Source organism: Bos javanicus, chromosome 16 (assembly GCF_032452875.1).
Source record: "Bos javanicus breed banteng chromosome 16, ARS-OSU_banteng_1.0, whole genome shotgun sequence".
In the NCBI taxonomy this organism is placed as follows: Eukaryota; Metazoa; Chordata; class Mammalia; order Artiodactyla; family Bovidae; genus Bos; species Bos javanicus.
In genome coordinates this window covers 51,417,247-51,627,449 of record NC_083883.1, presented here as the reverse complement: position 1 = coordinate 51,627,449, position 210,203 = coordinate 51,417,247, and the positions used below count along the sequence as shown (strand labels likewise).

Below are 210,203 nucleotides of genomic sequence, written 5' to 3'. Positions count from 1 at the left end.
AGAGTGTGCAGAGAAGGCAGCTCTGGCCAGGTAACAAGCCAAGGTCACCCAGCAGGCACCCTTCCTAAAGGGAACTTGTGTGGTGTGTGTTTGTGACCATGGGAGTCCTTCCACCCAGGACCTCAGGCAGACCTCGGGCAGGAGTGCTTCTGCATTTCAGAGATGAGAAGATGGGGCTGTGGCTTTCCTCAGCCGAACCTGTTGTGCAATTTCTCCCAGCAGGCCCTGAGCCTTCCCCGGGGCCTCATAGCCTCCGGCTTACACCCTGCGGTCCAGGACAGTGCAGGGAGGGGCCCTTTAGGCCTCTGGAAGGTTCCTGGAGATCTTGCTTGGGCTGAGAGCAGGGCTGAGCTGGAATGAGCTGGGCCAGGGGGCAGAGGGAAGGGTCAGCAGTAGGAATCCAGGCAGGTGTAGGGATGGGGGGTGGACGCCAGTCAGACCCACGTGGGCTGGGCAGGGACGCCGGTGTGCCTCAGAGGAGCTGAGGGTTCAGGAAAGGCCATGGGCCTGACCTTTTGCAGTGCCACACTGCTGGACTCTAATGTTTGTGTTCTTTTTTGTAAACATGGCTCCCCTACCATTTAAGCTTTAGATACCCCAAACCTGGACCCCTCCTCTTCTGAGGGTGGAAAGATGGGGGACAGCAAGAGTGGGGGATGGAAATGGAGGAAGTGGGGCTGTAGAGGGAGCAGACAGGGCTGCCTGCCCAGAGCTGGACTCACTCAGGCACCTTTGGATTTGGGGGCAGGGTCTGGAGATGGCACTTCTGTTTGGGGTTCTGCTCCAAGCTCTTGGGGATGTAGGCCTCAGCTGTGCCTGGCTGCGGGGGACAGGGTGGTGGGAGGCTGCCCAACACCTGAAAAGGGAAGTGGCTGAGACATGGAGTCTCCCTGTGGACAGGGGGTGTCCCCCAGTGCTGGCCTCCAGCCAACAGGCCCTGGTTGCTGACCCCTCCTGTCCCACCCTTCCCAGTCCTCCCCTGGGACCAGTGTCCGGAACTGCCCACTTGGAACACAATACTGCAGGAAACCAAACCTTCAGGCGCAGGGGCGTGCATGTATTTGCATGGGCATGCCCTGCCAAGAGCCCAGAAGAGCACCAGCAGAGGGAACCTGGGCCGAGGGAGCATAAAGCATGGGCCTGCGGTGGGGGTGGAGGGTTCTCTGATAGTGCAGCCCCCACTCCAGCACCTCACACACGTGGGACTCACCAAGTTCTCACAAGGCCTCACAGAACAGGTGCCATTTGTTGTTGCAGTTTTCTTGCAGGGAATCCCAGGCACAGAGAGGCCAAGTAACTGGCCCCAGGTCACACTGGAAGGATGTGAAAGAGGATTTTCTGCCCCTTTCATTTGGCTGGACTCCAGGAGTGGGGAATAGTGGAGATGTGGGGGAGTTGGAGCAAGAGTGGTGGGGCAGGGCAGCCTTTTCCTGCTCTCACACGTCAGGAGGGGCCCAGGGGGTGGGCACAGGGGCTCTGAGGACCTCCCTATGTGCTCCCCATGGAGGGTCAGGAATTGTGTGGGTGCTGGTTCTGGGTAGGGGGGACACCACGTGTGCATTTGAGAACCGAGGTAGGGGCCCAGGTGATTCCAGGCTCCCTGCAAGGACTTTGTGTCCAGCAACCAAGGGTCCAGGGCAGAGTATGGACATCACACCTGATAGAGGAATGCCCACCAGAGCCAGCGGCTACTTTGGACGCTAGGGACGGAGGCTGTGGGATGAGGCTGGAGGAAGAAAGGAGAAGAGTAGGCGCCCTGGAGGGGAGGTGGGACAGGGGGATGTCACATCCCAGGTGCATCCAGGCCCTGGGAGCCGCGTGCTTGTGCCAAGGGTCTTGGGCTTCCAGCGTCAAGTCCGAGGATCACGCCGGGCAGCACAGTGCCAGTGGTGTCACTTCACACCTCTGGCTGGCTGCCTGCCCTCAGCGTCCCCAACACCCATTTTCAGTGACCACTTTCCTGAGAAGGTGGGCCAGTGGCCTCAAGGCAGCAGAGGACTCAGTCTCAGCATCCCCAGCCCCAGCCCCAGCTCAGAGGATCCCTGGGTGAGCTGGTCCTTGCAGAGGCTCCTGTGCCCACCTGCTCCCTCTGCAGGTGGCCAGCAGCAGGTGTGCCCTGTGCCAGGATAAAGGCTTCCGGACCCCAGGAGATCCTCTCTCCCCCACCTCAGACTGCCAGCCCAGGGAGCACCTTAGATGCTCTCTGGCATTCTGTGAGGCAGTTGGCAGTTAAAACATTCAAGTAACAGATTTATTCCAGAGAGAAGTGGGGGCGGAGGTTGAAACCAGGTGAACCCACTGTTCAGGCTGTCAAGTCACCCAGAAACTGCACCCATGGTCCTTGCAGAAACAACCCCTGAGAAGGTGCCAGTCCCAGCCATCCCTCCCCAGGGGCAAAGCTGAGGGGGGAGGCAGCGTGGACCTGGTGCCTGTGTCTTCCTGATCCTCGGAAACGGGAGATTCAGGCGGGAACGCTTCCCACTGAGACCAGTCTTCACTTATTCATGAACCTGACCCAGGGGAATACTGAGGCAGCCTTCACAACCTTATGGAACACCGAGGGCTGAAAGAAAACTGTCCTGCAGCAGAAGCAGGCCTCGATCCTGTGGCGGGGGTGGGGGTGGAGTGAGGGGCTCTCCTCACTGAAGTGCACCGTTTCTCATGTGAGGGGGGCTGATGCTCATTCTTTATTGTAAAATGCAGTTCTTTTCATTCAAATATGAAAACAGTCTGATCTGAAGAGAAGTATTGTCTATTGAGTAAGGTCCTTCGTATCTTGGGGAGGGAAGGGGGGGTGCGTGGCTCAGGCTCAGAAGAGGAAAGGACAGATTGCTGCCCAGGGACAAAGGGCCAGGGCTGGCAGGATGCCACTGCTCTGCAGGCCCATCTGAGGACCAGCCACCCTTTCATGGGTAAACGCCGGGAGTTGGTGATGGACAGGGAGGCCTGGCGTGCTGCGGTTCATGGGGTCGCAGAGTTGGACACGACTAAGTGACTGAACTGTGATGGGGACAAGGGACATGGACAGAAGAGTGTGCAGCAGGGGAGGCAGCTGCCTCCAGACACCGAAACAGCCCCACAAATGAGCAGTCACGCCAAGATCCCTCATGTCAAACTGCTTTATTACATCTTAAATAACAGTACAGTTGAATATAGGATCTATCTTGCATCCAGCTTCCTTGCAGTACATTGACTTTAAAATTAAATACAAAAGGTGAGGGACAGGGTGCAGAGAGCTCTACAGAGGTGCCGACGGGGGCGGGGGCTCATCCCACTCTCTGCGGGTCCAGGGCACAGGGCGCACAGGATGGCGCAAACACAGGTGGAGAAGCCACTGCTGCCGCTACGGGGGCGCTGGTACGGGGAGGAGGCCCGCATTGTCCCAGCACCGCTGCCCAACACTGGACGCGCACGGAACCAGGGACATCTGCGTGTTAGAAAAGTGGTCTGCCTCAGCACAAAGGCTGGTTCCCGGGAGAGGTGGGCCGTGAGGAATCCATAAGGGAGGCCAGGGACTCCGTTCCCTGTACACCCCCCACCCCATCCAACAACGATTTTGGAACAGGACTTGTTTTTTTAAAGAAAGAAAACAGTGACATCTCGCCAGGCGAGCGTGTAGAGCCGCTAACTGCATGGCCTCCAATGCGATGCGTGTGCACAGAGGGGCGACGCGAAGTGGACAGAGCGCGACGTCACAACTTCAAAGAGGTTATTTCTTAAAAGAAAAGGAACATCTAAGGACTGAGTCCTATATGCACTGTGAGCATTTCTACAGCATGCGGTTCTAAGAGCAAACCCACCCCATATGGCAAACGATCAGGTTTTTTAAAATTTAACTTAGAAAGTTTGAGATCATTATTTTCAAAACATTGATTTGTACATTGTTTCATACACAAATAACTGACTGACTCTCCACGCACAGGACGGCACCGCTCTTGAGGACGGAGGCTCGTGATGGCCGGGCGGGGCACAGGGTAGTGTCGCGCTGTTGTGTCAGCCTCCCTCCAACTTCACAAGGAGACCGGGTGAGACTAAAAACCAAACTGAGGGGAGAGGGTGGGTTGGGGGAAAGGCGCCTGACGCGGCCACTGTTCGTCCGCGTGCTCAGTTCCTTGACTTCTCAGCATCATCCTTCTACACCATGCGCACGACGGTCATGTGACACGAGACGGAAGTAAAAAAACCAGGGACTAAATTTACATCATTAACAATCTCAGAGAGGCCACACCAGACCCTCCTTCTCTGTTTAACTACGAGCAGAAAGAAATATATTTTAAGAAGGAAATATGAATCATGTTTGCAAAATCCTGTTACAAACACAATCTAGAATTCAGAGTCAATTACAAGATGAAGTCCTCAAATTGTTTTGCATGAACATCACCAAACAGGATTATTGATCAAGATTTCAAATAAACTAGTAAAAAGGTGTGTCTGTCTTACAATTACACTCAAGTTTACCTTCTTGTTAACATTTTTATTATAGTATTTCCTTTTAAATTCATTCAAAACAAACAAAAAAAGAAAACAAAGACAATGGTCCCGGAAGGAATGCACGATTCGTTTTAGTTACAGCACAGAGATTCTTCTCTCAGTGGGAATTGTGCTCTTGGTTTCAGCAATAAGTGAGGGGAAGGTCTTGCCCTTTTGAAGTTCTGAGGGGTGCAGGGCGTCCGCGTTAGTAGGGGTAGATGGGAAATGCTATCTGCAACGCTCCAAGGCTGGAATGGTCTTCCAGTCACTGTGGCGTCCACCTGCTGTTTTAAACAGAATTGAGAGACCATGAAGAGTGGCATGGCAGCTGTACCCGCTCAGGATGGGGGCACAGCAAGTACTCAGGCTAACCACAGAGCTCACCTGCCTGCGAGCCCAGAGCAGCCACATCCAAATGACTCCAGGAGCCCCAACCCACAGCTCCCCCCATGTTGTGAGAAACGTGGCGCTGCAAGCAGGGAAGGGTGTGGGCTGCCTCTTACCTGTCAGGGTTAGTTCCAGATTTTGAGGAAGCTGTCCCAGGATCCCGTCGCCACGGCCATCCCGTCATCAGTTACCCCCAGGCAGCTCACGCGGTTGTCATGCCCGGCCAAGACCCCTGGGGGCAGAGGACAGTGTGGTCAGCCTGGGGTCCAGCCACTTGCTGAAGTGGACCCAGAAACCCCCACATCCAGTCCCTGCCAGGCCTTGGTGGTGAGGAAAGGATCCCAACACAAAGAGCACAGCACAGAGGGTGGGCCTTCAGGACAGGCACAGCGACCCCCTCCCCCCAGACAGGGCGCCCTGTGACACTCAGTGGTCAGTGCTTGGACAATCATCAGCCACGTCTTTCCAGAGGAATCTGAAGCTGTATCTCAGAGCACCCCGTGATCTCAGGACAGAGGCTGCAGACCTGGGGGCACTCAGGGGAGCAGGAGAAGAAGAGGGGCCCCCAGAGAAGGCCACAGGCCAACAGCCATGCTCCCTCTCCAGCACTGAGACAGCAAGTTCTCATCTGCACAACTTCCTTCAGTACACTTGACAACCACATACTTCACTTTGCGCTCCAACCTGTGCTTCCAGGGGTCCCTGCTGAACCTGTGCCCCAGCTCTACAATGGGAGGGTGTTAGGAGGACGTGGCTGGCCTGGTCCTGCCTGCATGAGCCACATGGCACCGCCAAGAGCTTCTGGTGCCAGGGCCTGGCTCCTGTCCTTCTGCCAGCCCACATGTCGCAGCTGACATGTGCCCCATCTATCTGCAGACCCAGCGAGGCCCGGCAGCTGCCTACCTGCCCTGTCGGCCTTGAGGGCGTCCCAGACGTTGCAGTTGAAGTCGTCGTACCCTGCGAGAAGGAGGCGCCCGCTCTTGGAGAAGGAGACGGAGGTGATCCCGCAGATGATGTTGTCATGGGAGTAGGTCATGAGCTCCTGGTCCGCACGGAGGTCGAACAGCCGGCAGGTGGCATCGTCTGAGCCAGTGGCAAATGCATTGCCGTTCGGGAAGAACTGTAAAGAGCAAGCAAGCCGCGACAGTTTGCAAATGGACAGAAAGAAACACTGGAAACACAGACTGCCCCACACAGGGTACTGTGGGCATAGGAGTTGGAGACCAGCTAGGACCAGGCTCTGGCCGCAACAGCAGACGCTGTGCAGGGACCAGGAGGGACCAGACCTGGGCAAAGAGTTGGCTTCCCGTCACCATCATGGTCCCAAGGAACAGCAAGAGTGTGGCTGTCGCCCACGGCTGGGTGCCCACAGGCGCTGGAGTCAGGCCACCTGACCACATGAAGGATGGCTCAGCAAGCAGACACTTTCCCCCCCGCCCCCACCTCCAGCTCCTCAGATGGCCAGGCCCTCCTGTCAGGGCAACGTGGACGGGGGCAGGCTCCCTCCACTGCTGTGCCCTCAGAGCCCCACAGAGGCTGGCCTGACAGGGTCAGTTACGGGACTATTTGCCCTCGACGGGAGGAAGCCTCATGGTCAGTCACTGGTCGGTCACCCTGGGAGTAGAACACATGCGGGCCTCACTGGGACAGAGCGAATCACAGCCAAGTCTCCCACAGGGAGTTTTTGTCCATTCAACTGTATTTGCATAGAAAAGAGTGAACACCTAGCCCTGAAAACATTTTCCAACTGGCTGACACAGCTGCAGCTCCTGAGGACTCCAACCTGCTGACGGCCAGCCAGGGGCCCTGACCCACACCTGTGACCTCAACTCACACAGATGGCATTGATATCGGACTCATGGCCGGTGAAGGTTTGCCGGCACATCCCTTCTCGCACGTCCCAGAGTTTGGCTGAAGCGTCACAAGCACCAGAGACAAACAGTCTGGTGTCCGGAGCGAGTGAAAGGCTCATGACGTCTCCGGTGTGTCCAGTGAATGTGGTCGTCTGCTGGCCAGTCTCGATGTCCCACAGGGCACTAGAACAGAGCAACGACAGGGGTCACCCCCTTGCTTGGAAGACCAGACACGCAACAAACTCCCTCAAACCCCCAGGCCTGCAGCCAACATCCACACTTCACGTAAGACAGATCCGCATCCTGTAGTGACTTTGCTCAAATGGGTTGTTACAGAGCCAAGCACACACACGACATGGGTGAGTCCACCTGGGGCTTCTCTGATTCTCACACCAGCTCACACATCAGCAGAAGAGGGAGCTGAGTCCCAGTCCAGCGGGGACACTTGTGGGCTGGGCCGCACACCTGAGCCCTGCAGGGGCTCATAAGGGGCAGCAGAAGGCCTCCAGTTGGTGCCCCTGCTGGACAGCTCCATGCCCACCGGAGCCCAGAGGCTGGGTCACTCCATGGGGAGAGCACTCCATGGGACAGAGCCAAGGTTGGGGCCCATGGCTATCAGCTCGAGAGGCTACTCTAGGCCAGAGAAAAGTGAGACACAGCAGTGTGGCAAGGACGCATGCACTGTTTCTGTGCTTCCCCGACAGAAGCAAGGCCATCAGATGCTCCTTGTTCCCTGTCGGCCTCACAGAAAACCAGCTCAACCCAGCCCCCACATCCAAGCATGGGGGACCCCTCTCTAGGGCCTGAGGGACAAGCAGGAAGGAAGAAAGACAACCCCTCCACCCCAAGTCCAAAAAACATCCCTCCCAAGTGAAAAAGCTTCCAAAAATACCTTCTAATCAGAGGTTCTTCCCAAACTGGCAGTTAAGACAGACTGCAGATCTTCAGTGAGCATACACACGAAGGACACCTTACCGAGCAGGGCTGGCCAGGGGTCCCGCCCTCCCATGTGGCCTGCTGGCTCTCAGCCACCGCATCTTGCCTCAAAGAACCAGAAAAACCCACAGGGACAGTGGGAGCCTGAAATGACTCAACTTCTCAATGATTTTAAAGGATGTGTGTTGGTGCCACAAGTGAACACTTCACAGAGTTTCAGTGTCTTCCACCAATAAGGTGGAGGAAACTCCTGGGACACCTGCTACTTTGAAGCTGTGCTCAGAGCCCAGAGGGAGGCAGCGCTCACCTGAGGGGGCTGAAGCACACCCCCCAAGGCTATTAACTGTGGCCCAGGAAGGTGAACTGTGAGGAAGAGACAAGCAGGTGTTCCACGCAGAGCTCTCGTTTCAAAATCAGTTCTTAGTTGTTCAAAACTGAAACTTCACATCTACACAGATCACCACGAACTGGCCCACCTCTCTGCACCATGTCTGAAGCCCCAGAGCCGTGTCCAGTTACAGTGGCCTAGCTGAGGGCTTTCCTGTGGCTCAGCTGCGCGGCGGGGAGAACAGTGTGAGACAGGTTCAGCGCACTAGGACTCACCAGGTGGTGTCTCCAGAGCTGGTAACAATCTGATTGTCATCCAGAAAACGGCAGCAGGACAGGTAACCTGGAAAACAGACCCAACAATGGCCCCAGCTGTAAGCACCTGACTCTACATCTTGTAAATGGAGTGACCACTGTGGGAAGGCCCACGCAAGGTGAGGCAAACGCCACGTCCACTACCTCTGGCCCTGCCCTGTGTGCTGGAAAGAGGGACAAAGCCACACAGACTGCAGGCACTGCGGGCAACAGCAGAGCCACAGGACTGGGCACCAGGAGGAAGGAGGCGCCCTGAGCACACACGCGTCCTCCCGGCCCCTGACGTGGCAGGAGGAGCCAGGACGGAGGGTCTGCAGGGGCAAGAGACTGGGGTGCAGAGACGGAGGCAGACCTGCTTCTGTGGGACAAGTGCGGGCTCAGCGTGGAAACCGCTGTGTGTCACTCAGTTCCGCGACCCCAACAGCATGAGAGGTGAGGCAGAGCCTCGCACCAAGGCCAGGTCCCAGCCTGCATCCCCTTTTGGAATAAGGAAGGGCAAACACGAAGAAGATCCATTCTGTAGGGCCTACATTTGATTTCTCCTGAATAAGCCCTGTTCACCACCATCTCTGTTGTCTTAGCACAAGTGACTCTGAGGACTGCATATATGGAGTGAGCACCCCACCTGGGAGGCCCAGGGACAGTGGCAGGGCAGCCCCTGACCCCAGCCGGCTCTTCCCAGGCCACACAGAGCCACGTGTGATGCTGTGTCACTCAGTAAAACCAAAGACAAAATACACACCAAGAGAGGAGAAGCCTGATGACAGCTGCTGATATGGAAAGCATAAGGTTGTTGAGAAAACAAAGCCTTTACCTAACATATTACCTCACTGTCTCCCATAGAAGAAAGAGAGACAATTTCAGAATATCAGTTCTGTGCCTAGACAAGGACATGTGGTCAAGTGCTCCCTAGAGTCCACATCATGTCCACAGGACACCGGGGACCACATGGGTGCCCTCAGGGGCTCCTCCCAAGGTCCCCGAGCTCCTCTCCAAGAACAGCTCTCACTTCCTGGCACACTGCCACCCTCATACAAGCCAGTCTTCCAGGATCCAGTCCTGGAGCCTCCAGCACTACCCTGTCCGACTGGAGAGCACAGCCGACTGGAAAGAGCACTGTGCTTGTGTGCCCTTAACAAAATCCCTTCCCCTTGGGTGTATATGAATTTATGTGTACCTGTATGTGTGTGCCCTCACCAGAACCCTTCCTCATGGGGGTGTGTGTGTGTGTATGTGTGTGTGTGTGCGTGTTTGTGCATTGTGTGCACCCTAAGTAGAATCCCTTTCCCAAGAGTGTGGGTGTGTGCACGTGAGTGTGCCTGTGTGCCCTCAGCAGGACCTCTTCCCTGCAGTTTGTGTGTGCACATGTATCCCTGTGTGTGTCCTCAGCAGAAAGGTGGCTGGCCCAGGCACTGGTGCCTTTCCAGAGTCCCAGAGGGTCAGGGAAACAGACAAACATGGCACCGAGTGGGGGTGTGCAGGGCCTCTCTGAGACCCGAGTGGCAGCAGGACGGCCTGATGGAGGGACGAGCAGGCCACGGTCCAGAGGGAGGAGGCCTGGGATGAAGCAGGACGGGCCCTCTCTCCTCCTACAGCCCACCCTGCTGGCTCCTGTCACGGAAAAAGGAACCAACAGGCCAGGGGCCCCGGACAGCAAAGACAGCCAGCCCACAAACATGAAGCGCTCGCCACCGCAGGACGGCGGGCCATCACGGCCCCAAGGAAGTTCGGGCTAAACTCCTGACCAGGCGATCCCAGGAAGACACTCGTCTGCACTGGGATGGGAGGGTCAGGAAAGAAAAAGGCACTTTCAGGGCATTACTGATTTCTCAAACACATGATCTAATAATGCCTTTTTGCCAAAACAGCACTCACAAGGTTATTCTGTATGTAATGTAGTCTCAACAACAACAAACACTCAGTCTCAAGGCTGGATGCTCAGTCCCTGAGTAGTTTCCAGAGGGCACCTTGCACTCTGCAAGACAGACAACTTAGATGAGACATGTGAGGACAGAGCGCCGTCTGACAGGTGCTCCCTCGGCCCCGCAAGCGCTCCCACAGCCTGGGAGGCCAACTTGAAAGAAGGAATCTCGGCTTGCTCCAGGTGGGCCCCATATCTTATGGAAACAACAGCAACATGAAACTGCTCACAAGAGCCTCCTTCTTGAGGCTGTACAAGCTTGATGCCTGCCCCGACTCTGCAGACACCACCAAGCATGAGGGCCTGCTGAGAAGAGCACCCAGATGGGTTTTATTGCAACTGAGTTCTAAGATCCTTCAAGAAAATGTCCCAACCCTGGCTTAATGCTCAGGCCTGAGACGCCTGAATGAGGGGTACCAATGCCCTCAGATGAAGTTAGGAAGGACAGAGACGAGACAGACCACACATGCTCCAATCTACTGAGTCCACTGACCTTTCACACCCTCGCCCGACTAAAGGGAGGCTACGTGAAGCTCATCGAACATTAACCTTTACTGATCTGAAGCATCATGTCTGAAGTCACAAATACCCTTAAGATGTCGAATGTTTAAAACATACCACTCAGCTCTCAAGAAGTAAGAGTTCACAATGCATGAAGGAAACACAATTTCTAATGCTTTCTAATACTAGTTTTATTTTTTCTTTCAGCAAACAAAGTGTTAAAAAATTTAAAAGATTTAATTAAAAATGGAAGTCCATACACTGAACTGGATAATAAAAGATTGATAAACAGTAAGAACGTTTTTTAAGTGTTGTGAGTTCACTGACACTGTGAGCAAAGTGTCTTATGAAGGGTGCTCACTGGACAGAAGCCCCGTTCACAAGGATGGGGCAGGCAGGCTAGGCTGGGTTCCACCCCCAGGAGTAACCTTCCTATAACAACTATGAGCTCTGGACAAATATAAAGCAAACTCCTACAAACACTGGAAGCAGCAGACGACAAACTGCAGGGAAGCCTGCACTTGGAGGCACTGGGGGACCTTGCTTTTCAGGTGCTGTGCCTGCAGGCAGGTCCCCTCCTGCGACAGCCACAACCACGCAGCCACACCTCAGACAGCATATCTGTGGCCCAACTTCCTTGAGCAGCCAGTTAAGGGTTCTGGGCAACCACAGCCAGAAAGTGAAAGAAGAAAACCTAGAAAGGAGAAAGCCATACAAGGCCCTAAAAAATCACACACCGACTCCCCCACATCTGTCCAAAGCACACACAGGCAAGGCAGCTGAGCCCACACAGCATGGCTGCTGCCCACAGGACCACACGGCAGGATTCCAGGAGAGTAGTCTGCACAATACAACAGCCGCAAAAGCCCAGGATACAAGTCAAATCACTAGATGCACCAAGAAGCAGGAAAATGTCACCTACATTTGAGAGGAAGGAGCCACCAAGACCAACCTCAAGGGACTGACTGCTAGAACTGGCAGACAAGAATTCTAAAGGCAGCTCTTGGAACAGCTGACAAAGATCCTATGCTCATTATAAATTAAAAAAGACAGGAAATCTCAGCAGAGAAACGAGAACCATTTTTTAAAAAGCAAACAAATTGTAGAATTGAACAAGTAAACATCTGACTTAAATGGCTTGCTGGGTGGTCTTAACACCACCATGGAGGTGACAGAAGTCACATGCACTAGAGGACGGCTATGGAGAAGCGGGAGGTGTAATCTAAGAGATGACGTGAATGCACAGCAGAGAGCACCAAGCACAGAAAGTGGACCTCTAAAATTTCCCCAATTTAGTGAAAGACAGAAGTTTACCAAGTCAAGGTGTTGAAGCACAATAAACAAAGAAAATCACTCCAAGGCACATCAGTCAAACTGCTGAAAAATAAAGAAAAATCTTTAAAATGCTAAAAGAAAATAATACCAACCCCAATGAAATATATCAGCAAAAATATTCTTCAGGACTGAAGGATAGTCAGTATTTTCAGGTGAGGACAGACAGAATTCCTTGCTGAGATACAAACCAACTGTAAGAAGTGCTAAAGCAAGCCCCTCAGGCTGAAGGGCACCCAGGAGAAAGCGCATATCTACAGGAAAGAATGAGCACCAGAAATGGTACAGACTTGAGTAAATGTAAAAGACTATTCAATTTTCTTCAAATGGCTAAGCATGTTTAAAGGAAAAAGTGTAACAATATACTGGGGGCTTATAACACACAAGGATGCAAGACCTAAAAAAGAAAAGTTTCTAAAGGGTAAGGAAGGGCAGGAAATGGACATTTATGGCTACAAGACTCTTGCCTTTCACATAAATGGACACAACAAAATTGGCCGCACCTTAAGAATCGTTAATGTACGCTGTAATCCCTACATAACCCCTAAAATATAATTCAAAGAGGTAACCAAGAAGCCAACAGATACAACTATAAAATAGAATTCTAAACAATCAGGTAACCCAAAAGAAGGCGGGAAAGGAGAGGTCATCATAAACCCCAGTCCATCTGTAATGCAGGGAGCAGACACGGAGCTCACACTACTAGAGAGACAGAGACATGCAGAGTAGACAACGGACTGTGTTTATAAACCCAGTTACGCAGACGGAAGAAATACACCACGCAAACAGTCAGCCTAAGAAGGCTGGAATGGTTGCAAGAACATCAGATAAAGCCTACTTTCCAGCAGAGGTTCTGAGAGAGGAAGAGGGTCAGTTCTTAAGAATGACAGTCAGGAACATAACTGCTTCCACTGACATAAGTCAGAATACAAGAAGCAGAAATGCCCAGAATGAAGGGAGAAAGAGAGAAATCCACCCCACCTCAGCAACTTACAAAACTAAAGACACAGAAAATGTGAATAGCGTCAAAGTCCTGCTCTGACAAACACACTGAGAACTGCCCCACAGCCTGGCCTCCTGAGCACACGCAGCACGTCCTTGTCAGACCACCTGCTCCTCGGGAAGTGAGCCTCCACAAATGTAAAAACTCAACCAATACAGAACATTGTTTCTGAACATAACTGCATTTAATCAGAAACAACAGGTTATCAAAATGGTGCTAAACATATTTCCACTGAATGACAACATAGCTAAAGCCACACTTGGAGGGGAGTTTACAGCTTTAAAGGCTCAATTTGAAAAAGAAGGAAGGCCTAAGGTTCCACCTTAATAAGAAGCTAGAGTTAAGAAGGAAGCAACCCCAAAGCCAACAAAAGGCAGGAAATGACACAGAACAGAAATCAGTACAATACAGGCAGTGTATCTTTAAAAATTTAAGAATATACAATTAACCGGCCAGAATCAATTTAACAGACACAATGCCTGAATGATGTCAAAAGGACGCCAGTAACTATGATAATTCTCTGGTTGCATGTGAAATACATGAGCAGAGGGTGTAGTTGTGAATGAGGATACAGCAAGAGAAGTAAAATAACTGGGGTGAGACCTTCTTTTCCAGAAATGTTATGTCTTTTGTAATGAATAATAATTGTCACAGGTAAATTGAACTTAAAACAACCCACTATCTAACAGTTCCAGCAGGCTCCGTTCAGGAGACCTGGGCCTACAGGACTGTTCCACCCTGTGCAGCATGAGTGCTGGTCAGTAATCAGTCAGGGTGCGTGTGTGTGTGCACAAGTGGACACAGGTATGTGTAACATGCGTGTTTAGATTAGGAAACCCTTGTGGAAAAGTGCTCAAGATGGAAGATGGTTCAGAAGCAGAGAAGAGAATGAACTATGTCATGCTGATATGGAAAGAAGTGGGCCACCAGCTACTACACAGTGACCCAAGTACCCAGGATCCTTGAAAACCAGACACTATAGTGACTTAAACCCAAAGGCTTCCTACTGGTAAAAGTGTATCAAGGCCTGTCTTTGATTTCACTTTCAGAGTATCTCTGGCCATTACTGCAGCCAATCTCATAAAACAACTACTGAGAAGAGGCAAGTGTCCATAGAACGGAACTAATAATGCCTGGCCACAGCACACATGACTGTGACTTTATTGATGAGAATGTGTACCTGTGTGTCCAGCCAGCTCACGACTCACACGTACATTCCCTTCACGAGTTTTCAGATTGTAAATGGAGCAGATGTTATCCAGGCCTCCACAGGCCACGTAGTTCCCAGAAGGGGCATAAGCGCACGTCATGACCCACGAGGAGCGCAGAGGGATGGCATGGACCTGAAAGGCAGAACACACATGATGTGAGCGTGCGGCTCAGACACATCGCCTACCGACACTGGGATCCTGCTTCTTGTCTTCAACTGTCACTGCCCCAGAGGTGACATGGCAAGACACTGGCCAAAATTAGTTTGAAAATAATTTTTATGGGTAGCCAAATGAAGGAAAAATTTAATTAGAAATTCAGTGCTGCACAACAATTTAATGTAGAGTTTTTATTTTAATTGCTGCACTGCTTGGCTTTTAGGATCAGTTTCCTGACCAGGGATCAAACCCTGGCCTTTGGCAGTGAAAATGTGGAGTCATAACCACTGGCCCACCAGAGAATCCCAAATGCAGATTTATTACAGTCAGGCAGGCACTTCAGGAATACCAGCAAAGCCTCCAAATTGAAATTACATGTTAAGACGAAAACATTTCATTGGCCTATCAAAATGACTATAAAATTAATTCACAAACTCAAGTATTTTTAGTGAAGTAATCAAACTAGACATTACTATAATTAATCCTACAACACACCTCCCTGTGTTTGAGATTTAAGTACCGCAATCTTTTTATACACATTTGGTATTCTCCAGCAAAATACAACTGAATTTTGTCTGCTATACACATTTAGACCAACGACAATACTTTTTCCATTCAATATGGATTGAACAATCTTGGATTAAATTTTTTAAGTAATTTATACTTTAAAGTATAATATCTTTCAGGTTATTTCTTGTGAAAACTAGTCACTAATGGAAAACTATACTTCTGCATTTTTAAATAAAACATGAGATTTCCCATGAGCTAAAATTGGATTCCTGGCTCCTAGAAACATGGAGGAGGCCCTCCCTCCACCTGCTTTGTAGGGAAGACCAACCATGCCATAAGAGTTCAGCCTGGCAGCACAGGCCACACGTGCCAGCTATGTGACCAGGTTTCCATCTGGCCCAAACCAACTTTACTCTAAAAGTGACACCCCTGTGCTCCTCCGCCCTCTCCTTTACAAACTGTACGTAAGTGAACCCAGAGTTTAAACACCCGCCTTTGCCCGGGCTGGTCCAGGTCATGGTCTGCAGTGCCTACCTTGTTTGTGGTGTAGCTGTCCCAGATAATAAGTTTACCATCCTGCGAGGCACTGACTAGAAGCCTGGAGCAAAGAGACAAAAGCAAACTCGTCAGCAACACTGGAGCCTCCCCAAAGACAGCAAATGAAAACTAAATTCTCATGACAACTAACACATACTTCAATGGTACATTCCCTTGAGATAATCCCCAGCCAAGTTCTAATTGTTACACCAACTCTGAAAGCATGAGAAGAAAACACCCGCACAGGTAAGAGTGCAGGCCTGACGGTGCCTGTCTTCAGGTGCAGACCCAGCCGCAGCCCCTCAGCTATTCAGATAAGACACGCTGGTTGCCTAGAGCTGCTCTCTCGGGGTTTCTGGTCGCCATACACCAGATCTGAAGCCCACAGATCTTTCATGAGTCAAACGTGGTAGGAAATATTTAGTATATAATTTTATGCTCCATTCTGACACATAAAAATCATAAAGGACTAATAAGTTTTTAGATACTCAGAATTTATAACCCATTTCTCACCAAAATGGGAATCCAGGTCTCCTAGAACCATGAAGGAACTGCCTTCCCACCTGCCTTGAAAAGAGATGCCAATGTAAAGCACAGCTGTGCCTGGTCCCACAGAAGAGCCTAACGAACATTTTTTGTGCCAAGTTTCTTGCTCCTGTCAGCTGGGCTAAGCACAGACCCTGTGTGTTGAAGAGGTGCTTTGTCTGCATTTGCACAGAGGGACAGATGTTGCCAAAGGAAAGCATGACCAATAGGCAAAGGAACTGCAAACGCGAGTACTCCAGGAACCAGCCCCTCCTGTGGGGCTCTGCCCTACAGGTGACGCTGCTCCAGGACGGGTGAGAAGGTACCCATGGAGAGACCTGTCAGTGGGGTGGACACGGAGAAGGGTCTGTCATTTCAGAGACTGCATCAAAACACAGTCTCAACCATCTCAGACACAAGTGCATTTGGCTTCTTGACCTGCTCAAACCTGGAGGTACCATCACTTGAGTCAGTCTGACAACTGATCTTATGTTCTGATGCACAGACTCCTTCATGTGGAGTCTGGCAGGGAATACACATGTGTTCAGCTCTGCATGACAACACTAATTCCAGTGCAGGCTCCAACTCTATTATTTTGGAGATGCAATTTCTTAAAGCAAATCCCTGCCTTGAGGTGCAGTTATAAATACATCAGGCACTTGAAAGACCCTGTGTATCAGATCAAGGGTCACTTGGCGGCTCTATTACTTTCAGCCCCTCTAAGTACAGGTTGGCTGGAACATCAGAGCCAACGTAAAGAAGCTCATCCCCTGGGAAGGTCACCTCGACAAAGGTCTCCTCGTCAGAAAGCTTAATATCTGCTGACGTGCCCAGGGTTGTAAACTTTAAGCAGCCCTGATCCCCCAGAAGGTGAGAGAAGACACACCTCTTAATCCCCAAGAGGACTGCCATGAGGCCCTGGCTCCTTCTGTCTCCCACCTCCTCGGAGCACAGAGGCAGAGCCAGGAGAAGGCCGAAAGCCCCAGTCCGGGTCCCAAGGCCTCCCCTTCCTGCACACTCACAAGCCTGGATGGATTAGCAGTGTTTCCCTCTCAACTGTATCACTTTGGCAGATTTCAGAAAAGGGAGAAAAGGTTTAACATTAATTCACATGATTGAAAGAGACTCTCAAACATTATAAAAAGTAGACTTTATATATAAAAATTACAATACATTGATAAACATATTATACATGTAATACGTACTGACACAAACACACCCACACGCCTCACTGTGGGCATCTCCTATAGCTTTATCTCCCCCTGAAAAATTTCTAAATTTATTCACTTGTTTTTAAAGTATTTATTTATCTGGCTGTGCCAGGTCTTGGCTGTGGCACGAAGGATCTCCAGTCTTCATTGGGGCATGTGAACTCTTAGTTGTGGCATGTGGGATCTAGTTCCCTGACCAGGAATCAAATACAGGCCCCTGCACTGGGAACGTGGAGTCTTACCTACCGGACCACCAGGCAAGTCCCTCTTCTATAGTTTTAAAATACAACCAGCTAACTACTGTGATAGTCTGAGAATACCCATGAACCACACAAATATAATAAAATAACTGGTATTGCCAAATTATTATTATGACTCATTAACCCTGAGTCATGAAAAAAGTTGCATAATAAACTTTGATGTCTATGAAGATGCGATAAACAAAATGTACATCCAAAACATTAAAAAAAAAAAATTCTGATATTAAAGTAGAAAATTTTACTCTCCAAGAAACATGGCTATCTAGGGGGGAAAGTCTCCGAAGGGCTCTGGATAGCAGGAGTTCTCCTTGGTATCATTTTTTGTTTTCCTGGTTTATGATTATAAAACAGCCCTCATGTAAGGGCATTATACCAGTAATTGCCATTTGAAGAGCATCTGTAAAACACACGTCCATGTACCCTACACCGTCCAAGAAAGTGAACAGGCCAGGTGGTGCACAGCAGCCTTCCGGGTACTCTGCCTGACCCTGCTCCTTGGGGACCACGACCCTGAATTGGAGCTGCTGCTTCCTCACGTTTGCACCTTCCACCACCGGATTCCCAAGCACAGTTTGTGTTCGAACCAGAGGGCATGCAGAGCCTTGAGGATGTGGTCAGGACACCTGCATAATCTAGGGGTTCCCTGCCCCCTAAGCCCCTCTCTTCATCGTCACAGCTCTGGCCGCACACTTGCCATAGTTCTTTGAACACAGCTCTCAGTCACCTCTCAGGACACAAGTGACACATCACTGTCCATCCAACTTCCTGTCAAACCAGGACACTGATGTTCCCACAGATCAGGAAAGACCCCAAAGGTAAGACACTATATGATTACCATCTATTTTTTTAGAAAAGAGTCTAAGATGGATGGATTAGTAAGGGCAATTTTCCTTTTTTCCTCTTCTATTCTTTCTGATCATTGCCATCATTAACAGGATCTAAGTTAGCTCTCATTTGCATTTGGAATTATATGGGATACTGTACAGAACAAGCTAAAAATAGAATCTTTTGTTCTATAGCTGTGGACACACTAAAGCAGCCAATTTCACGAACAAAGGAAAAAAATACCAAGCAGAAAATTCCTGACAATTAAAACATGAAAAAAATGCAACTCAAAGAAAAGCATCTGATGCTCAAAGTATAACATGTTAGGTATCTGAAAAAACACATTACAGTTACAACATCACATGGCTTTTTCTTTAATTATTTGGGAGGAAAAGTGGAGAAAGATTCCCAGTACCCTCCAACAGGAAGATAGAAGGAGCTGGATGGATTTCATTTCGGCAATGCTGCAGGTGAAGGGAAACAGGGGACGAGGAAGGGGAAGGAGGCCCAGAGAGGAATGGTGAGTAGTCACTTAGAAAGAGGTGTGAACACAGGCAGAATTCAAGGAACAGAGGGATCGCTAGAGAAAAGGGGGTGGGGCGGGCAGGCCAGGGAGAGTCAGAGACAGCACCTCTCATGCACATGCTCTGTGCCCCAGTGCAGGCCCTCAGAACACACACGTCACTGTTTTAACTCTCCCAACACCGCATGGACTGGCTTCTGATCCCTGAACCAGGTCACCAAAACCAGGAGAGGATGTGGTCATGAGGCCATGAGAACAGGCTGGAAAGAAGAGCCATGGCACAGTGGGCAGGTCACCCTTCAAGATGGCACAGAGGGGACAGGTCAGCCCCCCGGTGACACAGAGGACAGGTACCCCCGATCCTGAGGTGGCACGGGCGCTGTGCCATGGAGCTGGGAAGACAAAGCTGAAGGGAGAGTGGTGACAGGGGAACGGCAGCGCGGCCAGCTGTCCTGCGTGCTACACGTCTGACAGCAGTGCCCAGTTTTTTCTTTACCAATCCCAGCCTGTGAGCTCCGGCCCCAACCATGAATGCCCACATGCCCGCGTGCCGGCCCACACACCTGGAGTCGGTGCCCCAGTGCATGGCATAGATCTTGGCCAAGTGTCCCCTCAGCGTCCTCCTGGTGCGCATCTGGATTCTTCCCACAGGGTCGATGTTGTTTGTGATCTTAAAAATAGAAGTTACCAAGAATTAACAGTACGGGAGGCACACCCTCCCCCTGCCCCCGCTGCTGAAGTCTCCTTCACGCCCACAATGCTCAGTGACGCCACCGCCCTGGATGGCTGTGCCTGCCTGGCTCCTGCCAGTTAGCCCGGCCTCGCTCCATTGTGAGGCCCCACGGCAGGCGCAGCAGCTTGGTGCTGGCCCAGAGCCTCCTGCCCCCATCAGCACACTAACTGGCCATCCAGGCCCAGCTCCTCCTGCCTCTGTCCGGCCCTCAAAGGCTGCTCTTCCTCCTAATTACAGTCTCCTCACCATCTAACAGGGCTCCAGGAACATAGACTGCTTGGTGCTGTGTGTGCTGAGCTGGACAAAAGTGGTCATCTCTCCTGCACTCTGGAGTTTAGGGCACAAAATTGCATGTGCACACGTACTGTTCACCCAGCACACAAGAGCCTGACGTTCATGACTCTGGATCAACAAACGGAGTAAGTGTGTCACCACAGTGGGCTTTAAAAAACATAGAGTCCAAAGTGCATCTGAGAATTCAAATGCAGGTGATCCCAGCAGTCTAACTTTAACTTATTGTTTAACCCCAATTAAACAATAGCTTCTAAAGCATTGAGATGATGTAAAAAATGTAATCATCCTCAACAGAAGGAGGAATATAATTTTTCTTTCACATTTCTGTTCAGTGTTTGAGACAAAAAAATTTTTTTTCAATAAGGTGAAATTCACCATCTGAAAATACATAATTTAGCAATATTTAGTATATTCACAACATTGTTCCACTGTCAGTGGTATCTGGTTCCAAACCATCTTCATCATCACCCCCAGAGGAAGCCCCTCATCCACTAAGCAGTCACTCCCTACAGCCTCCTCCTCAACCCTGGGCAAGCATGAATTTATTTTCTGTCTCTACAGGGTGACCTGTTCTGGACAGTTCATATACACAGAATCACACAACATGTGACCTCCTCTCACTGAGCACCCGTGTCTTGAGGTTCACCCTCCTATGGCTGAGTAAGTCCCACTGTGTGGACAGGCTGTGCCTGGCCCTGCTCTCATCCCCTGAGGGCACACAGCTGCTGGGAGCAGTGTTGCCAGGAGCATTCGTACACCGGCTGGTCTGAGCATCACCTCTAGTCTCTCTGGGTGTGTACCTAGGAGTGGAGCCATGGGTCATAACTCAGGTTTAAATCTCAGAGAATCTGCCAAACTGGACCTTAGAAACTAAAGTTCTAAGGCAGACCTAATTAGGGAGAGGAACTTCAAAACACCCATATTGAAACTGTAATAATATTTACAACTCTGACCTAAGAGGATATAATTACTTAAGGCTAGAGAGGTATTTACGTTTTATCTAAAACTCACCACAGCCTATGCCCAACACTGACAATGACCTGCCAATGAGACCCTTCAAACAGGGGCCCCACCGTCACTGTGCACAAAGTCAGAGCAGCTCCTTCCAGAGGCCCAGAGCAGGCCCCACAAGCATCAGCCTCTACAGCAAGTCAGTGACTCTGCATCAATGGTTCTTACCTGAGAGAGAGTCGCATCTGCACACGCCTTCCGAGCATCCTGGGAAATGACAAGGACAATGGGACATTAGTGCTGCTCCCAGAACAGGCTCCCCCAGACCCAGGCCGCAGTCTCAGTTAAAGTGAAAGTCGCTCAGTTGCGTCCAACTCTTTGTGACCCCATGGATATACAGTCCATGGAATTCTCCAGGCCAGAATGCTAGAATGGGTAGCAGTTCCTTTCTCCAAGGGGTCTTCCCAATCCAGGGATGGAACCCAGGTCTCCCGCGACGCAGGCCAATTCTTTACCAGCTGAGCCACCAGGGAAGCCCAGGAAATACTGAAGTGAGTAGCCTATCCCTTCCCCAGGGGATCTTCCTGACTCAGGATCAGGGTGTCCTGCACTGCAGGTAGATTCTTTACCAGCTGAGCTACACAAGGAAGCAATCTCAGAGCCTCTACTAAGAGCCTCCCCACCCTGCCTCGAGCCCAGGGCATGCTGGACACAGAACCAGCCACACACAGACACATCTCAGCCTGCAGATCACCCCCCCAACGCACAGCACCCCTGTGCCCTCACCCCTGCCCGCAGCCTCCAGCACCCCCCACAGCACTGCACCTGCGTCCTGAATTATGGGGCCCAAGAAACAATGTCTAGAAAGCACTGAATGGCCAGCCCAGGGAACCTCTCTTCTAGAATGTTAACTCAGGACTGTGTTTTCAAGCCAAACAATCACTGATGCTGACCTCTATGGAAAGGAGCAAAGGGTCTGGAGTCAAGGCAACCAAATCTCTGGCTGGTCACATCCTGCTGCTTGCTTTCTTATCTGTGAAATGACCTTGTGAAGTAGGCAAGAAATGTAATAAAAAGGGATGTTCCTCAAGCTAATAAAGACGTCCTTGTTGTTCTAAGCGATCCAAGCTGCTAAAAAATAAATCTGGAAATCTCAAATCTGGATATGACTTTTACAAACAGAAAGCCACACATTATGAAGGGAAATGAGACACTGGCTTTGAAAGGACTCTTGAGTGTAGGAGTGGGGCCTAAGAAGAAAATTCGGGTGTAGGAATAATTTTAAAGGAAACTGACAATTTCTCATGAAACTCTGCCATTGTGTAGCCATCTGCCCACCTGCGCTCATTGATACACATCTGAACGCTCATGTGAACACTCCTGAAGGCATCCAGGAGACCTTCTCCAGGGGCCAACAGCCTCACTGCTAATTATTTTAACTTCATGAAGCTGGTGGTAGTATTTACCAACCTAGAACATGGAGACATACTCAAAGAGATTGCTATTATAAATGTACCAAATAGCTAGATTCCAAATTCAACTTAAATTATCCTATTAGAAGCCTTTTTGCTCAGTTAATTTTGCCTATTTAATTACACAATTAAAACAGGAAAATTATTTAATTGAGTATTTCTGTACCAGCACCTACTCTGGTGTCAGGACCAGGCAGAGGGGAGATCCCAAGTTGCAGGTCTCCCACGTGTGGTTTTGTTATGGTCCCTATGCGCAGTATTCACTTCTGAATACCATTCTTACTGATGTTATATAAGGCTCTCAATTTTTTAAAATGATGAGTATTTAAGAAAAATTTTTGTCCATGTCATATGTGGCCTGTGGGATCTTAGTTCCCTGACCAGGGACTGAACCCAGACCACCGCAGTGAAAGCCTAGAGTCCTGACCACTAGACACCAGGGAAGGCCCTGGTTGGGACTCTTGACAAGAATTATTTTAAAGGAAAAAGCAAACCAAGGACATAAGCAGCTTTGCCCTGGTTAGTGTCCAGAGATTAAAATAGATTTTGTAATGTCCACAGCAGACTGTGATGACACAAGAGAACAGAGAAAAATCATTTTAGAAACTAAACACAGGACCCACAAGTGCTGGTGTAAAAGTCTGCAGCACTCCTCAGGACAGGCATCTGCACTGTGCAGAGAGTCTTCTCATAGGAGCCATCTCTGCAGCTGCTTGAGACTGACAGTGACTTTCAGCACTCTTCAGACTCAATTCCAACTAAATGGCCTGGGGCAATGTTCACAATGCCTTATTGTTTAGCCAAGGCTCCTGTCTGTCTGTGCTGAGGAAAATCACCACCCTGTCCCTCCACAGAGGAGAACACCCTGGCCAGCAGCCAGCCAGGCCGAATCTGGGTGGGTGTCCCACCAGCACAGGACAGCATGTGGTGAGGCCATCCACTTGGGCCACAGTGACTGCAGTGCCCACACATGCCACGCGGCCTGGGGTGCTCACTGGCAGGGTTAGCCCTGGAGCTCTCCTTCATCTGTCAGAAGCTCGCGTGTCTAAGATGCACCACGTTTCAGTCAGCATTCCTCACAGACACCACCACGGGTCAGATGAGACGGTGCCTTGGGGTCTTTCAGCTGAAATACCAATCTAAGAAGAGACCCTCCTAGCGTCATCCACCATCTCCCGTTGGACTCATTGTGTCTCCATTCTTTAACAAGTACGTGTTTCTTGGGCAAGCAGGAAAAAAGGTTTTCCTTAGTTCTAGTTTTCCATTCCCATTTGATGTACTGCCAATTCTGTTTTGTGCAAGTAAAAGAAACCAGCAGGGCTTCAAAGGCAGGGCTGTTCAGCTCTCTGGCTCTACCTGCGGACGATCCATGGGGAGGGGACGCCACGAAGATGCCAGAGGTGCACACTGAGGCAGTTTTGTGCTAGAGACACTGAATTGGCAAGACTCAGCACCAAGAGCGTAATGCAATAAACGTACTTATTAATTACATGTCAATATGGTAATCTTTTATATATCCTGGTTTAGATACAGTTGCTAAAAATTAATCCTACTGGTTTCCTAGTACAGTTTTCAAGTCCATACGTGGCTCACAGGACAGACCTGTCTCCTGTGAGGAGGGCTGCATGTGCTTCACAGAAATTGGGTTGAGATGCAACACTCACTTTCAACCCTTTTTTTTCCCCACAGTATTTGGAATTTTTTTAAACCTATACCATACAAACTTTATTTGCTACGAATAGACCTGAACCCACTATTTATGAACAACAACTTGTTGTTAGAAAAACAAAAGTTCTGATTTCTATATTCCAGAGTGTGGCTGGACGTATTAAACAAATCTTCTAAGTCTTCCTTATTCTTATTGAGCTATATTGTATCTTTTAAATGTTGAGATTGGAAATTCTTACAGTAGAAGGATCTCTTCTGTCTCCTCTTTGGTGCATATCTCAAATAATCCCCTTATCTTTTCTCAAGTTCAGTTAAGAACCTGGCTAAAATGACACTGGTCTTTCCTTCCAATTACCATCAGGCCCTTGGAGCATATAATTGGTGATTTAAAAGGAAATAATTAGGTTCCCCTTTGAAATACCCGTGGCTCTGCAGCATGCCTCTGCAAACCCACCCAGCAGACTGCATGGAGGGGTGGTGAGGAGGTGCTGGACAGCTCTGCAACTGTCCTTCTTTCCAACAGGCAGCTGGACGGGACCCAATCATTTTTATCTTCAAGTCAGCGTCTCTGTTCTAACAGCCAAAACCCTCCCTAGGGAGCACTCAACAAATCACCCACACCTAGAATACTTCCAGTGTTGTTGCCACTCGTGCTTCTAAACAAGTTTCCTGCCCTCAACTCAGGGGTCACAGTGGGGGAGCAGACACCACACTCTGTACGGTGACCAAAAGAAGGTCCAGAAGCCAATTCCCAAGGTTAAGAAAAAAGGCCCTGAAAGATGTCTGTAATTTCTATGGAAACATTCTAGGTATATTCAAGTAACAATATACTAGAAAAAAATCCTGAAAATAAGGTGCTAGGCCAAACATCTGGATCTATAGTTTCTACATCCTGGGCCAATTAAGATTCAATTTCAATCCAAAACAAGGAATAGCCATTCTGAAACCCATCTTTCCTTAAAACAGTAACATCACACCCAAAATCCAAATGATTAATGAAACGAAGCACACAGGCAGTTTACGTACTCTAATTTGGTTTTTAAGCTGTTCGGCCTCCTGCCGTAACTGGTCAAGTTCACTCATCTTCTAATCTTAGTGCTCTTCAAAGCCACCTCAAAGAATCTGAGATCTGAAAGAGAAAAACAAGTACCAAGAATGAATAAACAATGATTGAGTCATTTAATGAAGCTGGTGAGAAAAGAGAATTGAAATTTTGAGAGCTGTGGTTTCATTATAAGTCAGAGAACTTTTCTTTAGCCTTCATCAGAACATGTAAAATGCCCACAAGGGCTGGGTCAACAGAGTGTAACTACTGTTGTACATGAACCTCGAAAAAATGACAGTGTCCAGCAGACAGCGCAGAAGGCGGTGGTGGGCCGAAAGAGAGAAAGTCTGTCTAGAAGCAGTTTTCACAGAGGATCTGGACTTCACTATTAACTCAAGAACCTAAGGGTGATGTTTAGAACAGCTCTCATGTGAAAACTCAGGGCAGTTAGTTCAGGATGGGGCACAGCGGCCACCTGGCAACCTAGCACCTCAGAGGCATGTTGATGACCCTGAACCCATGACTGCCCAGAGGACACCAGCAAGTCACACAGCAAACCCAGAAGGACTCAGCTTGGTGTCCAGGCCTCTGATTCAGGACAACTTATTCTCCCACCAAAATGTGCTCTGGGATCCCAGGAGACTCAGAAGCATCACTGCAGCCCTTCCAGGCACAGGCCCAAGAGGGCTCAGTACAAGCAACCCTGTTGCCCACTCCTGCCCCAGCCCCACCCCTAGGCTCATGAGACACTATTCTTGAAATCACTGTCAAAATAAAATTATCTGTTAAACAAGAGATGTGTTTTCCTGGGGGAATGCCATAGTTGGGGGTTGCATTTCTGACCAAGAACATAGCTGTTAAGGCAATCCTAACTGTGACCAACGTATCACAAAGCCAAAGAAACAATCACAAACATCTTGTAATCACTTAAGAACACAATCAGCTCCCACCCGCAAGCACAGCATATTGCAAGGCCCTTAATTTCCTACGCAAATACAGGCGGGGAGATTCTTCCCTCCTAGATTTTGTGTGAAAGTCACAAGGTTATTATAATATAGACCAGATACTTAATTAACAGTGGTCCTTTATTTTCTTGAGACTGGAGCACATCTGGGGGAAATTATCTGGATGACCCAAGAAACACAGTTGTTAGTTCCCAATCTAGATAGACTTTAGACTTTCTTTTTCCTCACAAAAGCATTCAAAATAATTGTGATATGGTTTGTATTGATGTATATTTATTGAGAAAATAAGAATACTTTCCCCAGTAAAAAGCACCTTTGAAAAGCACGTTACATCCTGGTTGCTGCCCTCACCTGCCCCTGCAGCCCTGGTCTATTCACGGAACAAATCTCACTGGCTGCTGGGCACACCGCGCAGGAAGCACAGAAGGCCCTAGCACTGACCCTAAAAGGGGGTCCACACCACTGCCAGGAAAGGACTAATGGGTAGGGCCAGGACGTGGGGCTGAGGCATCTCGGTAGGACAGTCAAAGGCAGGGGAGGCAAGCCCAAGTGACGAGAGAGGCGTTGCTTCAAGCGGGTGCTGTAAGTTTCACTCTTGCAGACCGCCGGCACCTCCCTGGACAAGTGGAGCTCAGCTGAAGTTACCCTACACGATAACTGGGCTGATTCTTGTGTCTTCACATATACACTCAAAGGACTGCAGCTGATGAATATTAATGTGTGAAATAACAGGGCCAAGAGAACACGAAATCATTTTAAAATAGAAAGCTGTGCTGATGTGCCCCTGAGCTTCCAGACTGTGCTGCACACCCAACCCTCCTGAGCACATGCATCCACACGTGATCAGTTATTATCATAAGGACAGTCCGCTGAGTCGGGGGTAGTTTTGCCCCAGTAACACTCCCACCCCCATCAGTAAATAATTGTTCTTAGTCTGTGGATAAGCAACTTCCTTCAATCCTTCCAAAATCCACATGAAGAAAACAACTAACGTTATCATGAGGTACACTGAATTAAATGCTGAGCTTTAGTCAATAAACCATACATTCTGATCTTAATTTAAACACTAAAAAGCCGAGCTAGTTTTTAAGTAAGGAAAAAACCAATAAATTCCTAGGATCAAATTAAACAGGTCAAGACCCAAATTCTAGTATTAGGTGGAATAGCTCTTGAGATCTTAAAATTAAATATGTCTTTTAACTAGATGCTCTTTTTTACATATTATAAAAGAATATATACATGATAATCATCCAGATGTATTACTTCAAACTAGAGAAATTAATTTATTGAAAACTTAAGTATCTTTAAAATGACAAACTCCAATTCAGTTACCTCACAAAATTTCAGAAGCAGTAACAGTACTTGCTGACTTCAACATTCAGCCACAAGCAGAGAGAAGAAAACCAGATCTATTTCTTTCATCATTAAATTATTAATATTGCCTTTTTTTTTCCTACACTTGGCCTCCACTGAGGTCTTTTTGCTCCTTTTTTCCACCCCACCCTTCCCCCTAATATTGCCTTTTGATTAGAGCTCTGTTTCTGATCAGTGGCCACAGTTAAATCTCAAAAAAATTCGTATTTGTTAATATTTAAAGAAAAGGTGCTCAGTAGTGTCCCACTCTTTGCGATACTGTGGACTGCAGCCTGCCAGGCTCCTCTGTCCATGGGATTTTCCAGGCAAGAATACTGGAGTGGGTCGCCATTTCCTTCTCCAAGGGAATCTTCCCCACCCAGGGATAAAACCTAGGTCTCCAGCATTGCTGAAAGATTCTTTAACCAACTAAACGACCAGGCTACCACCAATAAAAATAAGAGTCCAAAAAGGTCCAAGATTTTTTATCTTACAGTCTGGTGAGAAAGAAAAACTACTGGCAGACATTTAAAACAAAATCCAACTATATTCTACATTCTGCATGTTGAAGAAGTTGTCTGTAGAGGGACTTTCCCTGATGAAGGGGTACCCGGGGGCCCTGGGGTTCACTCTGACCTGGCACCAACCAGGGCCTCCTCCTTCCCGGGCTAATGGATACCCAACTGGCCTCACAGGATGTGCATGAAAGGACTAGGCAGTCAGGGCTCCCCCAAAGAGAAGCCGGCTCCCCAAGGACAGCAAGGAGCACGCACAGCAAACTGACAGGAAGCAGAACAACTCTGAACTCCCACAAACTGAAAGTTCACCCCAAATGCTCTTCTGTGGAGACAGCAAATGCAATAAATGGGGTACAGGGATGTACATAAAGGATGAAACTTCTCCTTTTGTGTCTATAAAAAGACTACACATCTATGTTCATTTAAGTAAGCAATCTTTTTTCTACATACATGAGAAAATGTTAATGGTTATTTTTGGAGAAACACAGCAATAGTGGGCAGTTCTGATTTTTCACATTATCATATATATACGGATAAGGGAAAAATAAAAATTATATATATGTATATATGTAAGTTAACCCGTTATCTGGGCCTTGAACCAAGAAGCACTTACAATTTTTCCTCCATTTTTCAGTTAAAAAAAAAAAAAAAGCAAACTAGTTGATATTAACCTTTTACTGGATGAACTATTAAATACCACTAATAACAATAACAAAGACACCATAAAAACCCTGAAAAACACTCATTATATGTGAAATGAAAAACAAATGTGTGTGTAATAATTTTAGCTATTTTATGACCAAAACATAAGAACAGCATTTTTGTTAGAATTACTGGTCATATTTTTCTCTTTTTTCCAAAGGCTGGACATGCCTTTCAAATTCCTTTGATGACAAAGACGAATGAACACTAAAGGTTTCACTTACATGTGACGTCTCTGTTGCTCTCCTCACTGTCCTCAGTCCCCCAGAGCCTCCAGGAAGCCCACCATCAGTTACGTGGCCTAGGCTCTTTCTCTCCTTCAGGGCCAAAGTCACAACTAAGTACTGGCCACGCTGACTCAGCGCCCTGATCAGTCTAATCCACTAAGACAGGACCTGCTGAGAGCCTCACTTCTGTTCTTTGTGACCCACATCTGCCACTAGCTTTCACCTGTTTAGGAAACATTTTCCACAGAAATGTAACGTAAAAGTAAGTACTGTGAAATGATATGTCCAGCAGCGGCTTCGAGCAGCTTCACAGCCCAGCAAGAGCCCAGTCCTCTCCACTGTATCAAAGTATAATTTGGGTTTGGGTTCTGCACAGACAAGGAAGGTGACGTCCACCCACTCACTCTCCACTCTGGTCTTCGAGTGCCAGGGTGGAGAAGAGCACTAGCGAGACCACTGCAAAGGGCTCCGGAAGCCTTTCTGTGATCAGCCATCAGATCACGAAGTGCACCCTCCACCAAGCAGCCAAGAACAGGCAGGCTCAGCCCACTGAAGGGCAGGCAGCCAAGACACCAACCACCAGGGCCCCTGCTGCACTTAACTGCCTGGGGAAGCAGCAGCCCTGATGGTACCCTGTGCCCCGGGGGCAGGAGTCTGCTGACCTGTTTGGCCAAACAGGTTCCACACCTCACCTCCAAATAAAGCAGCATCGGGAGAGAGTAGTTCGCATGAGGCATTTAAACCAGTTTCACCAGCTTTTCTGTTTTTTTCCCTTCATTCCCAAATCCAAGTTAACCTCCGAAATTGAGGCAGCACAACTCCACAGGGCGAGGGACAGGGCACCCCCAGGCTTCTCCAGGGTGAGGGGTAGATGCTGACAGAGTTAAGAATAAAATGCTGGGTGTGAAATTAGATTTAAAAAAACTGAGGAGGGAAACGGGAGGGCATAGAAAAACACATCCAGCCAAACCTTGGTAATTGCTTTAGTTTGGTGATAGGAGGTCCTTATGCTATTTATTAACTTTTTCTATGTTTCAATTTTCCATTAGAATAGTTTCTTTTTAAATGTTAAGAGACCCTGAATCGATTTAAAATCCAAATGTACAGAAAAAACCAGGACAACCTGAATATGGTCTGGGTATCCGGTGACAAGGAGTCGCAGCTCTTCTGTTCGTTGTCACAATGAAGCTAAAACCCATAACTATAAGACGTGCTTCTTACTTCTGAGGGAAATGAGACTCTGATAGGAAGAAGGGAGGTTAAACAAAGCTAGGAGAGTTTTGTTCAAGCTTCAGATTTTAGGTAATATTCTTCTTTTAATCTACGTTTGAACATTCTCTTAGTAAATTTTTTAAAAAGTCATTATTTCTTGGTACTGTTTGACTGCAAGTATATATGAAATTTGTTATGTATCTTGTTTTAAAAATACAGACGCATAGGTATTCCTCAAGCAGATCGTATTGTATTTTGACATGGATTACGCTGCCATGTTAGCTGGCTGTTTGTGAGAGTCAGTCCCAGTAATGCCCAAATTTGTCTGAACAACTCAATGGTTGACCCTGGAGGCTTCTATGATTCAAAAGTGAGAAAAAGTTAAGTTTTGATGAAACATTCATTATCTTCTAAGAAGTAGCAGATATCAACATATTCAACACTTAGTAAGCCATTACTAGCTTTTATACAGGTAAAAGATGGTAATGGAGACTAAGATAGGAGATCCCATTACATCTAGAATTCTCATCTGGCTCCGGATTTAAAAAGCATCCAGCAAATTCTTACACATGTTCTTTGACACTGTGTTACATTTTCTTAGAATGCAATGACTTAGGACCTCCCTGGTGGTTCAGGGGATAGGAATATGCCTGCCAATGCAGGGGGCATGGGTTCCATCCCTGGTATGGGAAGATCCCACATGCCACAAGTCAGCTGAGCCCATGCACTGCAACGAGAGGCCAGCACATGACAGCAGCACAGAAAGCAGCCCCTGCTCCCCCTGACGACAAAAAGCCCACACAGTAATCAAGACTTGAGCAGCCAAAAATAAGATAATCAATGAAAAAAGTTTTTTAAATGCAATGATTTAAATAGTCTGCCCCCAGCATCTAAGCTATCTCATGAGATTTTCCTGTTTCTCAATTTTCTGATGCAAATTTTATTTATTTTTTAGCCAAACCACACAGCAGATATGTGGGATCTTAGTTCCCTGATCAGGGATCAAATCCACAAACCTTGCATTAGAAGTGCAGGGTCTTAACTGCTGGACTGCCAGGGAAGTCCCCTAAATACAAGTTTTTAAAGAAAAAGCACAGCCCCCACTTAGTGTTTACTGCTAGACAATGCATACAGGGGAGACTTGCTTCCCACATTCTACATTTAAGACAATGCAGCATAGCCTCCTTCTCAATCTACTATCTAAGGCCAATTTAAGCATATTCCCTGAAGCATTAGTACAATGTAAAAATGTAACCATTCTCACCAGAAATCAATTGATACAATGATGGTATATTAGTTCTGTAAACAGGAAAAAGAAAAAGAAAAAAAAAGATACAAGATAGACTCTATAGGGAAAGTGAATTTACCTATTAGAGCTACAAAGATCTGATTGGCTCCAGGTCCCCACCTTATGTTCTCTAAGCAGGAAGAGGAGTCTTACTTAATGTGTGCTGAATCACTTCAGTCCTGTCCGACTCTTTGCGACCCCATGAACCGCAGCTCATCAGGCTCCTCTGTCCATGGGATTCTCCACGCAAGAATACTGGAGTGGGTTGCCATGCCCTCCTCCAGGGTATCTTCCTGACCCAGGGATTGAAACCACATCTCTTATGTCTCTCGTGTTGGCAAGCAGGTTCTTTACCACTAGCGCCACCTAGGAAGCCCCTTCAGTTTACTACCTTTTGAAAATAAATGTTCTTATACTTTCAAATCATAATAAAACATACACAGATAAATTCACAAAGTCACTGACAGCCAAAAGCCACTTCCACACAAACTGAATTTCTGCAAACCTGTGTATCAACTTAAGAAATCCATGCATACCCAGACATCAGGGCAGAAGAAAAGCCCCTGGTACCATGCAGGCATCTGGTCTGCTGACTGTAAGTGGCTCCTACACCTTCCAGAACACTCTTCCCTGGTTTCCCAAGACCCGGCACCAGTCCTTGAGTGAGAGGGACCATCACAGGGCTAAAAGCACCCAGAGGGGCTTATTGTCTAACAAAAGCTAACCACACACCAGGAACTCCCCAGCACTCCAGTGGTTAGGACTTGGCACTTGGCTTGTCAGGCTCATGTCTGCTCCTTGGCTGGGGAACTAAAATCCCACAAGCTGCACAAACCAAAATAGTTTCTTTAAAAAACCAACCATGTACCTGGAGACAGTAGGAAAGTACTCTGGCTCCATGGACAGACTGCAGAGCACACAGAAAGTAAAAAAGTACCTTTTGTAAGGCTGTTCCATCCTCCCTACACAGAAATGGTATCAAGTACTGCCGATTCCCTATTTTATTTACTAAAGCCCATTTCTCAGAAGGCACTATCTAGTTTTACCACCATACAGAAGGTAATTATGGCTGCTATGCAATGTCACATTTGGAAATAGTAATTTTTCTATCTTCAAAATAGTAAAATGCGAATAAAGAATTTATATTTCATAACAAAACATCCGATAAGCATGTTATAGAAAGTTTTTAAAAAGTTGCAAACATACTGCTATTATACTGAATAATTTAAAACTCAGATTTATTTAATCTAGCACATGAATACTATTTTGTGCCTGTTAAGAAAATTCTTACACCAGAAAGGAACATGCATCTCAGTCCACCTTGCATTTATAGGTACCAAAGCACTGGAGCAGACCTAGGAGACCCCAGAGCCCTGGCAGCACTGCACAGTGGGAGCCGAGGAGCCCAAGCAGGCAGGGCTTCAGGGTGCGGTGGGCGCGTTCCAAAAGGGGAGAGCCCACCTGCTGCCCAGAAACCACCTTTGCAAGCTGTCGACCCCACAACCTGTGCATCCAGGAAGCCTCTGCAGCTTCCAAATGCTCAGTGGCGGATGGGGAGACTCCCCCTCTCCAGTACTCAGGTCTCCCCAGCCTCCCTGTGAGAGTCAGGAAGTTCTGCTCTAATGATTTCAGAGCCAAATTTAATACACAATGGACGCCATCTAAGATGCCCGCACCCGGAAGGAAGAAAGGGCTAAATGGGAAAGGTAGTCAGACTGGAAGTCAGTCGCACGCGACAGAGGCCCCTCTGAGGGGCTGCACCCTCACGCTGGGGGAAGACTGCTCTCCACAGGCCACGTGCACACCACTGTGCAGAGAATCTCTGTCTTTACACTCCCTTCCAGCAACTACAATGGACTCCACTGGGTGTCCCACGTGTCTTAGCAGGCCTTGCTGGTGGAGGCAGTGTGGCTGCATGTGGCAGGGGTTGCACATCCATCCCCCAGGCCTGACACTTGTCAGCAGGTGTAACCCCTCTGCGTCTGGCTTTTGGTCTGAAAATGGAGACAGAAACAATCCCTACCTCATAGGCCACAAGGACTCAATGAGGATCCACAAAAGGTCCTTAACACCTGACTGAACCACAGCAAAGTCTCACTAAATAGAACTTGTTACAAAAGCAGTTAACAGGATTTTCCACCTGAAATGATTTAGTAACAGAAAACCACCTCTTCCTTCACCTGCCACACTTCCTACCCAGCCAGTGAAACAGGTCTCTACAGAGGTGGAACTATGCATAACAGTGGCTGCCAGGGTAACTAACCAGGGACTCAATCAGATTGAGGCGGGGCAGCTCATATGCTAACTGTTCCTTCAGTTTAAAATATCTTTATTGAAAGTAAGTAACACAACAAAACAGATAGTTTGATACACTCTGAAACATTAACACACCTCTGAAACCACACCTTGGTGAAGACAACTAACACGGCCACACCCCAAGTCTCCTGTGCCCCTCTGTAACTGCCCCTCACACCCCAGCAACCATGCATCTGCTTTCTGTCACTTTACACACGCGAATCCCACAGGATGCACCGTCCCGTGCTCTGGCTGTGCGCCCTCAGCGTGGTTTCTACAGGGATACCTGCCCTCATGTCTCCTGGGTAACCACCAGGAGTGGAACGGCAGGATCATATATGACCAGCATGCACTTGGCATATTCAGAAACTGCTGAGCTGTCTTCAATGCGGCTGCACCGTTTTTCTCGCCCCCTGTCCATGCACTGGATTGGCGCGGCACGCCCTGGGTGCGCTTGGTGCGTCTTCTCCACTGTAGCCGCTGGAGTAGGTGGTTAGTGGTGTCTCAATGTGGTTTTAATTTGCATTTCCCAATGGCTAATAATTCTGACCATCTTTTCACATGCTCATCTGCTATCTCATTATATTATCTGGTGAAGTGTCTGCTCAAATCACTTGCTTTTGTACTGGGTTGTTTTCTTAATACTGAATTTTAAGAGTGCTTTACTTATTCTGGACACAAGTTACCTAGAAGACATGTGATCTGTTAATATTTTCTGTGGCCTGTCTTTTCATTCTCTTCAGTGTCTTAGAAGGAGCAGGCATTTTTAAATTTGTCGACAAGTCCAATTTAAAAATGCTCTTTTTAATGGACTGTGTCTTTGATGTCACTAAGAAATCCTTGCCTCAGAATTCCCTGATCCCTGGCTGGGGAACCAAGATCCCACAAGTTGCATGGTGGCCAAAAAAAGAAAAAGAAATCCTTGCCTAACCTGAAGTCTCAATGACTTTCTATGTTTTCGTAGAGAGGTTTTCTAGTATTAGGCTTTACGTTAAGTTCTATGATTCATCTTGTGTTAATTCCTGTCTGTGGTGTCAACTTCACCTTTTATATATGGATACCCAATTGTCTGAGCACCTAACTCATTCAATTTAGTTTTGCTTTCTAATTTTAAATTATTTCAACTTGCAAAGAGTTTGAAGAAAAACATAAAGAATTGGATGCCTTCACCTAGTTATCCCTAACAACTGGGACACTTTTGCTTTATCTCTCCCACCTCATACAAATGTACTGGAGTTTTTTCTGGATTTCATGGCTTCACCTTCAATCTGTATCATCAGCTGGTACTCCAACTAAGACTTGATTACAAAGGGGCTCTCCCACTTTCTCCTGGTAAAAGTTGGAGAAATACTGCTCTTATCCAGAATGTGGACCATCAACTCCAGAACCTCACCCCTCCATGATGAACAATGGAGGGAGCTTTGGAAGAAAACATCTTTCTCTGGATCAGTCTATTCTGAAAAACCAACACTGGCTTAAAAAAAGAGATGGGCAAAACTATTACAAAAACCAGGTTCTTAAAAAGAAAAAAGAAAATCCTGAAGAAATGTAAAGATTCTACTCTAAAAACTGACAAAATCAAATTATATAAATATTACCTTAATTCAGAAGTGCTGCTGGTCTGTTCTCCCAAACATGTAAAATTGTCTGCAACAGAGAAAAGGCTGTATTTGCATTGATTAAGGTTGTGAGGCACAATATTCCATACACTTTAAGAAGCCATGAATTCGCCCCTTCCCTGTCACCATTTCTTTCCCCAAAATCACTGAACAGTACTTTGTATTAACAGCGTTAAGTTCTTCACTGTGGAAAAGAAGAAAAATGATCTCAATTTCTTAAAAAACAAACAAACAAACAAAACCTTAAAAATGCCTCAGGGAAAATACTTTGAATTAAACTGAAAAGAATCAGGGGGAAGGGGTGTTACCAGAAAAATTACAGCAACAACAAAAACAGAAAAATCACTGCAATTCAAGACACTTCTAAGATTAACCTCCCCCAGAAGATCTTATGTGACTGTCCTCTCAGTGCAGGCAAATCCACCTGGACAGACACCCTGCCCACTCCTCCAGCCCACTCCAGCTGCCTCGGAACCGTCCAAAACGGACCTCCTGTCCAGGATGCCAGAGCAGAAGACATGGCAATAAGCCTCCAGACCTGCCTCTCATCATACTGCAGCCAGTACAAAAATAAATTTCATTCTAGATTTCTTTGGAAATACGTGCTTGTTCTTTCCCAGAAACTAAGTTTCAATACATTTTAAAATGCTCTGGTAATCTCTCTAAATGACACTATCTGGAAGGGCCACTTTGGGATGTTTCGCAGGTTACCTCCTGCCTAGTGATCAATTCACTATTATGTTTACAAACTCCCATACATGCATCTAATCTGGGCACTGGGACAGGCATCAACAAGCTGAAATGTCCCCCAGCTGAACTGTGAATTCTAAGGCATTTATTTAACAAAACAGTTTTACTGTTGAATTATGCTGCGTACGTTATAAGCAAGCACATACTACTTATCCAGCAATAAAAGTTAAGTATGGAAGAAACAGTGTGGGGATTCCTCAAAAAGTTAATCACAGACCCACCACACGACCCAGCAATTCTACTTGTAGTTATATACCTGAAAGAACTGAAAATAGGTACTCAATCCCCACACATAAATGTTCACAGCAGCACTAGTCACAACTGCCAAAAGGTAGCAACAGCCCAAATATCAGCAGATGAACAGATAAACAAATGAAGACCAGCCACACAATGGAACCTTGTTCATCCAGAGAACAGAATGAAGTGCTGATACATGGACAACACCTTGAAAGCATTATGCTGTGTCAAGAAGCCAGACACAAAAGGTCACACACTGTATGATTCTGTTTATGTGAAACACCCAGAACAGGCAAACCCACGAAGACAGAAGGCAGGGGTTGCAGGGACTCTGCACAATAACAAGAACACAGGCTCCTCCTGGGGAGATGAAGGTGTTCTGAAATTAGGGAGACGCAGTGGCTGCACAGCTCTGTGAATTACTAAAATGCCACTGACTGTCCACTTCAAGACGGTTTTGTTTTACGAATTTTACCTTGGATGGGAGGAGGAAAAAGTGCTGTTAGAGGTGCATGGAAAAACAAAAGCAGGGACTTCCCTGGTGGTGCAGTGATAGAGACTTCGCACTGCCACTACAGGAGGCAGGGGTTTTGATCCCTGGTGAGGGAACAAAGGTCCCACATGCCTTGGAGGCAAAAAGATCAGAGAGGTAAAAGAAAAAAAACAAAACCCAAACCAGCAGGTATGGAATAAGAGGGAGACAGGGTAGACTATGGCTCACCCTCACAAACCTACTGAGTGGAGCTCTGAGGAGTGGGCACCGCAGGCTTCACCCAGACGTCAAATTTAAAACAGGGGAACGCAATCTTGGCCCAGCTGACTTTTGAGACTGGCTTGTTCTACTGTGGTGGGGCTGCCCCATCTCCTGGGAGGTATTCAGCAGCTGGCTGGCCCCGGCACCCCTTCCGCAGCTGTGACAACCCCCAATCTCCAGACCCCACTAGTTGTTCCATGGGAAGAGCAATACTGGTCCCAGGTGACAGCCACTCCTTCAGGGTGACTGCTGCCCTCAGCTGGATCTCCAAATTCAAGTCCTCTCAGGGATTTTTCACATCAAGAGACAGGAAGACAAAAGTATAGAATAGTCAGGAAAATGTATCACAGTTTGATCTAATTCAAAGGCCTAGACTGTCTTGTGCCCAAAGAATGAAACAAAGTTCAAGTTGCCTATCCTGTGGGAGCCAGAACATTTACCCTCTAGCTACAGAGGGTGCTGAGAGCACCTCTGAACCCCTCCCATTCTCACCCCACTGCCCGAGATTCACAGGGAGTGCTGCCCAGACTCATTTCTGGCTGAATACAAGACCCAAGTGTGGGTCTTCTGACTGCCCAGCCCACAGAACCCAGTAGAGGGAACAAGACCACAGTCTCAGACAGCAGCATATATTCAGTTCAGTTTAGTTCACTCAGTCGTGTCCAACTCTTTGTGACCCCATGGATTGTAGCATGCCAGGCTTCCCTGTCCATCACCAACTCCTGGAGCCTACTCAAACTCACGTCCATTCAGTCGGTGATGCCATCCAACCATCTCATCCTCTGTCGTCCCCTTCTCCTCCTGCCTTCAATCTTTCCTAGCATCAGGATCTTTTCCAGTAAGTCAGTTCTTCACATCAGGTGGCCAAAGTATTGGAGTTTCAGCATCAGTCCTTTCAATGAATATTCAGGACTGATTTTCTTTAGGATGGACTGGTTGGATCGCCTTTGTAGTCTAAGGGACTCTCAAGAGTCTTCTCCAACACCACAGTTCAAAAGCATAAATTCTTCGGCATTCAGCTTTCTTTATAGTCCAACTCTCACATTCATACATGACTACATGATCCTAAACCAGAAGCACCACTTTTACAGGCAATCAGACAAACATGGATTTAAAAAACCAAAGTCTACATTTTACGAAGCCACCACACTGACCAGAGGCAAAAGGCACAGTGGTGGGTGAGCCACAACCTTGAAGCCCTAAGAGCCCAGCACCTCAGAGCGCTCCACCGAGCCTGGCTGACAGGCTCACAGGGGAGGGCGCAACACATAGCACAGTCAGAAGGAAGTGTGGCCCCTGGGCAGCAGGCAGGCTTGTGGACACTACAGTTACCCTAAAGCCCACCAGGAGGGTGTGGCTGCAGAGGAGCGGTAAGGGGTGACATGAGCACATGCTGAGTATTTCTTCTTTAATCTTCTTCGAAAGCAATCCAGTTAGAAAGAGAAGTTGGAGGAAAATACAAACATAAACTTCAAGAAAAAGGCTCCAACATTTAAAGATCAACTTTTAGTCAAATTTAAAGTATGTAAAATAAAATTCAAATCATAGATTTACCAATGTAAACACACAACTGTAAAGTCAATTTTACAAACAAACCAAACATTTTTAATACCCCAAATAAACAACGCCTCGCCAACCCTGACACTGCTTTTAGACAGTCTTCCACTGATCAGCGGCCAGCCTCCAGGAAGAGGGGTGTGAGCCCTGTGTCCCTCCCTCTGGTCCTCTGTGGACGGGCCACTTATGTAAACCTGTGCAGCACAAAGTTTCCAGACCACTCCCTCGCAGGAACAAGACAGCTGCACACCACACCCCTCCCAGCTCTGGTTTTGGAAGTCAAATCCCTTGAACATCCATTCACTCAACAAATAAATTTCCATGCCTGTAATGTGAGACAGTGTGCCAGACACTGAAAACACAGACAACAAAACCCATGTGTGCCGCCTACCTGGGTCCTGCTACATGCAGAGAAGCAAGCGTGAGAAACTATCCCACGGGGCACAGGACCAACACAACTAGACTAAGGGCCCGGAGCAGAGAGGCCACTGCACAGAAGCGAGGGGCTGGGGACTCAGCCGTTCTCAGGGCCACAGACACCTGGTTCCCTTAGTCAAGGTGCTCGACTGCCAAAGTGTACTAGGCTAATATCCTCAGAGCAGATTTTCGAAGATGGAATTATTATTACTGTGTCAAAGATCAGGCAGTTAAACAGTCTTGATAAGATCAACTAAGCCAATGTTTTGATTCAGTGTAGTTGTTAATTTAGCAATATTAAATATCTGTGACGAACTTCTTTGTTCATATTCTAGTACATCATGAGATTTTAAGTACCAAATACTAGTAATTGTTTGATTATTGTTTTTTTTAGTATTTTTCAAAATCTAAAACCCAAACCCTCTACAGAGACACACTTAGAGAATTCCTTTACTGATGACATTGAACTTTCAGATCAAGGAAAGGTCCTGGGAATGACTCCTCCTACATCCAACACAACCCCAAGACAGTAAGAGCACACAGGTGCCTGGTTTCTTCTCGGCAGCTCTGAGTACCCACACCTGGCCAGAACAGACATGAGGGCACTGAGGAGTCCTTAGCTGCCCTATGTGAACAGTCATGCATTGTCACAAACTCTGAGGTGTCCAAGTCCTACTGGTGGCACTGAGAATATGACACACACACACATACCTTCATCTTTCTAAAACCCAGAACAATCCAGTCCTTACAGTTCTGCAAAAAGGACTGGGCACTTGTACGAGACAAAGCAAACTTCTCAGTTCTGATTAATTCTCTAGCGCAAAACTGTTCTGAAGAGTGGGAAATGATAATGTGAAGAAGGTCCCCTAGCCAAATTTAGGAATAAGTCTGAGGGTAAAAAGGAATAATAACTATAACAGAATATATCTTACTGGGAAAAAAAAAAAGAACACACATACACAATAATATTCAAATAATAGATAAGACAGAAGAGGTAAAGCTTTTTACAGGAGACTACAAGATGTAGCAGCCCTCAGGAGACATGACAACGAAGTGTCCAACACTTGAACTTGGTTAAACCCTGAATTTTAAAAAGGGCATGAAGACATTCTGAAGAAAACTGAGGAAATTTAAATGTGGACTGGATTTGGCATCACTGAATCCATGTTCAGATTTCGGGATGAGTGTAAAAGAACATCCTTGTTCTTGGGACGGGCTGAAGTTGTAGAGATAAAGTATCATGACACCTACAACAATCAAATGGTTCACCAAAAAGCACACAAAGAAAATGTTGCTGCTGCTACTGCTAAGTCACTTCAGTCGTGTCCGACTCTGTGTGACCCCATAGACGGCAGCCCACCAGGCTCCCCTGTCCCTGGGATTCTCCAGGCAAGAACACTGGAGTGGGTTGCCATTTCCTTCTCCAATGCATGAAAGTGAAAAGTCAAAGTGACGTCGTTCAGTCGTGTCCGACTCTTAGCAACCCCATGGACTGCAGCCCACCAGGCTCCTCCGTCCTTGGGATTTTCCAGGCAAGAGTACTGGAGTGGGGTGCCATTGCCTTCTCCAAGAAAATGTTACAAGTTACTAAATCTTGGTGCAAGTACAGAATGTCCACTGCTCCATTTAGCGTCAAAAGTTATGCAAAACCAGGTGTGTGATACAATCGACATTTATTATAGAAAAACTTCAAGCAAGGGGTTTAATCAATGTATTTGAATTATTCACGGGCTTCCCTGGTGGCCCAAATGGTAAAGAATCTGCCTGCAAAGCAACAGACCCGGGTTCGATCCCTGGATTGGTAAGATCCCCTGGAGGAGAAAATGGCTACCCACAGTACTCTTGATTGGAAAATCCCATGGACAGAGGAACCTGGAGGGCTATAGTCCCTGGGGTTGCAAAGTTCAGACATGACTGCACAACTAACACACAGAGTGCTCAAGTGATCAGCTTAAACTCCCTCCCCAATATTTAGCAGGATGCAAAAATAAAAACTCTCCTTCAACTGTTAAACAAATAAATAAAATTCAGTGGCTCAGTGGTCAAGATTTCACCTGCCAATGCAAGTTCAATCCCTGGTCCAGGATGATCCCACACGCCTCAGAGTAACTAAGCCTGTGTACCACAACTACTGAAGCCTGCGCCCTGGAGCCCATGCTAGGCAGCAAGAGAAGCCACTGCGATGAGAAGCCCGAGCACTGCGACTGGACAGTCCACCTGCCACTGCAGAAAGCCCGCACAGCAACAAAGACCCAACACAGCCAAGAATAAATGAATAAAAATAACATTAAAAAAAAAAAGCTGGGGGAGGGAAATACTACGGCCAACCAACAGCAAACATAGACTTAAAAACACACCCTTGCAGTGATCAAATAAAAGATGAGATTACTTGAAGATAAAGTCAGAAAATAACATTTTATAACTATTTTTAAAAATTAAAAACAAAAAATTTTTTTCACTGACCAATATAGTTAAGAAAGAGCTTCTGTAGTAGCTGGAAAACTTGGCACAATAATACGTTCATGATTTAACGGCTCAATGAATGGCATTTTAAGAGTGTACATTTTTAAAAAGATGAATTAATACAGTTTTTCATATTTCATTAATTTTTCGTCATTTTCTCGTGTTTTACGTGCTATTTTTCTCAGGCTGGCTAGAGGTTTATCAATTTGAATTTTTCAAAGAACCAATTTTCAGTTTCACTGATTTTCTCTACTGTGTTTCTACATTCACTTCCACATAATTCTGCTCTTGTCATTATTGTCCTCCTCCTGCTTGTTTTGAAATCGATCTGCTCTTCTAAACTTCTTCTTACAGTAGAAGTTTAGACCGGTAAGACCACTGTTTTCTGTAGTCAGCATTTAATTCTTTATACTTCCCTATAAGCACTGCTTTCACTATGCTCCACAAATGCTGGTATGCTTTGTTTTCGCTTTCATTCAAATTAAAATATTTTCAAGTTTCCCTTATGATGTAATCTTTGTTGAATTTACAAATATTTGGGGACTTTCCAGACAGTGTTCTGTTACTGGTCGCTAGTTTAACTTCACTGTAAAGCCCCTGACGGCTCCAACCGCTGGGTCCTTTCCGAGTCCGACCAGCCTGTAGAACACACCAGCCACACGTCACGGTGACGTGCTACCGTGACATGTCAGGAGTCTCATGTCCACACCATCATTCCTGAGCAGTGTGAAAATGAAAGAACGTGCTGGGCTGCCATTCCCACTGTCACAGTCTGGGGTGAGCCAGCTCCGTGTGAAGGTGCAAGGGGCGCCCAGGAATGCCTGTGATGCTCCAACCAGAAACAGATCTGGTTAACTCTAGCTGCCGAATAAAAAACTTCTAACCATGTTCAGTTGGTTTTTAAATTATCCTTTATTTTCTTGCGTTCATTAAAAGCCTAAAAAAAAAAAGTCACACTTTATTGTGGTTTCCACATGTGACAATAAATCTCTTGGGGAAAAGTTATGAGGAAAAGTACTTATTTTTTGCAGAAGGGTGGTAACCTGTCCAATATGACCTGCAGAGCTCCAACTTTCTCCCAATTTAGGTCTGCCTGGGAGAATAGCTCAAATGTTTGCAATAAAAGAGTAACTTTACCATCAAGCACAGCAGTAACTACTGAGCATTTAACACATTCTTGGAGGACGAGCTATGGAAATATATAGCCAGGGATACATCAGTGCGGAAAAATGAATAAAAACAGCAATATGCTTGGAGCACAACTATACCACCACCTCTTCCTGGCATTGATCATTTCCTCCTGGAACTATCTCAATCTCCAGGCGGAAAAGACGCACCATGGGCCAGGCATAATGAATGAAAAGATACTGCTATCAAAATACATCGTATTTCAGAACACCAGAGGCAGGACCCTCAAAGTTTCCACATGGAACAAACTGGTGCTACACAGGATCAAGAGTCGGCAGCATCTTACTTCCCAACAGCAACACTGGAAACTGGGAGAAAACAGTGCTGTCTTGAACTAACTCCAAGCAAAAATCATACACTCAAAGTCCAGGAAGAGACTAGAGGACATTTTCCCCCAAAAGTGGAAAAAATGAGAAAGATGTCACAACTGGAACTTAGGAGATCCAGATGAGACACAATCTTCTCCTCCATCCTCTTCTGGCCTCAGGTTCGGGGGTGAATGTGCTCTGTCATAGTGACATCCGGAAGGGCTGACCCCCAGGCATGCATGTGGGTCTCAGGAACCACTCTAAGCACCACATCTGCAGTGTACCCTTTACGTTATGGACAACTAAACCCGTATAGAGTCTACGCCCCCAAACTAGATTTCTAATGTATGTCTGTGAAAAAGATATAGATCAAAAGGTTAATCAACCATAAAATTTATCAAATAACTATTATGCACCCAATGCTATGTTGCTAAGTACTTTATAGCCATCTGATTAACTCCTCAGCAACGCAACGAGTGCGTACTGCTATCATCCTTCCTTCGCATTTCAATTCTACAAAATTACAGAAAAGATACCTAAGGCAGAGGAAGGTCAGTAACTGGGCTCAAAGCTGCACTAAGACCAAGGGTCAGAGCTGGTGTGACACCCGGTAACTGGATTTGAGCCCAGGGGCTTACCCTGACGCAATACTTACTGTCATTTAAACACAAGTCTGTGTGCAATTTTTAAAAGAAAATCAGATAGAAATTAAATGTGTTCCTCTGCTCAGAATGTCCTTGCCCTCTCTTCCCCTCTGCCAGGAAACAACACTCGACCTCGAGACAGAGCTGATCACATCCCCCTGACCACCACGCTCCCCAGCCACCTGGCTTGTCCAGTTCTCAGACCACTGTCGCGATGACCCCAAGAGGCAGTACCTTGGATGGTGCCAAGCCTTCATGGCTGCTCTGGAGGAAAGGGGCCTGTCAGCTTACAAACCGAGTTCCTAAGAGCTGCCCCAACTGCTCCTCTTCCAAAACCTGGTCTCAGGACTGTCCCAGGCTCCCCCTCACCCCAGTCAGAGCTGACCACACCAAGGACAAGTACCCTCCAGCCAACGTCAGACCAAACTGTGTCCCCTGATGCTGTGGAAATAGAGGCAGCGAGTGGGACATGAACCTGAGGCCTGTGGCAACCCACCCACCACGGCTTGGGCTAAGCGGCAAAAAGAGCAGCAGCACGGACACATGGGAGGGGCACACCCCCCATGGTTCCTGTCCTGTCCCAGGGCTTCTGCATTCCAGACATAAAGTGCTGCCAAGTCAGGCCATGACCTCTGTCCTCATTTTATGGCTTCGCCAAAAATGTCTCTGAAATTCCCACCTGTCTTAGCCTCCAATCACATAACCCATGCCTCCCACCTGGGTAATGGCAACCGCAGACCTTGGTTCCCTTATTTGACTTGTATGAGCAACACCCGGCATGCCAGTCACCTCCTGCTCCCTGAACACCAGATGAGGGGACCCTGCTCTCCTGCTGCCCCTCCTCCCTGCTGCGCCCTTTCCTGGCTGCACCCCAGGTCCTGCACTCTCAGGCTCAATCCCATCACAATCACAGGCTTGCCTTTCCAACCCCCCTGACAGTCCATTCCCCACCCTCTTCAGCACAGAAAACCCTACCCCAAGCTGCCACCCAATCCCACCGATCTCCCTTTCTCCTACCCTGGACTCACTCCCACTGCTGGCCTCCTTCCAGCTCACAGTCTTCATGGAGCCTACTATTAACTCACTCCCCAGCCATCTCTTTTCCTCTCCAACCACCTTATTTATCATCACCTGATTTAACTCTCTAAGGGAGAGCTCTGACATCTGACTCCTATGGAAGAAAGCTGAAAGGGCTTGCACCATTCAAGGTGCTTGTACCCACCACACAGCCGGGCACCGTCGCCAGGACTCAGATTCAGTGAGTCTGAGTATGGCCAAATACATGGACACAAACACTCCAGGTGAACTTGGGTCTCTCTGCCAGATCTGAACCATGATCCTGACCATTAGTCCTTCACAAAGAAATCTGAGAAACATGAATGTATTCTTCCCTTGAAGAGTTAGAGACAAATTTTAAAAAGTAAGATATTCCCCCACATTCAAGAATAGGAACCTGCTCCCAAAACTTCCAGGCTGAAGACATGAGCGTATTTCCTACGAACATGGAAAGCACTATGAGCTGAAGTGTCTCTGAAGCCACTGTGACTTACAAGGGGGCCTGGAAGGGGGCAAGGACAGACTCTGCGCCTGCAGGCGGCCCAGAAGCGGCAGTGCTCCGCACTGTGCAGCTCAGCCCACGTCTGTATGGATCACGTGGTCACTGTCAGAATCGCATTCTGCAAACCCAGCCCCGTGCCGGCGCCGGTTCAGGCCAGACTGAGGCGGGAGCACTTACAGGCAGACTGCTTGACTGCGCTTGGAGATGCTGTGTTTTCTTACAAACTGAAGGGCTGTGGCAGGCCTGCCCATGTTGAGCAAGTCCATTGGCGCCATCTGCCCAACAGCATTTGCTCACTTTGTGTCTCTGTGTCACATTTTGGAATTCTTGAAATATTTCAAATCTCTTAATTATTACTGTATTTGTCATGGTTATCAGTGATCCCTGCTGTTACTAATTTGACTCACTGAAGGCTCAATGGTCTTCACTCTTTAGCAGTGAAGTGTTTCTCATTTCAGGTCTGCACAGTTGTTTAGAGAGCACGCTATTGCACACTTACTGCACACTTGCAGTGCACGGCAAACACAACTGTCACGTGACTGGGAACCAACCAGAATTGTGCGGCTTGTTTTACTGAGGGAGCAGGACCGAGCCCACAGGAACCCCTAGCTGAGCCTGTACTTCGAGTCTGAAAACGTACAGCCACACTGTCCAGCAGCACCGAAGCAGGACGGAAGCTGTAAACTGTTTACAGAACCTCCGGCAATGAATGGTCTATGAGCCTTCATTCACGCACTCAACACAGCTCTGCCTGCTGCCAGGCACTGAAGCAAGGGGTCCACATGCCGACCTGCTCCGGAACTCAAGGCTCTCACCTGCATAAACTAAACCCTGCTGGACACAGACAGGGATAGACATAGTAACTTTGTTTTCCCCACTCCTGAATGTACTCCAATTGCTACCCCTCTCTTAAATGCAACCTTGTTGATACAAAAAAGTTCAGTCATCAAAAAAAGGGGGAAAAGGGTGGGGAGGGAGAAGGGGATCACAGAAAAGAAGTGGAAACACAGCAAAGAAACCGGCATCAAAAATCTGTTTCAAGAAGGATCTATACACACCATACACATATCATTTTGGTCCCAGACTTTCCTTCCTAATTAAACTTTAAGCAAGCAAACACTCAAGATAGAACTCTTTGATTAAAGAATCATTAGTTGTAGGAATTCACCAAGAAGCTTACTGAATATAAGAAAACCAAGCTATAAAAATCAAAGTTCCATCCAAGTTATTCATTTATTACGAATGATTAACAAGTAAATGACATAAATAACTCCCCTCCCCTCACAGGAGTAATAAACACTCAGCCACTGTGCTTAAGTCCAGGGTAAGGAAAGCACTCCTTGGAGAGAAGCTGGCATTTCCCTGGCCATGACAGAAGGGCGAGGGCAGATTTTTGCACATAACTGGATGCTGTGAGCTCCTGACCTACAAGAGTTAAGTGAGGACACATAATTTCAGAGACCTGAGAGGAGAAGTGTCTGCACACGCGTAGCCTGGCCCAGGGGCGCAGTCACCAGACTCTTCACCCTACTCTTGGTGCCAAAGAGTCTGGCATCAAGGGGCCTCCCAAATATTTCTTTAACATTTGTTCACTCTTTTTTTTAGTGGACAGTATTTCTTCCTCCCAATCATACTAATGTAGTAATTAACAATTTGGTGAAACATGGGGTGATCAAGAATATAAATTCTGACAGTTATTTTTCTTTTAAAGCCAAAAATAACATTGGGGCTTCCCTGGTGGTAAAGAATCCTCCTGCCAATGAGGGGACATGGGTTGGATCCCTGTTCTGGGAAGATCCCACATGATGCAGAGCAACTAAGCCTGTACACCACAACTACTGAGCCTGTGCTCTGGAGCCTGGGAGCCGCAACTACTGAAGCCCGAGCACCCTAGAGCTCCTGCTCCACAAGAAGCCCCTGCAATGAGAAGCCTGCACGCTACAACCAAGAGGCGGCCCCACTCCCCGGAGCTAGAGAAGACTGTACAGCAACAAAGACCCAGGACAGTCAAAAATAAAATAAAGTTATATTTCAAAGAAAGAAAAATTACATTAATTCAGAAAGAAAAGGGAAAAGATTCACATACTGTTGAGCCTTTTGAGGGATGTGTCCTGGAAAACAATGACACAATGAAGACGTTCAAGAAAACCAGGTTACATGAACAGTATATTCTGACTTTTAATCATTTTATATTTTCATACATTATCAGTTCAGTCGCTCAGCTGTGTCTGACTCTTTGTGACCCCATGGACTGCAGCATGCCAGGCTTCCCTGTCCATCACCAACTCCCGGAGCTTGCTCAAACTCATGTCCATCAAATCAGTGACACCATCCAACCATCTCATTCTCTGTAGTCCCCTTCTCCTGCTTTCAATCTTTCCCAGCATCAGGATCTTTTCCAGTGAGTCAGTTCTTCGCATCAGGCAGCCAAAGTATTGGAGTTTCAGCTTTAGTGTCAGTCCTTCCAATGAATATTCAGGATGGACTGGTTGCATCTCCTTGCAGTCCAAAGGACTCTCAAGAGTCTTCTCCAACACCACAGTTCAAAAGCATCAATTCTTTGGCGCTCAGCTTTCTTTATATATAGTTCAACTCTCACATCCATACTTGAATACTGGAAAAACCATAGCTTTGACCAGATGGACCTTTGCTGGCAAAGTGATGTCTCTGCTTTTTAATATGCTGACTAGGTTGGTCATAGCTTTTCTTCCAAGGAGCAAGCGTCTTTTAATTTCATGGCTGCAGTCACCATCTACAGTGATTTTGGAGCCCCCCAAAATAAAGGCTCTCACTGTTTCCATTGTTTCCCCATCTATTTGCCATGAAGTAGATATATTATCTACTTATACTATCTACTTAATATTATCTACTACATATATTATCACTGGATAAATAAATACATTGTCTAATTACCTGTGCTATTTGTCAACGGGGGGGAAAAACATAAAGGAAAAAAGAACTCTGACATTATTAAGAACTACATCTTTTAGGAAATGGTTAAATTCTAGATACGAAAAAATGACTCGACTTCCCTTACCCTCAATCCACCACAAGGTTTAACTGGTCTAGTCAAGGCTCTTTTGTTTGCCAAGAAGAGGGAAATTCCCACAGGAAATGGAGGGATCCGACAGGTCCCAGGACAAGAAGCACAACAGGCTCAGGGTATGGCACTAGACACGAGACACAGGATCCAGCGCCCAGTGACTGGCTCCTGGTGACCCTTCTAAAGTTTGGCTGGGTGCACTTTCCCTATCTTTCACCCCCTCTCTTAACTTCTGCATGGTCCAAAGCTGACTGTAACTTCACACCCCAACCACCAACCAGTGTCAGCTGTGTCTGTCTGTGACCCAGGAGGGGACAGCTGCCCCTGAGATGGGAGATAAAGTTTGCCTAGAAGAGAACACAGGTTGAACAAAAAAGACTAGTGTCTTTAATACAGTAACACATTTCTCCCTGCAAGTTACATAAGCTGTATCTCTTCTCTCTGGTACCATTTAACTAGTTGGCAAAGAGGAGTCATAAAGTATCATACATAAACCCAAATATATACAGCAAGTAATAATTTGGTTCTCAAAAACTTACAGTCAACACATGCAGCCCTAAAAGAAAAAAAAAATCTGCAGAATCTCTTTAATATTATTTTTCTTTAAAGCACTATGGCTGTCCCTGCTGTCTTACCAATTACACGTCAAGAACAGGAGAAAGCGTCATGGCCAGAATCAGGGCATCTAACAAAGACAGACACTGTTATCTTGATAAGTCATTTATATTTGCAGTTCATTTGTCACAACTGTCAAGAAAAATTACAGGCTACCGAAGGTTAATTTTTAAGTTCCTTAGATGATAAATTTCATTTTTTCCCATAAAACACACATTATAAATGTCAGTAAAACCTCTTTATATTTGACACCACTAGTTTTCCTGTAGGTCTTTCAACTTCCCCTCTGGGGAAAGACAGCCTAGAATGACTGAAATTTGATTCTCGGACAGGAAAAGGTCCTGCCTTCCACATTCACCTGGCTCCTCCAGGGGGTAAGCCCCTTCTCCTGGAAGCCTCCAAGTGCCAAAGCTGCAGGGATTAGTTCAAGCAGACTGTGAGCTATTAAAACCGCAGTACTCAAACTGCATGGAAAGATGCAGCAAACTCCCAGGTTGTAAGACAGTTTGAAGTTGAGACAAGCACAGAGAAACCTGACAGGTGACAGACACCATGGAAGCGGCTAGCTCGAGACAGTTCACATATCCAACAGCAGGTGGCGCTACAGCCTTTCTGATGACGTCACATCCTTACAAAGCTGGGTTTCCTCGGTTGCTTGGAGAAAATAGCACTGCCCAAGAATTCAGGAGGACCAGGAAACAAAGACAGCCGTGTCCTGGCAGATTCTGAGTGTGAGAAGCTATACTGCCCATTGGCTAACATCTGCTAAGTCGTGTCTCTTTGCAACCCCATGGACTGCAGCACACCAAGCTTCCCTGTCCTTCACCATCTGGAGTTTGCCTAAACTCACGTCCACTGAGTCAGTGATGCCATCCAACCATCTCATCCTGTTGCCCCTTCTCCTACTGTCTTCAATCTTTCCCAGCGAGTCAGCTCTTCACGTCAGGTGGCCAAAGTATTGGAGCTTCAGCATCAGTCCTTCCAGGGAATATTCAGGGTTATTTCCTTTAGGATTGACTGATCTGATCTCCTTGCAGTCCAAGGGACCCTAAAGAGTCTTCTCTAGCATCACAATTCAAAAGCGTCAGTTCTTCAGCACTCAGCTTGCTTTATGGTTAAGAATAAAATAAAAAAAGTCTCGTCCAATTTATGGGTATTACATTCTCAAAGGGCTATAAGTTCTTAAGACATAAATACTTATATTGGACCTAAGGTCTCAATGCAAAGAAATAGGCAAAAACAATAGGACGGGAAAGACTAGAGATCTCCTTCAAAAAGTTAGAGATACCAAGGGAATATTTCATGCAAAGACGGGCTCAATAAATGACAGAAATGGTATGGAACTAACAGAAGCAGAAAATATTAAGAAAAACTGGCAAGAATACAAAGAACCACACAAAAAAGACCTTAATGACCTGGATAACCACAATGATGTGGTCACCTACAGCTGGACATCCTGGAGGGTGAAGTCAAGTGGGCCTTAGGAAACATTACCACAAACAAAGCTGGTGGAGGTGATGGAATTCTAACTGAGCTACTTCAAATCCTAAATGATGATGCTGTGAAAGTGCTGTACTCAATATGCCAGCAAATGTGGAAAACTCAGAAGTGGCCACTGGACTGGACAAGGTCAGTTTTCATTCCAATCCCAAAGAAAGGCAATGCCAAAGAATCTTCAAACTACCGCACAATTGCACTCATCTCACCTGCTAGCAAAGTAATGCTCAAAATTCTCCAAGCTAGGCCTCAACAGTACATGAACCGAGAACGTACATGAACCGAGAACTTCCAGATGTTCAAGCTGGATACAGAAAAGGCAGAGGCAGCAGAGATCAAATTACCAACATCTGCTGGATCACTGACAACGCAAGAGAACTCCAGAAAAGCTTCTACTTCTGCTTCACTGACTGCCAAAGCGTTTGACTATGCGGACCACAACAAACTGGAAAATTTTTAAAGAGATGGGAATACCAGACCACCTTACTTGCCTGCTGTGAAACCTGTATGCAGGTCAAGAAGTAACAGTTAGAACCGGACATGGAACAACTGACTAGTTCCAAACTGGGAAAGGAGTACATCAAGGCTGTATATTGTCACCCTGCTTATTTAACTTACATGCAGAGTACATCATGGGAAACGCTGGGCTGGATGAAGCACAAACTGGAATTAAGACTTCTGGGAGAAATATCAATAATCTCAGACATGCAGATGACACTACCCTTATGGCAGAAAGTGAAGAGGAACTAAAGAGCTTCTTGATAAAAGTGAAAGAGGAGAGTGAAAAGGCTGGCTTAAAACTCAACATTCAAAAAACTAAGATCATGGCATCCGGTCCCCTCACTTCATGGCAAATAGATGGGGAAACAATGGAAGGGTGGCAGACTTTATTTTCTTGGGCTCCAAAATCACTGCAGATGGGGACTGCAGCCATGAAATTAAAGGACGCTTGCTCCTTGGAAGAAAAGCTATGACCAACCTAGACAGCATATTAAAAAGCAGAGCCGTTCCTTTACCAACAAAGGTCCATACAAAGCTATGGTTTTTCCAGTGGTCATGTATGGATGTGAGTGTTGGGCTATAAAGAAAGCTGAGCACCAAAGAACTGACACTTTTGAACTGTGGTGTTGGAGAACTTTTGAGAGTCCCCTGGACTGCAAGGAGGTCAAATCAATCAATCCTAAAGGAAATCAGTCCTGAATGTTCATTGGAAGGACTGATGCTGAAGTTGAAGCTCTGATACTCTGGCCACCTGATGCAAAGAACTGACTCACTGGAAAAGACCCCGATGCTGGGAAACATTGAAAGCCAGAAGAGAAGGGGACAACAGAGGATGAGATGGTTGGGTGGCATCTCCAACTTGATGAACATGAGTTTGAGCAAACTCTGGGAGTTGATGATGGACAGGGAAGCCTGGTGTACTGCAAGAGTTCATGGGTTCGCAAAGAGCTGGACACAACTGAGCAACTTAACTGAACTGAAGGACTCAATAAAGGAAACTTTTAGGTATTTACTTTAGCCTGGGGCATTGTGAAAACCCCAGGGACACTAAAGGTGCCATGAACTGGGGAGTCTCTGCATGAAGACTCAAGTCTGGGCCACAGAGTAAAATGGAGGGGATGAGAGGGAGGGGAGGCAGAACAGCATGGAGGGGTGCCCCACAAACCACCACTGTGGCCCCACCTCCACCCAGAGCCTCACCTGGCTCTCTGTCCCCCTGCTCTAGGTATGGGCTGTAAAACTGGACAATAACCATAAATTCACCAAGAGTAGGAATTCATCAAGAAGTGAATTCCTAATCTTTGTGTTCCCGAAACAACACCCAAGAGGAACTCAGTAACTGATTACTGGAGGGCACATCCCAGGGCAGGTGGGACACGTATCCTGAGGGACGCACAGGCGGCCCTGAGGACAGGTGTTCACGGGGAGCTGCCATTCCTGCAGGGAGACGGGAGCTGGTGCTGAGGGACCCGGGAGACGGCGTTTAGGCCAGACCCTGCAAGTGGCACAGAGAGGATCAGAAACACTCACCAGAGAAGGCCCAGGATGCAATACTTGTGCGGTATCCTGCCCAAACACAAAATCTAAATCTATCCCTGAGAAAGCCCAGATAGACCCAAAGAAGGGTCATTCTCCAGGACAACCAGCCTGCACTCCTTAAAATGTCAAGGGAAAGAACAACAAAGGCAGGCTGTTTCTGATTAAAAAAGAACAGACCTGACCTCTAGATGTAACATGTGTTCCTGGACTGACTTGATCCAGACAGGGAGGAACAGCTGTAAAGACAGTACAGGGACAACCAAAGAAACATGGAGGAAGTAGATGGCTATCAGTGCTCAACTTACTGATTTTAATAGCTGAACTGTGCTTATATAAAAATATGTCTGTGTTCTCAAAACATATGTACTGAAGTATTTAGTGGTAACGGGGGAAAAGTGATAAATTCTGCACTCTACTTCATGATATATGTACATTTGTTTTAAAATGCAGTGGTGTGTGCACTAGGAGAGTAGGCACACAGGGCCTGGCTGGCAGCAAGGAGCACATCCTCCATCGGGTGGCAGCTGGAACCCCGCAGCCCCCTTCTGGCAGCACCCCCCGAGCCAGGCCTTCATGGGGGGGAGGTGACCTTAGCAGGGCTGGCTCTTTGCTCAGAAGTGCAGTGTTCCTTGAAGAGGCCTGGGGGGACAGGAGGCAGTAAGGTGCTGGGCCCTCTCCCTGGTTCACTACCCACTGTTGTAAAGAAAAACTTTGTTTTTCTGGAAGTTGATGGAATGAGCCTAGCAGAGAGAGGAAGAAACTAAGGAGAGCTCAGTGGAGGAAACAGGAATCACCTCTTGGCAATTTGCAGAAAGACACAGGCAGGGGCGCCCAAGGCCATGCAGTGCCCCCATAGCCCTGCCATGCACCAGCCCCATGCCAGGCCTCACCTGGCTGAGGTGTCCTGGGCCTGCAGGGTGCTGGGCCGTGCCTCCCACAAGTTGCAACAACTCCGAATGTCCTTCCCTGCCACGTGTCAGCGGAGCCGTGCCCAGACTGCAGGCTTCCGACAAGCCGAGGGCGACAGAGGCGGCAGCACGGCAGGGGGGCGTTACCAGGTAAGCTACCAGCGTGGAGCAACTTCACGGGAACAGAACTGGAGTCAGACCCCTGCCTCCGTGACAGCACATGGGCAAATTCAGACAGAGGTGCCGCCCAAGTGCCTGCTACCTTGGCAAGGAGGTGGGGGCTGCCGGCTGCCAGAGCAAACACACACGGACACTTGACACAGTAAGGACACTTGACACAGTAACGAGACGCTCTGCGAACGCCCCGAGGGGACCTAAACGTCTCTTTTGTGACTGGAGCCACAGTGCTCACGTTCTGGTGCCTCTCACATACTGCTGTCCTACAAGAGAATTTAAAATTAAACCAAAGAACAAACAACTCCTTGCCCTCAAAGAGGTTATTTTTAGACCCTCCTCAGCACAACTTCCATAAAGGAATTCTCCTTCCAAGGTACTTCTAGTATTGATCCACGGACATTCCAATTTCAAGTATCACAGTGAGATTTCTAAGGGAATTTAATTTGGAAGAATTTAGAAAACCTATCTATTCTTTTTGTGTACAGAATGTCCCATTAGCTTAGTGTACGCTAGCACATAACTGGTAACAGACGATCTTAAAGGAAAACAAGACAGAACATTTTTCCTGTGGAGGCTGTGCTGCACAGCAGTTAAAATCAAAGGTTCTGTGACTCCAGGCTGCTGCTCTGCTGGTGAGGCCTGCTGATGCCACACTGGCCAAGAGATCAGCGCAGGAGTGGTGGCAATTTCCTGTAGAGGCCCAGAGATACGTACCACACTTCCGGGCGCATTTTCCCATCGCAAAAGCAGCCATAGACAACACACAAAACAGACGTGGGCATGCCAATAAAACTGTCTATGAACATAAACTTGAATTTCGTATCACTTACCCATGCCACAAAATAGCCTCCTTTCCATTTTTTCACTATTGTAAAAAAGAAAAACTATTCTGAGCCCATAGGACACACACACACACACACACACACACACACACACACACACACACACACGGCAGGCCAGAGTTTGCCAACCTCTGGTTCACAAGATGGTGCCCAGCAACTATTATCTGGGAAAACAGCCTGTAAATCCCAGTCTCAGACCCAAGGCCTGGCCCCCACTTTATCACGATGGTGGTCCCTTGCTGACCAAGTCCGCTCCTGCTGCTCTGCAGTTGCCTCTGTCAGACCGAGGAGTGCATGCACACTTCAGAGGCACCTGGCACTCCTACAGTCCAGGAGATGGGCTTAGAATCTTTAAATCAAGCTATGCAATCTTGCCAACTAACTGTGGAAAACCCACTATACAAAAGATTCCCCCGCTACACGGAGATGAACACCTAAAGTAGAATTCTACCTCTGACAATTTACACTATTGGCAAGGAAGCTCCACTTCGGCTGATAGTCCCCGGTGCCCTGGAGGCTCATTACAGCTGCTCGTGGGTCTCTCCACTCTATGACTGTGACTTCAAGTTGTTACAGCTACCAGGACCTTGACCAAGTACACTTCACTTGGTCTTCAGTTCTGCCATACTGCCTTGAAGCCTTCCTGAAGAGTGTTACTATCTAACACTGAGAAGTACTGTCACTAAAAAACAGTCGATTGCAGCTGTGGTATCAATAAAAACACACAAAAAGCATCCACTGCATCCATCCATATACAACAACTAGTGAAAGGATGCAGGAAAAACACGAATATAAGTCGCCACCAGAGAATCTGAAGGCGGTCCAGCAGTTAGCACGCCACACTCTCACTGCTGCAGATCGAGGTTCCAACCCTAGAAGGGGAATGAAAATCCTGCAAGCCATGCAGCATGGCCAAAACAAAAAGTGCTACAAAGGAGCAGACTACAGCACCAATAACACTTTTTTACCTCAAAGGCAAACTTACTCAGTTATACCTTAATAAAAATAAGGGCAAACAAACCAAGACTATGACATTTCTACAATATGCTCATTGCAATCAAGCCAACTTTGAGAGCTTCTAATACATTGAAATGTAAATAATGTGCTTTTAAATTTCTTCCAAAGTGAAAATATCTTTTTCCTAATAGTCATGATCTTGGTGCTTTTCCACAGAAAAATACAGATAAAGCGTTACCTTACTGTACAACTTGTTCTTGTCCCCACCTACTCCCAAGAAACAACACCCATTCCGCAGGATGAACAGGGTGTGTACTTCCCTTCAGACCCTGTGTGCTACATGGTGGTCATCTCAGGACAACGAAGAAGGGCCACCTCAAGCCTCTGAGCAGCCCCACAGGGTTCTGGGTGCACCTTAGTCCAACCAGTCCCTACAGATGGCTCTCAGGCTCACTCACTCAGTCCTGTAAGTGTTTTTGAAATGTACTATGTTTCAGGCACTGTTCCAGGATATGTCAGGCAATAAAAAAGACAACGATCTATCCCCCATGGAAATATATTCAAAATATGTTGAGATACATAAAAGTACAAAAAGTATAATGCCATTTATGTTTAAATAAAAACCACCTATGCACTTCCCTGGTGACTCGGTGGTAAAGAAACGGCCTGCCCATGCAGGAGACAGGAGTCTGATCCCTGACCTGGGAAGACCCCACGTGCTGCGGAGCAACCAAATTTGTGCACCACAACTATTGAGCTGGTTCTCTAGAGCCTGGGAGCCACAACTACTGCAGCCCTTGACTCTAGAGCCCATGCTCTGCAACAAGAGAAGCCATGACAATGAGAAGCCAGAGCACCACAACAACAGAGTAGCCACTGCTCACTGCAAATAGAGAAAAAAGCCCAAGCAGCAATGAAGACCCAGAACAACCAAAAATAAGACCAAGTGTAGTCAAATACATGTTTCTTTTTAAAAAACTACCAATGTGTGTATTTTAAAGAAAGATCTGTGGGGACTTCCCTGGCCATCCAGTGGTTAAGACTCCAAACTTATAAATGCATGGGGTACAGTTTAGATTCCTGGTGCAGGAACTAAGTTCCCACATGCAATTCGGTACATGCTGGGGGCTAGTGCACTGGGACGACCCAGAGGATGGTATGGGGAGGGAGGAGGGAGGAGGGTTCAGGATGGGGAACACATGTATACCTGTGGCGGATTCATTTTGATATTTGGCAAAACTAATACAATTTGTAAAGTTTAAAAATAAAATAAAATTAAAAAAAAGAAAAGAAAAGATCTCTGCCCTTATGGAACTTATGGGCTTCACTTGGGTCAGTGGTAAAGAATCCACTTGTCAGTGCAGGAGACATGGATTCGATCCCTGGGTCAGGAAGACCTGGAGAAGGAAATGACAACCCATTCCAATATTCTTGCCTGGCAAACCCCACAGACAGAGGAGCCTGGTGGGCTATAATCCAAACTACTGACAATTTTTTGTTTTCTGATCAAAAATTCTAGGTGAAGATTTCTTCTTCTTTTTTTTTTAAATTTTATTTTTAAACTTTACAAATTGTATTAGTTTTGCCAAATATCAAAATGAATCCACCACAGGTATACATGTGTTCCCCATCCTGAACCCTCCTCTCTCCTCCCTCCCCATACCATCCCTCTGGGTCGTCCCAGTGCTCTAGCCCCAAGCATCCAGTATCGTGCATCGAACCTGGACTGGCATCTCGTTTCATACATGATATTTCTAACAAACTGTTTTTAATATTTTATTTTCATAACTAATGTAATAAGGATTCTCTTTAATCCTCCATGAATAAATTTCCAAAAATAAACTTGCTGAACAATTTAGTTTGGAAATGTTCTTTTTATACTAAGCACATTAATCTCTTGTCATATATATGTCTATTTCTAATATTTTCTCCAATTTGCTTGTCACTGAACTACAGTTAATCTGTTATCGGGGCTTCCCAAGTGGTCCAGTGGTTAGGACTCTGCCCTTCCACTACAAAGGGCACAGGTGCAATCCCTGGTTGGGGAACTAAGATCCCACATGCTGAATGGCACAGCCAACGCCCCCCTAAAAAAGTTCCTCTATCAGATGTCTTTTGCTATAGGTACGTTCTGAGTATTCAAGCAGATGATCTTTTATGGCTTAGAGCCTTAGTATCACGCTAAGAAACCCTTTCCCAAAACATCCTACCTCAAAGGCTATAAAACATTTCTTATAATATTTTTTAATATTTCCATGTTTTTAATTTTTACATTTAAATCTTTAATCCACTCAGAATCTCTATGTGCTACAAAATATATAGAGCTTTCAACTATTTTTTCCAACAGACTGCCAGTTGATTCAACATCTTATCCATTCCCAACCAATTTAAAACGCTGCACTAACCATGAACTAAATCCCCATAAATACACAGATCATCATCTAGACTTTGCTCTCCCTGCCTGTGCTTCATGGAACTCTCCTGTTCATATCTAATAGAATACTTTCCCCTCATCTTTCTTTTATAAAACTGACTCCTCTCAAATATTTATTCCTCCAGATTAGGAGACATTTAAAAAATATCCCAACATGTACATACAGGAAAACTGCATTCAAATTCTGTAATCAAGTCTATTCAAGTTATTTTATCTCTTGAATAATGCATTTAAGTTAGGTTTTATAGCTGACTTAAAACATGTTTTCCACTGAAAAAACAGGAAAGTTTTAGGCTTAACAATCTTAAGAAATTACATTGGCCAATTTTCCTAAGAACTCAAAAAAATTATTTCTGAAGTTAGTTTCTATAAAGGAATAAGTTATTTATCAAAATAAGCAAGCTTCTGTAAGACCTGTGGGTCTTGTCAATGAACCTCTGCTCTTGGACTTTCTGACCATTCATTATCTTAGAGTGGCTCAAATTACTGACCTCCATAACAACACTAAAAACAGCAGCTCACTCTAAAGCAACAATAAAGTTTATTTCAGGTAAGCATTCGCGGCAAAGAGCTTAACTGCAGGCGGACTGTGGCCTGGTCTTTCTCCCCTGGGTATCTCTGAGGTAGGTGAGGTCACGGGAGGGCAGGCGCAGCAGCACAGGTGCACCTGGAGCTGGAGCCTTCTTCTCCTCAGGCCCTGCTTCCTCCCCGGAGAATCTCAGCCATCTCAGCTGAGATAATCCGTAGGAAAGACAAAGGGGTGGCAGTGAGAGGAACTTGTTTATCTAATCACAGTTATCCACCAAGTACCTGGTTCCTCCTTTCTGCCTCTCCCTCCAGATGCCCCAAATACCCTCACACTTTCTCCCCCAAGAACGCCCCCGATTTTGTAAGAGGCCAGTATGTAAAAAGCTTCAGAGCTACTTATGTTCAGTTTATCAGGGAATATCTATGTTAGCCTGCACCTATTTATAATGATGTTTTGCTATATGTCTCAGATTAAAAAACAACCTTTTAAGTTTAATCTCTCCCCTTCCCAATCAAAGCCATCTTTCTTGATCTCACATTGTCTCTTCCAAATCTTAAAATTCTGACCTTAGGAAGCACTTCATGCAGACTGTTAAGTACAGGAGAGTTGCTGAAATGATAATAAAGTATTGTTTGCTGAAAGTTAACTAGTTAAATTTATTTTTTCAGACATAAATTAAATTTGATGCTACCGTCTGAGCCACCAGGGAAGCCCCTTTGCCAGCGCAGGAGATGTAAAAGCCCAGGGTTCAGTCCCTGGGCTGGGAAGATCCCCTGAAGGAAATGGTGCTGCTGCTGCTGAGTCGCGTCAGTCGTGTCCGACTCTGTGCGACCCCACAGCCCATCGGGCTCCCCCGTCCCTGGGATTCTCCAGGCAAGAACACTGGAGTGGGTTGCCATTTCCTTCTCCAATGCATGAAAGTGAAAAGTGAAAGTGAAGTCGCTCAGTCGTGCCCGACTCCTAGCAACCCCATGGACCGCAGCCTATCGGGCTCCTCCGTCCATGGGATTTTCCGGGCAGGAGTACTGGAGTGGGGTGCCATTGCCTTCTCCGGAAGGAAATGGTAACCCACGCCAGTGTTCCTGCCTGGAGGATCCCATGGACGGAGGAGCCTAGGGGACTGCAGTCCATGGCGTCTCAATGAGTCGGACACGGACACGGACATGACTGAAGCGACTTAGCACGCATGCAGGCAAGAATTTCACTCCGTTTACCACTCTCCACATAATTTATGTTATAGTTTCATTTTATAAGGATATATATTTTAATCTGCTTAATACAAGTTGTATATTTTATTTTAAACACTCATATGTACGTCAAATAAATTAAGAAAAATATTTTATAAGTATAAATAGAATTTTAAATTCACAAATATAATGTTATATTCATAATCATAATTACTGGTGCACCTCATTCCTTTCTGAATATATGTGTCCATTTAGAACGTATTCCTTTAATGCAGATCTTCTGGCAATTAATTTTATAAAGTTTGTTCATTTAAATATACATTATGCTTTTACAGTTGAAGGATATTATTAATGTCCCCAAATATAGACATTACATTTTTTTAGCCCTCAGGATATTCCACTGTCATGATTAGTTCCACTGTCTTGACCCTCATTGTTTCTGACAGGAAATACGTGGCTTTGAAATTGTTGTTCCTTGTTCTAATGTATGCTTTTTCTCTGCTTTCAGATTTTGTCTTTTTCTTTGATTATCTTATTTTGACTAAAATGTAATTTACTTTGTATTTACACTGTTTTAGGGCCAGTGACCTTCTGAATCTGTACATTTATGACTTTTACTAAATTTGGGAAATTTTCAGGAGTTGCTTTTTCAAATATTTTTTTCTGTTCCTTTTTGCTGTCTTTTCATTCTGGGACTTGAAATGCTTATGTATTGGAAATTTTGATTTTACCAGATACTTTATGCTCCATTCATTTATGGGGTCAATACTTTTTTTCTATTTCTGCAAATTAGATAATATAATTTATATTTCTTCTTTTAAGCTTATCTAGGCATTTTTATTTCATTTACTTTTCAATTGTACAATTTTAAATTGATTCTTTTTTATAGTTTCTATTCCTCTGTTGAGATTTCATATTTGTTCATTGATCTTAAGCATGTTTTGCTGTATATCATTGAATACAGTGATAACAGCTGCTTTAAAGTTCTTTTCTCTTAAATTTGCCATCTAGGGGTTAGTCTTTATTTATTACCTTTGTTTGGAAGATTGGTTGTATTTTATTATTTTTTAATGAATCTAGTAATTTGTGATTATGTCCTGGGCATGGTGAGTATTGTGTTGAAGAAGCTCTGGATTCTTTTCTGTTCCCAGTATTTATTTTTGTTTTGTTTGGTTTTAGCATACAATTAACTTAGACTATAAACTTGATTTCTTTTTTTTTTTTCTAATTTTATTTTATTTTTGAACTTTGCATGGTTGTGTTGGTTTTGCCAAATATCGGGGTGAATCCGCCACAGGTATACATGTGTTCCCCATCCAAAAAAAAAAAAAATTAAATTTGATGCTAATTCAAGCTGCTGTTTAACTTCACAAGAGTTAATGAAAATAGGTCTATCACATGTCCCATGTCACAGAAACTTGCTCAGTTGGAAGGAGTGGCATACCAATTAGGATGAATTTTGAAACCATGAGACAAACTGAAACAAAAGCCAATCCAAAGAGCTGGTGCCAGCAGTGAGGTAGTTAAGAACGTCCTCCCCCTAGCTTCCCTAAGGCATTTAGCCTTCCACTACGGCACCAGTCTCCTCTCCCAGCCAGCTTCTAACATCAGCAGTGCTTGCTTCTCCAAGTGTGGCCCAGGGCCCAGCACCACCAGAGGCACCGGGGGACTTGTTAAGGGAAGTGCACTCACTTGCCCCTCACCCCCAGCTGAATTAGGATCTGCATCTAACAAGATCCCAGGGGATTCATTCTCAGCTGCACCCAATTAAACACACAACTTAGGATCTCCCTATTTAAAAACAGAACTCTCCACTGTTCTCACATCACCCACCAACTATGGAGCCCTTTTCCTTAGCCCCCTCCTCCCACAGCTAACCTTCCTGAAGCCACATCTACATAGGTGGTCGCCCCTACCTCAACTCTTATGTTTTAACTCCCCGCAATCTGGCTTTCACTCCCACCACCTGGGACCTACAGGTCCTAAGTCTAGGGGACTCTTTCTCCTCACCCCTCATCAGCACTCTATGCAGAGATCCCCACCCTCCTCTTGGGGATCCCCACCTCTCCTTCCTTCAGTGGCTGGGTATCTATCCCCTCCTCACTTTATTGCCCATGCGCAGGTGAGAGTCTCCATTCACAAGACCTGAAGTCTACACTTACGAGCCAACACTTGCACTGGTTTTCTATGTCCATTTCAAGAGTTCCAAGCATAGCTCTCTCATCCCCAGTGGACGCCAAACAAGCCAGCACCGCCCATCTGGCCTCATCTCAGCACCTGACATAACTGGCTCCTAAGTTTGCAAAGCAAGCAGTTAAGAACTCTGACAGGAGAACTCCCTGGCAGTCCAGTGGTTAGGCCTCTGTGCTTCCGCTGCAGAGGGGCACAGGTTCAACTCCTGGTCAGGGAACTAAGATCCCACACGTCACATGGCACAGCCCCCCAAAAAATAACCGTTCTCGGTCATCAGAACAATGGCTGGCTTGAGCGCCACAGGAGAAATCGGTCTATCCACTTACATCCCTTTCCTCAACCTGCCGGCTTGGCCAAGTCACATCATTTCTCATCAAGTCTACTTTAAATGATCCTTGCTTCTATTTTCGCCGCAACAATCCATTCTTCATTCAGCAATCTGAACCATCTTTTAAAATTCACATCTTGTCACGGTTCTGCTTAAAACTGTTCACTGGTGTCCCACTGCACCAAAGGGAAAAATACCAATGTTCTTCCATAGCACAGCAACCATAGAACGTACTGTCCATGCCAGGGCACTTCTAACAGTCACAGCAGGCACTCCCCTCTTGAATCCTGGCTCACCAGGAGTAAACTGACGCTGTCCTAGGCAACCCAGCCAGGTGACCAAAGCCAGCTTCCTCTCCAACCCAGACTCCCACCATCTTGCTCGTGGGGCACCCAGTTTCAGCACACTTTCCTCTCACCACAGGGCCTCTGCAATCGCTGTTCTCTGCACCTGAAGTGACCAGGCTCTTCTACCTGGCTTCTCCTCTGTCAGGGGCCATCTACTCAGAATGGCCTTCACCTAACCAAGTGCCGTCTCTCCACTCTGGGTCTCAGGGCACTCACCACAGGTCTGAAACTTGCTTATTCCCTAGTTCGCAATCTACCCCAAAAGAATAAAAGATGAGAAGCTACTAACCAGTACTTGCACAGCACCAATCACAGTGTCCTGCTGAAAGTAAGTACATGGCAAATATCTGTTGAATAAACTGATGCCTTTAAGGAGTTCACTTCTGGAATCCATTCCACAGAAAACTTGATAGTAACTAGACATCCTGAAGCAGACCATTCTAAATGTCATGATACAGAAAGCTCTGTGATAGATTAAAAAAAAACACAGCCACAGATTCTTTGCAGCTCCTCCTGTAAGAACCAGAGTCTGTTTCCCTACACTTCCAGTCTGAGCTGGGCCTCATAACCTGAGTGGCCAAGAGGATGTGACATGGGTGACACTATGTGACCTCTACGGATGGCCGTGAAAAGCTGAGCACCTTCTGCTCCGGGCCCTTGGAACTCAGTTACCATGAGATGCCTGAATCAGCCCTCTGCAGAGGCCACACAGAGAACAGAGGTGCAGCCTGGCGAAAGTCCCCGCAGATAAGGTGGTCCTGGAAGTGCAGACCCAGCCCTTGTGCCAGCTGACTGCAAATGCACAGCCCCCCACACAGGGCGAGCTGAGCTCTGAGGCCCTGACCTAATTGGCAACGGGGAACACACAGCTATTGTGTGAAGTCATCAGGCTCGGGGGCCAGTTTGTTAGGCAGCAACAGGAAACTGATGGAAGGCCTCGAGGAAGAAGTTTTTCCCAAGCAGAGTGCACGTCAGTGGAAGTCACAGTTCTGTCTTGGCCCTGTGATGTTCTGGGCTGGCTCCCCCTTGGTGGTTAAGCAACAACCCTGCAGCCCAACCCCACCTAATGACAAGTAACTACAGGTGTCTCTGGACAAGAAACAACGAAGACCAGAAGCAAGGGGAGAACACTGCCTGGGCCCCCGGGGGCCTGGCATTTCCCCAAGAGAAGGAAGGGGCTGCGCTCACGGGGCGGAAGGGGTGTGCTCTGTCCCTCCTCCCTCCCACAACTGGTCTGGGCTGACCCGTCCTCAAAGGACAGCTGGTAGAATGGACACTGGCAGCAGCCTCTACCTAGTCCTGTGAAAATTACCTCCAAAGACATCATTCTTTTGTTCCCATGACAGAAAAACAAGACAGCCACAAAAAACAAAACTTGGCTTAAGGGCCTTTCCAGCACTGGGCCTGTCTTGGCTCCCCAGACACTCAAAACCCTAGCTGGTGAATGGGCTCCACAGACCCAGAAAACAGGGTTGACTGCCACTAACCAAAATGAACATGCTTTAAGCCCAGCAAGTTTAGGAACCCTGTGTATTTTTTTTTTTAAATAAAATATTTAAAAGTAAATCTGATTACAGGAAAGGACAAATATTGTATGATATCCCTCATACAGGGAATCAAAGAGACTCACAGACTGAGAGAAAGTACTTATGGTTGCTGCAGGGAAGGGATAGTTAGGGAGTTCTCTTCTGCTGCTGCTGCTAAGTCTCTGCAGTCGTCGTGTCCGACTCTGTGCAACCCCAGAGACAGCAGCCCACCAGGCTCCCCCGACCCTGGGATTCTCCAGGCAAGAACACTGGAGTGGGTTCTGTTTCCTTCTCCAATGCATGAAAGTGAAAAGTGAAAGTGAAGTCACTCAGTCGTGTCCAAGTCTTCGAGACCCCATGGACTGCAGCCCACCAGGCTCCTCCATCCATAGGATTTTCCAGGCAAGAGTTCTGGAGTGGGGTGCCATTGCCTTCTCCAACGGAGTTCTCTACACACTGCTTACTTAATATGGATGACCATCAAGAACCTGTCGTATAGCACATGGAACTCTGCTCAATGCTTTGTGTTGGCCTGGATAGGACGGGAGTTTGGAGGAGAATGGATACACGTGTATGGATAGCCAAGTCCCTTCACTGTTCACCTGAAACTATCACAATATTGCTAATTGGCTATACTACAATACAAAAGAAGAGGGCTGCAGAGGATGAGATAGATAGATAGCATCACCAACTCAATGGACATGAACTTGAGCAAACTCCGGGAGATAATGGAGGACAGAGGAGCCTGGTGTGCTACAGTCCGTGGGGTCTCGAAGACTCGGACACAACTGAGCGACTGAACAACAATACAAAATAGTTTGAGTAAATCTGACCAGCAAAACTCCAATTATATATATACAAACTCTTCTTTAAAATTTAAAATATACATTTATCAATCATGTTTGATCAACACTCCAAGATTTACACAATACAATAGAGGTTCCTAATCTCAGATATTGTAGAAGGGAATGGCAACCCACTCCATATTCTTGCCTGGAAAATTCCATGGACAGAGGAGCCTGGCAGGCTACAGTCCATGGGGTTGCAAAGTCAGACACTACTGAGAGACAAACACTTTGTTACAAGAAAGCAGAGAATGGATACTAGGGGACAATGAATCATTGGAGGGAATAGATGTGGCACAGTAGACAAGGAAAAGGCAGTTGGACATCTGAAAAACAAGGCGCTAGCCTTTCCCTCTTACATGGAGGAAAAGATGTACTCCATCTTGAGCCAGGCAATTGGAAGCATATTAAGTTGTGTGTTTTATGAAGGAAACCAGACCCATTATTGCCCCCCAGAGGGTAGCTGTATAAATCCTCTGGGTCCAATTTCCTCATTTGTAAAATGGGGAGATAAGACTGACATCTCAGGGCTGTTGTGAGAATTAAATGTGGTACTGGTATGTACGGATTTTATAAATTCTAAAATGGAGGTTAAGTACAAGCTATTATGATTATACAATCATAAGATAAAAATTTGTTGTTTCTGGTGGTCTGTGAGGGAGGCAAGTGTCCTGAGGAATAGAGCACTTGGTGGTAAAGTTGTTTGCTCTTTCCTCGTGGGCTCAATGAACTAGCTAACTAGCCTTCCTTTAATATTCCTTAGATATAAATTCTCTGATCAGATGACAGCCACTGGTGGTGGTAAAAGACAAAGGACACAACTTTAGGAAGGGGTTTTGTAGTCCAGAAAGGTCTAGACAAACACAAGGCTTCCTAGGTGGTGCAATGGTAAAGAATCTGCCTGCCAAAGCAGGCAACACAGATTTGATCCCTGGGTCAGGGAGATCCCTGGAGAAGGAAATGGCAACCCACTCCAGGATTCTTGTCTGGAAAATTCCATGGACAGAGAAGCCTGGTGAGCTACAGTCCATGGGGTCACAAAGAGTTGGACACAAGTGAGCACACAGGAGCAACTCAGATATACAAAGGCTGCTAAATATCAGGTCCTAAACAGATTTTAATTTTCCCAATTCTCACCCTCTTATATGAAAACTTTTCCTCAGATCTCCTAAATCTCTACAGGACCATGCTATCCACTATGGCTATTTTTGCCACGTGTGTTTTTGTTTTGTTTTTTAATTTAACCATGTATGCGTGCCTGCCTGCTAAGTCACTTCAGTCACATCTGACTCTTCGAGACCCCATGGACAGTAGTCCACCAGGCTCCTCTGTCCATGGGATTCTCCAGGCAAGAATACTGGAGTGGGTTGCCATGCCCTCCTCGAGTATCTTCCCAATCCAGGGATCAAACCTGAGTCTCCTGCGTCTCCTGCACTGCAGGTGAAAATGTTCTTTTTTTACTACTGAGCCATCCAGGAAGCCCCTTATTTAACCATGAAAATGAAAGTGAAAGACACTCAGTCATGTCCAACTCTTTGCGACCCCATGAACTACACAGTCCATGGAATTCTCCAGACCAGAATACTAGAGTGGGTAGCCTTTCCCTTCTCCAGGAGATCTTCCCAACCCAGGGATCAAACCCAGGTCTCCTGCATTGCAGGCAGATTCTTTACCAGCTAAGCCACAAGGGAAGTCCAAGAATACTGGACTGGGTAGCCTATCCCTGCTCCAGCGCATCTTACTGACCTAGGAATCGAACCAGAGTCTCCTGCATTACAGATGGATTCTTTACCAACTGAGCTATCAGTGAAGCCCATATTAAAGCTAAAAAGTCACACAGGTGACATTTCAACAGCTACATGTGGCTACCATATATATAATACAGACTACAAAATATCTCCATCTCTGAAAAAAATTCTACTGTACAAAGCTCATTTAAACTACAGAAATTAAAAGCAAAGTCAAAAATCTTTTGCCTGTGATAGGGAAATCTCCCACTCTCAGGAGCAGAGATTTTTCCCTTCTATATCTACTAAATAATTCCATGTTACCAAATGGTTGGAATCATTCACTTCCTGAATCTCAGCAGCACCCCAGAAACTCCAGGCGCTCTCCTTGTCCAGCCAGCATCACCTCAATCTGTGAGTACATGTTCAGACCAGAAGAGATGCTGCTGTAAAGCTGAAGAGCAGTGAGCAGCTTAACCTTTTCCTGAATATGTCGTGTTTTAAATTATGGGAAATGTATGAGGTCAATTCCCATATCTTAAGAAATTGTACAGAGGATATGACAGTCTGTTACTGACTCAAAAGCACGTTTTAAATGCCAGGCCAATTAGTGTCCAGCCTCGAGTCCATCAGTTCCCAGGAAGGCTCTGTGCCCCTTCTGTTACCTCTCAGATCTACAGCAGCCACCCCTAAGCCCACCCCTCAGCGGTTAAGCCACGTGAAGCCTTCCCAGCAGCCCCTTGTCCACTCTCAGGAAAAGTGCCTGCAATTCAGGTCTCCTCAACCTGGCTGTGTGGCACAGGTGCTCACAGTGCTCCTCTAACCCGCCCGAATCTCAGGCTTACAGATGGACTGATGGACACTTTCAGGAGATCTGACTCAGTCAAGTCCAAGAACTAACCCTGCCCACACAAACAGCCCCAAACAGGTGCACCCTCTACTTCCAGCCTGCGCTAGGAGGGGTAAGAGACAGGGCCTCACAACTCGGTACTGTGAGGCAGTAACTGCTCAATCAACATGACCAAAAGTAACACTGGTGGCCAGGAAGAGCCTCTCTGAGGAGCTGCCACTCAGGCTGAGAACTAAAGGATCAAGAACTCAGTAATGAAAACAGCAAAAGGAAGGAGATGTCAGGTGGACAGGCAGGCAGATCAGCCTGGAGGAAAGGCTGGAGTAGAGATACAAATTTAAGAATCGTCGAAACTCTCAGTAAATAGCATTTAAAACAGACAAGAACAGATGGGAACGGCCATGATCACCTAAGGACACCCCCCAAGAACAGAGAGAAACCTGGTCTCAGGATGGAGAAAGACCAGACCACTGAGGGTATGCAGACCACGCTGGTCACCGGCCAGAGAGGAACCTTGGAAGGCAACCAAGAAGGACAAAACGATGGCAGGAGGAGAACCAGGAACCAAGAGAAGAGTGTGATGGGCAGAACATGCCCATTTCAGGGCTGCTTCCTCACTGTGCAGGCGGCGTGGCGCACACGGAGAATGGAAGAGAGCTGGGCAGGGACTCTCCAGGGTCTCTATCCTCTGAGACCAGCCTGGACTGAAAAGCCCAGCTCTGTTCCTGAACTTTGGTTCCATGAGACACCCAGAATCCTGATAAGACATTTATCTTTTCTACCTAAGTTCTCTCTATTGGTTTCTTCAATCTGCAACTAAAATTTTCTTTATAAGCTCAGCCATGAAAGGTAGGGAAAGACGTGGACCACTGGGAACCAGCAAGGCGAGGGGAACAGGCCTGGGAAGAAGCTCCAGATAACTGAAGCGGGTAGAAGAGAGGCCCTCAAATATTCTTGTCCACCTGAAACCTAGGGAAGTGACTTATTTGGAAAAAAAGGTCTTTGCAGGTATAATTAGTTTTAACTCACAATGAGGTCACATTGGATTAGTCCCTCATCCAATGACTGGTGTTCTTACAAGAGCAGAGACAGATTGAGAGAGAAGGCCATGTGAAAGAGGCAGAAACTGGATCGCCAACAACCACCCAAAGCCAGAAAGAGGCATCCAAGGGAGCTGTCCTGCCAACACCTGGATTTCAGACTTCCAGCCTTTTGAACCCTGAGAGAACACATTTCTGCTGGTTTAGCCCCTCAATCTGTGGTAATGTTACTGCAGCCCCAGGAAACTAACACTTCAGAGCCAAACAGAAGAACCCCTGAAAACCTTAAGTGAGACAGCATCCACAAAGACAGAAATAAAGAACAGGTCAGCTTGGAGAAGTGCGTGAAGAAAGGAAGGCGAAACAGGCAGAGGTCACGGGCAGGGGTGTTAAAGGAAGCGGACATGCCAGTGCTTGCACCACACCAGGCACGGGGTAAGCATTCCATTTGCACCATCTCAATCCATCCTCACCACTATCCTGGCGATGGGGAAACTGGGAGAGGAGTTAAATAACCTGCTTATGGCCTCAAAGCTCAGACTGCAGAGCCAGGATGTCCAGTTCATGAGCACAGGGAAGCCAGGAAGTAAGCAACACCATCAACAGTTGTGCAGTTAATAGTCATGTTTTCAAAGATGACCTTCAGAAATACACATAATATGTTAACAAAACAGACAGAGCACAATTTAACAATCTAAGTATACGGTGTGACCTCCAATCTGGGGAGGAATCTCTGAACACATGTGCACGAGCAATACAAAAGACTAAAGGGAAATACACTATTACAAGGTTATTTCTAGATAGGTCAATGATTGATTTTCCCCTCATTTTTATAATCCTAATTTTGTATAATAAACAATTAAACACTTTTATTATTAAAATACAAAATTTAAAGATAAAAACTGGAGACGATAAAATAGACTTGCTGAAAGGACATTTTTATAAAAATAACAAGAGTGGTGGCTTAGGGGGAACAGGAACAGGCCCTCAGAGGAGGAGGACAGAGGGATGGAGGAACCGAGGTGGTGGAGACAGACTGCCTGTCCAGGAGCTTAATTTTATTTTATTTTATTTTTTTGCTTAATTTTAAATAGAGGGAAAAAAAGGAGACTAGTGGCTGAAAAAGACACCAAGATTAACTGGGAGATTGAGTTATGTAAGACTTATTAGTCACATTTGAAGGTAGAACAGAAAAGAGTCTCTGAAGAAGAAACTAAAGATAAAAGTGTAGGTGAGCACGTCCTAAAGTGGAAGAACCTTCCCTTTAATAAATCTATGAAGGAGGCAGAGGCAGACACGGAAGTCCCAAGAGGTGGGAGACTAGAGAGACACGCACGCTAGATGGTCCACGGTGTAACAGGTAAGAGCTCTGGAGGCAAGTAACTGACACTCAGATATGGGTTCAGCAAATTCCTAGCTGTGACTCTGGCCAATTACCTAATTTCCTCAACAGGTTTAGCCATCTGTGAAATGGGTCTACTCACAGGACCAGGCTCAGAACTGATGAGTGGATCAGAGTGTAATATCATCAAGCTCTTAGCATGGCATCTAGCTAACAAAGTAGGTGCCTAACAAGCATGAGCTAACAGCACTGGTCATCTGCAAAATTCAAGTTCATCTACTGCCAAGGGAACTGCAGGTGGAGGACGGAAGGGCCATGGTTTGAAGAACTCTATTTCAACAGGGTTATCTTCAACCACCTCTTCCAACACATTTTATATATAGGAACATCTATGGCAGACGGAGAGTAACTTCCATTTCCCAAGCCTTCATTTCAGTTCGTAGCTCAGTCCTGTCTCAGGGCTTCTCCCTTTGTCCAGATATCTGCCTGGCTCATCCCCAACCTCCTCCTGCACTCGACCTCAAATGTTTCCACCAAGCTTTTTTATAAAAATACTTATTTGGCTGCACCGGGTCTTGGTTGTGGCATGCAGGATCTAATTCCACGACCAGAGATTGTACCCAGGGCCCCTGCTATGGGACCACACAGTCTTAGCCACTGGACCACCAGAGAAGTCCCGCTGCTGCTGCTGCTGCTGCTAAGTCGCTTCAGTCATGTCCGACTCTGTGTGACCCCATAGACGGCAACCCACCAGGCTCCCCCGACCCTGGGATTCTCCAGGCAAGAACACTGGAGTGGGTTGCCATTTCCTTCTCCAATGCATGAAAGTGAAAAGTGGAAGTGAAGCCGCCCAGTCCTGTCTGACTCTTAGGGACCCCATGGACTGCAGCCTACCAGGCTCCTCCGTCCATGGGATTTTCCAGGCAACAGTTACTGGACTGGGGTGCCACTGCCTTCTCCGAGAGGAGTCCCTCTACCACCTTTTAAAATGAAATCCCAGCCATCTCTGAAGCCCTGCCCTAATTTTTTTTCAGCACCTTTCCTTTTCCTGCTCACCATTGCCATCAAACAGATACTTCCCTCGTGGTCCAGTGGTTAAGATTGCACTTCCACTGCAGAAGGCAGGGTTCAATCCACGGTCAGAGAACAAAGATCCCACATGACACACAGCACGGTCAAAAGAGAAAAAATAAGTAAAATTCCCCTTCCTTCAGAGCCTCCCCCTACCCCACTGCCACTCATCGGCCCTGGGAAGTCCTGATCACTGAACCCCAGACGATTTCTCATTCCCAGCCAAACCTGCTTCTCTGATACTTCCCTCCCCGCTTCTCGGAGATGCTCACAGGAGCTGACACTGCTATGATGTTCTTCCAACTCTTTCCACTCCTCTGAGCAGCTTTTCCTCTGCCCATCCTGCTACACCCAAGCTGCACCTGTGGGCCTTCAACCTTTAGAGAATCTCCAGGTGGTTCTTCTCCCCGGGAAAGGGCACGACCCTACACCTGTAAGGACACATCAGGCAGGGTGCCTGTCTGCAGAGAAGGGCCGCACTGGTCCCCGCAGTGAGGTGCCTGGCCAAGGCCCTCAAGTGGTCCTGCAGGGTAAGCACTGCACTCCTCTCCCATCATGCTGCTCGGAGGCCGAGGCTCAGGCTCCCATACGTTCTTCATTACTGAGGACCCCAGGGGCTCTTGTTTACATAGGTTATATCAACAGGTATTTACTGTATTAGAAACTAAAGCAGAGACTTTCTAAAAACATTCAATAAGCATACTGCCTGTTACCATAAACAATATTTTACAAAATATAACCAGAAAAATAACTTGGAGAGAAGAGTAGCAACATTGTACATATCAGCAGAGCTGTTAAGTGTCTGCCTGGGGGGAGCAGGGGGTCGGGGGAGGGAGCGGGTCAATCTGGTGCCGCACTTTGTCCAGTTGAAGGAGATGAGGAACTTTCTCACACAAATACATGGTAGAAAAAGGGAGTGATTTAACAGCCTTTTCAAATAAATGTCGACAGTCTTCTTTGATACTACATCAAAACTTGCCAAGTGCTAAGTTTCTTAAAGTTCTGATGCGGAACCTGAAACCCTGTCAGTTAACTGTTCACACTGTTACATCAAACACCAGGGGCCTCACTCCACTCTGATGCTTTGAACGGATCTTTTACTTATCCCTGAGTTCCCAGCATCGAACACAGGCCATTGGAAAGCATCACCTCCCTGAGTTAAGCAGATCTTTCCAACGTTGACACGTCCTATTATATAACATTAAAAAAGAAACATTCCCTTAACATCTCCACCTATCTTGAAAGAAAAGTACCAGGAAGCTGTCAAGCTCATGGTAGGAGAATCAAGTTTTCCAAAATTCAAATTTCCATCTGAAAGCTCAAATTTTATCACTGCCAACAATGTCAGTTATTTTCCTTGAAGTATCTGGTTCACTTCATTCGTTTTTAAGAAAACATCTGCCAAGTTCCCCTGTCTGAACAGTCATCATTTTCTGTCGGCTGTTCTTTCAACTCAAGTGATGGCACAGCTGCTGTGCAGACTCTCATACGTTAGGATGCTACGTAAGGATCAGCGCTTTATGCTGACTTCCCATTCGGTCACACAGACCAGTAAAAAGATGAGTACTCAGGTTGCAGTTTAATAAAATTGATTTTTATTGCTTCGTCAAAGACATTAAATTGGATTTTTTTTAACCACAAGTTCACAGCGGTGAAGAATATTATGACTACAATAACCACCAAGAACTTCCAGATGTACAAGCTATATTTAGAAAAGGCAGAGGAACCAGAGATCAAATTGCCAACATCCGCTGGATCACAGAAAAAGCTAGAAAATTCCAGAAAAACATCTACTTATGCTTCACTGACTACATTAAAGCCTTTGACCATAGATCACAATAAACTGTGGAACATTCTTCAAGAGATGGGAATATCAGATCACCTTACCTACCTGCTATGAAACCTGTATGCAGGTCAAGAAGCAACAGTTAAAACCAGACATGTAACAACGGACTGGTTTAAAACTGGGAAATGAGTAGGTCAAGACTGAATTGTCACCCTGCTTATTTAACCTATATGCATAGTACATCATGTGAAATGCCGGGCTAGATGAAGCACAAGCTGGAATCTCAAGATAGCTGGGAGAAATATCAAAAACCTCAGGTATGCAGATGACACCACCCTTACAGTATAAATCGAAGAGGAACTAAAAACCCTCCTGATGAAAGTGAAAGAGGAGAGTGAAAAAGCTGACTTAAAGCTCAACATTAAAAAAATGAAGATCATGGCATCCAGTCCCATCACTTCACGGCAAGTAGACGGAGAAAAAATGGAAACTGACAGACTATTTTCTTGCGCTCCAAAATCACTGTGGACAGTGACTGCAGCCATGAAATTAAAGGACGCTTGCTCCTTGGAAGAAAAGTAATGACAAATCTAGACAGCATATTCAAAAGCAGAGCCATCACTTTGTCTACAAAGGTCCGTACAGCCAAAGCTATGATTTTTCCAGCAGTCATGTATGGATGTGAGAGCTGGACAATAAAAAAGGCTGAGCACTGAAGAACTGAAGCCTTTGAACTGTGGTGCTGGAGAAGGCTCTTGAGAGTTCCTTGGACAGCAAGGAGATCAAACCAGTCAGTCCTAAAGGAAATCAGTCCTGAATATTTATTGGAAGGACTGATGCTAAAGCTGAAGCTTCAATACTTTGGCCACCAGATCCGAAGAGCCAACTCACTGGAAAAGACCCTGTTGCTGGGAAAGATTGAAGGCAGAAGGAAAAGCAAACGACAGAGGATCAGATGGTTGGATGGCATCACTGACTCAACGGACATGACTTTGAGAAAACTCAGGAAGATGGTGATGGCCAGGGAAGCCTGGCATGCTGCAGTCCATGGGGTCGCAAAGAGTTGGACACAACTGAGCAACTGAACAACAACAAAAACCACTGTAAATGTCTTGGTACCATAGCCCTGATTTGTGCTGCAGAACCAGCAGTGTCAACCACCGCTGCTTTTGTACCATCAGTGGGAATGTCGACACAGTGAAAGTCAAATGACATCTTAATATGATCCTAACAGTGGAAGTGTTAGTTGCTCTGTTGCTGTGCTGCTGCTGCTAAGTTGCTTCAGTCGTGTCCGACTCTGTGCAACCCCATAGATGGCAGCCCACCAGGCTCCCCCATCCCTGGGAATCTCCAGGCAAGAACACTGGAGTGGGTTGCCATTTCCTTCTCCAATGCATGAAAGTGAAAAGTGAAAGTGAAGTCGCTCAGTCGTGTCCGACTCTTAGTGACCCCATGGACTGCAGCCTACCAGGCTCCTCCATCCATGGGATTTTCCAGGCAAGAGTACTGGAGTGGGTCACCATTGCTCAGTCCTGTTCAACTCTTCGTGACCCCATGGACTGTAGCCCTCCAGGCTCTTCTGTCCATGGGATTCTCCAGGCAAGAATACTGGAGTGGGTTGCCATTTCCTTCTCCAGTGGATCTTCCTGACTCAGGGATTGAACCTGGGTCTCCCACACTGCAGGTGGATCTTTACTGTCTGAGCCACTAGGGAAGCTCAGATCATGACACTATCTTGGACCTAATGAGTCCCAGAGTCCACAGATAGTACTCCTCAGACCCCTCACTCTAAATAATGGTGACACCCAAGACTTCAACCACCATCTAAACACTAACAATTCATTCAGACCACTCCTCCAGAGCTCTACATTCACAAGTAACAAAAGTCAATAATTCGACAAACACTTCAGAGTTTCAGAGACTGGTAATACTGCAGTTGAACCAAAGTGCCTGTCTTCATGGAGCTTAGAACTAGTGGGCAGATCAACATAAAGATTAAGGGGACAGAGCAAGGGAAGATAGAGATTAATGGGAGTGGAGAACAGCCTCTAAGGAGGGGACACGGGTACAAAGACCTTAATGAAGGGAGTGGAGGGTACCAACAAACCTCCAGAAGAGCTTTGCAAAGACAAGTAGAAAGAATAAGAGCTGGTGTGTTCTGATGCAGAACATGGGAATGTCTCCTGGGGTCCTCAAAACCAAGGTGCCAAGTTCAGTGTGTCTTCTCAGCAAACCACTGCTCATTTCAGTAAATGCAAGATGGCCACCCAGATATCCAGGACAGAAATCTGTACTCACTCATTCCCTTCTGACCTTCCACTAAGTCATCAAGGTGTCTCAGTAAACAGCTACCACCTTTTCAACCCTGACCCAGACCCCCTTCCCTCTACAGTATCCCATCTGAAATCTGACCTGTCTTCCTCCTTCCTCTGAGCGTGCTCCAAGGTCAAGTACCAAGTGACTCGTTCCTGATCAGGTAAATCGTCTTAAAACCCTTTGAAAGCTTCCTAGAGCCCTCAAGGTAAAGGTGCAAATTCTTTACCAAGGCTCTGACCTCTTGGATGTCCATTTCTCACCACTCTCCACCCCTGTGGAACTTATGTCCCTGGATGAATCATGTGTTTTCATTCCGTAATTTTACTGAGCACCTATCCTGCAATAAGGGCTTCCCTTGTGGCTCAGCTGGTAAAGAATCTGCCTGCAATACGGGAGACCAGGGTTCGATCCCTGGGTTGGGAAGATCCCCTGGAGAAGGGAAAGGCTACCCGCTCCAGTATTCTGGCCTGGAGAATTCCATGGACTCTACAGTCCACGGGGTCACAAAGAGTCGGACACGACTCACCAACTTTCACTTCACTTCATATCTTGCAATACAGGGCTTCCCAGGTGACGCAGTGGTAAAGAACATGTCTGCCAGTGTAGGAGATGCAAGAGATGCGGGTTCGATCCCTGTGTTGGAAAGATCCCCTAAAGAAGGAAATGACAACCTACTCCAGTATTCTTGCCTCGAAAATCCCATGGACAGAAGAGCCTGACAGGCTCTTGGGGTCCAAAGAGCCAGACACAATTTAGTGATTAAACAGTATCTTGCACTACATGGTTCTAGGTGCTGGAAGCAGTGAGTGAAGGAGACCAACTGGTTGCATGAAAAACACGGTCCATCTCCTCAGCCTTGAACACTCTTTCCTTCCTCTTCACGCACCAGGCAGGCTCCAACTGGAAAATCCTTCCAGTCTCAACATTTTCCAGCAAACCTGCAAGATGGTGGCAGCCCTGCTGCTGCTCCAGCCCCTCGCCTACCTGCCTGCCCCCTGGGAGCTGTCAGCTATGGCTTGGCATTCACACGAGACTGCAGTTGATTCTTATGAAAATCCCTGAAACCTGGGGTCCCCTGGCAAGGCATCTACAAATGTTGGAACTGGATAGGTGGGGGCTCCAGCGTGTAGTGATGAAATGAAAATACAGATTACAGTGGGTGAAAAGAGAAAGATGGTGAACACCAGTTTTAAAATATTTGGCTGTGGTTCTGCCACTCCCAGCAGCTGGTCAGCCCCTGAATGGGTGAAGGGGAAGATGGTGGAGGACGCCTCGACCATGAAGAACACAGATACCGCCAAGGAACTCTGCCTTCTCCCTGTGAAACTGCACTACTCCACATTGGCCAGAGAGGCCATCAAGGCCGCCCTGGCTGACTACAAACTCAAACAAGAAAGAAGAGGACAAGAAGAAACGAGCCCTTGGGGAAGCCTCCTGCAGGTCACATGGGGTACTCCCCACTCCCACTCTGCAGTCCCTTGCACGTAGGTGTTCAGAAGCCCTAACCCTGAAACCAGAGATGCGGGGCCTGGACAGCACCTTATGCTCACGCTGACTCTAGTGCAAGACACAGGGAGCTTCAAGTCTGCAGTCATGAAGCGCACAACTCTCTAGTGTTCCTGAATCCATTTGGGGGAGACTACCAGTAGAATGCTTTGGTGAGACTACTAGATAAAACCGAGCAAATATATAACACAGGGCTGCATATATGTAATAAATCAAGAAACCTAAGACTCTCCCCAAAAGAAACATTCTCCCTAGAAAGCCATTGCTGAACTCTAAAGTAGGTTAGGTGCCCGTGATCCATCTGTTTTTCACTTTGTAACAAGGCCCTGAGCCACGCCCATTCTACAACAATTTACACTCAATAAGGAGCAGTGATGGCACCCCACCCCAGTACTCTTGCCTGGCAAATCCCATGGACGGAGGAGCCTGGTAGGCTGCAGTCCATGGGGTCCCTAGGAGTCAGACACGACTGAGCAACTTCTCTTTCACTTTTCACTTTCATGCACTGGAGAAGGAAATGGCAACCCACTCCAGTGTTCTTGCCTGGAGAATCCCAGGGACATCGGAGCCTAATGGGCTGCTGTCTATGGGGTCGCACAGAGTCGGACACGACTGAAGCGACTTAGTAGCAGCAGCAGCAAGGAGCAGTGAAGGCGCTGAATGAGACACAAATTTCAAGTTATGGTACTTTTGAGAACATGTGAAAAATATTTCATTGCCACTAGTTGACAAATTAAGGGATGCCAAAAACTGTTTTGTGAACTCTCAAATAATTTGGCATCATAAATGAGGTGGGGGAGTGAGATCCTTAAAAAATAAACAATCGTTTTACCAATTTCAAAATAAATTATAGGATCAAAATTACCCTTTAAAGGTAAAAGAAAGCCTTTTGAACAAAACGAAACTAGACACAAAGCTATTCATGTGATGCACAGAGAACAGTGGTAGCCAAAAAGGGGCAGGGGGCAAAATAAGTGAAGGGGATTAAGAGGTCCACAGAAGTTATGTAATAAACAAGCTGCAGGAGCATAATACAGAGTATTGTGCTGTACAGTACAAAGAAATATGGTCAATATGGGACTTCCCTGGCAGTCCCATGGTTAAGACTCCAAGAGGCGGGGGTCAGGAAATTAATATCCCACCTGCTGAGCCGCGTGGCCAAAAAAAAAAAACTGTTACAAAGCAAGGTCAACAACAACAGAAATGGTGCTCCCAGCACAGAGAACTGCCAGTCAAGCAATGCTCCAAGTGCTGCACTGCACCCTTACAACCACTCCAGAAAGGAGGGGCTCGTGTGCCTGCTTTACACACCAGGAAACAGATACATGGAAGTCAAAATCAAATCCAAACGAGCAAGTTACAGAACCGACTTCTAACTCAGACAGTCTCTTGAGAAATGAGTGCAATTCTTTCTGTCCCTGAAATTCAGGAATTATCTTAAAGTTCCTATAACAATTTTTTTGGGAAAACTATTGTAGAAACTTTAATACTCTCTTGTCTAGTTAGAAGTGTTCCGAATTTTTAAAATATTTATTTGGCTGTGCCAGCTGTTAGTTGCGGCAGGCAGCATCTGATTTTGCAGCATGTGAACTGTTAGTTGTAGCAAATGGAATCTAGGTCCCTGACCAGAGATGGCCCTGCACTGGGAACATGGAGTTTTAGTCTGGGGCCAGGGAAGGCCCCAGAATTTTTTAAAGCTTTACCAACTACAACACTTGGACAGGTAGTTAAGAGAATCTGTAATCTGCATCGGGAATATATTTTACAGTTGCCACAGGACTGAGTCAGAGGACATACAGACACGCATAGACACAACAACCCACAAGTAAACAAGAATATATTCAACCAAATCCCTTAGTATTCTAGTCCAGACAGGTTAAAGAATAGCTTTGCCCCCTTGATAAAATACAGTATTAAGCTTGGAGCAGGAATTCCCTGGCAGTTCAGTGGTTGGGACTCCTGGGCCCGGGGTTCAATCCCTAGTCAGGGAACTAAGATCCTGCAAGCCACAAGGTGGCCAAAAAACAAAGGGGGATCCTGCGGCCACTGATTATTAAATTGTAAACTTTTATCAATGGCAATATGGATTCAACTAGATAATCTCTTCGAATTATTATTTTAGATAATCTTGACTTGGTCTTTTTAATCAGTTTTTAGAAATGGTTTTTTCCCCAGAATGTTTACTTAGTTAAATAAGAGAATCCTCAAGTTTCTAAATGAAAGAAAAGAAAAGCAACATTGCTCTATAAAACGGGAAGCTTTTCTATCATTGGAAGTGAGCAGTAATTTCCATCGATAACTGCGGCACCTAAGGACAGGCACTGCCACAAGAACAAGTGGGCTAAAAGGTTTTAAATGCTATTAGCATTCCTCTAATCCACTGACCAATTCAAGTGTCTATAGAATTGCCTGTATTTCTTAAATGAGAGTTTAAGTCTGGAAACAAAACCCACAGCTCTACAAGAAGAGGGACTCCATTCTTTTCCCGGAACAGTCAAATGTGCTGTTGCATTACTCAATACACAGCCATTCTCTCCATGTATATTTGGACCTATTTGGACCGTGTCTTCCCCCCAGTAATGTTACACAATCAGTTTTGTAAATTACTTCTCTGATATCAGTTTCAATTTCAATTTCTTTTTACCTCCTCATTCTATGTTTACTACACCACTCACTCAACTGAACTGCCTGCTTCATAAATTCTCAAACCACTCTTATCTACAAATGCAAACCTGAGATCAGAATTTACACCAACATTAAAAAATTCAGAGTCTGACTCTTTGTGACCCCATGAACTGTAGTCCACCAGGCTCCTCTGTCCATGGAATTCTCCAGGCAAGAATACTGGAATGGGTTGCCATCTCCTTCTCCAGGGGATCTTCCTGACCCAGGGAATGAACCCAGGTCTCCCACACTGCAGGCAGACTCTACTGACTGAGCCACCAGGGAGCCTAAAAAATGCTAAAATCTGTCTGTTCAATGCTTTATTAGACTCATGCTAAATAAGGCTTTTAAAATAATATGGCATGCCATATGGTCAAGCCCAGATAATAAAATTGAGGATATCCATTTCCAATCCACTAATGCTAAAAGCCAAAGTCTGTAGACAGTAAGAACTTAATCCCATTTAGAAACCAACATGAGCCAAATCTTTTGGGCATAGAAAAAAGCAATCTAATGAAGACACTACAATAAATGCCAATACTGCATGTCAACATTATTCATCAAGGTGCTCGCTAAAAAGACAACCAATGGTAGGCAAGTCTACATAAAGACCCCTCTCAAGGTATTTTTAGAAATACAACTTTACCAATCAAGCTAAAGGATAAAAGAGAAAATTTTAGTAAAATAAAAGGTAACGGAACAAAACTTTGAGAAATAAATGAACTCCTCATAGAATCAGTGCACTTCTCATGTGATCAATGTTAAGACCTAGGTGATCCAAGCTTTGAAATCGAAGTCGCTAAGGATGAAAAAGACTTGACAATCTTTCAAATCTCTTCTGAGATTAAAATGAAATCTGAGGAAATTTTCTTGAACTCCTCCCAAAACAGAAGTAACTCAAGACATCAAACAAAGAGAAATCCTTATTAAGGTCTCACTAAAGAGGACATTCCTCTTAGTACTTGCAAGATAATATAAATATAGCTCTGTCATAAACTCAGGTAACAAACAAGCAGAATGGTTCCTACCTGGTGGGTGTTTTCATTTAAGAAAGTGTCAGTTCTGAAGCAAAACTGCAGAGTTGAACGATATTCTCTGTTAGCATACTCTTGCTCCATTTCTGCAGGAGAGAGGCAGGCCTAACACGCACCCCCAAGCAGGAGAATTGGGAATGAGCTGCAGGCACAACCATAAAACTCTGCTTTCCTCAATTCACACCTTCTAAAGAAAAACTTGCAGCAATCACAATGCCTGTGAAACCAGAGGCTTGGTGTGACAGAGGGAGTGAGTCCCGGGAGGAGAAAGGCCCTGCAGTCTGCTGGACAGCCTCACAGCAGCTGGAAATCTTCCCCAACAGGATCCAGCCAGGGCGGCCTTTGACCCTTCCAGTTGCACTCCATTTCTGACAGCTCTGTCACAAAGTTCAATCCGGCCAAAAGCTCCCGTCTGCAGTCTGGAGGTTCTCAGACCTGTTTCCATGTTGGTGGCAAGCAGCCCTGTCCCCAGCCACACACCCGTATTAGTAAGGAAGCAAAAAAGGAACTGCCTGTTCGCTTTCTTTTTGCAATGTGTACCTTCCGGAAGAAATCCAGAACAGGCCCTATCTATCTTAATAGGACTCAAACTGAAACCTTCCTTTGAAATAAGAACCCACTCCAAACCAAAAAAGACTACAGCCTCAAATTAGAAAACGAGAACTCAGGTAGAAATCTTACGGATAACAATGGTCTTCAGACCTTATCTAGAGTCTGGGGTTGAAGGAACTTCTCATAAAGCTAATACTTCCATTTATTTGCTTATCATGAAAAATAGCTATATATTTTTCCTAATAATCTCATAGGCAACCGCTTAATCATTAAATATTACTTGAGATCACTGTTAAACACGTAGCAACATGGAAATACAAAAAAAAAAAAAAAAGGCCTCTAACCTAAACCAAAACTACATATGAAAATATATACATCGTGTATGCATAAACTCAGTAATGTACTCTCTAACTGTAAATGTCCACCAACTTCCTTTGCCCAAATAAACACCCCTGTTTCCCCACATAAATACATTGCTGTTTTCCTTCAGGCTGTAAGTCTCCCAATCCTAACTCAAAAGGGTCCATGAAAAAGACACTAAGCACAGAAAGCTCCCGCTACTCAGGTATGCTAACTCGGCAATTTAAAGGACACTAGAAACGTGTGGACACCAGAAACGTGTGGACACCATTGGAGTCAAACAGCAACTCGCAAGGAAAAAGACAGGGTTTTCAAAGTCCGATGGCTCAGCGACCCCCGGGTGGAATCTTCAGCGCTCCCCACCCCTCTGGGACCGTGGGGGTCCCCGGGCGGCGCCCCCGGGCGGCGCCCCCAGAGCCCCGCGGCGCGGGCGGCGGCTGACAAAGGCCGCGCGGCGGACGCGCCATCTTGCCGGGCCGCCGAGGGCCATTCATTCGGCGCGGGGCGCGGGGGCCCGGCCGCCGCCCGCAGGCTGCGCGCCGGCACCGGGGTTTCGGGGGGCCCCGTTCGGGCCGGCGGCGACCGTGGGGCCAGGACCCGCGTTCGCTGGGCGCTTTGTCCGCCCCGCGCGCCCTAGGCGCCGCTTCCTCATTTCTCCGCCGCGGCGACGCCGGCCTCTCCTCCAGCCTCCGAAAGGCCGCTTTTCTCGCAGCCCGTCCTCCCGTGGCCAAGGATGGCGCCCACCGCCCAGCGCGGGACAGGGCCGCCGCCGCCTTTGTTCTCGGACCATTCGGTACCCCTCCTCCGAGCCACCTCCCAGGAGCCGGCCGAGGGGCGCCGGCCCCAGACCCCCAAACCACGGAGTCTCCGGCCCCGCCCCCACCGCGGACCCCAGGACCCGGACCGCAGGCCTGCACCCGGGACCCCAGACCAGAGGCCCGGACCTGGACTCTAGACCCCGGCGCCCCAACTCCCGGCCCGAAGCCCAGGACCTCGGCCCCAGGGCCCGCCGAAGCCCGCGGGGTCCCAGCCGCCCCCGCCCCGAGGACCCCACCCGGGCGGGGCAGGAAGACTCGGCCAGGCAGCCGGGTGGGGGCGGGGAGGGTGGGGGCGGGGCGGCCCTGGCGAGCGGGCGACCGGGGCGGGGGGGGCGATAGGGAGGGCCAATGGTGGGGGAGACGGCCAGGGCTAGGGGTCTGGGACGGGGGTCGCTTTTGGGGCTGGGGCCGTCGCGCTCACCTCGACGCCGCGTCCCGCCTGCTGCGCCCGCTCCCCGCCGCCTCGGCCGCCGCTACGGGAGGTGGTCGCGCTCCGGCCGCTCCGCGGGCGCTGCGGGCAGGTGCGCCGGCGAAGCTCGGTCCGGTCGGTCCCGCGGCGGCTGCTCCACTCCCGCGCCCGCTCCCGCTCCCGCTCCCGCCGCCGCCGCCTCCGTCCGCCCCTCAGACGCCTCCAGCCATCGGGATGGGCGCGGCGGCCCCTGCCCGCAGCCTCGGGAAACCCCACGGTCGCGTCACCGCGCACGCCGCGCGCGCACGCCCCGCTCGGCAGAGTCCCCGGCGCGCGCGCGGGGGGGCGCGCGCGCTTCGTCCCAGCGCCAGCCCCCCGCGCGCGTGCGCGAGCCGCTTAAAGGGGCAGCGCCCTACCCTCTCAGACCCTCCCTGGTAGCCTCCAAGTCAGACCCGCCTCTCCCCCTGCCAGGCTCCGCTCCCCAGGGGCCGGAGCGTGGGGCACTGCGTAGGGTGGTCTGCCGGCTGCCGACTCGCTAGGCTCCCAGCCAGGTGGACTAAGATAAAGGACGCAGGGCGGGAACCTGCCACCGCACCCGGCGCTCAGCATCTGAACTCCGCTCCCCGTACACGCGCACGTAAAGCCCCGGGCGCTCCACATCTGCATTGTGCACCCGGCACACACACGAGTATACATACCCCCAGCCCATGCTGACCCACACCCACGCTGTGTCGGCCTCAGGGACGCCTGGCTTCAGTCTGCCTGCGGAGTGGAGCCCCTACAGCCCAGGGTCAGGGCTGTCCTCAGAGGTGCCAGTGGGGCTCCAGTGAGCTGGGCAGGTGCAGGCAGTGCGGCTTCTGTAGTCAAGGTTCTGTCTGGAATGGCCACCTGAGCATGGAGGTGTGACCACGAGAACGAGAACGACTGTCAGTAGGGACAAATAGTCTACCCCTGCAAATGCGGCGACCGAGTTTGCCAGGGAGCTGAGAATCAAAGACCCCCTGGTGGAGGAGGGGGAAGGAGGTCAGCTGTGAGCAGCCAGCAGTCTCCGGTATTCTCAGACCCCTCCTGGACGTTTATGATTGGGGCCCTTAGCCCACCGGCTTCCACCTTTCCATCTGACCTCTGCCTCCCCAGTTCCAACAACTCCTGACACCCTCGTCCTTCACTGCAAGAGCTTGGGGTCCCCACCCTAATCACCTCCTTGCAACCACATCAGCTCCCTGCCCGCAGCCCTCCCTGTGCTGCCCTCTCCTCCCCCTGGCCTGTACAGTAGAACAGGCAGGCAATGCAGTTGCCCCCATAAACCTCAAGGGGCCCTGTAGACCCTCCCTCCCCAGCCTCTTTCACAGCTGCAGCAGATTGTTTCCTTTTGTGTGTGAGCCTGACTGTCTGTCTAGGGTGGACCTGGACCTCAGCTTGGAGCCCATGCCTTCCCACCCACTCTGGGGCTGTGCCCCTTGTCCGTCTTCCCCCCAACACACACACACACTGATTCATCCTACCAGCACACAGACATGTCTCCACTTTCCTGGGAGCCCTTCCTCAATTTCTGGCACAAGAAGTTCCAGGCTTGTCTCAGGTCTTCCCTGCCCCAGCCTTGACCTAACTCGTTCTCCAGGGGGCCCTGTTTCCTTCTGGTGGAGCAGGTATTTAGAAGCCTGCATGCAGGCATAGGCTGTGCTTGCTGCTCCTGGAGTGCCATTACTTCTGGTCCCCGACAGTGGACTAAGGAACATGTACATGTACAAGCATACATGTATACGTACACACGCAGACCACCCCCTCTGGGTAACAAATCTTCCATGATCACTGCCCCCTCGGTTGGGTGCTGACCGAAGCAGAGATGTCCACCCTGCTCAGCTGAACCAGAACTGAACATCAGCAGGATTGCTCCTTTGCTTCAAACCACTGGCAGCTCCTATTGCGCTTCTGTTCCATCCTCCTCACCGCCCAGCATCTGGCTTCTCTCTGCTCCTTAAACACTCAGTCTCCACATTCCATGCTCTGGCCTTTGGTCCTTGTAGCTCTACCTGCCTGTGAGGGGCTCCCCCATAACCCTAAGACCCCTCTGCAGAGGAGCGTCCCCCAGCCCGCCCCGGCCCCCCAGTGCTACTCTGGCTCCCGTGACCTCATGTGGTTCATGCTCAGGCTGCCTGCTTCTTGCCCTGCTCACTTGCTGAAAACAGAGCTGGACTCCCTTGCCCACTGCTCCACCTGTGTACCAGGGCGGGGGGCACACAGAGGGAGCTCCAGAGGTGTTGATGAGTGGGGGAAGGGGTGTGGGCAACATGCTGCGTTCCAGGCGAGGGGGACACGACTCAGAGTGAGGATGGGGAGGGGAGTAGGGGAGCAGGGAGAATCAGAATGGAGTGGTCACTGTGTCCAGGATGAGGGCTGCCCACTGCTCAAGAGGAGGAGAGGAAAAAAACCAGTTATTTCCTGGTGGTCCAATAGCTAGGACTCCACACTCCCAATGCAGGGACACAGGTTCAATCCCTGGTCAGGGAACTAGATCCCACATACTGGAACTGGGAGTTTACATGCCTCAGCTGAAGATCTGGCGTGCTGCAATAACTAGATAGATATTAAAAATAAAAAGTAAATAGAATTATCAGGTGGCCCAGTGATTGGGACTCTGAGCTTTCACTGCTAAGAGCCTAGTCTGATCCCTGGTTAGTGAACTGAGATCCCACATGCCTTGGCAGGTGGGTCCCAAGGCCCCAGACTTGGGATGAGAGAGGGACATCCTGGAGAGTCCAGTGGGTCTCATGCTGTCCCAAGCTCTATGCCCACCTAAGTCCAGGGACTGAAAGGTAGAGAGGAGGAGCAGGGAAGGGAGAAGGGGAGGAGAAAGGGGTGGTGGCTGGAGGAGGGGGAGAGCAGGTGGGGGAGAGCGAGAAAAATGGGAGGGAGGGAGAGCAGAAGGAACTGGGCAGCGCGATGAGTGGTCTCCATGGAGCCCACTCTGCGCTGCTGTGGGGATGACAGGAAAACCCCCATCCTGTCATCCTGGGTCCCTGCATGCCCATCTGAGGGCAGACCCAGGGCTCCCCTGTCCCACAGGCCACCATCAGCCTGATCAGGCCCTTCCTCAGGGACATCAAGGCCACAGGGCAAGGCCACGCATCAGGACACCAGGCCAGTGACTGCCCCAGCTGTCTGAAGTTTTCGGGTGCAGCCCTGTTGCCCCTGGATAATCTGTAGGTCTGCAGGGTGTGGCAGGGCCTTCCCTGGAACTTGCCCTGTGGCTGGGGCCTAGAGCCCTTTTATGTGTTTATGGACCAGGTGTGAGGGGCAAAGTTGAAGGGAAGGCAGCAGGGAGGAGACAGGGCCACAGGGTCCTCATTCCCAAATTCCCTGCCCGGTTTCGTCTCCATCTGAAGCACACAGGCCTCAGAGGCCCCAGGCAGCAGGGCCCTGTGGCCCTGAAAACACATGCCCTGGGCCTTGATCAGCTCTCAGGGTCCCTGAGACCCCAAGGGTCTACAGGATGCTCTGGGGACCCTGCCCTCCCCGCCCACCCTCCATTCCTGCTGCACTGGCCTCTTGCATTTTGGGGCCCCCACCCGGCCCTTCTCAGTGGGGCATAAACCGGGGCCCCTCTTGGAGAGCTCATGCCCAGCCAGGAGGCCAGGCTTCTCCTGACTTCCCGGAGACACTCCCTCCCTCTACTCTTGATAAGTGGCTTAGAGCCTAGCCTGTGGTCCCGAGTCTACTGCCACACCCGGTCAGCCATATCCGGCAAGGGCCAGGCCAGCTGGGCCCCAGTGTCTGGCTCAGAGCCCAGCTCCACTAAAACCTGGGGAGCACAAATGCATAATTCAGATGCCCTGGCCCCATCTGCTCTCCAGCAGGAAATGGTCTGACAGGAAAGTAGGTCTTTTAAAATCTGAATTATTCAAACAATCCGTGCACACGACCAGACTGCCCCCAGTGGGGCGGGGGCCCAGCTCCAAGCCTGGCTTTGCAGGTCTAGGGCTGCAGGGGCATCTCCCACTGGGTCTGTCTTGTCCTCCAGTAAGCAAGCTGGGGCCTGACCCTGCCTCCCAGCTCTGAAAGACAGAAGATAAGGACAGGCTGTAGGGGCAGGCGGGTGGAATGTAGGTAATCCAAAAGAAGCCTAATTAGATCCTGCTGGCTTGCAGAGGTGGGGGCTGCTAGCAGAACAGGGTCAGGTGGGAAGGTGGCTCCCGCCCCTCTCTAGCTGAACTCACCAAGGGGAGCGCCCACTGGGTGCCAGGAGGGCACAGTGTGGGACGGGTCTGCAGAAGGGTGTGTGGAGAGCAGGGGCAGTTTTATGTGGGGTGGACGGTGGGAAGGGACAGTCAAGCAGACCCTACAGCAGACAGAGAGGGAGTGAGCCGCATGAGTGCCAAGGCCCCAGGGAAGGGTTAAGGCCCAAGGTGGGCATAGGATGGACCAGGTCATGGGCAGTGCACCCAGAAGGCTGACATGGTGGGCTGACTGCACCTCATCGGCCATGGGGAAGGGCTGGTCATTGCCCTTTGGCTGCCAGCAGATCTTGGAGCACCCCTGGACCTTCTCCTGGGCAGTGGAGGCAGCCCCTTCCTCTTCCAGGGCAGGACTTGCCCCTTCTCCTTGCCTCTTGTGACCTGACCTCTGAGCCTGCGACCCTCCTCATCACCCCCTCTTTGCTCAAAAACCAGACATCTCTGGGGGGCACCAAAACATGGGGGGCAGTGGGGAATTGGGAAGTGCCACCTGGGGGTGGGCACCACGGGTGTGGGTGGCTTGCTCTTGGCTGGGCAACTGCATCTCAGAGGCATGCCCCCTTCCAAGTTCTGGAGCAGACACCCTAGGGAAGGCCCCAGTGGCCTTCTTGCCACTCCCAGAGGGGGCTGTCTTTGGGGGGCTGAGACCCAGGGGCAGTGCAGACCATCAGCTCCAGCAGATGCCCACGCTGCCTTCCCTGGGGAAGCGGAACAGGAGAGTCTACCCTCCTCCTTGGGTGTCCCCATAGCAGCTGCATCCAGTCAACCCGGGACTGTGCTTGTGGGGTTGGAAATCCTGGCCCCACAGATGGCTCTGGGGCCACAGCAAACCTCACAAGGGGTTCTTCAGTATCATGTGTGGAGGGAGATGTCTTTGGCTGAATACTCAGGAAGCAAGATACAACCATGAGTGGGGGTATAATCCCTACACATCCCCCCAGAAATGTGTGCACCCACAGGTATGCAAACAATACATGCGAGAGTTGGATCAGCCAGGACTCAGGGTAGGAAGAGGCAGAAGCTCAAATAGCTCATCTGGAAAGAGGCTCAGATCCTGAGCTTCAGGCTCAGCTAGGCTCAGGGAGGCTGCTACTGGGCTCCACCTCCGGAGCAGGGCCTCCTGCCTGGAGTGGGGATGTCTGCTGGGGCTGCCTCCACACCACCCAGCTAAGCAGCCAAGTGCTCCAGAGACTCTGCAATGCCACTGCGTGACCCCAGAAAGGCCCTGAAAGGCCTCACTCAGATTTCATAGGCCCCTGGAGGCAGGGGATGGAGGGCCCCTGGCCCTCTTAGGACAACATGCACACTGAGAAAAAGCGAATGCTGTCACCAGCAGGCGGAGGGCTGGTGGACAGGGGAACACACGGGAAAAAAAGCAGAGCTTGGGCAACAGCTGAGACACTCATCAACCAAGCCTTCGGGGGTGGGCGGGCGGGTTCAAGGCCCACAAGGCCCAGGTTCCGGCTCCTCCTGGTGGAGGCCAGGCAACCCCAGCCTCTGGCCTGCACCATCCTGAAATCGGATGCTGGGGGCAGAGCCTGGAGGGACAGGCTGGGCAGGCTCTCACCTCCCCTGTTCCCCCTCCCCCGCCTCCACACCCCCAGAAGCTATCTCCAGGGCCTCCCTGGCAGGCATTGAGGGTGTGCTCCTGCCGCCCCAGCCCCCAGTCCTGTTTCCTCTCCAGTCTGGGCGGCGCCCTTGGCAGGGAGGCCTCGATTCTTCTGCACTGGAGCTTCCCCAGCTGCCTGCAGAAGGCTGTGCAGTCACCCGCCCAGCCCTGGACTGCAGTTGCCAGAAATGCCTTAGCACACCCTGGGCCAGGATGGGAATTCTGAAACCAGGAGAGAAGAATTCAAACCAGGGGTTGAAGCAGAGACCCTGAGATCCTGAAAGAGCCCTAGGGTGGAGTGGGGCACACACAGGCCCCGACACCCAAACATAAGAGAGACGGGAGCCCAGGCAGGGGCCAGAGAGGTGAGAGGAGAAGGAGGCCTCAGTGTCCAGTGTGGGAGGGTAGACCACGGGAGCCTAGTGGACGGGGAGGCCCGAGGGCGGTGAGGAGGCGTGGTGGCTCAGAGGCAGCCGCTGCCCCAGAGATACCTTAGGGCTCTGAGCCCCCAGACCCCTTCTCCCCAGCCTGGCAAGCCTCCTGTCCTCAGGTGCCATCTAGAGGCCTGGCCAGGCTCAGAGAGGGAGGGGTCCCTGGGGCCGAGAAGCTGGGACAGGCCCCTAGCTGGCCTGGCAGCATATACCCAGGTGGGCCGACCCTGGCTGAAGCCCAAGCTTGACTGCCTCTAGAGGGGAGTGGCCTGCAGACTGCCTGGCTCCCAGTTCCTGCTGCAGACAGGAGCACAGCTGATGGGGTGGTGGCAGGGGAAACCAGGCTGGGGAAGTGGGGGTCTGCTGTCAGGGCCACCAGGTTCGCCCTGTCTCCAGCTCCCTTGGCCTCCCTCTGCCAGGCCCTGCCTGGGGGAGGGCGCCCAGCTGTTCTGGGATTCCTCTCCCCACAGGCGGTGCCCTGGGACTCAGCTCCGCCAGCACCTGCCAGGTAAACAGCTTGCACCTGTGGCACCGGTTCAAGCCGAGGGTGCCTGTGACCCCGTACTCCACAGGGCCCTCTCACCCCATCCTGAAGTCACGTGATCCAGAGAAGCCACACAGGGCCTCTTCCAGCAGGCGGGCAGCCACTGAGCAGAGGGGAAGGGACAGGAAATCCTCAAGGCCACACGGGCCCAGAGCTGCCCTGACCCCCCCGACCCCATGACCATGGACAGGGCCCCATGCCACATCATGCCACACAACGCTGGCCACACCGTGTTACCTGCCATATCTTGTCACCAGTTACCACACCTCATCTGCCAGCCCACCCCAGGATTGACACAGTGGTAGAGCTTTGCGCCCGATGCCTGGCAGGAAGGGCCTTAACCTCTGGGCCTATACCCTGGTCACTGTCCTGACTGCCCCACAGCCTTGTCCCAGGTCCTGCCCTGGAGGGACTGTCCTTTCCAACAGAAGACCCCTACCATGCTGCCGCTCCATGAGAGGGAGCAGATACCCAGCCCATGGCCAGAAGCCAGGGTTTCCGCCCTGGCTTCCCAGCTCGGGAAGGGGTCTCTACCAGGAAGCCCCTTTTGCAGGGCAGCCCACATTCCTGTCAGAAGGGAGATGCCTCAGGAGCTCCTGCAGACTCAAAGTTCCCCCAGAGAGGTTCTGCCTCATGAGCTACCTTGGTTTTGAATCCTGGTAGAACACACCTAATGTGAAATTTACCATTAAGCCCCCTTTTTTAAAAAATATGGAACGTGTCTCGAATTTGCATGTCATCCCTGCCCAGGGGCCATGCTAATCTTCTCTGTACCGTTCCAGTTTTAGTATGCACTAAACTCTTCTGATGTACACAGTTCAGTTCATTTAGCAGGTTCCTCATTGTGCAGCCAGCCCCTGCATCCACTTCGAGAACACGGTCTTCGCCTCAGGAGGAAGCCCTACCCCCATTAAGCAGTCCCTCCCCGTGCCCTCCCCCCAGCCCCCCCCCCCCCACCGTAAGTCTCCTGTCTCCATGGATCTGCCTGTTTTATGTATTAATACTTCACACAAGTGGAATCATACAGCATTCACACAACGTGTGTCCTTCTTCTGTGTCTGGCTTCTCTCACCGAGTGCTGTGTTCTCAAGACTCATCCATGTTGGAGCAGGTGTTGGTGCTTCATTCCTTTCGAGGGCTGCATGACCCACTGGGTGGACACATCGCCCTCTGTGTATCCAGCCATCCGCTGGTGGCTGTTTGGGCTGTTTCCCGCTTCTGGTTGTGGTGAATAGCGCTGCTGTGAACATTCGTGTACACATTTTTGTTTGAACACCTGTTCCCAGTTCTCTTGGGTATTTACCTAGGAGTGGGATTGCAGGGTCATACAGTAATTCTGTATTTAGTTAGCCATCGAACTGCTTTCCACAGCAGCTGAGCTATATTACATTCCCACAGGAAGTGCACAAGGGCTCCGACCACTCCACGTCCACACCAAGACTTGTTACTATACGCCTTTTTGATTCTAGCCATTCGAGATGGTGTGAAGTGATATCTCATTGTGGTTTGATTTGCATTTCCCTTGTGACTAGGGACGCTGAGCATCTTTTCATGTGTTAACTGGCCATTTGAATGTCTTCTTTGGAGAAATATCTATTTAAGTCCTTTACCCTTTTTTAAACTTGTTTTTTGTTGTGCTTGTTGAGTTGCATGCGTTCTGTGTATATTCTGGACATGAGATCCTTATTAGGGTTACAAAATATGTAATTTTGCAAATATTTTTTCCCATTCTGTCAACTGTTTTTTTCACTCTATTGATAGTGTCCTTTATGCACAAAAGTTTTTAGTTTTGCTGAAGTCCAATTTATTTTTTTCCCTTTTTGCTTGTGTTTTTGATGTTACATCTAAGAAACCATCGCTAAATATAAGTTAATGAAGATCTACTCCTATGTTTTCTTCTAAGAATTTTATAGTTTTAATCCCTAAGTTTAGGTCTCATCCACTTTGAGTTAATTTTTGTATATGGTGTGAGGTAGGGGTTCAAATTCGTTCTTATTCTTTCCCTTTTTTTGGCCATGCTGCTCAGCATGCGGGGTCTTAGTTCTCTGACCAGGGATCAGACCCATAATACCTGCACTGGAAGCACAGAGTCTTAACCACTGGACCACCAGGGAAGTTCTGAAATTCATTCTTTTTCATGTGAATATTCAGTTTTCCCAGCACCATTTGTTGAAAAGCTCTCCCCATTTAATGACCTTGACATCCTTGTCAAAAATCATTTGACTAAACACGTGAGGGTTTATTTCTGGGCTGTCTGTCCTATTCCATTGGTCTATATATCTGTCTTCATACCAGTACCACATTGTTAAGATCACTGTAGCTTTGTAATAAATTTTAAGTTTGGGAGTTTGAGTCCTCCAACTCTGGTCTTCTTTTTAAAGATCATTTTGGCTACTCAGGGTCCCTTGCAATTCTGTATGAATTTGAGGAGTGACTTTTTCCTCAGTGGCAAAAAAAAAAAAAAAGCACCATTGGCATTTATCAGCTGCTGCTGCTGCTGCTAAGTCACTTCAGTCGTGTCCAACTCTGTGCGACCCCAGAGACGGCAGCCCACCAGGCTCCCCGTCCCTGGGATTCTCTAGGCAAGAACACTGGAGTGGGTTGCCATTTCCTTCTCCAATGCTTCTTAAAAATATAAGCTCTGGGAGGAGGCCATGGTGGTAGCTCAGTCCTTTTGCCCTGGGCAGTGGTCAGCTTGCTCAGGTCCTGTGATAGCTAGGAGAGCAGGTCCTGTTGGAGATGGGGACCACTGCGGGATTCTGAGCAGTGGTGCACCCCCACAGCTGTTGTGGGGCAGGTGAGCCTAAAGTGGGCAGCGCAGTGATCTGGGGAAGCTGGACAGGGCCAAGTCTGGAGTGACATGGTTTGTGGTGGTTCAAGGATGGGGGCACAGAGGAGTCAGGGGTGACACTAGGGTGCCTGTCCTCACGGCTGGACAGTGAGCTGAGAGGACAAGGGGCAACTGGGTGGGCAGTCCTGGTGGGCCAGAGGGAGGAGATGCTGTGCCCTGGGCCTTTTCAGCCTAAGATGCTGTAGATGTTGGCTGAGAAGCAGGCCTGCAGTGGGTTTGGAGAGCCATGTATGGGCCACTGAGGGGCCATGGGGGAGTCAAGGTAGCCAAGGATGTCTGGGGCTGCCAATGCCCCACAAGGGGAGAGTGGGAAGAAGAGAAGTAAGAGAATCCCACAGAGAGGTGGGAACTTTGCAGACAACAGATTTATGTGGTCAGGGCAGCAGGGACCAGCACGGGGTGGGGTCCCATGGGAGCTGCAGGGTCCAGAGCTTGCCTAGGGGGATATGTGTGAACACAGCCAGGAGCCAGGACAGAGCTATAGTCAAGGGAGAGGCCATGAATCCTGGGCCTGGGGGTACCTCAGAAGGAAGACAGGGGCCCTTCCTGTCACTTGCCCCACCCCGACACTGCCCTCTTCCACTTCTTGGCAGCAGCTCCTTATTCACCAGTTCAGGGCTTTCTCTGGGCAGCGGAGATCCCTCCACAGTCTGAGCAGGGCCTGGAGCTGGCAGGAGTAAAAGCAGCACAGCCAGCCATTGGCCACACGGGCAGGATCTGGCTCTCTGGAAGCCCCCTCCTTACTCCCATTGGGCACCTGGGGACACTCTTCAGCCTGGAGCAAGACTACCCTTCTCTGGTCTCCTCTTCCTCCCCTTCCCATCCCCCTCCATGGGCCAGCTGCCCCTTACCCCTGGCATGAGTCCAGCCTGTGAGGCCAATGGAACTGCCCAGGGAGAGCTTGCTAGGACCCAGGGGCAGCCCCAGCACCCAGAGACCCAAGGCCACCTTCCGAGGCAGGGGTAGGCTCCGGGGTAGCTGTGGGAGTGTTCGATGCAGTTCGATGTGGGCTGGGCCAGCAAGTGGGGGGGGACAGCAAGTGGACAGCTGGACAGCTAGTGGGGGGGGTGCTCGCTGGGTGCTGTACTCTTCACCCTCACCTGCACTCCACCACCAGGCTCTGTTCCTAGTCAGGAGGGCGCATTACACTTGGGCTGGGCACCACTGCATGTGTTTGGGGGCAGGCATGGGGGAGGGAGATGACATCTGACCCCTGCAGGGCCATCTAGGCCCCCAGAACCTCAGCCCTGCGGTCCTCAGCAGAGGGCCCTTTATCCTGAGGATGCAGCTCTCCTCCCTTTGGGAGGGCCTTTGGGGCCTGAGGGCTGTTTGTCAAGAATCCTGTCCCTGAGGCCAGCCCACCGGTCACCTGGGAGGTGATGCAAGCTGTGCCTGCAAGGGGTAATGAGAGGCAGGTGTGAGGCCAGTGACCCTGGAGCTTGGCAGAGTCCCAGGGCGGTGGTCTTGGAGGCCGGCAGGCATGGGACCCAGGGAGAAGAAAGAGGAAGTGGTGGGCTGGGACCCCAGGCAGTAGGAGTGCAGGCTAAGCATGGAGCGCATGCTGCCCCCGGGCTGGCCTTCCTGGGGCGGCCAGGCCTGCAGGCTCTGGGTGTTTTGGAAACCAGCAGGCCTGCATGGTACATCGGTGGTGGTAGCGCTGCCTGGAGCCGGGGCCCTGGAGCTCTTTCAGTGACGTCCATCTGGGACCTGCCAGGCCCCTGCTACATTCCCCTGGGCTCGTGCCCAGGCCTGCTCTGGGCTGCCAGAGGTGGCTCAGCCTGAGGATCAGACTTCTAATGACTTGTCTGTCCTGTCCTACTGTCTCTCCAGGAGCCCCTGGTGGCCACAGGGGTAAGGCCTTGCATTGGGTGGACACTCCCTCTGAGACAGACCATGGAGATGAAGCCCCAGAGAGAATGCAAGTGCAAGGGGCAGTGGGTCATCCCCACTGGGCACCACCAGGGGCACTGCTGAGGACAGGGCCATGCAAGCCTCACCCCTGGGCTGGCGGGGGGCCTGTTTGCCAAGGCTGAAGGGTGCTGCCCTCATGGGTGTTGCCCCCAGGCTCTATGGGCAGAATTCACTTCCTCCAGCATCAGCGTCCCCTCCATGTGGGACAGACAGCCAGGCTCCTGCCGCCCTCTGGCCTCTGGGTCCCCTGGAACCAGAGAGGTCTGAGGCTCTTTCCATTGACTTAAGAGGACAAGGAAGAACCCTCAGAACGTTGGAGCGCCCTGAGTCCTCAGGGGAGAGGGGACACAGGGCTGTCAGGGTCAGCTGGGAGCCCCCAGAGCCTGGGCAAAGCAGGGGCCGGCCACACCACACCGGGTCACCTAGTGGCTGAGCTGAGCAGTGGACCCCAGCTCCCGAGCACGGCTGGCCAGGCTCTCAGGACCACATGGTCCAGGGCCCACCCCATGCCCTTGAGTAAAGGTGGTGAGCGGTGGCTCCGTTTCCGCAGTCGGCACTCTGACCTCCCCTCTCCCCGCGACCTGCCACAAGCTGGGTTGTACTTATGCCTGTTTTTGTGTTCACAACTGAGGGAACGGAAGAATGAGTCTCTGAGGGCAGGGTTTTGAAAGGAGGGATGGAGAGAGGCCGGCTGGAGGCCGGGGAAGGCGACCCCGCCCAGCTCCAAATCCAGGAGGGCCGCCCTCAAACGCCCGTGCCCGCCTAGCGGTACGCCCAGTCCGGGCTTCGCGTGGCCCGCGAGCGCCGCCTGGTGCACACGCGCGGAGTGGACACCCCAGGCGCAGCTTCCGGGCCGGGGATGGGGCGGGTCCGGTGGAAGGGCCGGGGCGGGGCCTAGTGGAGGAACGAGGGGCGGGGTGGGGCCGAGTGTCGGGAACAGGGCTGGGAGAAGGGCCCGGGCGGGGCCGAGGACTGGGCAACTACAGGGCAGAGTGTCGGGAGCGGGCTTGAGCGACTCCCCTCCGGCCGGACTCCGCCCTCCAGACTGGGCTGGCGGTTTAGCATTTCCCACGAAGAACTTGGGAGGGCCACATAACCTGTTTCCAGATCCGCCTGTGATTTTGCTAAAACCGTCCTTAGTTTTCGGGGCTATTATCTCTTAGCGCGCCCCGCCCGCTCTTCGCGGAAACAAGCCCTTTCAGCTCTTAACTGTTTCCGGTGTTTCTGTTTTGTTTTGGTATTTTTTGGCCGCGCCCCGGACTTGTGGGATCTTAGTTCCCCGACCAGGGATCGAACCCTGACCTCCTGCAGTGGAAGAACGGAGTCTTATTAACTGCCCAACCACCAGAGAATTTCCTCCTCTGGTCTTGATTTAGAAATTGGTGGAGGGACTTCCCTGGTGGTCCTAAGACTCCAAGCTCCCAATGCAGGGGGCCCCGGTTCAATCTCTGGTCAGGGAACTAGAACCCACATGCCATAGCTAAGAGTTCACATGCTGCAACTAAAACGGTCCCGAATGCCGCAACAAAGACCCAGTGCAGCCAAATAAATAAATAGTTTAAAAAAGATAATTGTTGGAAATCGGTAGTCAGAGAAGGTGGTCAGTTTGAGGCTGATCTTTAGTGTTGCGATTTCTTTGTGGATCAACAAATGATGGAATTTTAGAGCAAAGCGGGGTTTCTAGGAAAGGATGTCTTGAGGTTATGACCCCAGACCCATCCAGTGTGTGGAGCGCTGGGCGCAGAGGGGTGGGGCTCCTGGGACATGCCCAGCAGAGAGGGTGCTGGGAGCCTCCGAGGGCTGGCCTTCAGTAGACTGTGTCTGTGCACAGGGGCATCTGGGCTTTTTATCCAGGTAGGAAAATGAATTGCCTTTTTAAGTGGCGATTGTTTTAAATGGAATAATGCTGCTATGAATATGGGTATGCAAATACCTTTGAGACCCTGCTTTTGATTCTTTGGGGAGTAGGCCCAGAAATGGAATTGCTGCATCACATGGAGCTTCTATGTCTCCTTTTTTTTGAGGCACCTCTGTAGGACCTCCCACCATTCTACATTCCCACCAGCCATGCTCAAGGGTTCCAGTTTCTCTATGTCCTCACCAACACGTCTTGTTTTCTGTTTTTTTAATAGTAGCAGTCCTGGTGGTGTCAAGTGCTGTCTGGCTGTGCTGTTAATTTGTGTTCCCTGATGATCAGTGATGTTGAGCATCTTGTCGCGGGCTTGTTGGCTGTCTGTCTCCTTTGGAGAAAGGTCTGTTCAGGCTCTTTGCCCATTGTTTGAATTAGGTTATTTTTGTGTTGAGTGATAGTAGTTCTTTGCATTTTCTGATTAATCCCATATCAGATGTATGATTTGCTAGTATCCTCTCCCATCCTGTGGACTGCCTCTTCTCCCTGTTGATGGTTGGCTGTGATGCACACTGGTATTTACCATACACTTTGGTGGTTATAACCAATATGACTTGGTTATTTTCTTGCTCATGTTTCCAGCTTTGGCCCCTGGGAACTCTGTCAGGTGGCTGGCTTTGCTTTGTTTATTCTTCCAATTTTATTGAAGTATAATTGACATACATACAGCACTGTGTAAGTTTAAGATGTGCAGCATAATGATTTGATGTACATACATCAGATATGAAGATGACACCACCCTAATGGCAGAAAGCAAGGAGAAACCAAAGAGCCTCTTGATGAGAGTGAAAGAGGAGAGTGGAAAAGCTTGCTTAAAACTCAGCATTCAAAAAACGAATATCATGGCATCCGGTCCCATCACTTAATGGCAAATAGATGGAGAAAAAATGAGAACATAAAATCCATGACAGACTTTATTTTCTTTGGCTCCAAAATCACTGCAGACTCTGACTACAGCCATAAGGTTAAAAGACACTTGCTCCTTGGAAGAAAAGCAATGACAAACCTAGACAGCATATTAAAAAGCAGAGACATTTTGTCAACAAATGTCTGTGTAGTCAAAGCTATGATTTTTCCAGTAGTTATGTATGGATGTGAGAGTTGGACCATAAGGAAGCTGAGTGCCGAAGAACTGATGCTTTCAAACTGTGGTGCTAGAGAAGACTCTTGAGTGTCCCTTGGACTTCAAGGAGATCAAACCAGTCAATCCTAAAGGAAATCAGTCCTGAATATTCATTGGAAGGACTGATGCTGAAGCTGAAGCTCCAATCCTTTGGCCACCTGATGTGAAGATCTGACTCACTGGAAAAGACCCTGATGCTGGGAAAGACTGCGGGCAGGAGGGGAAGAGGGTGACAGAGGATGAGATGGTGGCTGGTATCATTGACTCAATGGACATGAGTTTGAGCAAACTCAGGAAGATAATGAAGGACAGGAAAGCCTGGTGTGCTGCAGTCCATGGGGTAGCAGAGTCGGACACAACTGAGCGACTGGACAACAGCATCATGAACTGTCGCCGCAGTGAGTTCAGTGAACATCTATCATCTCATATAGATACAAAATTAAAGAAATAGAAAAAAGCTTTTTTCCTTGTGACGAGAATTTAGGATTTTCTCTAACAACTTTCATACATAACATACAGAAAATTGATTACATTTATCGTGCTGTACATTTCTAGTATTTTACTTTTCTTTTTTTTAATTTTTATTTATTTATTTGGCTGCACCGAGGTCATAGTTGTAGCATGTGGGATCTAGTTCCCTAACCAGGGATAGAACGTAGGTTCCCTGCACTGGGAGCCTGGAGTCTTGACCACTGGACTACAAGGGAAGTCCCCTTTACTTTTCTTATAATTGGAAGTTTCTAGCCTTTGACTGCCTTCCTCCAATTCCTCATCCCTGCCCCCACCTGGGTTTACCTTTATTATGTTACTTTTTGCTTCCTAGCTATGCTGCCTTTCTCTTATTTATTTTTATTTTTGGTTGTGATGTGTGGGGATCTTAGTTCCCTGACCAGGGATCAAACCCAGACACTTGACAGCGAGAGTGCAGTCCTAGCCACTGGGCCACCAGCGAAGTTCCCATTACACTGCTTTCTTATGCTTCTTTCTCCCTGCCTGTGTTCTACGAGGTACATTACATTTTCTTTAGTCTTTTTTCCTTCCACAGATGTGGAAGTCACACAACCTATTTCTGTGATTTTAGTGGTTATCGTAAGTGTTTTACATTATAGCTTAATCTCAGTCAGTGGCACTGGCCATTTCCTGAACACTACTGGATCTTATGCTTGCATCCCTCTCTCCCATCTGTGGTTGGTGGTCTGGGTTTGGGGTTTCTTTGGCACCCCTTGTCCAGGCTGGGCGGCCCCCAAGCAGACCGTGTGATAAGGGCTCAGGAGGAGGGGAGGCAGGCTTTCCTTGGGGGTGAAGGAACTAAGACGGGATGGAGGGGGCTTTCCTAGAGCTGGGCTGAGCAGGGGGCTCAGTCCACCAGGACCTGGGGAAACTGTCACGGTGCAGCTATCACCCATGGGTGAGGAGGCTGGGGGCTTCAGCAGAGCCCAGGGTGACGGCCCCCATGCAGCAGCCCCAGGCTGGCTGAGTGAAACTCAGGCCAAGGGGAAGAGTGGAGGGGTCTGAGAAGCTCTCTGCCCCCGACCCCCAGCTTATGCTCCAGACCCTAGAGGGAGCCCCCAGGCCTAGATGTGCTCACCTGCCTCCTGCCAGCAGGGCCACCAGGTCCCTTCATCTACCCACGTCAAGCCCAACTTGTCCTCAGCTGTGTCAGCTGCAATTATGGGGCCTTTCCCCCACTCTGTCCCATGTGACCTACAGCAGGGACAGTACCTACTCCCGGCGCCTCGTGGCAGCTGGGCAGCAAGGGACCCATCTCCAAAGCTCATCTGGTTGCAGCCTGGTCCTCCAGAAGCTGGTCCCGAGGTGGGGTCTAGGGTACAGGCTCTATGTTAGAGGTCAGGTCCAGCTGTCCTGCGAGAAGCCTTGAGCCAGCCATAGGCTCTGGAGTGAGCACCCTTCAGAGTCCCGTGTGGGACCACAGTTTCTGGTGAGCCGAGTCTATACCAGCAGCCACCCCGGAGGGATGGGGTGGCAGCGCCTGTGGGTCTCTTGTCTGGGAGCAGGTGACTGGTCTGCACTATGCGAGAGGAGGGGGCACTGAGGGAGGGCCTGAGGTCTCCCTGCTGCACATGCAGCCTTTCCCCTCCCCTGGTCTGCGTTTTCAGTGTGCAAATGTAGCTCTTCTCTTTGGAAGCCCACAGCCCCATCCAGATCTGTCTAGAGAACACACCGTGTGCCCTGAAGTGGGAAGCCACCCCAGCACCTGTGCACAGACACCTGGGTGCAGGGAGCACACTGCTCTGGCCCTCCTGGGTCCTCGCTCCTGGTCACTGAATTGGTAAGGGTTCTGCAAAGAAACAGACCAATGGGAGAGAGTGGGAGGGAGGGAGGGAGACCAACTTATTTTAAGGAATTGGTTCATGTGCTTGTGGCTTGTCCAGTACCTGGAGACCCAAGGAGGAGCTCCAGGCCAGAGGTGGTATGCAGAGGGTCCCTTCTTCCCTGAGACCTCAGATTTTCCCCTTAAGGCCTTCCACTTGTTGGGTGAGACCCATCCACATTATCAGGGTCATCTGCTTTACTTAAAATCTATAGATTTAAACATTAATCACCTTGGAATAAACCCCTCATGACTCCCATGTTCACTGCAGAAGTATTCACAGTAGCGAAGAGATGGAAGCAACCTAAATGTCCATGGATTGTTGGATAAACAAAACGAAGTCAATCCATCCAGTGAAATATTATTCAACCTTAAGAAGGAAATATTGACACCTGCTAAAAGATGGATGAACCTAGAGGACATGATGCTGGGTGAAGCAAGCCAGACACAAAAGGACAGATCCTGTCTCATGTCACTTATAAGAGGTCTCCAGAGGGGTCATATCCACACACAGAAAGGAGGAGAGTGGGTGTCATGCGGGGAGTGGGATGGGGAGCGAGAGTTTAGTGGAGACAGAATTTGGGTTTGGGAAGACGAAAAGGTCCTGGAGATCTGCTGCCTAACAAGGCCAGTGTAGTTCACGCTACTGATCTGCACACTTGCAGTTAAGTGATACAACCACGATGTGGTGCTTCAGTCGCTCAGTTGTGTCCGACTCTTTGCGACCCCATGGACTGTTACCCGCCAGGCTTCTCTGTTCATAGGATTTTCCAGGCAAGAATACTGGAGTGGGTTGTCATTTCCTTCTCCAGGGGATCTTCCCTACCCAGGGATCGAACCAAGGTCTCTCACATTGCAGGCGGATTCTTTACTGACTGAGCTACAAGGGAAGCCCCCAAAACAGTTAAGATGGATAATTTTATGTTATAGGCTTTGTACCACAAACAATACAAAAAAGAACAAACAGAAAGATTATGGTTCATAATAGATGATCAATATATGTTAGTTCTCTTTTTTGAGTAATATTTTAGGCGAATTTCACCACAGTAATCAATACATATATGGAAAAACACACCTTCACAGCCACACCTAGATGAGTGTTTGGGAAAACACCTAGCCTCGCAGCCTGGCTATCGGGTGCTAAAACTGACCCTCCAGCCTCTTTCTCTACAGGCCCTTGTCCCCTCACCCACACCATCATTGTATTGTATCCCCACTCTGGTCCAGAAATATAGATGGGACCAGTTTCCTTGAAATGGCTTGGTAATTTTTGAAGGGAGCGGTGGGAAAGTCCTTCTCACCATCACACAGCTGGAAGCCATAACCGGGAGCAGCCAGGACGAAGGTAGGGGGGCCAGAGACGGCTTCTTCTCCATCTCGGCCCAGGGCCGCTGGCCTGGAGCCTGCTGGAGCCATTTTGTCCCCGTCAGCACAAATCTTGCAGCTTCAGCAGCTATCCTGGGCCTCAGAGGGCAGCATCCCTGTGGTTTCCATACTCTGGCAGACTAGCCAGGCCGGCGGGGGACAGGGCACACCCCACCTGCTCAGATTTGTCAGGTGGTCACAGGGCCGGGGCAGGTGTGTGTCTGCCTGTGAGACTCTGGGGGCCATGCAAGTGGTGAAGGGAATTGGGGGCCCGTGACTGTTCCTGGGGCAGGAACTGGAGGGGAGATGGGAGGAGACCCTTCAGCCCCAGTTTGGAACCACACACCTCCGAGTGCCATGGCCAGGCCAGTAGGTCACTGCCTACCTAGATGGGAGCCTGAGGACCTGGGCCCCAAGGTCCAGGAGCGCGGAGCCACTGCCCCAGTTCGTAGTATGTATGTGTCTAAGGGTCAAGCACACATGTGCAGGGCTGTGCGCTGCTGTGGCATCTTGTTACTAAACAACCTGGCCCCGGAGCTCCCCCGGGAGCCAGCTTTGCTGTTCCGAGCGAGAGGGAGGTCAGGTTTCCCTGAGAATAGCCCCTGACTGCCCAGGGGAAACCTGGCTTGACCTCTCTGTGGCCAGTCTGGCCCCCTGGTTCTGTCTGCCCTGCCCTCTCTTGCCCCTGGCTCATGGCCAGCTGTCTTCTCCTTGGACTCTGGATCCCCAGCCTCCTCTGCACAGGGTGGCCAGAGAGGGTCCCAGATGTATCTGTTTATTGATCTTGTCTTTAGAGGGGGACTGCAAAGTGCTGGTACCACGCTGGGCCCTGGGTCCTTGGGGATGCAAGGGAGTCACCTGGCCAGGGAGGCCATCAGCAAGAACCCTCACCAAGAAGCCTGCGGGGAAGGGGGCTGCATGGGGAAAGGGGAGCAGCCCCCTCACCTGCCCTGGCCCACAGTGTCCATCCTTGCTGCAGCCAGGAGGGCCTTGGCTAGGACCCAGGGTCGCAGAGGGAGCTCTGGGGTGAGGGGCTGCTCAGGCCATGAAGGGCCACATGGGGAAGGGCCACCCGTCCCAAAACAGGGCTGAGAGGATCTCCTGGACATAAAAGGCTCTTGGAATCTGGGACCCCTGGGGCCTTGGGCTGCTGGGCCCCGCTAAAACTCAGCTGTCCCCTCCACCCCTTGAACTCTATCCAGAACAGTTTGTGTGCCACCATGCAGGGTCCTCTCAGCTGGCACAGACATGGCAAGGCTGCTATGGGTGCCTGGCGGAGCCCCAGTGGGCCAGCTGGGTGGTCCAGAGGGAACTGGGGGCAGGACCTGCGGGAAAGGGTGGGCAGGCCTCTAGGCATGGGGATCAGCTGGGGCTGTGCCCGAAGGTGTGAGGATCTCTGGGAACCTGAGGAAGAAGTTCAGTGAATCTGGACAAGAGCACGGATTCCCCAAGGCCAGGCCCTGCCAGCCACTGGGGCCACCCTTGCTCTGGGGGGCCGGGTCAGAGCAGCCCTTTCTGAAAGCTGCCATGGTGGTGGAAGACGGGGTGGCCAGGTGCTGGGCTATCCTCTGGGATGCCAGAGCAGGCTGGGGCTTTCACTCTGCCCCCCCGGGAAGGCTTCTCCCACATTGGTCCATGGTGTTCTCCCTCGGGCTAACTGGGTACCCACTGCTGCCCCAACTGCTCTCACATGGCTGGTCTGCCCCAGCCCCGGCTCCTTCACCCCCAGCCCTGGCCCTGGTGTCCTGCTCTCCCTTCAAGACCCGCCCCTTGTGCCTTGTCTGAAGGCTGCTCTGGGCTGGGGCTGAGCGCCATGGGCCTTGTGTCCCAGGCCCTTCAGCCTCCCCTGGACTGAGGGTGGAGGAGCCCCTGGTGAGCCTGGGCCCGCATCCCCACAGACGGAGCGCCTGTCACAGGGCAGATAAAGGATGACAAGGGGGGTCTCTGAGATGTTCAGTGAGGAGGGCAAAGGGCAAGTGAAGACGGATGAGCTGGAGTGGCTCGTGAGTCTCCTGGGCATCAACTCCACCAAGAGCGAGTTGGCCTCCACGGCCAAGGATGTGGACAGAGTTAGTGAGGCTGACAGGGACAGCCGGGGCAGGCAGGGGTCCCCTGTGCATGACAAAGGGTGTGCCACCCTCACTGGCCGCTTGCTCCCCACAGAGAAAGGGTTCTTCAACTGCAGCAACCTCCTGGCCCTGATGGGGTTGTACTGGGAGAAGGCCCAGAACCAAGAGGGCAAGCTGAGGGCAGCCTTGTGCATCTTTGACAAGGAGGCCAGGGGCTACATTGACTGGGACACGCTCAAGTAGGGCCCAGGCCAGGCGGGGGGTGGAGCACGAGGCCAGGGAGGTGGGTGCCCTGCTGGCTGCTGCTCAGTGCAAGGGGGGCCCCTGCAGGTACGTGCTCATGAACGTAGGCGAGCCCCTCAATGAGCAAATGATGAAGGAAGCCGACGAGAATGGGGACGGGACCCTCAACTACGAGGGTGAGCAGAGGATGGGCCCCGGGAGCCCGGTCGGTCTGCTGACCTGTCCCTCTGCTCTCAGAGTTCAAGGCATGATGACTGGGGAGTCCTTCAAGCTGGTTCAGTAGGAGGAGCCGCTGGGGCCAAGGGAGGTCTGCTGGCAGAAGCCTACTACCCGCTACTGTCCACTCCACCCCCGTTCCGCAGCCAATAATGCTCCAGCCAGATTCATGTGTGTGTCACTGTCCCCAGGCTGGAAAGAAGGGGCTGCAAAGCTGTGGGTCTGGAGAAGGTAGAGGGTTCTCCTGAGTCGACCATGACACTTGGCCTGTCACATCTGTGGGACAACTGACACGGCCCACAGCCCAGCCCTGGGCTCTGGACACCAGTCGGAAGGCCAGGCTGGGCCTAGGTCGAGGACCGCACACCCTGCCCTTGGCCCTGGAATGCGCTACTCAAGGGCCCATCCCGGGGCCCTTTCCTCCGTGCAGAGATCACCTAGATACAAACTTTATTTTCTCTCTGAGAAGCTGCGGACATTACAGCAAGCCCTGAGCCCTGAGGCTTAGGCCTTTGGGGCCTCCTCTGGGCTGAGGGCCTGCTGGGGCTGGGCCAGGGGCCAGGGCTGGATGTAGCAGCATGTGTGTGTGTGTGTGTGTGTGTGTGTGTGTGTGTGTGTGTGTGTCCAACACAGGGCCAGTCAGCTTGGCTGTCCAGAGTTACACAGCAACGAGTCCAGGGCTGCAGCAATGTGATGGATGGCTGGCCTTCCTGCGGAAAGGACGGTGCGGACAGGCTGGGTGCCCTTGCACAGTCCCCTGTGAGCAGAGTGGCCTGTGGCACTGGGAGGCTTGGGAGAGCTTTCCTGCCCCCACTACGGGGCACCAGGGCCACAGCTAGGGGTCCTGGGCATTGGGGCCTGGCTCCTGGAGCCCTGGAGGGGTCTCGAGGCACGAGGCCCCAGGGGAGGCTGGGTTACAGGGAGAGGGGTGGCTCTTCCTGTCTGGTCTTCGTCATCTTGATGGCCTCCTCATAGGAAGGCGGCGGCTCAGGGGCGTACAGGCTGTAGGCCGGAAGGGTTGTGGAGTCGAGGTCCAGCTCCCCGAAGGGCAGGGGTACCTGCATGCCCAGCCAGCACTGCACGGAGCTGTAGGCTGCAGGGATCCAGGATGGGTTTGTGGGGGTGGGCCTGGCCCTCACCGGTCCCCTGCCACCCCTGCAGGCGGGTGGGCCACCAGGAGAGGTGTGCCAGCACTCACAGGTCACAGTGCTGTGCGCTGGGCTGTCACTATCCACGGGAATGGCTGTCAGGTCGCAAGGCTCAGGGGCTGGCGGCAGGTGTGGCTGTGAGTGTGCCCGCTTCCGGAGGTGGCAGAACCGGACACAGCTGGCTGAGACTCCACAGAGCAGCAGCAGGAGGGCAGTGAGCAGGATAAGCCTGGGCAGGGAGGAGCAAGACCCCTACCGCTGGACTGCCCCCTGGTCTCTGGGCACCTGTTCCCCGGGGGCAGTCACAGCCCAGCTGCTCAAGACAAGGCAATGCACAGGATAAAAGAGAACCAGGACTGCCTCTCCAGGCCAGACACCTCATTCCTGGCCAGAGTTGGGCCTGAGGATCTGGCCTGCCCTGGCCTCCTGCTGCTGGGCCTGCTCTGGCCGCAAGTGGCCTTGGGTTCCTTTCCAGGACACACTGCCCTAGGCCAGCTACAGAGTCCCGTGCTCAGACCAATGACCATGTTCAAGGGGCCTCCCACAGGGACGAAGAGTGAGGGAATGGGAAATGGGCTACCAAGGGCAGTCAGTCAAGGGCCCAGGGGTGTCCCCAGCCATGAGGAACTCAGGCAGGACCCATGCCCGATGTTGCTTGGGTACTGGGGGAGGAACCTGGGATCCGTCTGCCTGGCTGCTGGAGGCCTCAGAACCTTCCTGCCAGGGGCCCAGGACAGGGCTGGTGACTCCTCAGCCGTGGAGGCAAGTGGGTGGGGGTCTGGTGGGACTGGCCCAGGGGAGGATCGTCGCACCCAGCTGCGCGCGGCGCCCTCCACTTACCCCACGTGCCACAGGCTGCTCCAGCGGGCCTGGGGCGGGCACCTGTGGGACGGCGGCACCTGGAGCCGGTGGGGAAAGGCCAGGCCCACCGTCCCGCCCAAGCCTCTCCGAGGGAGGACCCCGGGTCCCCCTAACCCCGCTCCCTCCCTCAGCCCAACCCTTCTCGCCGCCTCCCAGCTCCCCCGTCCCCGACTTACTGGTCCGAGGGATCGCAGCTGCCTTCCACGAAACCCAGCGCCACCTGCGGGGACACGGGTGAGCCCGGGCCAGGGCGCGCCGAGCGCAGACCCGCCCTGCGGTGCCGGAGCCGAGCACCCCGCGACCCACCTGCGGCAGCGGTAAGAGTGGCGGCAACAGCAGGAGCCCGCGGTCAGCCGGTGCCCGGGAGAACATGCTCAGCGGCGACAGAGGTAGCGAGCCCTGAGGCCAGGCGGCTATATGAGGGCCACGCCCCTGGGCCGCTCCCAGCGTAAACCCCTCCCACCCGAGACTACGTCCATTGGAGGATTGGCCTTGTAGCCACGCCCAGGTCCCCGCCCCCACCCTCCCCCCAAGATCAGCGGCGCCCTCTAGAGTCCCCGCCCCCCACAGGCAGGCCCTTGGCCACTTCAGGGCCCTGCCCACGCAATTCCCGCCCCATGGTCCGTCCCATAGATGTTTCCTTAGCATAGGGTCACGGGGTGGCGGGCAGTCTTGCCCTTCGGCGTCTTGCAGTCGGGCTCAGGGTGGACGGAGGCGTCCCATGGACAGTTGTGCTTGGGTGTGGCCTCGGAGGGTGGCGGCCACGCCTCTCACACACCCGGGTGCTCAAGATAAGGGTTGCAGCAGTCAAGACGCTGAGGCGTTCCAAGAGCATAGTTCAGCGACATTAATTGTGCACGCTCGCTGCCCTCTGCCCTCTGCTTATCCGTCGGGCGGTCAGGCTAAGGGAATTGGTCCGCATGGCAAGGGGCCTTGTCTGGGGAGGGAGGGAGAGGAAGCTGCCCTGCCTGTCTTCATTGCAATCAGGACACGTTCCTCAAACGTCTACCCCCTGGAGGGGAACTGACTGCAGCTCTTTGAGGGCAGGGCCTCCTCTGCTTGGGCTTCCCTGATAGCTCAGTTAGTAAAGGATTCGCCTCCAATGCAGGAGACCCTGGTTTGATCCCTGGGTAGGGAAGAGCCTTTGGCGAAGGGATAGGCGACCCACTCCAGTATTCTTGGGCTTCCTTTGTGGCTCAGCTGGTAAAGAATCTGCCCGCAATGTGGGAGACCTGGCTTCGATCCCTGGGTTGGGAAGATCCCCTGGAGAAGGGAAAGGCTACCCACTCCAGTATTGTGGCCTGGAGAATTCCGTGGACTGAATAGTCCATGGGGTTGCAAAGAGTCGGACACTACTGAGTGACTTTCATTTTCACCTCCTCAGCTTGACTCTATCCTGCCTGCACTTGCCAGGCCCGTTGCATGATCTCTGCCCAGGCTCTGTCCTGAAGCTGTCCCACGCCTCCGGGCTCTACGGTGGCCCCCAGCTCACCCTGCTCCAGCCAGGCTCCTGGCTCAGGAGTGGGAAGGAGAAGGATGGGCAGAAGTGCAGCCAGGATGCAGGAGTGCAGGCAGGATCTGGGCCAGTAAGCGCCAATGCCCGCTGGTTCTAAACCCCAAGAGCCAGGCCAGCATTTAGAAGAGAGGGGCCTACCCAAGGAGGAGGTGGGGCAGTGCCCTGCAGGGAGGACTCCTTTGGGGCCTGACCTGACTGCAGGACCTGGGTTTTTCTCCCATCTGGTGAGCAGCAGCCTGGTGAGGGTCTGCCCACTGGACAGAAGTCCCACAAAAGGCTGCTCTGCGGCCACTGTTGTGGGCTCAGGGTTAGGGAGAGGGCAGACTTCCAGATGCCAAGGGCACTGAAGAAGTAAGGTGAGGACTCCAGGCTGGTGTCCTGAGGCCTGTGCCCAGAAGCCCTGGATGTAGCTGGCCCTCCACTTCTGCCAGGGAGGGCTACATTTGGTCTCCTAGGGCTGGCACAGGCTGGCACAGGCTGGGCATGCTGTGCTGTACACAGGGGGCCTGGCTGGGTGAGCTCTGTGGGGACAGTGTCTACCCTGCCACACTCTAGAAGGCAGGCACTGGTGCAGGTACCGTTCTGAGCTCCCAGCAAGGTCTCATGCACTGGGAGAGGGGGCTTCTCCCTTGAAGAGCTGGTCAGGACCCAGAAGGCTGAGCCTGGGCTCACTTCAGAATAGTGGGAAACCAAACTGACAGGTGGGCCTCCCCCTGGACCCTGACTGGGCCATGAGGGAGGATGCAGTGAGGGCTCACTCCTTGCTTGGGGCCAGGGACTTGGGAAAGCAGGGGGCTAAGGGGCTGCCTGGACTTTGGAATCTGCAGCTCCCCCTGCTCGCCGGCCTCTCCAGCTGTGGGTTGGCCTCAATTCCACCCCAAACCCCCTCCAGCCATTTCCCCAGGGCTCAGGAAGCCCCTCTAGTTGTCCAGGCTGAGTTCATTGTTTTTTGGGCTGACGTGTGTGTGGGCGGGGGCAGCCCCCGAGGGCTCCTCCCCGTGGGCCCACCTGCTCACTGCAGCCCACACTGCAGGCATGGAGGCACAGATTCACACAGGGTTTATTGACAGGTCTGTGGGGGTAGCTGTTCCCCACCAGGACCTCGAAAGGCTGAGTGGGTGTTGGTGGGGCTGGGGACCCTTAGGACTCAGGCTGGGAGCAGGCTGTGGTTGGGACTGGCCTCTTGGCTGGTTCTGATGTGGAGCTGGGACGGGAGCTGAAGCCAGGACACCAGGAGTGCCCCTTGGGGCCATGCAGGAGGCTGCCCTTTTGAAACTGCCCAGGTCCCAGGCCCCTGGGTGGTTCGGCCTGGTAGACAGGCCAGGGGAGGGCTTCGAGGGTGGCAGGAAGATCAGGGGGCTCTGTGGAGAAACTCCTGTGGCCTCAGGGACCGGTCACCACCTGGGCTACAAAGAGGACCTTGTAGGTCTCCTTCACATCCCCCCTGAGCTGCAGCAGGGCCGATGCCAAGAGTGGGTGGTCCGGCTGGAAGGGGAGAGGTGGGAACAGAGGGGGATCCTCAGTCAGGGGGCGCAGCAGGCACGTGTTTTCTCTTGAGGGCACTGCCCACCTCACCCACCGAGGCCCCCCAGCCCTCTCCTGGGGGGGCGGGCTCCCAGGCACCCACATCAAAGTCGATGGGTGGTGTCCAGGAGATGCTGATGGCCTTGGTCTGGCCGCGCTCCACAGAGCCTCTGGAGGGCTCAATGGTGAAGCCCTTGTGCTGCAGGGCTGCGATGTTGTCCATGCTGAACTCAACAGTCTGCAGGCATTGGTGCCGTCAGCGGGCAGGTGACACAGCTCCCGGGAACAAGCAACCCTGCCCCAGGCCCTGACCAGCAGGCTGCCCACCCCTCAACTACAGAGAGACAAGGCCAACAGAGGCCCGAGCTGCCCGGGCAGTGGTGGCTGCAGAGGTACTAGGGAGGCCAGGGCAGTGCTGTGGTCACCTTCTTTGCGGACAGCTGGGTAGTCCGGATGCAGCCCACCTGCAGTTCTCGGGTGGCAGGTGGGGCCTGTGTGTCTGGGTCCAGCTGGGCGTAGTCCAAGGTCACCAGGATGGGCTTTAGCTCCTCAGCTTCTGGAGAGGGAGGGCCTGGTGGGGGTCTTGGGGGTGGGGGTACCACGGAGGGAGTGCGGGGGTGCCCAGGGTCAGGCAGGGATCCTCTGAGCAGGGCTGGCCCACTAGCCCTGCCCCCACCTGTGGTGGATGGGCCAGGAATGCCTGCCCTCCCTGCAGACTCCAAAGGTCATGTGTCCTCTTCTGCCACCTTGCCCACCTCGGGGCTCTCTGCCCTCAGAGGGCTCACCCTCTCTGTGCTCCAGGTCAAAGGCAGGGATCACGGTCAGGGACTCCACGGGCACGTCCAGGGGGTCTCCGCCCTCCACGAACATCATGTGCTCGCGGGCCGCGCCCTTCAGGAGGATGTGGTGGGACACTTTCTGGGGGCAGGAGCACAGCGGTTTGCAACCCTGCATGTGGGGCTCTGGGAGGGGGCGGGGCTGTGATGTGGGCCTGTGGGACCCCAGACATTGGTCTCTCCACCTGATGACCCCCAGCCTGATGTGGAGCCCCCCCAGGCACCAAGCTCCAATGTGGGGCCACTCAGGCAGCCAAAGGGCTTGGACAAGTGGACATGCGGGTGGGGAGGAGGGGTCCAGGCTGGGTCGGAGTCCTGCCTTTTCAAAGAGCACGACCTGCAGCCGGTCAGAGAAGTATAGGCTCTCGTGGTCTGGGCTGAAGGTCACAGTGAAGTCCTGAGCCTTGCCGGGCTCCATGACGCCCTCGACCGGGACCACGCTGAACACGCTCTGGCCACTGTAGTTCTGCGTGCCTGGGAGCAAGGTGGCCAGGCTGGTCCGGATCCCCCTGCAGCGCCTAGCACCCCCTGGCCCCCGCCTTCCACGGCCCACACGGTCCCCACAGCTGGCCAGCTCACCCACGACTTCCGTCCTCTGGTCAGGCGAGGCCAGGAACTGTGGCAGGCGGTGCTGGTCTCTGCTCCTGGAGGAGAGGCTGTCCAGCTGCATGGAGAACTTGATGGGCAGCGGGGAGTTGTTCTGCAGCTGCGGGGAGCAGGGCCAGGTCACTGGGGCAACTGGGCTGGCCAGCCGGGGAACAGGCTACTGCTGCCAGGTCTCAGCCCCCTCCTGCCCCTCCAGGCTCAGGCTAGCCTTCAGCTGAACCAGCATCCCACCCCAGTTCTCTCCTGCCTCCCCCTTTTCCCGGGAGAACGCCGCATCCCTCTGTAAAATATCCCATGGAATCGGGCCCAGGGGTCTGCTGTTAGAACCTGGACTAAGCTAAGTAAAGAAGCAGGGGTCCCACTGGCACCTTCAGCCCAAGGCCACCTCAGATGCGGGGGAACAGAAAAAGCCAGGCCTGCTTGCCTGCGTGGGGGTAGGAACCCACATGGCCCCTTGTGGGGGATGGCCCCCATCCCATGCAGAGGCCCTGGGGCAGAAAAATGGGAGCAGTGAGAAGGCCTGGGCAGCAGCGGAGGGGCAGAGGGAGGGGCATCCTCAGCACCCCCTCCCCACTGGCTAGAGGGGCCAGTGGAGTGACAGCTGCTGGGGGTGGTGGGGGAGGGGGTGGATCGGAGCGGCCTGCGACTCTGCTGGCTCTGTGACTGAGGCGGGGTGGACCCCTCCTAGGAACCTCTCCCAGGCGATGGGTGGCACCAGGCCCCACCACATGCTTTACCTTGAAGCCCAAGGAGACAGACTCTCTGGCGATCACGTAGCCCATGTTGAGGACATCACCTTCAATGGAGCACGTGATCGTGGACGCCACACCCGTGCCCATGAGGGCCAGGGAGAGCGTGCCTTTCTTGGTGATGATGTCCAGTATTTCTTGGGCCTGCAGAGACCACGTCCCTTAGCGTGAAAAAGACCCTGGCAGACGCAGGTGTGCGAGCTCTGTCTTGGAGCAGCTGGGTCAGGGCATGGGGGACCTGAGATGGCTGGGAGCTCCCTGGCCGCCACTTCCTCCTTCTTCCAGCGAGAGGCCAGGACCCAGGAGGACCAGTGGCTCCCAGGCCCAGAGTGCTGGATGGCATGCAGAGCAGGGAACAGGGCTGCAAAGGAGTTTGGGTGGGCTGGGACTCACCACAATACTCTCACGTGGGGAGAAGGACAGATCTAGGACCTGGGTCTCGCCAGAGGGCAATCTGATGGTGGGGTTCAGCAGGACGAAGGGGCCATCGGGGTTCAGCACGGAGTACTCCAGCTGAGGGCCCAGCGTCAAGGAGGGGGTGAGAATGGGGCCTCAGCCCTTCACAATCCCCTTCTCTCTCCCCCCCACCCCCTCACCCCCTGCCCCTGCTACAAGCTGCCTGGATGGCGTGGGCAGGATACGTCGAGATCCTCAGGGGAGATGTTCTGGATGGAGACCTTCTTTATGCCCCGGTGTCCTGAAATGGGGGGTCAGGTCACAGCCCCAGGCCTGGGGGTGGGTGTGGGAGCCCAGGTGAAAAGGGGTGTGCGTGGGGGCTGGGCTCCGATGGGTGGGGGTGTGCATGGGGGCTGGGCTGTGATCGGGACACACCTGCAGCAATGTCGCCGAAGTTAATGACAGTCTTGCCTTTGTCGGATGTCACCACAATAGACGGCGCCACTGCTGGACACCACAGCTCCAGGTACAGCGTGTTGTGGGGACTGGGAATGGCGGGGATTTGCTGAGGGTAGGGCAGGAACCATGTGCCCTGCCCTCCCATCCAGACCCTGAGCCGGCCCCACCGGGATCTGGGTGGCTGTTGGCAGGGAGAGTGACCACCCCACCCCACTGCCCAGAGCACGGCACCTGAAGCTCAGCGGTTCTGTCCCCTTCCTGTCTTTGGTGTCGCCGCTAGCAACAACACAGGGAACCACAAACTTGTCAAACTTCCCCTGGAAAGACCTGGTCAGGGAGGCCTGTGCCGACTGGTACTCTTGAGAGCTGGAACAGAACCGGCAAGGTGCACTCATGCCCTGTCCCACACTGCCCCCAGCACCTAGGAGGCTGTGCCCTGCCCTCCATGGAGGGATCTATAAGGCCACACCTGCTTCCCAGGGCCCTGGGCCGGAGGGTACGGGGCAGTGGGGGTGGCAGCCTGGGGGCCATGCTGTGGCCCAGGCTGTGGTTGTCACGGTTTTGTCTGACTTTTGCAGCCAGACTTTGTCTGGCTTTTGCATCCCTTCCCTGGTCCCTGTGGGGGCCTCTCCTCTCCCAGGGTACCCATCAAGCACCACCAGACAACCGAGTTCCTGGGGCCACAGCAAGGGTCCAGGGCTGACAAGTGGCTCCAGCCTGTCAGAGCTGCCCAGAGCTCATGTGGCAACTGGGGAGGCTGGGCTGCTGAGCTGGGAACATGGGGGTCAGGGGCTCAGCGTCCCCCAGCCCCTGGACTGAAAGTTTTCACAGGGACCCTGGGCCCAGGGGAACTGAGGTGAGCAGATACCCAGGACAGCAGAACCTGAGGGGCCTCAAGGCAGCTCCTGGTTCCAGCTGTGCCTGAAGCCAGCCACGCTCTGGACTTGCAGTCATAAGGCCCTGGAGCATAGGGGGACATCTCTGTGGGGCAGGAGGTGGGGGCAGCCTTCTCTCGGGCCCACCTGGATGCAAGGTCCTCCTTCTGCAGCTCCGGGGGCTGGGAGGCTGAGGCCCGGAGCAGCCGGTCTTGGTTCTGCAGCCGCAGCATGGAGAAAGATGGTCTCCGCTGGTCCTTCCTCTGGGTGACCGTCTCCTTTTGGGACTGCCAGGGGGAGGCTGGCTGTGGTGTTGCCCTTGGGACTCTGCTGAGCTGGCAGACTGTCCAGGGCAGGAACCCGGGACCCAGACCCCAAGTACCTCCTTAAGGGAGACCGATGACAGGTGCGGAGACCCCTGAGGGCTCATGCACCACCCCCAGTGTCTGTCTTCCCCATCAGGAAGGGGAGGCACAAGGTGAGGCAGAGGGCTGGCCAAAACGGGGGTTCCTGCCCTTGTTCCCTGCCCCCATGCCTCACTGCCCTCTGGCAGGCTGAAGGCATCTGCCCCTTCCTTCTGGGTGTGCTGTGATAGCAGGGGTGCTTGGACACCGAGGAGTAATGGCTGGGGGCCCCCGCATCTCCAGGGCAGCAGCAGGTGCACGGGGCTCTGGGTCATGACTGCCCAGCTGTATCGGATGCCCCTTCTGGGCAGGAGCCTGGGGCAGCTGCTTCTTCAGGCCTGAACTCCCTCAGGTTCACAGGCCCTTTGATGTTTTGTCTGTTCCCCTTCACTGTAAGCACAAGCCTCTGCTGAGCAGTACAGAGGACCTGGCCTACCCTCCCAGGCCACCCTGATGGACCAGGATCTGGGGCTCTTCCCTGCCTGGTGATGCTCTCAAGGGAGGAGGGAGGGCCTTTGCCAAGAAAAAGTGCTAACCTCTTAAAACACACCTAATGCTCCGTAAAGTGTTCCTAGGGCTCCTGCCCCCCAACCCTGGGCGCCCCCAATCTCAAGGCGGGGTGGGGGGTGTTTGTTCCCAAGCCTTTGTGCAAGGGCCTCGTACAAAGCGGGCAGCTCCAAGCCCCCCTGGCCCCCTCCCCACCACGCACCAATTTGACCTCAGCTTTTCTGCTCAGGGCCTGGAAGGCCTCCTGGTGGATCAGCTCGCTGGGCAGCACTGGCCGGAAGGCCACTCGGACCAGGCACCTCTGTGGGGGGAAAGGTTCATGCTCTCGGACATGTTGGGGTCTTAGCTTAGAAGAGCCCTCCTGGGAGGTCCTGCCTGATCTCTGTCCCTGGAAGCTGGGTGGCTGCAGGCATGATCACCAGGCCCCTCTCACCATGTCGGGGGAGGGTCCCTGTGATGGACCTGGCACACTGCCCACGGTGGGTAGCAGCCCACAGGGCATGAGTGAGAAGGGAAGGTTCATGTTCAGGCTCTGAGACCTGGGGGTGGTCCCTGCACCACCCATCTGTCCCCACGAGGGGAATGGCAGCCCACCCCCAGGATGACACTGGGCCCCACAAGGGCTCCCTCACCGTAGCCTCCCCCATGCTCAGCACAGCAAGGGAGTGAGGGGGAAGCTCTTAACAGCTGCAGTAACTCCCTTGGAGAAAAGAACCATTTCTTAAGCCTAATTTGCTCACTTTACTACGATGCGTTTCTGTGACTGCAGGGCCTGTATGTCCCTGCCCATCCTCACTCAGTTCCCTCACAGTGGCTGTCACCCCCACATATGAAGGCATGGAAGTAAGCTCAGAGATGCTGTGAGGGCCCCGGGGAGTCCCTGCCTTGAGGCCTGGCTCTTTCTGTTTCATCAGGAGGAGCAGAGGTGGGAAACCTTGTGCTCCTGGTGACCAGGTGCTGCGCAGCCTCTGTGACCATCTGCTGTGACATCCAGGGCTCTACACCCTCACTTGGTCTGAACTGATGGAGCCCCCAGCCAGGGGCCTGTGGGGTCAGATGCCTTTGGGTGCCCCGCTTCTGGGGCCAGGCTGGGCTGGGTAGAGGGCAGGAGGGCCCACTCAGCTCTGATGAGGATCCAGGTTGATCTCTACCATCTGTTGTCTGGTTGAACCACTGTGGTCCAGGGTGGGCAGAACCAGGCACCCCGGGGTGGCCTGCCCCCCCCCCCCAACAGCCCACCTGTGGGGCTCACACCTACCTTTCCTGGCCACACGGTGCCCACCAGGGGTGAGATGGTGATGGGCGAATCTGGGGGCAGCAGGAACTCAAAAGACGTGGGCCCCACGGGAAAAGCGTCCTCTGAGCCAATGCGGGGCACTGAGTGGGTCAGTGAGTTCATGCTCAGGTGGGAGTTGATGACGTACAGAGTGGCCACAGATGTGTCGTACAAGGAGGTGGCTGCAAACTTGATCTGGTTGTGGGACAGCTCCAGGGGCGGGTAGACACCCACGGCCCGGCATGCCAGCTTGAAGCACCTGGAAGTGACAGCATGAGGGGCTCAGCCAGGGGCTGAGCAAGGGGGCCTCCAACACAGGACGCCCAGGACCAGGACAGCAGGTGTCACAGGCTTTGTTTCCAACCCCATTCATGAGTTTTAGTCAATTTCCAAAATACCATTTACCCCTGTGCACATTTTTTATTACTCAAAAATGCTTCATTTTTTTATTTAGCTTTCTGACTCTCTGCTTATGCTTTCAATACTCTCACAACGATCTTCTGCTCCTCGATAAGGAAAGCGTGATCGATCCTGTCACGGACACATTTAGGACACATGGAACCACCATAGGCTCAGCTGACGTATTTCTTCGTTTCAGACAACCTCATGAGAACTTTAGGTCTCATAGCATGAACGCCTCTAAGTTGGCCTGGGCACACACCACATGTGGATTTTGTTGCCTTCCCAACCTTCTTGGTCTAAGTGTAAACAATTCTATTACCAGGGGTTCAGGACAGCCTGGTTTTGTTAGAGGTTGTATTGTAGGGCAGCCTACAACGGTATGTCAGATGCTGCACCATCCTGAATGCCTCTAGATGCTGTCCACTGAAGAGGCCCCTGTGCACATTTTAACTGGATAATTAAAATTTTAATCACAAGTTTAAACAGTTGCAATGGAAGTGTCTGATTTATTTCCTTAAATATTCAGTGATATTTAAAAGGGCTTCCCAGGTAACTCAGTGGTAAAGAATCTGCCTGGCAATGCAGGAGACACAAGAGACATGGGTTTGATTCCTGGGTTGGGAAGGTCCCCTGGAGAAGGAAATGGCCATCTACTCCAGGATTCTTGCCTGGAGAATCCCATGGACAGAGGAGCCTGGAGGGCTACAGTCCATGGAGTTGCAAGGAGCTGGACACGACTGAGCACAAACATATGCATGACATTTAAAAATAAAATGACAGAGCTTCCCTAGGTGTTCAGTGGCAAAGAATCCACCTGTCCACGCAGGAAATATGGGTTTGATCCCTGGTCCAGGAAGATCCCACATACTGTGGAGCAACGAGGTCCATGTGCCATAAGTATTTGAGCCTGTGCTTTAGAGCCCAGGATTTATTGAGATGTAATTGACACACAGCTCTGCATTAGCTTGAGGTGTGCAGCAAAATGATTTGACATATATACTGTGAAATGATATTCACAGTAAGTTTAGTGAAAATCCATCATCTCACATAGATACAAAATTAAAGAAATAAGTATTTTTTCCTTTGTGATGAGAATACTTAGGATTTACTCTCTTCCCTTTCCTGTATAACATACAAGCAGGGCTAATTATATTTAGCATGTTGAACATTACATCCTTAGTTGTTTGTTGTTGTTCAGTTGCTAAGTCATGTCTGACACTTTGCGACCCCATGGACTGCAGCAGGCCAAGCTCCTCTGTCCTCCACTATCTCCTGGAGTTTGCTCAAATTCATGTCCATTGAGTCGGTAATGCTATGTAACCATCCTCTCCTGCACGCTTCTCCTTTTGCCTTCAATCTTTCCCAGCATCAGGGTCTTTTCCAGTGAGTCGGGTGGCCAAAGAATTGGAGCTTCAGCTTCAGTATCAGTCCTTCCAATTAACATTCAGGGTAGATTTCCTTTCGGATTGATTGGTTTGATCTCTTTGCTGTCCAAGGAACTTTCAAGAGGCTTCTCCAGCACGACAGTTGAAAAGCATCAGTTCTTTGATGCTCAGCATTCTTTATGGTCCAGCTCTCACATCTGCACATGACTACTGGAACTATCAGAGCTTTGACTATATGGAACTTAATTGGCAAAATGATGTCTCTGCTTTTTACTACGCTGTCTAGGTTGGTCATAGTTTTTCTTCCAAGGAGCAACCAAGCAACTTTTAATTTCATGGCTGCAGTCACTGTCTTCAGTGATTTGGGAATTCAAGAGAATGTATCACTGCTTCCACTTTTTCCCCTTCTATTTGCCATGAGTGATGGGACCAGATGCCATGATCTTAGTTTTTTGAATGTTGAGTTACAAGACAGATTTTTCACTCTCTTTCACTTTCTTCAAGAGGCTCTTTAGTTCCTTTTCACTTTCTGTCGTTACAGTGGTATCATCTGGACATCTGAGATTGTTGATATTTCTCCTGGCAATCTTGATTCCAGCTTCCAAGTTGTCCAGCCCAGCATTTTGTATGACGTACTCTGCATACAGGTTAAATAAGCAGAGTGACAATATACAGCCTTGACGTACTCAATTTTCCCAATTTTGAACCATTCAGTTGTTTTGCGTCTGGTTCTGTTTCTTCTTGAGCCACATACAGGTTTCTCAGGAGACAGGTAAGGTGGTCTGGTATTCCCATGTCTTTAAGAATTTTCCAGTTTATGTTTTCCTGGAATTCCCTTGCTTTCTCTATGATCCAATGAATGCTGGCAATTTGATTTCTGGTTCCTTTGCCTTTTCTAAACTCAGCTTGCACATCCAGAAGTTCTTGGTTTACATACTGCTGAAGCCTAGCTTGATGGATTTTGAGCATAACCTTATGAGCATAAGAAATTAGTGCAACAATCTGGTTGTTTGAACATTCTTCAGCATTGCTCTTCTTTGGGGTTGGAATGAAAACTGACCTTTTCCAGTCTGGTGGCCACTGCTGAATTTTCCAAATTTGCTGATATATTGAATGCAGCACTTTAACAGCATCATCATTTAGGATTTGAAATAGCTCAGCTGGAATTCCATCACCTCCACCAGCTTTGTTTATAGTAATGCTTCCTAAGGCCAACTTGACTTCACACTTCATGATGTCCAGCTCTAGGTGACCACATCATCATGGTTATCCAGGTCATTAGGGCCTTTTTTGTATGATTCTTCTGTGTATTCTTGCCACCTCTTCTTAATATCTTCTGCTTCTGTTAGGTCCTTATTGTTTCTGTCCTTTGTTGTGCCCATCCTTGCAAGAAATGTGCCCTTGATATCTCCAATTTTCTTGAAGGGATCTCTAGTCTTTCCCATTCTATTGTTTTCCTCTATTTCTTTGCATTGTTCATTTAAGAAGGCCTTCTTATCTCTCCTTGCTATGCTTTGGAACTCTGCATTCAGTTGGGTATATCTTTCACTTTCTACTTTGCCTTTCGCTTCTCTTATTTTCTCAGCTATTTGTAAAGCCTCCTCAGACAACCACTTAGCCTTCTTGCATGTCTTTTTCTTTTGGATGGTTTTGGTCACTGCCTCCTGTGCAGTGTTACAAACCTCTGTCCATAGTTCTTCAGGCATGGTGTCTACCAGATCTAGTCCTTGAATCTATTTGTCACTTCCACTCTATAAACATAAGGGATTTGATTTAGGTCATACCTGAATGGACTAGTGGTTTTCCCTACTTTCTTAAATTTTTAAGTCTGAATTTTGCAATAAGGAGCTGATGATCTGCGCTAGTCAAAGCTATGTTTTTTTCCAGTAGTCATGTATGGATGTGAGAGTTGGACCATAAAGAAAGCTGAGCACTGAAGAATTGATGCTTTTCAACTGTAATGAAGAGTCTTGAGAGTCCCTTGGACTGCAAGGAGATCAAACCAGTCTGTCCTAAAGGAAATTAGTCCTGAATATTCTTTGGAAGGACTGATGCTCAAGCTGAAGCTCCAATACTTTGGCCACCTGATGCAAAGAACTGACTCATTTTGGAAAAGATCCTGATGCTGGGAAAGACTGAAGGCAGGAGGAGAAGGGGACAACAGAGGATGAGATGGTTGGATGGCATCACCGACTCAATGGACAAGAGTTTGAGCAAGCTCCGGGAGTTGGTGATAGACAGGGAAGCCTGGAGCCCTGCAGTCCATAGGGTCGTAAAGAGACAGACACGACTGAACTGAATTGAACTAATTGAGCCACAGTCAACTCCAGGCCTTGTTCTTGCTGATTGTATAGAGCTTCTCTATCTTCAGCTGAAAAGAATATAATCAATCTTATTTTGGTATTGACCATCTGGTGATATCCATGTGTAGAGACATCACTTGTGTTTTTGGAAAAGAGTGCTTCCTATTACCAGTGTGTTTGCTTGACAAAGTTCTGTTAGCCTTTTTCCTGCTTCATTTTGTACTCTAAGGCCAAACTTGCCTGTTGCTCCAGGTATCTCTTGATTTCCTACTTTTCCAATCTCCTGTGATGAAAAGGACATCTTTTTGGTGTGTGTTAGTTTTAGAAGGTCTGGTAGGGCTTCACAGAACTGGTCAACTTCAGCTTCTTTGGCATCAGTGTTTGAGGCATAGACTTGGATTACTGTGATGTTGAATGGTTTGCTTTGGAAACGAACCGAGATCATTCTGTCATTTTGGAGGTTGCACCCAAGTACTGTATTTCAGACTCTTGTTGACTGTGAGGGCTACTCCATTTCTTCTAAGGGATTCTTGCCCACTGTAGTAGATATAGTGGTCTTAGAATTAAATGTGTCCATTCCTATCCATTTTATTTCACTGATTCCTAAGATGTTGATGTTCATTCTTGCCATCTCCTGCTTGACCACATCCAATTTACCTTGATTCGTGGACCAAACATTCCCGGTTCCTATGCAATATCGTTCTTTACAGCATCCGACTTTACTTTCACCACTAGATACATCCACAGCAGAGTGTCATTTCCACTTTGGCTCAGCTGCTTCATTCTTTCTGGAGCTGTTTCTCTGCTCTTCCCCAGTAGCATATTGAACACCTTTGAATGTGGGGGCTCATCTTCTGGCATCATATCGTTTTGCCTTTGCATACAGTTCATGGGGTTTTCAGGGCAAGAATACTGGAGTGTTGCCATTCCCACCGCTGGTGGACCGCATTTTGTCAGAACTCTTCGCTTTGACGTGTCGTGGGTGGCCCTGCACGATGTGGCTCAGAGCTTCACTGGGTTACGCAAGCCCCGTTGCCATGACAAGGTTGTGATCATGAAGGGACATCCCTACTAGTTATTGTAACTGGAAGTTTCTATAAGAGGGTTTAAACTTTGCATTTGATTTCCCTCATAGTTGTTGGACTATTCAGATTTTCTCTTTTTCTCCCTGTCAGTTTTGGTAAGTTTTTGTTTTTTAGAAAATTGTCCATTATATCCAAACTGTCACATTAACTGGTGTAATGTTGTTCATAACATTTTTTTTAACCTTTCTGATATTTGTAGGCTCTGTGACGTGTCCCCTTTCATACCTGAGATTGGCAATTTGTGTTTTTTTCCCCCTCTCTTTAAAAAAATCTTGATTGGTCTTGCTAAGAGTAATGAGTTTACTAATTTCTAGAACAAACTCTTAGTTTTATTGTTTTCTCTTTTGGATATTTGATTCATTTCACTCGCTGATTTACACTGTTATCTTTATTACATTCTTTCCTTCTACTTTCTTTGGGTTTAATTTGCTGTGCTCTCTTCCCAGTTCTTGAAACAGAAGGTTAAATAATTGATTTTGCACACTCTCTCCTCTTCTTTATATGCATTTGGAGCTAGAAACTTCCTGCTAAGCACTACTTTTGGTGGTTCACCAGCCCTCCAACTTAACATGTCCATAGTCAAATCCTTAGATGTGTTCACGTGTTCAGGTACTCCCAGCGAGTTGGGGGGAAAAGCAGAAGCAAGATGTAGATTGCTATGTGGAGTCTGACACCACCCATGTGACCGATGTGGGGTGTCACACCCCCCCCTCCCGACCCTGGCCACCTGCGGCTCCCCTGGTGTTAGTGCTGAAGTCCCACATCCTGGGAACCCCTTTTTCCTGGACAGCCTGACCTGGCTGGTCACCCTGCATTTACATAAATTTAGGTCTCCTGCATGCAGGCAGATTCTTTACTGTCTGAGCCACCAGGGAAGCCCCAGGAATACATACAAACAATAAATATGCCATTAGGAAGTGAAAGTCAGACACCCAGAAATTGGAAGGACCCTGCGGATTCTGGCAGTGGGAGGCTCTGGGGAGGGAGGAGGTCCGCACGTCGCTTGCTGCAAGCAGACCGTCTATTTCTGTAACGAAGGGAAACTGGAGGCAAACATGATAAAAATGTAAGAGCCACTATTGTGGGTGGAGGGTACAGCAAGCTGGCTCTGGAATCTTCTGAAAACAGAAGGGAGGGCTTAGAGGAGGTGGCTCTAAGGAAGTCGCTGACCCCGACATACTGAAGAGGGCACCCCAGAGCCATGAAGGAGGGAAGTGTGAACTGGGCTCTCACAGCTGAGAAGCTACCATTTGCAAAAATGAGCAGTGGGAAAGGACCCAGATCAAACCATAAATAAAGCTGTTAAAAGAGAAAAAGGGAACAGAATAAATACAATTCATATAGACAGTAAAACACACCAGAGAGATGTGCCCACAGAGAGTTGAAAATTGCAATGTGATCATTCAAAGTGAGCTTAACAGACTTGAGAAAATAATCCAACATATGAAAAAACAGATCAGAATCTCAAGAAGTCAGAAGTGAGGGATTAAAATTTAGGAAAGGGGACTTCCCCAGCAGTCTGGTGGTTAGGACTCTGTGCTTCCAATGCAGGAAGAGTTGGATCCCTGGTTGAGGGGCTAAGATCCCACAGACTGTGTGGTATGGCCAAAATAAAAAAACCCACAAACGACTCAGGAAAGGATTATAAATAAAAGAAATATAGAAACAGAAACTCAGAAGGGAGCCATGAATAAAGAAACACGGAAGATAATTCTTTAAGAGAAAGAAGAGATAAGTGTGGAAATATTTAAAAAAATGATGAGGGACCTCCTTGGTGGTCCAGTGGATAAGACTTCAGGCTCCCAGAGCGGGCGGCCCGGGTGCCACCCCTGGTAAGGGGGCTGGATCCCACACGCCGCAAGTAAAGATCGTGCGTGCCATAATGAAGATTGAAGATCCCACATACTACAACGAAGGATATTTGGGCCAGAGTGAGGAAAGCAGGAGAGACTCCATCTTAAAGACAGGATGTAAACTGGGCCTGAAGCCTGCCCAAGAGTGAGGAAAACTGTTGCTAATGAAAACCAGGTCTCCTGGAGACTTCCCTCCTTACAGATGGCAAACAGAGTTTGTAGTTGAGGTCAGGCTGCCCCTGTTAGGTTAACCATGTAGACATTCCCCCTTGATGTATACTCATTGTCTCTCCCCACTTTAACCTTAATTGTTTGTTCTCCTAGCACATACTTGTTGTAAAGCTCAGTCATATACAACAAAGAGGTTGTTAACACGTAACCAGTCATGTGGTGGTGGTGGTGGGGGTAATAAAACTGGGCCTCTCAGAAACATCAGGGTACTTGTTGGGAACTGATTCCTCTTGGACCCGCTGGTGTAATAAACCATACTCCCCTGTCCTGAGTGTCCTCTGAGGTGTGTTTGAGACTCCGGATTCCACAACAAGCCCAAATAATAAAGAAACTGTATTTTTAAAATGATGGAAAGGATCCAAGAAAAAGTGGCAAAAGTGAACAAAGCCAAGACAAGTCATTATATTTACTTCAGGAGGCTCCCAGGAGGAAAACCAAAGGACAAGAATAAAGCAAATGTTTTAAGTTTTAAGACTAAAATTCTAGGAAGTGTTCCTGAAATTTAAAAAAAAAGATTTGAAAAGCACCATGTACCTGAGAAAATCAGTTGATAACAACCAACACAAAGTGTGTTCTTATAAAATTACTGGATTTTAGATAAGAAGCTGTTGTTCAGTCACACAGTCGTGTCTGACTCTTTACAACCCCAAGGACTGCAGCAGACCAGGCTGCCCTGTCCTTCACCATCTCCCAGAGTTTGCTCAAACTCACATCCATTGAGTCGACGATGCCATCCAACCATCTCATCGTCTGCTATCCCTTCTCCTCTTGCCCTCAATCTTTCCCAGCATCAGGGTCTTTTCCAATGAGTCCGTTCTTCGCATCAGGTGGCCAAAGGATTGGAGCTTCAGCTTCAGCATCAGTCCTTCCAATGAACATTCAGGATTGATTTCCTTTAGGGTTGACTGGTTTGACCTCCTTAATATCCAAAAGACTCTCTAAAGTCTTATCCAGCACCATAGTTCGAAAGCATCAATTCTTCAGTGCTCAGTCTTCTTTACATTCCAACTCTCATATCCATACCTGACCAGTGGAAAAAACAGTGCTTTGATGATAGGGACCTTTGTCGACAAAGTGATATCTCTGCTTTTTACTAGGCTGTCTAGGTTTGTCATAGCTTTTCTCCCAAGGAGCAAACATCTTTTAATTTCATGGCTGCAATCAGCATCCACAATGATTTTGGAGCCCAAGAAAAATGAAATCTGTCACTGTTTCCATTTTTTTCCCCATCCCACTCCAGTACTCTTGCCTGGAAAATCCCATGGATGAAGGAGCCTGGTGGGCTGCAGTCCATGGGGTCGCGAAGAGTTGGACACACTGAGCGACTTCACTTTCACTTTCATACATTGGAGAAGGAAACGGCAACCCACTCCAGTGTTCTTGCCAGGAGAATCCCAGGGACGGGGGAGCCTGGTGGGTTGCCGTCTCTGGGTTCGCACAGAGTTGGACATGACTGAAGCGACTTAGCAGCAGCAGCAGCAGCAGAGTTTTGCCAAGAGAATGCACTGGTCATAGCAAACACCCTCTTCCAACAACACAAGAGAAGACTCTACACATGGACATCATGAGATGGTCATCACCAAAATCAGATTGATTATATTCTTTGCAGCCAAAGATGGAGAAGCTCTATACAGTCAGCAAAAACAAGACTGGGAGCTGACTGTGGCTCAGATCATGAACTCCTTATTGCCAAATTCAGACTTAAATTGAAGAAAGTAGGGAAAACCACTAGACCATTCAGGTATGACCTAAATCAAATCCCTTATGATTATACAGTGGAAGTGAGAAATAGATTTAAGGGACTAGATCTGATAGACAGAGTGCCTGATGAAGTATGGATGGAGGTTCGTGACATTGTACAGGAGACAGGGATCAAGACCATCCCCATGGAAATGAAATGCCAAAAAGCAAAAGGGCTGTCTGGGGAGGCCTTACAAATAGCTGTGAAAAGAAGAGAAATGAAAAGCACAGGAGAAAAGGAAAGATATAAGCATCTGAATGCAGAGTTCCAAAGAATAGCAAGAAGAGATAAGAAAGCCTTCCTCAGTGATCAGTGCAAATAAATAGAGGAAAACAACAGAATGGGAAAGACTAGAGAGCTCTTCAAGAAAATTAGAGATACCAAGGGAACATTTCATGCAAAGATGGGCTTGATAAAGGACAGAAATAGTATGGATGTAACAGAAGCAGAAGATAGTAAGAAGAGGTGGCAAGAATACACAGAAGAACTGTACAAAAAAGATCTTCATGACCAAGATAATCATGATGGTGTGATCACTCACCTAGAGCCAGACATCCTGGAATGTGAAGTCAAGTGGGCCTTAGAAAGCATCACTACAAACAAAGCTAGTGGAGGTGATGGAATTCCAGTTGAGCTCTTTCAAATCCTGAAAGATGATGCTGTGAAAGTGCTGCACTCAATATGCCAGCAAATTTGGAAAACTCAGCAGTGGCCACAGGACTGGAAAAGGTCAGTTTTCATTCCAATCCCAAAGAAAGGCAATGCCAAAGAATGCTCAAACTACCTCACAATTGCACTCATCTCACATGCTAGTAAAGTAATGCTCAAAATCCAACAAGCCAGGCTTCAGCAATACATGAACTGTGAACTTCAAGCTGGTTTTAGAAAAGGCAGAGGAACCAGTGATCAAATTGCCAACATCCGCTGGATCATCAAAAAAGCAAGAGAGTTCCAGAAAAGCATCTATTTCTGCTTTATTCACTATGCCAAAGCCTTTGACTGTGTGGATCACAATAAACTGTGGAAAATTCTGAAAGAGATGGGAACACCAGGCCACCTGACCTGCCTCTTGAGAAACCTATATGCAGGTCAGGAAGCAACAGTTAGAACTGGACATGGAACAACAGACTGGTTCCAAATAGGAAAAGGAGTACATCAAGGCTGTATATTGTCACCCTGCTTATTTAACTTATATGCAGAGTACATCATGAGAAACGCTGGGCTGGAAGAAGCACAAGCTGGAATCAAGATTGCCAGGAGAAATATCGATAACCTCAGATATGTAGATGACACCACTCATATGGCAGAAAGTGAAGAGGAACTCAAAAGCCTCTTGATGAAAGTGAAAGTGGAGAGTGAAAAAGTTGGCTTAAAGCTCAACATTCAGAAAACGAAGATCATGGCATCTGGTCCCATCACTTCATGGGAAATAGATGGAGAAACAGTGGAAACAGTGTCAGACTTTGGTTTTTTGGGCTCCAAAATCACTGCAGATGGTGATTGCAGCCATGAAATTAAAAGACGCTTACTCCTTGGAAGGAAAGTTATGACGAACCCAGATAGCATATTCAAAAGCAAAGACATTACTTTGCCAACAAAGGTCCGTCTCGTCAAGGCTATGGTTTTTCCAGTGGTCATGTATGGATGTGAGAGTTGGACTGTGAAGAAAGTGAGTGCTGAAGAATTGATGCCTTTGAACTGTGGTGTTGGAGAAGACTCTTGAGAGTCCCTTGGACTGCAAGGAGATCCAACCAGTCCATTCTGAAGGACATCAGCCCTGGGTGTTCTTTGGAAGGAATGATGCTAAAGCTGAAACTCCAGTACTTTGGCCACCTCATGAAGAGTTGACTCATTGGAAAAGACCTTGATGCTGGGAGGGATTGAGGGCAGGAGGAGAAGGGGACGACAGAGGATGAGATGACTGGATGGCATCACTGACTTGATGGACGTGAGTTGAGTGAACTCCGGGAGTTGGTGATGGACAGGGAGGCCTGGCGAGCTGCAGTTCATGGGGTCGCAAAGAGTCGGACACGACTGAGTGACCGAACTGAACTGAACTGATTTGCCATGAAGTGATGGGACTGAATGCCATGATTTTAGTTTTTTGACTGTTGAATTTCAAGCCAGCTTTTTCACGTTCCTCTTTCACTTTCATCAAGAGGCTCTTTAGTTTCTGTTTGTTTTCTGACATTAGGGTGGTGTCATTTGCATATCTGAGATTACTGATATTTCTCCTGGCAATCTTGATTCTAGCTTGAGCTTCATCCAGCCTGCCATTTTGAATGATGTACTCTGCATGAGCAGGGTGACAATATACAGCCTTGATGTACTTCTTTCCTAATTTTGAACCAGTCCATTATTCCATGTCTGGTTCTTTACTTCTTGACTTGCATACAGGTTTCTTAGGAGGCAAGTAACGTGGTCTGGTCTCCTCTCTCTTTAAGAATTTTCCACAGTTTGTTGCGATCCACACAGTCAAAGGCTTTAGTCAATGAAGCAGAAGTAGATGTTTTTCTGGAATTCCCTTGATTTCTCTATGAAGAAGTAGGTCCCTTAAATACTGGGTTGCCATCAGACTTGTACAGACACATTTTATTCCAGAAGAGAGTGGATACGCTAATGTGTTAGTATTTAAGGTACTCAGGAAATAAAAGGTTTTTTCAGGTAAATAGACTTTCAGGTGTAAAGGCTGTGCAGAGTTTCCCCAGTTTGGGGGGTGGGCTCTGCCCTCTGCTACTGTCTCAGTGATGCCGCTGGAGTGACTGGAAGCCCTTTAGCTTCATGCTGTATCTCACACCTGATGCAATGATTCATCAAAGTAAAACATAAATGCACAAGTAAGATGTAAATTTGTAAAAGTTTTATAAGAAACCTTTGTGACTTTAGGTTAGGGAAAAAAATTCTTAGATATGATACCAAACTCAAGATCCAAAAACAAAAAGTTGATAAAGGGGACTTGTTATTCAGTCAGTCATGTCCAACTCTTTACAACCCCATGGACTGCAGCACGCCAGGCTTCCCTGTCCTTTATCATTTCCCGGAGTTTGCTCAAACTCATTTCCATTGAGTCAGTGATGCCATCCAACCCTCTCATCCTCTGTCAGCCCCTTCTCCTCTTTCCCTCCCTTCTCCTCTTTCCCTCAGTCTTTCCCAGCAGCAAGGTCTTTTCCAGTGAGTTGGCGCTTCACTTCAGGTGGCCTAAGTATTGGAGCTTTAGCTTCAGCATCAGTCCTTCCAATGAATATTCAGGACTGATTTTCTTTGGGATTGACTGGTTTTATCTCCTTGCAGTCCAAAGGACTCTCAAGAGTCTTCTCCAACACCACAGCTCAAAAGCATCAATTCTTTGGCATTCAGCCTTCTTTACATCCAGCTCCTCATATGGCTGCTGGAAAAGCCATAGCTTTGACTATATGGACTTTTGTTGGCAAAGTAATGTCTCTATTTTTTAATATGTTGTCTAGGTTTGTCATAGCTTCTTTTCCAAGAAGGAAGCGTCTTTTAATTGTGTGGCTGCAGTCACCATCTGCAATGATTTTGGAGCCCAAGAAAATAAAGTCGCTCACTGTTTCCATTGTTTCTGCATCTATTTGCCATGAAGTGATGGGACCAGATGTTATGATTTTTGTGTTTTGAATGTTGAGTTTTAAGCCAGCTTTTTCACTCTCCTCTGTCACCTTCATCAAGAGGCTCTTTAGTTCCTCTTCGCTTTCTGCCATAAGGGTAGTGTCATCTGTATATTGAGGCAATCTTGATTCCAGCTTGTGCTTCATCCAGTCCAGCATTTTGCATGATGTATGAGATCAAACCAGTCAATCCTAAAGGAAATCAGTCCTGAATATTCATTGGATGGACTGATGCTGAAGCTGAAGCTCCAATACTTTGGGCACCTGATGCGAAGAACTGACTCACTGGAAAAGACCCTGATGCTGGGAAAGATTGAAGGCAGGAGGAGAAGGGGCAACAGACAAACTGAACTGAACTCTGCATATAAGTTTAATAAGCAGGGTGAAAATATACAGTCTTGATGTATTTCTTTCCCAATCACTCAAAGTTAAAAATTTTTGCTTTACGAGAAGACAGTGTGAAGAGATTGAGACAAGCCACCAGGGAAATTTTTTGCAAATCTGACAAGAAACTTCTATCAGAGTATATAAATAACACTCAAAACTCCATAAAAACCCTGATTTTAAAAAATAGACAAAAGACCTAAAAATACTTCTCACTAAAAAGATACACGGATGGCAAATAAGCTCCAAGCTGTCAGTCGTTGGAAACACGAGTTAGTGAGACACTGTCACACACCTCTGAGGATGCCTCTCCATCCAGCAGACAAGGAAACCTGACATTACCCACAGCTGGAAGGGGTGCAGCAGCCAGACACCCGGACGTTATGGGGGAGAACATAAAATTGAAAAGAAACTGACGCTGTGACCTGGCAACTCCCCTCCTAGACACTAAGCAATGGGCGATGAGAACTCGGGCTTACACAGAAACCTGCTGGGGACCTGTGCCAAACTCAGTGTCCTTCGCAGGTGGGCTGCACGGACACGTCTCCAGCAGCTGGGGGCTGTGGCGGAGGGCCTAGGGGAGGGGAGGCAGAACGCGGGCTTTAGAGCCCTGGCATCCAGGTAGGGGTGGGGCGATTCAGCTCAGTCTTCAAGGTAGAGCCAACAGGCCTTACTGATGACTTAGCTGTGCAAGTGGAGGTAAGGAGTCAGGACGGGGTCATGCTGTGGCCGGTGCTCAGGCGGCAGTGCTGGGCACGGGTCCAGCTCTCAGGTCTGGGAGCCCATGGGCAGCCATGCTCTGTGGGGGGCAGTGGGGTGGGGGTGTGTGTGCCACTGGGTCTCTCTGGACTCCCGATCACTGCTTTATTCCCTGAGGCCTCACAGTTTTACCATTGCTAGCCTTTCCAAGGTGGCTCTTGGATAAGCTTTTGGAAATTTCAATTTATTTGTAGATAGTTCTTGAAGAAAATTAAATACTCATTCAATCGACAGACATCTAAGGAGCTTCTGCCATAGGCTGGAGCCCATTCTGGGCACTGAGATTATTTTTCAACCACCCTTTCTCATGGGGCTATTTTCCAGAGGCTGAGAGTTGTGAACAAGCCCAAGAGGGGCCCAGCCCAGGATGGGTCACTAGAGCTGAGGGGAAAGGCGGGTGGTGGGGCTGCAGCTGGGCAGAGCCTGTACCTGGGTTTCCTCCAGGGGTTCTCGCTCTGCACTGGCTCCTTAAAATCACCACCTGTGTAGACCCCTTCCAGCTTCCCCTCAGCCACTCACCTGGCCGGAGGGTGCTAACCCTCCCTCCACCCCATGCCCCAGGGCTGCCAGGCCCCCAGCCAGGACCAAAGAGCAGACAGGAGAGGAAGAGAAGGAGGGGACAGGTGGGCTGGCTCCACGAGGGGTTGGCCTGACACCAGGAGGGTGTCCCAGCATGTTCCTCCCTGGAGGCTGATGATTGAGAATCAGCAAGAGCTGGCCCTCGTGCCAGACCCTGTCGTCCAGTCCATTTCCCCCTGCTCCCTGCCTTCTCAGCCCCAGTTCTCAGGGTGGACACGGAGGCCGGGGACCAGCCCATCACACAGTGCTTAAGGGCAGGTGGGGCTTGTGCCCAGGGGATGCTCTGCACACTCATGCATGCTCACAGGTGCATGCACACATGTGCACATCTCACACACCTGCAAGGTGGGCCTGGACCCAGGTGTGCAGACCTAGGTCAGAGCTCTCTGAGGTTGGTACTGCCGCCCAGCCCTGTAGTCAGCCTGGCTAGCCAGGGGCTGCCACTCCCAGCTGGCTGCCCAGGCCCTGCACTCCTGTCAGGCTCACCGATTAATCTCTGACTTGCAGATGAGCTCAAAGTTGTACTCCTTGGCCTTGGTGGGCTGAAAGATCACATCGAGCTGTAGCGTTTCCAGTGGCAGGATTGTCCCGAACCCATCGTTGGGCTGGATGTCCACAAACTGGCAAAAGGAAGACCATGGATGGCAAAGCGAAAATGAGGTGACCTTCCAGGGAGTGCCACGGGGAGCAACGTGGATGGGAGTGTGGCAGAGCACAAACAAATGTGTGTCTGGTGACATGTGTGTAAATGCATTACGTGGGTGTGAGTCTGTCTCTGTGTATGTGATCATGTGTGCAAGTGAGAGGGTGGTGTGTTTATGTGTGTCTGCATGCATGTGAGCACAGGTATGTGTGTCTATGTGTGTATGAGTGTGTGTGCATGCATGTGAGCACAGGTGTATGAGGCTGTGTATGGAGTGTGTACATGCGTGTGAACACAGTTGTGAGTATATGAGTGTGTGCATATGAGAACACATGTATGAGTGTGTATGAGTGCATACATGAATGTGAGCATAGGTGTATGTGAGTATATATATGTGTGCATGCATGTGAGCACAGGTGTATGTGAGTATGTGTGTGTACATGTGACCACAGGGCTATGTGTGTACATGCATGTGAGCACAGGTATATGAGTGTGTGTATGAGTGCGTGCATGCATGTGAGCACAGGTATATGTGAGTTTGTGTGTGTGCATGTGAGCACAGGGCTATGTGTGTACATGCATGTAAGCACAGGTGTATGTGAGTATATGAATGTGTGTGCATGCATGTGAGCACAGGTGTATGAGGCTGTGTATTGAGTGTGTACATGTGTGTGAACACAGGTGTGAGTATATGAGTGTGTGTGCATATGAGAACACATGTATGAGTGCATACATGAATGTGAGCACAGGTGTATGAGTGTGTGTATGAGTGTGTACATGCATGTGAGCACAGGTGTATGAGTGTGTGTATGAGTGTGTACATGTATGTGAACACAGGTGTATGTGAGTTTGTGTGTGTGCATGTGAGCACAGGGCTATGTGTGTACATGCATGTAAGCACAGGTGTATGTGAGTATATGAATGTGTGTGCATGCATGTGAGCACAGGTGAGTATGTGAGTGTGTCTGCATACATGGGGGTAGACAATGGGTCTCTGGTGGGGCAGCCCGGAGGACTGAGGGAAGCCAGGCCTGGGCCTCTCTTGGCTGCCCTGCAGGGCCAGGCAGGCCAGAGTCTCAGGAGGGAGGGAGGGGAGAGAACTCTGGGTGCTGTGCATGCAGCAGGTGGAGAGAGCTCGAGAGGGGCAGGTTGAGGTGGGGACAGCCAGATACCCTGGCTGAGGTCCCTGGGAGTGAGCGTGGAGTCTGCAGGTGGGTGAGGCCTGGCCAGGCGCCAGGACTCAGGGTAGCAGCCCCTCGTCCCTCACTGCCCAGTACCTCCCACTTTGACCACATGAGCGAGGTACCTTGGGGAGTCCAACGAACCCAAACTCCTGGGGCAGGAGGGAATGATTGCAGAGGCTGATTTGGGTCCTGATGGCCTCGTAGATGGTACAGTAGCCAAAGTCCAGCCCTGCGGGGCTGAGCTCCAGGTCCGAGGTGGTGACTACAGCATGGACAGTAAACCCCACGGGTTTGATCTGAAGTGCAGAGGGCAGGGCCATTAGGTCATTGCGGTCAGTTAGGGAAGTGTCTCCAAAACTGAGAAGAGCCCCAGTCCTGCTGTGAGCTGGCGGCTGACTCTGCACCTTTCACGGACACATCTGCTTCCTGTTGGCCTCAGCATGGCATGGGCAGCACAGGGGGGCAGGGGGCCGGAGGGTATGTGTGCACACACATGTGCATCTGTGCATCTGCTTGTCAGTGCATTGTGAGCTCACATGATGACATGTGTACCGAGGATGTGCACACCCTGGACACCTGGGTCTGGACTGTACGAACACGAGGGTCTGGGTGTCCCGGGGACAGCCCCACCCACCCAGGACAGCACTGGGGCCTCTTGGATCCACAAGCCCCTCCCTCTGTCTCCCCTGTGCAGGGGCTGCTAGGGCAAGACCGGAGGCCAGTGAAGATGGGCTCCAAGAGCCAGGCCAGAACAGCTCTGCTCCCCCAGGGTGCCCGGCATCCAGATGAGCCCCACACAGACCTGGTCAGCCACCCGGATAGTCATCGGGGCCTCCAGAACCCTGGTCTCCTTGTCAAAATACTTCCCTGCATCTTCTGGGAGGGAGTGTCTGCAAGAGACAGGGGGCACTTGAATGTTCTTTTCCCCTTTATATTTGAGAAATGACAAAAGGCTCAACTGTGAGGGTGCCAGAGTCATGGGGTACACAGAAGATCAGAAATACGGGAGCCTGGGGTTGGCTTCCTGCTGTGACTCAGGACCACCCCCCCCACCCGGGAGGAGCGGCGCCCTGCTGGGCACATCACCTGGGCAGGAACTTGAGCTGCACTGAGTAGGACGACAGGGCCTGGATGTAGCCAGTCTCAGGCAGGAGCTCCACGTGGCCCCGCAGCTCCTTGCACACCTCGAACTTTAGGCGCAACGCGGCCTTCGACCTGCAGCATCCAAGGGAGGGCCGGACAGCGACTTGAGGTCAGTCCTTGCCCCACAGGGCCCAGTGCACCCCCTCCAGGCACAGCCCTGCCGGGCACAGCCCCCACCCTCCAGCCCCACTGTCGGACAGGCTTCAGAGCCCTGCTCACAGGGGCAGGTTTTCCTGAAATGACATTGGCTGAGGAATCCTTACAAATAAAAACATCACAACTGAAAGTCACCCTGGTCAGTTTTTAGAACCTGAGTGTTTTCTGGGAAGCGCCTCACAGGCCGGGGGTCAGGGAGAGGGGGCCCTGTTCCTCCTGGAGTTCTGCCATTCCCCACTCAGGCACAGGCTCTCTTGCAGGACGCTCAGGAGGCCCCAGGTGGCCAGGCCTTGGCCTTGGTGACGGCAGCTTCCCCAATTTTTGTCCTTGCTTTCAACTCAGGACCAGCCGGAGAAAGCCAGGCGTGCCCCCAGTCAACCACGTGGGCCACAGCCCCATTAGGACACCCCCTCCCCACCTGCTCTCCAGTCTCCAGAAAGAGAGGCAGTGGGTGAGCTGCCCTAGGCCTGTTAAGGAGACCGCCCCTGGGCCATCAGGGACCCCAGGCCATGGTCCAGAGCCTCTCAGGCCTCCCGGTGTCTCCTTAACCGCCCGGGGTGATTCTCACAGTCCCTCTGCATGGGGAACCCAGGGCCGATCGGGACCCTGAGTGACCCATGGGCTCCTGAGATTGCAAAGGAAGGTCTCTCTTCTCTCAACTTTGACCTCTGGCCCCAGTGTCACCCAGCACTGAATGTCCCCTACCATGAAAGGTGTTCAGACTGGGCCCTCCCACCCTGGTTTCTGCTGAGGCTGGGTTCCCCTCGGGCAACTACAACCAGGGTCTTTGTGAACTCACTCCCTTGCTACCTCTGTACCCATAAAACTGGTAATAACATTGAATTCTAAAATCATTCAACAAACCTAAGAGGTCGAGTGCGTGCCTCAGGGGACAGGCTGAGAAAGCAGAGCTCCCGTGCTCCGTGTCCCCCCATCCAACCCAGGGGTGGACACACTTTGCGTTGAGGTAAACTGACCAGACCCTGTTAAACCCTGGTTTCCCAAACAATCCATCTGAAACCTGCTCCGAGACCCCAGCCTCCGGGAAAAGCAGGTCGCCTGATGTTTGCAGCACTGACATCTGGGGACCCAGCAGCCGGCAGGTGCCAGCCTAATTGCACCCAGGCTGACATCGCCCCCACTTCCGGAGAGAAGCAGGACCCTGGGTACAGCAGCTGGCCAAGTACAGGTGTGTTTGGTTAGTGAAGATCCACTAAGCTCTAACTGTTGGGTTTGCCTCTTTTTTCCACTTAATTGAACTTTAGTTAAAAAAAAAAAAGAAAGGGAGAGTAAAAAAGAAATGACAACCGTGGTGTCTGGACACCCTTGCAAAGCTCTGTGAATGAAACATGCTTCTTTTCTCAGAACTCCACCCATGTTCCTTCAGAGGACCAGCCCCCTCTTCTGTCTGTGTCTGCGAGGGGCCTGACCTGGTGTGCGGGGTGCCGACCCCCCCACAGACAGGGGTGATGACACCGATTTATCCTCACGGTCCTGGAAGTCAGGTCCAGACACCGTGTCCCAGGGCTGAAACCCAGCTGCAGGCAGGGCTGGTTCCCCCGGAGGCTCCACAGAGAACGCTCTCCTGGCTTTTCTGGTTTCTGGAGATGCCACGTCCCTTGGTTTGTGGCCCCTCTTCCATTTTCAAGGCCAGCAGCCCAGCAACTGTCAGCCTCTGTCTGACGCTGACCCTCAGGCTTCCATCCTATGACAGCTCTGGGGTCCCAGTGGGCTCTCAGGGCAATCCCTGGAGACCCCCCACCTTGAGGTATCGGATCTCACCCAGCCAGGGCTCACCGCGTGTGGACGAGGATCGAGTCCTGGTACAGCCGATCGTACATGCAGATCTTCAGGTCTACGTTGGGCTTTGGCACCCAGACAGGCACATCGATAGCCACGCCGACGACTTTGAAATATAACTGAATTTGAACACGAAAATCCAATAACACGCATGTTCATCAGCAGAGCAGACAGTGCTTGTGAGCGCTAACACAGAGCTCAGAGCATGATCTGTAATTCCTAAAAGTACCATGTGCCCAGTCGTGTCTGACTCTGTGCAACCCCAAGGACTGTAGTCCGCCAGGCTCCTTTGTCTATGGGATTTTCTCCAGGCAAGAATACTGGAGTGGTTTGCCATGGCCTTCCCCAGGGGATCTTCTAAACCCAGGGACAGAACCTGTCTCTTGCATCTCCTGCACTGGCAGGCGGGTTCTTTACCGCTAGTGCCACCTGGGAAGTCCCAGCTGTTACAAGTATTGGAAGGTTAATAATTACACTAGCCATTGGGACTTCCCTGGTGGTCCAGTGGCAAGACTATGCACTCCCAGTGTGGGGGATCCGGGTTGGATCCCTGGTCAGAGAACTAGATCTCACATGCCACAATTAAGACCTGTTGCAGCCAAATAAATATTAAAAAAAAATTAAACTAACCATGTTTTTGAGATCTATGGCAGTTTTCACATTAGATCATTTTTTTTTGTTGTTAATGAGCAGAGCTCTGTTTATTTTTGGATCATGCTCTGAGGCATGTGGGATCTTAGTTCCCTGACTAGGAACTGAACATTGGCAGTGAGAGCTCAGCATCCTAACCACTGAACCTAACCACTGAACTTCCTAACCAGGGAAGTCCTTCACGTCATATAATTATTTTAAAAAGTCTTTATTGGATTTGTTACAATTGGATTTATTGCTTCTGTTTTATGTTTTGGTGTGTTTTTTTTGGCCACGAGGCATGTGAGATTTTAGTTCCCTGATCAAGGGTCAAACCCCACACTCCCTGCATTGGAAGGTGGATTCTTAACCACTGGACCACCAGGGAGGTCCCCATATCATATAATTTAAATAATCCTGTTTATTTTCAAAATTTTTAAACATGAGAAGGTAGACTTGTACAATGGGTTTTCACAAACGTGTCATGCAGCTTCCTAAATATCCACATTTTTAGCGGTTTAGAAAAACCCTTTTGCTACAAAATCGTGTGTCACACAGGCTGTGCACATGGCCAACACAGATGGAAGCTCAGGTCTCTCAAGGGCCCAGACACAGAGGTGTTTCTCCCTGCAGTCAGACCCCGAGTCCTGGTCTCAGAGCTGGGCTTTGTGGGTGTCTTGCCAGGTGAGTGTGTGCACAGCAGCCCCCCCAGGGTAGCGCCAGGGACCGCCAACCCACAAGACTGTGTGGGGGGCATTCCTTCCTACCACCTGCAGGACTGTGACCTCAGAACACAGCTGGACCAGATCCGAGGCCACTGGGTCACTGAAACACAGCCCATTTCCAGGGCCAGAGACAGACCAGACAGAATAAACAGAAAGCAGGTCCAGGGAGATGGAGCTGCTGGGGCAGTTGGGAGAGGGTTTGAGGACAAAGGCAACCTCTTCTGTCAGAGGCAGCAGGGGTGGGCTGGGGCAGTGGCTGAGAGGCTCAGAGGCCCCAAGCAGCATCCTGGCGGCAGGGCCAGGCAGGTCACAGAGAGGCCGGTCTTGCCAGCACCTGAATCAGCTCCAGGCGAGCAGATGGACTCAGGGGGTGACACGTGACAAATGAGGGTGAAGGAAGACCCAGGCCTCGGAGTTCAGACTTCCACGAAGGAGGGCAAGGAAGCCCCCATCTACAGCAGAGCCAGCAGGGTGGGAAAGAGAGGCCTGGACATGGGAGGGGGGCTGTCCTCGTGGGAAGATGGCAGCAGTGCCCCCAGACCCCTGGATGGGAAGGGGCTGCAGGCTGGCAGATTCCAGACCTGTCATAAGGGGCCTGGTCTCAGGAAAACAGGCAGGCAGGATGGGGAGCCCATACCCATGCTCACCCAAGGAGGCTGAGAGCTGCACAGTGGCTGCGTGTGTGTCCCCAATTCTGGTTGGGAGAGGTCAGTGCGTGGGGAGCAGTCAAGGTGTTCACTGCCTGCCTCACTCAGCAGGGCCCCCATGGGCTGGCACATGCTTGATTCAAAGTCACAGCCCCAGCCAGGCTGTCCTCTCTTGAGTGGTCGGTTACCCAGCACTGGCCCGTGTTCCTTCCCGTCACAGAGCAGGGGCTCTGTGGGGTCCTGTAGGGTACCAGGGGGCTCCATGGGGTCCTGTAGGGTTCTCTGAGGCTCTGTGGAACTCCAATTGGTACTACTGACAGGGGGCAGTGTGAGTATTGTGGAACACTATGGGGTACTGTAGGGCACGGCCCATTCCTTGGGGTTTCTGTTCAAACAAATGAGTGTCTTGTCTCAAATCTCTGGCCGCTGAATAGGAATCATGGCAGAGCAGAGACTTCCGAAGCAGTGAGGAGAGGACAGTGCAGTGAGCACAGATGCATCAACTGGTCACCCCTGGAAAGAGATCACCTGCCCGGAAACATGGACCATGGTGTCAGGTCAGAACTCCTAAAGCAGTGGCAGTAGGTTCAGAGGAGATTCTAATAATTCCAGTGAAACTTAAGTGTTATGGAGACACTGAAGGCCAAGAAAGAGGGTCAATAAGACGGACACAATGTCACACTGTATTTCGGTCATAAGGAAGTGCTGGCCGAGTGTCCTGCTGGGCACAGTCTGTCCTGGAGGGTTTTCCTCTTCCATTTAAGAAGTAGAAAGTCATGTGGGATTTGGGGGCTGAAAGTGGAGGGGACTGTTCATGGAATGGAAAGTAGAATTTCCAAATAACAGGAAGAAAAGGAATAAGTAGCAACTTGATTAAACCAACCAAAACAAGAAAATTGAAAGTGAGGAAATAATATCATAAAATGAATAGTCAATACAACTAATGGAAGAAGTAAAACAAAGTGTGTCAGTGTTTTGGAGATTAATTCTTTGTCATTTGTAGTAACAGTGGTGAGAATGGACACTCTTGTCTTGTTCCTGATTTTAGAGGTAATGCTTTCAATTTTTTGAGAAATGTCTGTTTAGCTCTTTTGCCCACTTTTTGATTGGGTTGTTCATTTTTCTGGTATTGAGCTGCATGAGCTGCTTGCATATTTTGGAGATTAAGTGTGTCAGTATTATGCTGTGAACACACTGGAGTGTCCCCATAAAGGCAGACAGCATTAGTTGGATCCATAGAAAAAACCTGGCTCCTTAAAATACATACAGAGTAAAAAAAGGATGAATATGGGAGGGGACACAGGGAAATGAGGCTAAGGGGAAGCAGAGGAGAGCAGGGTGGCTCTATCATTATCGTGGGAGCAGCTGTTGTTAGAGATGTCTGAGCAGCAGGGGGGAAGAGGTCTGTTTGGTTCTGGCGGAAGGCATAGTTTACTATAAGAAAACAACCACAAACCCTCATGCATCAAACAATAAGGCAGTTGTACAGAGCCCTCTGTGAGGCATGTAAGGAGAACTTGTCAAAGGTTGGGTCACAGGGAAGGTGGACATGCGGAAGGAACATGGAGGGATGCCAAAGCACCTTGAAAGAGAGGAATGGAGCTGGAGGATTCACCCTTTCTGACTCCAGACTATACTGCAAAGCTACAGTCATCAAAACTGCATGGCACTGGTGCAAAAAACAGGCACACAGACCAATGGAACAGGATAAAGAGCCCAGAAATAAACCCATGTACCTATGGTTACCTAATTTATGACAAAGGAGAAAAGAACATACAATGGAGAAAAGACAGTCTCTTTAATAAATGGTGCTGGGAAAACTGGACAGCTACAAGTAAAAGAGTGCAATTAGAACATTCTCTAACACCACATCAAAAATAAACTCAAAATGGACTAAATTCCTAAATATAAGACCAGAAACCATTAAACTTCTAGAAGAAAACATAGGCAGGACACTCTTTGCCATAAATTGCAGCAATATTTTTTTGGATTTGTGTCTGAAGGCAAAGGAAATAAAAGCAAAAACAAACAAATGGGACTTAATGAAGCATAAAAGCTTTTGCACAGGAAAGGAAACCATTGAGAAAACTGAAAAGACAAAACAAAAACCAAAAAAACAAAAAAAACCATGAAAAGATAACCTACTGAATAGGAGAAAATGTTTGCAAATGATATGACTGATAAGAGATTAATATCCAAAATATAGGGTTGGCCAGAAAGTTCCTTTGGTTTTTCTGTAATATAGGCCCCATATGGTTGGGTGGATGGAAGGTGGAGGGCGGGACCCCATGCCTGGGGAGCAGCATGGTACTCACAGTTGGGCACTGCTGATTCTTAAACACAACCTTGAAACTGTTCTGGACCGTTCCCGGGACAATCGGGGTGAAGATGACGGGCACCTTGATGGAGCTGAAGGGGCCTATGTCCCCCTCTGTTGTCTGCAGGGAAGAGAGGCGGAAGGCTGGTCAGCCTTCACATTCTGGACAGGTACCTCCCATGGCCTCACCATGGCCAATCACTGTGTGGTGGGAGGTGGCAGCAGCCATGTGTGCACTTGCTCTCCTGATGACCCGGGCCTTGCACACACACGTGAACACACATGAATGCACACACATGCACACATGTGGACACACACACACATGGACACACACACATGTACCACATGGACACTTGTGCACACACACGTGGACCCCACCCCCACCCCTGCTGCTCTGGCTAGTGAGGCCCCACACGGAAGTCTCCTCTGTGCTCAACAGGGGCACCCAGGCCTGCCTCTTTGGCTCTGGGTCTGACCTAGCCCAGTTGGGGATGGGGTGGCCAGATACGGGCTGAGATAGCTAATCGCCCAGAGGCTACAAGTCCGATGACCAGACTAGTCTCATCCAGCTCTAGTCAGATGGACAGGCCATCCCAGGGCTGGAGGAAGGCAGGCCTTGCTGACCTCTCCCAGCGAGAACTCCATCTGTTCCTCATTGGGAGGTATAGTCATGATGGTGGTCAAGGTCACGCCCTCTGATTCTGGAAGAGAAGGGGGTTCACAGGTGAGGCTGGCCAGGCCAGGAGAGCTGGGGCACCAGGGCCCCTTCCTCTCCCAGACCAGGTGCTGTCCTGGAGTCTGTGGAGGCCACCCCAGCCCTCCTGAACAGATACCTCATCCTGACAATATCACGTGCTGCCCTCCCACCTGTCCCCAGGGCTGGCGAGGGCCCTCACAGGGGGCACCCTGACTCAGGCAGGGCCCCCACCCTTCCCCCTGACCCAGGTCTGCAAAGAAGGGCCACTTGGTGGCACAGGAGGACCAGAGTGGAGTGGGGTTGTGCCCCAGGCCTGGGCAGGGTGTCCTGACCCTTCTGCGCCAGGACAGGGGTCACAGGGCTGTAGGGTCAGTGCAGGTAGACAGCCTGGCTCGTTGGCACAAGAGGCTGTCACTGTGGCCCCAGGTTCACGTGGATGTGTTTCCACTCTCACAGCTCCCATGGCCATCTCCTGCATGGGGGCCTTGGGAACTCAGGGACCCCCAACTTCAATGCCATGTACGGTCCCAGGCCTGGGGTTTCTTGGGTGGACTCAGATAGTGGTCACTGTGGCTTCTGGAGTGGGAGGCCTAGGTGGGAGAAGGTCCTGAGTTGCTCAAAATGGCCTAAGAGCAGCATGTCTGAGAGAGGACAGCAGAGAAACATGGGGAAGCTAAGTGGACCATCTGAGGCTTTGCTTCAAGGCAGGAGGAGCTGAAAGTGGACTCGAGACGTTTGTATTAAGAGGAGAAAATGGTAGAAAGCTGTGTGAGGGCTGGGCCCGGTGGGGTGGGGGGGAGGATGGGGGGCCAGGCTGGGGTGGTAGGGGGAGGGGGGCTGCCAAGTCCTGGAAAGGTAACACAGTACCCCCTCCAGCCTGTTTTCACAGTTGTTTGGCCTTGTCTGTGTGGACGTGCTCTAAGTGGCTCCTGGAATCTGTTCTCTGGGGCCCTCTGACCCAACCCGTAGGCCCTCTGCCCATCACATGGCTGGGACTCAGGGAACCTGTGCCAAGGAGCCCAGGGCTGTATGCTGAGCGCAGGCCATGGGCCCAGCTCACCGATGGGGTGCCCCTCCTCCTGCTCCTTCACGTCCAGCTTTCCAGACTCCTTCTGGCTTGGTACATCTGTAGGAGATGACTCATTGCCCTCCATCTGATGCTCAGAAAAACTGGTGGTGAATTTATCATACAAACTTTTGTCTTCATACGTGAAGGTACTACTCTGAAAAGAGAACATGATACCTTTAGTGCAGTCCATTTGCCTTTCCCATTAGCTATCCAGATCCACCATCCCTGAGGTGCCACGCTGAGAACCCGGCCATGATCTGGGCTGGGGACCACGGGCTCCTGCATGACCCCCTTGGCAGCTCTCCATTGACCTGTGCTGAGTTTGCCTGGAGCTCAGGGCCTCCTCTAACGCAGGTGGTTTCCTCCTCAGCCCCTTCCTAGAGACTCTGCACACAGGCATGGGGCCGAGTTCCTCCAGGACACCTGCTGCTCTCCACTGTGAGCTTGGGCACCCCCCAGGCTCCAGCCCAGGGCTCTCCTGGCTTTGGCCCAGACCCCTGCAGGCTGAGAACAGGCTGGCTTCTTCTCTGCTCCTTTCCAAGAGGCCACTGACCCGCAGGCCTCTCCCCTGGGCTCAGGAACAGACTGACTGAGTGCCTGCTGCGTGTGACTCAGGGTCCATGGGGGACCTGCAGGGCATTGTCCTGGTGGAGCTGCCGTCCAGCTGCTCAGACACCCACTGAGACACAGAGCCAGTACCCGTGGAGAGCCTGAGGGCCGGGCCACTTGTCCTCCCTCCATAAGCCTGGCTCCTGCACCCCCTCTTCCCTCATCATCCCATGCTCTGGGTTCACACCCCAGTCCCAACCTCTGTTGCAGCAGCTGGCCCATGTTGCTGTTCAGGGTACCTCTGCCTTCTCCCTCTCCAGGGGAGACCCTTCCAGGACCTTTGCTGAAACCCCTTAATGCAGCAGAGAAAACAGACTAAGTGCTTCTTATAGGAAAGTTTCAACTAATGTATTTTGAGGCAAACTTTCTCTCTCTGTGCTCACCCCCAAATGACCACCACACCCCTTCCCTGACCACTGGCTGTTTTAGAAGTTGTCTCCATGGATGGGGTCCCTCCTGTTTCTGTTTCCTTGGCAGCACATGCACAGCCTTCCCATGAGAGGACCAGGGCCTCCCTCATACTTTTGAGAGAGATGCGGGTGCAGGGCAGGGTTTGCTGAGCTTTTCAGCCTGAGGGGTCTGGGATGCCCCTACTCTGAGAATGCTTGTCCACTGCCTTGCCAACACACGTGACAGGGGACAGTGTCCTGCTGCCAAGGTGTGCTCCCTACAGAGTTCGAGCACTTCCAGATGGACTGGAGGCTGTCCTGCCACCCCTCCTCATCCTGCTCACATCAATAGGCTCCTTTGACTCATGGCCCACTTCACACTCATGGGACTGTATCTTGGGGCAGGAGATACCACGCGCTGCCCTTGGCTGAGCAGCCACAGCATTGACCAGGAGCAGCGGCACACTCACTAATTTTAGGACCGACTGGGAGGTGTCCATCTCACAAGTCTCTGATGCCAGAAGAAATCTGAACTTGGTGCCCAAGCCCCCAGTGTTGGTCAGCGTGATGGTCCGGATTGCAGTCTCACCCACTGTGTAGCTGCCAAAGTCGATGAGCTTCTTGTCGAGGGACAGCTGTCAGAAGACCTTGAGTGAGCCAGGGTGACCACAGCAGGTCTCCTCTCCCACCTGCCACCCCACAGCCGAGGGGACACGGAGCTCTGACCCCATTCCCACACTCATGGATAAGGTCTGCATCTGGCTCCATGGGGGAGAGGAAAGGTCTCTGCACTGTCCACGAACACAATTCACATGCCAGAAATCATAAACTCGTGTATTGATCATGACATTGGGGAGCACCTGAGTCCAATTTTTAAAAAATCAAGCCAGCTAAAAAGAAGTGAGCTATCAAGCCATAAAAAACATGGAGCAACCTTAGATGTGTATAGCTACATAAGTGAAAGAAGTCTGTTTAAAAAGTTTTCAAACTGTATGATTCCAACTATACAGCATTCTGGAAAAGGCTAAAAAAATTCAATGGTTGTATATTAATAAAAGATTCACCATAGCAGGAAGATATAACAATTATAATCACTTATGCATCTGGCAGACTATCAAAAGTACATGAAGCAAGAACTGAGGAAACTGAAGGAGAAATATAGCTCTACAATACTCTTCTCACAATGAACAGAACAACCAGACAGAAGATAAGTAAGGAAATACAGAACTTGAGCAGCACAATAAACCACGGGATCTAACAGATGCACGCAGAACACTTCACCCAACAACAACACATATGTTTTTGTCAGGTGCACACAAGACATTTTCCAGGATTGACCATAAGTTAGGCCACAAAAGACTCAACAGACTTTAAAAGAGAGATATCATACAAAGTATCTTCTCTGACCACAACAGAATACAGCTAAAAATCAAAAACATAAAGAAAACAAGAAAATTCACAAAAGTATGGAAATTAAGCAAAAAATCAAAGAAGAAATCACAAGAGAAATTATAAAATAACTAGAGATGAATGAAAACAAAAGCACAATACACCAAAACTCATGGGATGCAGTGGAAGGGTCACTGAAGGGGAAATTTATAGCTATAAAAACTGACATTAATAAATAAGACAGATTTAAAACAAACAATTTATGTTTACAACTCAAGAAATTAGGAAAAGAACAAACTAAACTCCAAAACTAGCAGACAAAATAAAATAAGGATCAGAGCAGAGATAAAGTAGACAATAGAAAAATAGTAGAGAAAATTAATGAAACCAAAAGTTGGTTATTCAAAAAGATCAACAAAATTGACAAACTTTTGCCTACACGGACTAAGAAAATAAAGACTCAAAGTAGTAAAATCAGAAATGAAAATGGGGACATTAATACTGATTCTGCAGAAGTAAAAAGGATTCTAAGAAAGTACATGGGCTTCCCTTATGGCTTAGCTGGTAAGAATCCACCTGCAATGCGGGAGACCTGGGTTTGATCCCTGGTTTTGATCCCTGGGTTGGGAAGATCCCCTGGAGAAGGGAAAGGCTACTCACTCCAGTATTCTGGCCTGGAGAATTCCATGGACTGTACAGTCTATGGGGTCGCAAAGAGTTGGACATGACTGAGAGACTTTCACTTTCATTTCAAGAGAGTACTACCCTTGTACCAACAAACTGGATAACCCAGAATTCCTAGAAACACAAAAACCTTCCAACACTAAACCACAAAGAAATAAGACAATTTGAATAGACCTATAACTAGTAAGAAGACTGGTTCCGCAATAAAACATTTCCTGACAAGGCCCTGACCTGATGATCAAAATGTGCATCGCAGGGTCCCAGGAGGAGGACAGAAAAGGGCTGGGGGAATATTTAAAAAAAACAATGGCCGAAAAAGAGGGGCAATCGACAGTAACACATTAATAGTGGGGGACTTTAACATCCCACTTACACCAAAGGACAGATCATCAAAACAGAGAATCAATAAGGAAACACAAACCTTAATGAAACATTAGTTCAAGAGGACCTAATTGATATATTCAGGACTTTCCATCCAAATGCAGAAGAATATGCTCTCAAGTGCACATGGAACCAGGATAGACCGCATCTTGGGCCACAAATCAAGACTCAGTGAATTTAAGAAAACTGAAATTGTTACCAAGTATTTTCTCTGATCACAACGCTGTAAGACTAGATATCAACTACAGGAAAAAAAACTGCAAAAAACAAACTCATGGAGATTAAACAATACATTACTAAATAACAAAGAGGTTACTGAAGAAATAAGAAGGGAAATCAAGATTCCTAGAAACAAATGACAATGAAAACACAAGGACCCAAAATCTATGGGATTCAGCAAAAGCAGCTCTAAGAGGGAAATTTACAGCAATACAATCCTACCTCAAGAAACAAGAAAAGCATCAAATAGACAACCTAACTCTACATCTAAAGCAGCTGGAAAAAGAAGAACAAAAAACCCCAATGTCAGCTGCTGCTGCTGCTAAGTCGCTTCAGTCGTGTCCGACTCTGTACAACTCCATAGACGGTAGCCCACCAGGCTCCCCGTCCCTGGGATTCTCCAGGCAAGAACACTGGAGTGGCTTGCCATTTCCTTCTCCAATGCATGAAATTGAAAAGTGGAAGTGAAGTTGCCCAGTCGTGTCCAACTCTTCGCGACCCCATGGACTGCAGCCCATTAGGCTCCTCCGTCCATGGGATTTTCCAGGCAAGAGTACTGGAGTGGGGTGCCATCGCCTTCTCCAATGTCAGCAGAAGGAAATAAATCATAAATTTCAGAGCAGAAATAAAGGAAAAAGAAATGAAGGAAATACTAGCAAAGATTAATAAAACTAAAATCTGGTTCTTTGAGAAGATAAACAAAATTGACAAACCACTAGCCAGACGCATCAAGAAAAAAGAGGGAGAAAAGTCAAATCAACAAAATTAGAAATGAAAAAGGAGAGGTTAAAACAGACAACACAGAATACAAAGGATCATAAAAGAATATTATGAGCAACTGTATACTAACAAAATGGACAACCTAGAGGAAATGCACAGATCATTAGAAAAGTTCAACCTCCCAAGACTGAACCAGGAAGAAATAGAAATTATGAACAAACCAATTACAAACACTGAAATCCAAACAGTGATTAAAAATCTCCCCAAAAACAAAAGCACAGGACCAGATGACTTCACAGTGGACATCTGTAAAACATTTAGAGAAGAGCTAATGCCTATTTTTCTGAAACTCTTCCAAAAAACTGCAGAGGATGGAACACTTCCAAACTCATTCTATGAGGCCCCCATCACCCTGATACCAAAACCAGGCAAAGACAACACAAAAAAAGAAAATTATAGGCAAATATTACTGATGAACATAGATGCAAAAATCCCCCCAAAAAATTTAGCAAACATAATTCGACAACATGTTAAAAAGCTCATACACCATGATCAAGTCAGGTTTATTCCAGGGATGCAAGGATTCTTCAATATACACAAATCAATCAATGCAATACACCGTATTAACAAACTGAAATATATAAACCATATGATCATCTCAATAGATGCAGAAAAAGACTTCGACAAAATTCAGCACCCATTTATGGTAAAAAACGCTTCAAAAAATGGGCATAGAAGGAACCTCGACGTAGTAAAGGCCATATATGATAAGCCCAAAGCAAACATTATTTCCAATGGTGAAAAACTAAAAGCATTCCCTCCAAGATCAGGAACAAGACAAGGGTGTCCACTTTCACCACTATTATTAAACATAGTTTTGGAAGTTCTAGCTATGACAATTAGAGAAGAAAAAGAAATAAAAAGAATCCAGATCAGAAATGAAGAAGTAAAACTCTCATTGTTTGCAGATGACATGATACTATACATAGAAAACCCAAAAGAAACTATCAGAAAATTACTAGTGAATTCAGCAAAGTCACAGAATACAAGGTCAATCCACAGAAATCACTTGTATTCCTATACACTAACAATGAAAAATCAAAAAGAGAACTTGAGGAATCAATCCCATTCACCACTGCAACAAAAAGAATAAAATTTCTAGGAATAAACCTACCTAAGGAGACAAAAGAACTGTATATGGAAAAGTATAAGACACTGATGAAGGAAATCAAAGATGGCATAAACAGATGGAGAGATAGTCCAAGTTCCTGGGTAGGAAGAATCAATATTGTGAAAATGACTATACTACCAGATGCAATCTACAGATTCAATGAGATCCCTATCAGATTACCAATGGCATTTTTCACAGAACTAGAACAAAAATTTTCACAATTCATATGGAAACACAAAAGATCCTGAATAGCCAAAGCAGTCTTGAGAAAGAAGAATGGAACTGGAGGAATCAAACTTCCTGACTTCAGATTATACTACAAAGCTACAGTCATTGAGACAGTATGGTACTGGCACAAAAACAGAAATATAGACCAATGGAACAAGATAGAAAGCTCAGAAATAAACCCATGAACCTATGGGTGCCTTATATTTCACAAAGGAGGCAAGAATATACAATGGGGCAAAGACAGCCTCTTCAATAAGTGGTGCTGGGGAAACTGGACAGCTACATGTAAAAGAATGAAATTAGGACACTTCCTAACACCACACACAAAGATAAACTCAAAATGGATTAAAGACCTAAAGTAAAACCAGAAACTATAAAACTCTTAGAGGAAAACATAGGCAGAACACTTGCTGACACAAATCAAAGCAAGATCCTCTATGACCCACCTCCTAGATTAATGGAAATAAAAACAAAAGTAAACAAGTGGGGCCTGATTAAACTTAAAAGCCTTTGCACAACAAAGGAAACTAAAAGCAAGGTGAAAAGACAACCCTCAGAATGGGAGAAGGTAACAGCAAATGAAACAACTGAAAAAGGATTAGTTTCCAAAATATACAAGCAACTCGTACAACTCAATACCAGAAAAACAAACAATCCCACCAAAAAGTGGGGAAAAGACCTAAACAGACATTTCTTCAAAGAAGAAATACAGATGGCTAACAAACACATGAAAAGATGCTTAACATCGCTCATTATGAGAGAAACTCAAATCAAAACTACAATGAGATATCACTCCACACTGGTGAGAATGGCCATCATCAAAAAGTCTGCAAACAATAAATGCTGGAGAGGGTGTGGAGAAAAACGAATCCTCTTGCACTGTTGGTAGGAATGTAAATAAATATCATATACTGACACATACATATGGAATCTAAAAAGATGGTACTGATGAATTTATTTTCAGAATAGCAATGGCGAAACAGACATATGAAATTTACAATACCATATGTAAAATAGATAGCCAATGGGAATTTGCTGTGTGACTCAGGGAACTCAAACAGGGGCTCTGTGACAGGCTGAAGGGCCGGATGGGGCCAGATGGGAGGGAGGTTCAGGAAGGAGAGGACATGGGTGTACCTAAGGCTGACTCTTGTTGATGTATGAGGGAAAACCACAAGATTCTGAAAAGCAATTATCCTTCAATTAAAAAAGTTTTTTTAAAAATGGTTGAAAGCTCCCCACCTTCGATGAAAGACATGATTACAAACACCCAAGAAGTTCAATAACCTCTGAGAAGGATGAACTCAAAGAGACTCGTGCTGAGACACCTTGTAATCAGACCGTTAAAGGCTAGAGAAAAAGTGAGAACCTTGAAAGCAGGAGGAGAGAAATGATGTGTCACACACAAGGGAGCCTCAGTAAGATCATGGCAGATTTCTCAACAAACACCTTGGAGGACAGAGGGCCAGGAGCCGATCTGCTCCAGGAAGAAAAATGTCAGTCGAGAATCCTAAATTTTCAAGAGTGTCCTTCAGGGGCTTCCCTGGTGGCTCAGTTGTAAAGAATCGCCTGTCAATGCAGGAGACAAGGGTTCAATGCCTGGTCCGGGAAGATCCCACATGCCACGGAGGAACTAAGCCCATGCACCACGACTACTGAGCCAGTGTTCTAGAGCTGCAACTGCTGAGCCCACGTGCCACAACTACTGAAGCCTGCACTCCTGGAGCCCTCGCTCCACAAGAGAAACCGCCACAATAAGAAGCCTGAGCGCCCCAACGAACAGTAGCCCCCAATTACTGTAACTAGAGGAAAAAGCCTGCAGAGCAACGAAGACCCAGCATAGGCAAAGATAATTAAATAAATGAAATCATTAAAAAAAAAAAAAAAAACTGTCCTTCAAAAGACAGGCCCAGATGGACAAGAGCTGCAGGAGTTCTGCCTGCAGGAAATGCCCCAGCTAGTCGCGCAGGCGAGAGGAAAGGACCCCAGAGAGTAACCTCAGGCTCTGGAAAGGAAGACACACAGTGCTGGTGTCAAAGTCATGATGGTTTGTAACAGCAATTTTAGTTTCCTACATGATTTAAGATGCTAACACAGTCTTTTAAAAAGCATTTTTTAGCCTAAAAGCTGGTGTTATTATAACTTTGGTTTATAACTCCACATTTTGTTTTCTATAGAACTAAGAAACTGATGTATCTACCAATTTCTGTTTATGTTACTGGATGCGCAAGTAATACAAGTAATTTTGTGACATCAACAACTGAACCGAGTGGGACAACGCTATAAAGGAGTGGAGCTTTCATGAGCTGTTAATGTCAGACTGATACAAACCCAGATAGGATAGTTGTGACTTTAGGATGCTAAATGTAATCCCACCACAAAGAAGATACACAGAAGGGGATGAAAAAGGAATCTGAGCATTTCACAACGTAAGGTCAGTTCAACATAAAGATGACAGCACTGCAGGAGATGAGGGACAAAAGAACTTGCAGGGCATGAAAACAAATAGCAAAACACCAGGAGCAGAGCCCCCCGCAGCACTGAGCCTCAGAAGTTCCGACACAGACTGCAGCACGGACGGCCCTGGAGGGCACTGCACTCCGTGAAAGAAGCTGTTCATAAGAGGAGACATGCCCTGTGATCCCACTTACATAAGGTACTTAAAGTCATCAGGTTCACAGAGACAGAAAGGAGAATGGAGGGTGCCAGGGGCTGGGGGAGGGTGGGGAGCGAGCATTTAATAAGGAGAGCTCTAGTTTTGCAAGATGAAGACTCTGAGATAGACGGTGGTGAGGGCTCAGAGCGCTGTGAATGTATGGAATACCCCTGGGCTGTGCACTTACAGCCAGTTAAGATGTATATCTATGCCATGTGCGGTGCTGGTGGTGGTATAGTCCCTAAGCCGTGTCCAACTCTTGCGACCATGGACGATAGCCTGCCAGGCTCCTCCGTCCATGGGATTTCCTACACATGCCATGTCTAGGTATGTATTTTACTAGAGTTAAAGCCTGAAAGAAAAGAGACTTAAGAGCTTAATAATCAAATGCAATATGTGAGCTTGATTGTATCTCAGCTCAAAAAACCACAGTTATATAAGGTGGTCTGGGGACAACTCAGTACATTTGAATATGGACTGGGTGGGAGGTGATGACTAGGAATGTGGTTAATTGTATTTGAGATGCTGATGTTTTATAAGGATGGGTATTGAGCAATAGGAAATTGCTGCTTCATTCTGAAGTGGGCCAGGTAAGCAGATAGACAGACAGAAGAAGTGGCAAATGTTGACAGTGACTGGATTCAGGAAGTGATTATATGGATATTCTTTCTGCTTTTCATTAATACAAAAATTTTCTTAATTAAAAGAAAATATCAATTCCATGTAACAAAGGAGATTACAAACAAAATGAAAAAGCAGCTCATGGAATGGAAGAAAATCATTACAAATCACATTGATAAGAAGTTGATATCCAAAATATGTAAAGAATTCACACAACTGAATAGCAAAAATACAAACCAACCCAAACAATATGATTTAAAAATAGACAGAGGAATTGAATAGATATTTTCCCTAACAAGACATACAAATGGCCAACATGCACACGAAAGGTCCTCATGAAAGTATCACTGATCAGCAAGGAAATGCACATCAAAACCACAGCTCCCTGTTGTCTTATATCGTTAGAACATCGTTGCTGTTTAATTGCTGAGTTGTGTCTGACTCTTTGCAACCCCAAGGACTGTACCCTGCCAGGCTTCTCTGTCCATGGGATTTCCCAGGCAAGAATACTGCAGTGGGTTGCCACTTCCTTCTCCAGGGGATCTTCCCAACCCAGGGATCGACCCTGCATCTCCATGTCTCCTGCATTAGCAGGCAGATTCTTTACTACTGAACCACCAGGGAAGCCATACCATTAGAATGCTGCTGCTGCTGCTAAGTCACGTCAGTCATGTCCGACTCTGTGCGACCCCATAGACGGCAGCCCACCAGGCTCCCGTCCCTGGGATTCTCCAGGCAAGAATACTGGAGTGGGTTGCCATTTCCTTCTCCAATGCATGAAAGTGGAAAGTGAAAGGGAAGTTGCTCAGTCATGTCCAACTCTTAGCGACCCCATGGACTGCAGCCTACCAGGCTCCTCCATCCATGAGATTTCCCAAGCAAGAGTACCAGAGTGGGTTGCCATTGCCTTCTCCATACCATTAGAATAGCTGTTATCAAAAAGAAATAAGTAATAAGTGCTGGCAAGGATGTGGAGAAAAAGGAACCCTCATGCACTGCTGGTAGGAATATAAACTGGTGATGCCACTGTGGAGAACAGTATGGAGACTCCTCAAATAATTATAAAGAGAATTACAATATGACCCAGTGATCCCAGGTCTGGGTATTCGTCCAAATGAATGAAACCAGTATCATCAGAAGAGTTGTCTGCATGCTCATATTCACTGTAGCACTATGTGCAAAAGCCAAGACATGAAAGCAACCCAAGTGTCAGGTCCATCGACAAATAGATGGATAAAGAAATTGCAGTGGATATAAAATGGAATATTATTCAGCCATAAAAAGGAAACCTTGCCATTTGGCACAATGTGAATGGCATTATGACACATGAAATAAGTCAGGTAGAAAAGATGGGTACTGTATGATTATACTTATGGTGGAATCTGGAAAAAAAAAATGGAGCTCACAGATATGAAAAAAATAAACCAAACAGATTGTGGTTTCAGGCGGGGGTGGGGGTGGTAGAATGGGTAGAGGGATCAGAAGGCACGAACTCCAGTTACAAGCTCTGGGGATGTGAAAGCTGCATGGTGACTATAATTTACAAAAGAAACCCATCAGGTGACACCACAGAGCTTCTGGGAGGAGCAGGTCTCCTGAGGCGAGCCCGAGGGTCTCCTCTGACCCAGGGGTCCTGCAAGCTGGATGCCACCCTGTGCAGACTCTCTGGAAGTTTGCAGCATGGGCATGGGTACCCACCTCCCCAGACACCAGCCTCAGACCCGCCTCCCCCCCACCCCCGATGCTCAGCACAAACTCACAGAGCATTTCTTTGTTGAACATTTCAGTGGAACAGAAAATCCGCCTGTCTGAGCCAGAAACGAGACATTTCCTTCCAGATCTTTGTTTATCTAAAAAATAAAACCCCGACCACCCACACATTTGCAGCTTCCATGTGACACGTGCTATCTGGACAACCCACCCCCACTGCTGCCTAAGGAAGGGGCCTGCAGCCCATCCCACTGGACCCGCAGGCATCAGCAGTCACACTTGCCACCCAGGGATGCAGAAGGGCCTCCGTGTCACCCTGTCTGAGCTGAAGAAGAGTCTCCAGCATGTTTTGGAAATTAGCCAATTGGAGGCCACATGCCACTCCCTCTGCATTACAGTGTGTCCTTCCTCCATAACAACATCCTGTGGAGCCTGGGGCAGCGGAGACCCCAATTCCACCCACCACCCTCTCGAGATAGTAGAAAACCCCTTTTTTCACAGCTTGGTTTTTGGACTGACACTCACCATGGGCTTGAAGGTGACAAGCACTTCGCAGGACATGCCGGCTGATAGTGGGCCTGGGGGGTCAAAGCTGCGGGAACAACAATGGAGCAGGGCTGAGCCTCCTGCCCTCATGGACCACAGATGGGCTGGAGCCATTGTCCCAGACAGCCAGTGCCTGGGCAGGCCATTGAAACCTCCTTCTCACCCTGTCCCGGGGGCTGAGCCCCTGCTGCCTCCCTGGGGCTCAGTCCACAGGAGATGCTCCAGGGACATCTGAGTGTCAGTAGTGTGAGTGAAGGAGGGGAGGGAGAGAGGAGGGAGGGAAGTGGGGAAAGGAGGGGAGGGGGAGGGGAAAGGGAAGGAGGGAGGGAAGGAGGGGCTGGCCCCAGAGGGTACAGATGCTATGGGGTGAGCAGTGGTCATGGTTCCCTGGGGGCATGAGCCAGGCCTGGAACCAAGGGTCTAGGACTTTGGTTTCAAGGTGATGGGCTATGAGCTAGGCAGGGAGGCGGGGGTGGGGGGGGGACTGAAGGTGCTACATTCAACTGGAGCCATCTGAGCCCCACTTCAAGTAAAAGGATCAGGAAAACAGCCTCACATTCCCAGTGTTCTGGAAGGACTTTGAATTTGTCTGAAAAAAAGGAGCCCCCCACAAAATTGCTAACATGAAACACGAGGTCCATTTTCACAAAGTTGGATTTTACCTCTTGTACTTTGCTTAGAAAACACAAGCAAAAACTTAATATTAAAATCTGTCTCTGGCTGGCAGCATCCCAGGGGCTCAAGGCAGAAGTAGACCCGAGCTCCTCGTGTTGGGAGGGAAGTGGTGTTAGACAAACAGAGTCCCAAATGGCATCTCACCAGTGGATGGGTCAAAACCCAGACCTGAAAGCTGTGCACAAACCAACAGGGACACGGCAAGGGGCAGGGCCAGACCCCAGGACCTCAGGCGGCAGAATTACTGAAGGGAGACTTTTACAGACGTGAGAAAAGAACCAGAAATATCAGCTGATCTGAAAGACAGCTTGGGACCTTCAGAAATGAGGAATATGGCAACTGGAATTGGAAATGAAATTAGTAATTTCAACAGCCGATTAGATACCATAAAAGAGAGAAGTGAATGGAGGGACAGACCCCAGAAACTTGCTCAGAGAGATGACGGCAAAGGCGGGGGGCAGTGTGATACAGGGGTCAGGAAGCATGGGGGTGCAGAGCAGACAGGTTTCAAGTCGAGCACAGAGGGCCGGTCCGTGAGGATGGATGGGGACAGTGTGTGAAGGGCCAGGGAGGAGGGATGTCCACAGTTGTTGGCAGAGCCTGACCAGGAAGCACAGGGAGTTCTAAAACGGCTCTAGGAGACAGCGATCCACAGCAGACACGGTGGTGGACATGCTGGACCCCAAGGGCCCGGCAACCTCATGGCGATCAGAGGAGGCTGGATAACCTATGAAGACAGGGGACTGGCCGGAAAGCCGACTTCCAACGGCAAGAGCATAAGCCAGCAGACAGGGAGGAATATCCTCAAGGTGTTGAGAGAAAAAGCTGCCCATAAAACATTCCTGATCCAGGCTGGGGAGGGTGACTTGGGGTGGCCGAGGTGATGTGACCAACCGACTGTGCACCCCCGCCCACTCCTCCAGAAACCACAGATCCACAGGGAGAACCAGCCACACGGAAAGCCCCGGTGTCAGCACGCCCGACAGTGGAGGACACGCGGGTGATAAACGTGGAACAAGGGAAGACAGAAAAGGGAGTGAAGATCCTGCATCTGGCTCACAAGCTTCACAGAACGGACAGTGAGTCCAATGGGGAGACTGACCAGAGCCCCGGCCAGCGGCACAGCCCTGGAAGGCACCGCAGGCAGCAGACAGGGCCTCGGAGGCTGCAGCACTCACACAGCAGGAGCCACGCACACCTGGGTACTTACAGCCCCGGGGACCTCCCCATTGATGATGAGGAGGAGCAGCAGAAGCCAGGAAGGGCAGGAGAAAAAACCCTTAACGAAGAAGTCAAAACGCTTAAAGAGCAGAAGAGAAATGGGCCCTGCAGAGAGACACAGTAACGGTCGTTATGAGGGAAATGAGGGAAAACAAAATAAGAAGGAAGAGAGGATTCCAGGGACCAGAAGGGATCACAGACGAGAGGATCTGGCTCAGGCATCAGCAGGGTCTCAAGAGAAGAAACCTGAAACTCTGGAGCAGACTGAAAATTTAAAGAGTTCAAGTACACAGTCCTGAAATAAAGACGGCTTTTTTCTTTACTTTGAGGAGGCACAAGGCCCCACAGGGAGCTCTCACTCAGAGCCATTGACCTCAAAACACAGAGGAGGAAATGTCAAGCCATTCATCAGGGAAAATGGGGCTGGCCTGAGGACGGGGACCGAGACACTTCAGAAAATGCCCGCGGGCCCCAAGTGTGGTTCAAACAAAGAGGCTCTGGGAGCAGCTGCAGGGACTAAGGCCCGGCCCATGGCCGCCCCACTGCCTACTCCACGTGGATGAAGTCCTGCAGGCTCTCATCCACGCCCACCAGCTTGCAGTAGTTAATCGTGTAGGTGGCGTTGATCAGCGTGATCTTCTTCTTGTACACTTTGCCCACATCAAAGTCCTAGGTAAAGCGAGTGAAAAGTTAATACTCAAAGCTCTCTGGTGGCTGCTTCTTGGCACCTGACAGCCATGCCTGGGAGACCAGGACGTCTCACTGGTCTCCCAGGACCTCCGCCTCGGGCAGGAAGGGGGTGCCTGGGGACCAGCGGGTGTGGGTCTCCCAGCAAAGGGTTGGGTGGTGCCTGGCTCCTCCAGGGGGACTGGGAAGTTGTGATGTCCCGGCCTCCCTAGGACCAGTGCCCTCCTGGGCCGGTGCCTGAGCCCTTCCATGGGACCCTGTCACCCTCAGTCCCAGGTGAGGACACTGGTACCGGGACTCTGGGCTCACCTTGAAGTGGATGAACTTGGGCTTGCTGTTGAAGGGGCACCCTCTGAACTCACGCCCTGATGCCACCTGTTTGTGGATCACCCCACTGCGTAGCCGTTGCATTGTCCGCGCCAGGATGTCCTTGTCCATCTTTGTTCCGCCCACTGGCTTCCGGTCCACATCCTCCTTGGATACCTGGGGATTGACAGGGCCATCTGGAAAGCCTGGCCAGGCCTCCCTGAGGGCAGCTGGGGAGTGAGGGACACGAACAGCCAGGGTCACTGAGGCCGCATGGGGTGGAGAGGGAGCCACGTGGGGAGGGGAGCATGCAACATCCAAGGTGGGGCACCAGCAAGGTGGTGGGGGTGGGGGACAAGAGGCTGAGCAGAGCCATCCACAGTCTAGAGGATTTCTGGAAAATAATGGCAGAGGGGGGTTTTCTAGGTTTTTTTGTTGTTGTTCAGTTGCTCAGTCGTGTCCTACTCTTTGCGACCTCATGGACTATAGCATGCCAGGCTTCCCTGTCCTTCACCATCTGCCAGAGTTTGCTCAAACTCATGTTCATTGCCATCCAAGTATCTCATCCTCTGTTGTCCCCTTCTTCTCCTGCCCTCAATCTTTCCCAGCATCAGGGTCTTTTCCAATGAGTCAGCTCTTCACATCAACTGGCCAAAGTATTGGAGCTTCAACATCAGTCCTTCCAATGAATATTCAGGGTTGATTTCCTTTAGGACGGACCGGTTTGATCTCCTTGCAGTCCAGGGACTCTCAAGAGTCTTTTCCACTACTACAGTTTGAAAGTATTTTAAAATCAGGCCAAGAAAAAGTTTTTGAAAATTTCTACAGGAAGCAAATTTTTTCAAGTGGCACAAAGGTACAGCCCTGACAGTCTCAGTGACTTAGACAGGGAGCCGCTGGGGGCCTGGCTCTGGTGCCGGGGCCGACCCAGGGACTGGCACCCTCCTGCCCTCGCACTCTGGGGTGGAAGCTGGCCTGCTGACTGGTGACCCCTGTGCAGTGACCCCAAGCCTGAGTGGGGTAGTGCCCAGCTCCGGCCCAGTCAGCCAGGCCTCCTCAGAACCAGCAGAACAAAATGGCTTGACCCTCAGAATGACGGGAAAGAGTTTGCCCATAGATAGAGGTGACGCCCTCCCAGGTGGCCAGAAACAGAGCTGGGGCCAGCATCCTGCCACGTGCACTGGATACTTGCCAACTCCATGGCTCACGGAGCTATGCCTGCTGGGATGACCATTGCCCTGACAGAAGGCTGTCAAAGGAAGTGTGAGCAGGCCTTCCAGCCACAGGCTTCCCAGTGGTAAGTGCAGGAATCAGGGCTCACTCCCCCACCCTGAGCCCCAGCCTGCATCTGCTGTGTGCGGCCCCTGCCGGCCTGTGTGCTATGGGGCAGGGAGGCAGTCAGGAGAAGCCGCAGAGCAGCACCCATGACCGAGGCCCCAGCAGTCATCAGGACGGGGTGAGGGTGGGTGGGGGAGACGGGGCTGTGTCTGTGTCTGAGGAGCTACCTGGAAAGGCTTGTAGTCCTCCTTCCAGAGCCCGGGGATCTCCGGCCAAGCCAGTGTGTCCTCCCCGCCAAGGCTCCCGTCCCCCTGAACAGACTCACTGGAGATGGCCGTCAGCAGCGGAGAGGACTGGTAGAATCTGGACCTGGTCTCCTGGAGCTGGGGGAGAAAGACACGGCTCATTCTAGAAAAGAGAACATGCTGACAGGAGGAGGACCCCCCAGGCCCCTAGGCCCCCCACACATAGATGGGAAGGAGGACCCCGGGACCCCAGGCCCCACTCTGCATCAGAGACCAGAGCACACATCGTTTGTCACTTCCATTTAAAGTACAAATGTCTACACATCATGAAAGCCTTTCTCCAGGGCCCACATATGTGCTGGAATCCCCTTCACAGACCTTTATCTGCTCTTGGGCTGGACCTGGCCTCTGTCCAGGGACATCAGGCTGGAATAGGGATAAGGGTGGAGATTGACGTTGCTGCAGGTGAGAGAAAGGCCCCCCGCGGAGAAGAGCAGGAGCACTCTGGCTGGTGAGACAATAGGGAGGAGGCAGCAGGAGGTGCAGGCGGGCGCTGCCCAGGACAGCAGGGTGGAGAGGGGCACTGAGAGGAGTGGAGACCCTGGGGGGCAACATGCAATGAAGCCTGGGGGCCCAGCCGGCAGCACCCTTGTTAGAGCCAGTGAGCTGGGCCTTCAGGTTGGGGATGCACAGGGCAGAAGTGGAAGGGCCACCGGGCTCAGGACAGGGTCCCAAGATCCCTGTCCCACATCTTCAGGCACAGTAAGCAGGTCACCAAAACGACGCACATGTAAGGCGGCCCGAGACGATCTTGTTTAGGGTACGGGTGGCTGTGGGGTCTGCCTCTCAGTGGGTGAGGCACCAGAGCCCCGGGAGGCTGCCACCCGCCTGCCTTGGGAGGGAGCCTTGAGGCCATCCATGGCCCTGGTGGTGGGGGTGGGGCATCAGACGCAAGCAGGAAGTAAAGGTTCTGGGGCCAGGGCGCTCTCCGTGGTGCTGATCTTGGCTGGCAGGCATGGTCCTGTTGCTGCCAGGGCATCCGCTCACCAGGGGACAGCAGAGCGGGGCCTCTGTGCTCTGCCCATCGCAGAAGGTGGCCACGTAGCTCCAGGTCTGGTCCCTCAGGCTCCGCTGGCCTGCGGGTCTCGGGGGCTCGGGCCGTGGCCTCCTCCGGTCCTCCACAGCCTCTTCCTTCAAGAGCCGACTCACAATCTCCTGCTTCCTGCGCTTCTGCTCCTCCTCGAAGGCGCTGCAGGGAATGCTGTCTGGGCCGAGAGCCAGACGCCCCCGACCCGAGAGGATGGGCCCACTGGGCTCCAGGGGAGCAGATGAGGAGGCCCAAGGGCGGCCGGGCCAGAGACCTGGGGCGCCAACCTTGGGCTCTCGTGTCCCTGCTCTCCTAGTCCCCAGACTTCTGCGGCCTGGCTGAGGCTCAGACCAGGGCAGCCTTGGGTGGGAGGGTGCTGCTCCCCACTTGTCCCTCCCACGTGCCAGGACTGAGAGCCTCAGATGCCAAGGAGCTTCTCCCCCATCCCGGGACCCCTGCAGGTGGGGCAATGGTATGACTAGGGGACACTCCCTAGCAGCAGGACCAGGAAGCCACAGCTGGGCAGATGCTAACAGTGACCACGACGGGCGGGGCTAGGAAGCCAGAGAGGGGAAGGGACGGGCCTCCAGCAGGGAGAGGAGACACAGAGCCTAGTGTGCAATGCTGGGCTAGGTGGGAGAGCTGTGAACTCGCTCTAGCATCTTGGGAAGCCCTCCAGAGGACCCTTTTCTCTCAGGGTGGGCGCAGCCTAGGACCTGTGAATGGGGACCTTGAAGGCCCAGGGGTTCTGGGGGATGACGGGGTGCAGCATGGACTGAGGCACCACTGAGCACCTGAGACCAGAAAGTGAGCCCAGGCTACCCTTGCCTTCTGGGAGGGAGGAGAGGGCTAGTGGGGGGCTGGGCACGCAGAGACAAAGGAGTGAGCCACTCGACATAGGGGCATGCCTGGTGGCAGAATCAGGAGGGGCTGTGCTCTGAGGCCCAGGAGAGGTACCTCGCGTGGGGTGGGGGTGGAAGGGAGACGCAGGGCGAGAGGCAGCCTCAGTAGTTGTGGCAGACGTGCCCCCACTACCCTGGGGTACTCCCAGCATGCTCACCGGTTCTGGGCCTCCAACTCCTGGCGCCGGCGCTGATGGCACAGGTGCTTAAAGGCGTCCCCACCTTGGGCCAGAATTGCCTTCTTCTCCGCCTGGGCCTTCTGTTCTGCCAGCTCTGTCTTGGCCTGGCCCCATGCTTGAAATTTCCGGAGCGTTTCCTTGGGAAAGGAGAACATGGAGGCTCCAGCATCTGCAGGTGTATGCAGGCACACTGGAGCTTTCTATCAGGTGGGTGACCTCACACTGTACCAGAGACACAGGTGGTGAGGACGTCACCACCACTCTCCATGCACCCCCAGCTGCCTCTCCTGAAAATCCTCCAGGGCTTCCCTTGCAGATTCCTTCCCACATCCCTGGCCTAACTGACCCCCAGGCCCCACTTTCCCCAGGAAGGCCTGGGATGCCAGCACATGGTGTGCTGAGCCTGAGAGGCTGTCCAAGGGCAGGCGGGTGCATGCGGTCCCGCCTGGATCCCGGAAGGGCTCCTACCCGGTTGGCGGAGATACTGTTCTTCAGGGCCAGCACCGCGTCCATGCGCCTGCGCATGTGCTCTCGGGTCTCCAGCTCCTCCTTCTGCTCCTGCTCACGGATCCTGAAGGGAGGGCCTAGTCACCACTTGAGCAGCCTCAGGGCTGGGAGGAGCCCCAAGGAAATAGCCAAGTGCAAGCGGGAAGAGAGCTGGGCTGCACATGAGCCGCGAGAAAACGGTGAGATCAATTTCTCTAGATCAGTCCTTGTCTGAAAGCAGCAGCTGTCAGCTCAAAACTGAAAGCACACGATGACATGAGGGTTCAATGATAAAATCAGAGAATTTCAACATAAAGGCAAGTGGCCCACTTTCTCAGGCTTGCCCTTGGCAGGGGTGAGGTGGACACAAGGAGATTGAGGAGAAGGAATGACGCACCTCCCCAACGAGGCCTTCAGGAACCTCAGGGCCTTCCGGTGGTTCTTCTGGGCTTCCTCCACCAGCTTCTGCTGCCGGAGTCCAAGCTCCTTCTGCAGGTGCACGCATCTCCTGCAGGGGTGGTGGGTGGGGAGGATGAGAACATGTGCTGTGGAGAAGGGGGAACAGGAACATGTGCTGTGCAGACCCAGAGGGGACTGAGGGCAAACGCATGAGGGAGGATCCTGCACCGTGCCTGGCGGGGGCAGGGAGATGGGGACCCCGCAGGTGTCCATGGGCTTAGATTCCACGGAAGCAGGAGATCCGGCGACAGGTAGAGTGGGAGCTGGAGGAAACCTGTGAAGGTGGGATGGGGGGCAGGGACTCCCCAGGGGTGGGAGGTCGGGCCCCCTGGCCTGTGGCACACTTTGTCCTCCTGCCCTGTGCTCAGAAGGGGCTGCCCCCAGGGAGTGGGCAGTGTCAGGCCTCAGGGAGGATGGGCTGAAGGAGTGGCCAGAGCAGAGAAAATGGCTGGGCGTCCAGGAGGAAGCCACTGTCAGGTCAGGGAGTGAGCATGGCTCCAGCCACTCTGGCCAGGGCTGGGAGGGTGGGCCTGGGCGGGCAGGTGGGGGAGGGGGCAGGCAGGACCCCAGGCCTGGACGCACCGGGCTCGCAGCAGTCTGTTCCGCTCTGCCTTCCCCGAGGCCCCCATCTCCCGGTGCAGCTGCTTGGCTGCCCGCTCCTGAAGGCCTCTCCTGGCGGCTGCAGCCTCCTCTTGGGCCGACTTGCGGGCGTCCTCTAGCTGCCCCTCCTGGACCTCGATCTGCCACAGGGCGCTCCTGGCAGGCGGAGGTGTTCACGTCAGCCAGGGGTGGGAGACTGGGCTACCCCTCTGTGCTGCAGCCACTCCAGGGATGTGGCACTGCATCTGACCAATGACACTTGGGCCCCTGCCACCGCAGCTCTGCTCTCTGGGCGCAGGGGAGTAGAGGCCCCACCACATGGCGCCCACCCTCTTACCTGCCTCTTACCATGCCCCAGCCCCCATGATACAGGCTCCTCGCGGCAAGGTTTTCTGGGGTTTTACTCACTGATGACGCCTAAGTGCTGGGATCAACCCCTAAGCACTGGGATCAGGGTCTGGCACTCAGCAGGTGCTTGGTGTCAGTGAGTGGCTCTGTCTGAGCTCCCAACCCCCAAGGTCAGGTGTGCCCACAGGGCTCCAGGTGGAATGGGACACATGCCCCCGGAGGATGGCCTTGGGGTCAGCTGACACTTGCTCTGTGGCCCGCCCACCCTCAGCCCAAACTGCGAGTTGGGGGGGCTCGTTGACATCCCTGTGGCCTGGGGTGCCCTTGATTTTGGGCGCACAGACTCCAGCAGCAACACCGAGGGCCCTGAAGGCACATCCCCCCGAGAACAGGTTCAAGGGTGACTTCTGGTTGGTCATAGGCCCAGGGGAGGGCTGCCAGGGGTCCCAGGTGACACCCCTGGTGTGGCTGCCACGGGCACAGGCTTTAACACACTGGCCCAGAGGTGGTGGCCAGCTCAGGGAAGCACCAAGCAGTGGACAGAGCTATTTACCAAGCCTTGGTGCTCACGGAGCAACATCCAAGGAAGAACCAGCAACGAGGCCATGGAGCTGAAGCTGAAGCTGACGACTGCACCAGAGGGCAGAGGGGCCACTATGCTGTCCAAGACGGACACTGACTGGGCCATGGAACTGGGTGGGCTCCCAGTGGGAGCCAGGAGGGGCCTGGGCGGCCCTGCTCAGCCATGACGCAAATGGCAGTGGACTCTACAGCCATGAAGGGAGGTGCCTCGTGGCTGCTGTGTAGGGAGGAGGAGTGGGCGCAAGGCAGTAAGCACTGCAGGGTCCGCACACCTAATGAGGCGGGGCGGGGGGGACACCCATGATCGTTGGGGTCGGTGCTGCTGATGGGTGGGACACACGAAGGGACATCTGATGTGTGTTTTCTTGCATGTAAATTAGACCTTAGCTGATTAGTAAGAAAGTAAGTGGGCATTGGCCACGCCCACATGAGGGGGGCAGGCAGCTGGGCTCCCTGGGTCAGGGCCTGAGGAGCAGGCAGCTGGGCATGGTCAGCAGACTGGCATTTGGTGGGAGGAGAAATGAGTGAAAACACAGAGGAAAATGAGTGAAAACACAGAGGATAATGAGCGGCAAGTTTCTGAAGGTCAGAGAAGAGAAAAGACAGATCAGACAGGAGATGAGGGTGAGCCTCTGAAGGTTAGAGAAGAGACAGAACAGGTCAGACGGGAGACGAGGGTGAGCCTCTGAAGGTCAGAGAAGAGACAAGACAGATCAGACAGGAGACAAGGGTGAGCCTCTGAAGGTCAGAGAAGAGACAGAGCAGGTCAGATGGGAGATGAGGGTGAGCCTCTGAAGGTCAGAGGAGAGACGGGACAGGTCAGACGGGAGACGAGGGTGAGCCTCTGAAGGTCAGAGGAGAGACAAGACAGATCAGACAGGAGACGAGGGTGAGCCTCTGAAGGTCAGAGAAGAGACAGAGCAGGTCAGACGGGAGATGAGGGTGAGCCTCTGAAGGTCAGAGGAGAGACGGGACAGGTCAGACGGGAGACGAGGGTGAACCTCTGCTTTTGTTGGAGCTGGACTTCCAGGCATGAACTCCTGTTTCAGCAGACACACAGAAGAACACGTGCTTCCCAGCTCTGTCTGAGAGACAGCCTGGAGCAGTGAGTCCCCCTGGTACCCACCCTGGATCCCTAAACACCGTTCTCTCTGCAAGAAACCAGGTTCTGGGCACACCTGGCAGGTCCAGAGCTGGGCAACAATAAACAAGCAAGCCTGGAACTTGTTGTTACCCCCAGAAAGTGCTGGAAAAATGACAGAGAGCCAGCTTGAAAGAGGTCCCACTGGCCAAACTGGGGACGATAAAGATGGAGCAGGAACAAGTCACTGAGCAGAAAAGAAATTGGAGAGTCTGCACTGACACAGAGAGACATGAGACGTTGTTCTCTACAGCTGGATGAGAACTCGCACTCTTAGAAAGACTCACAGAATTAGAAAACTGCTTGCACGGACCTCCCTGGCAGTCCGGTGGTGAGGACTCTGCTCTCACCCCAGGTGGCCAGGGGGCCACACACACAAAAAGTGAATGAAAATTGCCCTTTGGCAGCCATCATCACAACCGATTCAAGCGAGAAACATCAGTAAATGCAAAACGGGAGCGTGAGAGGGGCGGGGAGGGGCTCTCCAGGCTGACACAGTGCACAAGTTCCAGCAAGTTCCCACAGGAAAAGCGTGGCTGCGCAGAAGGAGCCCTGCAGACCGCGTCTCCATCAAGGGACTGAAATCTCCCCCACCAAGAAAGGGGACCAGTGGCCTTCAGGACTCTTGCTGGGGGGCACCAGGTAGGGGATCCTAGGCCACCGTCCTGAGGAGACATCACACAAAGGCAACTTGGGGGGCCCTTCTGGGGGCGGAATCTTCAGAAATATTGAGGTCAGAAGGCCCTTCCTACTGGAGGCAGGACAACCCTCTGTAACCACCCCAGGTGGGAGCCTCTTGCTGTAAAGTGTCACCAGATAATGGAGGGGACACTGGGGATTCTTTGTGCTGTTTTTGCAAGTCTTCTGTAAACTTGAAATTCTTTCAAAAGTTAGAAGCTTTAAAAAACTAAATGGACGATACAGTGATGGACAAAGGCAGGGCCACCAGGGGTGTCCCAGGCTGGTGAGGAGCAGCCCAGATGTTGGCTGGCGCACGGCAGGGCTGCCAGGACAAGCTCCAGGTGGAGTATCTCTCTAGGGGGTGGGGTCTGGGGGGATGCTTGTAGAAAAGGCATAAAGATTTAAAAATCGTTTCAGTTGTTCCATGGGGGCACAAAGAGCAGGAAAAAAGGAAGAAGCAGCTGATTTCACGGTTCCTAAGAATTCAAAGAAACGTGGAGAAAGTGAAAAACACTGAACAAAAAGGGAAGTCTTGGCTACCCTTCCATTTTTAGGCAGCTTGAAAGTCAAGTGCCAAGTGTGGTTCTCTGTCTCCAGGCGCCCGCCCCCAGCCGGCCTGGACTCACTGGCTCTGCTGCAGCACCGCCATCATCTGCGCCTGCAGGTCCCGCTCGTTCTTCAGCTCTGAGCACAGGCGCCTCGACGCTGCCTCCAGGCGGCCCATGGCTGCCCTGGGGACCGCAGGGACAGAGGCAATCAGGGCCTTGGGGTTGCCGGCCCCCAGCCAGCCATGCCTTCAACTGATTTTTCACTTGCAGGAGATGAGTGTCAGCTGGGCGGGCAGAAACATGGCCGAAGGCAGGCTTCTACTGGGCCTACTCTCACTGATCTGACCACGCTGCCTTTACCCGCTCCACTGGCCTCTCTAACAGGATGGGGAGCTGTTCCCTGGTTGCCAGCTCCTCAGAGCAGCAGGCCCAGCCTGGTTTTGGCCCAGGAAGGACCCAGCATACTCATCTGCCAACCAGAAGCATCTCGAGGACAAAAGCCACCGAGAGACCCGCCCTTGGCCAATCCCTCCTTGGCGGGGGTGGTGCGCTTCAAGAAATCCCCTTGAAATTTCTACTTCAAGTGCCTTTGACCCCCAGTCATCTGAGCCCAGTTATGCTCTGATGAATGGGTGGGTGGTGATGGGGTAGGACACACAGATGCACTGCCCCTAAATACCCCCTCTAAGGGCAGAAGCGGGTGGGGTCATCTCTATGAGAATGGCCTTTAGTGACACTGACCAGATGGCTCTGGTCTGCAGGCCCGTGACCTGGTGCCATCTGAGGCCCTGTGCTGGATGCTCCTCCCCACCCCTACCTAGCCCACCCTGGTGCTCCTGCTCCAGTGCCGCGTGGCTGCTGTTTCTATCACTCAGGTCCCAGCCTGTGGGTCCCCTTCTCAGGGAGGGCCCCCTGGACACCCGTATCAAAGTGACCTCCCTCCCGGGTCGTGGCCACCTGACTCCTGGTGTCTGCTGCAGCTGTCAGATTCCCACAAGGGCAGGAGATGGGTCCATTCCCTTGCCACCTGGGTGCAGTGGGCACTAGATGCGGGTCACAATTGGGTGGACATGGCTCCTTGCTCACACACTGGCCCCAAGGCCCCACCTCCAACCTCAGACCTACATGTTGTTGGCTGCCCTCTCTGCAGCTATCTCGGCTGCCACACTCTCCTGCTGCTTGACTAGGAGTTCCATCCTCCTGCGGCAGGCACGTAGCTCCCCCCTGGAAGTTGAGCCAGAATCAGGGTGAGTGGTCGTGCGTACCCCAGGCCTCAGTCTCCCTCTCCTTGGATGGGACCAGGCCCGGGGTGGCTGACCTCTCCTCCTCCATCTCACACATTCAGGAGTGAAGTTTCATGTCATCCACACAGCAGTGTTACTGCTGGTTAGATAGGAGTGGAGGGCAGGGAACCCCCACGGCCAGGGCACCCACACAGCCTGGGGCAGGGGACCGGCTGGCCCACTTACCTTGTCTTCTGGATGAAAAGGTCTTTCTCTTCATGCAGCTGGTCCAGGTGGCTCAAGTCCCTGCGCAGCAGGCAGGCCTGCCTTTTCTCCTGAGCAGTCAACCTCTGCTTCTGCTTGTCCTTGCTCTGCTCTATTCCTGGACTTGACGTGGAAAGGACACCTGCTACCCTTGTGTGGGGGCTATGTTCCCCCACCGTACTGTCCAGAATACAGAGGTCCCCTCACCCCGTCCTCACCCAGGTCAGTTACCAGGAGCTTCCCAGGCCGGCCTTCTGCTCAGCCTCCCTGGGGACACAGTCCAGCACAAGCTCTGGGTCCTCCAGCTCCTCTGTGTCTAGGCGTCAAGCAAGAGAAAGCAGATGGAGACCCTCAAGCCTGAGGCTCCTGGATAAATCCTGACAGGTGCAGCGATTCTCAAAACGTGGCCTGGTTAACCCTTTCCAGGGGTCGGCACTTCAAAGCTATTTTTGTAACAATAGCAAAACACTACCTGTCTCTTCCGCCCTGAGATCAGTGAGTGTGGCGTGGAGCTGACAGGGTAACAGGCAGGAAGGCCAGGGGTCTCCAAACAGAGGAAATAGACTGCAGTGCCATTTTTTATCTCTCCCTTAAGTGGCAGGAGGAAACAAACTACAAGTGTCAGATTCTTTTTCCTTCTTTATTCAAAATTAAAAGGAGGTTTCTCTTAAGATTCTGTGTTGCCATGGCGACACCTGGTTCCACCTGAACTTAACTTTTCTCAAACCTTGAGCTAACCAATGCGTTTTTCTTATGCAAATGTTTTTCTTAAACTATGTTAATAAAACTATGTATTTGCTTTGGAATTTGCCTTTCTTCAAAATGGTTCCACCTAAGACTAACTTTTTTCCTTTCTCAAACCTTGGGCTGATAATAGCTCAACAAACCAGTATTCATATCAATTGTTTTATGGCTGGGGGAGGACACCCCTCAGGCAGTCCTATCTCAAAAATGCATATTGTGGGAGAGGGGCCTGGTGAAACTCCCTCAGCCTTGAGGTGTCTCTCTTATCTGATTAATACCTTTCTAACAGACATAAAACAGCTCGTTAAAACTTGCAAGGGGGACACTTTCTGCCCCCTTCTGATGTCTACGTCTATCTCTTTTATACTGTAATAAAACGGTATTACACAGAAGCTCTGAGTGATCAAGCCTTGTCACTGGGCCCAGATTAAATCCCTCTCCTCCGGAGGCCAAGAATCCTGGCGTCTTTCATGGCTCAGCAACAACCTTTCAGAGTTTTCCAGAGGCCACATGACACAGGATACCACACCAGACTAGTGAGAGGCAGACATCTGCTCTTAGGCCAGGCTCTGCATGTTACACCCAGCAGGTTTATTACTGCTATTTTAAGTGAGTAAATAACATTTTTTTAGCTTTAGTTCTTAATGCAGTAAACATTGAAAGGTATAACTGATGTAAACCAGCGCTCTTTGGGTCTTCAGTAATTTTTTAGGAATATAATGGAGTTTCCTGACAAAAAAGTGTGAGAATTATTGCCTTTGAGAATCACGGCCGATTTCCAGCAAAACACGGCTTAGCTCCAGTCCTTCATTAAAGCTCAGCAAAAATGACTGAAAAGAAGTTTTAAAAGGCATGAATCTACAGTCATGAGACAGGGGTCAGTAGGAGGGAGAAGGCAGCACAGCTTCGGGGCAGGGGCTCTCAGGCATGGAAGTGGGTCCTAGTGGAGCAGGGACATCAGTGTCCTTGTAAAGCTGTCCTGCTGGTGTCCAGCACTAGCCCAAACCAAAGCACGTCTTAGAGGAACTGCAGATCATAGGACTTTTTTTTTAATCCAAAAGTTTCCAGGAAAATAAAACAAGAACAGATCACATTCAGAGGACTGGAGTAAACACAGCACCAGATTCCTCCACAGAGACGCTGGAAACCACAGTCACCATCTTCAGGGTCTCAGCCACATGGACCCTTTCTCCAGTTAAAGACAGAATACTGTAGGCTGCCTTTTCGAGAAAAATGTGAGCTTAAAAAATGTAGCTTCTATGAAAAAAAGGGAATTAAAGGGCCCTGATCAAGCCCACCCTGTGCCTTCTGTGCTGTGAAATGTATGTTCTTTGTGAGGAGACCCTTCTTAATTACCATCTTCCACGAGCGGCTTGTCATCCAAAAGCTTCTTGTCGTCTTCTTCCATCCTGGGGCAAAATCAGCTGCAAAAAGTTTACAAAGTACAGAGATGGATTTAAAAAAACATTAAAAAAACTGGATTTCAAAGAATTAACCATCTGTCTTCTACAAAGACATTAAGAAGATGAAGAGAGGCCACAGAATATGAGAAATTATCTACAGTACACAGATTTGAGGAAGGTCTCACACCCAGAATATAACAGACGTGTAAGGATTAGCGCAGCAGAAAAGACGGTCTACAATCAAAGACGTAAAGGAGGACCTTCAATGGGGTGGGGTGGGGGCAAAGTCGTGGTGCATCAAGACCCACACCTGGGGGGAACCCCAAATTGAAGGACCATCATAATTGCAGAGGTTCTCCCCAAGGAGGGGGCTCCAAGACCCATATCAGGCTCCCCACCCTGGGGGTTGGCATCAGGAAGACAGGCCCCTGGACATCTGACTTTGAAGGCCAGCATGGACTTCCCTTTGGGAGAGGCAGAGGGCTGTGGGAAGAGCAACACTGCTCTTAGAGGACTTGCACAAAGTCCCACACACTCGGGGCCCCAAGCAGAAACAGGAAACGGAGAGGAGCCTGGGCCAGACCCACTGCTGATCTCAGGAAACCTCCTGGAGAGGCTGGAGGTGCGGGCAGCTCACCCTGGGGACAGGGACGCTGCCCGCAGCTGTTCTCGGGGAGCTGGCTCTAACATTAGGGCACAGGGCAGCGAGTGCCATGTCACACTCTGCCCTCCGGCTTACCAGTGCTAGGACCCCGCCTGCACACCAGTGAGCTGACACACCAGCTGCAGGACCCCCAGACCCTGCTGCCAGACCCACCACTGGCTTGATACCAATTCTGGAAGCCCTGGGCCCCAGCCCTGCCCTCCAATGGGCAGATGCCAGATCAGAACTACCACAGCCCCGCGCCATGCCATATCAGGACCCAGCTTGCCCACCTGCAGGCCAACATCACCCCAGGATCTGGTCCCACTCGCCTGCAGGCCAACATCAATTTGGGACATCCTAGACCCCTCAGCCCCACCCGCCAGTGGCATGTATACACACACACACACATCTGGGCCTCCTTAGTGGCCCAGGTGGTAAAGAATCTGCCTGCGATACAGGAGACTGAGGTTCAATCCCTGGGTTGGAAAGATCCCCTGGAGAAGAGAATGGCTACCCACTCAGTATTCTTGCCTGGAGAATTCCATGAACGGAGGAGCCTGGTGTGCTAAAGTCAGACACAACTGGGCAACTAACACACATACATACACACTGCTGTATATGAGTCTCATGGTAACCACAAACTAAAAATCTGTAATAGATACACACATACCAAAGAGAAAGGAATCCAAAGGTAACAATAAAAACCATCATCAAATCATAAGAGAGGCGAACAGAAGAAGAAGAAAAGAACAAAATAGAACTAAAAACACAGCCCTCAAACAACTAACTAAATAGCAAGAAGTACGTACCTATCAGTAACTACTTCAAATGCAAATGGACTAAATGCCCTAATTAAAAGACACAGAGTGACTGAATGGGCCCACATATATGCTGCTTCATAGCTCAGCTGGTAAAGAATCTGCCTGCAGTGCAGGAGTCTCCAGTTCAATTCCAAGGTTGGAAAGATCCCCTGGAGAAGGGACAGGCTACCCACTCCAATATTCATGGGCTTTCCTGGTGGCTCAGACAGTAAGGAATCTGCCTGCAATGAGGGAGACCTGGGTTCTGTCCCTGGGTTGGAAAGATCTGGGTTGGGAAGATCCCTGGAGGAGGGTATGGCAACCCATTCCAGTAAAGAGCTTCCCTGGTAACTCAGCTGGTAAAGAAGCCACCTGCAGTGCAGGAGACCCTGGTTCAATTCCTGGGATGGGAAGATCCCCTGGAGAAGGGATAGGCTACCCACTCCAGTATTATTGGGCTACCCTGGTGGCTCAGATGGTAAAGAATCCACCTGCAATGCAGGAAGACCTGGATTTGATCCTGGGTTGGAAAGATCCCCTGGAGAAGGGAATGACTACCCATTCAAGTATTCTTGCCTGGAGAATTCCATGGACAGAGGAGCCTGGCAGGCTACAGTCCATGGGGCCTCAAAGAGTTAGACACAACTGAGCGACTTTCACTTCACAAGAGACTCACTTCAGATCTAGAGACACATACAGACTTAAAGACATGATGGAAGAAGGTATTCCATGCAAAATGGAAATAAAAAGAAAGCTGGGTTATCATTAGTTATATCAGACAAAGTAGACTTTAAAACAAAGGCTGTTATGAGAAACAAAGAAGAACCCTACATAACGATCGAAGGATCAAGCTAAGAAGATGAACAATTGTAAACAAATATGCACCCAATATAGGAGCCCCTAAAGACATAAAGCAAGTATTAATATTAACAAACACAAAAGGAGAAACTGATAGTAACACAATAATAGTTAATGTAAGGGGGGACTTTAACACCCCACTTACATTAATGGACAGGTCATCCAGACAGAAAATCAATAAGAAAACACTGGACTTAAATGACACATTAGACCAAATGAACTTAATAGATCTATATAGAACATTCCATTCAAAAATAGCAAATAATTTCAAGTGTACATGAAACAGTCTCTAGGACAGATCACAGAATAGGCCACATATCAAGTCTCAACAAATCTAAGAAAACTGAAATCATACCAGGCATCCTTTCTGACCACAAAACTACGTGACTAAAAATCAACTACAAGGAAAAAACCACAGGAAACACAAACACAAGGAGGCTAGACAATACACTACTAAACAACAACCGGATCACTGCCGAAATCAGAGAGGAAATTAAAATTTTCTTCTAGGGACAAATCTGACCTAGGCACAAAGGAAAACAAACCAACGAAATCCAAAACCTGTGGGATGCAGCAGAAGCAGTTATAGGATGTAAGTTTATAGACATACAGGTTTACCATGGGAAACAAGAGAAATCTCAAATAAACAGCCTAAATATAACCTAAAGCAACTAGAGAAAGAACAAACAAAACCCACTTAGCAGAAGGAAAGAAATCATGAAGATCAGAACAGAAATAAATGAAATAGAGACTTAAATAAACAATAGCAATGAAACTGAGCTGGTTCTCTGAAAAGATAAACAGAATTGATAAATCTTGAGGCCAACTCAACAAGAGAAAAACAGAGAGAGGGCTCAAATCTAGAAATCAGAAGTAAAAAAGAAGTTACAAGCAGAAATACACGTCAATGCAACAGGACAGAAAGCCCAGAAATAAACCCACACATTTATGGTTAATTAATCTAAAACAAAGGAGGTAAGAATATACGATGGAGAAAAGACAGTCTCTTCAATAAGTGGTTCTGGAAAAACTGAACAGTTACATGTAAAATAATGAAATTAAAATTCTCATACCACACACAAAAATAAACTCAAAATGGATTAAAGACCTAAATATAAGACTGGATACTATAAAACTCTTAGAGGAAAATATAGGCAGAATACTGTTTGACACAAATTGCAACATCTTTTTTGAATCATCTCCTAGAGTAATGAAAATAAAAACAAAAACAAATAGGACTTAATTGAACTGTAAAGCTTTTGCACAGCAAAGGAAACCATAAACAAAAAGAAAAGACAGCTCAAAGAATGGGAGAAAATATTTGCAAAGGAAGCAACCAAGGAATTCATCTCCAAAATGTACAAACAGCTCATGAAGCACAATATAAAAAACAAACAACTGGGGAGTGCCCTGCCAGCCCATTGCTTAGGATTCTGTGCTTCCACTGCAGGGGGCACGGGTTCAATCCCTAGTCACTTGGTCAGGGAAGTAAGATCCCACACACTTGCAGCATGGCCAAAACAACACACACACACACAAAATCCCACAAACAAACCCAATAAAAAAATGGGCAGACCTAAATAGACGTTTCTCCAAAGAAGAAATACAGATGGTCAACAAACACATGAAAAGATGCTCAACATCACTGATTATTAGAGAAATGAAAATCAAAAACTATATGAGGTATCACTGCACACCAGTAAAAATCAGTTCAGTTCAGTTGCTCGCTCAGTCGTGTCCAGCTCTTTGCGACCCCATGAACTACAGCACGCCAGGCCTCCCTGTCCGTCACCAACTCCCGGAGTTCACTCAAACTCATGTCCATCGAGTCAGTGATGCCATCCAGCCATCTCATCCTCTGTCATCCCCTTCTCCTCCTGCCCCCAATCCCTCCCAGCATCAAAGTCTTTCTCAATGAGTCAACTCTTTGCATGAGGTAGCCAAAGTACTGCAGTTTCAGCTTTAGCACCATTCCTTCCAAAGAACACCCAGGGCTGATCTCCTTCAGAATGGACTGGTTCGATCTCCTTGCAGTCCAAGGGACTCTTAAGAGTCTTCTCCAACACCACAGTTCAAAAGCATCAATTCTTCACTACTCAGCTTTCTTCACAGTCCAACTCTCACATCCATATATGACCACTGGAAAAACCATAGTCTTGATTAGACGGATCTTTGTTGGCAAAGTAATGTCTCTGCTTTTCAATATGCTATCTAGGTTGGTCATAACTTTTCTTCCAAGGAGTAAGTGTCTTTTAATTTCATGGCTGCAGTCACCATCTGCAGTGATTTTGGAGCCCAGAAAAATAAAGTCTGACACTGTTTCCACATCTATTTGCCATGAAGTGATGGGACCAGATGCCATGATCTTCGTTTTCTGAATGTTGAGTTTTAAGCCAACTTTTTCACTCTCCTCTTTCACCTTCATCAAGAGGCTTTTTAGTTCCTCTTCACTTTCTGCCATAAGGGTGGTGTCATCTGTATATCTGAGGTTATTGATATTTCTCCTTGCAATCTTGATTCCAGCTTGTGCTTGTTCCAGCCCAGCATTTCTCATGATGTACTTTGCATATAAGTTAAATAAGCAGGGTGACAATATACAGCCTTGACGTCCTCCTTTCCCTATTTGGAACCAGTCTGTTGTTCCATGTCCAGTTCTAACTGTTGCTTCCTGACCTGCATACAAATTTCTCAACCGGTAAGAATGGCCATCCTCAAAAAGCATACGAATGATAAATGCTAGAGAGGGTGTGGAGAAAAGGGAACCCTCCCGCACTGTTGGTGGAAATGTAAATTGGTACAATCACTATGAAGAATAGTATGGAAGTTCCATAAAAACTGAAAATAGGGCTACCATGTGATCTAGCAATCCCACTGGTGGGCATCTATCTAGAGGAAACCATAATTTGAAGATACATACATCCCAGTGTTCATAGCAGCACTATTTACAATAGCCAAGACATAGAAGCAACCTATGGGCCATTGACAGATGAATGGAAAAAGAAGTTGTGAGATATATATATATGATCATATATATACAACTGGCATCATAGAAATACAAAGCACCATAAGAGATTTCCACAAAAAGCTATTTTAAAAAATACTGTCAACAAACAAGAACTCCAGGAGCAGATGGCTTCACAGGTGAATTCTACCAAACATTAAGGAGAAGAGTTAACACTTATCCTTCTCAAACCATTCCAAGAAAATATTACTCAACCATTAAAAAAAGAATGAAATAATGCCATTTGCAGTGAGATGGACCTAGAGACTTCCATTCTGAGTAAAGTGAGTCAGAAAAAGATGAATATCATATGATCTCACTCATATGTGGCATCTAAAAAAACACAATACAAATGAAATTATTTACAAAACAGAAACAGACTCACAGACTTTGAAAACAAACTTCTGGTTACCAAAGGGGAGACATGGCGGGAAGAGATAAAGTAGGAGTTTGGAATTAACATATACACAATAATATATGTAAAACAGATGATTAACAAGGATCTGCTATATAGCACAGGGAACTATACTCAGTATTCTGTAAAAAATTATATGGGAAAAGAATCTGAAAGAGAATGGATATACGTATATCTGAATCACTTCGCTTTACAACCTGAAACTAACACAACAAAGTAAATAAAATATACTTCAACATAAAAATTAGGGGACTTCCCTGGTGGTCCAGTGGCTAAGAATCTGACTTTCAATGCAAGGAATGTGGGTTCAGTCTCTGGTCAGGGAACCAGGATCCCACACACTGCGGGGCAACTAAGCCTGAGCATCCCAGCTATAGCGCCCACATGCTGGACCCCATGCACCACAACTAGAGTGAAGCCTGTGCGCTGCAACTAAGACCTGACGCAGCCAAAAGTAAATAAGTAAATGAATAATTTAAAAAATTGTAAAATAAAAAGAATAAATTAAAAAATATTACAACTGGAATCACAGAAATACAAAGCACCATAAGAGATTTCCTCAAAAAGCTATTTAAAAAAATACTGTCAACAAACAGAACTCCAGGAGCAGATGGCTTCACAGGTGAATTCTACCAAACATTAAAGAGAGGAGTTAACACTTATCCTTATCAAACCATTCCAAGAAAATGCAGAGGAAGGAATGCTTCTGAACTCATTCTATGAGGCCAGCATCACCCTAATACTAAAACCAGACAAAGATATTGCACACAAAAAATTACAGGTCAGTATCACTGATGAATATAGATGCAAAAATCCTCAACAAAATACCAGCAATCTGAATCCAATAATATGTTAAAAGGATCACATACCACAATCAAGTGGGATTTATCCCAGGGATGCAAGGATGTTTCAGTATCCACAAATCAATGAATGTGAATACTCATTAAAAGGACTGATGCTGAAACTGAAGCTCCAATACTTTAGCCATCTGGTGTGAAGGAGCGGATTCACTGGAAAAGACCCAGATGCTGGCCAAGATTGAAGGCAAAAGGAGAAGGGGGTAGCAGAGGATGAGATGGTTAAATAGCTTCACTGACTCAATGGACATGAATTTGAGCAAACTCTGGGACATAGTGAAGGATAGGGAAGCTTGGTGTGCTACATACAGTCCATGGGGTTGCAGAGTTGGACGTGACTTAGCGACTGAACAACAACACAGTCAAAGGCTTTAGTGTAGTCAATGAAGCAGATGTAGATATCTTTCTGGAATTCCCTTGCTTTCTCTATAAGCCAACGAATGTTGGTAATTTGATCTCTGATTTCTCTGTCTTTTTAAGCCCAGTTTGTACATCTGGTAGTTCTCAGTTCATATACTGCTGAAGCCTAGCTTGATGGATTTTGAGCATTACCTTGTTAGCATGTGAAATCAGTGCAGTTGTACGGTAGTTTGAACATTCTTTGGCATTGCTCTTTTTTGGGATTGGAATGAAAACTAACCTTTTTCAGTCCTGTGACGACTGCTGAGTTTTCCAAATTAGGTGACATTTTGAGTGCAGCATTTTAACAAAATCATCTTTTAGGATTTTAAATAACTCAGCTGGAATTCCCATTACCTCCACCAGTTTTGTTCATAGTAAAGCTTCCTAAGGGCCAATTGAATTAACACTCCAGGATGTCTAGTTCTAGGTGAGTGATCACACCATCATGGTTATCTGGATCATTAAGATCTTTTTTGTATAGTTTTTCTGTGTATTATTGCCAATTCTTCTTAATCTCTTCTGCTTCTGTTAAGTCCTTGCCATTTCTGTCCTTTATTGTGCCCATCCTTGCATGAAAGGTTCTCTTGATAACTCCAGTTTTCTTGAAAAGATCTCTAGCCTTTCCTGTTCTACTGTTTTCCTCTATTTCTTTGAATTGTTGTTCATTGAAGAAGGCTTTCTTATCTCTCCTTGCTATTCTTTGGAACTCTGAATTCAGATGGGTAAATCTTTCCCTTTCTCTATTGCCTTTCGCTTCTCTTCTTTTCTCAGCAATTTGTAAGGCCTTGCAGACAACCACTTTGCCTTCTTGAACTTCTATTTTTTTAGGATGTTCTTGGTCACTGCCTCCTGTACAATGTTACAAACTTCTGTCCATAGTTCTTCAGGCACTGTGTCTACCAGATCTAATCCCTTGAATCTGTTTGTCACCTCCACTGTATGATCATAAGCGATTTGATTTAGGTTATACCTGAATGGTCTCGGAAAAGGCAATGGCACCCCACTCCAGTACTCTTGCCTGGAAAATCCCATGGATGGAGGAGCCTGGTAGGCTGCAGTCCATGGGGTCGCTAAGAGTCGGACACGACTGAGCGACTTCCCTTTCACTTTCATGCATTGGAGAAGGAAATGGCAACCCACTCCAGTGTTCTTGCCTGGAGAGTCCCAGGGACGGGGGAGCCTGATGGGCTGCCATCTCTGGGGTCGCACAGAGTCGGACACTACTGAAGTGACTTAGCAGTAGCAGTAGCATACCTGAATGGTCTAATGGTTTTCCCTACTTACTGCAATATAAGTCCGGATTTTGCAATAAGGAGCTCATGAGCTGAGCCACAGTCAGCTCCAGGTCTTGTTTTCCCTGACTATACAGAGCTTCTCCATCTTCGGCTGCAAAAAATATAATCAATCTGATTTTGGTATTGACCATCTGGTAATGTCCATGTGTAGAGACATTTCTTGCATTGTTGGAAAGGGTGTTTGCTATGACTAGTGTGTTCTCTTGACAGAACTTGTTAGCCTTTGCCCTGCTTCATTGTGTACTCCAAGGCCAAATTTGCCTGTTACTCCAGGTATCTCTTGACTTCCTACTTTGCATTCCGGTCCCCTATGATGAAAAGAACATATGGGGAGGAACAAGATGGCGGAGGAGTAGGTGGTTGTGGAGTACATCTCTCTCCATGGATACATCAGGAATACACCTTCAGACACAGAAGTGCTCGCAGAACACCAGCTGAGAGTGGACAGGAGTACCTGACCAATAAAAAAGAATATATAGAACCATGCAAAACTTGGTAGGAGGAAGGAAGTAGGGGGGGGGAAACAGGAGTGTTAGTAGGACTAGACCTGCCCTCGGCAGGTGGGATAACTGAAGAAAGGATCCAATCCCCACATCCGGGCAACTGTCTGAGTCAGAGGAGAAACATTTACTAAGGCTGAGAGTGAAACAGCTGATCTGTGACAGCGTCAATGGAAAGAGAATCAGACAGTCCTTGCCGCAGCCATACATACCCCAGACAGGGGGGCAGGTCCCCTAGAAGGTGCAGTGCCTGGGAGCTGGAGCGTAGGGATTGTGGAGCAATCCCAAGGTGAGGGCTGTTGTTGACTGCAGAGAAATGGGCCAAGGGGACATGAGGGAGGAGATTGTGGTGGGAAATGCCTTTGGAGGAAAGCCAGGCAGCCATGGAAGCAAGGTGATACTGCTGAGTCATCTTTAGGGGGTGGAGCCATCACCCTAGCCTTTCTCCCCACAGGCCAGCAAAGGCAGCTGAACAATAGAGAGGCTGTCTATTTGTCTGACACACCAAACTACAGAGTAGGACCCCACACAGGGTGCCCCTTTAAGTGCCTGATGCGTGGAACAACAGAGATTCGGACCTCAGGCAAGGGATCCCTCTAAGTGCCTGAATGGGTGGGGCTACAGAGAAAGACTAGGCAAAGAGGCCTTCTGATCACCAGCTACCAGATGCCCAAAAAAAAGACTCTGATAGGGCTGTAACTCCTGCAGCTGAGGCAGTCTGTGTCCCTGCACACTTGGCGTGCCAGGACCCCTGCAACCCAAGCAGCTGTGCCACCTTCACGCTCAACCCTCACTGGGGCAGAGCTGCCACAGGCAAAAAGTCTTGCATCTATGCATGTGGGGCCGCTTGGGTTGTGTCCAACTCTTTGCAATCCTGTGGCCTGCTAGGCTTCTCTGTTAGTGGGGTTCTCCAGGTAAGAATACTGGAGTGTATTGTCCAATACTGGTTGCCATACCCTTCTAGAGCACTATATTTCCTGATGCCCTAGCTGCTAACTCCCCTGAGTGCCTGGTGCTGGCAGAACCCCTGTGACCCAAGCAGCCACACCACCTCCACACCTGGCCTTCACAGGGTCAAATCCAAGTCCTCCAGGGCACCCTCACTAGCAAACCCCAGTGGATGACCCACATTCAGAGGTAGAAATAAAACCACAATTGAAACCCAGGGGCACTGTGGCTAAGGAAGAAGACCCAAAACCTTCCCACCAGCTGTACAAGCTTCAGATTAAATCCACACAATCAACTAGGCAGACTTTGTTTCTATTGAATATATGAAAGGACACTGAAAGCTCCCATAAAAGAAAACACACTAGTTCTGGGATAGCTGTGGACACTGGAGGCAAGAACACACAGGAGTAGGACCATGTTAAAGTCTGAGATGCCCCACAGAAGATCCAGAGACCAGCACAGTGTTGGAGGGCATCCCAGGAAGGCGAGGTGGACTGTGACTCCCAGTGAAAGAAAGGAAGCTGACAGCAGAGACTCAAGTAAAACATTTATTATTCTTATATTTTGACTTGTTCCATAGTTTCTTTTGGATTTTTTATCTTTTTTTTTCTTTTTTTTTATCTTCTGTTATAGTTGTCAATTTTATTAGCACTATGAAATCTAATTAAGCTTTTGAGTTTTTTTTTCACTCACACTTTTTATTGCTGTTATAAACTTCTGCCTCTAAGTTGGCCTTTAACTATGGAGTTCTATGGAGTTCTATAGTTTTCCTTTTCTATTTAATTTAATTAAAAAAAATTTAAACCAATTATTATTTTTTCTACATTCAGTCCTTTGTTTGCTTTTCCTACTGTTCTTTTCCCCTTGAAGTTAATCTTTAATATATACAAATATTCTTTATCTACCTCTATTTAACTTTGCATTTCTATTCTTTCTTTTCTTTTTTTTCTCACCATATCTGTTAGTTTTGTTTTCATTGCCTTATTCCCCAGTTGGCACCTTGCTTTAGTTTTGCTTTCCAGCTTGTGCTTTAGTTAAGTTTTGCTCTTAACTGGTGGATATCATTTTTGGTTTCCTTTGTTCACCTGGTCAACTACTGTACCTGTTGGACTGTGTTTATTTTGCTTATGGGTGTATATGTATACATGCATATTTCATTATTTTAATTCTTATTTGCCTGATTTTGTAACTGCCATTTATCTGGGGTTCACCTTTGGTTTCTTGTTTATGGGTATTTGTTTTAATCCCATTTAACACCATAACAAACCACCTGTGGAATCTCCGTTTCTGGTCAGAGATCAAGCCCTGAGCCTCTGGAGTGGGAGCATTGACTCCAAGACCCTAGACTACCAGAGAACTAACCCTAGGGATTATCAAATAGTGAGAACTCTCACAAAGGAAACCACTTGAATACAAGACCTGGCATCACCCAACCATCATCCTGTGCAGGACGCCTCATCCAAACAACAGACAAGACAAAAATACAAACTCAGTCATCAGCATACAGATTACCACCTCACTCAGCCCTGCCCATCAGAGGAAAAAAAAACAGCACAAGCCTCACCCTACACAAAGCTCACACAAACCACTGGGCCAACCTTCAGTTCAGTTCAGTTCAGTCGCTCAGTCGTGTCCGACTCTGTGCGACCCCATGAATCGCAGCATGCCAGGCCTCCCTGTCCATCACCAACTCCCGGAGTTCACCCAGACTCACGTCCATCGAGTCAGTGATGCCATCCAGCCATCTCATCCTCTGTCGTCCCTTCTCCTCCTGCCCCCAATCCCTCCCAGCATCAGAGTCTTTTCCAATGAGTCAACTCTTCGCATGAGGTGGCCAAAGTACTGGAATTTCAGCTTTAGCATCATTTCTTCCAAAGAGATCCCAGGGCTGATCTCCATGGTTAGGAGGGCAGAAACCAAAAGGAAGAAATCTTGAAGCCTGGGAAAAGGAGACCTCAAACACAATAAGTTAAAAAAAACAACGAAAAGGCACAGAAATACTGAAGAAATAAACTAGAAACACACAAGCCCAAGTAAATGAAGAGGAAATAGGCAAATTACCTGAAAAAGAATTCAGAATAATTATAGTAGAAATGATCAAAAACCTTGAAAATAGAATGGAGAAAGTACAAGAATCAATTAACAAAGACCTAGAAGAATGAAAGAATAAACATACAAACAACACAATAACTGAAATTAAAAATACTCTAGAAGGAATCAATAGCAGAATATCTGAAGCAGAAGAATGGATCAGTGAGCTGGAACCCAGAAATAAACCCTTGCACCTATGGGTACCTTATTTATGACAAAGGAGGCGAGAATATACAATGCGGAAAAGACAGCCTCTTCAATAAATGGTGCTGGGAAAACTGGACAGCTACATGTAAAAGAATGAAATTGGAACACTTCCTAACACCATACACAAAGATAAACTCAAAATGGATTAAAGACCTAAATGTAAGACCAGAATCTATAAAACTCTTAGAGGAAAACATAAGCAAACACTTGCTGACACAAAACAAAGCAAGATCCTCTATGACCCACCTCCCAGAGTAATGGAAATAAAAACAAAAGTAAACAAGTGGGACCTGATTAAACTTAAAAGCTTTTGCACATCAAAGGAAACTACAAACAAGGTGAAAAGACAACTCTCAGAATGGGAGATGGTAATAGCAAAGGAAACAACTGACAAAGGATTAATTTCCAAAATATATAAGAAGCTCATACAACTCAATATCAGAAAAACAAACAACCCAATCAAAAAGTGGGAGAAAGACCTAAACAGACATTTCTCCAAAGAAGACCTACAGATGGCTAATAAACACATGAAAAGATGCTCAATATCACTCATTATGCTGCTGCTAAGTCACTTCAGTCGTGTCTGACTCTGTGCAACCCCATAGACGACAGCCCACCAGGCTCCCCTGTCCCTGGGATTCTCCAGGCAAGAACACTGGAGTGGGTTGCCATTTCCTTCTCCAATGCATGAAAGTGAAAAGTGAAAATGAAGTCGCTCAGTCATGTCTGACTCTTCGTGACCCCACGGACTGCAGCCCACCAGGCTCCTCTGTCCATGGGATTTTCCAGGCAAGAGTACTAGAGTTGGGTGCCATTGCCTTCTCCGACTCATTATGAGAGAAATGCAAATCAAAACCACAATGAGATATCACCTCACACTGGTGAGAATGGTCATCATTAAAAAGTCTACAAACAACAAATGCTGGAGAGCGTGTGGAAAAAAATAAACCCTCTTGCACTGTTGGTGGGAATGTAAATTGATACAGCCACTATGGAAGACGGTATGGAGATTCTTAAAAAACTAGTAATAAAAGCACCATATGACTCAGCAATCCCACTCCTAGGCATATACCCTGAGGAAACCAAAATTAAAAAAGACACATGTACCCCAGTGTTCACTGCAACACTATTTACAATAGCTAGAACATGGAAGCAACCTAGATGTCCAGCAACAGATGAATGGATAAAGAATTTTTGGTACATATACACAATGGAATATTATTCAATCATAAAAAGAAACGCATTTGAGTCAGTTCTAATGAGGTGGATGAACCTAGAGCCTATTACATAGAGTCAAGTAAGTCAGAAAGAGAAAGATAAATATCGTATACTGATACATATATATGGAATCTAAAAAGATGGTACCAAAGAATTTATTTTCAGGGCAGCAGTGGAGAAACAGACATAGAGAACAGACTTATAGACATGGGGAAAGGGGAGGAGAGGGTGTGATGTATGGAGAGAGTGACATGGAAACTTACATAACCATATGTAAAAGAGATAGCCAATGGGAATTTGTTCTATGTCTCAGGGAACTCAAACAGGGGCACTGCATCAACCTAGAAGGGTGAGATGGGGAGGAACATAGGAGGGAGGTTCAAGAGGAAGGGGACATATGTATACCTATGGCTGATTCATGTTGAGGTTTGACAGAAAACCAAAATTCTGTAAAGCAATTATCCTTCAGTTAAAAATTATATAAATTAAAAAATAAATTACTTTTTTATCACACACACAAAAAAGAACATCTGTTTTTGGTGTTAATTCAAGAAGGTCTGGTAATTAGTTCTTCATAGAACTGGTCAACTTGAGCTTCTTCTGCATAGGTAATTGGAGCATAGACTTGGATTACTATGATGTTGAATGGTTTGCCTTGGAAATGAAGTGAGATCATTCTGTTGTTTTTGAGAATGTACCCAAATACAAAACAGTGTTTTGGACACTTTTTTTTTTTTTTTACTAAAGAGGGCTACTCCATTTCTCCTAAGGGATTCTGGTCCACAGTAGGAGATATAATGGTCATCTGAATTAAATTCACCCATTCCCATCCATTTTAGTTCACTGATTCCTAAGATGCTGATGTTCACCCTTGCCATCTCCTGCTTGACCATGTCCAACTTACCTTGATTTATGGACCTAACACTCCAGGTTCCTATGCAATGTTGTTTTTTACAGCATCAGACTTTACTTTCACTATCAGACACATCTGCAACTGAGCATCACTGCCACTTGGCGCAGCTGCTTCATTCTTTCTGGAGCTATTAGAAATTGTCCTCCACTCTTTCCCACTGCATATTGGATATTTTCCAGCCTGGGCGGGGGCCATCTTTTGGTGTTATATCTTTTTACCTTCTCATAGTGCTAATGGGGTTCTCACAGCAAGAATACTGAAGTGGTTTGCACTCCCTCCTCCAGTAGACCACGTTTTGTCAGAAGTCTTCACTATGACCACTGGGCCTCCTGGGAAGCCCAATCAGACAAGAAAAAGAAATAAAAGGAATACAAATCGGAGATGAAGAAGTAAAACTGTCACTATTTGCAGATGACATGATACTATACACAGAAAACCCTAAAAACCCACCAAAAAATTACTGGAACTCATCAATGAATTCAGTAAAGTTGCAGGATACAAAATTAATACACAGAAACCTGTTGCATTTTTATACACCAACAAACTATCAGAAAGAGAAATGAAGAAACAATCCCATTTACAATCACACCAAAAAAAGACTAAAACACCCAGGACTAACTCTAACTAAGGAAGTAAAACACCTGTAATCAGAAAATAATGAGACACTGAAAAAAGAAATTAAAGATGACACAAAAAGATGCAAAGACATACCATGCTCATGGATTGGAAGAATATTGTTAAAATGACCATACTACCCAAGGCAATCTACAGATTCAGTGCAATCCCTATCAAAATACGAATGGTATTTTTCACAGAACTAGAATAAAGAATTTTAAAATTTGTATGGCAACTCAAAGACCCCAAATAGCCCAAACAATCTTGAGAAAGAATGAAGCTAGAGGAATCATGCTCCCTGGTTTCAAACCGTACTCCAAATCCCCAGTAATCAAAACAGTATGATACTGGTACAAAAAAAGACATAGAGTGATGGGATAGAGAGTCCAGAAAAGAAGCACCCTTACATGGCAATTAATCTGCAAAAAAGGAGGCAAGAATATACAATGATGGAAAGACAGCCTCTTCAACAAATGATTTTTGGAAAACTGAACAGCTACATGCAAAAGATTCAAACTGAACTACTCTCCTGTATTATATACAAAAATAAACTCAAAATGGATGAAAGGCTCAAATATAAGACCTGAAGCCATACAACTTGTAAAAGAACGCATAGGCAATAAGTTCTTTGACAACAGACTTAGTGATATTTTTCAGATTTGTCTCCGCAGGCAAGGGAAACAAAAGCAAAACTAAACAGATGAGACTATTGAACTAAAAAGCTTTTGTATAGTGAAGGACACTATGAACAAAACAAAAGGCCATCTACTGAATGGAAGAAGATATTTTCACACAATATTTCCGATAAGGGGTTAATATTCAAAGTATACACAAATTTATACAACTCAACATCAACTGAACAACCTGATTAAAAAATGGGCAGAGGATCTGAATACACATTTTTCTGAAGAAGACATACAAATGTCAGCAGAATGTGGAGAGAAGGGAACCCTGTTGCACTGTTCTTGGGAATGTAAATTGATGCAGTCACTGTGGAGAACAGTATGGAAATTACTGAAAAAACTTAAAATAGAACTACCATAAGAACCAGCAATTTCACTCCTGGGTATTTATTAAGGGAAAAAAAAAAAACCCTAAACACATAGAAAAGACATATGCACCCTTTTCTTTCATTGTAGTATCATTTACAATAGCCAAGATATGTAAGTAAGGTTAAGTGCCGATAAACAGGTGAGAGGATAAAGTAGGTGTAGTATATATACATAACGGAATATTACTCAGCCATTTAAAATAATGAAATATTATAATTTGCAACAATATGGGTGGACCTGGAGGGAATTACGCTAAGTGAAATAAATCAGAAAGAGGAAGACAAACACTAAAATTTCACTTATATGTGGAACCTAAAAAACAAAACAAATGAACAAACAGTGCAAAACAGAAACAGAGTCATGGATACAGAGAACAAACACCATGGATACACCCCGGGGTGGCCGGGGTCGGGGGTGAGGGGGAGACAAATACGTGAGCGAGATTGGAAGGCACAGACTTCCTGTGGCAAAACAAAGGAGTCCCAGGGATGGAATGCACAGTGTGGGGAACAGAGCAGCCACTACACAGTATCTTTGTGTGGCGACCTACCATGTGATCATTTTGAAATGTATAGAGATATAAATTATTATGTCGTGTAACAGGAACTAACACAAGTAGGTCAGTTATACTTCAAAAACAAACAAATTCATGGAAAAAGGTGTCAGATTTGTGGTTACCAGAGGCAGGAGATCGGGGAAAGGGGAACTGGATGAAGATGGGCAAAAGGTACAAACTCCCAGGAACAGCAGTGGTCCCCAAGCAGTGGGCCATGAACTGCTACCCATCCATGGCCTGATAGGAACCAGGCTGCACACCAGAAGGTGAGTGGTGGAAGAGTAAAATAAGCCTCATCTGTGTTGACAGCCACTCCCCATCGCTTGCATCCCTCCTGTCCATGGAAAAATCATCTTCCCCAAAACTAGTCCACGGTGCCAAAAAGGTTAGGGACTGCTGAGTTATAAGACAGGTAAGCACCAATAATGTAATTTACAGCATGATAAATATAATTAATGCTGCTGTACATTATATATGAAAGTTGTTAAGAGAGTAGATCCTGAGTTATCACAAGAAAAATAGTATTTTCTATTTCTTTAATTTCGTATCTACATGAGATATGGATGTTCACAAAATATATCATTATCATCATTTTATGACATATGTAAATCAAATCATTATACTGTGTACCTTAAGCTTACACGTGCTGTATTTCAATTATATTCCAATAAAGAAAGTGAAAGTGAAGTCGCTCAGTCGTGTCTGACTCTTTGAAATACAAAACTATAAATTCACCTATTTTTTGAAAATAAGAAATAAATTTCTAAATAACCCATGGACCAAAGAAAAAAATCATAATAGAAATTTTAAAATGCTTTGAACTGAGTTATAATGAAAATGCTCTTGCCTGGAAAATCCCATGGACGGAGGAGTCTGGTAGGCTGCAGTCCATGGGGTCGCTAAGAGTCAGACACGACTGGGTGACTTCACTTTCACTTTTCACTTTCATGCATTGGAGAAGGAAATGGCAACCCATTCCAGTGTTCTTGCCTGGAGAATCCTAGGGATGGTGGAGCCTGGTGGGCTGCCATCCATGGGGTCGCACAGAGTCGGACACGACTGAAGCGACTTAGCAGCAGCAGCAGCAGCAGAAACCAGGTCAGTTCACCACAGGAACAGATTAGAGAAGAGAAGTACATGACCAGCTCAGTCCATGCAGAAAATGGCATTGAGGAGAGTGCACATCCCACACACGCTTCTTAAAAACTTAGCAAATTTGCATTAGAAATGAACTTCTTTAACGTGGTAAGGAATGTCTGCCAACAAGGGGCTTTCCTGGTGGTCTCCTTCCATTGCAGGTGGCCCAGGTTTGATCCCCACTGGGGGAACTAAGATCCCGAAAGCCACTTGGCAAGACCAAAAAAACATAATTATTAAAAGCATTTCCTTTAAGACTGAGAACAAAGCGAGGGTGCTCTCTAAAGCCACTGGGTCTTCCAACAGGAACACACAGAGAAGAAAGAAACACAAGGTGTGATGAGTAGAAGAGGAAATAGTGGTTAATTTCAGATAATATGACTGTGTATATAGAAAATCCAAATGAATACAGACATAAACTGTTAATATTATTGAGACAGTTTAGTAATGTTGCTAGATACAAATTCAATAATAAAAATCAAAGATAGTCCTCCTTATCAGAACAAATAATGAGAATAAGATTTGGAAAACTTATTATTTACTATCATGCCAGTAAAACCACAGTTCTTGGGAATAAATACAACAAAAGATGAGTAAGACCCCTGATGAGAAAATGATGAAACCCATTAGGTGACATTAAACTGAAAGAAAGTGTTAGTCGCTCAGCTATGTTCGACTCTGTGTGACCCGATGGACTGCAGCCTGCCAGACTTCTCTATACACAGGATTTTCCAGGCAAAAATACTGGACTGGGTTGCCACTTCCTTCTCCAGGGGATCTTTCCAACCTAGGAATTGAACCTGGGTCTCCCGCATTCCAGGTACATTCTTTACCAGCTGAGCCAGCAGGGAAGCCCTGGGTAACATTAAATAAGACCTAAATAAAGGTGGCCCAGTGGTAAAGAACCTGCCTGCTAATGCAGGAGTCACAGGAGATGCAGGTTTGATCCCCGGTTGGGAAGATCCCTTGGAGCAGGCAATGGCAACCCACTCCAGTACTCTTGCCTGGGAAATCCCATGGACAGAGAAGCCTGGTGAGCTACAGTTCATGGGGTCGAAAGAGTTGAACACAACTGAGAATGCACACAAATAAAAAATAAATGGAATGAATGACCTGGTTTCATCAACAAACAGAAGTCACTGGACGATAGTGAAAGGGAAGGGGGGCTGTTTTAAATGTAAAAGGCTTAAGAGACAAGCCAACCATTTGCAGGGTGGGGGTCTCATTTGGATCCTAAGTCAAGCAAGAAAGTGTAAAAGACATTTTTGAGATAGAGTGTGGAAACAAACACCAGTTGGCATTAGATTTTATTAAGAAATCAATGTTAATTTTGTTGGGGTCGATGATGGGTTTGTGGTTATGCTAAAATGAGTCTTTATCTGTTAGAACTGTGTACTAAAGTGTTCCCAGGTGAAACAGTGTACCTGAGATTTTCCTCAAAACACATCAGCCCAGTGCTAAAATTGAGGAGCAGTAGAAGCAATAGGTCCCTTCATGGATCACTGCCTTGTCATGGTGAGGGGTTTGCATAATTCAGTGAAGCTATGAGCCATGCACAGCGGCTGTGATGGTGCAGAAGCACAGCTGAGAGGCGCTACCCCACGTCCAAGGTCAGGAGCAGCGGCTGCACTTTGCTGGAGCAGCCGTGAAGAGATACCCCACGTCCAAGGTAAGAGAAACCCAAGTAAGACAGTAGGCACTGAGAGAGGGCATAAGAGGGCAGACAGACTGAAACCACAATCACAGACAACTAGCCAATCTGATCACGTGGACCACAGCCTTGTCTAACTCAATGAAACTAAGCCAAGCTGTGTGGGGCCACCGATGGACAGGTCATGGTGGAGAGGTCTGACAGAATGTGGTCACTGGAGAAGGGAATGGCAAACCACTTCATATTCTTGCCTTGAGAACCCCATGAATAGTATGAAAGAGCAGAAAGATAAGACACTGAAAGATGAACTCCCTAGGTCGGTAGATGCTCAATGTGCTACTGGAGATCAGTGGAGAAATAACTCCAGAAAGAATGAAGGGATGGAGCCAAAGCAAAAACACCCAGTTGTGTATGTGACTGGTGATAGAAGCAAGGTTCAATGCTGTAAATAGCAATATTGCATAGGAACCTGGAATGTTAGGTCACTGAATTGGAAGTGGTCAAACAGGGGATGACAAGAGTGAACATCAACATTCTAGGAATCAGTGAACTAAGATGGACTGGAATGGGTGAATTTAACTCAGATGACCATTATATCTACTCCTGTGGGTGGGCAGGAATCTCTTAGAAGACATGGAGTAGCCATCATAGTCAACAAAAGAGTCCAAAATGCAGTACTTGGATGCAATCTCAAAAATGACAGAACTATCTCTGTTCATTTCCAAGGCAAACCATTCAATATCATGGTAATCCTAGTCTATGCCCCATCCAGTAATGCTGAAGAAGCTGAATTTGAACAGTTCTATGAAGACCTACAAGACCTTCTAGAACTAACACCCCAAAAAGATGTCCTTTTCATTATAGGGGACTGGAATGCAAAAGTAGGAAGTCAAGAAACACCTGGAGTAACAGGCAAATTTGGCCTTGGAGTACAGAATGAAGCAGGGCAAAGGCTAAGAGTTCTCCCAAGAGAACACACTGGTCATAGCAAACACCCTCTTCCAACATCACAAGAGAAGACTCTACACATGGACATCAGTAGATGATCGACACCGAAATCAGATTGATTACATTCTTTGCAGCCAAAGATGGAGAAGCTCTATACAGTCAGCAAAAACAAGACCAGGAGCTGACTGTGGCTCAGATCATGAACTCCTTATTGCCAAATTCAGACTGAAACTGAAGAAAGTGGAGAAAACCACTAGACCATTCATCTATGACCTAAATCAAATCCCTTATGATTATACAGTGGAAGTGAGAAATAGATTTAAGGGACTAGATCTGATAGACAGAGTGCCTGATCAACTATGGACGGAGGTTTGTGACATTGTACAGGAGACAGGGATCAAGACCATCCCCGTGGAAAAGAAATGCAAAAAAGCAAAATGGCTGTCTGAGGAGGCATTACAAATAGCTGTGAAAAGAAGGGAAGTGAAAAGCAAAGGAGAAAAGGAAAGAGATACCCATTTGAATTCAGAGTTCCAAAGAATAACAAGGATAGATAAGAAAGCCTTCCTCAGTGATCAATGCAAAGAAATAGAGGAAAACAACAGAATGGGAAAGACTAGAGAGATCTTCAAGAAAATCAGAGATACCAAAGGAACATTTCATACAAAGATGGGCTCGATAAAGTACAGAAATGGTAGGGACCTAACAGAAGCAGAAGATATTAAGAAGAGGTGGCAAGAATACACAGAAGAACTGTACAAAAAAGATCTTCACAACCCAGATAATCATGATGGTGTGATCCCTGACCTAGAGCCAGACATCCTGGAATGTGAAGTCAAGTGGACCTTAGGAAGCATCACTACGAACAAAGCTAACGGAGGTGATGGAATTCCAGTTGAGCTATTTCAAATCCTGAAAGATGATGCTGTGAAAGTGCTGCACTCAATAGGCTAGCAAATTTAGAAAACTCAGCAGTGGCCACAGGACTGGAAAAAGTCAGTTTTCATTCCAATCCCAAAGAAAGGCAATGCCAAAGAATGCTCAAACTACTGCATAATTGCATTTACTCTCACATGCTAGTAAAGTAATGCTTAAAATTCTGCAAGCCAGGCTTCAGCATTCAGCAGTACGTGAACCGTGAACTTCCTGATGTTCAAGCTGGTTTTAGAAAAGGCAGAGGAACCAGAGATCAAATTGCCAACATCTGCTGGATCATTGAAAAAGCAAGAGTTCCAGAAAAACATCTATTTCTGCTTCACTGACTATGCCAAAGCCTTTGACTGTGTGGATCACAATAAACTGTGGAAAATTCTGAAAGAGATGGGAATACCAGACCACCTGACCTGCCTCTTGAGAAACTTATATGCAGGTCAGGAAGCAATAGTTAGAACTGGACATGGGACAACAGACTGGTTCCAAATAGGAAAAGGAGTACATCAAGGCTGTATATTGTCACCCTGCTTATTTAACTTATATGCAGAGTACATCATGAGAAACACTAGGATGGAGGAAGCACAAGCTGGAATTAAGACTGCCAGGAGAAATATCAATAACCTCAGATATGCAGATGACACCACCCTTTGGCAGAAAGTGAAGAGGAACTCAAAAGCCTCTTGATGAAAGTGAAAGCAGAGAGTGAAAAAGTTGGCTTAAAGCTTAACATTCAGAAAACGAAGATCATGGCATCTGGTCCCATCACTTCATGGCAAATAGATGGAGAAACAGTGGAAACAGTGGCTGACTTTATTTTTCTGGGTTCCAAAATCACTGCAGATGGTGACTGCAGCAATTAAATTAAAAGACACTTACTCCTTTGAAGGAAAGTTATGACCAACCTAGACAGCATATTGAAAAGGAGAGACATTACTTTGTCAACAAAGGTCCATCTCGTCAAGGCTATGGTTTTTCCAGTGGTCACGTATAGATGTGAGAGTTGGACTATAAAGAAAGCTGAGCACCAAAGAATTGATGCTTTTGAACTGTGGTGTTGGAGAAGACTCTTGAGAGTCCCTTGGACTGCAAGGAGATCCAACTAGTCCATCCTAAAGGAGATCAGTCCTAGGTGTTCATTGGAAGGACTGATGTTGAAGCTGAAACTCCAATACTTTGGCCACCTGCTGCAAAGAGCTAACTCATTTGAAAAGACCCTGATGCAGGGAAAGATTGAGGGCAGGAGGAGAAGGGGATGACAGAGGATGAGATGGTTGGATGGCATCACTGACTCAATGGGCATGGGTTTGAGTAGACTCTGGGAGTTGGTGATGGACAGGGAGGCCTGGCATGCTACGGTTCATGGGGTCACAAAGAGTTGGACACGACTGAGCGACTGAACTGAACTCAATGAGCCATGCCATGCAGGGCCACCCAAGATGGACAGGTCATAGTAGAGAGTTCGGACAAAACATAATCCACTGGAGGAGGGAATGGCAAACCATCCCAGTATACTTGCCGTGAGAAGCTCACTGTATAAAAGGCCAAAAAGATACGACACCAAAAGATGAGTCCTCATTCTGAAGGTGTCCAATATGCTACTGGGGAAGAGCAGAGGAGAATTACCAATAGGACCAGAATGAATGAAGCAGCTGGGTCAAAGCGGATACTAAGCTCAGGTGTGGATGTGTCTGGTGATGAAAGTAAAACCCGATGCTGCAAAGAACAGTATGGTATAGGAACCTGGAATAGGTCCATGAATCAGGGAAAGTTCGATGTGGTCAAGCAGGAAGTGGCAAGAATAAACATGGACATCCTAGGAACAGCAAACTAAAGTGGACAGGAATGGGCGAATTTAATTCAGATGACCATTATATCTACTACTATGGGCAAGAATCCCATAGAAGAAACGGAGTAATTTTCACAATCAACAAAACCATAATACAGTATTTAGGTGCAACCTCAAAAATGACAGAGTGATCTTGGTTCATTTCCAAGGCAAGCCATTCAACATCATAGTAACCCAAGTCTATGCCCCTACCACTGATACTGAAGAAGCTGTAGTCGATCAGTTCTATGAAGACCTAGAAGACCTCTTAGAACACCTAAAAAAAGATGTCATCATCAGGGATTGGAATGCAAAAGTAGGAAGTCAAGATACACCTGGAATAGCAGGCAAGTTTGGCCTTAGAGAACAAATTGAAGCAGGGCAAAGGTTAACTGAATTCTGCCAAGAGAATGCACTGCTGCTAAGTCGCTTCAGTCATGTCCGACTCTGTGTGACCCTATAGACGGCAGCCCACCAGGCTCCCCCGTCCCTGGGATTCTCCAGGCAAGAACACTGGAGTGGGTTGCCATGTCCTTCTCCAATGCATGGAAGTGAAAAGTGAAAGTGAAGTCGCTCAGTCGTGTCCGACTCCTAGCAACCCCATGGACTGCAGCTTACCAGGCTCCTCAGTCCATGGGATTTTCCAGGCAAGAGTACTGGAGTGGGATGCCATTGCCTTCTCCAGAGAATGCACTAGTCATAGCAAATATCCTTTTTCACTGACAAAAGAGACGACTCTACACAGGCACATCGCCACATGGTTAATACCGAAATCAAATTGATTACATTTTTTGTAGCTGAAGATGTAGAAGCTGTATACAGTCAGCAAAAACAAGACATGGAGCTGACTGTGGCTCAGATCATCAGCTTCTCATAGCAAAATTCAGGCTTAAACTAAAGAAAACTGGGAAAAACAATAGGCCAGCCAGGTATGACTTAAATCAAATCCTGTATGAATTCACAGTAGAGGTAATGAATAGATTTAAGGGACTAGATCTAATTAACAGTGTATCTGAAGAACTATGGATAGAGGTCCATAATCTTGTACAGGAGATGGCGAATAAAACCATCTAAAAGAGAAAGAAAAGCAAGAAGGCAAAGTGGTTATTTGAGGAGGCTTTACAAATAGTGAAAGAATGAAGAGAAAAGAAAAGCAAAGGAGAGAGGGAAACACACATCCAGTTAGATGCAAGGTTCCAAAAAATAGCCAGAAGAGACAAGAAGGCCTTCTTCAGTGAACAATGCTTAATAATAGAAGAAAACAACAAAAAGGGAAAGACTAGAAGTCTCTCCAGGAAAACTGGAAACATCAAGGGAGTATTCTGCCCAAAGGTGGGCACAATAAAGGATAAAAATGATAGAGACCTAGTAGATGCTGAAGAGATCAAGAAGCGATGGAAAGAATGCATAAAAGAATATAAAAAAGATGTTAATGAACCAATTACTAGGACCATGTGGTTAGTCACCCAGTCAGACATTCTGGAGTGAGAAGTCAGGTGGGCCTTAAGAAGCACTGCTATTAATAAAGACAGTGGATTTGATGAAATTCCAGCAGAACTATTCAAATCCCTAAAGGATGATGCCATCAAGGTTTTGCATTCATTATGTCAGCAAACCTGGAAGACCCAGCAGTGGCCATGGGATTGGAAAAGGTCAATCCTCATCCCAATTCCCAAGAAGGGTAATACCAAAGAATGTGCTAACCATTGGATAATTGCACTTATTTCCCGTGCTAGTAAGGTCGTGCTTAAAATCTTGCATGCTAGGCTTCAGCATTATGCAAACCAAGAAGTTCCAGATGTCCAAACAGGATTTAGAAAAGGAAGAGGACATAGAGATCAAATTGCTAACATTCGCTGGATTATAGACAAAATAAGGGAATTTCAGAAAAACATCTATCTCTTGTTTCATCGACTACATTAAAGCCTTTGACTGTGTGGAACATGACAAACCGTGGAAAGCTCTAGAGAGATGGGAATACCAGACCATCTTACTTGTCTCCTGAGAAACCTGATGCAAGTCAAGAAGCGACAGTTAGAACCCTGTATGGAACAATTGATTGGTTCAAGATTGAGAAAGGAGTATGACAAGGCTGTCTGCTGTCACCCTGTCTGTTTAACCTATACGCTGAGCACATCATGACAAATGCCGGGCTGGATGAATTATAAGCTGGAATCAAGATAGGAAGGAGAAACATCAACAACCTCAGATATGTGGATGATATCACTTCTAAGCTGAAGCTCCAATACTTCGGCCACCTGATGCAAAGAACTGACTCATTTGAAAAGACCCTGATGCTGGGAAAGATAGAAGGCAGGAGGAGAAGGGGACGACAGAAGGTGAGATGGTTGGATGGCATCTCTGACTCAATGGATATGAGTTCGAGCAAGCTCTGGGAGTTGGTGATAGACAGGGAAGCCTGGCATGCTGCAGTCCATGGGGTTGCAAAGAGTCAGACCTGGCTGAGTGATTGAACTGAACCACTCTAATGGCAGAAAGTGAAGAGGAACTATAAACAGCCTCTTGATGAGGGTGAAGGTGGAGAGTGAAAGAGCCAGCTTAAGACTAAATATTAAAAAAACTAAGACCATAGCATCTGGCCCCAGTACTGCATGGCAAATAGAAGGGGAAAAGGTAGAAGTAGTGGCAGAGTTCCTCTTCTTGGTCTCCAAAATCACTGGGGACGGTGACTGCAGCCATGAAATCAGAAGACAATTGCTTCTTGGCAGGGAAGCAATGACAAATCTAGACTGTGTTGAAAAGCAGAGATGTTACTCTGCCGACAAAGTTCAATTCAGTCGCTCAGTCATGCCCGACTCTTTGCGACCCCATGGACTGCAGCACATCAGGCTTTCCTGTCCATCACCAACTCCCAGAGTTTGCTCAAACTCATGTCCATCGAATTGGTGATGGCATCTAACCATCTCATCCTCTGTCATCCCCTTCTCCTGCCTTCAGTCTTTCCCAGCATCAGGGTCTTTTCAAATGAGTCAGTTCTTTGCATCAGGTGGCCAAAGTATTGGAGCTTCAGCTTCAGCATCAGTCCTTCAATAAATATCCAGGACTGATTTCCTTTAGGATTGACTGGTTTGATCTTCTTGCACTCCAAGGGATTCTCAAGAGTCTTCTCCAGCACCATAGGTCAAAAGCATCAATTCTTCGGTGCTCAGCTTTCTTTATGGTCCAACTCTCACATCCATACATGACTACTGGAAAAACCATAGCTTTGAATAGATGGACCTTTAATGCCGACAAAGGTCCATCTAGTCAAAGCTATGAGGTCCATATAGTCAAGGCTATGGTCTTCCCAGTGGTCACATATGATTGTGAGAGCTGGACTGTAAAGAAGGCAGAATGCCAAAGAATTGATGCCTTTGAACTGTGGTGCTGGAGAAGACTCCTGAAAGTCCCTTGGACAGCAAGGAGATCAAACCAGTCAATCTTAAGGGAGATCAACCCTGAATATTCACTGGAAGGACTGATGCTGAAGCTGAAGCTCCAGTATTTTGGTCATCCAGTGACACCCAAAGGAGAATTCAAGAAAAGCTGCAAATTAGAGGAAGATAAATGCAACACATCTCCCATCATGACAGGTAAGGAACATCCATCGATCAACACAGAGGAAGATGAATGACAGCAAAGTGGTGGAACTTAAACAGGCTGGTCACAATAAGGGACATTCAAGAGGCCAACAACTGTAACCAGTTTGTCTGCGTGTCCTGACTCCTGCCTGTGTTCCCGGCGTTGTCACAGTGATCCCTTTAACTCTTCTAACAGAGTCCTGGTTGGACAATGAGCTCAACCTCATCTGTAATTAGGGACAGGCAGAGTAGAGCCACGTAAACTATTACTGCACAGTCACCAGTCTGAGTAACACATTAGTAGCCTGAGGATACCAGGTGCCAGCAGGGACAGGAAGCAGTGGGAAGGTTTGTTCACTCACGGTGGGAGCGGAAACTGGGACAGAAGCTTTGAAAAGAGTTCGGCATCGCCTTGTAAAATTAAAAATATAACGCCCTCTGCACTAGGATCTGATCGCTGCTGTGAGAAACTGCCACACACTCAGTAATTGAACACAAATGCGTTATTATCCTGCAACTCTGGAGGTCGGAAGTCTGAAATGAGCCCCACGGAGCTAACACCAAGATGTCAGCCGGGCTGCCCTCCTCTTCAGCAGCTCTGGGGCACAGTCCGTCTTCTTGCTTTTTCTGGTTTCTAGAGGTTGCCCACAGGCCTTGGCCAAAGCCTATCCTACCAACTTCAAAGCCACTAAAGTCAGGTGGGCCTTCTCGTCAGCTCTTCCTGGCTCCCCCTGCCCTCTGTTCTACCAGAAGGACACCTCTAACTGCTCTGGGCCCAGCAGGTTAACGCAGCACAGTCTCCTGGTTCAGTCAGCTGACCAACAGCCGAGATTCCTGCAGCCTGTAACCTAACACACGCACAGGTTCCGAGGGTCAGCATGTGGCCGTTTCTGGGGCCGCTATTGTGTATACCAGGCCCTCTGACTCAGCACTTCCTCTCCCAGGCGATCACCTGATAGAAACTCAGATGCTGAGAGGGTAACAGGCAGGAAGGCCAGAGGTCCCCAAGCAGCAAGAGGAAATAAACTGCAAGTGGCAGACATTTTTCCTTCTCTACACAGAATTAAAAGAGGCTTCTTTTAATTCTGTGTAGAAGACACCTGGTTCTGCCTTGAGCTAACCAATGCTGTTTTTCTTATGCAAATGTTTTTCGTAAGCTATGTTAATGAAACTATGTATTTGCTATGGAATTTGCCTTTCTTCAAAATGGTTCCACCTAACTTTTTCTCTTTTCTCAAATCTTGGGTTGATAATGCCTCCACAAACCAGTATTTCTGTCAATTGTTTCATGGTGGGGGCAGGGGCGGGGAATGACAGACCTCGTGCCATCCTATCTTAAGAATGCATATTGTGGGAGAGGCGCCTGGTGAAACTCCCTCAGCCTTGAGGTGTCTCTCTTATCTAATTAATACCTTTCTAATAGACATAAAACACCTTGCTAACCACTAGCAAGGGGGCACGCTTTCTGTCCCCTTCCGATGTCTGTGTAAGAAGCTTTCCCTATCTCTATTAAACTTTAAACTTTGCTACACAAAAAGCTCCAAGTAGTCAAGCCTCATCTCTGATCCCAGATGGAAGTCCTCTCCTCCGGAGGACACAAATCCTGGTGTTAACACACAACGCACAGCAGCAACCTTTCAATGCTGTACTCCTTTCCTGAGGCTGCCACAGCAAAGTGCCACGAGAACAAGACATTCTCTTGTCTTAGAACAAGATATTCTCTCATAGTTCTGGAGGCCAGAAGCCTGATATCAAGATGCCAGCTCCCTCTGACGTGCTGAGCAAGGCCCTCGTACAGACTCTTCTCCTCGGTCCTGCTTCCCAGGCTCATGGCAGCGCAGCTCCAGTCCACGTTGTTAGGCGAACCACTGACCAAAACCACTGACCCTCACCAGGCACCACAGTAACTGCTTGCATGAGGTATCTTAAACAGGAGGGCCTAGTAAGGAACACAGAACTAACAAGCTACCACCAACCACAAGAATTCAGCAAAGGTCAAAAGGAGAGGGAAACGACAGTCCATGTGTTCCGCCAACCTCCCAGAATCCTCCTCGCTGGAATCCATCTTGGCTGATGTGCACCACCAGTCTGGCCAGAGACACCTTGGAAATTAACCCCATCACCGTAAAACCCGAGACTGCGAGCCATGTGGCAGAGCCGTTCTGGGTTCCCTCACCCTGCTGCCCTCCGCCCAGGTGCCCCTTCCCAATAAAGTCTCTTGCTTGGTCAGCTTGTGCGTCTCCATGGAAAACTCTCCTGAGTGTTAGACAAGAGCCCACTCTCAGGCCCTGGAAGGGGTCCCCTTTCCTGTAACACTGTGGCATTCTCCCTGTCTGCATGTCTGCATCCAAATCCCCCCCTTTATAAAGACACCTGTCATGATGGATGAGGGGCCTGGCTGCTTCAGTTTGACATCATCTTAACCAGTTATTTCCAAATGAGGCCACATGCTGAGACACTTGGAGAAGGCAATGGAACCCCACTCCAGTATTCTTGCCTGGAAAATGCCATGGATGGAGGAGCCTGGTAGGCTACAGTCCATGGGGTTGCGAAGAGTCGGACACAACTGAATGACTTCACTTTCACTTTTCATTTTCATGCATTGGAGAAGAAAATGGCAACCCACTCCAGTGTTCTCGCCTGGAGAATCCCAGGGGTGGGGGAGCCTGGTGGCCTGCCATCTATGGAGTTGCACAGAGTCGGACACGACTGAAGTGACTTAGCAGCAGCAGCTGCGACACTTGGGGTTTGCACATCAAAGTACTTTTGTTGTTGAGGAGACAGAACTCCCCTCCTAACACATAGATAACAGGAACCATACAAGACCTTGCAAACCAGAGTTCGTTAAGAGCAGTAACTCTGGAAACAACCCTGGCCAGCAGCAATAGAACACACTGTGAGATCCACCTGGGCGAGCTGGGTGGTGACGAAGAGAGTGACCTACAGCTTGTGCAAGAGTGTGGATGAGTCTATCACACAGCTGGGAGGGAGGAAGACACAAGCACACGCTGCTTCCCTTCCCCCTTCCCCTGCCCAGGTGGGCAGGATCCACAGTGGCCCAGACTGGGCATTAGAGCCTGCATGGGGGAAGGCAGTGAGCCTAGAGTTGGGTAAGAGAGTCCAGCCGAGGCCAGGGTGGGGTCGATGTCCACAGTGTGCTCCATCCACTCAAGCGTGTGAGGCCTGACATGGCGTTAGAGCCTCATAATCTCCCGACAAAATACTTGCCCATTACAAAGGCTGAAGTGACTTCCCAGGGGAGATACAGGCAGACACCACCTTAAACAAGTGCTCAGAGCAGAGTGACACGTGGCACCACTTCTGTGACCTTCCTGCCAAAGGCACGTAATGGGGATTTGATTTCGAGGAAACACCAGACAAATCCAAACGGAGGGGTTTTCCACAAAAGCCACTGGGCTCTAACCTTCAAAGGTGTCAAGATCATGGAGCCAAGGAAAGCCTGACTTGGAAGAGACTGAAGAAACACGTTAATAGCTCAGTGTGGTTGGGGAGCCCAGACTGGACCCTTTCTGGTCTGTGCCTTTATAGGATCAGCTGGCAGAAGGTGTTTGTCTGTGGCCAATGATCAGATGTCCTGACATGTCCGAGTCATCCTCCCGACTCTGACGGTCATGTGTGGTTCTGCTAGAAACTGCCCTGATGTGCAGGAAATGCGAATGGAAGTGTCTGCAGGTGACAGAGCATTACGTAGGCAACTTATTCTCAAATACCCCTGGGAGACAAAGTTTTTGATGCTGAACTTGCAACTTTTAGGTAAGTTCGAGATTATTTCAAAAATTAAAAAAGAATACACAGTGTTATTCTATGTGTATACATATATGGATTAAAACACGTGAAACCTACATTGTTTAGAAATGGTAAAACTAAAGAAAATCAAGAAGTCAGGCTGTGGTCATGGGTAAGGGGGTCTGCTGTGGGGCAAGGGAGGGGTTGGGGCACTCGGGGTGCGGACAAGGTTCCATTTCTGGCCTTGGGCACTGGCTACTGATGCAGTACTGTGAATCCCCGCACCAGCGTCTGCAGAGACAACTATCTGGGAATTCTCTCAACTGTCGGTACCAGGGCAGGCCCGCCCATCACCTAGTTCAGTACTTGGTTCACAGTGGATGTTCAAGGAGTGTTTGCCCGAAACATAACGTGAGCACATAAAACGAATATTTGTTTATGGAAAACAAAATAATACAGGTTTTTAGAAACAGACTAATCATTACAAACCAAACTGAGATGATCTCGGAATTCCTTCCTTGGCCCGGACACTCAGGGTCCCTCCTCACCAGCCCGCTCGCCCTCGAGTTTTGCTCAGCGGTTTCCTAGATGCGCAAGGACAGCATAGCCACGTCCGCCCGGAACCTGCACGGAGCCCGGAACCCAGGCTGCACCTGCACGCGGGGGTTCCTGAAACCGGCGGGGGCGGGGCCTGAAACCGATGGGGAGGGTCCTGAAACCGGCAAGGGGGTCACGAAACCGCTTGGGGTGGGGCTGAAACTCGCCGCGGGGACGGGAGGCACCTGAAACTGGCCCGGGGCCGTCCAAATGCCCAGAAATCGGCCGGGGAGACCCCCTCACTAGGAGTTATTTCTCAGGCAGAACTTCCACGGCGGAGGCGCTGATTTGTGCCTCGGGGGTGGCCAGAGTTCCCAAGCCCAACCGCAGGCTCCGGGGCCAACGGACCCACCTGTCAGCGGCCCCGCTGGTTCCGAGCAGCGCGGGATCTGGGCGGAGAAGCTCCTCAGAGTCCGCTGGCGGCGCGGTTTGGAGCAGGTAGCTCCATGGCAACGGACGGCTCCATCGCAGGGCGGGGGTGCCCGCTCACCCCCCGCCAAGGCTATGGCTCGCCCCGGCAGCGCCCCCGCGCAGGCGCAGTGCTGACGAGGCAGCAAAGTGCAACCGGAGCGCGGGAAGGACGGACACTGGTACGCTGCTGGTGGTTATTGCTGGAGATCAGCGCGCTGGGCCGAGCAGAGACCGCGAGCGGAGGGTCGCGGGACACCTGAACTACCAGGCTGTGGCGGAGGCGACTGACGCCGCTTGGTAGTACGGGTGCAGCCCCAGTCTGCCTCCCCTGTTTTGGCCCAAGCTGGTTGAAGAACGGATTAGTTAATTTTAGTGACTGTAGAGTTCACGTAAAATAGAGGTTTCTCACTTCTCTTTTTGAGACCAGAGACCTGGAACAATATGCCACGCTGGGCTGGAGCTGAACTGAGTCCTCCCTGCTCACTGTGCACGCCCCAGCCTTGTCTGGGGTCAGCGTGGTCCATTTCCACCTGTCCGAGGGTGTGTGTTTGCAGTCTGGACTCAGGGTGTGAGGAAAGTGTTGAGTCCTGCCCCAAAGCCACAGGTGCGAGGCCTCGCACCAAGGCCATAGAAGCGGAGCTCACGACCAAGGTCATCTCTGAAACTGAACCCCTTTGTAACTTCCCCAAAGCCCCTGATGATCACTAAGGAGCTTCCTGACTCCCCATTAGGCAGATGCTCACTCTAGTAAGCCGGAGAAGGCAATGGCACCCCACTCCAGCACTCTTGCCTGGAAAATCCCATGGGCGGAGGAGCCTGGTGGGCTGCAGTCCATGGGGTCGCTAAGAGTCGGACACGACTGAGAGACTTCACTTTCACTTTTCACTTTCATGCATTGGAGAAGGAAATGGCAACCCACTCCAGTGTTCTTGCCTGGAGAATCCCAGGGACGGGGGAGCCTGGTGGGCTGCCGTCTATGGGTCGCACAGAGTCCGATAGGACTGAAGCGACTTAGCAGCAGCAGCATTCTAGTAAGCACTCTATAGAGCCCCAACTAATCACCTAAAGCCAACCATCCAGCAGGAATTTTGTCTTGAGGCTATTAAAATTGGTTATTAATCCAAGAAAACTGTCCGTTTTCCCTCGTTTGTCAGGAGGTCCACACGCAGTGCCCACATTATCTCTGCTCTTTGTTCTTAATAAACTGACTCCCTTCTGAAAGGTTCTGTGTCTGGAAATTCTTTTCCAACATGCACTTGGACTGCCTCAACAGAAGGATCCCTCTAGCCAGTGCAGTTGGTGCTAGGCCCTGGACCCTCGGCTGATCGGTGTATTCCCTGCCCTTGCAGAGCCCAGTAACTTCCAGCGCACCTGCGCCTTGCAAGGCTGCTGGCCCTGCTGGTCAGTCACTGGCTTTGTCCAGCGGCTCCTGATGTCACAGTGGGACCCAGGAAGTCCTGTAGTTTCATCCTGGGATGTCAAGATCCATCAGAGCTAGCAGCCTGGCTAAAAGTGCAGCATCTCTTAGGACTGTGAACTTCATCGGGATAGCGGTCACCTCTGTAGTCCTCCCCTGCAGTGCTGCCCAGACCTCTTCCCTCCTGGATTGAGGAACAGAACTGACTCAGCAGAACAGCCCAGAACAGGTGTTCTAAGAAAAACTGTTCTCGTTCCCACCTCACCCAAATTATGGGGTTTTTCCTTTTCAGCTTTGCTTCTCTGAGCCTGTCCATATCAATGATTAATATACTTTCTACTAAAGAACAGAAGGACAACAAAAGGCTGAAAACAGCCCCTGTGTCCACCAGTAGGAGCTGGTTGAGGTCCAGCTGCACGGCCAAAGGCTGGGAAAGGTACAAGGACCATTTCTGTGTTCTGCCCCAGAGTGACCTGTGGGCAGAACACATGGTTAACGGGAAAACACTAAGATGCAGAACAGCTGAGAGAGTATTTTATCCGAGAAGGGGCAGGGCCACTAAGAATGTACTCCCTTATTTTTTTACATTATAAGGTAACATTACAATGGTTGCCAACCAGGCACAGGAGGGTCAGCAGTAGAAACTACGTTTCTCTAAATGTGCTCATACATTTGACTTGGAACTGTGTAATTACAAAACCCAAAATATAACAGAGAAAAAAACCTCCCAAGATTTGCAAACAAATAGATGTAAAAAGAAGAAACTAACTATATGTCAGCTTGGTGGCTTAACCAACAGAAAAGGATAATTTCAGGTGACTTTAAAACCCAACAATCTTATTGTACATATCTAATAGACTGTATCGGAGAAGGCAATGGATTAGAGAAGAAAATGGCAACCCACTCCAGTGTTCTTGCCTGGAGAATCCCAGGGACAGGGGAGCCTGGTGGGCTGCCGTCTATGGGGTTGCACAGAGTCAGACACCACTGAAGTGACTTAGCAGCAATAGACTGTATACTAAAGACAAAAAGAGTTGCAAAGAAATCTTAAATTGTCTCCAGTGATCCTGGTCTTTGTAATAATATTGATGCTGTTATTCTGTAACTATATAAAGTGGAGTAAAACAAATAAGTAGCATAGTAATATTCAGTTCAGTTCAGTTCAGTCGCTCAGTCGTGTCTGACTCTTTGTGACCCCATGAATCACAGCACACCAGGCCTCCCTGTCCATCACCAACCCCCAGAGTTCACTCAGACTCATGTCCATTGAATCAGTGATGCCATCCAGCCATCTCATCCTCTGTCGTCCCTTTCCCCTCTTGCCCCCAATCCCTCCCAGCATCAGAGTCTTTTCCAGTGAGTCAACTCTTCCCATGAGGTGGCCAAAGTGTTGGAGTTTCAGCTTCAGCATCATTCCTTCCAAAGAAATCCCAGGGCTGATCTCCTTCAGAACGGACTGGTTGGATCTCCTTGCAGTCCAAGGGACTCTCAAGAGTCTTCTCCAACACCACAGTTCAAAAGCATCAATTCTTCAGTGCTCAGCCTTCTTCACAGTCCAACTCTCACATCCATACATGACCACAGGAAAAACCATAGCCTTGACTAGACGAACCTTTGTTGGCAAAGTAATGTCTCTGCTTTTCAATATGCTATCTAGGTTGGTCATAACTTTCCTTCCAAGGAGTAAGCGTCTTTTAATTTCATGGCTGCAGTCACCATCTGCAGTGATTTTGGAGCCCAAAAAATAAAGTCTGACACTGTTTTCCCTGTTTCCCCATGTATTTCCCATGAAGTGATGGGACCGGATGCCATGATAGTAATATTATGAACCATTATTTTTCACTTGACAGAACAGGTATAAATATAAAATAAATGGAAAAACCTATGATGCTGGAATTGGATATGAAATATTAGTATGAATTAATATAATTTAAAAAATATATTTCTTAGCTTTGTCCACTAAAAATGTCTAGAACTATTCAATATGGTACCCACTGGACACATGTGGCTATTTAACTGAATTAAAGTTAAACACTTGGACAAATATTTATACACTTATGTTCACAAAAGCACTACACATATCACAATAGCCAGAAGCTGGAAACAACCCAAATGTCCATCAATGGATGGCTAGACAAAGGAAATGTGATAGATATGGTGGAATGTTACTGAGACTTTGAAAAGAATGAAATTCTGACACCTGCTACAAGACGGATATACCTCCAAGATGTGATGCTGAGGGAAACATGGCAGTCACAAAAGAACAAGTATTATTTGTTTTCACTTATATGAGATACACAGTCAAGTTTATAGAGACAGAGAGAAGACTGTGGTTGTCAGGAATGGGGTTAGGGTGGTGAAGTCTGGGGTAAGTGTTTAGTGGTGACAGAGTTTCAGTCTGAAAAGATGAAAAGGTTCTGGAGGCAGACTGTGGTGATGGCTGCACCACAAAGTGAACGCACTTCCTGCTGCTGAACTGTACACTTAAAAGTGGGTACAGGGGTAGTTTTAGGTTTTGTATATTTTACTTTTTTTTTTTGCCATATCTGGTGCTAAACTAAGTCACTTCAGTCATGTCTGACTCTGTGCGACTCCATAGACGGCAGCCCACCAGGCTCCTCCATCCCTGGGACTCTCCAGGCAAGAACACTGGAGTGGGTTGCCATTTCCTTCTCCAATGCATGAAAGTGAAAAGTGAAAATGAAGTCACTCAGTCATGTCTGACCCTCAGTGACCCCATGGACTGCAGCTCTCCAGGCTCCTCCATCCACGGGATTTTCCAGGCAAGAGTACTGGAGTGGGGTGCCATTGCCTTCTCCTAGTGATAAATAATCCACCTGCCAATGCAGGAGATGCAAGAGATGTGGGTTTGATCCTTGGGTTGGGAAGATCCCCTGGAGAAGGAAATGGCAACCCACTCCAGTATTCTTGCCTGGAAAGTCCCACGGACAGAGGACCCTGGCAGGTTACAGTCTGTGGGGCTGCAAAAAGTTGGACACAACTGAGCGACTAACACATGCATGTTATGGGATCTTAATTCCCTGAGCAGGGATTGAAAAAGAAATGCAAAACTTCTTTTTTTTGCAAAAAAGGGACTGAAAAAGAAAATGCAAAAGGGCAAAATGGTTTGAGGAGGCCTGACAAATAGCTGAGAAGAGAAGCTAAAGGCAAAGGAGAAAAGGAAAGATACAAGCATCTGAATGCAGAGTTCTAAAGAATAGCAAGGAGAGATAGAAAGCCTTCCTCAGTGATCAATGCAAAGAAATAGAGGAAAACAATAGAATGGGAAAGACTAGAGATCTCTGCAAGAAAATTAGAGATACCAAGGGAACATTTCATGCAAAGATGGGCACAATAAAGGACAGAAATGGTATGGACCTAACAGAAGTGGAAGATATTAAGAAGACGTGGCAAGAACACAAGAAGAACTATACAAAAAAGATCTTCATGACCCAGATAACCACGATGGTGTGATCACTCACCTAGAGCCAGACATCCTGGAATGCGAAGTCAAGTGGGCCGATGTCGGGAGCCGAGTTAGGCATTACTGACAAAAAGGAGGCATGGCCCCAACCCCCTCCCCTCATTCCACAGGCACGGTCCTGGGATGAAGGAGTTAGGTTTTGTGATTCTGACTTGTTCTTTCCTTTCTTTGGTTGAGTTGGCTGGAAAGAATGTTAAGGTGTTTATTGTTCTTGAGAGAAGCATGAGAAAGCACAAAGCCTTCTGCAGTTGTGCCCAGAAAATAATCTATAAAGTAACCATTGACATTTGTTCAAGGATTTTCACAAAGAATGTCCCAGGATGAGCACGTAGGCCTCAGCTTGAGGCCATGGGAAGGATTGTTACCTGAGACCTGTTTGGGAGGGAAGTATTTATGGCAAAGGAAGTTTGCTGAGTTTAGGTTTTAGGAATAATTAAGAATAGTTAATTAAGAATAGTTAGTTAAGAGGGCATCAGAGGGCAAACACACTGAAACCATATTCACAGAAAACTAGTCAATCTAATCACACTAGGACCACAGCCTTGTCTAACTCAATGAAACTAAGCCATGCCCGTGGGGCAACCCAAGATGGGCAGGTCATGGTGGAGAGATCTGACAGAATGTGGTCCACTGGAGAAGGGAATGGCAAACCACTTCAGTATTCTTGCCTTGAGAACCCCATGAACAGTATGAAAAGGCAAAATGATAGGATACTGAAAGAGGAACTCCCCAGGTCAGTAGGTGCCCAATATGCTACTGGAGATCAGTGGAGAAATAACTCCAGAAAGACTGAAGGGATGGAGCCAAGGCAAAAAGAATACCCAGCTGTGGATGTGACTGGTGATAGAAGCAAGGTCCGATGCTGTAAAGAGCAATATTGCATAGGAACCTGGAATGTCAGGTCCATGAATCAAGGCAAATTGGAAGTGGTCAAACAAGGGATGGCAAGAGTGAATGTCGACATTCTAGGAATCAGCGAACTGAAATGGACTGGAATGGGTGAATTTAACTCAGATGACCATTGTATCTACTACTGCGGGCAGGAATCCCTCAAAAGAAATGGAGTGGCCATCATGGTCAACAAAAGAGTCCGAAATGCAGTACTTGGATGCAATCTCAAAAACAACAGAATGATCTCTGTTCATTTCCAAGGCAAACCATTCAATATTACAGTAATCCAAGTCTATACCCCAACCAGTAATGCTCAAGAAGCTGAAGTTGAACGGTTCTATGAAGACCTACAAGACCTTTTAGAACTAACACCCAAAAAAGATGTCCTTTTCATTATAGGGGACTGGAATGCAAAAGTAGGAAGTCAAGAAACACGTGGAGTATCAGGCAAATTTAGCTTTGGAATATGGAATGAAGCAGGGCAAAGACTAATAGAGTTTTGCCAAGAAAATGCACTGGTCATAGCAAACACCCTCTTCCAACAACACAAGAGAAGACTCTATACATGGACATCACCAGATGGTCAACACCAAAATCAGACTGATTATATTCTTTGCAGCCAAAGATGGAGAAGCTCTATACAGTCAGCAAAAACAAGACCAGGAACTGACTGTGGCTCAGACCATGAACTCCTTATTGCCAAATTCAGACTGAAATTGAAGAAAGTGGAGAAAACCACTAGACCATTCAGGTATGACCTAAATCAAATCCCTTATGATTATACAGTGGAAGTGAGAAATAGATTTAAGGGCCTAGATCTGATAGACAGAGTGCCTGATGAACTATGGATGGAAGTTTGTGACATTGTACAGGAGACAGGGATCAAGACCATCCCCATGGAAAAGAAATGCAAAAAAGCAAAATGGCTGTCTGGGGAGGCCTTACAAATAGCTGTGAAAAGAAAAGAAGCGAAAAGCAAAGGAGAAAAGGAAAGACATAAGCATCTGAATGCAGAGTTCCAAAGAATAGCAAGAAGAGATAAAAAAGCCTTCCTCAGTGATCAATGCAGAGAAATAGAGGAAAACAACAGAATGGGAAAGACTAGAGAGATCTTCAAGAAAATCAGAGATACCAAAGGAACATTTCATACAAAGATGGGCTCGATAAAGGACAGAAATGGTGTGGACCTAACAGAAGCAGAAGATATTAAGAAGAGATGGCAAGAATACACAGAAGAACTGTACAAAAAAGATCTTCACGACCCAGATAATCACGATGATGTGATCACTGACCTAGAGCCAGACATCCTGGAATGTGAAGTCAAGTGGGCCTTAGAAAGCGTCACTACGAACAAAGCTAGTGGAGGTGATGGAATTCCAGTTGAGCTATTCCAAATCCTGAAAGATGATGCTGTGAAAGTGCTGCACTCAATATGCCAGCAAATTTGGAAAACTCAGCAGTGGCCACAGGACTAGAAAAGGTCAGTTTTCATTCCAATCCCAAAGAAAGGCAATGCCAAAGAATGCTCAAACTACTGCACAATTGCACTCATCTCACACGCTAGTAAAGTAATGCTCAAAATTCTCTAAGCCAGGCTTCAGCAATATGTGAACTGTGAACTTCCTGATGTTCAAGCTGGTTTTAGAAAAGGCAGAGGAACCAGTGATCAAATTGCCAACATCTGCTGGATCATGGAAAAAGCAAGAGAGTTGCAGAAAAGCATCTATTTCTGCTTTATTGACTATGCCAACGCTTTTGACTGTGTGGATCACAATAAACTGTGGAAAATTCTGCAAAATGGGAATACCAGACCACCTGATCTGCCTCTTGAAAAATTTGTATGCAGGTCAGGAAGCAACAGTTAGAATTGGACATGGAACAACAGACTGGTTCCAAATAGGAAAAGGAGTATGTCAAGGCTGTATATTGTCACCCTGTTTATTTAACTTATATGCAGAGTACATGATGAGAAATGCTGGACTGGAAGAAACACAAGCTGGAATCAAGATTGCCGGAAGAAATATCAATAACCTCAGATATGCAGATGACACCATCCTTATGGCAGAAAGTGAAGAGGAACTCAAAAGCCTCTTGATGAAAGTGAAAGTGGAGAGTGAAAAAGTTGGCTTAAAGCTCAACATTCAGAAAATGAAGATCATGACATCCGGTCCCATCACTTCATGGGAAATAGATGGGGAAACAGGGCAAACAGTGTCAGACTTTATTTTTTTGGGCTCCAAAATCACTGCAGATGGTGACTGCAGCCATGAAATTAAAAGACGCTTACTCCTTGGAAGGAAAGTTATGACCAACCTAGACAGCATATTCAAAAGTAGAGACATTACTTTGCCAACAAAGGTTCGTCTAGTCAAGGCTATGGTTTTTCCTGTGGTCATGTATGGATGTAAGAGTTGGACTGTGAAGAAGGCTGAGCACTGAAGAATTGATGCTTTTGAACTGTGGTGTTGGAGAAGACTCTTGAGAGTCCCTTGGACTGCAAGGAGATCCAACCAGTCCATTCTGAAGGAGATCAGCCCTGGAATTTCTTTGGAAGGAATGATGCTGAAGCTGAAACTCCAACACTTTGGCCACCTCATGGGAAGAGTTGACTCACTGGAAAAGACTCTGATGCTGGGAGGGATTGGGGGCAAGAGGAGAAAGGGACGACAGAGGATGAGATGGCTGGATGGCATCACTGACTTGATGGACGTGAGTCTCAGTGAACTCTGGGAGCTGGTGATGGACAGGGAGGCCTGGCGTGCTACGATTCATGGGTCAGACACGACTGAGTGACTGATCTGATCTGATCTGATCTGAAGAATAGTTAGAAGCCTTTTTAGGAGATAGTGAGCTTAGGATACTAGGGGCAAGCAGGATTTAGAAAGATAAGAAATAAACTGGGGAATGTGGTATGTGGCCCAGACATAAGCATGAGTTACAATGTAATCACAAGTAAACAGGATTCTGAGAGAATCCCTGAAGCAGGAACTCTGCTTGAAGGCCAACAATGAGACAATAAATCTGGGTGAGGGGGAACTGAAAATATAAAACCGCTGTCTAATGCTTTTGTCAAAGTATAAAAGAAGACCTGATGCTTGAAATAAACATGTAGTCCCATACCTCGAGTCAGAGGCTACATCATTCTTAGCCGACACGGCTCATCCCTTCAGGCTGATTCCCTGGCTGATGGAGCTGGACTCTGGCAGGCCTTAGGAAGCAGCATGAACAAAGCTAGTGGAGGTGATGTAATTCCAGTTGAGCTATTTTGAATCCTGAAAGACAATGCTGTGAAAGAATTCCAGTTGAGCTATTTTGAATCCTGAAAGATGATGCTATGAAAGTGCTGCACTCAGTATGTTAGCAAATTTGGAAAACTCAGCAGTGGCCACAGGACTGGAAAAGGGCAGTTTTCATTCCAATCCCAAAGAAAAGCAATGCCAAAGAATGTTCAAACTACTGCAAAATTGCACTCATCTCACACGTTATAAAGTAATGCTCAAAATTCTCCAAGCCAGGCTTCATCAGTACCTGAACTGTGAAATTCCAGATGTTCAAGCTGGTTTTGGAAAAGGCAGAGGAACAAGAGATCAAATTGCCAACATTGGTTGGATCATCAAAAAAGCAAGAGAGTTCCAGAAAAATATCTACTTCTGCTTTATTGACTATGCCAAAGCCTTTGACTGTGTAGATTACAACAAACTGTGGAAACTTCTGAAAGAGATGGGAATACTAGACCACCATGCCTCATGAGAAATCTGTATGTAGGTCAAGAAGCAACAGTTAGAACTGGACATGGAACAACAGACTGGTTCCAAATCTGGAAAGGGGTACGTCAAGGCTGTATGTTGTCACCACATGTGTCCCACATGCCTGCTGCCAAAAAGCCAAAACATAAAACAGAAGCAGTATTGTAATAAACTCAGTGAAGGCTTAAAAAATGGTCCACATCAAAAAAAATCTAAAAAAGGAATTAAAAAAAATTTTATTTATTTATCTGTGCCAAGTCTTAGTTGCAGCATGTGGGATCTAGTTCCCTGGCCAGGGATGAAACCAGGGCCCCTTGCATTGTGAGTGCAGAGTCTTAGCCACTGGACCACCAGGGAAGTCCCTGTAAACTCTATTTCAATAAAGCTGACTAAAAATAAAACAAACCTAGACAACCGTCTGCATCTACTGGACCACGCATGACCTGGCTTCTGCCTACCTTGCTCTACAACCATTACTCCCTCCCTCCCAGACCCACTGGCCTGGCCTTGCTCCTGCCTCAGGGCTTTTTCATGTTCCATTCTCTGCCCAGAACACTTATCTGGCTCTGGATGGGGCTGCCTTTTCCTCCAGAAGGGACAGAATAGAATCCAAGCCTCAGCTCAGATGTTACCCCTCAGGATGGTCCTCCCTGTCTGGACTGCCCACCCTCCTCATTATTTTTATCGTTCTCCTCATTATTTTTATCTTTCTGAGATTCCTTCCCAGCATGCATTGTACTTGAAATGATCTCTTTTGTCTGTTTTGTTGTTACTGTTCAATCACTAAGTCATGTCCAACTCTTTGGGACCCCATGGACAGCAGCATGCCAGGCTTCCCTGTCCTTCACTATCTCCCAGAGCTTGCTCAAACTCATGTCCATTGAGTCAGTGATGCCATCTAACCATCTCATCTTCTGCCACCCCCTTCTTCTCCTGCCCTCAATCTTTCCCAGCATCAGGGTCTTTTCCAATGAGTCGGCTCTTCTCATCAAGTGGCCAAAGTATTGGAGCTTCAGCTTCAGCATCAGTCCTACCAATGAATATTCAGGGTTGATTTCCTTTAGGATTGACTGGTTTGATCTCCTGGCTGTCCAAGGGACTCTCAAGAGTCTTCTCCAGCACCACAATTTGAAAGTATCCATTCTTCGGCACTCAGCCTTCTTTATGGTCCAACTCTCACATCCATACATGACTACTGGAAAAACCATAGCTTTGACTATAAATGGACCTCTGTTGGCAAAGTAATGTCTCTGCTTTTTGATATACCATTTGTCGATTGTTTGTTTACTCACAATTGTCCCTGTTCTTCCTCCTAGAAGACAAGGCCACTAAAGGCAGGGACCTTTTATATCTTATTCAGGCTAAACATCTAGACCAGTACTTCACAGAGTCAGATGAATAATTCCTTAAATGGTTAGATTTGGGTTAAATAAATATCGACCTGTGTTGGGGCCTTTCTTGAGGAAGTTTAATCAAAGCATCTATATATCAAGTGTAAAAAAGATTACAGCAAACCTCCTGCTTTTATTTCTCCAACATCCTACCCAGGGGATCACCATGTCAGAGCAGAGAGGGGCTCAGGGAGCCAGGTTGACTTCCTCAGGGAGTCTGGGGAGCATGGCTGCCTGCCATCTGGGACACTGCCAGCAGACCCTTCAGGACTTTCACATCGATTCAGTCTTGCCGTGGGTGCCATGCTAAGCTGCTTCAGTTGTGCCCAACTCTGTATGACCCTATGGTAGCCTGCCAGGCTCCTCTGTCCATGGGATTCTCCCAGCAAGAATACTGGAGTGGGTTGCCATGCCCTTCTCCAGGGTTTCTTCCCGACCCAGGGATCAGGCCAGCCTGTCTTATGTCTGACCTGCATTGGCAGACGGGTTCTTTACCACTAGTGCCACCGGGAAGCCCTCGATTCAGTCTTGCTGGCCCCAAAGCTGAGTCTCACTTGACAGGCAGCCCTTTGTCGGTAGTGTTAATCTGTGTTTAGTGTTTTCCATCAGGTGAAAGAATCACCACTTTAAAAAACATAAAATAGGAGAATAGAATTCTGACTTCTCCTCGTTACATGTGAGCAGTTGTACTTGGACATCTATTTACCTTGTGGAGAAAAAATTCTCTAAATGGCCAAGTTTGATCACTTATTGGTCCTCAGGGCCTCGATGACTAAAAGCAGCCATGAAACCCAGCTTCCTCATGCATCCTTTGTTTGAGTAGACATTGATCTCAGGCTGCTGCAAGGATTTTGCATGTGGTCCTTTCTGCCAAGTAGTCTCTGCTTCTCCAAGTGAATGAATTCCATCTGGAAATCATGGGATTAATAATGACACTCTAAGCTCGGAAATATTTTTCTGTGTCACTGCCATTTCCTCTATTTGGTGCATTTTCCCAGGAAAATAATAAAACAGCGTCACCAATGTATCAAGCAGGGATTTTAAAATTAGCAAGTACAGTTTCCCCTCCTGGGTCCCATGATTCACCTCTACCTCCTGGGGCCCATCCTGCTGCTGCAAGAGACTCAGGCCAGCTCTCTGCCAAAGCTCTGGACTCGGTGCCATGGCTTCCCAGACGTTGAGAGCAAGCAGCAAAGCCATCACTCCAAAGAAACAGAGTGGAAACAGGAGCAGGCTGAGGATCTCAAGAGTCAAGCAGACCCCAAACCACACCTCCCAGCTCCCTAGACACTACCCATGGTCTTGTCACCCAGAGAAGTGTCGAGTTGGTGACCCTGGGGCAACCACGGAAGCAGAGTTTCCATACCTTCTAGGGCCAAGTGCGTGATGCCCCGCTCTGCACCATATGGGGAGAACAGAACGCCTCCCTGCACGGAACAGGAGGGAGGGACCGAAGCTGACACCCTGAGCCTGTAACCAGAGCGCTCTGCATGCATCATCCAGCCAAGAAGCTGCCGTGTTACCTGTGAAATAAGAGGAAGGGGAGAGTGTGGGTGAGTTAACTGGACCCACAGGGACCACAGGCCTGACCATTCGGGCTTTTTGTTTATTTCTGTCTGCAGGCATGGACACCAGGTGCCTGACTGGTCTCCGTGTCCAGACACAGGGATGGGACCATCGCGTATCTGGGCGAAGAGCACAGACCTCACGAGAAGTGGACAGAGGCCCTTCATCTGATTGATTTGGAGAGTTTCAGCACAGTCAGACATGGTGTGTGAAGTTCTACTTCCCCTCTAAAAAAAAATCACAAGAATGAATAAAGATGGGGAGAACCTACACTATTTTCCAGAGAAGGTGGGAGAGCCTGAGCTCATATAAATTAGACTTCTGTCTTTAGTGAAGACAGTCTATTGAGATTCTTTGTAACAGGATCAGCCATGTGGACTTGTGCTCAGGACACCCATCGCTGAGCAGCCCCTCCTTCAGCAAATGAATAAAACAAAGCCGGGAGAAGTTACTCCCTGAGGCCACACAGCCATTTAGGAGCAGGACTGGGACTAGTTCCCAGACCTCTGACTTGGGGTCATTTCCTGAATTATCAAAAAGTGGGGAGAAGTGGACTGTTAGCACTTCCTGGGGGCTTGCCTCAGCAGCAGGCCAACCACCCAGCACTGAGGTCCTGGTTTCCTGACCTTTAGTGGGGCTGCCTGAACAGGCTTCCTCATCCTGGGGTGTCTGGAGCTTGTCTGGGTGAAGCAGAAGAGGAGGCTGGGGAGACCAACATGGGGCACATCATGGGCTGTGACTGAGGTTCAGGAGTGTGACTAAGTAATTCTTGAGGAAGGAGCAATGAAACTTCTCATTCTTGAG

At 48.7% G+C, this 210,203-nt stretch overlaps 4 protein-coding genes, 1 non-coding gene and 1 pseudogene across 14 annotated transcripts; 1 reads left to right on the top strand and 5 right to left on the bottom strand.

Annotated features, from left to right (window-relative positions):
- Nucleotides 1–3,105: 3,105 nt before the first annotated feature.
- GNB1 (G protein subunit beta 1) lies at nt 3,106–82,266 on the bottom strand. 2 transcript variants are annotated; one of them, XM_061383055.1, is made up of 12 exons: nt 81,977–82,232; nt 35,125–35,173; nt 24,948–25,050; nt 21,010–21,048; nt 19,367–19,473; nt 15,457–15,520; nt 14,226–14,388; nt 8,250–8,316; nt 6,692–6,893; nt 5,761–5,977; nt 4,974–5,089; nt 3,106–4,754 (listed from the first exon to the last, which is right to left on the bottom strand). In XM_061383055.1, the coding sequence occupies exons 3-11, from the start codon at nt 25,002–25,004 to the stop codon at nt 4,983–4,985; spliced, it is 1,023 nt and encodes a 340-aa protein (XP_061239039.1). In that variant the 5' UTR covers nt 25,005–25,050; nt 35,125–35,173; nt 81,977–82,232; the 3' UTR covers nt 3,106–4,754; nt 4,974–4,982. The 2 variants fall into 2 exon arrangements, with proteins under 2 accessions (XP_061239039.1, XP_061239041.1); XM_061383057.1 differs by lacking the exon at nt 35,125–35,173 and having other exon boundaries at nt 81,977–82,266.
- A 7,222-nt stretch (nt 82,267–89,488) lies between these two features.
- Nucleotides 89,489–89,592, bottom strand: LOC133228320 (U6 spliceosomal RNA). The gene has a single exon (XR_009730176.1). It is a non-coding gene; the product is annotated as a U6 spliceosomal RNA (small nuclear RNA).
- Nucleotides 89,593–100,631: 11,039 nt separating this feature from the next.
- CALML6 (calmodulin like 6) lies at nt 100,632–102,871 on the top strand. Its single transcript, XM_061381799.1, is given in 4 exon segments — nt 100,632–100,857; nt 102,084–102,347; nt 102,438–102,582; nt 102,674–102,871. Coding segments are annotated over 4 exon segments (831 nt in total). The 3' UTR covers nt 102,870–102,871.
- Nucleotides 102,872–103,235: 364 nt separating this feature from the next.
- Nucleotides 103,236–107,275, bottom strand: TMEM52 (transmembrane protein 52). Of its 2 annotated transcripts, XM_061383017.1 has the most exons (5): nt 105,118–107,275; nt 104,988–105,031; nt 104,791–104,832; nt 104,001–104,179; nt 103,236–103,895 (listed from the first exon to the last, which is right to left on the bottom strand). In XM_061383017.1, exons 1-5 carry the CDS (start codon nt 105,457–105,459, stop codon nt 103,717–103,719), a joined length of 786 nt encoding a protein of 261 aa, XP_061239001.1. In that variant the 5' UTR covers nt 105,460–107,275; the 3' UTR covers nt 103,236–103,716. The 2 variants fall into 2 exon arrangements, with proteins under 2 accessions (XP_061239001.1, XP_061239002.1); XM_061383018.1 differs by lacking the exon at nt 104,791–104,832.
- An 88-nt stretch (nt 107,276–107,363) lies between these two features.
- Nucleotides 107,364–197,250, bottom strand: CFAP74 (cilia and flagella associated protein 74). 8 transcript variants are annotated; one of them, XM_061383012.1, is made up of 40 exons: nt 196,846–197,246; nt 165,654–165,721; nt 163,785–163,869; nt 163,536–163,676; nt 163,192–163,290; nt 162,145–162,249; nt 158,749–158,922; nt 158,105–158,215; nt 157,690–157,792; nt 157,201–157,358; nt 156,101–156,302; nt 155,432–155,479; nt 155,036–155,191; nt 153,534–153,707; nt 153,088–153,206; nt 150,621–150,687; nt 150,146–150,235; nt 140,787–140,951; nt 139,310–139,472; nt 138,177–138,253; nt 137,551–137,673; nt 133,231–133,352; nt 131,221–131,349; nt 130,937–131,024; nt 130,257–130,430; nt 128,794–128,927; nt 113,942–114,218; nt 112,886–112,984; nt 111,920–112,059; nt 111,129–111,263; nt 110,874–110,983; nt 110,684–110,739; nt 110,436–110,555; nt 110,031–110,186; nt 109,267–109,393; nt 109,007–109,161; nt 108,637–108,769; nt 108,277–108,407; nt 107,955–108,089; nt 107,364–107,812 (listed from the first exon to the last, which is right to left on the bottom strand). In XM_061383012.1, exons 2-40 carry the CDS (start codon nt 165,703–165,705, stop codon nt 107,711–107,713), a joined length of 4,935 nt encoding a protein of 1,644 aa, XP_061238996.1. In that variant the 5' UTR covers nt 165,706–165,721; nt 196,846–197,246; the 3' UTR covers nt 107,364–107,710. The 8 variants fall into 8 exon arrangements, with proteins under 8 accessions (XP_061238996.1, XP_061238998.1, XP_061238995.1 ...); XM_061383014.1 differs by having other exon boundaries at nt 109,025–109,161; XM_061383011.1 differs by having other exon boundaries at nt 108,277–108,404; nt 108,637–109,161; nt 196,846–197,249.
- LOC133227927 (large ribosomal subunit protein eL34-like) lies at nt 114,227–121,923 on the bottom strand (annotated as a pseudogene).
- Nucleotides 197,251–210,203: the final 12,953 nt, after the last annotated feature.

What these genes read in the sequence shown, in the direction of transcription:
- GNB1 (XM_061383057.1), bottom strand. Translation starts at nt 25,004, where the DNA reads ATGAGTGAACTTGACCAGTTACGGCAGGAGGCCGAACAGCTTAAAAAC. An exon ending in AGCTTAAAAACCAAATTAGA is followed by an intron (nt 21,049 to 24,947) that starts GTACGTAAACTG and finishes GTCATTTCCCAG; the next exon opens with GATGCTCGGAAGGCGTGTGC. An exon ending in CCGATATCAATGCCATCTGT is followed by an intron (nt 5,978 to 6,691) that starts GTGAGTTGAGGT and finishes TGCTCTTTACAG; the next exon opens with TTCTTCCCGAACGGCAATGC.
- TMEM52 (XM_061383017.1), bottom strand. Translation starts at nt 105,459, where the DNA reads ATGCTAAGGAAACATCTATGGGACGGACCATGGGGCGGGAATTGCGTG. An exon ending in AGCTGCGATCCCTCGGACCA is followed by an intron (nt 104,833 to 104,987) that starts GTAAGTCGGGGA and finishes GCCGTCCCACAG; the next exon opens with GTGCCCGCCCCAGGCCCGCT. An exon ending in AGCGCACAGCACTGTGACCT is followed by an intron (nt 103,896 to 104,000) that starts GTGAGTGCTGGC and finishes GGATCCCTGCAG; the next exon opens with CCTACAGCTCCGTGCAGTGC.
- CFAP74 (XM_061383009.1), bottom strand. Translation starts at nt 165,705, where the DNA reads ATGGAAGAAGACGACAAGAAGCTTTTGGATGACAAGCCGCTCGTGGAA. An exon ending in CTATCCGGGTGGCTGACCAG is followed by an intron (nt 130,431 to 130,936) that starts GTCTGTGTGGGG and finishes TCTGCACTTCAG; the next exon opens with ATCAAACCCGTGGGGTTTAC. An exon ending in CTGTCTCCTTGGGCTTCAAG is followed by an intron (nt 109,394 to 110,030) that starts GTAAAGCATGTG and finishes TGCTCCCCGCAG; the next exon opens with CTGCAGAACAACTCCCCGCT.